The sequence below is a fragment of the Saccopteryx bilineata genome, chromosome 10 (assembly GCF_036850765.1).
Source record: "Saccopteryx bilineata isolate mSacBil1 chromosome 10, mSacBil1_pri_phased_curated, whole genome shotgun sequence".
In the NCBI taxonomy this organism is placed as follows: domain Eukaryota; kingdom Metazoa; phylum Chordata; class Mammalia; order Chiroptera; family Emballonuridae; genus Saccopteryx; species Saccopteryx bilineata.
The window spans coordinates 14,918,185-15,148,572 of NC_089499.1; the positions used below are offsets into that span (position 1 = coordinate 14,918,185).

General features: G+C 43.1%; 3 protein-coding genes across 20 annotated transcripts; 2 read left to right on the forward strand and 1 right to left on the reverse strand.

The window, feature by feature from the left end:
* The first annotated feature begins 5,331 nt into the window (after positions 1–5,331).
* Positions 5,332–115,846, forward strand: LRRFIP2 (LRR binding FLII interacting protein 2). Of its 17 annotated transcripts, none has more exons than XM_066244631.1 (29): positions 5,332–5,602; positions 26,568–26,713; positions 46,929–47,015; positions 48,156–48,206; positions 51,315–51,371; positions 51,459–51,503; positions 53,821–53,889; positions 56,215–56,256; positions 57,813–57,878; positions 59,368–59,442; positions 60,850–60,900; positions 60,981–61,025; positions 62,056–62,103; positions 62,499–62,555; positions 66,233–66,301; positions 70,043–70,132; positions 77,530–77,574; positions 80,017–80,133; positions 82,948–83,019; positions 87,125–87,295; positions 95,611–95,703; positions 97,973–98,065; positions 104,019–104,120; positions 104,395–104,527; positions 106,028–106,077; positions 110,685–110,808; positions 114,045–114,124; positions 114,704–114,808; positions 115,251–115,846. In XM_066244631.1, the coding sequence occupies exons 2-29, from the start codon at positions 26,624–26,626 to the stop codon at positions 115,359–115,361; spliced, it is 2,238 nt and encodes a 745-aa protein (XP_066100728.1). In that variant the 5' UTR covers positions 5,332–5,602; positions 26,568–26,623; the 3' UTR covers positions 115,362–115,846. The 17 variants fall into 17 exon arrangements, with proteins under 17 accessions (XP_066100728.1, XP_066100730.1, XP_066100734.1 ...); XM_066244633.1 differs by having other exon boundaries at positions 60,853–60,900; XM_066244632.1 differs by lacking the exon at positions 5,332–5,602 and adding an exon at positions 23,265–23,285.
* Positions 115,847–118,187: 2,341 nt separating this feature from the next.
* Positions 118,188–155,734, reverse strand: MLH1 (mutL homolog 1). 2 transcript variants are annotated; one of them, XM_066244629.1, is made up of 19 exons: positions 155,521–155,734; positions 153,413–153,503; positions 150,692–150,790; positions 148,208–148,281; positions 145,964–146,036; positions 144,831–144,922; positions 143,407–143,449; positions 143,183–143,271; positions 141,076–141,188; positions 138,449–138,542; positions 137,442–137,595; positions 133,752–134,119; positions 131,010–131,158; positions 125,261–125,369; positions 123,424–123,487; positions 120,710–120,874; positions 120,170–120,262; positions 119,773–119,886; positions 118,188–118,507 (listed from the first exon to the last, which is right to left on the reverse strand). In XM_066244629.1, exons 1-19 carry the CDS (start codon positions 155,601–155,603, stop codon positions 118,340–118,342), a joined length of 2,235 nt encoding a protein of 744 aa, XP_066100726.1. In that variant the 5' UTR covers positions 155,604–155,734; the 3' UTR covers positions 118,188–118,339. The 2 variants fall into 2 exon arrangements, with proteins under 2 accessions (XP_066100726.1, XP_066100725.1); XM_066244628.1 differs by lacking the exon at positions 155,521–155,734 and adding an exon at positions 155,323–155,514.
* A 9-nt stretch (positions 155,735–155,743) lies between these two features.
* On the forward strand, positions 155,744–159,109 carry EPM2AIP1 (EPM2A interacting protein 1). Its single transcript, XM_066244649.1, has one exon. The coding sequence runs from the start codon at positions 155,893–155,895 to the stop codon at positions 157,717–157,719; it is 1,827 nt and encodes a 608-aa protein (XP_066100746.1). The 5' UTR covers positions 155,744–155,892; the 3' UTR covers positions 157,720–159,109.
* Positions 159,110–230,388: the final 71,279 nt, after the last annotated feature.

Genomic DNA, 230,388 nt, shown 5'->3' on the forward strand with positions numbered 1-230,388 from the left:
CTCTCTCCATTCCTGTCTGTCTGTCCCTATCTATCCCTCTCTGTGTGTTAAAAAAAGAAGAAGAAAAAAAAGACATGTATGAGGACACTTTTTGAGGGAGGATGGAACTTACAAAAGGACTATCCTCCCTAAAAGAGGGCGATTGGTCACCTTAGTCTCTGAACTCTGCTGGTTCCATGAGGTTTTTACATTCATTCTTCCTTGCTCTTTCCCTACTTCTACATTGAGTTTATTCTGAGGCAGTTTTAAATCTTGGCCCAAAGCACCTCTTGCTAGAAGTCATTTCTGACACCCAGATTGGGTTGAGTTCCACTTCAATGCTCTTGTGTACCACATACCTACCCTTAGTAATATTGATTAGGATTCTAAAGTTATTTGGTGATAATTTGTCTCTGTTACCACACAGTAAGGTTTATGAGAAGGAAACATAGCTTTTTAAAGATTTTTTACTTCCCACTAGATCCCTAGCATCTAGGAAGTGTCTGGCACATAGTAAGAACTTAACACTCATTTTAAAAACAGATCTTGTTGTATCCCTGTGTTGTGTCTAATGGGATGCCTGGTACACAGCAGGTAAGTCTGCTAAATGAGCCATAAAATGAAGAATGTTTGATTACTCATTTATAATGATCATATAACACCAAAGAGCTATCACTTGATTATCTGTGATTGGGCATTCATACATAGTTAATGCCTACACGAAATGCCAAATTCTCCCCTCTCGTTAACCCTTCTTCACCACTAAGATGGAAGAAAGTAAGTTTAACAGCTTTGCTTTGAATACTGTCTGGTGGAGTAAATGGTGAGCTGCTCTGGATAGGAGAGGCCATGGAGAGCCAGAATTAGCCAAAATTAAGATCTGGCTTCTGAATCAACAGACTATGACGCTCTCATTTGGCTGGTTAGATGTTTAGAAGCTATTTTTTCCCCCAGTCATGAGTGGCTCTGCATTGTTTTCCCTTTTACTTTAACAGCAATCTCTTTGACAACATTTCACTTGTCAGAGGCTGTATAAAACACACATATACACAGGTGCTCCAGATTTATAGATTTATCAGGGCAGGATGACACAGAGCAGTATAAGCAAAAATATGTATATAAAAGAGCAGAAATCTTCCAAATGAAATTTAAATGTCTTGACCCACATAATTTTTTAGTGAACTTGTAATTCCAGATGAGCACCATGGCAAGCTGAGTGACTTTGTCATGGGCTATTTTGGGAAGGGAGTTAAGCCAATTCAAACAAGACAGAAATGAATTGTGACAAAGTGGTAATTTTTTTCATATAATGAAACAAAAATAAATTAAAAATCTAAAGAAGATAGCCAGATGTCAATTTCCTGGTTGTAAAAATGTACTACTATAGCTACACAGGAGGCTACCCATGGGGGGAACTTGATGAAGGGTCCTCTACGATTTTCGCAACTTCTTGTGAGTCTATAGTTATTTCCAACTCAAAAGTAAAGGAAAAAAGAAGACAGCAAGAAAAAGTAGTACATCTAGATAAAAAAGATTTTTAGAAATATTTGTTATATTTAAAACAAATATGCACAGGTTTCCAAATATGCTAGGTTTCCAAGATCTATAAGGGGTTAACCGAAATTTACAAAATGCATCCAACACACACAAACACACAATACACACACTTTACAAATACAAATACTAGGCTTTGAGAAGTGGCAATTTTTTTTTTTAGATTTTATTTATTCACTTTTAGAGTGAGAGGAGGGAGAGAAAGACAGAGAGAGACAAGGGATGGGAGGAGCAGGAAGCATCAACTCCCATATGGGCCTTGATCAGGCAAGCCCCGGGTTTTGAACCAGCAACCTCAGCATTTCAGACTGATGCCCCATCCACTGCACCACGAAGGGTAAGGCAAAGAAAAGTGGCAATTTTTAATGTGTGAACTAATAGTGTTTTTCAGAAATGTGTATAGACTGAGACATAATTTTATGTTTGCAAAAGACAACTCAATTTTGTGAAAATCATAAAAATGAGTGTTTGCTCTTGAGAAGGGAAAATTTTTGTGTCCTGATGTCATCAAAGAAAAATGTGAGGGATCTGATACGAAAGGAACAAAAATGTACAAATCCTACTACCTCATTCCTCAAAACTGTATAAACACAAGGTTTCCTTCATCTATCAGTTTTTCCTCAAAACAGCCAGCCCGCACAGACCTGGGGGCACTCACATGTCAGAATATCCCATCAAGATATGGGAACAGGCCCTGGCCGGTTGGCTCAGCGGTAGAGCATCGGCCCTGCGTGTGGAAGTCCTGGGTTCGATTCCCAACCAGGGCACACAGGAGAAGTGCCCATCTGCTTCTCCACCCTTCCCCCTCTCCTTCCTCTCTGTCTCTCTCTTCCCCTCCTGCAGCCAAGGCTCCACTGGAGCAAAGTTGGCCTGAGCGCTGAGGATGGCTCCATGGCCTACAACTCAGGTGCTAGAATGGCTCCGGCCAAAGCAGAGCAACGCCCCCTGGTGGGCATCCCGGGTGGATCCCAGTCTGCGTATGCAGGAGTCTGACTGCTCCCCACTTCTAACTTTGGAAAAATACAAAAAAAAAAAAAAAAAGAAAAAAAGAAAAAAAAAAAAAAAATATGGGAATGTGCTCTGGCACATTGGTTGGAGCGCCCGGTTGGTTACAGTGTCATCTCCAAGCGCAGAGGTTGCCAGTTAATTCCCCAGTCAGGGCACATATAGGAACAGATTGATGTTGCTGTCTCTCTCTTTCACTCCCTTCCTGTCTCTCTAAAGAAAAAAAAATCAGTAAATTAAGAAAACAGAAAGATATGGGAACACATATTTTTGACAGCAAGATCACTAAATTTGCAGGCAAAGACTGCTTGTGAAATAATAGTGATGCATTTAGTCAGAACACCCTTGCAATGACAAAATGTTAGCATCCTACTTTATAACATTTCTGGGAGCGTTCAAAAGACACATGACAGTAAGAATTTTTAAAACAAGTGGAGTAGTTCTTTTGTTTGTTTTGGTTTGGTTTTTTGAGAGAGAGGAGAGAGAAGCATCAACTGGTTTCACTTAATTGTGCACCCATTGATTGCTTTTCCTACGTGCCTGAACAGGAAAACCAGAGACCTCCGGGTCAAGCTGGTGATTGAACCAGCAACCTCGGAGCTCCGAGACGATGCTCTATCTCCTGCACCCCTGGCCAGGGCACAAGTGGAGAGTTTTATGGTGCCAAATAGATGGCAAGCATCCTATACAGGGAGAAGTAAAACACAGAGAAGTTCCAAAATTGCCTCATTTACACTCTACATAAAAGTATATTTTCATAATAAAAGTCTAAAAGCAACATAGAAATCTGCTGGTTGCACACTTGACTTACATTGCCCTCTTAAATAAGTATTAAAGTCCAGCAACATGGTGCGAAGGGAATTAGGGCCAGAAAGACCTGAGTGCAAATTTTAGCTCTTCCAAATACTGGTTTTGTTACCTTAGTCAAGTCACAATTGCTCTGAATCAATGTCTTTGTTACTAAAATGGGTACAGTAATCCTCATATCTGAAGGTTGGTCCTAGTACTGAAAGGGATAATATATTTAAGTGCTAATGATAGGCAAATCACAGGTACTCAACACGGGCAAGCTCCCTCCCAGTTTTCCCAGAAGACACAATAAAATATATACATATATTTTTAATACTTCTGTTTGTTTGGTCTGAGCCAAAACAAGTAAAGAGTAAAATAAAAAGAGCAAGATAATCTCATTCAAATATTATCCAAACAATCTTTCCACTAATTATGCAGTTATATAAACTAATATTTAATAACCATCATTGAGTTTATTGGTATTATTCAGGTAATAATGCAACAGGTACTCCTGGAAGTTGGCCTTTTGTCTTTAACTGATTTAACAAAATATGTCACTAATCTTTTATTCAGATCATAAAACAGTATGCTCTTTTGGGAAGATTAAGCTCCTCTTGATCCCAGGTGAAAGGCATTTTACTCATGGGTCTGAGAAAAATAATATGGTGACATGGAAAGAAACAGTGAGAGGTTAAAGAAATTGTCTTTCAAGGCTGGTGGTATGATGCAGTGAGGCATCTGTTGACGTCTCACTAGAGAGCAAAGTTCCTTAATTCATGCCTTGAACCTCCCCTATTAATGCCGTAGCCCTGCCCCCATGAACTCTAAAAGGGCCAGCAAGCCTCCTGAAATTGCAGAAGCACAGACACTGCCCTTAGAAGGCTTAGAGACAGGTTCTTAACACGGAATCTGTGGGCTCGTCCAGAGGGTAAGTTGTGTCTAAGCGTGTTTCGTGCCTTTTTCTCAGGAGGCTGTTCAAGGTCACTTCCCTGGTCTTTTCTAGCCACCCTACCCTGCCAGAGAATAGAATCTCTCACATCACTGTTGTGTATTTCCCGCAGAGTTTATGCAATCTGTAATTACCTTGTTTGCTTGCTTAAATCCTCTACTACACAAGGAACAGGATCCTGGTCTTTCTCCAGTGCATTGAACCGAGAGCCACTTCTGGAATGAATGACAGGTCTGTGTCTATTAGGTATGTAATGGACTCTATATCCACCCCCCAATCTACGCTCCGCCCGTAGCATTTTTCCCGGGTAGTAATTTTTTTTTTTTACTTATTTACTTTTTTAGATTTTATTTATTCATTTTTATTAGAGAGAGAGGGGAGAGAGAGAGAGAGGGAGAGATAGAGAGAGAGAACAGGGGGAGGAGCAGGAAGCATCAACTCCCATATGTGCCTTGACCAGGCAAGCCCAGGGTTTTGAACCGGCGACCTCAGCATTCCAGGTCGACGCTTTATCCACTGCGCCACCACAGGTCAGGCCCGGGTAATAATTTTTAAAATCACTCGTTTTCATTTGGAAAATAAGGCTTTTAGCGCTTCAACCACACCCACTCACCCTCGTTTCCTAGTCGGAAGTGCCACCCCGGCCCACTTACCCAAGCCCACTAGGCCAGGGCAGGTGCAGCCTTGAACAGGCACACGTACCACCTCGCTTTCCCAGCCCTGGGCCTGGGGGCATAGGGGCTGGTCGGGCACCACGGCCCCGGAGGAGCCAGCCACCTCTAGGCCGCCCGAGCCTGCACCCCACCGGCGGTCGCTCCCCGCCACCCTCCCTCCCGCGCGGCCCCGGCAGCTCGCCGTGGCGGTGCAAGGTGGCAGGAGCATCGTCCCCTCCGTGGCGCGCAGCTCGCCCCGCGAGAGTCGGGTCCACACACTCCGCCCGACGGGGATCAAGCCCGTCCCGCAGCGCGCGCCGCCGCGGCCACAACTACTTCCGGGTGAGCGGGTCGCCGACCCTGTGGCCCCGCCCCTCTCGCCTCCTCCGCCCGCCGCTCGGGCTGCGGCTCCTCCCGGGGGCCGGTTCCCGCTGTCTGAGCCGCAGCGTCGAGGGGGACACCGGCGTGACTGGCAGACCGGCCGCCGGCGCCTGGAGCTGCTGCCGCGTCCAGCCCGGCCCGCTCGGCCGGGGACCTGGGACCGAGTTCGCCCTCCGCGCCCCCCTCTCTCTCTGCTCCCCGCTCTTCGCCCCAGCCGGCTCCCGGCGGGGGAGCCGCGCTCCGGCCCTTCCCGGGCGGCGCCGCAGCCGCATCCCGCGCCCAGAGCCAGGTGAGGGCTGCTCTTCCCGCCGCCGGGGGCCCAGCAGGGACAGGGGCCCCTTCCCGGCCTCTGCAGCCCGGGGTCCGCGCCGCCGCTGACCCCTGCTGGGGGCTGGGCTGGCCTGGAGCCGGCCGCGTCCCCCGCGGGCTCCGGGGTGGCGGTCGCCGCAGCCTGCCGAGTCCCCCGCGTCACGCCTGATTTCTAACGCGCACCGCGGTCCGCGCGGGGGAAGGTGTTACTCCCATTGTAGGAGAAATCACACTGGGCTGCTGTCCCTCTGCCGCGGTGCTCGTGCGCCTGCTCCTCCTCCCCAGGCGCGGGACTCCCGGTTCTGTCCCCAGGCAGCCACCCCACGGAAAGGTGTCAGGCCGGTGGAGGGCGTAGCTTTTTTTATGGCCCCCCCTTCCTCCTTGACCCGAACTGCTGCGCGGGTAAAACAGGCGCTGGCTAGGAGTGTCAGGCATGGTGCTTGACTAATAAGGGGTGCTGTTCACACCCAGATTGTTAAGTTACACGGTCCAGTCAGGCCTGCTTCTCTTGCCTGTGAATATTCAGTAGGAAGCAGGGGGACCCAAACCCACCACTCTTTCTTTCTTACGGGGGATGGGGGGTGGGAGTTCAGGTGGTTGCTCTACTTGTTTCACCGTGGGAGAAACATGTATCAGGCTGCTGAGATGTGGCGAGGGAAATATTTTATCCTAAACTTGAACCAATGTGTAACTCATTTTCTTTGAGTTTCCATTTTATGACGCAGCATTTCTGCCATAAACAGAAAAAAACAACTGTAGAGTAGATTGATTGACTAAAAGATATATGTGAGGATAACGGAGTGGCCATTATTATTTATTATTATTATTATTATCATCATCATCTCAATAGGAGGAGAATGTAGACAGTAACAGCATCAGAAATGTAGAGCGGGGGATGGTTTGCTGTGTTCTTAATGTTTAAAATAACATTTTTTCAAGATAACATTTTATTTTGGGGATAAATCTGGTTTTGGAGAATGCAGAGTGTTGCAGATAAGAGTTAGTTGGCAGGGACTTGAGTTTTGCTGTGGTTTGAAAGTCTTGGAGAATTAACCCTGTTTTAGCAACATCATGTTCTGTTTAACAGATAGAGAGATGATGACCTAGTATTGTACTGATGTAGAATAAGAATTTTGGAAAGTGTGATTCATTTAGGAAGTTAAGTCACTACTTGGTGAATCATTGATACAGATCTTAAAATTGGAGTAGAGGAAAACTAGAAGTTTGTTACTGCCTGTTTTATTAGATACTTTCACTCATTTTATAGAAGTTATTACACTTTGTTCATTTTGTTGCTGGTATTAACTGTCATGCAGTATGGTAAGGAAATAAAAATGGAACTTTTGCAGAATGTTAGGGTGTAGAATTGTTTTTTAGTTCCCAAGTGGATTGTTTTGATTTTTGCCCATATTTTGCCCGATGTGAGGAGATCAATGAAAAACTCTGGAAAATAAACATTAGTAAAAAGGACAGCTACTATCCTTAAGGTAGGGAAAAGTTCACTGGAAGAATCTGCAGTATACAAAGTAATCTTGTGAGTGAAAGGTCTTACCCATTTTGCAAATCCTTAAAAATGTGGAATGCGACTATGTATGCCGAGTTCTTGTTTAAGTTCTGTTAAAGAAGAGAGTGTGTACTGAAGTTCTGATTTAGTATTGGAATGAATTCATTTTCAACTAGAAATAACTTTTATACTGAAGTGTAACTTGATCATTTTGGTTTATAAAATGTTGTTAAGCAAAATAACTTTGAATCGCAGTGTTCTTGATACTCTTAGCCTGTTTTCTTTTTCTTCTTTCTGAAATTCAGCTTATTTTACCTTGATTTTTATTTACAAAGACTTGAGTTATCAGTGATAAAGTAATGGTAAGTTTACCCGGTTGGTCTTGCTTACCAAATTCCCTTAATTCTTTGACAAAATTTTGGCATCTTGTTTCCTAGGTTATCGATTGTTATATTCAGTGTTCTCTAATGCTGCTTTTGATTTTTGTCCAGCCAGTAGTGACATAAGAGTTTCAGTTCCCTGTGAACAGAGATTTTCTTTCGGAAAATCCCTTGTGGAAACCACCACCACCACCGTCACTGAGTCTTGACCGAGTTACATGCAAGAGAAGCCTTCTTAGGTCAGGGTTGAGGCATCTCAAAAAAAAAAAGAAAGTGATAGGGAGAATAGAGTTGACAAAGTAGAGTCTTTCTCTTTCAAAAACAAAAATGAAAACAGATCTTTACTAGAAATGAGAGGGAGGAGCAGTTTGTTGCAGAGCTCTTTGTGAATTGTTTACCCTGCTCTTAGGAACAGAATCGATGATGGAGAGAAAAAGTCTCCCTGTCTTGTGCCGGTAATGTTGAGGGTCACGTAAGAGGAGATGAATTTTCTGTTCTCACCTAAGATCATTGCACCCACAAAATAGAGGTCCTTTTGTAGCCTTTTCCTTTGTGTTAGTTGCTTTTTTGGAGAATCTGAATGGAGAGATGGTCTTTTAACCAGGAAAACATACTACCACGTCCGGTTTGCAAATAACGGGTAGACTTTATGACCATCATTCAGGACTCTTAAACTTAAGAAGAAAGAACGGAAGCAAATTTAGCCTGTGAGTTTCCTACATTTCCCCCTTTAAGATAATAGATGGGACACCTGTGGAAATGATTTATTTTTGTGTACTGCCCATTGCACATTGAAAAGTTTCTGGCCTACAATAAATTGGGCCAGACTTAAAAGGAATCATACAATGGGCTAAAAACTGGCTTTATCATATGTTATACTTTTTCCTTTGTTCTGTTATTTCTTTATTTTTGTGGAGGGACAAAGAGAATTGTCTTTCTTGAAGAAACAGATTTGTTGAGTATGTATGCTTTTGTTTTGGTCTAGCGGTATAGGGACAGCAGCAGATAAGAGTAGAAATGGTTAAGAAGAGGCAAGAAACGGCATATATGGAAGGAGAATGCTCACTTCATGGGTTTAGTAGATTTTTTGCAGAATTTCTTTAATTGATAATATATTTATAAAGAAAATATTACATGGTAAAAAGGAAGTCTCCTTTCTACAACAAACTTCTGGCCTTTTCTCACTCCCCAAGCCCCTAATCCAAGCAATCACTGTTAATGGTTTCCTGTGTTTCCTTCTCTAAATTTTATTTTTTTCCCTTTTATCGAATTTATTGGGTGACACTGGTTAACAAAATTATACAGTTTTCAGATGCACACTTCTAGAACACATCATTTGTACACTGTATTGTCAAGTCTCCATCCTATCCAAATTTTCTGTTACATTTGTAGACACATATATATATATATTTAAGAAAAATGTCCTACAGCTTTCATTCTTACCCTTGATATGTCTTAGAGATCATTCTATATTAGCACATATGTCCATCTGATTTAGTTACTTACTTTTTTATTGATTTTATTGGGCTGACATTGGCTAATAAGATTATATAGGTGTCGGGTGTACAATTCCACCTGTATATTGTATTGTGTGTTTACCACCCCAAACACATGTCGTTCCATCACCATTTATCTGCCTTATATATACTCTCTTCTAACTCCTCCATCCCCCCTTTCCTGTCTGATTTTTCAAAAAGACTGGATATCCTGCCTCATTTTCATGAACGATGATTTGTTTCCCATAATTTATTTTACCATTCCCTATTACTAAGTATTTTAGGTTGTTTTTAGTTTTCTACAAATGTTCCTATAATGAATAACTCACATATGTAAGTCCTTGCACACTAATCCATAAGTATATATAATATATTGAATCACTGTGTGACTGCAAGATTGGGATTTATGTTGTGAAATCTAAAATTTTATTTCTATCCTATATTGAGCTTTATTTAAAAGTAGAAGTTAAGTTTTTCTTTCTTTTTTATTTCCATTGATTTTTTGAGAGGAGAGAGAGAAGGAGAGAAGCGAAACTTCAACTCATTGTTCCACTTGGCTGTCCACCCATTGATCCCTCCTCATGTACACCCTGACCAGGGCTCAAGCTGGTGTCCTTGGGATTGAGCCTGTGACCTCAGGATTGGCGGGCGACCTTGACGCTCCGGGACAACGCTCTATACACTGCGCCCCTGGCCAGGGCTTAACTTTTTTCTTAACCTTCTGGAAAGAAAAAGGAGCTTGCATTCTTCTTTTTTAAAATTTACATTGATTTGAGAGAATTTGAGAGAGAGAAAGAGAGATAGGCAGGGGGGGAGAGATATAGAGAGAACAGCTCATTTTACTTAGTTGTGTACTCATTGATGTTTCTCTAACGTCCCTGGACCGGGGTGGAACCTGAGATCTCTGCCTGGTACGGGTCCATGCTTTATCCACTGGGCCACCAGGCAAGGGCCGACTACTTGTGTTCTTTATCCTCCTCTCCATTTAAAATAAATACTGCAACTGCGTTTTATAAGGCAATTTAAAGCATTTTAGAGTGACAAGTGGTTAATTTTTATTGTCCTGGTATGGGTAAAAATATTGTAGCTTAATGACCTGCTGTAATAGACAAATCACTTCATTTATATTTGGTAATAGTGAAATGAATACCTTTTGTAGGAGGTTGGTTGTTTTAGGACCTTATGACCAATATAAATTAAAAGCATTGTATATAGTTTAACTTCTTGCCCTGCTGAAGTTTGCTACTATATTACTAAAGTCATGAGGGAAATAAATAACCCATTTCTCTTTTTCCTTTATCTTTCTCATGCTAGTCTATTCATAATAAAAATAAAGCTCTGTGCAATTTGAGACCCAAAAATCCTTTTGCAAACCACAGTGCTATTGATGGGTTAATTTCCCAAGGCAGGAGGTAGATACAGATTTAGTCTTTATTCTGCAGAGTGTTGTGAGCAAAAGACAGGTTTGAAATTTTTTATTTCTGTGAAATATTGCTCACTCATGACCAGGAGGAGGTTCAGGAATCTTTGCCCTTTTAACATGAGAGAAACTAGAGGAAAAAGAGAATGCTAAGGGAGCAACGTGTTGTGATGAAGTTGGAACTTGTGAGTGGCAGTTTCCCTGGCTGGTGCCCAGGGTCTATTTTGAGGCCTGTCAAGCTTGCCTGACAGAACCTACCACATAACTGTAATCTGTCCTGGCCCTGCTGCAAGTCAGGAAGGCCTGTGGTTGAGGAGAAGTGGCAGCCGCAGAGGAGGGGCCTGCAAAGGACATTTGCCTTCCGAAGATTAAGGTGGCATTTTGGGGTGAAGATATGCTTAGCATGCACATCCTAGGACCCAGTTTTCTGTCTTCCTGTTGAAAGCAAAGAGCATGATTATGGAAAACAAGTGAGGAAAGTATTTTAGAAAAATGTGCACAAGCAGGAGCACAGGGTTAAACCGGTATTGATATTATGTTCTGGTCCTGAGGGTGTTTGCAAAGAATCAGTCACATTACTATTACTGACATATGCCCCTGGTCGAAATAGTCTAATTCAGAGACCTTCCCACTTGTCATTGGGATCAAAAGGACTCTGAGAATGATGTGCTGTTTGCAGGATTATTTTGAGGTTATGCAGAGAAATTAGCTTCTTTCCAAATTCTCATTCTCTTTTTCCCATGGAACTGTTACAGTATCATGTACAGTAGTTATCTCTTGAAACTTTTGGTTATTACCAGATGCTGTCTGCCAGTAGGGCTTTCTGTACTGTTTGCTTTCTTATAAAAAACCTGGTGTTTTCTGTACTTAGTGAATGAAGGTCATGAGTGTAAAGTTCTTTAACTGATCTCACTTCTTAGACCAGAAAGCTGTAAAAGAGCTTAGTGCTCCACCCTTTGGATCAAGGTTCATGTCACCATATTTAACAGTAGCCTGGATTGAAGTCAAGGTTGTTTGAAGAATTTGACAGATAGACTTAATTTACAGATGCAAAGCCTGCATCCTTTCTTTTGCTTTAGGTTAGGTTGTGACTCCAGGAAATTGAGTTTTTCCCTTGTCCTTAGAACTTCGGATTTTTAGCATTTGATGATGATGGTGATGATGATGATGGTGATGATGATGATGGTGGTGGTGGTGGTGGTGGTGATGATGTAGTTGTACTTAGTGTTCAGTGTGAGGAGAAAAAAATAAACTCGATTTTTTTCCCTCTCCTGTTACCTGGTTTATTCCTGATATCTCCCTACCCCATTTCAGCCTTTCACACTCACCCACCTCCAAAAAAAGCAGAAAGAACAACAACAACAAAAAACTGAGGTTAGAACAGAGCAGAGGTGAGAGAGGAAACGAGGTTGGGAAGGGAGAGCTTGGAGTACAGGGCATGTGGGGTGTTTTTATTTTCTTGGAAGTGGGATACTAAAACCTTTTTTTTTTTTTTTTTTTAAGATTTTATTTATTTCAGAGAAGAGAGAGAGAGAGAGAAAGAGAGAAAGAGAGAAAGAGAGAAGGGGGGAGGAGCAGGAAGCATCAGCTCTCATATGTGTCTTGACCGGGCAAGCCCAGGGTTTCGAACCAGTGACCTCAGCGTTCCAGGTTGATGCTCTATCCACTGCGCCACCACAGGTCAGGCTATTAAAACCTTTTTTAAAGAATCATTATTCATCTTTTTCCATTTTTTTCACGTTGAGCCCTGTATATCAGTTTTCCTTTGTTATGAACACCAAAATTTTAACTAGGTTTGATATAACATATCTCTACTGCTTTAGGAAACAAATTTAATTTTTATTTCTGATCACTTTGTTATTCTTTAAATGTCCCTCCACCTTTCCTAAGTAGAAATATTTTAACACCTAGGAGCAATCTTTTGACTTTTTTCTAAGTTAAAGAGAGCACAGTATACTGTGTGCAGAGGATTAGGATGTTTAAATATTTATTTATTTTTGTTAAATGATTTAAATCATTTATAACAAACAGTACAGTTAATAAGTATACATGTTGTTGCTATATTTAAAAACATATATATTTAGTAAGTGATCCAAGGATTAGAAGATGAAAGAAAGAAAAAAAATCAGTTTTAGAGACGTTTCTTCCCCGTCATGGCTGTTACTATATTTAAGTGGACAGTCAAGGAAATGAGATGGTCGCTGTCTCCTGTTTTACCAAGCTCACCCTTTGCTACCCATCCAAAGTTGTTTTTTCTTAATTGCTTTCAGAGAGAGGATGGGGAGAGAGGGAGACAGAAACCTCAATCTGGTCCTGAATGTGTCCTGACCGAGGGTCGAACTGGGCACCTCTGCATATCAGGACGATGCTCCAATCACCGAGCTATCCAGCCAGCGCGCCCCATCCAGAGTTTTTTTTTTAAATTGTGATAAAATAAACATGCCAGAATTTACCCTTAAACCATCTTAAGTGTAAAATTTAGTGGTGTTAGGTACATTCACACTGTTGTGCAACCATTACCACCGTCTGTCTTGAGAACCTTTTTCATCTTACAAACGGAAACTCTTTACCTATTAAACAATGACTCCTCATTCCCCACAGCCCTTGGTAACCACTATTTTGCTTTCTGTCTCTATGAATCTGACTACTCTAGGTACCTTATATAAATGGAATCACATAATATTTTTCTTTTTGTATCTGGCTTATTTCGTACAGCACGTCCTCAAGGTTCATCCATGTTAAAGCATATGTGAGAATTTCACTCCCTTTAAAAGGCTGAATTGCCTGACCAGGCGGTGGCGCAGTGGATAGAGCATTGGACTGGGATGCAGAGGACCCAGGTTTGAGACCCTGAGGTCACCAGCTTGAGCACGGGCTCATCTGGTTTGAGCAAAAGCTCACCAGCTTGAACCCAAGGTCTCTGGCTCGGGCAAGGGGTTACTCGGTCTGCTGAAGGCCTGTGGTCAAGGCACATATGAGAAAGCAATCAATGAACAACTAAAGGTGTCGCAAGAAAAACTGATGATTGATGCTTCTCATCTCTCCGTTCCTGTGTCTGTCCCTGTCTGTCCCTCTCTCTGACTCTCTCTCTCTCTCTCTCTGTAAAAAAAAAAAAAAAGAAAAGAAAAGATCCTAAAGGCTGAATTAATATTCCATTGTATGTATATACCACATTTTGTTTATTTCATAGGTGTTGACGAACACTTAATTTGCTTTCACCCTTTGGTTACTGTGAATAATGTTGCTAGGAGCACAAGTGTATAAAAGTCTAACTAAGTTCCTGCTTTCATTTCATTTCATTTTATTTCATTTCATTTTATTTTGGTGTCTACTCATAAGTGGAATTGTTGAATTATATAGCAATTCTGTGTTTAGTTTTTTGAGGAATTGCTGTAGCATTTTCCATAGAGCTGTACCACTTTACTGTCTTACCAGCAGTGTACAAGGATTCCAGTTTCTCTTTGTCTTTAACACACTTGTTATTCTCTCCCTCTTTAATCAGCATGAGGCAGTCTCTCCTTGTGGCTTTGGTTTTTCTTTTTGATTTTATTTATTCATTTTAGAGAGGAGAGACAGAGAAGGAGGGGGGGAACAGGATGCATCAACTCCCATATGTGCCTTGACCCAGGCAAGCCTGGGGTTTCAAACCTGCAACCTCATCATTCCAGGTCCACACTTTATCCACTGAGCCACCACACATCAGGCCTTCATGGTGGCATTGATGTGCATTTCCCTGATGATTAGTGATGTTGAGCATCTTTTCATATACTTATTTGCAATTTGTATATCTTCTTTGGAGAAATAGCTATTCAAGTCCTTTGTGCATCTTTGAAATTTTTTGTTGTTGTTATTGTTGAGTTGTAGGGGTTCTCTGTACATTCTGGATATCAATCCCTTATCAGTTTTAGGACTTGCAAATATCTTCTCCCATTTTGTGGCTTGCATTTTTACTGTTGATAGTGTCTTACGCACACATTTAAAAATATAAATATTTTTTTATCAAGTGAGAGGCAAGGAGGCAGGCACAAATGTTTTTAATGTTGATGAAATTCAACTTAGCTACCTTTTCTTTTGTTGCCTGTGCTTTGGAGTCATAGCCAAGAAATCATCACCAAATCCAGTATTATAAAGCTTTTCATGTGTTTTTTCCCTAAGAGTTTTATAGTTTTAGCTTACATTTATTGATTCATTATGACTTACTTTTTGTATATGTTATAAGGTAAGGGTCTAGCTTTATTTTGCATGTGGATATCCAGTTTCTCCTGCACCGTTATTAAAAAGACTGGCCATTCCCCATTGACTGGTCTTGACACTTTTTAAAAAAAATTTTTTTATTTTATATATATATTTTATTTTTTTTGTGGCAGGGAGAGTCAGAGAGAGAGAGACAGATAGGGACAGACAGACAGGAAGGGAGAGAGATGAGAAACATCAATTCTTCGTTGCAGTTCCTTAGTTGTTCATTGATTGCTTTCTCATATGTGCCTTGACTGGGGGGCTACGGCAGACCAAGTGACCCCTTGCTCAAGCCAGTGACCTTGGGCTCTAGCTGTTGAGCCTTGCTCAAACCAGATGAGCCCACGCTCAAGCTGGCGACCTCAGGGTCTCGAACCTGGGTCCTCCACATCCCAGTCTGACGCTCTATCCACTGCACCACCGCCTGGTCAGGCAGATCTTGACACTATTGTTGAAAATCATTTGACCGTACATGCCAGGGTTTGTTTCTGGGCTCTCTATTATGTTCTTTATGTCTTTGTGCCAGATATATACTGTTTTGCTTACTGTTGTTTTCTAGTAAGTGTTGAAATTAGGAAGTGTAATACTTCCAATTTTATTTTTTTTTCAAGATTGTCTATTTGGGGTCCCTTGTGATTTCTCATGAATTTTAATTTAATTTAATTTTTTTATTCAATGAGAGGGGGAAGGCAGAGACAGACTCCTGCATGTGCCCTGACCAGGATCCACCTGGCAAGCTCACTAGGGAGCGATGCTCTACCCAGCTGGGGCTTTGCTCTGTTGCTCAGCAACTGAGCTCTTCTTAGCACCTGAGATGAAGGCCATGGAGCCATCCTCAGCACCCAAGACCAACTCACTCCAATCGAGCCATGGCTGCAGGAGGGGAAGAGAGAGAGAGAGAGAGAGAGAGAGAAGCAAGAGGGGGAGGGGTGGAGAAACAGATGGATGCTTCTCCTTTGTGCTTTGACTGGGAATCGAACCTGGGACATCCACACACTGGGCTGATGCTGTACCACTGAGCCAACCAGCCAGGGCTGAATCTTAATTTTAGGATGGTTTTTCTATTTTTGCAAAAAATGTCATTAGGATATGATAGAGATTACATTGAATCTATAGATTTCTTTGGGTGGTATTGCCATTTTAACAATATTAAGTCTTGTAATCCATGAACACAGGGTGGCTTCATTTGCTTATGTTTTCTTTAGGTTCTTTCAGCTGTGTTTTGTAGTTTTCAGTGTACAGGTCTTTTACCTCCTTGGCTAAGTTTGTTCCTATTTTTTTCTTTTTGATGCGATTGTACATATATGGAATTGTTTTAATTTTCTTTTTGGATTATTCAGTGTTAGTGTATAGAAATGCATCTGATTTTTTTTTGAAACTGATTTCGTATCCTTACAACTTTTCTAAATTCATTCATCGAAAGTTTTTAAAAGTTGTTATATTTGTTTTTTATGTTGTATAAAAAATATATAAGTTTAGCAGCTTAAGACAGCACACATTTATCACCCTTGGGTTTCTTTGGGGCAGGAGTCTGAGCATGACTGAGTTGGGTCCTCTGTACAGAGTCTCATGAGGCTGCAGTTAAGGTCTGAATTCTCCTTTGGAGATATGACTGATACAAATCTGCTTCCATGCTCACTTAGGTTTTTAGTGGAATTAATTTCTTTGCGGTTTTAGGACTCTTCACGCTTGTAAGGCTGCTTTCAGCTCTTACAGGCAACCTGAAGTTCCTAGCCCCATGGTGTTTCCCCATATGACCACTTCATCAAGTCATCAGGAGAATCTAGAGCAAGTGTGCTGGCTAGCTGTCTTATGTAATGTGGCATAATCATGGGAATGACATCTCATAACCTTTATCACGTTCTATTGGTTAGAAGCGGTTCACAAGTCCGGCCCACATTCTTGGGCAGGTGTTTACACAAAGGTGTGAACAGCAGGAGGAGGAATAATAGGGGGGAGGCACCTTAGAGTCTGTCATAACTGGTTACAAGATAGTAAATATTTTACAAACCCATTTTTGTTTAAAAATATACATACAATTAAAAGTATCTCCAGATGGTGGAATGCTGGGGATTTTAATTGTTATATTGTATTTCTTTTTTATTTTCTTTCACTTCCCCTCCCTGCAGCTTTCTGGTTTTACAATTTAATCACTTGTTGGTATTTTTATTATAATGAAGTAAATATTGTGTAATGCTCAGCCAGATAGTGTATCCTTTTTTTTTTTAATTTTAGTGAGAGGAGAGGAGAGGAGCTAGAGAAACAACAGATTCCCACATGCTCTCCAACTGGGATCCACCTTGTAAGCCCACTGGGGGCGATGCTCTGCCCATCTGGGGCTGTTGCTCTGTTGCACTGGAGTCATTTTTTAGCACCTCAGGTGGAGGCCATGGAGCCGTCCTCAGCACCCAATGCACACTCCCTCGAGCCAATTGAGCCATGGCTGTGGGAGGAGAAGAGAGAGAGAGAGAGAGAAGGGGGAGAGGTGGAGAAGCAGATGGTCGCTTCTCCTGTCTGCCCTGACCAGGAATCGAACCCAGGACATCCACATGCCAGGTGAACACTATCACTGAGTCAACTGGCCAGGGCCAAAATATAGCTTTATTTATTTTTTATTTATTCATTTTAGAGAAAGGAGAGAGAGAGAGAAGGGGAGAAGAAGCAGGAAGCATCAACTCCCATATGTGCCTTGACCAGGCAAACCCAGGGTTTCAAACTGGTGACCTCAGTGTTCCAGGTCGACACTTTATCTGCTGTGCCACCATAGGTCAGGCGGTAGTGTATCCTTGATTGTTTAATTTTCAGTTTTTCAGAGAGTAAACAGATTTTTTTTTTGTTTTTTGCTTAGTTTTGTAGTTACCATATTTTCCCCAAGTGCTCCAACAGATTTTTCAAGTGTCTATTCTACCTAATTTATTTTGAGAAAAATAATTGGTTTGTGAAATATAGAGAAATATAAAACAAAATGTAATTTTTGGAAAAATAATAAAATGAGTATCTGTGGTCTCACTACTTGGGTCAAGAAATTGAACATTAGCCCTGGACGGATAGCTCAGTTGGTTAGAGCATTGTTCCAAAGCACAGAGGTTGCCGGTTTGATCCCCGATCAGGGCACATACAGGAACAGATTGATGTTCCTGTCTCTCTCCCTTTCTCTCTCTCTAAAATCAATAAAATAAACATTAAATTGAACACTACATACATTTATCCTAGAGGTTCCCTGTATGTATTTTTTATTGGTATCCGTACCCTTCCAGGTAATGACAATCCTGTTTTACATGTTAATCACTCTTGGGACACACCTGGCCCCTACCCTTGCAATCCATTCCACTTTCCTTATCTGTATTTCTAACTTATTTGTGGCTTAATTATGAGAAACAGAAAATGGCTCTACCACCTTTTTGTGTCTTTCAGTGAGGATAGCTAATGTACTTTAACAAACAAACCCCAGCTTGCAGTGGTTTAACACAAAATCCACCACTCACACCTCTGTCTTCTGTGAGTTGGAAATAGTGGCAGAGGAGTAGTTTGTTCTACAGAGTCATCCAGGGACTCAGGCCCCTTTCTTGCAGTAACCTGGCTGTCTCTTGGGACCTCAGAGACTTTCACTGAGTTCTTTGCATTTCGCTGGCAGACTTAAGGGCAAAAAGAAGGGAATGTGGTAGACTGAGTGAGGAAAGTTTGGTGGGCCAAGCCTGGACACGGCATATATCCCTTTTGCCCACATTCCGTTGGCCAGAACTCAGTCTGGCTGTACGTCATGGCAGTGAAGTCTGTGAAACATATCATAGCCGTGGGCAAAGAAGGGAAATGGCTTGGTGAACAATAAGCCAATCTCTGTTGCAGTATGTATCCTTAAGCAGTATATTCTTAGGTTTTCAGAAACCGAATTGCAACTTTAAATCGAGCTATGAAAGGAAAGGTCCACATTGACACTATTAAATGCAGGTTCCCAGGAGAAGATAAGCTGAACAGAATCTTCCATGAGCCCTTTCTGGTAAGTCATTGGGCAAGTATGATAGTCCTGGGAAACCATAAGACTCACCGCAATCAGGGCATCTGGCGGAGCTGATCTTTACATGGCACTAAATATCTCAAAGTATGGTTGAGGGAGTACGTTGCTCTATATACAGGGTAGGGCAAAACTAGGTTTATAGTTGTTTATATGGAAAATAATACATTACTTAATAAACAATAATACAGGAATAAACTTTGTTTCACGTACTCACAACTGTAAACCTACTTTGTGTTTTCGCTTCTAAGCCCATCATGCTCTAGCTCTCAGGAATAGGTAAAAGCAAAATACTTTTGTGGTGTGAAATAAATCCTCAGCCAGTGTAGGCACCAGGGGGAGGGGACAGCAGAAACTTCATTAACATGGGGTTAAGACAAGTTAAATTCATGTAAAAATCTGGGCAAGGTTCACCTCAGGGGTTTGGCCCTGGCCAGTTGCTCAGTGGGTAGAGCGTTGGCGTGGTGTATGGACGTCCTGGCTTCCATCCTCGATCAGGGTACACAGGAGAAGCGATCATCTGCTTCTCTTCCTCTCCTGCAGCCAGTGGCTCTGTTGGTCTGAACGTAGGCCCCAGGCACTGAGGATAGCTCGGCTGATTCGAGGATCGGCCCCAGATGGCTTTGTGGGGTGGGTCCTGGTTGGGGTGAATGCAGGAGTCTATCTCACTATCTTTCCTCCTCTCATTTAAAAAAAAAGGAAAGGATAAAAGAAGTTTTGCTCTGGCCAGTTAGCTCATTCGGGTAAGAGCATCATCCTGAGAAGACAAGGTTGAGGGTTTGATTTCCTGGTCAGGACACATACAGGAGCAGCCCACTGTTTATTTCTCTCCCTGCCTGTTTCAAAAAGAAATAAAATAAAAAGTCTCGAAGGCTGTGGAGGTTTTGGTGATGACATCCTCCATTATCTTTGGCATCACTCTGCTTAAATCTGTACCTCCCTGGGCGCGCGTGCGCTCTCTCTCTCTCTCTTTCTCTCTCTCTCATCCTGCTGGGGATCAATCCCCTGTGCCTCTCTTATGCTGAGTTTCCTTTCTCTTGATTTTTATTTAATGGAGTATATTTTATAGTAGCTGATTGACAAAGGATGAATTTTTGAGACCATGCATGTCTGAAAATGTTTTTAATTATCAAGTATGAGAATAGAATGGTTTGACTGGCATGGGCTATTTATAGGTTGTCTATAATTTAACTTCACAAATTTGAAGGAATCACTTTATTGTCTTCTTGTTTCAGAATTACTTTTGGAAATATGAATCCATTCTGTTGTTAAAATCCTTGATACCTGACCTGATTTTCCCATCCTTTGAAGCTTGTAAAATTATTCTTGTTCGCACTGTTTGAAATGTACTATGATAATTCACTATGAAATACCTTGGTGTGGACTCAGGACTAGTGTTGAGCATTCTGTGGGCCCTTTGAATCTAGCAACTCATGTCCTTCTAGGAAGTTGTTTTATTATTAACGGTATCTTCTCTCTGTTTCTGTGTGTATGTGTTTATTGGGTGGGGGGGTGGCATGGGATGGTGGAATGAGCAGACACGGGAATGGGGAGGGTCAGTTTCTCTTTATTTTTATAAAAAGGAGCCACCAAATGTCGGTATTAGGACTTTTGTAAGCAGAAGTAAATGCAAGTGTCTGAACTGGAGTGGTACCTGGATTAGCCACTCTCCCAGCTGTGCTGTTAGTCCTGCTCTCTGCAGTTATTCCCCAGGAACACTGTACTGATAGTGTGTTATGTCTTGTTGACTTCTTCCTCTGATGGGTCTGCCTGGTATCTTGCCTACCATTCAGGACATTTCTTTGCCCTTTCTAAGATAGGTTTCAGCTACACAAAGCTGACCGACAAACATGGCTCAAAACAGGGAAAATGTTGTCATCTTCCTTTCTCATATACAAGTATCTCCTACCACTATTACTTTTTCCCAGTGAGTGAATTAGATGGGGGGAAGTAATCATAAAGGTCTTCAGGGAAACCTGAACATTTTCAAAGACTTGTGATCAGATAATAAAAACTTGTAGACTTGAAAATTGATGTTTTTTCAGGACTTTGAGGACATTAGTGGTTGCTTCTTTGTTCTAATTTGACCTGTTGATTCCAGTCAGATTTTTAATTAAAAAAAAAATTTTTTTTTTAATTTATTTTTTACAGAAACAGAGTGAGTCAGAGAGAGGGATAGACAGGGACAGACAGACAGGAACGGAGAGAGATGAGAAGCATCAATCATTAGTTTTTCATTGCGCGTTGCAACACCTTAGTTGTTCATTGATTGCTTTCTCATATGTGCCTTGACCGCGGGCCTTCAGCAGACCGAGTAGCCCTTTGCTGGAACCAGCGACCTTGGGTTCAAGCTGGTGGGCTTTTCCTCAAACCAGATGAGCCCGCGCTCAAGCTGGTGACCTCGGGGTCTCGAACCTGGGTCCTCCGCATCCCAGTCTGACGCTCTATCCACTGCGCCACCACCTGGTCAGGCCAGATTTTTAATTTTAAAGGTTAATTCAGTGGTGCTCATTGTATTTAAAATTAGCAATGTGTTTTTCATTTACTTAGAATTTATTATGTCTCCAAAAGTGATAGTAAATCTGGTAGAAAATTATGATTTAAAAACCAGAGATGACGAACATAAATTTTTATAGTCCTTGTTTATTGAAAACCATGAAACATTATGGAACGAAATTAAGAAAATATTTGTTTATTGCAGTTTGCAGTTCCTGTGCCTCTTGTTCTCTCAGTCGTCTACTCTTCTCAACTAGTCATTTTCCCCCCAACACTTTATTATAGAAAATTTCAAATATACAGAAAAGTTGAAAGAGTTCTACTTTTAACATACAGGTAGCTATTTGGATTCTACTATTAATGTTTTATTATACTTTATCATCTATCTATCCCCTATATCCATCCCTCTATTCGTTATTTCATTTTCTTGGATGAATTTTAAAATAAGCAGAAGATATAAGTACGTGTCAACCCTAAATATTTCAGTATGTGCATCGTTGACTAGAGTTCAATATTTATTTAGAGGTCTTTTTCTTTTGAAGTAAAAATTACATAGAAAGGTATGAGTAGATCTTAAGTGTACCAAGTAATGACTTCTATCTTTTGTTTCCTTCTAAGTGTTCTATTTTTTTTTTAATTGTTCAGTGAGAGGAGTGGAGGCAGAGACAGACTCCTGCATGCGCCTGAACCAGGATCCACCTGGCAAGCATAGAGCCATCCTCAGTGCCTGGGTACAGGCACAACTCGCTCTAATCAAACTATGGCTGTAGGAGGAGAAGAGGTGGGGGAAGAGAGAAGCAAGAGGAGGACGGGTGGAGAAGCAGATGGGTGCTTCTCCTGTGTGCCCTGACTGGGAATTGAACCCTGGACATCCACACACCAGGCCAGTGCTCTACCACTGAGCCAATCAGCCAGGGCCATTCTAAGTGGTCTAATAAGGCGACTAACACCCATTATAAGGCTACACTCCTAAACTTGTGTATTCATTTAGATTTTCAAAAAGAGACTTGGAATTCCATAAAGTACCATAAAAAACTTTTATTTTATTATGTAAATGTGCTGGAAAGTATAGTGATTAATCTATAGCCATGATGGTGAACCTTTTTATAAAAACCGCCCACTTTTGCAGTGCTGGTCAGCCTGGTCCCTCCCTCCCACTAGTGGGCGTTCCAGCTTTCAGGATGGGCCAATTGCTGCGCTGTTTGGTTGCTCTGCTACCACCCACCAAGCTGGAACGCCCACTAGTGGGCGGGAGGGACCAGGTTGACCAGCACTGCAAAAGTGGGCGGTTTTTATAAAGAGGTTCGCCATCACAGTACTACAGGCATTTTTATTTTTTCCAGATTGTTCCATGCTTCAGCAAAACTTCTTAGCATGGCTAATGCTATATAATGCATGCTAGAGAAAATAACTTGAGGATATTTTTGGTTAGTTAAAAGTATGAAATTGTAAAGAAAGGCAAGGATTGCCCTTTTATCAACTTCATAAGCTAAATATGTAAAAGAGATAGTTAATTCAAGACACTTAAAACATTTATGGAGTACTTTATAAGTTTGTTAAGGGATTGTGTTTATCTTAACTCCTTTAAGCCTCACATTAACCGTGTTAAATAGTTGGACCCTTGTTTCCACTCCACAGATGAAGAAACCAAGGCAGTAGAAAGGGCAGTAGGAAGGGCAGACTTGTGCACTCAGGTCCTCTCACTTGAAATCTTGTTCAATGGGGAACAGTTGCAGTCACACTAAGTCTTTAGTTCAGGTGCCATTCCAGATACTGTGAAATGCTGATGACTAACTAGCAAGTGTTTTATTGTGCAGACCAGTGTTATCTGTAATGACAGCTCTGATAGAAAGACTTATCATGACAATGTTTTGAGTTCTCTGTGATGAAATATTTAGATATAAGGGAACTGCAGCAATCAGTACCAGACAGAACTGTGTGCTGTATTTAGAATGTGACATACTCACATAACATACACATTCTGTTCTCACAAAAGGGAGCAATCTCATGATTAAAGTATCACTTAATGTGGCAGAATGCCTGTTTTTCAGAAATGTGTCACATGAGGAGCTCATTGGGGAAGAGAAAGCCTTATTGATGTATCTGTTTATTTTGGAAGGTTTGTATTCCACGACATTTTGAAGGTATTTCTCTCTTTCGCTTCGATAGACCAGTACTTAATGACAAAACCATCTGGAGAGAATCAGCTTGACGTTATCTAGGTAAAGGGCCTATAAAACTCAGGCCGTTTTGTTATTGTTGCTGTAAGGCTTAGGTCTTGGTTTGGTCAGTAGCACAAAGGGAGAGCTGAGGACCGTTCCGTGGCCCCTGAGGACCGTTCCGTGGCCCCTGAGGAAGAGTGTGCGAGGAAACCTGCTCAGGACAGAAACTCACCGCAATCCTTTGAGGATCAGAAGCTGGATATAATCCATTTGAGTCTGCGTCCTTATTTTTGTTAGTTTGTTGAAAAGCTGTTTTCCATGAACTATGCCAGAAATCTTATTTCTTTTGTTTTCCCCGTCACTGGTATAGAGTGTTCTGGAGTCCTTAGAAGATAGATTGCATAGGAGCTGAAAACCTTGAAGGATATTGGCCTTCAGAGTACAAATAATACAGTTCTCTCAAAAGCACTATATTGTTTTTTGAAATAGGTAATGGTTGGTCTGCCTGTAGTGCAGTTGAAAGAGGTGACAGGACTTGACTAATCAGTTACGTAAGAAGGACAAGGAAGACAGACAGGAAGTTGGTTCTATTTCCTGTTTATCCTATGCCTCTGTCCCTTTTTTTGTCATCTTACTCCTGGGACTGGTTAGCCTGAAGCTTGTGGAAACAGTTTTGTTTTGAGGCATTTTTAAGAAAAGGTAGTTGTTCATGTAAATCTGTGTGCTAGGTATATCCTGGCAGGTCTAAGAGAGTGTTAGGAGAGAAAGAAACAAAATACATTCTGGGAAAAGAGAAAGAAATATATTCAAAATAGTACCAGCAGCAGTGGCTCCAGATAGTGTGTCTCAGCTGTTTAGTATATTGTGCCTAATTTGGGTGTGATCCACTTTGAGGCCAGTTGATTCTTTGAGCCTTGGATATGATTTTATTTTTTTAAATGTGTATATTGTTCCCCAGTGCTATTAAAATTTTAGCGAATCAAGAAGAAAAAAATGCATCCATAATCATAAACTCCTAATGATACTACTGTTGGGTATATTTCAAGCCAAATCTTTTCTTTTTCTTCTGTAATCATTTTTGTGTCTAGAATTAGAAAATGCCTATGTTTTTGTCTCTAGTTTCTGTGAAATGTCTTTCAATGTGTCCTCGGAAAGCTGGCTGAAGGACAATTATTGGCTGACACCACAGTATGTTAGCTAAATTGTCACTGTAGTCTTAAAAGGAACTTTGTATTGCATGCTGCTTTTTTCTCAATAGGTAATTAATGTTTGTACTCTGTTACTATTAAGTAAATGATGAATAGTCTTCAAAATTGTGCTAAAGATGAAGGAGACTAATGAGAAAATTCCTCTGTGATTTTTTGGAAGTTGTCCTGATTTGTAGCTTATATTTATCAGCTGCTGCTTTTAGACATTCGTTTTTGTCTGTTTCCATTTCAGTGAGTCCTCTTCTTACTTATATCCAGATATATACATATTTCTTTTTAGCAAGAGAGACAGACAGGGAGAGATGAGAAGCATTAATTCTTTGTTGCGGCACCTTAGTTGTACATTGATTGTTTTTTCATTTGTGCTTTGACTGGGAGGCTCCAGCTGAGCCATAGATCCCTTGCTCAAGCCAGTGACCTTGGGCTCAAGCCAGCGACCTTAGCTTCAAGCCAGTGAACTTGGGCTTCAAGCCAGCAACCATAGGGTCATGTCTATGATCTCATGCTCAAGCCGGTAGGTGACTCTGCGCTCAAGCCGACAACCTCAGGGTTTTGAACCTGAGTCCTCCACATCCCAAGCCAATTCTGTATCCACTACGCCACCACCCAGTCAGGCCAGATATATTTTCTTAGGTAGAGTAATGAACTATCAGTCTTCATTCTGATTGACAAACAACAAACTAGCTCTATGGGAAATAAGTGGTGCCAGATAAAATGAGAATGGCTGGAATTTTCATTGAAGAAAACTTTTTCGGAAGAGTGGATTGACTGATGGAGTGGTTGTTTTATTTTGCCTGTCTCAAACAAATTCCCATACATTTAAGTCACTTATAGTTGTAATATAGTTTATTCTGTCAGGGCATACTTACTTGAGAATTCCTTTGTAACTCACAGTATAATAAAGTTTCGCCAGTTTATTTTGTTAAAATTAGGGGAAAAAATTAAGTCATTGGGTATTTAGCTAACTGAGCTGGTACTTCTCAGGAATGTATATAGGAGAGAGGGAAGTCATGTAAATTGGGGTATGTTCTCTGATGAGATACTTTACTTTCAAATATGTATCAGGTGTTAGAAAGAAAGGTTAACTGGTCTTCATCATCCTTGTTATTCAATCCTGGAGGATTAATTTTTCTTCTCTCTTGTAAAAATAGGCCTGTAATACTTATAACAGTAGTGAATCCATCATACAGACATTTATTTTTTCTTTCCAGCATCAAAAAGCCTGTTTATTTTTAATTTAGAAAATTAAATTTAATGAGGTAGCACTGATCATAAGAATACATAGTTTCAGGTAAACATTTCTCTAGCATTGGCCCTGTTGACTGCATTGTGTGCCCATCAGAGTCAGCATTTCCATCACCGTGTATTTGTCTCTCTTTGCTCCCCTCCCCTTATCCCCCGTAGATATATTCTCATCATTGGCCCATGTCAGTTTTATGTCACTCCCCATGTGTGACGAATATGTGGCAGTAACAGGCCTTCAGATATTTGTTGCATGGATACTGTTGGTTATTGTTAATTGCAGTATAATATACAGGTACCTTCATTTGCTTTTATGTGGTAATGGTTTGATTGAATTTTTTTCTTAAAAAACTAAGTTACCTTTGTAACTTTAGGGCACTATATGAAAATTTTTTGAGTGTGTTCTCTCAAAGCTTTAGGCTGAATGACTTTAGAAAAAATTTTTTTTTCTCGCTCTGGAATGGTAAGAGATTTTAGACATAGCTGTAGTAATGTTAAACAAATAAAATCACTGTTGACTGCAGTTTTCTGAGGCTAATATTATAACATTCTCATAGGTTGCCCTGTGTAGTATGATGAAAAGGGTTGGGAGATCCAGTAATTAGTACAAATTTAAATATTCTAAAAATTATTGGAATAATTTAATAGTGAGATAAAGTATTTAATGATTAATTATAATATATAAATACATAAATATAATTTCTCTTTGTTAAAAGTGTATGAATAAGTGAGCATTCAAGCTACACAAAGAGAAACTTCCTCAATTTATTCTGTTTCTGTTTATTTCAGGGCTGAAAACAGACTGAAATCATTTTTCAGAGTTAAAAGACGATCAAGAAGACAAGATGGGGACTCCTGGTTCTGGAAGAAAAAGAACACCTGTGAAAGACCGATTTTCTGCAGAAGATGAAGCTTTGAGTAACATTGCCAGAGAGGTGTGTGTGGAAAAAGCCCTCTCAACACTGACATGCACAGATGAGACTGTTGTAAAAATACGGGGTGAGAGAGATGGACATTCATTCACTGAGCTAGTGTCAGAATGTTTATTATAAATAATATGTTGTATTTGGCCTCTAAAATACTGTATTAGAATAAAATATAGTTGCCATCTCTTGGATATCTATTCAACTCATTTAAAATTAATTTTTTATTTTATTTTTGTGGATTATTTTGAGTTTCCAGGTACTTGTCCTAATGTATTAAAATTTATAATTAATCTTTAGCATTGAAACTTAAAGTAATTAGAATCTGAAGATAGGATAACTATATTAAAGATGCTCATTGGGCTATATACAGTTAATATATTCCAGGAGGTACTGTGTAAATGTTGACAGAAACAATCCTTATTTGGAATCTACTCAGATTCAGTGTCTTAGCTGTTTTTTTAAATATTGCAATGGAATTTTTATGTTTAACTTTTAGCTAGTAACAGAGCTTCTGAAGCATTTTTGTTTTGGTTTGTTGACAACTAAGAAAAAGAAAGAAAAAGAAAAAGGGTGTCACCTACTGAATCACTGGCAACATTTCCTGTTGCATATTGAAAACTTAAGATCGGCTCCTCGCAATGATTTCTTAGGCGCCAACTTTGTTTCAGACTCTCTAGCTGCCAATCTTGCCATAAACTAATCTGGTGCAAGAATTGCTTAGAGTACTGTATTATTAAATTATATTTTTTTGAAGAGAATTATTCCCTCATCACTTCCTCTTTGTTATTCTTAGTAAATAGCTTATTTAAGACTACTGCTGTTTCCTTTTGACAATGTTGTACAGTCATTTTTGGCCTAATGCATTGGTACGTTTTTCCTCTTGTAAGTTACTCAGTTAGCTTTTGAATTAGAAGTCAAGTTCTGTAAGGATATTTGAAGCAAAGAAAAGTAATCTAAAAACTGATGACAAAATTTATAGTACCTTAACAAAATTTAAAAAATTGGTGAGGTGTTTTAGATGAAAAGATAAGGATATTTAAAAATGAAATAAAATAGCTATTACTTTATAACAACATTAACTATTTGGATGACTGAGGTATTTTGGAGGCCACATAGGTTTAGTTGAAAATTGAAACTACTCACCCTGACCAGATAGCTCAGTTGGTTAGAGCATTTTCTGGAAGATCAGAGGTTACTGGTTCGATTCCCAGTTAGGGCACATACAGGAACAGACTGATGTCACTGTCCTCTCTCTCTCTTTTCCCCTACCTCTTTCTCTAAAATAAACATAAAAAAAGAAAAGTAAAAAAGAAACTACTCAAAGTGTTTACTTCCAAAATCGGAGGGCTGTGCCCAGATTTCTGTAAGGAGAGAGAATACCAGCATCCTCGAGGCCCTTTTTCATACCGTTGTTAAGTATTTGAACTCTTTTTAGGGTATGATGCTTCATTTACAAAATTGGATAGCATTCTAACATCTAACATTTGAGTACTTACTATGTGACAAACATTATTCTAAGTATTTAAAATGCATTAATAAATTTATTCCTTACAAAATTCTGAGATTGATTTATTATCATCTTCATTTTATAAATGAAGAAACCATTGCACAGAAAAGTTAAGTAGCTTCCCTAAAGGTCACACAGCTAGGCTTATAGCAGAGCTTAGATTCAAACAAATGAACTCTTGCTCCAAAGTCTGAGCATTTAGCCACTGGCTCTACTATACTGTTTGCGAATCTTCTCCAACCCCTTCATTGATACCATATTTCCCCATGTATAAGATACTTCATGTATAAGATGCACCTTACTTTTGGGGCCTGAAATTTGAAAAAAAATGTATTACATAAAGTTATTGAACTCAAGTTTTATGCATAAAATTCATACAATTCATCCACGCAAAAAAGCGGAAAATGCAAGTAAAAAAATTAACAATCACTGTATAAGACACACCCAGTATTTTAACCCCAAATTTTTCAAAAAAGAGTGCATCCTATATATGGGGAAATACGGTAGCCTGTTTTTCTATAACTTTTCTTGATTTTTGAAAGCACTTTCACATCTTGGTTTTCACAATAAACTTATCAGGTAGGTAGGATAGGTATTATTATTAGCCTTATTTCCAGATGAGGAAATAGGTGAAGCTGAGAGATAAATGTCAAAAAGATTTGTTTCCATATCTTGGCTGTTGTAAATAATGCTACAGTGAACATGGGGATGAATGTATCTTTTCGAGTTAGTGTTTTCATTTTCATCAGATAAATACCTGGAAATGGAGTTGCTGAACATATGGGAGTTCTATTTTTAATTTTTTGATGAACCTGTATATCATTTTCTGTACTGGCTGCAACAATTTTTATTTCCACCAGTTGTTCACAATACTTCTCTTTTTTCCAGTCCTTGCCAACACGTGTTATTTCTTGTCCTTTTGATCATAGCCCTTCTAAAGGATATGAGGTGACACCTCATTATGGTTTTGATTTGCATTTTCCTGATGATTAGTGAAGCTGAACAGCATCTCATTAAACTGTTGACCATAAGTATGTCTTTGGAAAAATGTCCATTGAGGTCTTCTAATTTTTAAAAAAAATTATTGGTTGATTGATTATGGAACAAGAGGAAGGTGGAAGGAGAGAGAAAGAGGGAAAAATCAAAACACTGATTTGTTGTTCCACTTATTTTTGCATTCATTGGTTGATTCTTATATGTGCCCTGCCTAGGGATTGAACGTTCAACCTTGGTTTATCGGGATGATGCTCTAACCCAGTGGTCCTCAACCTTTTTTGGGCCACGGACCAGTTTAATGTCAGAAAATATTTTCACGGACCGGCCTTTAGGGTGGGATGGATAAATGTATCACGTGACCGAGACAAGCATCAAGAGTGAGTCTTAGACAGATATAACAGAGGGAATCTGGTTATTTTTTAAAAATAAAACATCGTTCAGACTTAAAAATAAATACAACAGAAATAATGTAAGTTATTTATTCTTTCTCTGCGGACTGGTACCGGTCCACGGCCTGGGGGTCGGGGACCACTGCTCTAACCAGCTGTGCTCTCCGGCCACAGTAAGGCATTTCCATTTTTAATTTTTCGAGGAACCTCCATGTTATCTTCCACAGGGGCTGCACCAATTTGCATTCATCCTCACCAGCACTGTTGTTTGTTGATTTATTGATGATAGATATTCTGACAGATACGAAGTGATATCTCATTTGGCTGTAATTTGCATATCTCTGATGATTAGTGACATAGAGGGTCTTTCCATATATCTGTTGGCCATTTGTATGAGCTCTTTGGAGAAGTGCCTATTTAGATCCTTTGCCCTTTTTTAAATTGGATTGTTTATTTTGTTTTGGTGTTGAGTTGTGTGAGATCTTTATAAATTTTGGAAATTAACCCTTGATCAGATACATCATTGATGAATATGTTCTCCCATTCAGTGGGTTGTCTTTTTATTTTGTTGATAATTTCCTTTGCTGTGCAAAAGCTTTTTAGTTTGAGGTAGTTCCATTTGTTAACTTTTTCTTTTGTTTCCTTTGCCTGGGAAAACACATCAGAAAAAAATTACTAAGAGAAATGTCCAAGATTTTACTGCCTATGTTTTCTTCTAAGATTTTTATGGTACTGAGTCTTACATTTAAGACTTGACTCCATTTTGAGTTTTTTTAATGTGATGTAAGAAGGTGATCTAGTTTTATTTTTTTGCATGTATCTGTCCAGTTTTCCCAACACTATTTATTGAGTAGACTTTTCCCCATTGTATGTTCTTGCCTCCTTTGTCGAATATTAATTGACCATATTTACATGGGTTTGTTTCTGGGTTCTCTATTCTTTTCCATTGATCTATATCTATATATTTGTTTTTAGGCCAGTACTGTGGTGTTTTGAGAACTATGGCCTTGTAGTATAGTTTGATATCAAGTATCGTGATTCCTCCAACTTCATTCTTTTTCAAGATTGTTGTAGCTATTCGGGGTCTTTTGTGGTTCCATGTACATTTTTGGAATATTTGGTCTAGTTCTGTGAAATACACCATTGGTATTTTGATAGGAATTGCATTGAATCTATAATTTGCTTTGAGTAGTATGAGAGATTGTATGTTTCTAGGAATTTATCCCTTTTAGTTTTTCATAATATTTTCTTATAATCCTTTGTATTTCTGTAGTGTCAGTTATTTTTCCTCTTTCATTTCTGGTTTTATTCATTTGGGTCCTCTGTTTTTCTTTGATGAGTCTGGTTAAAAGGACATCAATCTCGTATAATCTTTTTAGGAATCAGCGCTTTCATTGGTCTTGTTTTTTAAAGACATGAGCCAGGGCTATGCTGCTGTCAGCTCACTGGAAAGTCAGGGGAAAGGGGGTCTTGGAGACAGGTTTAGAAGGTTAGCCCATGATTAGCTGCTGTTGCCCATTGCTTTCTTGTTTACAAGTCTTGTGGGGAATCTTAGAGTTTAGCTGAAAGATAACTCACTTGAAAAGGAGATTTGAGTGGGCATGCCCTGAAGAGGGCGTACCTTTGTATTTTAGTTTATGTATTGATTTCAGAGAAAGAGAGGAAGGCAAGGAGAGAAAGAGAGAGAGAGGGAGAGAGAGAGCACATTGATTTGTTGTTCCACTTATTTTTGCATTCATTGGTTGCTTCTTGTGTGTGCTGGACCAGGACTGAACCCACAACTTTGGTGTATTCAGTTGCTGCTCTAAGCAGCTGAGTTATCTGGCCGGGCATATATATATATCTTTATTATTTCCTTCCCTCTACTCACTTTGGGCTTTGTGTGTTGTTCCTTTTCTAGTTCCTTTAGGTATAAGATTAGATTGTTTATTTGAGATTTTTCTTGTTTCTTGTGATAGGCCTGTAATGCTATGAATTTACCTCTTAGGACTGCTTTCTTTCTTTTTTTTTAAAAATTATTTTTATTTATTTATTCATTTTAGAGGAGAGAGAGAGAGACAGACAGACAGACAGAAGGGGGGGAGGAGCAGGAAGCATCAACTCCCATATGTGCCTTGACCAGGCAAGCCCAGGGTTTTGAACCGGCGACCTCAGCATTTCCAGGTCAATGCTTTATCCACTGCGCCAACACAGGTCAGGCTTTAGGACTGCTTTCACTGTGTCGCATGGATTTTGGGTTGCTATGCTCCCATTTTCATTTGTTTCAGGATAGCTCTTGATTTCCTTGATCTCATTGATAACTTATTCATTGTTTAATATGTTATTTAGCCTCCATGTGTTTGTATGTTTTGCAGTTTCTTTCTTGTGATTGGTTTCTAGTTTCATACTATTGTGGTCAGAGTAGATCCTTGATATGATTTCAATTGTCCTAATATATGGAGACTTATTTTGTGTCCTCTAACATGTGGCGTACCCTAGAAAATGATCCATGTATGCTTGAAAAGAATGTATGTTCTGCTGCATTGGGATGAAATGCTCTGAAGATATTAATTAAATCCATCTGATCTAGTGTGCCATCTAAGGCCACTGTTTCCTTGTTAATTATTTTGTCTGGAAGATCTATCCATCATTGTCCATAGGGTGGTAAAATCTCCCAGTATGACAGTATTACTCTTAGTCTTTATGTCCATCAAGATTTGCTCCCATTTTGGGTGCATAAGTGTTTACAAGGGATATATCCTTTTGTTGCATTGATCTCTTTATCCTTATATAGTGTCATTCTTTGTCTCATACTTTGTTTTAAAATCTGTTTTGGGGCCCTGGCCGGTTGGCTCAGCGGTAGAGCGTCGGCCTGGAGTGCGGGTGACCCAGGTTCGATTCCTGGCCAGGGCACATAGGAGAAGCGCCCATTTGCTTCTCCACCTTCACCCCCTCCTTCCTCTCTGTCTCTCTCTTCCCCTCCCGCAGCCAAGGCTCCATTGGAGCGAAGATGGCCTGGGCGCTGGGGATGGCTCTTTGGCCTCTGCCCCAGGCGCTAGAGTGGCTCTGGTCGCAGCAGAGCGACACCCCGGAGGGGCAGAGCATCGCCCCCTGGTGGGCAGAGCATCGCCCCTGGTGGGTGTGCCGGGTGGATCCCGGTCGGGCACATGCGGGAGTCTGACTGTCTCCCCGTTTCCAGCTTCAGAAAAATACAAAAAAAAAAAAAAAAAAGGAAAAGAAAAAAAAAATCTGTTTTGGGCTCTAGCCAGTGGCTCAGTGGATAGAGTGTTGGCCCGGTATATGGCCGTCCAGGGTTTGATTTCCAGTCAGGGCACACAGGAGAAGTGACCATCTGCTTCTCCCTCCATCCCCCTTCTCTTACCTTTCCCCTCCTGCAGCCAGTGGCTCGACTGGTTTGAGCATGGCCCTGGGCACTGAGGATAGCTTGGTTGGTGCAAGTGCATCAGTCTCAGGCACCAAAAATAGCTCGGTATTTGAGCGTCATACCAGATGGGGTTGCTGGGTAGATCCTGGTCAGGACACATGTGGGAGTCTGCCTCACTATCTCCCCTCCTCTCACCTAAAAGAAAAAAAAGTCTGTTTTGTCTGATAATATAAGGTTTGCTATTCCAGCTTTTTTATAATTACCGTTTGTATGAAATATATTTTTTCATTCCTTTACTTTTGGTATCTGTATCTCTTTTTCTGAGGTGGTTTCTTATAGACAGCATATACAAGGTGTGGCTAAAGTGGGTTTACAGTATTAAGTATTTGAAACACAAGAGTTTATTCTTGACTTAATATTTATTAATTGTACTATTTTCCATACCTACTTTTGCTCACCCTATATATGGATCTTGTTTCTTTTTTTTTTTTTTTACAGAGCCAGAGAGAGGGATAGACAGGGACAGACAGACAGGAACAGAGAGATAAGAAGAAGCATCAATCATCAGTTTTTCGTTGCGCGTTGCGACACCTTAGTTGTTCATTGATTGCTTTCTCATATGTGCCTTGACCGTGGGCCTTCAGCAGACCGAGAGTAACCCCTTGCTTGAGCTAGAGACCTTAGGTCCAAGCTGGTGAGCTTTTTGCTCAAACCAGATGAGCCTGCACTCAAGCTGGCAACCTCGGAGTCTCGAACCTGGGTCCTTCCGCATCCCAGTCTGACGCTCTATCCACTGCGCCACCGCCTGGTCAGGCTGGATCTTGTTTCTTACCCATTCAGCTACCCTATGTCTTTTTTTAATTCTTTTTTTTTTTTTTGTATTTTTCTGAAGCTGGAAACGGGGAGAGACAGTCAGACAGACTCCCGCATGCGCCCGACCGGGATCCACCCGGCACGCCCACCAGGGGCAACGCTCTGCCCACCAGGGGGCGATGCTCTGCCCCTCCGGGGCGTCGCCCTGCCGCGACCAGAGCCACTCTAGCGCCTGGGGCCGAGGCCAAGGAGCCATCCCCAGCGCCCGGGCCATCTTTGCTCCAATGGAGCCTCGGCTGCGGGAGGGGAAGAGGGAGACAGAGAGGAAGGAGGGGTGGAGGTGGAGAAGCAAATGGGCGCTTCTCCTATGTGCCCTGGCCGGGAATCGAACCCGGGTCCCCCGCACGCCAGGCCGACGCTCTACCGCTGAGCCAACTGGCCAGGGCCTACCCTATGTCTTTTTTTTTTTTTTTTTTCTTTTTTTTTTTTTGTTTTTTGCATTTTTCTGAAGCTGGAAACAGGGAGATACAGTCAGACAGACTCCCGCATGCGCCTGACTGGGATCCACCCGGCACGCCCACCATGGGGCGATGCTCTGCCCACCAGGGGACGATGCTCTGCCCATCCTGGGCGTCGCCATGTTGCGACCAGAGCCACTCTAGCGCCTGAGGCAGAGGCCACAGAGCCATCCCCAGCGCCCGGGCCATATTTGCTCCAATGGAGCCTTGGCTGCGGGAGGGGAAGAGAGAGACAGAGAGGAAAGTGCGGCGGAGGGGTGGAGAAGCAAATGGGCGCTTCTCCTGTGTGCCCTGGCCGGGAATCGAACCCGGGTCCTCCGCACGCTAGGCCGACGCTCTACCGCTGAGCCAACCGGCCAGGGCCCCCTATGTCTTTTGATTGGAGCATTTACACCATTTACATTTAAAGTGGTTATTGATAGGTTTGTATTTATTGCTTCTTTTTTTCTTCTTCTTAAAGAGGACCCTTTAACATTTCCTATAATACTGGTTTGGTAGCAATGAACTCTTAGCTTTTTCTTGTTAGAAAGCTCTTTATTTCTCCTTCAATTTAAAAGATAGCCTTGTTGAGTAAAGTAGTATTGGTTATAGGTCCTTGCTTTTAAGCACTGAATATTTCATGCCAATCCCTTCTGGCCTGAAATGTTTTTGTTTTTTGTTTTAGATTTTATTTGTTGACTTTAGAGAGAAGAGAGAGAGAAAAAGGGGGAGGGAGGAACGAGAAGCATTAACTCATAGTAATTGCTTCTCATATATGCCTTGACTGGGCAAGCCTGGGGTTTTGAACTGGCGACCTCAGCATTCTAGGTCAATGCTTTATTGACTGTCTCCACAGGTCAGGGCTGGCCTGAAATGTTTCTGTTGAGAAATCAACTGACAGTCTTATGGGAGCTCCCTTGTAGGGTAACTAACTGCCTTTCTCTCACTGTTTTTAAGATTCACTTCTTTGTCTTTGTCTGATTCTCTGGGCTAGGGAGCCTTGCATGGGGTTGAGACCACTTGCTTCTAAAGGGGAAACCTTTGCAGCTGAGATATCACTCTGGATTTTCAGCCACAGCCCATGGGAGTGGGGCTACCCCTTTTCACATTTCTACCCTTCCTACCAGTCTTGATGTGGCTTCTTCTATAAATCATTGGTTATAAGACTTCTCTTCAACTGGTCTTCAGTTGGTTATTCAGGATGATTCTTCAGTGATTTAGTTGTAATTCTAGTTTGGCCCTGGGAGGAGGTGAGTGTAACTTCCTGCTACTCCTCTGCCATCTTGGATATCTCTTGCTTAGTTTTTGACCTGATGATCAGAGTGTCCTTCCAGCTCTAAAATTCTGTGATTTCTTTCAAGGTCCAGAATCCTGAGAAAATTCACGCTCATAATGCACAGTTCTCTTAAATCTGAAGGATCAATGACAGGTATAGAAATTGAATATCTTTTATGAAGTTGAGACTAGCAAATAGTTTTCATAGATATTTATCTTGAGCAGAATTCACATGTGAACATAATTTGGTGCTTAAACCTATTTGTAATCAGAAAGAAGAAAGGAAACTTTATGGCAGTTTAACATTTGTGGCTGCTACCCATTTGGAGTATGTAATTCAAGTGTATATCAATGGCTTTGGTGTATTACATTATTAATTTTTAAAAATTGTTAAAATAGCCTGGCCAGGTGGTAGCACAGTAGATAGAGTGTTGACCTGGGATGCTGAGGACCCAGGTGTGAAATCCCAAGGTTGCTGGCTTGAGTGCAGGCTCATTTGCTTTGAGCACAGGCTCACCAGCTTGAGCGCAGGGTCGCCAGCTTGAGCATGGGATCATAGGCATGACCTCATGGTCACTGACTTGAGTCCAGGGTCTCTGGCTTGAGCAAGGGGGTCACTGGCTCAGCTGGAGTCCCCCCATCAAGGCAGATATGAGAAACAATTGATGAATAACTTAAGTTCTGCAACTATGAGTTGATGTTTCTCATCTCTCTCCCTTCTTGTCTGTCTCTTGTCTCTTGCTAAAAAAAAAAGAAAAAAAGTTAAAATATATATAACAAAATTTGCAATTTTAAACATTTTAAGTGTACAATTTAGTGTCATTAATTATATTCACTCTGTCGTTTAACCATCACCACTATCTGTTCCTAAAATCTTTTCATCACCCCACACAGAAATTCTGTAACCATTAGGTAATAACTTCCCACTTCCCTCTCTCCCAGCCCCTGGTAACTTTTAACCTACTGTATGTCTCTTGTATTTGATGGATATTTTATGTAAGTGGAATTATATAGTATTTGTGCTTTTGAGTCTGGCTTATTTCAGCTAGTATCGTGTCTCCAAGATTTATCCACGTTCTAGCAAGTATAAGAACTTCATTTCTTTTTACCCCCTTTTATTTTTATTTGTTTAGTTAGTTAGACTTTGAGGATACACCTATTAAAGCTGGGGATGGTGAAACAAAGGCTTTGAGTAGAAGCAGCGACAGGAGACAGCCTGGGCATTGCTCTGCTTTGGCTCTACAAACGTTATGGGGAAGAAGTATATACATCTTACATCTTGTTTATCCGTTTATTTGTTAATGGGCACTTGGATAGATTTCATTGTGCTGCCTAAGGAGGTAATTGCCATTCTAGGCATCCAGTAATGAGAACCAAAAATTTGTGGATCTGGATTATGGTTTAGCCGCCTGAGAAGGAGTATACAAAGGGAAGAATTGTGTTTATGTTAAAAGATACTGTCCATTATTATTGTTTTATGGAATGCTCATTGTAATCGCTCATTAGAGCGAATGATCTTTTCATATTATTTTGCTGTTTTGTTTGAGTAATTTATTCATTTTTATTTATTTTTATTTTTATTTTTTGTATTTTTCTGAAGCTGGAAACGGGGAGAGACAATCAGACAGACTCCCGCATGCGCCCGACCGGGATCCACCCGGCACGCCCACCAGGGGTGATGCTCTGCCCACCAGGGGGCGATGCTCTGCCCCTCCGGGGCGTCGCTCTACTGCGACCAGAGCCACTCTAGCGCCTGGGGCAGAGGCCAAGGAGCCATCCCCAGTGCTTGGGCCATCTTTGCTCCAATGGAGCCTTGGCTGCGGGAGGGGAAGAGAGAGACAGAGAGGAAGGAGGGGGGGTGGAGAAGCAAATGGGCGCTTCTCCTATGTGCCCTGGCCGGGAATCGAACCCGGGTCCCCCACATGCCAGACCGACTCTCTACCGCTGAGCCAACTGGCCAGGGCCAAATTTATTCATTTTTAGGCCACGAGGAATTAAGGATAAAAAACTTGTAGCAAGGATAATAGCTTTTATAAATGCAAAAGAATGATCATATCAGTAGTAATGAAGAGCATTAATACCATCTTTCATTTGAGAATAAGAGTTTTTAAAAAAGAAGCACGAGCTTTACTGGTTGGTGATGGTGCAGTAAAGAACATTGACCTGGAACGCTGAAGTCCCAGGTTCGAAATCCTGAGATCACCTGATGGAGTGCAAACTCGTTAGCTTAGCTGGGAGTGTCAGCTTGAGTGTGGGGTCATTGACATGATCCCAGGGTTGCTGGCTTGCAGCCCATGTTTGTTGGCTCGAGCAAGGGGTCACTGGCTCAGCTGGAGCCCTATGGTCAAGGCACGTACAAGAAGCAATCAGGCCCTGGCTGGTTGGCTCAGCAGTAGAGCGTCGGCCCGGTGTGTGTAAGTCCTGGGTTTGATTCCCACCAGGGCACACAGGAGAAGTGCCCATCTGGATCCCAGTCAGGTGCATGCAGGAGTCTGTCTACCCCCCCCCCCCCCGCCCTGCTTTTCACTTTGGAAAAATACAAAAAAAATAAAAGAAGCAATCAATGAACAACTAAAGTGAAGAAACTGAGTTGATGCTTCTCACTCTCTTCTCTTTCCCTTCCTGACTCTCTTGCTCTCAAAAGTAAAAACCAAGAAACATGACTTTGGAATGTCCTTCATTCAGTAAATGTTTCTGCTCTTTGCAGAAGCTGTGTTAGGCACAGATGATATGGAATGGACAGGATTAACATGGTTATTTCCCTTATGTGTCTAAGGTTCTAGAGAAGATAACAGACACTAAACAAGTAATTAGGTAATGGACTAGTTCCTCTATTTTTAGCTCCTTCAAAATTAATCTCTATGCTCTATTCACTATACCAGCACTTGTCAGGCAGGTTATATTTAGACCTCTGTAATAAAGTGTGTATTCTTAAATTTCCTCTTTTCATTCCAAAACATATTTTGCTATCTTTTGAATAAAAGGCAGATATAGTTGTTTTACATCAGAAGAAAATGGGTTAAAATCCCTAGATTTTATCTGATATATATTGGTGTTGATACTCAGAAAAAGTTAAATATTTGGTCTTCAACTATCAAAAGCTTTAAAAAGGCGGTTAAACATAATTACAGTGTAAGAAAAATGGTATCTAAGATGTCTTACTAAAGGGATGTTGCTAGGAAATTGAGTAGTGATATTTATTTGCTAATTGGGAAACCATAGCAACGCAATAAATATTGTGTCTCTTACTTTGTCTTTCAGGTTTCTTCTGGCATGAGTGCCAGAAGAATAAACATAATGAAACAGTAAACTCTGAGTCCTAGCTACCTACCTGAGTTAGTCCTTTTCCTTGAATGGTGTACTTTCTACCGTTTTGTATTTCAGATTTCTTGAAATCAAAGCAGACTGTAGAGGTCCAGACTATACCTATCTCTATTACTCATGCCAGTTGCATGGGTTTTATATTATAGATATACATGCAGGCATGCAATTCCGGATTTGGTTCAGTTTGGTGCATTTCTGTCAAATTACAAAAAATTAATTTGCCTCTCTTTAAAAACATCATATGATCACAGTAGGGCAAAAATTTTAAAACTAGAGGTTTCCCTTTTCATAAAGGCATTTGAGTATTTTCATGTTTTATTTCTGGAAAATATTATATGCCGAAAGCAGTGAGAGAAAGGCAGTTAGTTACCCTACAAGGGAGCCCCCATAAGACGGTCAGCTGTTTTCTCAACAGAAACATTTCAGGCCAGCCTAACCTGGGTTGGCACAGTGGCTAAAGCGCTGACCTGGAATGCTGAGGTCACAAGTTCAAACCCTGAGACCTTGGGTTCCAAACAAATGTGACAAGGGTTTCATTTCTGTGGAAAATAGGGAAGCAAACCCCATTCACTGGGGCAAGATGAGGTTGCTTTTATTCACTTGGAGCTTGTTAAGAGACACACTAGACAGAAGTGTAGGCTTGAGATGTTAGATTTGAGTCATTCTCATTGGCTGATAATGGAAAATGTGGAGTCAAAGATGAGTGGAAGGGATGTGTACAGCAAAGGAGAAGATTATGTACATCTGGGGAAAAGTCATGATTAAAGATACAAGACTCAGAATGTTACAGTTTCATAGAAAAAAAAAAGAATTATGCTAAATTGAAAACCCTAAGATAATTCATCTAAAGTAAACATAATTTATCTAAGGATATGCTTTTATATTTGGGGCTTAAAGATACAAGGGTAGCAACAAGGTTAAGAATGTTAATTGGAGTCACATTCTTAGGATGGGCATTTCAGGGGCAACTGGGCAAGTTACTGGATCTTTCTGTACTCAAGGAGTTACTTTGTGGAATAGAGGAAAATAAGCACCTAGCTTTGCTGAGTCGGTGCTCAAATGATGGTAGTAATATTAGTGCGAGGTCTCATCTTCCACATTATTTTGAAAGTTTGGGTTTTGATTCTAAGATTATTCTGATATTATTTAATTTTATAAATATTAAAATCAGAGGTAAGTTTACCTCTTAGCAGAATTAGTGCAGTTTGAATTGGATTCTAATATACTGCCACAAGCTTATTATTTTCCATATGTGTTCCTTGGAGCATGATCCTTGAAGAATTACTTAGAGTTTATTTAGCAGTGTGGTCATGTAAGTCTGAGAAATGCTTTATTTTGCCCTTTTCTTGGAAATTCATGATGTATTTTACTAAAGACTGATTTTTTTAAAAAGGTGTAAGCTGGCATTTTCCAACATACTAGATCATTAGATTCCCTTTCTCCTGTTTTTATATTGAATTTTATGTATTTTACTATTAGTTTATCTTATTAGGCATTATCTATTTTTATGTACCCAGTATCTATTTAAAAATGTTTAAATTTTAAAAAAAAGTTTAAATTGAGATATAATTTACATACCATGTAATTCATTATTTTAAGGGAATTTCAGTGTTGTTTAGTATATTTACTCACCACTTTCTAATTGCAGAACATTTCATGGCAATTAGCAGTCACTCTCCGTCTTTCCCTTCCCCGGCCTCTGTATTTGCCTGTTCTGCACATTATATATAAATACAAATGGAATTAGGCAACATGTGTCCTGTGTCCACACAAAAGGACTTCTATCACTTAGCATAATGATTTTAAGATCATCCATGTTGTAGCCTCTGTCAGTATTTCTTTTTATGGCTAAATAATATTCTATTGTATGATAATACCTCATTTTGTTTATTCACAAGTTGAACATTTGGGTTGTTTCCATTATTTTAGGCAATTATGAATAATGCTGCTAATGAACATTCGTGTGCAGGATTACTTGTGGACATATATAGTCTCATTTCTCTTAGGTATATATCTAGAGGTGGATGCTGGGTATTATTGTTTATGTTTTGAGGAACTGCTAAGCTGTTTTCATCAGAGGTTGTACCATTTTACATTTCTACCAGCAATGAAGGAAGGTTCTGATTTCTCTACATCCTTGCCAACAATAGTAATTTTGCTTAAAAATTTTTTATTATAGCCATCCTAGTCAGTGGGTATGAAGTGGTATCTCACCGTGGTTTTAATTTATATTTTTCTGATGACCAGTGTTGTCGCATGTCTTTTATGTGCTTATAGGCCATTTGTGTATCTTCCTTAGAGAAATGTCTGTTCAAATCTTTGGCCCATTTTAATATAGAGTTATTTGTTTTTATTGCATCCTATCTACTTTTATTTTCTAAAATTCCGAAGAAGCATAAATATAAAACTGTGCTGTGCTGATGAAAGAAAAGTCCCTAATGCAGAAGAATCCAGACCATATTATACATACATATTCAGTTCTCATTTTTTCCTGCAAGTTCTTTCTCTGATCGTTATACAATTCCTAATGATTGATTCAGTGATAAAGTGAGCATTCTACAAATTTAGAAGGTTTATGAGTTAACATAACGTCAAGTATTTGTTCCAGGGGTGATGAAAGCCCATGATGTTTGTTTTCATTTTTTCCCCATTTGCCCCAAGTATTTAGTGAGAAACGGATTTAATTCTATCTATTCAAATATATCTTTACTTTTCTTTTTTTCTTTTTTCTTTTTCTTTTTGTATTTTTCCGAAGTTAGAAGCAGGGAGGCAGTCAGACTGCTGCATGCACCTGACTGGGATCCAGCTGGCATGCCCACCAGGGGGTGATGCTCTGCCCATCTGGGGCATTGCTCTGTTTCCACCGCAGCCATTCTAGCGCCTGAGGTGGAGGCAATGAAGCCATCCTCAGCACCCAGGCCAACTTTGCTCCAGTGGAGCCTTGGCTGCGAGAGGGGAATAGAGAGAGGAAGGCAAGGGGGAGGGGAGGAGAAGCAGATGGGCGCCTCTCCTGTGTGGCCTGACTGGGAATCAAACCCGGGACTTCCACCCACTGGGCTGGCGTTCTACCACTGAGCCAACTGGTCAGGACCTATCTTTACTTTTTTTTTTTTTTTTTTTTTTTTTTTTTTTTTTCATTTTTCTGAAGCTGGAAACAGGGAGAGACAGTCAGACAGACTCCCGCATGCGCCCGACCGGGATCCACCCGGCACGCCCACCAGGGGCGGTGCTCTGCCCCCCAGGGGGCGATGCTCTGCCCATCCTGGGCATCGCCATATTGCGACCAGAGCCACTCTAGCGCCTGAGGCAGAGGCCACAGAGCCATGCCCAGCGCCCGGGCCATCTTTGCTCCAATGGAGCCTTGGCTGCGGGAGGGGAAGAGAGAGACAGAGAGGAAAGCGCGGCGGAGGGGTGGAGAAGCAAATGGGCGCTTCTCCTATGTGCCCTGGCTGGGAATCGATCCCGGGTCCTCCGCACGCTAGGCCGACGCTCTACCGCTGAGCCAACCGGCCAGGGCCTATCTTTACTTTTTGTGTTGCCATTTTCATTGTTCTAGGAAGAGTAAATTTTTATACCTATCCAATTGGATGTTATTTCCTTTAATCTGCTTTAATGGGCCTAAATGCTTAAAAATATAATCAGAATCATTTCTAGAGACTTGGTCTTATGACCTACTTGACTTCACAGGTCACTTTTGAATCTGAATTTCCAGTTCCTGGACGTGGTAAAATATACATAACAGGATTTACCTTTTTAATTCTCTTTAAGTGTACAGTTCACTGGCATTAAATACATTTACATTGTTGTGCACCCATGAGTGTCATCTGTCTCCAGAACCTGCTCTTCTTCCTATCCTGAAACTCTGTACCTTTTTAATAACCACTCCCCATGTCCTCCTCCTCCAGTCAGTGGCAACCACTGTTCTACTTTCTATCCTGATGGTGCTTGGCTATTCTTAAGAATCTTACAGTATTTGGTCTTTTGTGTCTGGCTTATTTCACTTAATGTGTCTTTCATGTTCTTACATGTAGCATGTATCAACATTTCCTTTTTTGTGAGGCTGAATAGTATTCCGTGTGTCTACGTATCAATGTAAGACTGCCAAACCTGTAGTAACTCTTGATAAGAGTTTGAGTCTAAACTAATAACATATACTGGGGAGCAAGACTTCAAATGCTCCTCAGAGTAACAGTTTGCAGTTTTTTTATTCATTTAGAACGAAGGAGGGCATCTAAGGAAGGTTACAGGAAGAGGGGAGGAAGCAAGGCAGGGATTGGATTACAGGGTGGCTGACGAGACTGTGTGCTCTCTCGAGCATGGTCCCACCTTTGAGAGTACTCTGGCATTTTAAAGGTGTGTTCACCTAGATGGGCAAGAACAACAGACAGGGCTTGCTCTAAAACCTTTCACTGAAGAGGTTCTGGGGCTGGGGCATGACTAACCCTCATGACCTGCTCAGTAAGGAATTTCTGATTTATTCCAGCACCCCTTTTGCGTACACATATATAACTCGTTTTGTTTATCCATTCATCTGTTGATGGACATTTGGATTGTTTCTGAAACCTTTTGACTATTATGAGTAATGCTGCTTATGAAGGTTGGTATATACATATCTGTTTGAGTTTCTGCTTTCAATTGTTGGACCTATGTACCCAGTAGTGGGATTATTGGATCCAGTGGTAATCCTGTGTTTAATTTTTTAGCCAACTTTGTTTTGAATTTAGGTACATTTTTGTGGCCCTTTATTGTTACATCCCATTTATTTTATATGTGTGCAGTAAGTGTTCAATCTGTAGCAGCTCTTTCGTGTGATTATATTCTGATGGGGAAATGCTAGCGTTAACTTCTAGCATTTGGTCCTAGAATTGGTCTCTTTAAAAATGTATCAGTACCGGTTGGAAACCCTGAGCTTGCCTGGTCAAGGCACATATGGGAGTTGATGCTTCTAGCTCCTCCCCCCTTCTCTCTCTCTCTCTCTCTCTCTCTCTCTCTCTCTCCCCCCTCTCTCTCTCTCTCTGTCTCTCCTCTCTAAAATGAGTAAAAAAAAAAAAAGAAAGAAAAAAAATGTATCAGTATGAGCAGGATTACAACCCGTGAGCCACGGCAGGCACACTGGTGAGCCGCAGGAGTTTTAAAACCTGCATTACCTGACTGTTTAGTCAGGGGCACTGACCTATTTTCCTTTAGATGATCAAATTAAAAAATGATAACAGCCAGCACAACAGTAGCCGTCTGGTGTGAATGAATCAAAATCATTCCCCTTTTTTTTGTCATATAGGCAAAAAATATATATATTTTGGTGTGCTGTAGAATTTTAGTAATTAGTTTATGTATGCCATGAGATGAAAAAGTTTGGAAATTGTTGAGTTTAAGTATAGAACACGTGTTTTGTCTGGAGTAACTGTTCGCTCCTTGTTTCTCTTGCTATGAGCCCTGCCTCAGGTATCTGGTAGCAGTGTTTCCAAAGAACCAGATAGAGTAGTTTTAAATCCTGTTTATCTCTGTTAAGTTTGTTTAGTGGCCTTCTTCAAGCCCATCTCCAAGGGGAGTAACGTCTGTGTTTTGATAATGTTGTCTAAATAACAAAGGGAAGTGAAGGGTGTTTTTGTGGCTCCGAAGTTCGAAGTTCGTGTTCTTTCGTTTTCTTTCTTATACACAGGAGTTGGGCTCCTTTTCCTTTTGTTGTGGAAGAAGTTTTATTAAAGAATAGATTCCAATGAGCTATTTGGCTTAATGAGGGAGGTTTCATTTTAATATCTTGTGTAGAAGTGGCCACAAACATTAGAAGAATGAAATTGGCATTCTTGATAAATTTCTAAGGGAGGCTATAAGTACAAAGCTAATAAACATGGAAATGAGAATTTTTACACATTGCTGTGGCTTTCTTATTATTTTTTAAATTGAATTTATTGGGATGACACTACTATGGCTTTCTTAAATTAGAAAAAGAGGTTTGAAAATTTTTCCCAGGAAAATGATACTTTGTAATTTAAAAAAGTATTTGCTGTCTGCTGAAGCATAATTTAGACTTGTAGTCTTTCTCTGTAAGATACAAACTCTAGTAAGAAAGTGGTACCCACTCACCGAGGGATAAAGAAGGCAGAGCTTAGTGTTTTTAAAGAGAAGGTGGGGTATGGGTTTCTTAAGGATAGAGGCCAGCGTAAAACCGATGTGAGAAGAGTAATTGCTCTGGTCATGTCAGTCGGTGTTTTGAGCTGGAGGTTGGTAGTTTGCAGTTACTTGGTAGGGTATTTGCTACTGAAAGGCCAGTTGCGTAGATTGGGAAATTGCCAAAACTGGGTAGTTGAATAAGTATTAACTATTGAACTGTCTCCTCTTCTTAGAAGCCTGCTGTGACCTTGCCAGGCATAGCGTAATTGCTCCCTCTTGCATGCTTCCTTCCTCATAGGCATTGTGTTTCTGTCTCCCTCGATCAGATTGTGAGCTTCTTTTGGGCAGAGATGTCTTATCTTACTGTGTATTTTTGGCACGTAGCAATAATTGCTTACACACAGTGGATCCTTTTAAACCTCGAAATCACTTACTAGTCTACGACTTAGGCACAAATAGAACAAATGAGAAGAAACAACTGCTGTAGATATCAGAAGGGGAGATCAAAATCAGAGTTAGGATGTGGCCAAAAACAGAGGAAACCACTACAGGGTAGAAACCAGAGAGATGATTTTTGTTTCATGTGGTGCATCAAGCTATTTCCTTGTCTCATTTCCTTGAAACTTGGCCTGCGGCTTGAAATTCTTTTGTTTACTTAGCAGACATTGAGGCATCTGTGTTGTGGGGTGACAGAAGCTTGTAATTTCAATGTAGCATAATAAAACCGCATGTGCTGCATACAGTATTACTCTATAAAAGAGGGACTGGGGGCGATGTTCATGGAAGGTAATATTGTAGCAGAATAAGAGAGACTACCTCCTGTCGTGGAAGCAGTCTGTGAAGAGAGGCTTAATACACAGAGTCCAGCAGTGGTGGCAGATGGCAGCAGCTGGTACATGTGGAACAAGTACTAGGAAACAAGGCGGAGATCTGACTGGGAGGAACCTTATTTCTGTGCTTGCTTTTCTTCTCTCTTCCTTCTCTTTGTGCTAGTCCATGAGGTTTTTGCTTTCACCATAAGTAATGGGGAGACAGTGGAGAAGTTTACAGAGCAGAATGGCATGATCAGAAATGTGTTTTGAAAGGCATCTTGTAACCATGGAGAAGATGACTTATAGGGCAGATTCTGGGTGCAAGTAGATGGATTTAGAGACAGTTACAGTTTCCAAGCAAGAGAGGAAAAGTTCCTAATGTATGATTTCATTTAGATGAAATGTCAGAAGAGGCAAATTTGTAGAGACAGAAAGTAGATTAGTGTTGCCAGGAGCAGGAAGGAGGGGGTAATGAGGAGTGACTGCTAATGAGCACGGGGATTCTTTCTGGAGTGATGGAAATATCCTGGAGTTAGATAGTAGTGAGAGTTGTGCGCCCTCGTGAATAGGCTGAAAACCACTGAGTTGTATACTTGTAAGTGGTGAGTTTGCTGGTGTGTGAGTTATATCTCAATTTAAAGAGCGAGAGATACGAAGAGTTTCTGAAACAAGCAGAAGCAGTGGGAATAAAGAAGGCCAAGATGGGTTTGCGAGAAAAAAATCAGCAATGGAGAATTGACGATACTTGGAGATGAATATTGGCAATGCCCAGAATGAAGTCGAGGCTGGTTCTGGTGTTTCTAGTTTGTGTGCCTGAATTGATAGGGAAAGACATTCTGGGAAAAGCAAGTTTGGAGAGACATCTAATGAATTTGTGAAATGTTTTGAATGTATAATCAGGGCAGGCAGTTAAAGGTAAGGGCCCAAATTTTAGGAGAAACTCTGGGACTAGAGAAAGCAATGAGTTTATAGGAGCTGAGTGAAGGCAGTCAAACTGCTGTTACATGACATCTTGTCCACCCCCCCCACCCCACATGGAAGGTCATGTCCCGTTTGCTCCTGATGCTCCAGGCTGGGGTAGAGGCAGTAGTGATTGCTGTTTTTCCGTAAAGCTGAATCTTGATATTACTTTGCAGGCAGAGGCGCGGCTGGCAGCAAAACGGGCCGCCCGGGCAGAAGCAAGGGATATTCGCATGCGAGAACTGGAACGCCAGCAAAAAGAGGTAATCGGGAATGGGGAATAACCCTAATCTCATGCTGATCTCAGAAAACCACTACTTGGCCGGTTTCCTTCTGAAGTAAATCTGGTTCCCTTTGAAGCCCTGGGAAGAGTATAACCTGTTGTACGCATTTTAACAACCCATCCTCCATCATCAGCAACACATACAGCTCTGACTCTGACAGTGTTGTAAGTTATAGCATTATAAGTGCTTTACTTATTAGCTAAAAGTATGCTTAGAGATGACAAAGGTATTTACTATAGTTCTAGATGTCTAGAATTTTAATTAATTATTATTTCTATATACTAAATCACTGTGAAGTCATTCAGCCTTACAGCTTTTAAGCATATTTAATAATGGAAAAATTATTCATAAGAAAATGAAAAAGCAAACAAATAAACTGTAAGACTTGTCGAGCTCCAATTTTGTGTTATAACACCTTGTGCCCATATATAGAGTCAAAAACCACTAGAAAGAAGTACTTACTATCAATACTTTGCTTTGTCTATGGTGGAAGTGATTGATTTTATTTTATTCTTATGTTTTTCTGTAGTTCATAAATTTCAGTATGCTTTTGTCATGAGGAAGAAAAACAGAACCAAAATTAGAAAAAACATAGACAGATGAAGATTAGGCTGCTTAAGCATGAAACATACTCTTTTTTTACTCTTTTCTTCTTACATTGACCTAGCTCTGAAAATTGCCATAAAAAATATTTCTGATGCCGTTATTAGTACAAAGGGGACAAAATCTGCAGGATAGTATTAAACACTTTATTTTGATATTGGTGGTGGGTCTTCTGCTAATGGGTTTAAGAGAAGTATATTTTCCATATTGTTAAAGCTGAAAACCAAAAGCAAATCAGTTCATATGATCAACCAATGAACGCAGTTCTTAGCTTGAAATGAAAATGTTGTAATGCATTTTATACTCCTAAAATTATAAATTATAAGGAGATAATTATTAAATATAAGTTCTATTTATAATGAGCATTTAGCTTAGTAATTTTTTCTGTATTTTGAATGTGTAACTTACTTTGCATCAACAGTCATTGTTCTTCAGGGCAAATGTATATGATTAAGACTTTTCAGAGAATGTAGTAATTTGGAAACTCTTCAGTTTATGAAACTTTTGCATTTTTAGCATTCTCATCATTCCTTTGATCGAAAGTGGGGACAGATTCACAAGTGGCTGGTAGGCCAGGATTGCCTGTCCTGCATGTTGTGATCAGTTGCTGAAATAATGCAATCTTGAAGTAAAACATTGACTAATAGTTTGCAAAGTAGGAGTGTTTGGCATGTTTGAACCTAAAGGTCAGAGAGTCTCTCTTCTGTCTATGGTGGACCAAATGTGTACTTGTAGTTCAGCCATTTCTGTTGTAGTCTACACTACAGCCTTGCCTCTCAGGAGTACTCCTGACCAAGAAAGATTGAGTTAATGAGTATGTTTTCCTTCTGTGGGTTTGTTTTTCTCTCCTTTAAATTTGTCCCCTCTCAGTGTCTCCTCCTCTCTCCCCCTTGCCCTCTCCTCTTCCTTTTTCTCTCTCTTTTTTTTAGAAACTAAGTTAGCAGAGTCTTTACTGAGAGATGAACCAAATCATTCTTTCATCTCCTCTGAAAATTACTCTTAATTTTTTTCTAGTTCTCTCATTTCCTTTTTAAATCTTCTACCACCACCTCTGAATTTGTTAACTATAAAAGCAAATTGAGAACCAGTACATCTTAGTTGCTGTGAATCATGCCTAAATTTGAACCCTTTTTTCAGTGTTCATGAGCTCCCCAGTTATCTCCTCCTATTCCAGGGGTTCTTAACTTGGTATGTGAATAAGCTTGCTGACAGGGTATGAAGCCTTAAAATCTCACACAGAAAAATATATATATATATATATATATATATATATATATATATATATATATATATATCCCCCCGAAGTGAGAGGGAAAGCAGAGAGACAGACTCCTGCATGCGCCCGACTGGGATCCACCTGGCAAGCCCATTTGGGGGCGATGCTCTGCTCGTCTGGGGCATTGCTCCATTGTAACTGGAGCCATTCTAGCACCTGAGGTGGAGGCCACAGAGCCATCCTCAGTGCCTGGGCTAACTTTGCTCCAATGGAGCCTTGGCTACGGGAGGGGAAGAGAGAGACAGAGAGGAAGGAGAGGGGGGGAAGGGTGGAGAAGCAGATGGGTGCTTCTCCTGTGTGCTCTGGCTGGGAATTGAACCCGGGACTTCCACATGCCAGGCCAATGCTCTGCCACTGAGCCAGCCAGCCAGGGGGAGATATATATATATATATATATATATATATATATATATATATATATATATAATTTTTTTTTTTAATGTGACATTCCCATGGGTAGTTTTATCAGCAGATACACAAAGGAGTGTGTGATTCTTAATGGGTTAGAAGCACTGTCTAATTGCTGCTAAGTCAGCACACTTTCATAAGCAAATCCCTTCTGTAGCAGCATTTTAGGGCATAATAAGAATTAAAATGTTTATGACTGTAGTGACCTATAAATTTAAAACTTAGTCATACTTCACACTGTGATCTTTTAGAAAAGTGAGACAAAAGATGTTTGATTACTTTGGAGTGGAATCTGTTAAGTGTCTTCTGCATGTAACCTGATTAATATTACTAATCATGCATTAGAATGTTTTTAGTGAATAAAAGAAATCACTTTTGGCTGCAAATTTTCCATGCAAATATTAGTTTAATTTCTTCTTTCATGTATTATAGTTCTAAAATTAAATTCATTTATCTTTGTTGCATCTTTAATGGGATGTACTCTTTAGAGGTAGGTTTTTAAAAAGTGCTGTTGTGTGATAGGTGGAATGAAAAGAAAGGATAAAATGAATAAAAGAACATTTTTATTCATTTTATAATGAATCCCTGAACATTTAACCATGTCTGTCACTCTAGTACCCCATATAATACTAGGAGGGGACATGTAAAATTAACCTGCCTTTGTAGCACAAGTCTTTTTTAATCTGACCAAGTTAACTGGCCTAGAACTGGTCACCACTTAATAAACTTACCCTGCTGGGCTAACATACATGCCCCTAAAACTGTTATGGTACCAGCTGATAATCAAACAAAGGGAAGAAGTTTGCTTGGCTTCCTGCAGATTACATGTATCTATTATGTATTGGAAATGTAAATCATTGATTAATTCCTAAAGATCAGAACACCTTATTGGGGAAGGGGATATTGACTCCTTGAATTATACTGGTCCTTTTAAATAGACTTCTGAACAGATAGATCAAATGTGTCAATGCACACAGCAGACGACAAGAGTTTTTTGGAATTAGACTCAAAATCATAACCAAAATAAGGCATTCATTGTGGTGTTTTAGTTGAATTACTATTTCTTCTTTGAAATGAGTCATCAGGCATTGCTACATCCGTTTGTTCTGCCTGTATAATAATCATGCTGTATGGTCATGGGGTATTTGAGGTATTGATTTCATCGCTGTCATCAACTGTGACCCCATTTGGACCAGCTGAGTGTAGATTCTCAGTCAATGCAAATCACTTTAATATTTTGGACTTGGAAAATCTGAAAGATCAGACATTTCTTATTGTTTCAGTTGGTTAGGTTTAGGAACTAGTCATTTGATTTCACATGATTCAGGACTTAATGTTCCAGTGCTAATAGCTGAATGTGGAAAAGTTTAGAATTGCATTTAATTTAGTCAACTCTTAGGTTGTGGTCAATTTTCTTTGCAATATTTCTAAGGCATAACTCTTTTTAACTTTTCCAACTCTAAAATATTTATCCAATTCTAATAAGTTAATAGTACACAGTCAGGGGCTATTTCATTTAGGTTTTTTTTTTCCAGTTAAAGTGGTGAAGGAGAAAAATTGTTTTCAGTGAGCAGAAAATTATAACCAAACTCTTCTAAAAACAAAACACTCCTTAATACATCTGTAATAGAGCAAACATTTCTTTTTGTCTTGCATAAACTAACATTCACAATAAAAAAAGAGAAAAGTTTACTTTTAATGCTAAACTCAATTTCTGTTTAAGTATACTTTTTAATTGTTATCCTTGTGTCTGTTGTCTGTCTATCTATCTATCTATATATCTATCTATCATCTATCTATAGATTATTTTTACTTTCTTTCCAACTGAAGCATGTGGCTGCCCAAACTCAGCTTTTGAAACCGAGATGTCCATACCTGCTTGCCGTGAGGAAGATGCGCTGTGCTCCTGACTGACTGTTCTTCACTGAGTTGTTCTGATAGACAGCCCTCTGCTCAGGAATTAATTCTCCATGTACTTTCTCCTTTCCCAGGAAGATTCAGAAAGGGCCAGGTACTCCCACCGGTCCAGTCATCATCGTCCTTATCTGGTTTGTAATAACCTATAAACTGCCTCTAATACTTTTCTCGTTAATTTAATGTAGTCACTCACAAACTTGTGTTTTTATTTTTATCAGGGAGTTGAGGATGCATTGTCCATTCGAAGTCTTGGCAGTCACAGGGTTGGTATTTTCAGTTGTTTCCACAATAGCGAAGCTTGCCTCTCTGAGCTTTCTGCAGCACATTGCCTAAGCAATCTGACCGTGTTCATATGTTCCTTTGCCTTTTTTAAAAAAAAATAGAGAATATTGGCAAAGTCCGTCCTTTGGACAGTGATGCTTTCTCTCAAATTATTGCTATAAGTAAATCAATTCTAAAATCATAAATATTTTAATCTATTATAAGTATTTTACTTTTTCTTTAGAATGACCTTTGATTTTGGAAAATAATCACAAACTAAAAATATTGATTTTATAGAATAACATCTGCATGATTCTCACTTTCAGATTTTTCTACTTTCATAGTTTTAAAATTATTAAGCAAAATATATTTTGAAATTTTGATTACTAATTATAGTTTTATTATCATACATGGAAAAATTAAGCTACTGATTTGAAAATTTCCCTGCTTGTCATATTTGCAGAAATCATCATGCTTCAGCATTTTGATTAACATTTTGTAGTATGTCTCAGGTTTGTAACATGCGTTGTGGAATATCACGATAATGAGAAATGGCTTTTAAAGGCTTGCATATTGTGCCTAGACACTGATCTCTCTCTTAAAGAATTGTGCAATTTTTAAAATTTTCACATTGATAATACATACACACACACACACGTACAACCAGATGTTTCATCAGAAAAATGATCTTTCATGTTAAGTTCTGTATTTTGGTTAATTATGAAAGTTTAGATTTATAAGAATATTAATAAGCTTTTACAGAAATCTAATCAGCAGCTTCAGAATGATTTTACAGGAGAAAAACTTTAAGATAATAAGTTTTTGTCATCCTCCCTGGAGATGGATTACACACACACTCATGTATATCTGTGTATGTGTATACATATATTTAAATATTTTTAAAAGAATCATACAAAGAGGTAGTCAACAAAGGATTAGAAGGTAAATGTCTTTAGTGCTTTGAAAATAATCTCTTCTCCCCACTTTTTAAAAATGTCTGACTTTTTCTTTGCTTTCCATTATGATGTTCATAGTATGAAGTTTCACACAATTACTATTAAGCTGGGTATTGTAAATTTGTATGTAGCCTCAGGGAAACTTGATTATAGTATATAGTTTGATGCTAAAACCATCCTAATTAACAGGAGCTTTTAAAACAAATCTGCAAACAATAAATAAAATGTAAAGTAAACTAATAAGAAATTGTTTATACAGAGTGTCTATAAAGTAATGGTTGATTTTAACTTTTTAGAAATTATTTCATTAGATACATTTAAGATATATCTAGAATTCTTACAGTACTCATTATGGTAATTATGAAAATTTTGTTACTATGGGAGAAATAGTAAAGCTCCCAATATTTAAAAAAAATTAGTGCTTGAACTTAAATTTAATAAAAATTTTACACTGGAGGAGACTCTAGTACTTCACTGTGTGAAAGTATACATTCAGCCCATTTTAAATATTTAGACTTTCCTGGAAATAAGTCTGCTGGCTCATTGATAACATTGTTTAAAAGAAATATAACTGAGATGAGTTGATGCTTTTTTCTTTGAACTAGATAATATTGAGAGTTCTAAGTTTTCATCATATTATTTGCTTTTTAAATTAACTTTTCCATCTACATTAAGCTGAAAATGTAGACAATTTTTGTTCTCTGTAAAAATAAATGTGATGGTCTAAAATGCTGACCTAAATTTTATTGGATTTGCTTATAATTTGGGGGTTTTGGTAAAGTCTAACACTTTGGACCTTGTATTTGATGTGTGAACATTAGCAGGGCGTGGCTGTGAAGGAGATGTGGTTTTTTATGCTGCATTCTTAGGACTTTGATGTTTCCAGTTAACTTTCAGGTACCACCTTCTTGAAAGGTGGCCTGCCAGAAGCTGTTTGGGCTGGAAATAGTGTCAATGCTATAGAATGCTGTATAAAAATAAAAAGAGCAAAGATAGTTCAAGACCGTGAATGGTAGGTTTGGGGAGGGAGGATTAAATCAAAGCCCCGACTGTAGAATTTTAAAACCTGTTGCTTTAAAACACAGTATGCCTTTAAAAAATCCTACAATTGTGTGGTCACTGCTTTATATACTGAAATACAAGGGGACTATAAGCTAGACATCCAAAATGAGAAAATGGGGTGATCTTGAATCAGAGCAGTAAGGCTACATTGATATTTCTCATTGGTGGAGAGTTTTACTGTTGTGTCTGTTAGTTCCTGGTTATATGTCAATGGTCTCAGTATAATTTAATGAATTCTATTTTAATATGTTTGCAATTTGTGTTTTGTCATTTACTACTCCACTGTTCAATTCCATTGAAGAGCTCCTCGAAGGACATAACTGGAACACATTGGAGCAGAGCCAGCACGCCTAAAAGGAAAGACATCATGGTGTGTAGTCCAGAAAAATGGGTAGTGTAGTATTATGCATTCACTGTTGATTGTCCCGAGTCCCGGGGGCTTGAGTAGTAGATACTGTACATTCTAATAGAAATGAGCACTTACTGAACTTTGTTTCTTCAACCTGTTTGCTGTACTTTCTTTTGATTTTTTATTTTTCCAAATGAAAATCTTCAGACAAGCATCTCGCGTTAACACTTTGTGATAGATTAATAGCAGATTTGAAATGCTTTAGCTAGAGCCCTTCATATTTTTCCATTTTCCCTCCTTGTGACATTTCCCTCCTTTGTGAATTATGTTATTAAACAACATAAATATACCAACTTTCACTTTTTGGAGGGGGTTTCTTTTTTTTTTTTAACCAGTTGAACTAATAGCAATTGGAGTATCCAAGCTTTGGATTTCCCTACCAGATATATTCAGCAATCTCTTTGAACCAGCTGAACTCTTTGTTATATTTTGGAAAGGGAAAATTGAAATAGGTTAATTTCAGTTCAGCTTGTTAAATCCTGTGCCTTTTGCAAATGTCATTGGTGCTACAGAGAGAATGAGAAGAAATAAGACATGACTATTCTGCAGGATGAGGTAATTTATATGCTAGAATGTGTGGCTTGAGTAACAAATGTTTTGGTTGTGGTATTTTCTTTTTAAATAAAAAGGATATTTTGTTAACTGAGAAGTATATGAAATTTCTTTTGAGAAGGAACTTTATTTTCAGGGAAATGTTACTCATCATACAGTGACATTTAACCATTGCATACCATTTACTAAATGCACACCTTTACACAATTTAGGAAATTCTGGATAAATAAGATTTTTCACACATGTAATAGCGCTCCTTATTGCTTACCTGTTCTGTTAGCTTCAGGATAGTATAAGAAGAGCATGCAAATGCAGATATTTTGTTCTAATACATTTTGGTATTTATTGCAATATCATTTGCACTGAATATATACCAGTGGTAAATTGTATCTCTTAGCCTCATACTGTTGAAATATAGATAAATACATATATATTAATATTTTTTGTAAATGACTGTGTCGTTGGGCATGAAGGGAGGGCCTTGGTTTTGTATGACTTCTTATTGTAATGTTTTATTAAAACTAGAATTTACAATTTGGTCTACTACTTTATTTTAAACTTTTAAAAATTGCACCCTCATTTCACACTCTGATCTAGTATACACATGCAGATATGCACCTATGTGTTTGTATATTATATAAATATACAAAATATATTATTGAAATAAAAATTTCACAAAATAGTATTTATTCTTAGTGTGCACAATAAACTGCTTTCTATTTCATTTTTTAAAAAAACGAGTCGAACCCATAAATTAATTTTTGACCTACTAATTAGTTTTAGCTTTCACTTAGGAAAACGTTATTTGAGATCAGATTTTGAATATTGTTCCTTAAGTCCTAACTGGGTATTAAGAGTTGCAAAAGAAAGATCTGTTTACTGAAGTATCTGAGGAACTTATTCATTGCTTTTATTTGTTTTATACATTGCTTTTCTGGATAAAATTGCTTAAAAATATAAACTAGAATGCTTAAACTAATGGTAGGAAACCACGAATCTAAGTAGTTACTATTTAATTCAGATTCTTGCTTCTGAAATGTGGTGATACATTGTCTTATTTTCTTAAAGCCCCTACCTGAAGTATGGTTGTCTGATCTTATACATTTTATGTATTTTTCTTTGATTTATATTTAATGCCACATTGTATGTATACTGTGCGCTTACTAACTTTCTAGTTTGGTTCAGCATTTTTACTAGGGAAGGTTCTTGAGGGAAGTTTTTCAGGGATGTGTCCATGAACAGGTCCACTGGAATTCCCTTGTTTTGATGCTGCCATTGTTTTCTGTAAGCTCGATTAGTTATGGGCTCTTGCCTCATTGCCTGTCCATGCCGTAGTTTTTTGCCTTGTTCAAATGATGGGAAATGGTGGTAACAGTCACAATAATAAAAAGTTCTAATCTTTGAACTTCAGAAGGTTTAATTCCTGCATTTTAAAGCCTTCCTTAGGCCGTCTTCTGCCAAAAGTGTACTGAGATGGAATCATTTCACCATTACTGATTATTGACTGTATTTGAAAGAGAACATGCAATTTTGCATATAGTTTAGCAAGAACTTATACTAGGGGAAGAGTGGGGGAAAATATTCTTTAATTCATATTTAATAGCTTTTGTGTCTAATAATTTTGAGCTTTTAAAATAGTGCTGTGTTTTTAAAAACTTGCAAATGTTACTTTTTCCCTCTTTTTATTTCTGATTTTGGGAATACAACCACCTTTCATCTCTTTCTGACATCCAGTATGAGCCTCTCAAGGATAGATCGTCCAGACTTTCATCATTAGTATGTAGTGCATGACCTTCTGTTAAATGTAGTTTTCCTTTATAAGCACCTGATGATGCTAATCATGGATTATGACTAACTGTCACAGGCTTGTTGCCGTGTTTGAGGGAAAGCATATGACTAACAAAGCAGAAATGATTGTTTTGTAATTGTGGCATAATTAACATTTGAATAACTTTTTCTTTCAGAATTTTAGGATCAGATAAAAATGATTTCTTTCCCTCTTCAGGACTAAGATGGAAGTATTTTTTCTTAAAATGATGACCCGCCCAGCTGATGTACACTCATTGCCCTGGGACACATGTTTGTAGCAGGGTTCTGATACACATTTAACTAGGGCAGCACAGGCTTCCCGTGTTTAATGTTAGGGGTCACGAGCTAGTACATGTGAAGCTGCTGAACAGAAGACAGTAGTGACAGATGACTCCTGAAACATCAGTTGTGTCCATTCATTTTTGCTTGATTTGGTTTGTTTTTTATGGCATGATATTTTAGTCAAGGAATTTAAGCTATAACATGTTTCTCTTGAGTTAATATCATGTCAATAGATTGTCTGAGTTTCTAGACATATAGAATATCTCTTAAAAGGACCGGGGGTAATGTATAAAAGGAAATATTTATGTACTCAAAAGAAAAAAAGAGAACTGACTGTATAATTATTGGTTCAGCATCTAGCTGTGCAGGGCAGTAGGTGTGTTAGCGTGGACTGCTGTTGACAGGTAGGACACTTCTAGCTGTACTTCCTCATCTCGGGCAAGCGGTACACACCTAGATTAGGGTTCTTGTCTACCAGTTGACCTGACAGTACCATTGCTGTTCTTTATTTCTGCATACACTGTTGGCTCTGTACTCCTTGGAGAAGTTATGTGTCGAGACAGTGCTGTCTTCAAAGGACTCATGAGGTTATTGTCTAATAATGCCACTGCTACGCGGGATCACCATACCCCCTGGCTCTTTCTTCCTGAGCCGTACATGCCTTGGGACCACTCACTTGGGTTAAGAGTACTGTCTAAGGGCAGTGTAATACGTTCTTTGTTATCTCCGTCTTGTTTTTGTTGGTCCAAAGAAGGAGTCTTTTATTTTTAATTTTTAATTTCTTGTGTTGACATGATTTTAAGTGTCTCACTCAATATAACACCTTCTACCCAATGCATCGTGCCCCCTAGGCCCCATGCAAAGTCTCTTTCCACCCCCAAGGAAGGATTCTTGTCACCCGTTCCTTTATAAAGATGGATGGACTCAAGTGACGTGAGGGTTGAAGGGCATCACAGTTATCCGGCCCAGCTCTGTGTCTTAATAGTGTTGGAGCTTTTCTCAGCCAGTCACTGAGCTGTGAGGCATGGGGGGAGGAGGGGGAGACGCGTTGTGTGGAGAGGTGGTGTATCTGAGCCAGGCGATGCAGTGAATCATGTATTAACAGATGGAATTTAGAGTGCATGTAGATTACTCTGCATCTCGTGTGGACCTTTCTGTCTATAATTTTACTAAATTATTTTTCAAACTTCACTGTATGATCATTAATCTTCAGAGATTTAACTTCAAAAATTTACTTCCAGAATCATTCTTACAGTCACTCTTACGGAATGAAGAAGAGATCTTCTGGTTCTCATAAAGACCCACTGGTTAGTTCTGCTGTGTCTCCTGTCACAGTGTGTTGTGCTGCTGTAAAATTCACTGATCACTGTTAGGGACCTTAAAAACTGCAACCTGTCCTGGTGTGCTTCTAAGGCATTGTTGAAATTTGATAATACACTGAAACCTGATTTATCAGAACCTTATTTCAAAATAATTGTTTTCATTTATAAGATTTAATATCAAGTTAATATATACTAACCCCAGGGGCTAGAGTTAGGAAGGTGTCACAAGAAGTTCATTAACAATATATTTTCATTTATAGTCTGTCCTTTGGAATATACCTCAGTAATAGGTTTATTGAGATTTCTATTCTTATTTTAGAAATTAAAATTGATTTAATTTTGGTGTTATAGGCAGTACCAAACTCACAAATAGGTTTCATTCTGAACGTTTGTTGGTCAGAATTTGGGTACTTGGGGTGAATTTTCTGGTAGAAACAATAAAGCATATGATAGCAGAGTTCCCATGCCGTCTTGTAGAAAACTCATTAACTTAAAATGTGATTAAATTGCAGAACTAATAGTGCTCTCCATTCCAGCCACCTTGCTTAACAGCATTTCTGTGGGGGGAAGTGTGTCCAGAATGCCCATTTCGGGTGCTAGGAACACCTCTTTTCTGTTAGGCTGCCCCAGTGCCAGCAGAGGAAGTGGAGTTCCCAGTTCCCTGCTCTGACCATTGCTGGGGCACAGAGAGGGCCAGGAGACCGTGGCTGGCAGGAAGGAGGGAGCAGAGAATACAATGGAGAGGACTTTAGTGAGAAACCCTGGCGAGTTGAGTATTGAGAACTCTGGGGAGAGGTGACTCATGGTGCCTTCATGGGGGTGTGGTACAGAAAGGCAGGGCCAGAAGTGGTAGAGATGAGGTAGGAGTAGGGATGTCCCTGTTGTCACCCGTGGAGAAGGAGTCTTTTGGTCAGGGGTTGCCTAAATTTCCCTAATGTTGGGTAAAAAGATGGCTGAGGAAGGTAGAGAATTTTCTTACCCTCAAGTAACCACAGTACATAAAATGAGTGTTTTGTTCAGTGTGTTGAAAGTGAACCACCATATAGATATTTCAGAGCAAACCATATTTAGTGTGCTCTCTTTATCTCTCTTTCTCTGTTAATTTAAGTTGATCAGTTTATTTTGACAAATAATAGGACCAGGATAAGTTTGAAAAAAATTACTTTAATGATATCTGTGGCATTGCCAAATGTATTTATATAAAAGTGGTAATTATTAGCTGTCCTGGAGTTTTCAAGGACATTCCTAAATATGACATGAGAATAAATCACTTATTATTTCCATTCTATTTTGCCTGACAGTTTATACTGTTGTCTTTAAAGTAAAAATTAGTAAGTACTTGGTCTGTAAACAGTTAAACCTAAAGTCATTGTTTTGGAGATGAAGAGGTTTGGCAATATCAGATTTTGCCTTTGTATATTGTTAATTAGCAACATTTAACTTAAGAAAAATGTATTTAATTTGGTTTTTGCAGAGTGGCCTCTACTTTGACCAGAGAAACTATAGCAGTCTTAGACATAGCAAGCCCAGCTCTGCCTACTACACTCGGGTTTGTCCTAAGTTTCGTTGGCTTTGTGTGTTTTATACAACTTTAACAGATTTCTGATCTCCTGTTTTGCCTTCTGACTAGTTAAAACTAATCTGTGAATGGCTATGTGTATGATACTAGTCTGCGGTAACTAAGTTCATATAGTAGGTCTGAGTGTAATTTAAACAGTGGAACTATTGAATCACCATGCTTACAAATGAGTACCACTTTCTTTCTAATGGAAAATATTTCACATATGAAAAAGTTCAAAGATTGTGTAGTAACCACTTAGTAACTGCCATTTAGATTCTACAACTAACATTTTATTCTATTTCCTATATCATAGAAATATCTGAGTATCTGTCCCTCCATCCATCTGTCCATCAGTTCGTCTTTTGGGGGATGCATTTCTGAATAAGCTGTAGGAATCAGTACACGTCATGTGGATGCCTTTTTAGTAAGAGCTTACATGTAAAAATTTACATTGTCAGTAGAATGGGAAGAATATAATTATTTGTTCAAATGTTAGTTAGAATCTTTGTTTTTCAATGTAAGGCATTGGGCACACCATACATTTAAAACACATTAAATATATGGTACACAGCACATTTAAAATAATTTAGTTGTCAAAAGTTGTACACGCAACTTACTCTTATTTTCCATGTCTGATTAGCCTTGGTAAAAAAGAACTGAAAATTTGTGTCTTCAAATGTCATCAGGAAAAGAGAACTGTAATTCCTTTTTTTGAAGTGCTGTGCCTTGCTAGTGGGTGGATTCATTGTGACAAGTACAGTTATCTAATTAAACTACGACACTTTGTCCACGGCTTGTTTTGAAATACAGGTTTTATAGATCTTTTCTAAATGCTTGGAAGAGTATTTATAAAGAGAACTCAGAGCTCATTTCTCTGGTTCCCCAATAATAAGGCTAAGGCCATTTGGGGCGTGTCATGCAGTTACAGAAAATATCACAGGAGCTGCTAGTGACTGAACGTGGCCACTGTCACTCTCTGTGCCATGGCCCTCTCTCTTCCTGAGGCTTGTCTTAGGTGGCTGTCCCATCTTCTAATGTTAATGTTCAAAGACCTGTGGGGCTTAAACAGTCATAGAAGACTATTCCCAGTGTTTATCTTTCTTATCCCTTAAAATTGACATTTAAAAAGATTTCTAACGATTAAATTTTTCTCACTTTATTCATTGAGTGCCTTAAGTCTCAGTAGTTGCTAATGAAGTATGGAGTGCTATTTCTGCTGGCATGATGTTGTGACCAATCCATTCTCTCTCCCTCTCTCTCCTTCCCTTTCTCCCATCTTCTTTCCCTCCCTTCCTCCCTCCCCTCTCCCTCCTCATCCTCCTCCTCCTCCTCCTCCTCCTCTTTCTCCTCCCGCCTCCCCTTAATTGTTTTGTTTCATTTTGTTTTTGTTTTTAGCAGTCTTCTTCCCTGTACAGTGACCCTCTGGCGACATCTAAGAGTACCAGGGTTAGTACTTTTTAAGGCGTGTGTTGCCTTCAAAGCTACCAGCCTCTGTTCTTTGGGTAAATCATGTGCTTTTTTCATAGGCCTTCCGCACGGCAGATTCTGGTCTGCTGAGGAGTACCAGCCTGGTTTGTATTTTCCTCTTCCGATGTGTATGCTCTTGGTAGGGCCTCTGTCGTGCTGCTGACTCTGGCTTGACAATTTTCCTCCAAAATAGTCAAGGACACGTGGCTTTACTGCAGTGTGCCCTGCAGAGTGTGCTGCTTTTGCTTAAAATATAAAGCTTTAGGGGAGTAAAAATAAGCATATTCTCTTCACAAAGGTAGATACTTCGGTAAGCTCTTGCTTAGAATTGGTTTCTTATAGAGAAGAGAGACTTGCATGGGTTCCACTCACGTGCCTACTTTTGTGAGATGGCTGTCCGTGCTTGGGATGCCATATTTTTCTTTGGGACAGCTGTGGTCTTGGCCACATTAATACGAAGCTCTAATAAAGCAAGCTGACCAGAACGCAGAACAATAGCTCTTTGTAATATGCGAATTATGAGTTGATTGCTTTTAAACTGTTGTTTGCAGTTGTGGCCTGTTCTAGTGGACTGGGAACCTGAGGATTTATAGCTTCATTTCATTGTGACAGCGGGCAGAGTGCTTTGTGCCTCACATACTTTTTCTGTTCTATTTCCTCTTTTGAGAGAATAAATTCATAAATGTTGGTTCTCCTAATTTTATAACATGATGATTAAAGGAAATACTCTAACCAGTGTGCTTTTTCAATGAAGTGTGAGCTTGAAGTTTTAATGAGACCGATGCAGGAAATTATGCATATAAATGAGTGTTACCACCTTCACAGTCTTCACCTTGGAAGGCTGTACACTTACACTGTTCTTAAAAACTTTTGGAACTGGGCCTGACCTTTGGTGGCGCAGTGGATAAAGCATCGACCTGGAAATGCTGAGGTCGCCGGTTTGAAACCCTGGGCTTGCCTGGTCAAGGCACATATGGGAGTTGATGCTTCCAGCTCCCCCCCCCCCTCTAAAATGAATAAAAAAAAAAAAAAAAAAAAAAAAACCTTTTGGAACTGAGTACTGTAAAGAAGTTAGGACATTTTCAAAATAACTTTGATGCTGAATACATGAATGGTATTTCCTTTGTTCTTTAGGTGTCAGTGTATGACGGTGGATTATATAATCCCTATGGTTCTCGAACTGTAAGTCTAACCAGGGGGATGTGTAGGTGGGCACAGTTTACCTACAAAGAAAAGGTCATTTAACCTGACCTGTAATTACTCTACAAGCTATGAGCCATTCAGCTAGCCGATTGTGACTCTCACAAAATCATAGCTTGAAGTATGAGGGATATGAATAGAGAGAGCTCTTGTTCATTAGTCCCTCAGAGGATGGGAGTAGTGCTTCTCAGGGCACCCTGTCCCTCCCACTGCGGGCTGGGGATCTTGAGGGTGGGAGTGAGGTGGAATTCTAGACCCGGGAATCAGTTACCTTAACCCTGGGAGCCAGGAGCTGGTTAGATCCAAGGTCACTAACACATTCCCAGCAGGACAAGGAGCTGATCATTATAAAACCTTTCTTCTTGGAAACTTTATAGCCATCTGAATACAGTTATTACTCATCAAGAACAAGTTCAGCCCGAAGCAGTCCTGTGGTGAGCTGTTTAGCCCCTTTGCATGCTTTAGAGAAGCCTTGGGTGGTTGATTAATCTGCACTCACAGTTTAGAATTGAGGATGTGGAGTGTTTCACTCTCTTGTGCATGGATTGTCGTTTTCCTTCAGTGCACAAACCCAGGTACTAATCTGTCCAAATTGGTGGTTTCTATGTTAATGCGAGTTAGCATGTAATTTCTTAAATGAGTCTGGAATCAGTGTCATTAGAATTTTAAAAAATTTGTGGTTGTCATTTGTGTGAAACTTCTTGTCCCTGCAGCGGTCATAGTGCGGTGTCTGAGTCGGCCACCCTGTGTTCTCCTTGCCCTCTGTTTGCTGCATTGAGCCATTCAGTATTTGCTCACCAGCACTTTAATCTGAGGAGTGGGAAAAGACATAGAACCAGTCAACTTTTAAATTGCACATAATTGGCAAAACTGAGATAATTCTAATCATCTAATCTTTCTGGAGTATTAAAACTATTTTTTTATTTATAAAAGTAATATTAGTTTAAGGAGAGCCCTATGTGAAAGTCCGCTTACCATTCCCCCCAATTTCCATTTCTCAAATGCAGTTTCGGAATTTGTATGTCCTTTCAGACATTTCATGCACATGAGTGTCCTATATTTGAATGGTATGTATATGGACTAATACATGCTACTCTTCACCTGGTTTTTTTTTGGTTTTTTTTTGTATTTTTCTGAAGTTAGAAGCAGGGAGGTGGTCAGACAGACTCCCGCATACGCCTGACTGGGATCCACCTGGCACGCCCACCAGGGGGCGATGCTCTGTTGCAACCAGAGCCATTCTAGCGCCTGAGGCAGAGGCTACAGAGCCATCCTCAGCGCCCAGGCCAACATGGCTCTAGTGGAGCCTTGGCTGCGGGAGGGGAAGAGAGAGACAGAGAGGAAGGAGAGAGGGAGGGGTGGAGAAGCAGATGGGCGCTTCTCCTGTGTGCCCTGGCCGGGAATCGAACCCAGGACTCCCGCACGCCAGGCCAACGCTCTACCACTGAGCCAACCGGCCAGGGCCTCTTCACTTGTTTTCTTCACTTAAAGTATCTTTTTGTGTTAGTACATAAAGATTTATTTCATTCTCTTTTTTTTGACATTTAAAAGGTTTTTAAAATGTAACCCACATTCCTTACTTTTCCCACTGAATACTTCTTAGATTTAGTTTTAGTTTTATGTCAGCACATTTTTTTTTTTTTTTTTTACAGAGGCAGAGATAGACAGGGACAGACAGACAGGAACGGAGAGAGATGAGAAGCATCAATCATCAGTTTCTCGTTGCACGTTGTGACTTCTTAGTTGTTCATTGATTGCTTTCTCACATGTGCCTTGACCATGGGCCTTCAGCAGACCGAGTAACCCCCTGCTGGAGCCAGTGACTTTGGGTCCAAGCTGGTGAGCTCTTTGCTCAAGCCAGATGAGCCCATGCTCAAGCTGGAGACCTCGGGGTCTGGAACCTTGGGTCCTTCCGCATCCCAGTCCGACGCTCTATCCACTGCGCCACCACCTGGTCAGGCAGCACATTCTTTTTAATGGCGATATATTACCATTAGTGCATGGATTGTACATTATAAAAATCACTTTTCTAATGATAGACATTCAGGCTGTTAGATTTTTGGTACTATACTTGTATAATGAACATTATTTTTTCCTTTTTACAATGAACTTTCTTAAACAGGTATATTTTTGTATACTTCTGTGAGTGGATCTGCACGTTAAATAGCTAATCATGAAAAGGCCCAGATAAAAGAGACACATTTAAATTATGTATACTGTCATATTTCCCACCAAAAAGACTGTACTAATTTACAATTCCAATAGCAGATTATGACTTTAGGAGCTTCCTTGTTATTCTTGACAATGTCAAAATTGGAGAAATTACTAAAGCAATTTCTTAATGGGCACCGCAGGTTACCTTGTTGAGTGGAGTAGGTGAGCTCTGTGGGTTTTCTTTTACATAAATGTTTGGGTCAGCCCTTCTGACACTTCAAGTGGCACTTCTCAAGAATTCCACTCCTATACTCGAAAAATTACTCAGGGATGATTAAGGAGATAAAAGCTTTTTCACATGAGGAGGAAGTACAATTTTAACTCGCCCATTAGCTAACAAAATTCCAGTTCTAGGGCCTGGTAACATTTTTAATGTCCCCCCAGTATGATGGCCTCTTGCAAACAAAATTATTGTAATGTGTTTTCAGTCAAGTGTAGAATCTTGTCCTTGTGCACTGGCTAGATCAGGGTTCCCCAAACTACGGCCCGCGGGCCGCATGCGGCCCCTGAGGCCATTTATTCGGCCCCCTGCTGCACTTCCGGAAGGGGCACCTCTTTCATTAGTGGTCAGTGAGAGGAGCATAGTTCCCCTTGAAATACTGGTCAGTTTGTTGATTTAAATTTACTTGTTCTTTATTTTAAATATTGTATTTGTTCCCGTTTTATTTTTTTACTTTAAAATAAGATATGTGCAGTGTGCATAGGGATTTGTTCATAGTTTTTTTTTTCCTTTCTTTTTTTTTTTTTTTTTTGTATTTTTCTGAAGCTGGAAATGGGGAGAGACAGTCAGACAGACTCCCGCATGCGCCTGACCGGGATCCACCTGGCACGCCCACCAGGGGCGTCGCTCTGCCCACCAGGGGGCGATGCTCTGCCCCTCCGGGCGTTGCTCTGCTACGACCAGAGCCACTCTAGTGCCTGGGGCAGAGGCCAAGGAGCCATCCCCAGCGCCCAGGCCATCTTTGCTCCAATGGAGCCTCACTGCGGGAGGGGAAGAGAGAGACAGAGAGGAAGGAGAGGGGGAGGGGTGGAGAAGCAGATGGGCGCTTCTCCTGTGTGCCCTGGCCGGGAATCGAACCTGGGTCCCCCGCACGCCAGGCCGACGCTTTACCGCTGAGCCAACCGGCCAGGGCCATAGTTTTTTTTTTATAGTCTGGCCCTCCAATGGTCTGAGGGACAGTGAACTGGCCCCTGTGTAAAAAGTTTGGGACCCCTGGGCTAGATGTTATTTCATTTGCAAGTTGGGTTCAAAGTTATTATCTTAGTGATACCAGAATGACTTCTTAGTGATGTCAGAATGGAGATAAACTACATACTGCAGATGAGTCTTGTACTGCTGGTGAACAGGAAGAAAACTGTAGGGTAAGGATAGAAATGTCTCCACTAGTTGGATGATAATGAATAGAGGAAAATAGGAATCATCATGTCAGTGTAATACTGGTAGGAAATTCTGTCTTGACTTACATTATTTCAGTTTAGAATATTTTTTAAATTTCTCAAACTAAAACATTAAATATATTTTTGACCCTAATTTGATCCCAGAGGGCTTAGAGGTTTAAAAAGCATGAAAGCTGGTTTTGGCTGGTTAACACATGCTCTCCCTCCATTTTCTTTAACTTAAATAGAAGATAAAGTACTATTTTATTGTTTGTACTTTTTGGAAATGTCTTTTGATTTTGAAGGATAGTTCATTCTACCTTGAAACTGCTTTCCTGTTTAATGGCGCACAAGGGGTGGTGCCAATTGTTCTGCTCACACAGAGTGTTTGCCTGCTCCCCGAACCTCCCTCCGAACCTCCCTCCGAACCTCCCTCCGAACCTCCCTCCGTGTCCTCACAGCCTCGGAGGGCCTGTAGTGAAGTCGCATGTTTTTCATTATCTGCTTTTAATGTTTATAGTTGATCAACGATGACACCGCAAGCATTGCGTCTTCTGGTGGTTCCAGTCATGGGCGAAGGGACAGTGTGGTGAGCGTGGGTTGCATGTAAACACAGACAATGAGTTTTTTGTTTTGTTTAAGTGAGAAGAGGGGAGGTAGACGGAGTCCCGCATGCTCCCCAGCCAGGATCCACCCGCAACCCCTGTCTAGGGTCAATGCTTGAATCAGCTGAGCTATCCTCAGTGCCTGGGGCTGACTCTCAAAAGAGTGAGGCCGTTGTCTGCCAGGGGGAAGAGAGAAAGAAAGGGGAAGAGAAGCAGATGGCTGCTTCTCATCTGTGCCCTGACTGGGGATCGAACCTGGGGCGTCTGCATGCTGGGCTGATGCTCTATCCACTGTGCCAGCTGACCAGGGCCACAATAAGTTTTAAGATGGCAACATTATGGGATCACATAAAATCTATGGGAAAGTGAAATTTGCATTTAACAAAATGAACAATTTCTTCAAATTTAGCTTCTGTGAATAATTTGCCTTCAAAAATGTGTTTTTGACAGTACATATTCTCTGTGGGCTATGTAAGCTTTCGTTAATAACTTGCCTCTTTGCACCTCTTGTATGTTAGTCATTGTGTATTTGAAAGATTTTCACTTTTATTCTTTGTTGCTGTTTTATGCACATTTATATGCACAAAATTTATATCACCAAAAATAAAAGTTTCTCAAGCAAAATTAATGTTTCTACATTTTGTAAAACTCAGAACTATGGAGTGTAAGCCTCTGGTTGCTTTCTGTGCTGTGTATTTAAGTATAACTGTCATTTTTACCTATTTTAAGACCTGTGAACTGTTAAGAGCTTCTGATAGCAAAATTTAAAAATTCTGGTCTTAACTTCAACTAAAGTAATAATTGTAGAGGCAACAAATAGCTATGTTAAAATATAAATTATATAATTTCAGGTTCTTTTGTTGAGGCTGGAAATTTAAAGAGCTAATGACACTTTTGTTTTATTTAAGTATTGATTTAAAAAGTACATTGGTGAAGATGATGTGTCAGCTTCGAGCTAGAAAAAAGAGCCTGATAACTCAGAGGCTATAATTCCTTTAAGAAAAATAGAAGGCCACTTAATGAGTCATGTTTTGTGAAAGATTATAACTTGAAGTTTTATGGAGAAGGGAGCACCAAGTGTTTTTGAGATTTGTTGCCAAAAACCCAGTGATTCTAATTAAAGGCAGTGTGGTCCATTAGCAAGCCAATTAACACTTGTACTCAAAGCTGAAGGAAAAAGTAAAAGCTAGGACATCTGAAAGCCCCTTAGAAAGGATGGAGTGGGAAGTCAGGGACTTTATTATTTAAAAAATACTTCTTTTTTCTGGAGAGAAAGCGGGTAGGGCAGAGACAGACAGGAAGGGAGAGAGATGGAGAAGCATCAATTCTTTGTGTGGTACCTTCCTTGTTCATTGATTGCATTTTCATGTGTGCCTTGACCGGGAGGAGGGGTACAGCACAATGAATGACCCCTTGCTCAAGCCAGCAACCTTGGGCTCAAGCCAGTGACCTTGGGCTTCAAGCCAGCGACCTTTGGGCTCATGCCAGTGACCAAGGAGTCATATTTATGATCTCATGTTCAAACTGGAACTCCGTGCTCAAGCTGGTGAACCTATGCTTTAAGCTGGTTGAGCCCGCACTCAAGCCAGTGACCAGGGGGTTTTGAACCTGGGTTCTCTGTGTCCCAGTTTGACACTCTATCCACTGCACTGTCACCTGGTCAGGTTTAATTTTTTATAATTTTTAAAATATATTAAAATTTTTTTCAGTTACAGTTGACACACACTATTTTATTAGTTTTAGGTATACAAGATAGTGATTATTAGACGATTTATATAACTTATGAAGTGATCACCCAACAGGTCTAGTACCCACCTGTTACCACATAGTTACTATATTATTAACTGTATTCCTGATGTTGTACTTCACATCTCCATGGCTATTTTTATAACTGTCAATTTGCATATTTTTTTTTCTGAAGTGAGCAGTGGGGAGGCAGAGAGACAGACTCCCACGTGCACCTGACCAGGATCTACCTGGCATGCCCACTAGGGGGTGATGCTCTGTCAATCTGGGCCGTTGCTCCATTGCAACCAGAGCCATTCTAGTGCCTGAGGCAGAGGCCATGGAGCCATCCTCAGTACCCGGGCCAACTTTACTCCAATGGACCCCTGGCTGCAGGAAGGGAAGAAAGAGGCAGAGAGAAAAAAGGGAAGGGTGAAAAAGCAGATGGGCGCTTCTCCTGTGTGCCCTGACTGGTAATCGAACCTGGGACTTCCACATGCCGGGCCGATGCTCTACCGCTGAGCCAGCCAGCCAAGGCCTATTTGCATTTCTTAATCAAAAGGAATGGACTTTAAAATAATGGTGTTTGGGCTTGAACCACTTTTACAACATATTAGTGTGTTAATGGAAATTCTTTGTTTTTACCATGGATGTTAATCTTTGTACATAGGCTTAATATATGGATGAAATGAGTTAGTATATAGGAAATAACTATAAACTATCAAAATTTTGAGGCAGTAGGTACAAGTAAAATATTAAGTACGTGTAAATATAAGTTATATTACTGATACTTTAAGTAAACACACTATTGCTTGATCATATTAGCCCTTAGCAAAACTTTGTAGTTGTAGTTGTAAGCTTTCTCTGTCTCTGTCGGCAGGCTTCTGTATCTCCTTCCTGGCAAGGAAGCGTTTCTAAGTGAGCTAATCAGGCAGAGCTGAGGTAGGGAGTAGCTGATGACTGAGGTAAAACATAGTGCTTCGTAGCTCGGCAATTGTTTATGAAGTAGCTGTAATACGCAAGGCACTGTGTTAAGTGCTAGGAATAATGTGGTAAGCCAGAGCAGATTTCTCACTTACAGAGCTTGTATCCTAGTGAAAGAAATAGAAAATAAATTAGTAGAGAAAGGAACACAAAGAAAGTAACCCCAGAATCAACAGGTAATAAGGTAGGCAACACTGAGGTGAACACATGTGCGCGCGCGCGCGTGTTTGTGTGTGTGTGTGTGTGTGTGTGTGTGTGTCCCTTTGGACAGAGTGAGCAGGGAAGGGTTCTCAGAGGGAAGTGAGCTTTGAGCAGAGATTTGAAAGGAGAGGAGCCAGCTGCTTGAAGGGCTGGGAGAAGAGCTTTCTAGGCCAGGGTCCGATCTGCGGTGGGGAGCGACTGGGTGTGTTTGGGGAACCAGAAGGAGGCCAGTGTGCTTCTTGCGCTATTTGCAGTTGCTGGTCTGGAGGACTGTGAAAAAGAGGGAACTATGGAAATTGGGTAAAAGGTGCAGTAAATACCCTCAGATAATTCTGCGTTCAGCATGTATGTGCTTAACAGTTGATAGTTAAAATGAATTATAAATTTTGCAAAATTTGGTAGGGGCTTTGGGTAGATATTACTTGAGAAACTGGTGAGGGTGGTGCGTGTCTCATGCCTGGGCGAGCTTGCGGGCCCTCAGGCCGAGGGCGGCCTCTAGGACTGCAGTTGGCCTGAATACAGGCTCATGTGAGGGAGGTGGGGTTTCACTTAGGAAGCCCTTTACATTTGTTTCTTACTGTTCTGAGTACCTTAATTTCAGTAGTTGCCTCATTTCATTTCTTTTAAAATATTTTTTATTGAATTTATTAGGGTGACACTGGTTAACATAATTGTATGTTTCAAGTTTTTCATTTTATTTCATGATACTTGATCACACCCCAAAAAAGACTTTCTCCCTCTATAGCCAATGTACTTATTCTTTTCTTCTCTCTTCTCTTAACTTCTAAAGCATCTCATTTTTTTCTGGCTGAAAGGTTTCTGCCGCCGACTATTTCAGCCGCTCCAATCGAAGGGGGAGCGTTGTCTCTGAGGCGGATGACATCAGTGTCCCAGACTTGACTGGCGTGAGTGTGCTGCATGGGGTGGCTGCTGATGGTGTCGCAGGCATGTAACTCAGGACTAATGCATTAGCTGTTTACTGCCTAGGAAATACTTACACTGCTCACAAAAATTAGGGGATATGTTATAGCTTCCTATTCATTTGGAAATATCCCCTAATTTTTGTGAGCAGTATATCTGAACACGTTAGCATGAAATACGATTATTTGTTTGTTTTGGAATGTATATATTGATATGTCCTGACTAAACAAAACACTTTTTCTGTGGAAATTTTCCCCCATAGAACCCATCAGCTGATGCAACAATTATCAGTATTTTACCAGTTTAATTATTCCTCTCGCCCTCCTTCCTCACTCCCCCAATTTACAGGGGGGTCCTCAGGGTTACGACACAGTTCCGTTCCTACAACAGTGATGTAACCCGAATTTTGGTGTAAGTCGGAACACACCCTAGCCCAGGGGTCTCAAACTCACGGCTCGCGGGCCGCATGCGGCCCGCCGAACAATTTTGTACTGATTTTTTTTTTTGTTTTCAACTGCAGTGAGAAAAGTGTTGTGTAACAGTTGCCTTTTGTAGACCTAGTGCGGCCCACTGAACGGCTGTGATCTTGCTCTGCAGCCCACATGCTGAGTTGAGTTTGAGACCCCTGCCCTAGCCTAAGTCACTTACTTATTCTAACATAGTTGTAAAATCATAATCCAGAACATAAAAATACAACTAAGCCTCAGAAAAACAAAAAGGACATAAATATAAGAGCCATGATAAGGGCCAAAAAGTTGCCAAACAAAGCAATACAAACAGAACACTTGCGCTTTGAACAGGCTAATACGGTGTGGGTAAGTGTACGGGGTGGGGAGGCCAACCCCCTCATTCACACATGCATTACTGCGTCTTCTTCCGCCTGTGCTTCCGCTGCGTGCAGCCAAACTAGTTTGCCCACATAATCCATAAGTATGATGCTAATGGCGTAAACCAAAATGCTCACATCTCTTATTTTTTTAAGTTTGTATAGTAGTGAGCGTCGTACACTCAAAACATCATATGTTGGGACTGTCATACCCTGAGGACCCTCTATATTAAAGCAAATCCCATACATCATGTCATTTCCCAATAAATAGTTCAGTATGTATTTCTATCGAACTTTTGAGAAGTTTTTGGTATACTCACTATACCATTATCTTACCTGATGAAATTGAAAAGAGTTTTTTAAAAACTAGTACTGGCCTTGGCTGGTTGGCTCGGGGGAATAGAGTGTTGGCCCAGTGTATGGATGTCCCAAGTTTGATTCCCAGTCAGGGTATACAGGAGAAGTGACCATCTACTTCACTCTCTCTCCCTCTCCCCTTTCTCTCTCTCTTCCTCTCCCATAACCAGTGGCTTGATTGATTTGAACATCAGCCCCAGACGGGTTGCCAGGTGGATCTCAGCCAGGGCGTATGCAGGAGTGTGTCTCTCCATCTCCCCTCCTCTCACTTAAAAAACAAAAAACAAAAAGTATCTAAAATCTAGCCCGTATTTAGATATTCCTGCTCAGTCTTAAATTTTTTTTTCCCCCTTTAGTTTTCATGAATCTATAAAGTTCTAACTGGACTTTGAAGGTTGAACACTGAATTCAGCATGTACTTACTTGTCACTAATTTATGGAAACTGAAAGAATCTGAATAGAGCTTAAACATTGAGATTACGGCATTGCTTTGAAGAAATGCCTACCCATCGCTTTCACATTCATCGTGGACTGAATTTAGGAAAGACTGACAAGTAGAAACCTTGTATATATATTTTTTCATCACCACTCTGAAATGCTCTTGTTTTCATTCAAAAAGTTTCAGTTTATTCTGGTTTATGCATATACATATAAACATTTTTATTTTATTTTTTTGACAGAGACAGAATCAGAGAGAGGGACAGATAGGGACAGACAGGAAAGGAGAGAGATGAGAAGCATCAGTTCTTCGTTGTGGCATCTTAGCTTGTTCATTGATTGCTTTCTCATGTGCCTTGACCAGGGGGCAGCTGCAGAGCGAGTGACCTCTTGCTCAAGCCAGCAACCTTGAGCTCAAGCCAGCGACCTTGGGCTTCAAGTCAGCGACCTTTGGGATCAGGCCAGTGACGACCATGGGGTCGTGTCTATGATCCCACGCTCAAGTCAGCAACCCTGTACTCAAGCTGGTGAGCCCCGCGCTCAAGCCGGTGACCTCGGGTTTTCAAACCTGGGTCCTCTGCATCCCAGTCTGAGACTCGATCCACTGCGCCACCGCCTAGTCAGGCTGACTTTTATACTTTTAAATAGTTATCTAAGAACCTATACGTATAATACCCTTAACTTTGCCTCTTGGAAGAGCCTGAACTATGTGCTGGTGTGTTTTTTTTCAGATCAAAAATTTTTCTCTAACATTTCCTTTAAAGATTATCCTTTATAATTCAGTTCAGTGGAAACGGCTAAAAAGTGGACTTCATGTTGGTAAACTTCCCCTCCTCCCAACATACACACCTTTTTAAAAAAGATAAGCTGGAAATCAGCAGTTTTATGTGATGTGTCCTGATAGTAAAATGCTGACCATAAGTTCTAAAATTTCAAAGGAACTTTCTGGCTTCTCCACTGTGGATCAAATATATGTGCATAACCAGCTAGTTCATAACTTCTGAGTTGGGAGGCGCTGAAAGAGGGTGCCAGGTCTTGATTTTTCAGTGTTGGTGGCCACTCTAGCCTCTTGTGTTTTCTTCCATTGTCTTCCTTTCTGTCCTATAGGTGAGGCTAGATTAAAGGAAAAGAATGTGAACGTGCTAATTCCAGTTTTACTGATTGTTAATGATTAGACCATTTCTGAATGGAACCCTTGGCCAGTTTGGCTTTAGAGATGATTAAATTAACTGTTCCCTTTTGTGGTTGGAGAAGCAGATCTTCTATTTTTGTTTTTTTCCAAACAATTTTTGAAGAGTATTATCAAGTTATTATATATAAATTAGAAGTTAGTAAGGGATTATAATTTAAGACTACATTAAACAAATGATAGTATAAATACTTTAACCTGTCAAACTAAGTAGTCATCCCGTTAAAAGAAAGTTTAAAGGTCCTCTTAATCAGAGAATAATATTTTTGAAGAAGAAACAGAGTTTCAAAAACTTAACAAGATATGTATTCTAAGAAATAGGTCTCGTGTGTGCTAATTTCAACAGATCATCAAAATTTAGATTTCAAGAGAAACAATTTATGTAATGTCAAAAGCTAAGCATTTTCAGATACCTCAGATGTAGATAGGTTATCATAAAAATATGGAAAAGATATTTAAGACTGTTTCCTAGTTGATAATTTAAAATTCTTTAAGAAAATGTTACTTTTAAATTTTAAGCATTCAGATTGGAATATAGAGTTTTCCCTCATGTACCCTTCTTTGCACATTAATACTAATATGAGATATTAAAGCTTGTTAGCTAACTTTCTATATACAACTATCAAGGAGAAAAATGCCCTTTTCTTTCTTTTTTTAATTGAGAGGTGAGGAAGCAGGGAAGCAAAGAGACAGACTACCACATGTGCCCCGACCAGGATCCGTCTGTCAAGCTCCTTACAGGTGATGCTCTGCCCATCTGAGGGTGCTGCTCCATTGTTCAGCAACTGAGCTATTTCAGCACCTGAGGCAAGGCCATGGAGCCATCCTTAGCACCTGGGGCCAACTTGTTCGAACCATTTGAGCTATGGCTACAGGAGGAGAAGAGATAGAGAGAGAGGAGGGTAGAGAAGCAGATGGTTGCATCTCCCGTGTGACCTGACCAGGAATCGAACCTTGGACTTCTACATGCTAGGCCGATGCTCTACCACTGAGCCAACCAGCCATGGCCAAAAATTCCTTTTGCTTTATAGGAAAATTACCTATTTAATTAGTTAAGAGCACCATGGCATACTATTTACTTAAAATTTTTTGAGAATAGTAGATTATAGTCAATATTAATGAATAAGTCCCAAAGTCCTTACTAGGGGAAAATAAAAGCTTTGCTTAGTTTTTTTTTTTTAATCTACCTTTTTTTTAAAACAATTTAATTATTTTTCACTTTTTCAGTTTAATTTGCTTGTTTTACAGAATTGTGACCATATAGTACATATACAGCCTTTGTTTTCTGATTTTTCACTTACTATTCTATAATCATTTTTCTTTTTCTTTTTTTTATAATTATTTATTTATTTATTTATTTTTACAGAGACAGGGAGTGAGTCAGAGAGAGGGAAAGACAGGGACAGACAGACAGGAATGGAGAGAGATGAGAAACATCAATCATTAGTTTTCCATTGCATGTTGCAACACCTTAGTTGTTCATTGATTGCTTTCTCATATGTGCCTTGACCGTGGGCCTTCAGCAAACCAAGTAACCCCTTGCTGGAGCCAGTGACCTTGGGTCCAAGCTGGTGGGCTTTTGCTCAAACCAGGTGAGCCTGCGCTCAAGCTCACGACCTCGGGGTCTCGAACCTGGGTCCTCTGCATCCCAGTCCGACGCTCTATCCACTGCGCCACCGCCTGGTCAGGCATAATCATTTTTCATTGTAGTGTGTATTCATTCTTTCCATGTTACTTATATACAGTTTTTAAAATCAGCTATAGTCACCATGGTCTTTATAGCTGAAGGTTTGTGTTCTTTTACCAACCTTTCCCTATTTTATCCCTTAATATGTTTTTTTTTTTTCATTTTTCCGAAGCTGGAAATGGGGAGGCAGACAGACTCCCGCATGCACCCGACCGGGATCCACCTGGCATGCCCACCAGGGGGCGATGTTCTGCCCCTCTGGGGCATCGCTCTGTCACAACCAGAGCCACTCCAGCGCCTGAGGCAGAGGCCACAGAGCCATCCTCAGCGCCCGGGCCATCTCTGCTCCAAAGGAGCCTCGGCTGCGGCTGCGGGAGGGGAAGAGAGAGACAGAGAGGAAGGAGAGGGGGAGGGGTGGAGAAGCAGATGGGCGCTTCTCCTGTGTGCCCTGGCCGGGAATCGAACCCGGGACTCCTGCACGCCAGGCCGCCGCTCCGCCGCTGAGCCAACCGGCCAGGGCCCTTAATATGTTAAACACAGTTAAATTTTACTCCATTTAGAAAGCCTTTTCAGCATCGTCAGACTGGGTCATCAGTGTGAACAGTAGCTTGTCATTGCAGTGTAGTGGGGTAGACCTCCTGACTCTTAGAGCCCCAGGGCTTTTAGAGTGCCGGTTTCAACTAGCACTTTGTTGAAGTAGAATAGGGCATAATATAGCACAAAGGCTTAGAAGTGAGAACTGAAGAGTCTCTGGCCAAGTCACTGCAGCCAAAATAACTGACTGCGGCACGGCTGCCCGGACGTTTTCTGCTGGCGTTTACAGTCCTGAGGTTTGGTGCACCGTCAGTGTATGTTGCCACAATTGGCATCTGTCAGAAGGCAGTGAAAGCAGTAGAATCAACATTGCGATGGATTAGTTCAGTGATGCAACCTCTGAAATGTAAGTTTATTCCAAGCTGACTATTAAAACATGAGTGTGCTTGGGGGGTCATTTTTGTTAGAGGGGTCTATGGGATAGCATTTCAATAGACCTAGAAGAATGTTTATGAATGCTATTTGTTTTTCTCCTTAATTCATTAGTAAAAGAGAATTGGAAAGTACTCTAAGGAAAATAAGGCTGTTTATTCAGCTGTAGTATTTCTTTCACTCTAAAGAATAGCCCATTAAATATTAGGCAATGTATTTTACTAGTATGGATATAATGGAAGATCATTCCTTTTTTATGGTAAATATTGCCAATAGGAAAACTACTGTAATTGCCTGATTGTTATAAAATGTTGATGTGATTTTAAAAAATCAGGATGAATTAAAAGTTTATTTTTAGAGTATGACAGCAGGAAGTAGCAAATTGTTTAAAGTCTAAGCATTTATATTATTGATATAGACTCAAAATAAAAGGTATTTACTGAGAAACTAAATGTGATAAATGTGGGTAATAAAAAAAAACAAAAACTTTCAAATATGAGGAAGTTAGAGTGAAGTGATTTGAACAGAGCCAGAAATAATGACGTTTTGTGTTTTAATAATTAACTGAGGAAGGTTTTCAAATCTCTTCTCTAGATTGCGCTGAGAGGATTGATCTAGTATTTGGGAGTCTGGGAATATTTTTATTTAGTTAAATCTCTGTGTGACACCCCCCCCTCCGCAATGGTAACTGCAAAAGTATATAGAGGTAAATAATATGAACACTGGACTAAAATTCACAAAAGTGAGATCTGGACCCAGTTCTGACGTTCAGTAGTTGTTCAACCTTCAGTAAGATCTTTCACCTCTGCTTTTTTCTTTTCCCAGCTACAATGTCAGGGTTCTGGATTAGACCGTTAAGGTACCTCACTTTTTGACACACTGTAACTCAAACAAGCTTAAGGCCTATCAGCAGAAGGTAGGATACTCAGTTATGGTGTGTGCGCTGTTAAGATAGAGGTCTGTCTATAAGTAGAGATGGGGTAACTTAATTCCTTTTTTCATTTATGCAACAAATTTTGAATCCTATATTCCAGGTGCTATTCTTATTAGGAATACAGAAAAAAAACACAGACATAGAGCTTCCATCAAAGAGAGAGATCAAACATAAATAAATTAGTAAATATCATGGATCAGGGAGCAGTAGTGCTGTGAAGAAAAATGAAGTAGTTTTTCTAGTCTTTGAAACTTGTAAGGGAAAAAGAAGATGCAGGGTGTATTTGGGACACTATTGCTAGGATTTCTCCAAGTCGGGAAATGGTTGCCCTTGGAGTGAGAACTGGAGGGCAGGCTCTGATGTGGGGGCAGAGAGGCTTGTTTCACGCACTCTTGTTGTGCAGTTTCCACTCGTGCGCATGTACGGCAAGAAAAGGAAAACCAAAAACCAAAATAAAAGGCCAACTGAATCCTAATGCTGTGGGGGAAAGTTTTCTCAATGGTCTATTTAACATTCTTTAGTCCAATCTGAACTTTGTTTGGCTAAGTGTACTACTAGTCTTATCTATGTGTCCTGTGACCTAATAATGTTTAGAGAATAAAGTGATTTGGCTTGTGGTTGTATTAGATTTTTCCTGTTGATATGTATACATTTTTTTTGTATTAACATTTACAATATTAAAATAAGTTTATGTATAGTTTTCCTTAATGTGTTCAAATTCCATGAAAAGGAAATCTTTCTAAAAGTTAATAAACTTGCTAAAGGATAAGTTGTTACTTCCTGTCTTCCTTAGGGTAAGAATTTAAGTTCTTGACATTTTGTCTTATGTATTTTGACTTTTATTTCAGTTTTAGTTTGTTTACTTTTAGGTTTCAAACATCAGTTGAACTTGGAGAACTCAAATGAGGTCACTTCTTTTTTTTCCCCTAAAAAAATCAACAGGCCTAAGCCTCTTCCCTGATTTTTATCTCTGTTCTTTTCTAGTTGGATGAAAAATCTGACAAACAGTATGCTGAAAATTACACAAGAGTAAGTATATAAAGTCCTAAGGGAATGAAGTCCTCAAGGTCATTTGAGCTTGCTTTCTACTACTGTTTCATTCTTTATTTTATTACAGTTGAACCGAGGGAGCTCCTCTTCCTCTCTCCCTCTATTTCCTGTCCTTGACCCCCAAATGCTTCTGAGCTTGAATCATGTGAAGCACTGGGAAGAGAAAAGACACTGCATTTTACTTCCCTGAGTGTCACCTCCTAAGCTTTTGGCTGCTGTTTTTATTTTCTTTTTTGTTGTTGTTGTTTTTTTACAGAGACAGAGAGTCAGAGAGAGGGATAGACAGGGACAGACAGACAGGAACGGAGAGATGAGAAGCATCAGTCATTACTTTTTCGTTGCGCATTGTGACACTTTAGTTGTTCATTGATTGCTTTCTCATATGTGCCTTGACCGTGGGCCTTCAGCAGACCGAGTAACCCCTTGCTCGAGCCAGCGACCTTGGGTCCAAGCCTGGTGAGCTTTGTTCAAACCAGATGAGCCTGCACTCAAGCTGGCAACCTCGGGGTCTCGAACCTGGGTCCTTGGCATCCCAGTCCGACACTCTATCCACTGTGCCACCGCCTGGTCAGGCTGTTTTGATTTTCATTTCTCTAGAATTTGATCCTGAGAAGAAGCCATTAAACACTGCAAATGAAGTATCTCCAGGAATGGTGGTGACAAATGCTGAAAATTTTTTCCCTTTAAGATAGATTGTTTCTTTGAAATAAAGTAACTTCTTTTCTGAGAGTTGCTTTGTGTCAAATTTGCTAACTTTCTATATTTTTTGATAGTTATTTTAGGGTAATTATTAGGATTCTTTTTATGCTGTGCCCAAGAAAGATATACCAGTTCTGTCCAGTAGAAATACAGTTCAAGCCACCAATGTAAGCCATATATGTAAGTTTAAATTTTCTGGTAGCTTCACTAAAACAAGTAAAATAAACAGGTAAAATTAGTTTAAATAATATATTTTATTTAACCCAAATGTCCAAAATATTTTTAACACAATCATATTGAGATATTTTACATTGTTTTTTTCTACAGTAAGTCTTTAAAATCTGATGTGTATTTTATTTACACTTAAAAAAATCTCAATTTGGACCAATCCCAAGTGCTCAGGAGCTACATGTGGCTAGTGGCTGCTGTCGTGAACAGCACAGATCTACACCATTCATTTATTAATCCAACAGGCATAACTTCCCATTTAAACTAATGGTGGGACAAGCTGTCTAAATCATAGTGATACATGGTATTGTTGCTGTCAACTGCAAAAAGCATCTCCAGTTTTATTTACAAAATGTTACAAAAAGGAAAGATCCTAAAGCAGCAGCTTCAGGAATTAAAGGGGAAGACTGGTAATTCCCATACCAATTGCAGTACAAAGTTCTAAAACTGTTTTAAAAGTAATCTGATGTGTTCACCCCAGTATTATTTACAGAATAGCAAAGATAAACTTAGAAAACAAACAACTCTCACACAAGCTGTTTCCTTCTTAGTTATTGTGAATTCTAGATTCCAGGGTAGTGTTTGAGTGAAGGGAGTTGTGCTGACCGTGTCTGGGCCCCTCTCTGGACACCCCGCCCCAGAGCCGACCTGAATCGAGTGAAGGGAGTTGTGCTGACCGTGTCTGGGCCCCTCTCTGGACACCCCGCCCCAGAGCCGACCTGAATCGAGGGAAGGGAGTTGTGCTGACCGTGTCTGGGCCCCTCTCTGGACACCCCGCCCCAGAGCCAACCTGAATCGAGGGAAGGGAGTTGTGCTGACCGTGTCTGGGCCCCTCTCTGGACACCCCGCCCCAGAGCCAACCTGAATCGAGGGAAGGGAGTTGTGCTGACCGTGTCTGGGCCCCTCTCTGGACACCCCGCCCCAGAGCCGACCTTAATCGAGGGAAGGGAGTTGTGCTGACCGTGTCTGGGCCCCTCCCTGGACACCCCGCCCCAGAGCCAACCTGAATCGAGGGAAGGGAGTTGTGCTGACCGTGTCTGGGCCCCTCTCTGGACACCCTGCCCCAGAGCCAACCTGGATCGAGTGAAGGGAGTTGTGCTGACAGTCTGGGCCCCTCTCTGGACACCCCGCCCCAGAGCCAACCTGAATCGAGGGAAGGGAGTTGTGCTGACCGTGTCTGGGCCCCTCTCTGGACACCCTGCCCCAGAGCCAACCTGGATCGAGTGAAGGGAGTTGTGTTGACTGTGTCTGGGCCCCTCTCTGGACACCCCGCCCCAGAGCCAACCTGAATCGAGGGAAGGGAGTTGTGCTGACACCTGGGCCCCTCTCTGGACACCCCGCCCCAGAGCCAACCTGAATCGCGTATTCGTTGCACTTGGTAACTTCTGTCCGCACTATATTAGCTCTCCTTCCCCACACTGCCCCATTTTTAGTTTCCACAGCAAACATTTTTAAAGAAACAAGACTTAGAAGTGTCATATTTCTTTTCTCTAGCCTTCATCTCGAAATTCTGCCTCAGCAACAACCCCTCTAAGTGGAAACTCATCCAGGCGAGGAAGTGGGGACACCAGCAGCTTAATAGATCCAGACACCTCATTAAGTGAATTGCGGGTAAACCGAAATTTTTGGTTTGCTTTTTAAAAATAATTTTTTGGCTTCTTTGTATTATAGTAGTATACTAGAACAATTTAACATTTAATATGACGCAGTCGAAAGGAAAGGAGTATGAGTTATTTAAAAGAAAATCAGTTCAAGAATGTGACTGTGGTCTGAGAGGAAGGAGATTGGTTAATTTTTTCTGTTCTTTTTCCTGAACTTCTGATGATACTGGAATGAGTTCTGCTAATTTACAAATGCCAAAATACTTTTTAATATATGTAAAAGTAATTCTCTCGGAAATAATTGGCCATATTTTAAATGGAAAATATGTGGATGTACAAGAAACCAGACTCTGGGAATTATTGGTCCTTTGAGCCATTATTGTATTACTTGGCTGCTGGAATACAGTTATCTTGCAGATTTTTCATGATAAGACAAGTATAATAATATTTGAGATAACAGAAATACCTGAGTAATGAAAAGTTTATTTAACTTATTGGTTGAGTCTCCATTCTTATCAGCCATTTTATTGGAAAGATGAAGACCTTCAACATGTATTTATTCGAATCTCTATTTGCGGAACCTGCTCTTTGTGAGTGGTGGAGAAGGGTCTTAATAAAAAATTCACTCGTTCAACATTTATTGAGCCTGTGACCCCAGAGATTTAGGCAGTAAACCACACTTTGGACTTGAGGTGTTCACTGTGTCATAGGGGAACATCACGTGACCCAAACCAGTGGAACCGAGTGGTGTGATACGATGGTAGCAGCAAGAGGAGGGCTGGCAAGGGAATTCAGAGGAGTGTCATCTAAATTGGACTAGAAGAAATAAAAGATTTTTCAGAGGAAAAATACTCTCAGCTAAGGAAGAGTAAAAGGAAGGAAGAATAAAAGTCGTCCAGCAAAGAAGTTGAAGGGGATGGCTGTCTCAGAGAGAGAACTTCAGAGGACAAGAAAGTGAGCCACGCAGCAAACTTGCCGGAGGTTGGGCTGAGCAGGAAGGAGCCCTGCTGAGTGACGGCGGGGAGAAGCAGGGACAGTCAGGGCATCTTGTGCGGCAGCTGAAGGGATTCAGGGTCCCCGGACAGCTCTGGGTGTGAAAGGGGAGTGATGCTGTCTGACCAGTGTTCCTAAAGAAGGACTGAGGTCTGGGAAGCTCTGGCCACGAGGAGAACAGAGCCCTGTAGTTGAACAATGAGATGAGATGAGCAAGTCACACTGATGGGAAGAAAAGTGAGAAACTCGCTGTGAAGACAATATTGGAGGATAGGAAGTTGGCTGGTTAGTAGCAAAGAGAGATAGAAGATGAAAAGATGATGAAGAGAAAAATTTTGTTTTACTCTAAAGGTGGGATTGGTTACTATTTTCCTTGGTTGGATTGAGCTAGTAGAGTGAGAATGTGCAGGTTGAGGAAGGAGAGGGTAGCAGACAGGGCAGCGTGCCTGAGGGGGTGAGAGGATGTCCAGGGCTGAGATGGATGGGGGCCTCGTCTGGGGGCCCCTCTCACTGTGCAGTGGAGGGGGGCGGGCACGGGTGGGGCAGGTTCGAGTGCAGGCAGGCTGGGAGCAGGAGTCTGACCTGTGAGCTGAGCAGCTTGTACTAGGGGCAGGGGTTAGGAGAGTGCAGAGGTTTGGAACAGGGGCAGCAGCAGTAGGGAGGACAGCTGGCCACGTCAGCACGGCCGTGGCTTTGAAGGAGTCAGTGTTGACTGAGCTCTCACTGAGTACCAGGCAGAAGTGCTGGGAGTACAGAGTGAAATCAGGTGGACTCTTGCCTTTCGTGCTGTTTTCTAGTGGGATGAAAGGCAGGCGGACAGGGCCTTCCAGCCTCAGACGGTGCTTGTGCTTACCCTGTACTTGTATTTCTTTGAGAGGATGCCTTTCTTGAAAGAAGTGAGATTGCTGTATCCTAGCACCTGACTCTTAACAGACCCCTGATAAATGTCTGTTGAATAAATCAGTGAATAAGAGACAGACCCACCACGGAGGGAGTGAAGGAAGGGGCAGAGGAAGTGCAGTGCAGGAACTGTGTGTATATCGGCCTTGGAGACGTGACCCTGACTGTAACTGCAGAATGGTGGGGAGGGCCCCGTGCGGTTATTTCCCACCTAAGTCAGACCTCCAGGATAAATCAGACCTCACGCAGCAGGTCAGGTGTGGGGGAAACAGTATTTTCCATTTAAAATGCAACCTGCTTCACTTTTCTTGAAAGGATTATGGTAACATTCGGAGCAAATGCTTTTCTCAATATTTACATGGTATTCTTAGGATAGACTCTCTCTTTTGGCATTGTGGTGAAAATATTTAACTTCCCTGCCTTTACTGTCTTCTGAATTAATTGCGATCAGTAACCAAGTTATTAAAAGAAAACTTTGTCTATATTTATTACATATTTTAAAACTTCTGCATGCCTCAGTAAAATTTGCTGCTTAAACTTGCGACCTATTTTACTAGTTCTAGGTGAAGCATTCTACTAAAAATTATTTAAATGATTTCTAAAATTTTAAAAATTGTATGTTAAAATATGTTACAACACATAGTTTTCTATATACAGCCTACCCTTATTTGCTAATGCTGTTTCAACATGGTTAATGCCAAGAAAGCGTTTAGCGCTTGAGAGACTTGACTCCAGGCCTTCAAGCCCCACTCCCACCCCATCTGTTTGCCTCTTTTAGTGGTTGGGAGCGGCAGTTAGGTTTGTGTGTTCTGATTATTTTTCCTTTCAGTCTGGAATATTCAAATGCAATTCACATTTTCATCTGAATCCTTGGAGACTTAAGATATGTTGTGGATGGTTTTATGCAATGGTTCATTCCTATGTCCTGCAGGATATCTATGACCTTAAGGACCAGATACAGGATGTAGAAGGGAGATACATGCAGGGGCTTAAAGAACTAAAGGTATCAGGGCCCATTCTGCAGCCCAAGCATGTTGTCTGTACGCAGAAGTGTTGGAAATGGTGGCTTCCACAAGTTCTATTAACCCCACTGCACATAGCTTCACTAACAAACAGTGTTTGTCTTTCAAGCATGTACTTAACCTGCAATGCATTGGAAAGGTGAACTTTCAATTTCTGCTTATGTTTAAATGTTTAATATATAGTTTTGGACTACTCAGCAGTATATATTGTACCTTATAATTTCCAAACCTTATGAACTACTTGAATGTCTCTTGTGTCTTAGCCATACAAAATTTATTTGGGCAAATACCTAAAAAGCATTCTAAGAATATATTTCTGTAGAGAATTAGACCTTAAAATTCTTGCAGACTTTAAATGAGAAAGTATTTGCCTGTTTGTCACCAAATTCAGTGAATATTAAAGGCAAGAGGAAGTATCAAAGAGCATTATTATAAGTATTCCCTCTGCAGGAAGGACCCTGAGGCATGAGGCCCGTGTTTTCTTTCTTTCTTATTTTTAACATAGAGATCCAAAAGGATTACACAGATTCAGTGCCTTAAAGAATTTGGAGGTAAATTTAAATAGGCCTTATGTTTTCCAAGCAAGGATGGCTAACAGTTTTCAATAGAAGTGTCCATATGAGGCAGACATTTTGTTTGTAAATGGCACTTGATTATCATGCTATTCCCCATGTTTTATTATGAAGTTAAAGCCTAATATGAGGGGAAACTTCTTCTCTCTGAATATATGCATGTCCCTATTTGAAATAGAAAAACGCAATGCTAAAAAAGTGTAAGCAGAACATTCAGAAAGGTGACCAGGATATGCGCAAAGGACAGAGTGGGCCTCGGGGGCATGGCTTTCGTCTGCCTCCCTGGTGGGGTTGAAGTAGCCCCGCTACCAGCCGAAGTCTTCAGCAGGCAGTGGCTGTCCATGGAGAACTCACAGTGGAGACTCATGGCCGGAAAGGGTGGGCAGTCCTGAGAGAGACTGCCTTTGAAGGGTGCCTGGAAGCTTCGTATGGCAGTTGTCGCTTGACAGCAGACGTCGGGAAAACTCATCAGCACACGGATGTGCCGCTCATTTCGTCTTACTGCTTTAATTTTCAGAATTTATCCCCCCCCCCCCCGCATTTTTACAATTTAGAGATGACTTTTGGAAATATGTTGGATCAAGGGAAGACTCCATGACATTGAATAAATATGCTCATATTAAGTTTCACATGTAATATAATGTATCAGGAAAGAAAGCAAGCGTCACAGAGGCATTTTTATTTGCTTTTTATGTCTTGTTACATATTGTGTTGCATCCACTGCTGAAACTATCTTAAATTCTGGAGTTCATGCAGTCACGCCCCATTTTATACGGATTGAGTTGTGAAGAGGACTTTGAATGCCGTTAGCCTTTAAGATGAATCAGAATCATTCTAAATTCTGCATTATATTAAGAAATTACTATATTTAAATTATATAATTGACTGAGTATATTCTTTATTTGGGTTATATTTGTTCCCAATTCTAATATAAATGTTGCCTGTTAATACAGCCCTAGTTTATGAAGCATTATTAAGTGTGTATCTCTATCTTTATTGAGATATAATTCACTCAACATAAAATTTACCCTTTTAAAGTGTATGCAATTCAGTGGTTTTAGGCATAGCCATGAGATAGTACAACCATCACCACAACCCGATTTTAGAGCATTTCTATTACCACCCCCCCAAAAAACCTCATACTAATTATCAGTCATTCCCCACTTCTCCTCTCCCACACTCAGCCCTGGATAACCACTAATTTATGTATTTTCTGTCTCTGTGGATTTGCCTTTTCTGACATTTCATATAAGTGGGTCTTACCATATTTTTTTGTGATTGACTTTTCATTTAGCATTATGTTTTCAAAATTCATTCTTATGTAACATATGATGTGTGTGTGTGTGTACTTTCTATATCTGGGTAATATTCCATTGTATGGATTTACTTCATTTTGTTTATCTGTTGTTAGTTGATAGACATTTGGGTTGTTTTCAGTATTTGGTTATTTCAAATAATACTACTATGGTTATCTGTGTATAGGTTTTTGTATATACCTGTCTTCTAATTTCTCCTGGGTAGATACCTGAGAATAGAATTTCTGGATCATAGGATAATTCTAATGTTAATATTTTGAGGAGGTACCAAACTGTTTTCCAGAGCAACTGCACGTTCTTTTTTACTTTTGTTTATTATTATTATTTTTTTTATTTATTATTTTTGCACGTGAGAGAGACAGGAAGGGAGAGAGATGAGAAGCATCAACTCATAGTTGTGGCACCTTAGTTGTTCATTGATTGCTTTCTCATATGTGCCTTGACTGGGGGGCTCCAGCTGACCCAGTGACCCCTTGCTCAAGCCAGCAACCGTGGGCTCAAGCCAGTGACCATGGGGTCACAACTATGATCCCATGCTCAAGCTAGTGACCTATCGCTTAAGCTGGTGAGCCCGCGCTCAAGCCGGCAACCTCAGGGTTTCCAACGTGGGTCCTCAGCATCCCCGGCCAATGCTCTATGCACTGTGCCACTGCCTGGTCAAACAGCTGCACATCCTTACCAGCAGTGTGTGAGGGTTCTAGTTTTTCCACATCCTCACCAATACTTACCTTGTTTTTTGTTTTTTTGTTATAGGTTATAGCCATCCCAATAGGTCTGAAGTAGTATCTCACTGTGGTTTTGATGTGCCTTTCCCTAATTATTACTGATGTTGAGCATGTTTTGATGTGCTTATTGGCCATTTGAAGAAATACCTATTCAATTTCTTGCCCATTTTTAAATTGAATTATATGTCTTTTTATTATTGAGTTGTAAGAATTCTTTATATAGTCTGGGTAAAGTCCCTTATCAGACATAGGATTTATAAATATTTTATCCCATTCTATGGTTGTCTTTTCACTTTCTTGATGGTATTGTTTGCATCAAAATGTCTTAAATTCTTATGGTCTATGTTATCTCTTGTTGACAGTGCTTTTGTTATTTTATCTGAGAAATCGTTGCCTACTCCCAAGTTCAGGAAGATTTACTGTTTATTTTCTTTGAGGAATTTTATAGTTTTAGCTCTTATGTTTAGGTCTTTCATCCATTTGGAGTTCATTTTTGTATATGATGTAAGATAGGAGTCCAGCTTCATTCTTTTACATGTGAATATTCTGTTTTTGTTTTTCCTGTACCGTTTGTTGAAAAAAACAAACTTTTTCTTCACTGAGTTGTCTTAGTACCCTTGTCAAAAATCAGTCGATTGTAAATGTAAGTGTTCTGATCTCTCCTCTGTGTAGCATTGATCTTGGTTTGTTAAACATTTACATTAGTATTTTTAAACTTTATTTCCAGCAGTGATGGCTTTTTCTATGTGAATATTTTTTCTTTTTTTGCTTTAAAAAAGCTACTAGGCAGTAGTAATCTAACCAAATTAGACATAGGTATTTAAAAACAGACTTATAAGCTATTTTAGGCAGAAAACTTGGAAGTATATAAAATTTCAGGCATTTTATGGTAGCTCTTTTATTAGTAATCATTTTTGTATTGCTTATTTTAAAATAACTAAAACTTGAATAATCACTAGAGAAAATGCCTATACATTTACATTAGCGTCGTTACGCAGTTCAGGAAAGTACTGAAAACAAACATCCAGGCAGTAGCAAAATTCCAATGAGTTTACTTGTGTAAAGTGAGGCTGTATTATTCTATTCTGTCATTGCATTTTGAATACCAAACAGCTTGTTAAAAACTTATAAGAGGAACATTTCTGGAAACATCGATGATTCTTTATTTCGTGACTCTTACAAATATGTATGTTGCCTATTCACCTTTTCATCTTTCAAAGGCTACCTTGCTGCTTGATTTTCTTTCCTTGGATAGCAGAGAGCATTTAAAGTTCTTACAATGGCATTATTGGCTTATTATCATCCTCCTGTCATATGTGCATGTTACTAAAAAAGGAATTCCCCAAACTGCTTGTATTTTGCAAATGTGCATCTTCATGTGTTTATGCTTGTACTGTCAGTTCCTGTTGTGTATCGTATATAGCCAATGAACATATTTTAACTATTGGGCTAATGACTTTGACTTTCATTTAGGAGTCTTTGTCTGAAGTGGAAGAAAAATACAAGAAAGCCATGGTTTCTAATGCACAGTTAGACAATGAGAAGAACAATTTGATCTACCAGGTAGACACCCTCAAGGATGTTATTGAAGAACAAGAGGAACAGATGGCGGAATTTTATAGAGAAAATGAAGAAAAATCAAAGGTAACGATTCAGCTTGTATTTATTTATGCCTTTCTCTTAGGTCAGAAATTTTAAACCTGCTATTTAAAAAGTGCTGAGCTTAATGGAAAAATGCACATACCTGAGAATGATGTTTCAGCCAAAACCGGTTGGTCCAAGGAAATTGACAGAATATAACAGCTCCTAAAATATGTATTTTTTAAATTTTTATTAGATTTATTTTATTAAAGAAAAGCTTAGAACCTCCTTTTATTTCTGAAAATAGAATCGAACTCAAGTTTTATCTTTATTTTCTATCTCTTAATTGGGACGACAGTTAATTATTTATTTCTTCTTGTTTTAACTGGCTGAAATTCCACAAAGCTTCAAAGACTTTCATTGTGATAGTTCATTCCTCCACCCCCCATTTTTCTAAATGATTGGAGAGAAATTTTTAATCAGTAATTTAAAACAGTGTTAGAAATGTGGGTCAGAAATCGACATATGTTTTCTTTAGAGGTCTATAAGCTATATTGTTAAAATGTGCAGATGGAAAATTAAAGCCACTGCCCAAGGTCCAGACTTGCCCTTTGATGACTGCACAAAACAAATTAGGTTCTCTTAAAAGTGTATTAAACTTGGGCCCTGGCCGGTTGGCTCAGCAGTAGAGTGTCGGCCTAGCATGCGGAGGACCCGGGTTCGATTCCCGGCCAGGGCACACAGGAGAAGCGCCCATTTGCTTCTCCACCCCTCCGCCGCGCCTTCCTCTCTGTCTCTCTCTTCCCCTCCTGCAGCCAAGGCTCCATTGGAGCAAAGATGGCCCGGGCGCTGGGGATGGCTCCTTGGCCTCTGCCCCAGGCGCTAGAGTGGCTTTGGTCGCAGCTTGGACTTTTTAAAGGTTTGATGTCAGCTCAAGCAGAGGACAAGTAGATATTACTGCCAAAAAATGAGTTGCCCCTACATTGCAAAAATAAAAACCCAGAAAACAGTTTAGGAACTGTGTGTTAGTGAATTGTTAGAAACAATCAAAATTTGAATTTATATATAACAATGGGAGGGAAACTAGTAATACAACCTCTAAGGGACCAGCATGAATATTGCAGACTCTATAGGGATTTCTTTCATTGAGGACTGAAAACGCTCATTCCAGTCAGCTTTGGTCATATTTAAAAAGTGTTAGGAAGTGTTTGCCAAGGGTTTGGAGGAAGGAAGAATGAACAGGCGGAGTGCCAAGTATTTTGGAGGTGGTTTTCCTCTTCTGTGTGATGCTGTATGGTGGATACATAGTACATTTGTGAAAACCCATAAAATGTACACCAAGAGTGAACCCTAATGTGAACCAGGGACTTTGGGTAATACTGATGTGCCAGTGTGGGCTCCTTGATTGTAACAAATGTAGCATTCTGGGATGGGATTTGGAGTGGGGAGGGCTGTTCGTGTGTTGGGCAGAGGGTATATGGGAACTCTGTGTTTTCCCTTCAACTTTGTTCTGAACCTAAAACTGCTCTAAAAAGAGAATCTATTAAAATAAGGTTAGGATGAAAAAAACTGGTTAGATAGATTTAAAATAACAAAGAGAGCTTCCGGGTATTTTCGTATTGGACCCCAGTGGCTCTCTGGAGAGGAGGAGCTTCCTTGTCGAGTCCCCTTGGTCTCATAGGCCGGTTTTGGATACTCTGAGCCATCGTACTTTAGAGTCCGTGGACACATTTTTTGCCTTTCTATGCATTTTTCATATCTATTCCTGGCCTTTGGCAGATCAGAAGAAAATCTCATGTTCAGTATTTAATGGTCAGTATTAAAATGCGGTCTTACCTTTTCATCTTATCAAATGTCCTTGAGCATTAAAAAAAAACAAAAAACCCTATGAACTATTTTTAACCAACTATTTTTTTTTCAATTATCATTTCCTAAGATATAGAAATATCTTACTACGCATAGAGTTGTGGATTAAAAAAACTTTTTTTTTAATCTGTGCTTTTCAAATTTGAAAAATCTGTAAGCTGCTTGATAGCCTGTAATACCCTTCAGGTACTGTGAGGGCAGAAGACTTTGTGATGGTGTCTCTCCCTAAAACATCTGCACCCTGAGCTCTCTTCTTCTGAACAGACAGCGCCTCAGGCAGTAGAACCGTGTTCAGAGACCTACACAGAGGTCAGGACTCTGTCTTTTCATTCAGTGGCAGATGGTGAGGGTAGAGAAGACCATTCAGTTAAAACAATAGTAATATTAATGTAATTTTTCAAAGTGTTTTTAGTGCTTCCTGCTGGGATTATAATAACTGTATCTTCAATATTGTTTCTATACCTACTTTAGGGACAGAATACCTGATTAGGACTGTCTCAAAAGCATTACTAATGACGGATTTTAAACACAGAGAAAAATAGAGGTGTATAATGAACGCCCCCTGAAACACCCCTCACCTGCCACCAGCAGCCACGGGTCCATGCCAGTGTTGCCCTGTCTACTTCCTCTGCCTCCGCTTATTATTGGAAGCCAGTCCTCAGTATCTCATATTTTCATGTGTATTTAGGTATGGCGCTATGAACAATATGCACTATCTCTTTTTAAAACAATCACAAGACAATTTCACATCTGAAAAATTAAGAATCACCCCAATAAATTCAATAAAAGGGAGAAAAAGAATAATTCCTTCATACTCTAATCATGATTTTTCTTTTTTACATGTAAAAAAAAATGTTATGTTCCCCACATTGGAATTAGTTGTCGTGCCTTTTAAGTCTCTTTTTATATTATATAGGTTTTTTGGGGTTTTTAAATCTTTTTTTCTTCCTTGTAATTTTTTAAAAATTTTTTTTATTTATTCATTTTAGAGAGCAGAGAGAGAGAGAGAGAGAGAGAGAGAGAGAGGAGAGACAGAGAGAGAGAAGGGGGGAGGAGCTGGAAGCATCAACTCCCATATGTGCCTTGACCAGGCAAGCCCAGGGTTTCGAACCGGTGACCTCAGCATTTCCAGGTCGATGCTTTATCCACTGCGCCACCACAGGTCAGGCTCTTCCTTGTAATTTATGTGTTGAAGAAACTAGATTGCCTGTCTTACCAGTGTTTGACAGTTTTAGGGATTTTGCTGTTTTATGCCATAGAGTCTAACATGTTCCTTTCACTCTGTATTTCCTTTTAATAGGTGGCTAGGTTTCGAGGCTTAATGAAATAATTGGTTTAGTATTATTGGCAAATCTACGTCATAGGTTATTTCCTTTCCTGTGCTTTATTGATTAGCATAACTCCATCTTTAAAGAGAAATTTCCCTTCATCTCTTTATCACTCAGATGATACAGTTTAGTTAGTCAAGGTGAGATAAAGACTTGATTCTTTTACTGGTGAGTTTTCAAAATAAAGAATTGCTTGTTGGTCCTGGCCAGTTGGCTGAGTGGTAGAGCATCTGCCCAGTGTGTGGATGTCCCAGGTTCAATTCCTGGTCAGGGCACACAGAAGTGACCATCTGCTTCACCACTCCTCCCCCTGCCCTTCCCCCCTCATTTTTTTCTCTCTCTCCTTCCTCCCACAGCTATGGCTCAATTAGTTTGAGTGAGTTGGCCCCAGGCTCTGAACCTCCACATCAGATGCTAAAAATAGCTTGGTTGCAGAGCAATGCCCCTAATGGGCAGAGCATCGCCTGGTAGGGGGGGCTTGCTGGGTAGATCCCAGTCAGGAGTCAGTCTCTCTGTCTCCCCTGCTCTCAATTAAAAAAAATTAATAATAATTGGTTGTTTAGTATTCTTCCATAGTCATCCTTTTTTTTTTTAAGATTATGAAGTAAAGAATTCAGACATTTGATGATTTCAATCAATTATAGATTTTATTCTTACTGATTTTCAAACTGTGTAAATTTTAACTAATGTAAAGCCCTTCAGGTTAATTCCCAAGTAATTTTGACATGAATTAATTGGTTTTGACAGCGTTTTTGCTCTCTAGCACAAGAAGGTGTTCCAGGCTCACCTGGAGTCAGCTGCTGCCCAAGGAAGCCTGCTTCTCTTTTAGTGACACAGTGTGGGTGTTAGGGGTACTCTTGCCACCATTTGTCACTGTTTATAGGCCTTTTTAGTGGCTGCATCAGTTAAACATGTATGGGGATATTTTAAAAAATAATTGAAAAACAAAAGTTTAAAGTCAAAATACTAGTTTATGTTGATAGTTCTAGTTCACATTCAGGACTCTAGGGTTTTTACTTAACCTCTTCTTTTTTATATATGTATATCTCTTTTTTCCCACACTAGCATTTTCAGTTCTCAAAGTCACTGGGGATGATAGTAATTATGTTATATTCTATTCTCATTGCTTTATCCCACAGTACCCAGAATAGCAATACCAACATCACCACCACCGAGACAATTACTTAAAATAGTTACATGTTTTTTGTCTTGTTCTGTTTGGTTGTTATTTTACTGCTAGGCTATGTATAGTGCAACCATTGTTTTTAAAAGTTACTTGAAATAGTTTCTTTCCCTGTGCTTATGCTGCTAACTGGATATATAGTTAGGTTCACTGCATTTTATTTCAATATTTAGAAATTGCTCTTTTACTTTTTATTTTTAAATCACTTTTTATTGTGGTAAAGAACATATAACAAAAGTTACCATCTGAACCATTTGTGAGTGTATAGTTCTGTAATGTTAAGTGTATTCACATTGTTATGCAACAGGTCTCCAAAACTTCCTCATCATGTAACACTAAAACTCTGTACTTACTAAAAATTTTCCATTCCCCACCTCCCTGGCAACCATCATTCTTTCTGTCTCTATGAGTTTGATTACTCTAGAGACCTCATATAAGTGAACTCATATAATATTTGTCTTTTTGTGACTGATTTGAGTAGCATAATGCCCTCAAGGTTTATTCATGTTGTAGCACGTGATGGTATTTCCTTCCTTAGTAATATTCCACTGTATGTATTTAAGTACCGCATTTTGTTTATCCATTCATATGTCAGTAGCCACTTGGGCTGCTTCCACAAGGAATTGCTTTTTAAATTTACTTTTGTTTTAAAGTTATGTAAAACATTTATATAATATCTGAAGTCAAATTAACCCCAAAAATATATTTAAAGAAGTCAGCCTTCTGTCTCTCCATTCCTGTTTCCTCCTTCCTTAAGGGAATTTTAAAGTGAACTGGTTTATTCTTCCATTTTTAAATCTAAGAAGATATATATATATCTTGCCATTCATAAAACATATGGAAATACTTTTTTGTGTTCCCCTTTCTTAGAAAACGGTAGCATACTATAAATACTGTTTTGCACCTTAATTTAATCACCACATGTGGAGATTTTCCTCATTTTTATAAATTATTGTATAGTTATTTCATTGTGAATATAATATTGATTATTCCACCAGTTCCCTATTAATGGACATTTGAGTTGTTTGCAGTGTTTTGTTCTTAAAAATAGTCCTGCAAAAATGAGGTACTGTGCAAGTTTTTTTAAAATTCTTGCCCATGTATCTATGGGACTCATCAAAGTGAATTTGCTGGGTCAAAAGGTGTGTTGAGGCCCTGGCCAGTTGGCTCAACAGTAGAGCGTCGACCTGGTGTGTGGAAGTCCTGGTTTCGATTCCCGGTCAGGGCACACAGGAAAAGTGCCCATCAGCTTCTCCACCCTTCCCCCTCTCCTTCCTCGCTGTCTCTCTCTTCTCCTCCTGCAGCCAAGCTCCACTGGAGCAAAGTTGGCCCGGTGCTGAGGATGGCTCCATGGCCTCCATCTCAGGCGCTAGAATGGCTTCGACCACAACAGAGCAATGCCCCAGATGGGCAGAGCATCGCCACCTGGTGGGCATGCTGGGTGGATCCCAGTCCGGCACATGTGGGAGTCTGTCTGTCTCCCCACTTCTAACTTTGGAAGAATACAAACAAAAAAATGTATTGATTCTGCTGAATTCTGCCTAATTCCCTTTATATTCCCACCAAAATGTATGAGTCTGTTTCCTACCCCCAAGTACTTTCCTGACTATGTTGTCAAGTTTTTGATCTCTTACTAGTGTTTTGGTGAGAAATATAATTTTAATTTATATTTATCTTAGTGTGATTATCTTTTCATGTTCAAAGCAATTTTTTTCTCCTGCAAACTCTCTACCTCTTTAGTCCATTTTTCTGTATAGTAGGTTTTTAAAAAATTTTCTTTCTAGTTTTAGAGACTCCCTCTAATAGAGAGATAGTAAATTTTTGTTTCTTATATGAGTTCTAATTTTTTATTTTTTACTTTTTATTTATTGTTTTAGTGAGAGAGAGAGTAAGGGACAGATAGGGACAGGCAGACAGGAAGGGAGAGAGATGAGAAGCATCAGTTCTTCATTGTGGCATCTTAGTTGTTCATTGATTGCTTCCTTATACAATATGTGCCTTGACTGGGGGGCTATAGCCAAGCCAGTGACCTTGGACTCCAAGCTAGCGACCTTTGGGCACAAGCCGGCGACCGTGGGGTCATATCCATGCTCCTGCGCTCAAGCCGGCCACCTCAGGGTTTCAGACGTGGGTCCTCTGCATCCCGGGCTGACTGGCGCTCTATCCATTGCACCATTCAGACGTGGGTCCTCTGCATCCCAGGCTGACTGGCGCTCTATCCATTGCACCACCAGCCGGTCAGGCTTTTTTTTTTTTGCTGCAGTTTGTCATTTGTTTTTTTTTTTTCTTTTAATTTATTGATTTTAGCCAGAGAGGAAGGGAGAGAAAGACAGGAATATCAATCTGTTCCTGTGTGTGCCCTGACTGGGGATCGAACTGGCAACCTCTGTGCTTCAGGCCGATGCTCTTACCAGTGGAGCTATCTAGCCAGGGCTGCCATTTGTCTTTTTACTTTGTTTATAGTGTCTTTTGCCATTCGAAAGTTTTTATTTTTAGTCTAGTTTGTTATCTTTTTCTTTTTCTTGCCTATAGATTTTGAATCACTTTTAGTAGTTTTACATATTCCTTGGTTATAAGAATTCACTCATCTTTTCTCTAGTAATGTAACTGCTCCCTATTTCTCTTCCTTCTTCCTTCTCTCACCTTTTCTCTTTTTCTGAACACTTTTAATTATTTGGAACTGTCCTGGGGGATGTAACAAGGATTGGTTCCAGCTTTCTTTTTCCAGATGGATAACCGGTTATCCCAAAGTCACTAATTTAAGTCTATGTTTTCTTACTGATTTAAGATGCTCTTTTTGTTTTGTTGTAGTTGAATATATTTGTCAGTTGGTTCTATGTAATATATTTAATTGGGTCTGTTTCAGACATTCTATTATGCTCTATTGTTCTGTATTTAAGAGCCATTATAACAGCATTTTCATTATGTAGGCCTTATGATATGTCTTAATACCTAATAAGGCCTGCTTTTTCAGTATGTTTCCTGCCTGTTTTTTATGTTTTATTCCAAATATACTTTATAGTCAACTTGTCTTACTCTAATGAGAAAAACACCTGGTGCTGTTATTTGGGCGTCATTAAATGTATGGATTAACTGGGGAGCGGACTTTTTTTTTTTTTTTTTTTTTTTTTTTGTATTTTTCTAAAGCTGGAAATGGGGAGAGACAGTCAGACAGACTCCCGCATGCGCCCGACCAGGATCCACCCGGCACGCCCACCAGGGGGCGATGCTCTGCCCCTCCGGGGCGTCGCTCTGCCGTGACCAGAGCCACTCTAGCGCCTGGGGCAGAGGCCAAGGAGCCATCCCCAGCGCCCGGGCCATCTTTGCTCCAATGGAGCCTTGGTTGCGGGAGGGGAAGAGAGACAGAGAGGAAGGAGGAAGGGGGTGGAGAAGCAAATGGGCACTTCTCCTTTGTGCCCTGGCTGGGAATCGAACCTGGGACTTCTGCATGCCAGGCCGACGCTCTACCACTGAGCCAACCGGCCAGGGCCCGGACTGACATTTTTATCATATTGAGTCTCTCTGAGAAAACGGAACGCCTTTCCGTTGGTTCAGTCCTACTTCTCTGTCTTCCAAGGATATTTATATAATTTTTCTTATGTAGCTAGTAGATATTCTTATAAGTTTACATGTATGTAATTTTTAAATATATTTTTGATACTGTGTTTATTATATATTCTCTCTTGATTTTGCTTATATCTATAAAGATACTGAATTCTGAATGTTAATTTTTCAACCCATTACTAAGTCATCCTATTGTTCAAAGTAATTTTGCCATTGATTAGTGTGGGTTTTCTGGATTTATAATCCTACGGGATGAAAAATTATGATTTTCTGTACCTTTCCATAGACTACGGAGTTTTTCTAACTTACTGTGCATTGGCAGTTCAGAGGTGATCGGGAGGCCATACTTAGCCCCTGTAGTGCTGTATGGTAGTTGTTTCCATTTGTTTGTGTGCTGTTACCATATCGTGTAAACCATATCGTTTGTTTAATAACAGGAGTTAGAAAGGCAGAAACATATGTGCAGTGTGCTGCAGCATAAGATGAATGAACTTAAAGAAGGCCTTCGACAAAGAGACGAGCTTATTGAGGTATGTACATGAACTGTGGGAGGACTTCATTTTGAAAAAAAATATTGAATGGGATGGAGGGTTATGTGTTGGGAGGGAAGGGAGTTAAATGCCACAAAGAATTTACTGTTTGTCTCTTCATATTTGACTATACTCTAAAATTTTACAAACATGAAGCATAAAGGCAGACACCTTGTATACAAAAAGGCAAATGCCGGCCCGTGCTGCATTCAGGCTCGTGCTGGTGGAGGGAATCTGAGAGCCGGTGTTGGCAGCCTGTGAGGGATGGGAAGCAGCGGTCCACCAAGATGGCTTCGGAAACACTTAGCATCCTTTCGTGCTGACTCCCTCACATGCCATTTCTGTTTTTCTTTAAATGTGGTTTTTCCTCTCGGGGTTGTTGTTTTTTGTAAGTATGGAGTTACATTTTTGTTGGTAAGAGATCCTGCCCACTAGCCTCGGTGTGTTTATGCAGGAGGTCTAATGGTAACCTAGTGTTGGTGCGTGCGCAGTGTCAGGACGGCATCTCTGAGTGAGCTCTAGGAGGTAGATGCCTCATTTACCGTGCTCACTGCCCACTTCCCTGTCGCTCAGACACCTCACCCCACCCACACCCCCCTCCCCTCTCTCTTTCCCTCCTCCCCCGCAGACGCACCTGCCTCACGAAATCTCTTTCCCTGGAAGTGACTGTTTTTCTATTTGTGGATTTGTGTACCTTTTCTTCATTCTTGAGAATAATCGAATTGAAACTAGGCTGCTGAAAGCAGGTAGAATTTGTGAATTCCAAATGCAGACACAAAAAGCCGTTGGAAATACCAAATTACATGTGAAGTTAGTTGTCCTAGTTTTTCCATGTATGTCTAGAGCAGGGATCTCAAACTCGCGGCCCACGGGCCGCATGGGGCCCGCCCACCAATTTTGTGCGGCCGCAGACTGGCCCACAGATTAATCCACGAAGTTTGATTAGTCTGTGGGCCGCACAAAATTGGTGGGCGGGCCACACGGCCGCGAGTTTGAGACCCCTGGTCTAGAGCGTATTATCCAAAGTCTGTTTCTAGCTGGTATTTAAAATGACTTGTGAGTTCCTCTCCTCTTCTGTCCATTGTATTTCTCCCATCCAAGTACTAACCAGGCCCCACCCTGCTTAGCTTCCGAGATCAGATGAGATCGGGCGCGTTCAGGGTGGTATGGCTGTAGACTGTCTTTTGTGTTTCTGTGTGTCAGTGTACCCCCTGCTTGTTACTCCTTTTCCTAACTAAGGTAGACTTCTCCCCTGTATTTCAAAAGAGTAACAAAACTGCTATGGGAGCCGCTTCTCAAATTAATTAGCTTAAATTAGAATTGGTTAAGTGTTCTAGTTTTTAATTTGATGATGGCATGCAAGAGGAATTGTAAAATGCATTTTATTTCTATAACTTGTCATTGTGGTTTCTTTAAAAGCCCAGGGCGCTGGGTATACAAACTCTAAAAACATTAGATATGTTTTAGGTGTTTCTTATTTTTATAATATCTTTTAGATGTTAATATCCATGTTTATATATAACTGAAAAACCTTTAGTGTGACAGAAGAATGCTTTTTGGTCTGCAGAATCACATGGTAAAGTAAGGAAGAAATGCATGAACAGGGAAAGTAGGAGATGATAATCAACCAATAATATTGATACATAGAAGAAAGCCTGTTGAACATAAGAGGGTAATTGAGCGTCACTTCATAAACAGAAGAGTTGTTTAACAATTGATAAATACCAGATTCTAGTTTTTCTAAACATTGATAATTCATGATGTTCTTTGTGTCATAGATTCTGCTAACAGAAATTCAAAATGATGAAACTGAGATGTGTCCCTCTTGTATTAGTTGTGCTTGAGAAAATAAAGTTTAAAACTACTGCTTATTCTTTGTGATAAGGATCATAAGCAAATCTGAATTTCCCTCTTTAGAAATGTTAGTTTTTTTTGTGTTTGGAAAACAGACACTTATCACAGGAAAAACACACATGTGGAGCTGTACGAACACAGAAGCCCTAGCTGGCTTGCTGCCACGTAGCTGTGGTTGGAACACTCTTCCCCAGCCCCCAGCCCCCAGCCTTACTTTTGTAGCGGAGAGCCATGTCGCCAGGACACTGGATGTCATCTTTCCTTTCAGCAAGCAACTCCTGCTTTTCCTGTTCATTATAGATGGTACCCTTTTAAGTTTCTTTATTAGCTTTATTTCTGTTCTGCTTTCCTCCTTCTCACCCCTCCCTTTTTCTTTCTGCTCTTTTATTACTTCTCTTCCCCTCTTCCTCTGCAGGAGAATCAACGCCTGCAGCAGAAAATAGACACCGTGACAAAAGAGGCGTTTGAGCTCCAGGAGACCCTTCTTTGGAAAGATAAAACCATTAGGGTATGAGGTGAAACTGGGCTTCGCTCTGAACCTCTTCGATCAGGAATAGACCAATATAGTTTCACCGAGATTCCTAAAAATCTGTGCTCTAGACTCTTCTTAAACATTTATACAATGTGAGGTCTGAATAAGCAGAGGACAGACGCTTCTGTGGGAAAACCTGATACTGTCTGTGAAAGAACTCCTCTCTCCAGCTGCCTCTGGGCTTGTAAAACCTATAAGTAGGAACTTTCTAAGGAAGTTGTTCTTTATATCCCAGGATTCTTATCCAGAAGCAACCACAGGCATTTAATTCAAGCTCTTTGGGTAACTTTATATCTTTACATTGCAAGGATTTGGATAAGAAGCAAGAGGATAGGAGTGGGGTGGGGGTGGAGGAAAGGTTATTAGCATTCCATAAATCCTTGGTGAGTAGAATAGGAAGAGATTAAAATCAGTTTAATTACGGAAGTGGATAGGAATGTCAGATTTGCCAGAGCTGCCAAATTATGATGTCATCTCTAATTATAACCTCGTAACTCCCCAGAGCAGGGCCCAGATAAGGAAAAAGTCTTCAGTGCTTTTTTGCTAAGCCCTTCAGGTAGATTCTAAGTACACAGTAGACTGAAAGAGATTCCACCCGTTCATCCCATGTGGCCTTTGACTGGCAGCCCCATCTTATGGCACGAGCTCTCTGTTCCGCATAGCTGTCAAAGGCTTTTCTTGTCGGGGAAGGGCTTATGGTGGGGGGAAGGAGAAGGAAGCCCTTGGCCTAAGGACATAGGAGATAGTTCTGTCGTGCCTGAGGTTAGGTGGGCAGGGGAGCTGGCCAAGATCCCCAAGAGCACTTGTGAGAGACCTAACCTCTGGGTCACGCCTTCCTGTTAGGGGTGGTCTAGCATCCAGTTCTTTTCACATCTCCAGGGACTCTATTCTGTCATTAACAAACACGTGGGAATCAAAATTACCTCTTAAGAGTTTGCTAGACCAAAAACTTTTAAGAAATAAAGCTGTCTTTTAGAGTTTCTGATACTTAAATACCAAATTTCTAAAATTCTACCCAAAACTAGAAGAGCCTTCTGGAGTATAGATGAACAATTCTGCTGAGTTTGAAAACTGTGATGAGGGAGGTAGAGGAGGGGGAGGGGAATGAGTGGTGAGGGAAGGAGACTTGACTTGGGGAGGTGAACACAGTGCAGTGTACAGGTGATGCAGTATAGAAGTGTACGCTTAAAACCTACGTAATTTTATTAACCAGTAATATGTATTGAATATATTCAATAAAAAGGAAAAATGTAGTTTTAAAAAAATTTAAAATTGTGAGCTACTGACTTTATGTAAATTTAAAATGAGATGTGAAAAAGGACTGGCATGAAGTAGGTAATTTGAAAGTTTAGTTAAAACCTGGGCACTGTCTAGAGTGGGTTTCTGTTAGGACCTTACATCGTTTCTTCAGTGCGTAGCTGCAGGTCCATGATTTCTATTTTGTATAATTTTCTCAGTATTTTAAACATTATTTTGGACCAGCCAAAATAAAATTTTGAACCTCTCAGTCCAATGAAATAGCTGTTCAAAATAAAACAATGTTTTTTTTTTTTTTACCAAAAAGCTCAGCTGATGGTTAAAATAAAATTATTTGACTTTTTAATTTTCTTGGTATTATTGAATGAGTAAGTAGTTATTGTAAAAAAAATATGCAAAGAGATTCTATATGTCCTTTATATAGTTTTCCCCAAATGTAACATTTTGCAAAACTATAGTACAGTATCGCAACCAGTATATTAACCTTGATATAGTCAAGATACGGAACATTTCGTCACTATTACAGGGTCTCTCTTGTTCCACTTTTACAGCCACATCTATCCCCCACTACCCTGTCCCAAGCCCTGGCCACCACTAATCTGCTCTCCATCTCTGTGATTTTGCCATGTTAAGAATGCTATAGAAATGGAATTGTACAGTATATAACCTTTCGGAATTACCTTTTTGCCCTCAGCTAATGCCCTTGAGATTCATCCAAGCTGTAGCGTGTATCAATAGTTTGTTGCCCCTTTAACATTAAAAATATTTTTTAAAAGCCGTGGTAAAGTACAAATAACATAAATTTACCATTTTTAAGTGTAGTTAGCTGGTGGTATTAAGTACATTAACATTGTTGTGCCACCATCCCCACCATCTTTCCCCAGAACTCTTCGTCTTTGTAGAACTGAAACTCTGTCCCCGTTAAAACTGCAGCTCCTCGACCCACCTCCACACTGGCCCTGGCAACTACTAGTCCGCTTTCTGTCTGTCTATAAATTTGACTCCAGGTATCTCATATAAGTGGAATCATTAGTATTTTTCTTTCCGTGACTGGCTTATTTCATTTAGCATATATCCTAAGGTTCATCCATGTTGTAGCAAGGGTCAGAATGTCTTTTTTAAGACTGAACAATATTCCACTGTGTGTATGGACCGCATTTTGTTATCCAGTCATCTGTTGATGGGCTCTTGGTTTGCTTTCACCACTTGCCAGTTTCAAATAATGCTGCTGTGGACGCGAGTTTGTAAATACCTCTTTGTGACCATTCTTTCATTCCTTTTGGGTATATGTCCATGAGTGGAATTGCTGCATAGCAATTCTATGTTTAATTTTTTGAGGAACCACCGTATTGTGTCCATAGCAGCCTTACCGTTATACATCGCCATCAGCTCTGCACAAATGTTCCAGTTTCTCTACATCCTTCCCAGCATTTTTTTTATAGTAGCCATCCTAATGTATTTAATGTGGTCCTCCCTTGATTAGTAAAGGCACATTTTCAACATGGTCAGTGACTAATGCATCACTCGTCTGAAGCTTCATTTTTAAAATTTAAGTTTAGTAACTTCATGAAGGAGCATGGCTATTATTCTTATGTTAAAGTTCCATTTTCTTTAGTTCTTCCTTCATTGATCCTAGTGCTCATGCCTTTATTCCGAAGGATGTCCCAGGCACCAGGTGGCCATGTGTAGAATAGATACATACAAAGGACTTATAAATCCATACGGCCCAGTATAAGATTCACTGCCATTCTGACTAAAGATATTTGTGCCCCAGTGCGATTATATGGAGAGTTAGCCTGTTGCCCAACATTTAGCCCGTTACACGTGTCTTTTAGTCTTCTTGACACTAGAATTTGAGGTTAGGTCAGAGGTTAAGAATTATTTAGATCACCACAAGCATGTACTTTTTACCCTAAAAAAATTTTACTGTAAGGAGCTGTTATTGAATGCAAACACAAGGGTAGTTGTTATATGGTCAGGTAATACAGATGATTTCAGATCCAGTGTGAATACATTTGGTCCAATTATAAGGTATTTCAGTCCTCTTCAAACTCTGTGGTGAAATGTGAGAACTTACAGGATGTATTTTATTTTCCCAACCATAATTATGGGAAGATACAATTACAAAGTCCAAAACTAAAGATAAAATCCACTGCTATAGGATGTGAAAGAGGAGCAAATGGCATGTTCGAGCATTTGCTAGAATTTCTAGTTTCAAATTGGTCTGTTCCTAAGAGATCTTTATATTCGATGACGGTGTTTATATAGAGCATGCTGTGATAGTGATCACTAACACAGTCACACGTGGTGATGCATGGCGTAACCAGGCATGCAGATACCAATAACCAAAATATCTAACCCAGCAGATACTATAGCGACTGTCGACAGACGGGAAAGTACTGCTTGTGCTGTGCTGTCGTAGTGTTTCGTGTGTTATTAATGTAATGGAGTGTTAATGTTGGTTTGCAGTGTTAGATATTAGAAATTCACAGGCAGACTCGAGCCATGTCATATGGTGTGAATTGTTGAAAGGAAGTCAGATAATGATGCTGCAGTTTGGGTAAGTAAGAAGGACTGCCCTGTGGGCGACCTTTCCAGCAGCATCTAGGCTGACAGGGAATGGAATGGTGGCCTTCGTGGTACTGTGATTTCGACAGACTTTACAAGAGCTTTGGGACCAAAAAGAACTGGATTCATTCTCTAGCTTTTCCACTTATTGTGACTTTGGGCAAAAAAAATATATAACTTCTCTGAGCCTCAATTTTCTAATCTGTGAAATGGGGAAAAGACAACATACACAGTATGTAAGGGAGAAATTATATATATAAATATAATACATAAAGGCTTAGTTATATTCATATATAACGGTGCCCACCATATAATCGGAGCTGCACCGGTGGTCGTTGGCCTCATCCCTTTCTTATTTCCAGTTTGGTCACAGAATAAATAGCATTATAATGGTTTTAAAACTTACCCAGCTACTCAGCAGCCAGTCACTAAGCATTTGGCCCCCTTCTAAACCCAGTAAACCAAGAGGAAAGTGACCTGTTGTCGTTTAACTTCTTGGGCTACTGGGGATGCTGGCAGAAAACAGTAAATATATGAACAAATGGGTGAAGAAAGGCCTTTTCAAATAGCCCAGCTGTCAGGTCTCTGAATAGACTGCCTAACTTGGGTATGTTTTGAAGACTGGGTTATTCGATTACATAGAGTAGGTTTGATTTGCTACTGATGACCAAAGTGTGTTCCTGCTTCTACACCACCTCCCTAGGCTCTGACAGCTGTGAGATTCAGGCAATGGCAAGGAGAATGCAAATGGAAACCCCAGCTGGCGCCTCTGGGGCCTTCCCTGTTGTCCTCTGCGCACACGCATGCGCAGCAGGCAGTGCTTTACACGGAGGACCCACTCAGGCCTGTGCCACACAGCCTGGGTGCTGCCATTGCCCTTCTGCTTTTTCAGATGAGGAGGTTGAAGTCTAGCTAGGTTAACATGTGCCAGCCTACAGAAGCCAGATTCCAAACCCATATTTGCTACCCTCCGTAGATGGCCTGTATTTATTTTGTCAGCGTGTCATTTTTGGTTTTTACATTTTGAAGGTATATCAGAAAAGCAAATTACTCTTAATTGTATTTAATTAACAAAATAGGTTCCTGAGAATCCCTTTGGAGATTAGCTATTTTTTTTTGTTTTTTGTTTTTTTTGTTTTTTTGTTTTTTTGTTTTGCATTTTTCTGAAGCTGGAAGCAGGGAGAGACAGACTCCCGCATGCGCCCGACTGGGATCCACCCAGCACGCCCACCAGGGGGGACACTCTGCCCACCAGGGAGCGATGCTCTGCCCCTCTGGGGCGTCGCTCTGCCGAGACCAGAGCCACTCTAGCGTCTGAGGCAGAGGCCACAGAGCCATCCCCAGCGCCCGGGCCATCTTTGCTCCAAAGGAGCCTCGACTGCGGGAGGGGAAGGGAGAGACAGAGAGGAAGGCACGGCGGAGGGGTGGAGAAGCAAATGGGTGCTTCTCCTGTGTGCCCTGGCCGGGAATCGAACCTGGGTCCTCCGCACACTAGGCCGACGCTCTACCGCTGAGCCAACCGGCCAGGGCGAGATTAGCTATTTTTAAGTGATATTTGAAGAATATTTTGCCACACTACTTGGAGAAAAATCACTGCAGCCTATATTTAATTAAAATACCTTGTGTATTCTGGTCATTTCTCTTCCAAAACTTTTCCAAAAAAAAAAAAAGTTAAGTATATTTTTGAATAAACTCTTTTAGTTTGAAATATGGTGGTTTTATTTGTTTGATTGATTCCCCAAATGAAAATGTACTAAGGAGATCAGTAAGGTCAACTTTATTTTAATATTACTGCTGCCTTCATTTTCCATTTCCTGTGGGTTTTTTTATTGATGGAAAAGGAAGATCTGTTTTCCTCCCTGATGTGATAAGCATGTTTTGCCGAGTGTCTGCACGATTCCCCAGCTGCTGTTCAATCTGTCTTCTGGGGCTGTCTGTCCGTATAACTTTATATTTCCTCCCGTATCTAACTGCTGGTTTCCAAGCTCCTAACGCTGCCTGTCTTTGATGCCTCTGTCTTTATTTGACTCAGGTCCTCCTCTGCTCCCTTTCACTTGCTTTTTTTCTGTGCCATTCTTCCCCTGGCTGCCCTGTCTAAAACCAGGCCCTAGAGAGACAGAAAGAATACCTTGCCTGCCTCAGGAATGAGCGCGATACGCTCCGAGAGGAGCCGGCTGCCCCGCAGGAGACGCTGAAGGCGGGAGAGGTACGTCCGCGGTCGCCTGGGGCTCCTGGCCCTCAGTGCCGTGGTCCTTCCTGTGTCCTGTCCTCTTTCCTGGCATGAGTACGAACCTCCGCGATTGTTCTTCAGTCCACGTGTGGTTGGTTGAAGTCATTTCTTCTACAGAGCTGTATTCCGTGTAACTAGCTCTAGCCAGGCGTACCTGTGGCAAACCTGTGCTCACAGAGTCGCTCGCGCCAGAGCACGCTGCTTCCGTGGGGGCCGTCTTTGTGACGGTGTGTTGTTTCCTTTCCCACAGAAACACGGCTTAGTTATAATTCCCGACGGCACTCCCAATGGTGATGTCAATCATGAGCCAGTGGTTGGAGCCATCACTGTGGTGTCTCAGGAAGCTGCTCAGGTCTTGGAGTCGGCAGGAGAAGGGCCGCTAGGTAAGGCACTGGTCATTGTGTGGACTGAATTAAGGTTACCTTATTAGACTCCAGCCTGTTCATATCCCATCCTGAAAAACAAAAACAGCCCTGGCCAGATAGCTCGGTTGGTAAAAGCATCATCTTGAAGCACAAAGTTTGCTGGTTCAATCCCCAGTCAGTGCATATACAGGAACAGATTGATGTCCCCCCCTCCTTTCGTCTCTCTAAAGTCAATAAAATAAACATTTAAAAAAATAGAAAAATAAAGACAACAAGGACAGTCTGAGCCTTATCTAGATTCTTCTCTTTTTTTGTGAGAGGAGGACAGTCAGAGAGACAGACTCCCGCATGCGCCCGACTGGGATCCACCCGGCATGCCCACCAGGGGGCGATGCTCTGCCCATCTGGGGTGTTGCTCTGTTGCAACCAGAGCCATTTTTTAGCGCCTTAGGCAGAGGCCATGGAGCCATCCTCAGCACTCAAAGCAAACTCCCTTAGCCAATCCAGCCATGACTGCAGGAGGGAAAGAGAGAGAGAGAGGAGGGGTAGAGAAACAGATGGTCACTTCTCCTGTATGCCCTGACCAGGAATCGAACCTGGGACTTCCACAAGCCAGGCTGACACTCTACCACTGAGCCAAGCGACCAGGGCCTAGATTCTTAATAGGAAGAAATGTGGGCATATTGTCTTTAGATATCCTTGGGATATGACCTTGGGAAACAAGCATTTGGGTCATTCATTGTAAGTCCTTTGGATAGAAGCACTGTGGGTATTTCCCATTGCTTTTCCAAGTAAATACAAACTTCCTGCATCCCAGGGGACCAGTGGGCTGGTAGGCGACTTTCCAAGTTTGTTTTCTTTCTTGAGCATCTGTTTATGTTCTGCTACTTATCCAGGATTCTTGCAGCTCTTTGCCACCTCATTTCTTAAGGCAGGAAACAGATGACCAAGAAGGTAGATATCAGAGGAGAGTTAATTCTAAATCAGGGCTTCTGAGCCTCTTAATGTCTAAGCCTCTTAACAGCTAAGCCTCTTAAATGTAACCCTTTGAGAATCTAGTGACACCTGTCAGGAAACCACACAGAGGCCCACCAGTTGCCTCCAGTAAATCTGTTCCCTTTGTTTCAGCCTCTCTCAGTCCCAAGCCCAACTCCTGTCTTCTGTTCTAAAGTTAGTTTCCCCTGCCTGCCCAGGGCGTGATTAAGCCTGTGGGAGCATCTTAGGCATTTGTGTTTTCTGTGTATTAGTGAGAGCCTGCAAAATTTTGAAACAAGGAAATGATATTTATACTTCAGTTTGTCTTTAAGTGGAAAATCACTGTTCTTCTGAGCAAATACTGTGTCTACTGCCCTGAATAATTAAGTACTTTTCCTTAACACCACTAAAGCCTTCATGTCTTGATAGAGCTGTGAGTTGTTTATCAGATGATATTGTTTTTTTAATTCGTATAATTATTTTTAATTGTTTATATACTGCATTATTACAAATTTGGTTTACAGCCTCTTTTATTTGTTTCAGATGTAAGGCTACGAAAACTTGCTGGAGAGAAGGAAGAGCTCTTGTCACAGGTAAAGGCTTCCTTCTGTTGGAAGACAGTGTTGATTGTGACCGACTGTATCACGTGGCAAAATGTCATTCACAAACAATGGTGCACTGGAAAAGGAGTGCTTATTTTAAATATCAGAACTCAAGATCTCAAGGATAAAAAGATAATTCACACTTTACCTCTGTTGTTTCCTGGTCTTTAAAGAAATATGTAGAGCACACAGTTTGAGGGTCGATCAGTTCTCCAAAGCTTGTTATGAAGACAGAAGAGCTCTGCCCAGCTCCTGCACCATCCCCCGGACCGTTCCTCCTCGGTGCTGTTAGCTGACCCTTTTGGTGTGGACTGTTTCATGTTTATTTGTACATAACATGCTTGTGTTGCGCCTCGATTGTTCTGTTTTGTGTGCTCTCTCGCCGTCCATCTATGGAGGGTGAGCACTTAGCTTTCTTTTGTCCCCTGTCCCCATCACACACGTATCACATCCGCCTGCGACAGGAGCGGTTCATTCCAGTCCGTTTCTGTTGTTAGGACTCGGTAAACAGCTCACAGCAGAGCCAGGGAGCATCCTAGGGCTGCCTTTCATCTCTTCCGTAACTATTTCCGCAAAGTTAATATCGTAGTTTTTCTTTTCATTTGCTTTTCTGTGTGTTTATTACTAACTTAGCTGCACACTTTCCAGCGGTAGCTTAAATCGTCTCAGTGTTTCCAGATGCATGGAGTCGTCTGTCAGTTCCATCCTTTTGATTCTTGGAGCCAGCCTTGCCTCGGCCCGGCCCGCCTTGCCCGTCCTGGACCGGAGGGCCCATTCCCTCAGCACAGAGCCCCGCCCACCCTCACCACCCTCACCGTCTTCCAGACTCCCTCTGCCTGCGGGGTGGGGCCTTCCCCTCCTGCGCTGATGCCCTCCTCCCCTTTATTCATGTTCTTCCTGAGAAAGGGGTGTGGGCTGTAAAGTCTTCTTAACTCTGGAGGCCTGAACATGTCTTCTTATACCCTCTTAGCTGATTTAACAGTTTGGGTGTAGAAGTCTCTTTTCTTCTCTTCTTTTGAAATTGCTTCATTGTCTTTTGGCTTCCAGTATGGCTGTTGAGAATTTCAAGGACATTTTGTTTTTCATCTTTTGTATGTGCCCCTTCTTCCTCTCTGGAAGTTTGTGTCATATTCTTCCTATGTTCCGAGATTTCACAGTGATGTGGTTTGGACTTTCCATGCACGGTACGAGCCTGTCAATTCTAGGAGTTCCTGTTTCAGTTCTGGGAAACTTTCCTGAATGCTTTTCTCCCTTCCCGTGTTCTGTGTTCTCTCTTCTGGAAACTCCTGCTTAGTCATTCAAACGTTGAATGAGATTTCACTATTGAACAGGCGCTATTCTAGGCACTTGGGATATTTCAGTGAACAAATGGGTTAAAAAAATTCCTGCCCCATTGGCTTTACATTGTAGTGGCAGGAGAGCAGGCAGTAAACAAGTATAATTAAGAAGTAATAAGCGCTGCGGTATGTGAGGCTGGTGTGAATGCAGCTGTGTCCGCAGCCACAGTAAGCCGCACCGTGTGCAGGAGAGTGAGGGTGGACTGGGGTTAAACTGGGGGAGGAGGTTTTTGTTTTTCCTTTATGTTGAATTTATTGGGGTGACGGTGTTTAACCAAAGTGTACAGGTATTAGAGGCACAGTTCTACAACACACCATCTGTATACTGTGTTGGGTGTTCACCACCCCCAGATCTGGGTCGGGAGGTTTGAGAGGGCCTCCAGGAAGACGTCACAGCACAGAGGAGAGAAGTGGCCGCAGTGGATTACAGGTGCCAGTGGGGTCAGAGAGAATGACCTGGAAAGTTCTGGAATAGTGGTTAGAAGATACATAGATCGGCTGTAGGGATTAGAGTTATCTAATGAAGAGACAGAGTACATGACTGTGGGAGTGAGTGGCTGAGGACAATAAGGGCCAGTGGCACGATCCTGGGAGAGGAGGTGTTCCGGAAACTGAGGTTTCAGTTGTAGGAGAAATCCTCTACTTAGGTGTATTTTGAAATTGCCAAGAATTTAGACAGGAGTAGTTCCGAGGGAGGGCAAGACAGGAGCTGAAATAGTGAAGAGAGTGGGGTGGTGGCAACGGTGCAGGGTGCTCAGTATTCCTCATTCGAGGGGATGAGACCAGGAACGGGAGTGTTAGGGAGGAGAGAGGAATAGTTCAGCTCCAGCTCGGAAAGCGAGAGGACACACCCATTCCTCTTTCAGGCTGCACAGCAAGAGGGCTGAGAAGTAAATAGTGCCTGAGAGGGCTGCGGAGAAAGAGGACCCCATCAGAGCCCTAGGGTACCGGCAGGCTTGGGGAAGAGACTGAGGATAGGGGCTTTGCTGGTGATGGAATGGAAATCCACAGGGCACAGTGGACGGGGTTCAGGCTTGGAGGAAGATGAGGAGGTGGGGACAAAGCAGGGACTGTAACCAGCCTTCTGCGGAAGAGTGCGGAGGTTTGACCCTTTAGAGATGGGGTAATGAGATTAGTCTCACTCCCTCAAGGCAGATTAAGGAGACCCTGTGTGTGTTGAAAGGGGACAGGTGTCTGGGAAGCATGGGTTTAGTCCCCATGCAGAGCTTGCCCTTTCTCCACTGAGGGAGTGTTGCCCCTGGACCCCTGCTGATGCTGTGCCCCAGGACACAGCTGGGGAGGCCACCTGGAGCTCAGCATGCAGACTCGCCCTTGGCCCTTGCTGAAGGTCGAAGAAAGCATGGGAGGCTTTGTCTTGGTCCCAGCGGTGGCTCCCCGTGTGTGTGTGGGGGTGTGTGTGTGGGGGGGACAACTTGGTCTTCTGAGTCGTGCTTGCCATGATGGGAAGAGTTGGGCGTTGGAAATGGCTGGTTTCTGAAGGACGGGACGTAGACCTCTACACGGATGCTCCAGCTTCTTGTTTCTCTCTTGTCTGTCTGTCTCTGGCTTGTTCTCTTCTGTCTGCAGTCTGTTTCCTTCCGGGTGCTTTTTCCGGTTGCTCATCGTCTTCAGTGTAGGAGCAGGGCACTAAGTGCCCAGGGCAGCCAGAGGTGTGCAGGTTGAGCAGCTGGGTGTTTCCCCGGAACCTTCAGTGTAGGGATGTCGGTCTTTTCTTTTAGGCTAGTCAGAGACTTCTCCGGATACCCTCCGGTCTTCTGCCTGGGGGCTGGCCCCATGTCAGCCTTCTGGGCCTGAGGGGACCAGCGGCACCAGAGTCCAGTATATTTCTGTTCACCTGGTCTCGTTTGCCACATGTGGGGCTCCTGTCTCCACTGAGCCTTGTTTTTTTCTTCCACCAGATTCCCTTTTGATTTTATTTTTTAGCTGCTTTATTTTGCAAAATAAAAAAACCCCAATTTATTAGGGTGTGATGGGTATAGAAGAAGCTGCACATACTTCAACTGTACAAATGTACGTATCTGCATTGTTTCCTGAAGGCTGTCTTAACAAACTAGCACAGACTGGGGCTTTAGCACAGCAGGATGTACTGTCTCAGTTGTGGAGATGAGAGGCCAAGGCTGTGTCAGCGCCGTGCTGGTTCCTCCCGAGGCCTGTGACGGCATCTGCCCCGGCTCTCTGCCCGCTGCTGGTGCTTTGCTGTCGTCCCTGGCATTCTTCAGCTGATAGATGGCACTCTCTGTGTCTTCACGTCGTCTCTCCTCTGCGCCTGTCTCTTCATCTGGAATTCTTTTGTAAGGACGCCAGTCATGTTGGATTAGGGATCCTCTCTGTTCGAGTCTGACCTCATCTCAGCTTAACTCATTGCATCTGCATTGACCCTGTTTACAAATAAGGTCACGTTCTGAGGATTTCAACATATGAGTTTTGGGGGTGGGGGGAGCAGAATTCAACTCTTAACAATACCTGTGAAATGATGCCACTGTCTACAGAGTGAAACTATTCATGACGTCCCAAAGTTTGCTCGTCCCTTTGTAAACGTTCCCTCCTGCACCCCTCTCTCCCCGTGTCCAGGCAGCTGTGGCTCTGCTTTCTGTCACAGTACCTTAGTTTGCACCTTCTGGAGTTTGATGTGCTTGGAATACGTCTCTCACACCCTTACTCTGAGATTCCGCCATGTCGTTGCATGTGTCAGTAGACCTTCCCTTGAGTTTGCTGAGGAGTGATTTCACTGTATAGAAGCCCCACAATTTGTTTATCCTTCTGTTGCTGGACATCGGATTATTTTTCATTTTGGCTATTATGAATAAGCTACTCTGAATATCTTTAATTTGGGGTAAAAATACGGATTATGTAGCCAAACTAAAAAATATATTTCTAGTTATTTTTTATATAGAAAATTTTCTAAATAAGAATATTAACCTAACTCCAAAAGAAAACCAAGCCATCTAACTACCCCTAGAATTTCCATTTTGATAAAGGTAATGAAAAGTGCTGTTCCAATATCCCACACAATAACAAACTAAAGCTAGTTTTATGGGTCGCCTGGTCCTCGAGCTCGCTCCTTTTGATACTTGTCCGTAGCTTCTAGCACCTTTGGCAATGGGTTCCCTAGTGGGACTCGCGGAAATCATTGCCGAGTGAACGGTTGTGCCGAGGATCTGCCTCCCCCGGCGGCTGGCTGCTGGCTCGGCACCTGCCTCCTTTCCCAGGAGGGACCTTGCTGAGCTTGTTTCTCCACAGGTTAGGAAACTGAAGCTGCAGCTGGAGGAGGAGCAGCAGAAATACTCCCGGGGCGACGGCACGGCGGGCGGCGACCTGGCCGGACTGCAGAACGGCTCGGACCTGCAGTTCATCGAGATGCAGAGTAGGTGCTGGGGGTGGGCGGCCCCAGTCTGCACGTGGACCATGGCCTCTAGGAGTGGGGGTGTGAGCTGGCCGCTAGTGCCTGACAGCTCACATCTGCAAGAAAAGCTGTTACAGGGATTGTTGGTCCTCTGCTGGGTCATGAGAACGGTGATGGTCAGTAACGGGGCTGGACGGAAGCTTCTGCCAGCCGGTGTACTTCCAGGCATGCTGTGGGCACTCGTCCCCTCTGGGCAGTGACTTCTAGCTTTTTGTGAAGAGTGACATCTTGACACTGGGTCTTCCATATCCATCGTCAGCTTTAAGCTTCCAGGCAGCACCCTTCCTAATTATAATTTTTTGTGTGGAATTTATTAGATGGAATTTAAAAGGCAGCCACAACATAAGTCTATTCAGTTTACCTAAATTATTTGTCTTTCTCCCTCCTCCTTTTGACCTCATATTATTTCAAAATGCCTACTGTATTCACAGTAATTCCCATAGTAGAAACAGCTCAGAAGGCATTCGTGTATAGTAAGATACTGTGTAAGTCACTGACGGGAGACTTTTATGTCTCCAATTTGAATAGTGGCATTTCTGATAACTTACATTAAAATATTGGTTATTCCATGGCCTTTTCATCTAAATATTCTGAGTTAGCTAAATATAAAAGTCTCCTTAGATTAAGGCTTATTAATGCCATTAATACCAACTTTTGAGGTTAGTATTATATCCTTTATTGTCTATCAGTTACAACCCTGGTGATGCTTACTGGTGAATATTTTGTTCTAGAAATGTCATTTTGGCATGGAGGGTGGATGAAGGGGCATGGAGGGACATGACAAGAGGTAGGCTGACTAGTTAGAAGGCTGTGATGGTGAGCTGAACCTCTACAATGCCTGTCACAGTCTGATAGGGGACTGGCCCACAGCAGCCCAGTCAGAAGGAACCATACTGAGGGACGGACACACATCTGTGCAGAGTGCTTGCGGGCGCAGGAGGCGTCAGCTGGTGTTTGTGGAAGGCAGGGAGAAGTCCCAGCTGGAGCCGGACGGGGAGGTGAGCTGAGCAGGCCCGGGGAACGCTGGGCCCGGCTGGTAGACAGAAGCAGGCCGCTCCCTTGCACCAGAAAGTCAAGAAAGGAACCCTGGTAACTCGGGTTTGGACACTGCCACGGCTGTGCAGCGAGGTGTTTTGGAATGGAATTTCAAAACAGATAAAATGGCTGAGATGAAGGACTTAGACTTTTGAAAAAGGAAGGAATGGGTGTGTAGAGTGAGAAGGAAGCAGCACATGTTGATAAATTGCTGGGGATGAAGGACTGAAAAACTAGACCCAGAAGCTTCTGTGTTAGAGCCCAGGAATAGGGATTGTTCTGACTCTCAGGACGGCTTCTGGGGAGGGGTTCATAACCTCATTTCTCTTAGGGTGACAGCAACTAGCATTTAGAACAGCCTCTTACACTGAAGATATTTAGGTAGTTGCAACCTCCGTTATGTGGAACAGCACAGAAGTTCCTGAGTTAGGTGGATTATATTTGGTTTATCTCCCATGAGCCTTATAATTTCCTACCCTATAATCACCTCAGTGATTTTGTTAAATTTGTTAAATTTTGCTTGCTAGAAAGAATTTTTTCTCTCCCATCGTTTATAAACTTATTTTAAATGATGAATTTCTTGGGTCAGATGTATCCAGTTGTCCCTCGCCATATTGTGGTTCACTTTATGCGGTCTCACTGTATCACGGATTTTTAAATTGGATATATCTAATTTTGTATTGTGGGTTTTTCACTATATTGCGGAATTTTGCGTATGTAGGTATTTTTATATATTATTTTAATGATTTTTGCAGTAAAATAAGAATTTTCTAGCTTAAAATATTGAAAAATATAAAATATAAAACATATTAAAAGAATATTAAATAGAAATAAAATATGTAAAATTACATAGGTATAAGTGTGGAAAGTGTTTAAGAGCATAGAAGGTGTTTATAAGAGTGTGGGTACAGTTTCTAAGAGTGTGGGAGGATTTATAAAGCCTTAAAATATATATAAGTAATAAAATAAATATAAGGTTGCTACTTTGTGAATTTTTGCCTATTGCGGGGGGAGGGGTTCTGAAACCTAACCCCCCCCCAGAGATGAGGGACCACTGTACCTAGCTCTATCCATACCACATTACTGCTTGTTACTGAAATACATTTATTTCATCAAATATTTATTAAGCATATACTATGTGCAAGGCACTTGGCTAGATACAGAAGTGGCTTCAAGAAGGCTAGACAGGCCCTGGCCAGTTGGCTTAGCGGTAGAGCATCGGTCCGGCATTCAGCCTGGTGTGTGGATGTCCTGGGTTTGCTTCCTGGCCAGGGAACACAGGAGAGGTGACCATCTGCTTCTCCCTTCCCCCCCTCCCCCGCAGCCATGGCTCGAATGGTTTGAGCAAAGTTGGCTCAAACCATTCGAGCCGTGGCTCAAACCGGGCACTGAGGATGGACGGCTCCATGGCCTCTGCCTCAGGTACTAAAATAGCTCAGTTGCCGAACAGTAGAGCTGTGGCCCAGCTGGGTAGAGCATCGCCCCTTACTGGGTTTGCTTAGGTAGATCCTAGTTGGAGCATATGTAGAAGTCTGTCTCTGCCTCCCCGCCTCTCATTTAATTTAAAAAAGAAAAAGGCTAGACAGGGCCCCTCTTTTTGCATACCTATATAATATTAAGAAAAGCATAAATATTGTAAAAGAATGCAAACAAAATCCAACATGGGAAGAGAAGTTAACTAAAGGGAGTCATGAAGGAGGTGATAATTGAGCATAACCTTGGAGGATGGTTAAGATTTAAATCAGAGATGGGGAGCAAGGGGCACTTGGGGGTGTGGGGGAGAAGGACTGGGAGGTGGGAAGGTGCAGGCCTAGGGTCCAGGAACACGGAGGGCCTAGTTCTGTGAGCACAGAGACTCCCTGGGCCACAGGGCTGCAGAGAGGCTGAAAGGGCTCCTTGCTCAACGCTCTACCTACACACATCATGGGTGAAGAGGGAACCTCCTTCTAACTCCTGACCCAAGGCACTGTTTGTTACAAGTGCTAGAGCTTCCTGTAGCATCCACAGTTCCCAGGGTGCTGGAGATGCTATGGTTGCCATGGTTGCTCTGGGTGCCTTTGTCTAAGCCCGCGTGGTCCTCTGCTATGCTGCGGAGGATGTCACTGCCTGGCGGGTCACACCTTCACCTCTGAGCAGTGATTCATTTTTCTCTTCTGTTCTAGGAGATGCTAATAGACAAATTAGTGAATACAAATTTAAGCTTTCAAAAGCAGAACAGGACATAACCACCATGGAGCAAAGTGTAAGTACTTATTTTAATGGTACCAAGTGATTGAAATGCTCTTAAAACACCTCCACTTCCTGCATCTAAGAGGCCAACACTGGTCTGCCTGTCCGCTCGGGTCTCTGGACGAGCTCCACCCTAAAGTGAAAAAGCCAGCAGACAACACCTGGCAGGGCACATCGCCTTCTGTTTTCTGTCACAATATAGAAGACTGGACCTATAATTCTGTCTTTTGTAGATATTTCGTGAGAATTTAGATCACAGTTTATAACAAAATGCCTTACTGTAATTTCAAAATGTCTAAAAACTTTCCATTCACCGAGTATCCTCCTACGATGTTATTTGGCACTTAAACAACATGGTCATCATAAAAGTTAACATGGGAAATTGGCCTGTAATGACTCTCCAGCTGCAATCCTTTGGGGACCTTTCTTGATTTATAAATAGCAGTTGGTTCTGAGAGGACCTATGACTCACCCTAAGGGGACCCGTCAGTGTTAGGTTACTTGGCATTTTGATGACATTGTATTTCCATCTGGGCTGCAAACACATGCTGGCTCCCAGTGCCCAGTACGGAGGCGTGTTGTCCCGTTACAGATCGGCCGGCTGGAGGGGCAGGTGCTGCGGTACCGGACCGCGGCTGAGAACGCCGAGAAGGTGGAGGACGAACTGAAGGCAGAAAAGAGGAAGCTGCAGCGAGAGGTACTTGTGGAAGGTGCTTCCTGGAAAAGTCCTGGAGAGAAAAACCCTCCAGAAGTAAACGCGCTGTCGCAGCAGGAATTGAACCCTCGGTGCAGTCTGAGGGAAACAGCAGTGGAGTCACTCCTTTGTGTTGGATTTTGACCTGCACAGTGACTGCCATTTGCTTTTATGTTTTGGTCAGTTAATGAGCGAAGAGGTAGTTTTTATTGTTGTTTGAGCTCGGGTCTGTTTCTCTGACGTCTGTAAGTCCTGTCTGCAAGTAATACTCAGCATCACAGGCGAGCAGCACGCTCAGCAGCGGCTGCCTGAGAAAAAACTAGGCTGTGGGACCCAGTGCAAGGCTGTTGAGTTAGCAGTGCGCGTTTCCCAGAAAGCTGAAACTAAAGTAGTGCTGGGTTCTGTTTCTGACGCTGTCAAGTGACTGAGTTCTTCCTGTCTCCAGTTACGAACAGCACTGGACAAGATCGAGGAGATGGAGATGACCAACAGCCACCTGGCCAAGCGGCTGGAGAAGATGAAGGCCAACAGGACAGCGCTGCTGGCCCAGCAGTAGGGGCCCCGGCCGGAGGCATGGACTTGCACCTGTTGATAAGCCCCTTTCAGTACTGTTTGAGTTTTGTCATTAATCTAGCCACCTTTGTACTTTATAATTTATGAGAGAATGAAATAGGTTTGAATCTTCATGAATGAACACATTGGATTTTGTTTGTAGTTTAATTCTAGACTAAGAACTGGTCCTTTTTTTCTTTTTAAATTACGCAATGTTAAAATCAAGTTTACTCACCATTCTCTCCAGCTGCCTCGGTGACTGGGCACCCGGAGGCGTGGCCCGGGTCCGGGAGGACAGCGGCTCTGTGAGTGCCCGCTGGGACCCTTGCTGGAGACCTCAGAAAAGACACAAGTGCCTTCTCCACAGTGCGACCCAGACGTCAGCAATCTCCAGTGCTCAGAGACATTACCCTTCGTATCGGATAGCATTTATATTTTAGTGAAGAAACAGGTTCACAGGTGGGGAATATATTTCACTAAAATTTATATGTTTGGAGGAAAAAGCCTTTCTTTTGTAAAATATTTAAATTTATATGAGAAAATGTTAGAAAAAGATACGGGGAGTGTATATAAAATGTGCTTTATTTTATTGCATGGGGCAGAGAAGTCCAAGGCCTAATCCTCTTCAAGTGTAAGAGTCGAGTCCTTAGTCTTCAATATCAATTGTGCTGTATCTTTTAAGGTATTTCATCTGCTGCTGCTTTGTGGAATGAAACCTCAGACAAGCCCAGTTTGGGGGAGGGGGGGCAGGGCAGGCAGGCGGGACATCTGCCTGAAGACTCTATTAAACACACCCTTTTGCTGACCAGAGTTGGCTACCGACACATTCACTTTGTTAGAGGAGCCTTTAAACAGATCATGGCAACCATGGCTTGTCCTGCCCCTTCTTTTCTCTCCTTCCTGAGGGAAACTCTGGAATACAGAATTTGTTTAAGAATTTTAGTTTCATCTTTAAACATACCGAGTTCAAGAGGTTTCCTATCATTGAATGTAGCCATGTTGTAGGATTTATGGTTCTCTTTTGCTGAGTCAGGGTGGTTTTATGGAAATGATTATTGTCTCTTCAGTGTGTTTACACACACACACACACACACACACACACACACACTAAATTGGGAAAAGTGTAGTAAGTCAAGGCCACATGAGAATCAAATTAGACCAGAAACTAGATAATAAAGGAAACTCAAATGTGAATATAAATTATTCTGTTGTTTAGAGTATTTAGCCCTTTGTTTTTAAAATATGGAAACCAACCTTTTGAACTAAGATGATTTCCTAGTTGGGGGGCAGTGGCATGTTCTGAAACATGTATTTATCCCAGAATCCCATAGCTGGACCCAACAGACAGTGTGGTCCGGCTCTTGCAGCCCTGGAAACCCCCTTCCTCTTCACCATGGTCCCTCCCCGGCTCAAACCCTCTCACTTCTGAGATGCCCAGATCTCCTTTTTGGAAGTTCCCAGTGTTCGAGTCTGGTCTGGTCCCTTTTGTAGCATGACAACTATGTCTGTCTGTGGTCCCAGTCTTTTCCACATGGAATGGCTCCCCTTCTTGAGACGGTAGTGTTCTGCTCTAACAGAACGTTCTTCATTGAATCATGTAATCTGGATTTTACCTCAAAAATAGGCATTCTCCCTCCCTGGGCTGACTGGACATTTCTATTAATGCAGGTTAATATTAAAGTAGCTTATTTTAATGGCACTTATAGTTTAAGTTTGTATTATTACATCATCTTTCAAACAAGAATACCTATACCCCTGGCTGGTTGGCTCAGCGGTAGAGCATTGGCCCAGCCTGTGGAAGTCCTGGGTTCAATTCCCAGGCAGGGCACACAGGAGAGGTGCCCATCTGCTTGTCCACCCCTCCCCCCCTTTTTTTCTCCCTCTCTCTCTCCCCCACTCCCACAGCCATGGCCCCATGGCCTCTGCCTCAGGTGCTAGAATGGCTCCGGTTGCAATGGAGCAACACCCTGGATGGGCAGAGCATTGCCTCCTGGTGGGCATGCCAGATGGATCCTGGTCAGGCACATGCAGGAGTCTGTCTGTCTGCCTCCCCACTTCTCACTTCAGAAAAATACAAAAAGAAAAAATACCTAGAACTTGAAATCTCTTAAGTTGGCAGTAGACATAACCACTAACAAAGTGTAGGCTACCTTAAAAATTCACACTAGTTCTTGATAAGGACTATTTTCTTCTCTCAGGTCTTTTTAAAACTAAGAATCAAATTACTCTTTGATTAAAGATACTAACAGTCTCACTCAGCTTTCTCCACGGCAATGTCATCAGAGCCACTTATATGTACATGACCTCTTTTAAAAGGCACTTGAGCCTGACCAGGAGGTGGCGCAGTGGATAGAGCATCAGACTGGGATGCAGAGGACCCAGGTTTGAAACACCAAGGTCACCAGCTTGAGCGTGGGCTCATCTGGTTTGAGCAAGGCTCACCAGCTTGAGTAAGGGGTTACTCGGTCTGCTGTGGCCCCACGGTCAAGGCACATATGAGAAAGCAATCAATGAACTAAGGTGCTGCAACTATGAGTTGATGCTTCTCATCTCTCTCCCTTCCTGTCTGTCCCTATTTGTCCCTCTGTCTCTGTCATAAAAAAAAAAAAGGCACTTGAACTAGCTTATCTATCACCTGATATTAGAAATTTACCAGAATACAGAAAGAATCAAATCTGAGCATGATCTATGAAATCTTCAAGGCCTTTTTAGAATTTTTAATCAGATGTTCAGGGGGCTTTGAAATTACATTTGGGATTCTTTAACTCTTATCAGGTATATAGCTGGTTGAAGCCAACCTAGAAAATGTAATGGAATTAAATAAGAAATGTTAGGATACATCTGACAATTTATTTACAGTCAGTCCACCATTCATACGAAGTACAACTAGCTAGAAGGCAAATACGAGTCTTCAACCTTAGGACCTACCACATCAGGAAAGAGAGGAAGAACCACACACCCAGAGTCCGTAAGTAACCGTATTTAACACCTCTCAAAGACTTTGTAGAGATCAGGCAGGTTAGCAAGCTGCAGGACAGTTCCGTCTTCTGTGAAGTGTTTAGGAGGCAGGAGGTGTGAGCGGAGGGCTTTATAGACAATGTGTTCCACAGTCCACTTCCAGGGGTTTGGAGTGGAGCCAGGCCCTTCACTCTGGAAGATATGTTAGCGATCATCAGTCTCCCGACTGCATCCTGTGCACACCGGCTTCCTGGCTGACGCGCACTGGGCCGGGAAAGCTTGGCGGCTCCTAGAAGGCTGTATGACCTCATGCGTGTGCAGCATCTAGCCAGCCGTCAGGGGCTGACACGAGATAAGGTGGGGAAAGGAGGACACCATGGCTGTCCTGAGACCCCCCCCCATCCTGGAACCGCTGTTTCCATTCAGGGAGAAGGTGTTCTTGTAGCAGGATCTAACAGTGTCTGATCCTGACTTACGATGTTTGGATAGCAACAGCAGGGAGTAAATTTCTAATTTACGGCTGCATTTGGGGGGGTCTTGATGTAGGCCCATTTTCCTGAAAGCTCCATAGGTAAGAAATGAAATAAAAATAATGAGGCTTATTTTGCTCCCTCCTTCTTCCTACATCTGGGCCTTAACTGTTTCATGTACAGAGAATGTTCTTTTCTGTCCATCCTTTCCTTGAAGGAAATTTTTCCAATCCAGTGAGAGACTCTCAGTACAGTTTGCTAAGTGTGCTACCTTACGTCCTTCCCTGGAATGAGTGTGTACCCCTATGGGCTCTGGCCGACATGACCTAGGACTCTGGGAACCTTAAGCATTCCACTGTCCCTTAGTGTCCTCCCTATGCAGTGGAGCACATCGCTTCAGCTCAGAGGGTGACTAAGTCATCACAAAGATGGGCATGGACGTCCTGTTGCCCCCCTCTGGTTCTCGGACTACTTTAACCCCGACTCCCCTGCCCGCTAACCCCTCCCAAGCACGCTTATCGAAGGGCACTGCCATCTGATTGAGAAAAGCCACAGAAAGAGGAGGAACGAGGCCCTCTCTGTGTCAGGCTGACCTTCCCTAAGAAGAGCTGGAGCTCTGACCTCAGTACAGCCGTCTTTTCCGGCAGAGCAGTGGTCAGATGTCGAGTAAGAGCTAAGAGGCGGGGAGACCGGTCCGGAGCCTGAAGACTGCTACACTGAGGGACCAGCGGGAGATGTGGACCCCTGCACGCCCGACAGCCTGACTCCACCTCCATCTCACCGTGACGGCTTCTGATTTCTCATTTGACAGGTCACTCTGGAGAAGTGAGATCACTTCCAGACCCACAGAAGGAAATAAAACTAATGTGTAAAAGCTAACCACTGTGTCCTTACATGCAGTGACATCCTAGGGATTTAGAGATGGGCAAGTCTGATCTCCTAAAGGGCCCTTCCCAGTCGTGGGTGCCACCAGCATCACCACAGTACCTGTTGGCCTGAGAGGGTTGACTCCTCGGATATATACTGCTTCCGGATGGAGTAAAACATAGCACATTCTTTGCTGAGGCTTTCAAAACATTCCTTTTCTTCGTCCCAGTTCACCTGGTCCAAAGAGAATTCAATACCTCAACAGAGGCACGTGCTCTAAACACACGTCACTGCTAAATGGAGATCATAGATGGCTTTAACTGCGACTTTTCAGGCATTAAAGCTGTAAACTGGAACGGCTGAATATTGCTGGGGGGGGCACAGGTGGGGATGAGAAGGGGGGCCATTAGTTATTTTACCCTTTTTCATCCTTATCCTTCCAAATGCAGTGGGGCCTGAGTGCCCGCCCCGCCCCCACGCGCATGCCCACATCCTCGGTCCGGGCCTGATCACTTGCCTCAGTGGCTAGTCGGAGGATGAAGATCGGCAGGCCCTCCAAGGGGGGCACGTAGTTGTCGATCAGGAGAGGTAATCCAACTAGGTTCCCTTCCTGCTCGTGGGGAGAAGGCCAGGACGGAGGGACAGGAAGAAGACTGTTACAGTGTGATTGAAACAAACTCCATTTCCCCAGAGCTTCCTCCAGGTCCTGTCCTCATGTTTGTCATTCTGGTGACCAGGTGCTTGGCTGGACTGGGCACTGGGGCGCAGGAGAGCTAATTACTTAAGAAGAGCTTTTTGTCCTGACATGTAGCAGAACCACCAAAGAATGTACCAAGAAAGCAAGCCCCAAAGGTCAAAGGGTAAGAGGAAACAGGGATAGCACGTGGCTCATTCACTGACCTGCAGGGACTGTGGGACCTGGCCCTCCACCCCGCATGAATGGATGATAAAACCGTTGTGTAACCCAGAAATGTAAGTACCAAGTCTCGTCCTGACTCTGGACCAGCCTGACTCTTACTAAAGAACATACAGAAGCGGGAAAACGGCTGGCACTCACCTCACTGATTTCCAAAGAGAAGTAGTCTGCAAGCATCTCATTCTTCTTCTTCAGAAACTCAACAATGTATTCAGCAAGTTCTTCTTTGGGCCCGTCCTCCTCCGTCCAGCCGCTCTCGGGGCTGTCTAGAGCAAGCATGGCGAGGTCAAAGAGCGGCGCTGGCTCCTAGGAAGGGGCGAGACCATGGAGGAGGGGTCAGCACATCCAGATGCAGCCCGATTCCCACAAGACCTCTAAGAAGAGCCACACACCATGGTCACAACAGAGGCGGAACTCACAGATCTAACACTCGTTCCTAAAGAAAACAACTGGGAACCCAGAGTAAGCCTCCATGCCCTCCTCCTCCTCCCTAACGGCCATTTCAACACTGATGTGACAGACAGCCTGCTGCACAGGCGGGAGGCACGGCTGGGAGGAGGCACTTTCTGTCTGTGCAGCTCCAAGGACACCGCTCAGCGCTAGGCAGGTCCTTTCTACTGCCTGCCACAGAACTGAAGCAAGGGAGAGGGTGTCTTAGTTAAACTGAACAATATTTCAGGGAAATCATCTGCTCAGGAAGAAGACTGACATCTGTTAGAAATAACATGCCTCAATTTTCTTCCATTGCTCCCTTTCCGACATTCCTGTGGTCATACATTTTCCTTTTACATGTTATAAACCCATGGTATACTGGTCTTATTCTTCTTACGTAACAACAGAGGACTTAATTTGAAAGGACCTAATAATAAATGTTTACATATTCAATTACAGAGCTTTAAAATATAAGGGATAAAACTAACAGAACTACAAAGAAATAGACAAATCCCAATTATATTTGGCAGTTTCAACATCCCTTTCTCAATAATTGACAGAACAAGTAGACAGAAAGCCAGGGTACAGAAGATTTGAGCATCACTATCAACTTTTGATAAACTTGCATTTATAGAACATTCTCAACAAGACCAAAATACAAGTTCATGTGGAACACTTACCAACACAGACTGTATTTTGGGCCATAAAACATCTCAATAAATAAAGATCTGAACAAATATCAATGAAATAATAAAAAAAAACAAAAAAATCAATGAAACAAAAAGTGAAATCAATAAAATTGACAAACCTCTAACTAGACTGATCAAGTTAAAAAGAGAAGATATAAATTAGCGATACCAGAATGAGAAAGGTTACTTCACTACAGATCCTATAGCCCTAAAAGAATAAAAAATACGAATAACTTTATCCAATAAATTAAAAAACTTAAATGGACAAGTTCCTTGAAAGAAAAAAAATACCAAGGCTCACTCAAGAAAGTTAACCCAAATACCTCTAATCTATGAATGAGACTGGATTTTTAGTTAAAAACCTATGAGGAAATCTCCAGGCCCAGATGGGTTCACTGGTGAATTCTAGCAAACATTTAAGGAGCAAACACAAACTCTTTCAGAAGACAGAAAAGGAGGGGCTACGTCCCCGCTCACTCTGAGGCCAGACCAGCCTGATATCAAAACCAGACAAGACAATATAAGAAAACCACAAACCAGGATCACTCCTGAACACAGATGGAAGAATTGCAAACAAAATTTTAACAGATCAATTCCAGTAATACATAAAAAGGAGAATACATTATGTACAAGCAGGGTCCGTCTCAGGAGTGCAAGACTAATTGTATATGAGGCTCGATCAATGTAATTCACTATATTAACTAAAAAAGAAAAATACAGTTATCTTAATAAATATAGAGAAAAGCATTTGTAAATTCCAAATCCATTCCTGAATAAAAATTCTAAGCAAACAAGGAATAGAGGGGAACGTCCTCAGTCTCATGAAGGGAATCCCTCAAAATCTTACCTATGGCTGAAAGCATAAGTAATGGGGAAAGACAATCCTTTCTCCCCAAGATCAGGAATGAGGATTTCCATTCTCACCACTTCTACTCAGCATTGTTCTAGGCAGTGTAGTCAAGCAGGAGAAAGAAGTAAAAGGCATCCATATGGGACAGGAAGAAATAAAACTTTCTATATTCATAGACACTACGATCATCTATGTAAAAAATCTGACGAATCTATAATACGTTACTATAACTAATGAGTTTAATAAGGTTTCAAGATACAAGATCACGGTACAAAAACACGTATTTCTATATATAGCAAAAAGAACTGGATTTTTTTAAAATGCCATTTATAAAAGCATCAGAAGATGTGAAATACTAAGGGATAAATTTAAGAAAAGATTTTTCTCCCCAAATTGATCTACAGATCCAACACAATACCAATAAAAATTCCAAAAGCCTCTTTTGTAGAGTACCTCACATGTAAAAAGAAGATATGAAACTACATAGATATGCAGTATAATTCTAACTCTAAAATTAGGCAATGAAAAAGTTTTGGAAGAAATGGACTAAAATTGTCAGTTGGGGTTCTGTTCAGGTCAGGGGCTTTAGTGAATGTTTCTATTTTTATCTCTTTCCAAGTTTTATTATAAGTAGATATATTAATTTCTATAATAATAAAAACATTTGTTCAAAGTGGTTACCAAATGGCTGTTCTTAGTATAAAACTGTATTATAATGAAAAATACCTCCATATGCAAATCATACAATATAGAAACTATTCTAAGCATATTTAGAAAAACCGACCACATTACAATTAAGATATTAGGGTAAAGCTCTTCTTTTCAGAAATGACCAGTTATTGAAGTTTCAGGAATGAGGAGCAGTAAAAAAAAACCCAACTTACCGATAGCCTTAGAACACCAAAATTGGCAAAATCATATATGAGTATCTGGTAGAACAGCTCTTCACTGGGAAGAAAAAGGAAGAGACATTAAGGAGAAGCTGAGTCCGTGCTTGGGAGCCACGCAGTAGGGACAGAGGGAGGACTGCGCTGGAACGTGGCCGGGACGCAGCTGGACTGCCCGCTGGGGAGCCTTCAATGGTCTGCCAGGAGTGGGGCCCCAGCGTGTGCTGTGCCGGCTGGCCTCCACACAGGTTCGGGCGCCGAGACTATCACCTGTGCTGGCCCCGCTCACCGGGCCTGTCAAAGGTTTCTGACACCCTATAGTGGAATTTGAGAAAATTTTGTTTGCTTGCCTTTTCCCCACTTAAAAGCCTACAAACTACTTTTTCCCACCATTAAAAATGATACAAATGGCCAGAAGGGCAGGGAGACCTCCTATAATCAGGGAGGACACAAGGCAGGATCGGACTACTCTGGTACGTGGCCTAGGCTGGCCACGTTCCAGGAGCTGTGAAGTATACAGTATGTCCCACTACTTACAAAATACAGAGCTGAAATGATACTTCAGAGTTCTTAAAGCAATGTGAAGCATTTATGTCTTGTTTTAGGACCTCATTCTCTCAAAGTAAACAAAGCATCTGCTATGCCAGCATTACTGCGGGAAACTGAGGCGGCCAGTGAGTCCGAGTCGGTCAGTGGAAGGAAGGACCTGAATCTGGACTCTGCGCTCTGAACCCGGCTCTGCTTCCCTTCCCACTGGGAAACCGCTCACATTTACTGACGGCTGACATTCTGGGACTGGCCTGGATTTGTATCTATGAAAGAAAAGAACCCGAACACAAGTGTGATTTGGAGCCTTGGAGATCATGCACTTAGCTTTGCTGGAGAAGAAAACAAGGGGAGTAGAACTCCCAACAGATTAACGAGAGCGAGGTCCCAGTACAAGCCCTATAAGCTTCTCGCAGCAAAGACAATGGACTGGAGCGAGCTGCACCGGGGGCTTCCCAGACCAGGAGGAATGAGTTCAAAACACCCAAGGGGGAAGTGTGTGTGCCAACAGGAAGCTTCCAGGCAGGTTTCCTGGTGAGGGAGCTCAACTCACATGTGGCAACTCCAAGCAGTGCACGGGCTGCCCACTCACAGGACCGAGCGTCACTGTGGGGTCTGAGCAGGAGGAACGGGGGAGAGTCCCACAGTGGACATGCGATGTCTAGGTGTGGAAGGTGGCAGCACCTCCCATCTGTGCTACTCATTTGAGAACATTTCATATCAGTTCTAGACTAACAGGAGCTATTCCATCAGGTCCCCTGGAAACAATCCACAGAAATGTCGCTGGCTATGCACTGAGCAGGTGGTACCACAGGGTCCCCATCTCTGTGCTCAGCAACCCCACTGGCTTGTTTGGTGGCTACGAAGCCTTCGCTTCAGTCCCAAAGCTGGAGGAAAGGGGCCGTCGGGTCTGCTTTCTCTCGCCTCCCCCATCAGAGCAGATGCTAGAATTCTCTGCCAGCACTGAGCCTTCAACGCCTGTTCACAGCAGCCAGCGTTCACAGAGCACCAAGCACCTACCAAACACGGCTTCTCATGTCACTTCTTATCCTCACAAAACCCTGCAGGTTGATCCCAGTGTACAGATGAGAAGCGGAGACAAAGCTTTGGAAGGGAACCTGTCCACGGTCACATCAACAGTAAACGGCTGAGCCCGGGTTTGAAACCACATCTGTCTGACTCCACAGCCTGGGCCTTCCCCACATGTCACGCTGCCACGCTCCCCGCCTGCGCTGCGCCCCAGGACCGTTCTAGGAGCTGCGCTCTTCGCACGTGCTCCCTGACGTACCTCAGTTTGGTGGTGCTGAGCAGGTACAACTTGGTCTGATGCTGTGCCAGGGCCCACTGAGGATTCACACAGCCCACGAAGGAGTGGTTATGCAGCATCTCCCGCAGCGCTGGGAAACAAAACAACAGGGAGGTGACGGCATCCCAGCGGGAACCCTGCACCCAGAGCACCGAGCACCCACACTACAGACAGGAGCAAAAAGGCCCGAACTGAGCCTCCTGCTGGAAATGAACACACAGGAGGAACAGAACAGAACTAACTGATCTCTCAAAATGCTACAAGGAATTGCCAGAAGAGAAGAGTCAGGAATCATCAAGGACCACAATCTAGAGCAGGAAGCCGGAGAGGTGATGAGCCCTCTGAAGCCAGTTTTATCTAGAGGAACCTTGGGAATCATGAACTTTCAGTCTTGCAGACTCAGAGGCGGTGAAGAGAGAAAAGCAGCCTAGGGAAGGTTTGAACTGGGAGCCTAACGAGAGACCACTTCTCCAACACGTGAAGCGGAGACCCCCAGGGCTGCACCCGCAGTGTGAAGGGTACGGACGTGTCCATGCTGACCCCCCTCAAAGGGCAGTGAGCAGCGCTGCCCACGGCCCCCAGCCTGGGGTTGGGAGTGAAGAAAAGACTGCATCCCTGAGACTGGAACCACAGCTGGTCCGCACAGGCCTTCGCAGCCGGGACGCACACGAAGCAGGGCGCCGGAAAGACCTTAGTGCAGACTGTAGTTGTAAGAGATTCCAGGGCTGCCTATCCCTCCAGGTCCCTGGTGGAATCAAATGCAAATTTCTCCAGAGAAATCCATCTTCAATCCAGGCTTCAAGTAATCCTCACAGATAAAGTACCAGGAATTAGCAGTCAAACATGAAGGGACAGGACGGGACGGGACAAGACGACTTCAAAGGTGGTGGCACTATTCTGTTTCTTTAAGCACGTGTTCACTTGTTTCTTCTGTAGAGCCTAATACAGTATTTTATAAATGTGCCTTTGCACTTCACACCTCTGTGTGTGAGCATGTGTGTGCGTGAGTGTATACGCACACATCTGAAATGAAAGATGTAAAACGCCCCCACCACACTGGGGAGGCGGGCGGAGGGGCTGGAGACAGGGTGAGGGTCCTGGGGGGGCAGTAAGCCTGCACCTCACGTTTCTACTCCACTGTCTCCTCAGTGTGGGCACAGCGAGTCCTAGTGTTACGTAAGTTCCGCAGCACGCCCTGCTCACCCCATAAACAGAAACTTGTTTTCTTCATTTTCAGAGTAAGTGTTCCCCTCTGTTCCCACTGGAAACTCAATGTCTCTGCAGGATGTTCTGCGTGGGTGGAAAATGATTATTTTTAAAGCTGGAGGACATCAAATAATCTTGAGTAATGAGGCACTGGAGGAAAGAGAAAGCTGTGAAACCCACTAAAAAAGGCCCGGAGATTTTCCGTACAGATTTGTCAGGGAACGCTCTGACGCAGCCACAGCTACTGAAGTGCGGCCCTGCCAGCGAGCGCAGGCGCGCAGCAGGCGGGAGGCGGCGGCTCACCAGCCCTCACCAGCCCGGGGCTGCCCCCAGCCAGGCGCTCACCAACCAGGCAGACGGGCAAGGCTCTTCCCAACTAGGTGTCACGAGGCTGCCAATCAGGACTTGAAGGATGTCCACTCCATCCTTCCCCTGAGTATCCGCAGAGCGCTAGGAGTCTGTGGGCGCGTCCTGCCATTCTGCCGGCAGGGAGACGGGACAAATCCCGTGCACAAGGCGCACACCCAAGTTCACAATGGAGGCCTTGGGCCTCGGCATGCTTTCTGAGAAACGGCAAGTAAAGCCACACCTGAGGGCAGGGCGACCAGTCCTCTAGCTTCTGGTGGCCCCTTGCAGAATGGACGCTCCACGCGCAGCTGGACTGCCTGACGGCCGCCCCTGGTGCCCACAGACGTCAGCCTGGGCTCCGGAGCGGCCTCGCTCTGCTACAGTGTCTGTGCTTCTTCATGCTGCCACCAGTTACTAGTGAACAGCCCCCGCGACACCATGGTACCTTCGAGGCGGGGGCTGTTCACTCACCTCACCTCCTGCCTCAGGGCTGGCATGGCACATTCTGTACCGAGAAGATACTTGGCAAGTGTCTGCTGAACTGATTTCATGTAACAAAGAAACTGCCATCTAGTGACAAACAATAGGAGTACGTACATTCAGACCCAGGACTGTTCACCGAAGACCAAGAAAATAAAACATTTGTGGGTAAAATGCTGAGCACATTCACATTCAAACGATAGCAAACAACTTATATGACAGTCCTTGTCCTCATTAATTTACAGATTCAAAATTATGGGACTAGCAATAGCCCCATTCCATGGAACATCTGACTGGATACAGGGCCAAAAACGAGCCTCACTTGTTGATCGAATGTGTGCCCACCAGGTATGGGCAAACCCACCAGACTCAAGAAAGTCATCTGAGTGTTCAACCTTGACCTTCTCTCAGAACAGATAGTAGGGCTTCGTCTCCCAGGCCGCCCCTCAGTCGTTTACACCCTCCCTCAGCAAATACCTAGAGACCACGTGCCAGGCACTGCAGGCACCGAGGGCGAGGCAGTGAGTTCAACAGACGATCCCTGCGCGGGCAACACACTGATGAGACACCGCACAGGTGAGTTCAACAGACGATCCCTGCGCGGGCAACACACTGATGAGACACCGCACAGGTGAGTTCAACAGGCGATCCCTGCGCGGGCAACACACTGATGAGACACCACACAGGTGAGTTCAACAGACGATCCCTGCGCGGGCAACACACTGATGAGACACCGCACAGGTGAGTTCAACAGGCGATCCCTGCGCGGGCAACACACTGATGAGACACCGCACAGGTGAGTTCAACAGACGATCCCTGCGCGGGCAACACACTGATGAGACACCGCGCAGGTGAGTTCAACAGGCGATCCCTGCGCGGGCAACACACTGATGAGACACCGCGCAGGTGAGTTCAACAGACGATCCCTGCGCGGGCAACACACCGATGAGACACCGCGCAGGTGAGTTCAACAGGCGATCCCTGCGCGGACAACACACCGATGAGACACCGCGCAGGTGAGTTCAACAGGCGATCCCTGCGCGGACAACACACCGATGAGACACCGCGCAGGTAAGTGCCACAACGATGTCCTTACTAGGAAAGTATCTCTTCTCTCCCGAGCCAGGGGCACAGTCCGTGGGGGCAGCCAGGCTGTTGGTCTAGGAAGGTGAGTGGCCTAGCTCACCAAATCCGAGCCTCGGAGACACCCCTGTGCAGCATTCAACTCAAGGACAACCAGCTTCCCCTGCTGGGGCGATGGATGGAAACCAAAACGCAGCAGACAGGACCCGGGGCAGAGGCCCCGCCCCGGGACAGAGGCCTGAAGCTTACAGAGCATGCACGTGCTGTCTGACATCACAAATGTCCAGAAGTAGCGTCACTTTACAGAGCAGGAAAATGACGCCCTAAATCGGTGAACACATTTCTCACTGGCTGTGGGGCGGTGTGGCTGCCCGGAGACTCAGCAGAGCTCTCCTGGCTCCAGAGGAAGGGCCCCTTTCCACATCATGGACAGCTACTCCCCCTGAAGATCCCACCCGGCATGTCTCGGCACGCCAGCCTCAGCCGCGGGGCGGGGACAGCCCAGGTTGCTTGTCCCCCACAGGCAGGCCATCTGCGTTTGCATCTGAGTCTCGGGCTGGCCTCCCTGTGTGCAGGCCCGGCCAGTGACAGCCCACCCTCAACCGGGCACGCACGTGGGATGTTCCCATCAACCTGTCCTCGCATCGTCCCAAAACAGAACGCCTCTCCTCTTCCTCCCTCACAGGACTACTCTAGACCTAAATGAGGGCCCACGTTTGAATAAACAATTTCAGAAAACTTAGATGCATCACCTTAGCCTCAGCAACGGACCCTGAACTGATAAAACTAGAAGCATGTTATTTTCATATTGCCCTGAAAACAGTGTGCACCTATTCATAAATGTATTAAAACCATCACTTTAATTAGCCTGCTTTGCACAGAGGACACCAACCCTTTTAAAAAAAACTCAGAAACTTCCAAATCCGAGGAAGTCTTTCCATTAAAATTGCTGTAAGGAAGACTGCTAAACAGATCAAGTGACAGCCCACCTCTCTCATACTACTGTATGTAAAATGGTTTAAAAGTTCCCGGCTGGAAAGCCAGTAACAGAAAAAGAGCAACCGGGCAGATCTCCATGGAAACAGAAAGCAGAAGCCAAGTGGCGCTACTTCCACAACTGGCAAGACCTTAGTCACAGGAAGTTTCTACCCTTCCCGACAGTGGAGACACCCTATATTTTGTGCCACATGCAGACAGAGTGCTAAGCCCAGAGTGCTAAGAAAAGAGAGCGTGAACGAGGAGAGGCCAACTGAGGCCTTGCGGAGTTCGCTCAAACCAGTGGTGACCGGGACGGGGAACGTGGAAGAGGCCCCGGAGTCAGGGCAGCTACCCCGGAAGGCTGTGGATTAGTGGGAGATGCTAAATTGCCCTGCGGCCACCGGTTTCCTTTAGAAGTGCATCTAAAAGTTAACCTAGGTTGTCATAATTTAAGACACGTGTTGAAATTTAACTATTTTTAATCAAGAAACATGCTCTAGATGGGAAACAGAAAAACCACAGCGAACTGTGGCAGAGCTGCCACCGGAGGCCTGGAGCAGGGGTGCCCACCCTGGGAGCATGGCTGTGTGACTCACCAAGTGGCCCAGGACCCTGGGAGGGACAAGTTGCTGTCATTCACCTCAATCCCTGGTTAAGCTCATCCCCGGGAAGTGACTAGCCCCCTCGTCTTTCCTAAAGTCATAAAGTTAATTTTGAAATAATGGGGACCAAAGTGGAGTTGTACACTCAGGTACTGTGGAAAGCTATTTCTGAGGTTTATAGCTTTGTCCTCAGGGTATAAAAATATCTATCGATTCCTTACTCTGTAACAAGTGTTTCACTTATATTTTATCTCTAATCAACACAATAATCTTCAAGGTCAAAGTAATCTCACTTTACAGACAAATAAAAACAGAGGCACAGAAAGGTTAAGTCATGAGTCTAAGGTCACACAGCAGCAGGAGTGCCAGGGTGTGAACTTGGCCCTCAGAGCCTGTCATTCAGCAGCAGCAGCCCCAGCCAGAGGAGAATGATGCTGCTTTAAGAAACAATCTGGCCTGACCAGGAGGTGGCACAGTGGATAGAGCGTTGAACTGGGACGCAGAGAACCCAGTTTCGAAACCTCGAGGTCGCCAGCTTGAGCACGGGCTCATCTGGTTTGAGCAAGGCTCACCAGCTTGAGCCCAAGGTTGCTGGCTTGAGCAAGGGGTTACTCGGTCTGCTGTAGCCCCCCAGTCAAGGCACATATGAGAAAGCCATCAATAAACAACTAAGGTAACGCAATGAAGAACTGATGCGTCTCATCTCTCTCCCTTCCTGTCTGTCTGTCCCTATCTGTTCCTGTCTCTGCCACAAAAAAAAAAAAAAAAAAAAAGGGGAAGAAACAATCTGAAGGTTATTTAAATGATGCTTCATTCTGACTCCTATGGCTTTAACGAGAATACCAGCGACTCGTTTTCCCTTCTCTCCAGTGGAAAACTGTCTGCGAGCCGCCGCTGGTGCGGGTCAGGAAGGAAGGGAGCTTTTGCTTGGCGCACTGCGGGGCCGGCCTAACCTGGACACGGTCTGCATTTCCCGAACTGAACGCTAGCAGTTCCGGCCCCGGAGTCCCCGACAGGCCTGGGCACTTACGTACTCTCATGTCCCCGCTCACTGATCTCTTCCCGGAGACTCAGCACGCTGGTGAGGTTGATGATCCTTCTCCGGGGGGTACAAGCTGCTGTCATTTCCTTTTGGGACTCATCTTCCACCATTTCCACGTCGGAGCCTTCTCGAGCTCTCTTTCTGCAGTGAAGAGAAGGAGCGGGCAGATGATCATTACTATTTTTTTTTAATTAGAAAAGTAAAAAATTCAGCCAAATCTGCTGCACTACATTTTGGAGAAGGAAGTAGCTCCGCTGTGCTGACCCTGCACATCTGGGGGGGGGGGGTGTCTCGCCAGCAGGCTCAGTGGGTTCCCTGCACACCTGGGGGGGGGGAGTCTCGCCAGCAGGCTCAGTGGGTTCCCTGCACATGGGGGGGGAGTCTCGCCAGCAGGCTCAGTGGGTTCCCTGCACATGGGGGGGAGTCTCGCCAGCAGGCTCAGTGGGTTCCCTGCACATGGGGGGGGAGTCTCGCCAGCAGGCTCAGTGGGTTCCCTGCACATGGAGGGGGGAGTCTTGCCAGCAGGCTCAGTGGGTTCCCTGCACATGGGGGGGAGTCTCGCCAGCAGGCTCAGTGGGTTCCCTACACATGGGGGGGGGTCTCGGCAGCAGGCTCAGTGGGTTCCCTGCACACCTGGGGGGGGGAGTCTCGCCAGCAGGCTCAGTGGGTTCCCTGCACATGGGGAGGGGAGTCTCGCCAGCAGGCTCAGTGGGTTCCCTGCACATGGGGGGGGGAGTCTCGCCAGCAGGCTCAGTGGGTTCCCTGCACATGGGGGGGGGAGTCTCGCCAGCAGGCTCAGTGGGTTCCCTGCACATGGGGGGGAGTCTCGCCAGCAGGCTCAGTGGGTTCCCTGCACACCTGGGGGGGGGGTCTCGGCAGCAGGCTCAGTGGGTTCCCTGCACACCTGGGGGGGGTCTCTCACCAGCAGGCTCAGTGGGTTCTCTGCACATCTGGGGAGGGTCTCGCCAGCAGGCTCAGTGTGTTCTCTGCACATCTGGGGGGGTCTCGCCAGCAGGCTCAGTGGGTTCTCTGCACATCTGGGGGGGGTCTCGCCAGCAGGCTCAGTGTGTTCTCTGCACATCTGGGGGGGTCTCGCCAGCAGGCTCAGTGGGTTCTCTGCACATCTGGGGGGGTCTCGCCAGCAGGCTCAGTGTGTTCTCTGCACATCTGGGGGGGTCTTGCCAGCAGGCTCAGTGGGTTCTCTGCACATCTGGGGGGGGTCTTGCCAGCAGGCTCAGTGGGTTCCCTGCCAACGCCAGGTCCCCACAGCTGGCTGCTGTGCGTAGCAGGACCCAAGTCCAGCTCAGCCCTGCAGAGCCGCAGGACCCTGCACAGGTGAGCTGACCTTCCCAAGTCTCATTGCCAGTGCCCCGCCTACCTCCAACAGACATTGTTATAACACCAACTACAAAGAGCCACGATCAAGACACACAAGGTATCCTTGCTTTCTAGCTGGGGAATCACAGTGCAACAGAAAATAGATCATTTTAAGTAGCAACAAATGCTCCGAAGATAATAATAAAGCAAGGTAACATAACAGAGAGGCGGGGAAGTGAGAGAGGACTTTAGATTAAATGGACAAAGAAGGCCTCTGGTAAGAGGCAACTTCTGAGTTGAGCTGTGAGGGACAAGAAGCCAGTCTTCCTAGGCGGAGGGAGCAGTGAGAGCATGGCGGAGGGCTGGGGGGGCGGTGGGGGTGGGATCTGTGAGCTCAGGACGGCCACAGAGCAGTGTGGCCAAAGCACCACGAAAGAGAGGGCAAGCGGTGAGCAGAGGGAGGGCAGCAGGTTCCTGTCCCAAGGGCAAAGGGGAACCGCTGCTTTTCAGCAGAGGAGGAGGACGGTCTGATTTCCGGTTTAAAAGACCTCTTAAGAGTGTGCTGTGAGGCTAAACAGCTTGTGGTAATAGTTTCCTAAGTGACAAACAGAAATGTAATGCTTCCCCAGCAGTGCTAGGAGGAGCATGGAATGCACAAATGTATGCAAAGTATCCAGCACATAGTGGATGCTCAATAAATGTCAGCTTCCTGATTGCTCTCTGGGAAGAAACCGCAGACGTCATCTCGCTAGACTGACTCAGAAGTGAGCAAACGAGTTAAATGCCTTGCCTAAGTTCCAATGGCCAGTTCGTGCTGGGGTTTGAGTGGTCAGCCACCACATGGACGGGCAGCCTTGGACAAACGCCGCTGAGCCCCGGGGCTGTAACTGCACCCAGTAACGAGGACCCACTCACACACTTAGTGGGCTGTCTTTTAAGAACCTGCAGACCGTATACTGGGAATGCTCAAGACTCACTGACAGTTATCATTCCTGTTGTTCCTGCCTCCTTCTCTACCCTGGCTCACCACTAGCTCGCATGTTTCAGGGAGTTTTGTAATTTAAATCGAGAAAAAGTATTTCTCTGAGAGGAGAGAGAACCCTCCCGATCCCTGAGGCTTCTCTCTCTAGCTCCCTCTGCTGGTCAGGCTTTGATCAAACGCCATTCCTAAAAATAAAGGGTAAATCTGATTTTCTTTCTAATGTTTTTAACTAATGCTTGGAATCATGGACATTTAAGATATTTCAAAGGTCACTATGATGGGTGACTGTCAAAACATGGTCAAAGGTAGACAGTGGACAAGGCCACAGCACTGTTCCACTGGAGGCCAAGTGTGGGTCGGCAGAGAGGAGATGCAAGTGGTCCATGAATAAAGTAGCTCAAGGTAGAGGCAGTTTTGTTAAAGAAAAGGCCATACCTGGGGTTGCCCGGGCCAGGGGGGGACCCGCTCTTCTCTGATGTTTCTGAAACATGCCCCTTTGATGCATCCCCTCCCAGGCTCTGATTCTCGGCTGCCACATCGGCAGAAGGTGGGAGTTCCAGCATTTCCTCGTCTTGCTGCTCGGCACGAGAAGGAGCTGTGCTGTCCTCTGGGACAGTGGCCTGGGGCTGACCAGCCTTGCTCACAGGCTGCAGGAAGGCGTCGAGCTTCTGTTCCCGGGAGTCTGTGCGCACCATCTGGTAGGCATAGACCTTGTCGCCACTGCTCGGAGCAGCTGAGGCGGCCGCCCCTGTGGTGGGTTTCACCGCCTCCCCAGAGGGGCCCGCCAGACCTGGAAGTAAAGTCTGTGACAGAAAAGACAGTGTGAGATTCAGAATGCGAAGGCTAGGAGTCCACGTCCCAAAACGGGCGGTACTTGAGAAAAAACTAAAACCAGGTGTGATTACCATTACGGAATTATTATAGAAGCAATCCTGACCTAAATTTGAAGTATAAAGATATACAAATATAAAACTTAAAAATTCAACAAAATCCCTCAAGTCCGTTTGAAATGGGGACATTAACATAAAGTTCTAATATTTTTAAGGTTTTTGTGGTGCTGTTAAGAAATTTCTTTTTATTGTGGCAAAATACAGACAACACAAAAGTCGGTTCTGTGGCATTCACACTGTTGTGCAACCGTCACAACCATCCATTTCCAGACATTTCTATCCTCCCTGACACTCTGCGCCCATTCTCCCCTCTCCCCAGCTCCCAGCAACCACCATTTACTGTTTACTTTTAAATATACATATTTCCCAGCTCTGTCCACTGGGAAGGCCTAAAAGCAAAGACAATCCAGTAGTAACGAGGACCCCCCCCATCCAGATTATAGTCTCTAAATACCATTCCCTAATAAAATACATCAGAGCTCCTTGGAGAAATGAACTGGAAATGTACAAAGCGAACCTATAATATCTTGTTATGCCAGAAACAAACTAGCAAAGACTAATGGAATCAGGTCAAAAGGATAAGAACACCAGCTCAAAGGGGCTTCCGTTGGTAGAATCTTGATGGAATCATTTGAGTATCAAAAAAACAAATGACCACAAGTGATTAAATTATACTGTCTTATGAACAGCTATGACACACTAAGAGAAAAAGAGGAAGACGGAGGGAGAGACAGGGACAGACAGAAAGAGAGGAAAAAGTCATAAAATGTCTTTAGAGATTGCTAGAACACCAACTCATTCCTTTACAAATTGATAATTACAGGGATAAAATTTAACATTTATCCTTACTTTCTAGTATCAGCTGTACTTCAGGATAACCAACAGTTCTAACAATTGATGGAAAGATGTCCTCTGTGGAAGAATTATAATTAACAGAAAAAAAATTATGATAGAATCAGAAAATCATAATCTTGTAATCCTAATGAAATAACTGATTCAGGTAATGGCCACCCATGAAAAGTGAAATCTTCAAGCTAAAAAGCAGTGGGGAGCTTTACAATTAAGGAATCAGTCTGTTACCTGCTGAGTTACCAAAATGACATAAGTCAGTGTGCGCCTCCTGCTGGGACGCAATGGCTTCATCTACCAAGGATTCCTGCAAAAACATTTTTAATCTGAATATAATCATGCCTCTAGATCTAATTTCCAGTTTATTAGGAAATATGGAGAATTAAAATGCCTCTCAGAATAAGACAATCCAAAGTGAGCATTACTCTACAGCAGGGGTCCCCAAACTTTTTACACAGGGACCAGTTCACTGTCCCTCAGACCGTTAGAGGGCCGCCACATACAGTGCTCCTCTCACTGACCACCAGTGAAAGAGGTGCCCCTTCCGGAAGTGCGGAGGGGGCTGGATGTGGCCCGCGGGGCCGTAGTTTGGGGACACCTGCTCTACAGGAAACCTTTAGAATGCACCAAAGGGAACAATGAAAGGTAGGGTGACTGTGTGTGTGTGTGTGTGTGTGTGTGACAGAGACAAAGAGAGGGACAGATAGGGACAGACAGACAGGAAGGGAAAGAGAAGCATCAATTCTTCTTTGAGGCACCTTAGTTGTTCATTGATTGATTTCTCATATGTGCCTTGACCAGGGGGCTACAGCAGAGCGAGTGACCCCTTGCTCAAGCCAGTGACCTTGGACTCAAGCTGGTGGGCCTTGCTCAAACCAGATGAGCCCAGGCTCAAGCTGGCGACCTTGGGGTCTCGAACCTGAGTGCTCCGCATCCCAGTCCGATGCTCTATCCACTGCACCACCGCCTAGTCAGGTGGTAGGGTGACTTTTCTAGTTTCAGAGACACTTAGAAGAGATTTAAAAGACATAACAACCAACACAATGAGTGGAACTTAACTGGATACAGATTTAAACAAAACAACTACAAAAGGATCTTTTTTGGACAATTGGGACATTTGAATATGGACCAGATATTATATTATTACTACTCATTAGTTAAAAAAAAAAAAGGGACACTGTTAAATAAGAAAAAGACTCTAACCCGTACACTAGATACTAAGTAAAAAGTAAACGCCTGGAGTAGACTTGAATGCATTCCTTTCCCCACCCGGAAGTGGAAGCAGAAGCCGGAAGTGGGAGAAAGAAAACACTATGGCAAAATGCTGATGGTTCTTAAAGCTGGGTGGTGGGTTCATGGGTATTTGTTATATTATGTATCTACTTTTGTGTGTGTTTAAACATATCCAGTAACAAAGTAAAATAAAAAGTTACAGTAGCAACTGTGCTCAAAAAACGAAAAGCCTTTCTTCAAGGACAATTAAAAGCCCTTGTTGGGCACCTATGAAACACTCACAGGTGGGTTTTAGGGAGCAGAAATGAACACAGCTACTTTGGAGCCAGGGATATGAGGGCGCTAGAACAGGCTGCAGGAGGCAGCCAATTTCCGTACCAAATGGCCTCCCTGCACACCAGGGCTTTTGCTGTACCGGCCCTGGACAGCGGAGGGCACAGCCCTGGGCAGCTGGGGAGCAGGCAGGACGTGACTCCAAGGCCCAAAAGGCAGGGAGAGAAGCAGGGACAGCTCTGAGTTTGGACCCCACCACCCACTGCAGTGCATGAGACAGAGGCAGGCCCTCTGACCCACTGCTGACCCCGGCAGGGCCAGCCCATCACTCTGCCCTATGTATGTGGGATCGCCCTGTCCTATCTCCGGAGGACAGGAACGCATGGAAAAGGTGCCCTATTCTTTTCGGACAGCTCGTTTTCCTGGGAAGTCAGGTTAAGGGCCCAGACGGAGGCAGAATGAGAAGGCAGGCCTTATGACTCCAGGCCTTATGACAATACCTTCACGGTTAGGCCCGAAGACAGAAACGTTACTAAAAGAAACTATCAAATACTTGGAGAGAAAGTCCTAAAGCAGCGGTTCTCAACCTGTGGGTCGCGACCCAGGCGGGGTCGCCTAAAGCCATTGGAAAATACATAATGCATATCAGGTATTTACATTCCGAATCATAACTGTAGCAAAATTACAGTTATGAAGTAGCCACCAAAATTATTTTTTGGTTTGGGGTCACCGCAACATGAGGAACTGTATTGCGGGGTCACGGCATTAGAAAGGTTGAGAACCACTGCCCTAAAGCAACAGGCCGAGTCTGGGCTCTCGGTCCGACGGGCACACTGGCAGGGGCAGAGGCACTGGCGGGCAGAGGGGGCCGGCTCCCCACCTGGGTGAAGTACATCCGGGAGGAGTTGGAGCCCAGGAGCTTGCCCTCGACGTGCTGCTGCACCCGCTCCAGGATGCTGTCCTCGTGCAGGAAGTGCACCTCGTGCTTCGTGGGGTGCACATTGACATCCACGTTCTGGGGGCTGATTTCTAAACTGGCAGGGAAAAAAGAGAACAGTGACCTCGGACACAGTATATACGGTGGCCAAACGACAACATGGTCAGAACTTCAGGGTCAAGTCTGAGTGACCTGGGGTCAAAAGCGGAGTCTGCCACCTAAGAGCCGTGCAGCTTTGGGGACGTTACATCATCTTCCTTTGCCTCAGCCTCCTCACTTGTAAAGTGGAGATTAAATTCATACCAAGCACTTTGCATGTAACTGGCACATTTATTACACGTCAGCTGTTATTACCATTCCAGAACTAATGGAATTTTTTATTATGTGACCTGGGGCGAGTCCATTTCTCTGGGTCGGTTTTCTCATCTGTAAACACGAACCTGTCCCCTAATTACTAACTAGCATTATATGAAGATCAAAACAGGAACATATGTGAGAAAACTTTCTATCATTAAAACATAATACAGGAGAGTCTAGAAGAAAGACTATCGATTTACTGCCTTCGCTCCATGGCCACCTTTCACTGTCTGCTCTGTGCTAATGGCACTCTGCAATGTGAACCTTTGTCAGGAACGCTCTGGAGGGACCCAGGAGGTAGAAGGGGTTTCCAGGCCAGGTTTGGGGCAACTTCTGCCTGGTTCAGGAGCAAGACATGTTATTCATCTTTTGTTTCACTAACACAGGGTCTGGCACACGGGGTTTCTCCGGGAGATTCTGCTACATGAGAGAACACGGTGCCCGTCCCCTGGGAGCAGGGACAGACATCCTTTGCTCGTGGTGCACGGGGGTCTCTCCCTCCGGGCTACCACCAGCCCGTCGCTTTCAGAGGACAGCATGACAGCATTCCCATATGCTGCGGGTCTTGGGTGAGGGGTTTGGTGTTACGTTACCTGAGGTATAGGAACGGGTGTGTGTTTTTGGGCAAATATGCTGCATACACCGTTTCAATGGCTTTTCTTAAAGAAGTTGACTCTACCAGACGATCTAAAAAATAAAATAAAAGGGGAGGAACCAGTTCGCAGCCATGCTGATGGGTGGGGTGACAGGTAAATAAATAGCCATCCCATGCCCTGAAATCACCGTGGGAAGAACGCCTCTGGAGTGACCCTCACAGCAGACTCCCAGACCAGAAGAAGCCCTTACCTGTGGCTCCGTCCCTGCACCTCACTGTGGGCTTGGGGCTCTCTCCTGTCCCCCAGGTAGCAGAAACACAACAGGGCAGTAAATTCTGCCTCCCCACTTCCCTGGCCCTCCATCAGCCCACGTGGACCACCTCTGCCCTTGCTGGGCAGTGGGCAGTGCGGCATCAGCTCTCAGACTTTCCATTCTGCAAATGCGCACCGATGACCTATCACCTGTGCCACGTGCCGGGAGCCAGCACATCGGTGAATAAGCTAATCCCAGCCCTGAGCGGTACGCACTGCTAGAGATGTGTCTGCCAGATGGTCAGATGAGGCAGCAGCTAGCTCTGCTCAGGGACTTCCAATCGTGGGGTATCCAAACTGAGTAAGGAAGGTGAGGATGAGTTTTCTGGCCGTTTCTGGCAGTAGAAATACCTGACTGTGCGTTGAAGGTAATTTAGAAAATGAGGCAGGGGCCTTGGCTGGTTGGCTCAGTGGTAGAGCTTCGGCCTGGCGTGCAGGAGTCCCGGGTTCGATTCCCTGCCAGGGCACACAGGAGAAGCGCCCATCTGCTTCTCCACCCCTCCCCTCTCCTTCCTCTCTGTCTCTCTCTTCCCCTCCTGCAGCCAGGGCTCCATTGGAGCAAAGGTGGCCCAGACGCTGGGGGTGGCTCCATAGCCTCTGCCTCAGGTGCTAGAGTGGCTCTGGTCGCAACAGAGCGATGCCCCGGATGGGCAGAGCATCGCCCCCTGGTGGGCGTGCCGGGTGGATCCCAGTCGGGCGCATCCGGGAGTCTGACTGCCTCCCCGTTTCCAGCTCCAGAAAAATACAAAAAAAAAAATTAATAAATTAAAAAAAAAAAAAAAGAAAACGAGGCAGGTTTGAAGGGGTGGAAACAATAAAAGCTGGGAGAGGTAAGTTTAAAATCAGGAAAAAATTGATTTTCAGAAAACACTGCTTTCCTTGCTCCTCAGAGGACCTGCTGATGGTCTGTTGTCCTGTGTCGGTGCAGTCAAGGCTATGTCACATCGTTTTATTTCCCATGAGGGGGGTGGCCGTGATTTTCTCAGGAGTGCTCACTACATCCACAGCCCCCTCGATAATGGCACTGTACTATCTGTGTGTCTTGACCACACAGGGCTGAGCAGGTGTGAGCACCTGGCAGAAGGACAGCCGGAGCCTTCTGCTGAGATTTCTGAACTTGAGGTCTGCAGAGGAGTGTTCTCTGTCCCTGCACCAGAGCGAGCCTGCACCGTATGAGATAACTGGCTGGCACACGGAGAGCCTGGCCCCTCTGCTACTGGGAGCTTGGTGTCAGGACCAGATTAGGTAATGCCAATGTGGAGCTTGTGTGGTAACTGCCCCGCCAGAAGCTGGATGCGACATACTCAGATGGCACTAACAGTGACCTTTGCCTGTCTGTTCTGTAGCCAACACATATGTACAAAGCGGTTCTTCTTCACGGTTGGGAAAAAACAAACAGAGAGTGTTTTCTGAGAAGCCTTGATTAAAGCAGGCTTTGTTATAGGTCAGGCTTTCATCCTTCCCAACGAAGTAGGAAGAGACCCTGCTAATGTAAGTCAGTGTAACAGAATGTGGTATAAAATACTGGCTTCCTCCTTACTGTTTCTGTATTGCTTTGAACAATTGCTGTCAAATATAGTATGTATGATCTGGGACTTTTAGAGCTGGATATCACTACCTGTGGAAGGGGGACTATCCCACTGCCAACAGCAAACAAACCGAATGAAAATTATAAAATAATTGTGACTTGCTTTGAATGATAAAGGTAAAGGATCTGTGGGATAAAAATGGTAAGAACTGACCAAAAGCAAAGACGCATCTTGTTTCAGGATGGAAAATGGAAAAATAAAAGAGGCCGTGTTTGGGATTATAAAGGTAGGAAAGGAATCCAAGAAACTCGACATTTAGTTCATTTTTCTCTCTGGCTTTTAGTGCTGTTCTTTGTATTATAAACAATTCTCATTCTGGGGCTTAGCATGGAACCCCTTTACTTCAGTAACCTTGCCCACATCCAAAGCGCCCTTCCCTGCGTCCTGCTGTGCAATTCCAGACAGTGGACCTCCATCTGGGGAGAGAACAAAGATCCGCCTAGGGCCTGCCTGGAAAGACCCCGAAGCCAGCAGGTGACAGGGGCGTGGCTCCCAGGGGCTGCCATGCCCTCTCCCGGGCTCCTCTGAGAGGCGACAGTCAGCCGCGATGAGCACATCTCAGAGGGCAGGGCAGACTTAGACCAGAAATGAATGAAAAACGCTTCCTGATCAAACCACTGGCAGCACGAGGAGTTCCTGTGTCACTGAACCTGCAGAAAGGAGCGTCCCCGTGGCCACACCCTCCCTGAAGACACAGTCCCCACCTGGTGCTCCTGCACTTACGGTTGATGAAGAGTAAGAAGATGCACTTCTTCACTGAGTAGTTGGCGTTGGATACGTAGCCTTTCATTCTGAAGGCTAGAGTTTGATCCTCACACCCAACTTCTATCAATTCTCTGGTTGGAAAAGAGAAATTTGTGAGGCTTTTGAAGATATCAGAAAATCCAGGCATTATAAAGAATCAGACTGAAAAAATCAGGGCTCCTTCCCCTAAACTAACTCTGTCAGGACTCCAGCGACTTGGTTTGCTGCGGCCCCCTGGGCCCATGTGTCAGTCTGTCTGGCCGTGCACCCATGTACCCCCCAGTCAGGGTTTCCGGCACGTTCACGATATGCCCAGCGCCGCTCTGACTGCTGGGACACAATGCCACGTCCACGCTCTGAAACCTTATTTTGCTGAAACTTTTTTTAACCTTAGTAACTACATCCCAGGGCTAAGACTCCCAAAAAGCTCATCTCTGCCGACTCCCTTAACCACACTGCACTGCACCACTACCCCACGGTGGGGCTCCCACGTGGTGTCCCCGAGCGTGTTTTAGGGGAGGGGAGGTTAGTAGGTGGAAAGAAGTCCTCACACAAGCCACACTCATTTCTGCCTGGGCCCTCCCTGAGTGCTGGTCCCTCTGCCTGGAAAGCTCCTCCTGTCAGCTGGTTCACCCCTCCCCACCCCTCACATCTCAGGGAGGACCCCTCAAAGAGCTTCCTGTCACCCTCCCCGCCCCCGGCGGTTCTCCACTGTGCCCTGTTCTCCTTGCGGCATCATGCACATCACTAAATGAATGGCATAATTATTTTTGCGTCTTTGCAACCAGAATGTGAGTCCTCTGGGAGCAAGGGCCATGGCTGCGTCATCCCCTCCTACGGAACCCTGCACATAGCCCAGCGCCCACAGAGAGCCAGCTCCCGCGAGGCACCGGCTGCACGCAGTGGGATTCTCGTGCGGTAGCAGGACGCGTCTCTGTGCACAGGGCCCAGCCGGCAGGGTCTCCCACGCACAAGGAACCGGCAAACCCTTTCTTCCCAAAACGTCTCGAGAGCCTGGTGTTCTGGAAACACGCTTTGGGAACTCTGTGGGAGTTCTAATCTCTGCCAGTCCCTAGGAATTTAGTAACAACTAATTCTGAGTCTTAAAATTTGGTTAAGAAGCTCTTAAAAGCTTCACTAGAAAGTAAACACTTTCAATTAAAAGTACACTAGAGCCCTCTCTTAGCTCCGGGAGCACAATTTCAAAACAATTAATTCATTAATACTTAATTAGTAAGAAAAAGGTAACTGAAAGCAAATCGACTGTTCCCTCGTTAGAAACTTGGTTTTGCTCAAAGAATGAATAACTTGTCCTTCAAAGGAGAAAACTGGGTTCTGTGCCTACTGCTGCTGTTTTTAAGATTTGGAGGGGAAAAAAAGATGATTTGAAAGAGTGAAGTCGGGCCGTCTCGCTGGTCCGTGTATCCCGAGCGCCTGAGGCACACCTGGCAGACACAGAGGGACGTATTTCCCGTTCTGTTTGTAACACAGGCACTCTGCGCTTTGTGAGTCCTGAGGATTTTAGCTGGGAATGCGTGACAGACATGCTGTTTTGGGTGGTGGTGGACATGGTGGCAGAGGAATCTGCAATGTGAGCAATTGTTGCTCTTAGGCTTTGAAGATTTGGTGACACTCACAAGTCTGCTTGCCACCAGGGACGGAAGTCTTTAAGGACAGGAAATATTGTACCTATCTTTACATCCTTGACTTCTGGCATGAAGCTTGGAATATAGGAAAAAATGAATAAATGTTGAATGATAATAAATGAAATCCTTAAGTTGATGATAATGGAAATACAAGGAGAAAGGGGAGCACTGGCAGAGATTAGAACTCCCACTGCTACAATAGAAATACTTGGAAGAAGAGACCTAGAAAGACACACTGATTTACACAGCCCAACTAAGACAGAACACGCACCCAAGGAGTGTTAGTTACGTGAAATAATGACTCTGATATTAACAAGTCTGAAGCAGGGAAACTAGCCTGCATATCTGATTAAAGCAAACTCTTAAGGAAGATGCTATCTTATCCAAAATAATGTGATGCAAGGCCGAGGATATTTTAAAAATGTAAGTTCCCGACATACCGGCTAACAGCACTTCCAAAGATGGAGCGAATATTGTCCACAGTCGTGGCGTTGGGCAGTGTTCTAATGTCCGCAACTGTCTCTCCTTGCTGATAAACAGAAATACGAGTGACTGTTCACAGCAGTGACAGAACAGCACGACCTCTTCTCCACCGGCAAGCTACAAAAAATCCTTTTTTTCTTTTATAATACATAACCACCCACCCCGTGAAGCAAGAACTTACTTTTTTAACTGAGAAACTAATGCCTGAATTGTGTATCGAATACCTGCCGAAGAGAAAAACGAAACAGTGAGCAGAGTGGCCAAACGCACCGTGTGCGTCAGAGCCCCCTTTCAGGTAATGAACTCGTGGGGTGAAGTGATGTAAACAAAGCTAGATACAAACAAAAACATCTCCACGGACCCCATTTTACCCACAGGACAGTAAGCCGGCAGGGACTTCATAGAGCTATCAATGCTAACTGTGGCTGACTCCTACAAAACACAGGTGCCACGCTGCATTCGAGGCTGCTGACCAGACTCAAGGACCTCTCAGTACAATTTCCTCCTCGCCTAGTTTTACTTTCACAAACTTGAAGGGTCTGGGTTGCCCCAAGGACATCGTGAGAATTAAGCTTTCACAACCCCCGCACCCCGATTCTCGCCTGGAACCCTCCATACACCTGCTTCACACCCGCCTCTGCCCCAGGACCTCCCAGCGTCCCCTGGCGGGCCATTCCTGACCACGCTGCCCCCAGGGACCCCAAGAACTGAAGGGCTGTGTCTAGCGAAATGCGCTAACTCAGGAACAATCAATCACTCCCTCTCCCACACCTAGGACCCCACAGCCCACTACAGCTCCTTTCCTTCCAGGACATGATTAGTATTCTGACACTGATTTATACAATTCCAGGGGAAAGCGAAGAAACTTGATGTCTAATCTGTTCCACTTTATTAGGGGCAAATGTTTTACGCAGTTTTGATTTTTTAGAAATGCTGCACAATGGTTGACATGTCTGTCAGAATTCAAGGACACGCAGGCGGAGAGCCCATGCTGGAGTCACGGTGCCAGCAGGTGACGTCTATCACGAAGTCATCCCCCTGCCCTGAGTCCCTTCCCCTTCTTCTGTGACCAGCCCCAGTCTTCCTTCGGGAAACCACCTCTTCCCCATTCCGCCGGATACAGCCTTAGTCAGCCTGCCAAGCGGGGTCTTCTACCCACAAATACGGGCACACGATGGGCGGGGGACCCACGCCATGCCAGTCAGATGCATTCTCCTGAGAAAGCGGCTTCTGAGCAGAGTCAAGGACAGAAAGAACTGGAACAGGTCACTGTTACATCGCTGAGCCGCCCTGGTTCTCGTCCTCCCACGGAACAGCTGTCCATACTTCTTGCCCCTCGGTGAGTCACTCCTAGCCTTCCAATAAATTTATTCTGGGCTCCAGTTAGCTACAGTCCATTGGTTTTGCTTGTCACCAAAGAACCTGACTGATACAGACCCTAGTGCTCTCTCCTGGGACAAGAGAGAAAAGCCGGACTAGAGACTAAACCTCGACCAGAAGCATTCTGCCTCGTGTCCCAGCGTGGCGACCGTTCTCAGTTCCCAAGCCTGGAACCCACTCCTCTGGCGAGAGCGCTCACAGGCCCACCCACATTCGGAACTGTACCTGCCAACAACTTCCAAAATTTTCCCATACTCTTCACTGGGATTTTTAAAAGCTTTCCTCCTTGTGGGGATGTTGTAGAAAAGGTCCTCCACCTGAACGGAAGATTGAGGTTTTTTTGTAAATTCACAGATATGGAAATAAAGACCCAAGCAGTCCACCTAACACTGGTCTTCAGTCGGAGAATCTCACTTTATTTATGGACAGCGCTAACTGGGGGAGGGGCGGAGATAGGGCACCCTTAACAAAGGACACAGCGCTAACTGGGGGAGGGGCAGAGATAGGGTACCCTTAACAAAGGACGTTAGGGGTATTTTTCCTGCTTCCCACATCCGTTCACTGATTTCCGAGGGACTGCGGCTCGCTCTACATCTGGCTCTGGGACTATGGCGGCAAATTAAGCACAGTCCTGCCCAGAGTGACACAGGAGTTAGTGGGGCAAACATAAATTTACAGACAAGTATGATATCACGTGGAACTCAAACATTTTCAGACTAAGAACAATTACGAAATTTCTGAGATCACCGGGGTTCCTGGACATCACACTGTGGTCACCTGGATCTCTCTTAACACAAACCTGGGAGCACACCCTCACCTCTGCCCGCCCACCTCGGCAAGCCCGGGGTTATCTGCAGGGGGGCGTGCTCCAGCTGGGCTGGCGGTGGAGGGGTGGGATGCACACAGTGGATGCTTAAGGGGGACACAGAATGGACAGAGACCAAATCTGGCCCCACAGAAATGAGGTGGCGTAATGGCCTCTCTCCTAATACACTCAAATACTCAAACACCCTCTGAGTGGGCAGGCCTTCTCTATTCCACTCGACAGCTGAGAAAAGCGAGGTGAAGGGACATTAAATGACGTGACTCTGGACACAGAACCACTGGAGTGGCTAGGCTGGGACTCTCACTTCTCGTAACTTCTGGAGCCAAGATTAAGGTTCTTTCAGGGATGGATAGGCTGCTAAGCCACAAAAATCAATAACCATTTCCCTTGGGTAGAGAGTGGTATCTTGGGGTTTCTATTAATTGACAGAAAGTCATTTTACTATTCCTTTTGAAAGTTCAGAGACAATTCTAGTTCGATACTTACACAAAGCTCTTTCTCAACAATGAGCCCCGCCACGTCCCGTCCTTACCGTGATCTGGGTGCCCTGGTTGCCGGCACACGGCTTCGGGGGTGCTTTCAGCTTTCCATCCGAGTAACTTGCTCTAATCGGAAAGCAGGAAAGATCAGATATCCAACAGAAACCGAATACTTACCCGAAGGATAAACAAGAAAATTACACCAATGACACATTAAAATACAGCCATGTTATTATATATTGTCTTAATTACCCTTTTCCTCTTTATTTTTCCTTTACTTCTGTAAATGTTTCAATAACTATAACTATATATATATATATATCCCTGTTTTTCTAGCAAATATTTCCTTTTATTTCTTGAGTTTTGAGCTACAAAGAAGTTTTGCCAGTGCCTAAGATGACAGTAAAACCTTTTCAATAATTCTGTACTCATTTATTGAGGGGCTACTGTGTAGCAGGCCTGCAGAGACCCCAGGAAAAAGAAAGGCCTTAGAAAGCTCTGGATCTAGTGAGGACACAGACTTTTACCAGAAGTACAGAAAAATGGGCCAAGTGAGCGAGAGAAGGAAACATTCAGCCTGGGGGGGGGGGGGCAGGAGGAAGTGTCACAGAAGAGGGGACAATCCCTCTGGGCTCCAGGGAGGAGGAGTGTCGGGGGGGAGGGCAGGGAGCCCACCCGGGAAGAGAGGCACGTGAACAGCAGGACAGAGGAGGGGACAATCCCTCTGGGCTCCAGGGAGGAGGAGTGTCGGGGGGGAGGGCAGGGAGCCCACCCGGGAAGAGAGGCGCGTGAACAGCAGCACAGAGCCGTTAGGAAACCCGGCAGCTGGGGGTGTGGGGGAGGGGCTGTGAGGGGGACCCAGGGCACATGGCGAGGGCGCTAACTGCCATGACAACTCTGGGTTTCTTCTGGCCTTGGAAGGGGAGCCACAGAGCACACGAGTGGGCACGAGACATGATCTCAGAGGTGAAGACACGAAGTTGTCTTCCGGGCTATTTAGGAGGACATGAACTCACAACGTCTCCCCATTTTGTGAGGCCCTCTAATCACATCAGCCCCCCAGATCCTAGGGTGGCAACAATCCGCATGGAGTCAAACTCCTCCAGCATCAGTGCTGGATACTCTGAAACGCTCCACCTTCCACTGCTCTACACATCCGTCTGTTCAAGAGGCTGAGAGCCTGACCTGTGGTGGCACAGTGGATAAAGCATCGACCTGGAAATGCTGAGATCGCCAGTTCAAAACCCTGGGCTTGCCTGGTCAAGGCACATATGGGAGTTGATGCTTCCGGCTCCTCCCCCTTCTCTCTCTCTGTCTCTCTCTCCTCTGTCTCCCTCTGTTTCTCCTCTCTAATAATGAATAAATAAATAAATTAATTAATTAAAAAAAAAAAAAAAGAGGCTGAGAAACAGGCCCACGAGTGAACGAATGGCCAGTGCCTAGAAAAACAAACGTGATTCTGATTCCTTGAATGCTGTTCCTGTTCTGCGCCGAGGCCATCCGTCAGCCTCTGGTAACTGGGCCAGCACAGCACAGTCAGTGGCTGCCGTGAGAAGGTAAGCCAGCACAGGACACACGAGGTGGGGAGCTGGTGGCTATGAGCACAGTCAGTGGCTGCCGTGAGAAGGTAAGCCAGCACAGGACACACGAGGTGGGGAGCTGGTGGCTATGAGCACAGTCAGTGGCTGCCGTGAGAAGGTAAGCCAGCACAGGACACACGAGGTGGGGAGCTGGTGGCTATGAGCACAGTCAGTGGCTGCTGTGAGAAGGTAAGCCAGCACAGGACACACGAGGTGGGGAGCTGGTGGCTATGAGCACAGTCAGTGGCTGCTGTGAGAAGGTAAGCCAGCACAGGACACACATGAGGTGGGGAGCTGATGGCTATGAGCACAGTCAGTGGCTGCTGTGAGAAGGTAAGCCAGCATAGGGCACACATGGGGCGGGGGGCTGGTGGCTATGAGCCAGCTGAGGGGCTGTGAGCCTCCGCACCCCAGCCACAGCCCAGTGGTCAGCTCAATGCACCACCTGACCACTTAAGACTGTCTCTGTATTATAGACACCTTGCCAGACACTTGAAAGACGTCACATCTTTATCTTTTAAGAATCCATGAAATAACATTATTACCTAATAACTCTCCATATGGATTATCAACTAATCCAAAGGGAAGCAAGAAAATTTACCCAAGATCTCAGCCAAAAAACCCCAGTAACACTGGTGTTTAGGTAGGATTACTCTAGACGCACACTCAAGCAAATCTCTGGATGAATACATATGAATAAAAGAAGAGGGACTATACCTGTATGCGCACTTTCCATCAGCTGTTTTGGTTGTAATGGTAACGTGAGCCACGTGGCTTATGCTGGCCAAAGCCTAAGAAAGAAAAGGAAATGGAATGAAATAAAAATCCATGCTGAGCCTGACCGGGTGGTGGCACAGAGGAGAGAGCGTCGGACTGGGATGCAGAGGACCCAGGTCCGAGACCCCGAGGTCTCCAACTTGAGCGTGTGCTCATCTGGTTTGAGCAAAGCTCACCAGCTTGGACCCAAGGTCGCTGGCTTGGCCTGCTATAGCCCCACGGTCAAGGCACATATGAGAAGGCAATCAATGAACAACTAAGGTGTCGCAACGAAAAACTAATTATTGATGCTTCTCATCTCTCCCCATTCCTGCCTGTCTGTCCCTATCTGTCCCTCTCTCTGACTCTCTGTCTCTGTAAAAAAAAAAAAAAAATCCATGCTGAGCCAACCCTGTCACATCAATACGGGAAAGGGATCTAAACTGCCTCTTCCATTCTGTATTAACAAATGGCAACAGTGAGAGCTGTGTTCACTGTGATAACATGTTTTAAAATCAAGGAGACTATCAAGTTGAATCTGTAGGATAATTACTAAAACAAGGGAAAAATATATTAAAAAATCCAAAAGGAAACACATCATCAAAGAATTACTATATTAATAGCAATTCTGTCTAGATGTAGAGTTATAGGCATGTTAAATATTCTCAATAGTTTGTCTTCCAACAACTTTAAAACTTGCCATCAGCCTCACCAGAGAGTGGCGCAGGGGACAGAGCATCGGACTGGGATGCGGAGGACCCAGGTTCGAGACCCTGAGGTTGCCAGCTTGAGTGCGGGTTCATCTGGTTTGAGCAAAGCTCACCAGCTTGGACCCAAGGTCGCTGACTTGAGCAAGGGGTTACTCGGTCTGCTGTAGCCCCACGGTCAAGGCACATATGAGAAAGCAATGAACAACTGAAGTGTCACAATGAAAAATTGATGCTTCTCATCTCTCTCCCTTCCTGTCTGTCCCTATCTATCCCTTCTCTGTCAAAACAAAAACAAAACAAAACAAAAACTTGCCATCAGATATGGATCAGAGAGTCACTCGAAATAAATAATTTTGTGTACTTTTTTACCATTAAAAATGTAAAATTTGAGACATGTGTGAGGAAGGACATTAAACAGACACAGCACCACCTGCCCCCGGGAGAGGGAGCGCCACTGGCAGACGGTCCCGCTGTTTCCGGGGCCTCTGCACAGGCACTGGAGCAAGCAGACAGCAGCACAGCTGCGAGTCCACCTCGCAGGGTGCACGTCCCCAGTCTGCCCCTTTCCAGCTGTGCGCCCCGCCCTGCGACTTAGTCTCACAGGGTCAGTTTCCTCACGTGTGAAACGGTCAAACAAAACTTGTTCTGCAGAGTTGTCGAGTGTCACGGAGTTATTACCTACGCAGTGCTGGGGCCACAGTGGCACCAGAAACCCCTCAATACACTTTCTTCCTAAACTGCAGTGAAATAGTAACCCCAAGGACACCCTACCGCTAGGCCAGGGCTCTAGGAGGGGGCGGGCTTAGAGACTGACCCAGGACGTTGCCAAGGCAGAGTGAAACGGCTTTGCTAGAGCTCAGTCTGAGGTGTAACGTCAGGGGAGCCTGAGGGTAAGCACCCTGATATTGCCCCTACCTGAAGCAAGGGGGGCCCACTAGGAGCCACGGGGTGCTTGAGGCCACCCTGGTTTGATCTGAATTACAGCGATCGGGTCTGCGCTGCTTTTTAATGTTAAAGAGTTAAATAAAAGTAATACATGCACATGATAAAAAACTGAAGAACTATAGAAAGGCCTAAAATGAAAAGTAATTCCCCTCCCCCAGTTTCATTCTCATTCCCCTCAAATGTCTATTTCATAACAGCCTCTCCAGTAAGTACCCCAGCGCCTCCAGGGAGGACACACAGCCCTGCCCACACGTGTACTGAGACCAAGGGATGTCCATGTCCTCTGTCCCCAGAACTGTGAGATAACAAATCTGTGTTGTTTTAAGCCACTAAGCCTGTGGTCATTTTCATCAGTAACAATGAGCACTTTGTAATACAAAGTGTCTAAAAAGTATACATACTTTTACTCACCAAGGTTATTTCTATAGGTTCTCGGATCATGCAGTTTCCCAGCCTCAGTATCGTTTAGCATGCTCCCTTGCCCCCTATATTTTCTGTACATTGGTACTTAGATTTAACTACTGATCAGGGTCCCATCTGATTTCTGGACAAGAAACCTTTGTAGGAGTTGTTGCATTCTTCCACCAAGAGACATATTATGTCAGTTTTGGCAACCTGAATTTGTTTACTTAGATTTATATTTATTTAACAAGTAAGAATGTTAAAAGTTAAATGAAATAGATGCACATGATAAAACTGTATCTTACTCATCTGTTGAGAGGCATGCTAACAAACGGCAGAAATGTCATCACAGAGGATATGTCACACATTTATGTGGCCCGTGGCTTACCTCACCCCGAAAGCCATAGGTAGAAATACTAGCTAAATCCTCGAAGGACTCCAGCTTACTTGTAGTGAACCTCTCACACACAATATCCAGATCTTCCTTCTAAAAGATACCAAAAAAGAAGAAAATAATTGTTACTCATTTTAAAAAATATATTTTTGAATCTCTCTTTTCTTGAATGTGTCCCAGAAGAAGTTCCCCTTAGGAGAAGCGTCTGTAAATTAGCAGGAACTTCCTCACGTGGCATCCAGAAGGCCACACTGACCGGGCTCCTCCTTCTCACGGTCTCACCCGCCCTGACAGCGGAGGAACCCGGGGCCACACCTGGACCTCTTCTCTACCTACACACACTCTCGCGATACCTCATCCAGTCTCATGGACTGTATAAGAATTACTAGGCCCTGGCCAGTTGGCTCGGTGGTAGAGCGTCGGCCTGACGTGCAGAAGTCCCAGGTTCGATTCCCGGCCAGGGCACACAGGAGAGGCGCCCATCTGCTTCTCCACCCCTCCCCCTCTCCTTCCTCTCTGTCTCTCTCTTCCCCTCCCGCAGCCAAGGCTGCATTGGAGCAAAGATGGCCCGGGAGCTGGGGATGGCTCCTTGGCCCCTGCCCCAGGCGCTAGAGTGGCTCTGGTCGCAGCAGAGCAACACCCCGGAGGGGCAGAGCATCGCCCCCTGGTGGGCAGAGTGTCGCCCCCTGGTGGGCGTGCCGGGTGGATCCCGGTTGGGCGCATGCGGGAGTCTGTTTCTCCCTGTTTCTAGCTTCAGAAAAATACAAAAAAAAAAAAAAAAAAAGAATTACTAGAGAACTTTTTTAGTAAAAATCTAGAAACATTTTATAGACGCATTTAATTGTAGTAAAATACACAAAATAAAATTTCCCATGGTAACTATTTCTGAGTGTACGATGCTGTGGCCATCATCAGCATCCGTGGTCCCAAACTGAAACTGTACCCAATGAACAAACTCATCATCCCTCTGCCAGGCCCCTCGTAACCAACCATCGTTCTGCCTTCCGTCTCTATGAATTGAACTACTTCAGGAACCTCACAATGAGGAATCATACAATGTTTGTCCTTTCGTGCCTGGCTTATTTCACAGGGTGTAATGTCTTCAAGATTCATTATTGTGGTAGCACCTGTCAAAATTTCATTCCTTTTTAAGGCTGAATAATATTTCACCATATGTATAAATGACATCTTGTTAATTTATTTATTTGTTGATACTTGGGTTGCTTCCACCTTTTGGCCACTGTAAATATGTTGCTGTAAGCGTGGGTGTACAAATCTCAATTCTTAGAGTATATACCCAGAAGTGGAACTGCTGGAGTATGGGGTAATTGTTTAATTTTTCAAGGAATCATTATACCATTTTCCACAGTGGCTGCACTATTTACATCCCCACTGACAATGCACAGGGTTCCAATTTCTCTACATCCTTGCCAATATTTTCTTTCTCTTCTCTCCCTTTTTTTATTTTGCTATCCTAGCGCATGTCAAGTAGTGTGTCACTGTAGTTTTACTTGTATTTCACAAATTAGTGATGCCGAGCATGTTTTCATGTGAGTCTCATGCCTTTTAATACCATCAAAATGCAATATACCAAATTTTTATCTCTAGCTCAAACTTCTACCCACACTCCAGACTCACACACATAACAACTAAAAGCCATCTTAAGTTTATCATGCTCCTAAGAGAACCTGTGATCTTCCCCCAAACCTACTTCCTCCATAGTCTTTCCCATCAGTGAATGGCAACTTGTTACCATTTGCACAGGCAAAAACCTTGAAGTCATTCTGGACTCCTCTTTCTCTCACACCCTACATCAACAAATTCTGAGAGCTCTTCTGCGTAATCAACCCAGACTTGCACTGCTTCTTATGGTTCTTCTGAGACTAAACTGGTCCAAGGCACCCTAACCCGTCCTCCAGACTGCGACAAAAGCATTCTCACTGCTTCTGTCCTATCCCCCTAGTCTACTTTCCACACTGTAGACAAAGGATTCTTATAAGACTCATTAAACCAAACCTGGCCAATTGGCTCAAGGGATACAGCATTGGCCTGACGTGTGGACATCCAGGGTTTGATCCCTGGTCAGGGTACACGTGAAAAGTTCCCCTCCCTCCCCTTTCTCTCTCTCTTTGCCTTGATTTGAGGGCTGAGGATGGCTTGGTAGGGAGTTGCCAGGTGGATCCTGGTCAGGCAGGGGTACGTGTGGGAGTCTATCTCTTCTCACTTCAAACAAACAAACAAACTCACTAAACCATGTTACCTCTTTGCTCAACACCCTCGACTAGCACCCCACCTTATTCAGAGTAAAAGCCAAACATTTCCCAGTGGCCCACAAGGTCCGACATGATCAGTCTGCTTATCTTTCAGATCTTATCTCCTGTTCTAGACACACAGGCCTCCCTACTGATCCCTCCATGTCAGCTGTGCTTCCATTTCATGGTTTTTGCATGTACTGTTCTCTATGCCCAAAACTCATCCTTTAAGTGGCTTCATGACTCACCCCTTACCTCCTTAGGCCCCTGCACCGTGCCCAGTGTAGAACAGAAACTCAATAAACACTTACTGTCGGTGCTGAATTTTTCAGTCAGACAATCCCTGAGTTTCTAGAACACACACAAGCCCCAAGTTTCCAGAACAGGGAACCGCTTGGCCCGCCGCGTGCTGCAGATGTATCACAGGTGCTCACAGACCCTGCTCCTCGCAGGGCTTGCTTACCCGGATCCCGGTGCCGTTGTCTTGGATCTGAATCAGCTTCAGGCCTCCCTCTTTTACAACCACTTGAATACTTGTGGATTTTGCATCTAAGCTGGCAAATTAAACAGAAGAAACATACAGGTCTGTAACTACCCCAGTGCACAAATTTTAATATGAGCCAAAGATAAACAAATTCCAGATAAGATAGTCTGTAATATTTTTCCTTTGTTTTATAGGCTCTGTGACTACATTGATACCAGTTTGGAGAAAGGGAAGAGAGGGTCATAAGTGGCCAACCATCATTCCCAACAGGATATTCACCACCATTTCTGTTCCTCTAAGAAATAAAATAAAAAACGTAGGTCCTTTTAGCATGCCTTTTTCTTAACCTCTTCTCTACTAATTCTACCATCTGTCACTTGAACTTTATTCAGCCTCAGGTTCCCAAATGACGCTAATAAAATGTCATTAAAAATTCTAAATGTTTTTCTCTACTCATACCTTAAGAAAATATATTTATGTTACGGGAAAGAAAAGATGGCAATGCAGAAAGTTCTTTAAGAAGCTATTATCTTTTGTATTTTCAAAGAGAAGTCTACGAGCACAGAGTACCTGCTAGAGAAAACGAACTCCAGCTGCTGCTATATGGGAAAGAGAAGTTATGGACTCCTCACACAGAAAACTCTTTATTCAGAAATAGGACAGTACGTTACTTAAATATTAAAGACCTTTCTCAGGAGCCCCTGAGTTGAAGCTGTTTAGCCATCTTGGCTTACATATTAAAAAGAACATAACTGAATCCATACAAAGTCTCTGCTTAGAGCTCATTATAAGCCACTAAACTAGTATGTTTAGTTTTGTCGTATGGGATCCTGGCACAGTTCAATAATACCCAGTGTTCTTTCAGTTAATTCTAACTGTAGAAACAAAAGCCAGCCTTCACAAACTATGTAATTCAAGTCAAAATAAGAAACTGTTCCTAGGTCCCTGTTCCTTCTGTCCTCTACCTGCTAATCCTCTGTCTTCTCCTTTGTAGTCCTTTCCAATCCTCTTATTCTCACTGGTTTGTGTTTTCACAATAAATCCCTTTACAAACGTACCATTCCTCCCTGGGGCATTTTCTTTTCTTCCTTTAAAGTATGGGTTTTAGCAACATCAATTGACTTTAACACAAAGGAACTTATCTAATGTTTCGGTACATTATGAGCATGTGTTCTTTGAGGTGTACAGTTTACACCCATCTTTCTTTCCACGTTTTTAACCTCTTCCCTCATATTGTTTGACATTTCCAAACTCCAGAATCCACGGAACACCTCATTAAACCAGGTGTCCGACACGCCCCCCTCCATAAAGTAAAGGGCCGGATAGCATTAAGTGGGGTCACTAAATTAATTTTCAAAAATCACAAATTAAACCCAGTGCAAGTCCATCGGTCTGTCCTAACATCTTAATTAACTTAGAACAAAACTCTAAAAGAATTGTAAACTTGAGTGTGCATGTTTTGGAATAAGCAGGTAAATTGGAATAAGCAGGCAACTAATACAATGCAAGATGAAGAGATCCCCCCCCCACCACCACCGAAAATGTTTATTTTTAAATAACCTTATTTACCTTAATATTAATGTTTTATTAGATTGATATTAAATACTTTATTTAAAATTATTATAAAATGTGAGCTTTCTGCATATATAACAAAAAATATTTTCTTTAGGTAATGGCAGCATTAAAACAATACTGCGTGGCTTTCTACTTGCTGCCCCCAAACAGCCCAAAAAAGTCTCGCGACAGCGCGGGGGGGAAGCGAGAAGGAAGGACCCCCAAGGCCCCACGCAATGGGGCATGCGCAGTGAGGCGTGTCTGCGCCATTCGGGTGTGCTGCCCGTTAGTTAAGTCGTGGCTTCTAAGGAAGCCCGGCTCGACTCCCTCCGTACCAGTTCTCAATCATCTCCTTGATGGCGTTAGCCGGCCGCTGGATAACTTCCCCTGCGGCGATGCGGTTCACCACTGTCTCGTCCAACCGCCGAATAACGCCCGCTACAAGCGACATTTTGGCGCCAGAGGAGCCCAGATCACTTGGAGATGCTCGGCGGACGCGCCGGCAGCCAATCACCAGAGCGCTTCGTGCTTACATCATTCCCTTCGCTCGGTTTACGCCGTCCAGCCCCCTACCCTTTCCAGCGAAGCACCGCTTCCGAGCCAGGGGGCTATTCATTGGGCAGCTTGAATGCCAGTCAAGTTTTTTAGGCCCGTGGGTCTCTGGGTGTCTTCGTCCCTCCCGAAAGCCACTTAAATCCGCTAGCTAGAAGGGTTTGCGCCTGCGCGGTAGAAATCACTGCCCGCTATTCCGGCCAATAGAAACGAGGTGCCCTAGCGGGAGGTTGGTGTCGCGCAGCTCGGGTGATCTGGCGCAGAGCGTAGGTGGTGTTTGGCGCTTGCTCCTGCTCCGCCCCTCTTCTTGCAGTCGCCGGGAGATCTGCCCAGCTCTTGTGCTTTCCAGTATAATGTGGATGACACCTAAGAGAAGCAAAATGGAAGTCGAGGAGACTCGGGGATTCCGGCCCGAGTGGACCCAGCGTTATTTGGTGGTGGAGCCTACGGAAGGCGAAGGGGCCCAGTGTCTGATCTGTGCCCACCTCATCGCATCCACCTACGAACGGGACGTCAGGCGCCACTACGAGGCCGAGCACAGGTACTACCAGCGGTATGTGGAGGAGGGCGAGCGCGCGGCCCTGGTGGAGCAGCTGCGGCAGGGCGAGGTGCCCGAGATGGTCCCGCTCACCCCCGAGGAGAGAGCTGCTCGTGCAGGCCTCGGGATCGCCCGCCTCTTGGCCTTGAACGGTCGCGGCTGGGGTGAGGGGGACTATGTCCACCAGTGCCTGGAAGTGATGCTGAGAGATGTGCTACCGGATCACGTAGACGTTTTGGGTGGCATTGATTTAACTCCAGAGATCACTCGGCAGAGGGTCCTGAACATTAACGAGAATCTACGCAGTCAGCTTTTTAACCGAGCCAAGGACTTTAAAGCCTATTCCCTCGCTTTGGACGACCAGGCTTTTGTGGCCTATGAGAACTACCTCCTGGTCTTTGTCCGCGGCGTGGACCAGGACCTGGAGGTGCAAGAAGAGCTCTTGACCATAATTAATCTGACTCATCACTTCAGTGTTGGTGCTCTCATGGCGGCAATCCTTGAGGCCCTGCAGACAGCAGGGCTCAGCTTGCAGCGAATGGTGGGACTGACCACGACCCACACGCTGAGGATGATTGGTGAGAACTCAGGACTGGTGTCCTACATGAGAGAAAAGGCCGTAAGCCCCAACTGTTGGAACGTCATTCATTATTCGGGATTCCTTCACTTGGAGCTGTTGAGCTCCTACGATGTCGATGTGAATCAGGTCATAAACACCGTGTCTGAATGGATCCTTTTGATTAAGACAAGAGGCATTAGGAGACCCGAATTTCAAGCTTTACTAACCGCATCTGAATCAGAGCACGGCGAAAGGGTAAATGGACGGTGTCTCAATAATTGGCTTAGAAGAGGGAAAACTTTGAAAGCAATATTTTTGTTAAGGAAAGAGATAGAAACATTCCTGGTTTCAGTAGGGGCAACAACAGTCCACTTCACAGACCAACAGTGGCTTTGTGACTTTGGCTTCTTGGTGGATATTATGAACCACCTTCGAGAACTCAGCGAACTGTTGCGGTTCAATAGAGTCTTCGCTGCCACTGCCTTCGACCATATTTGTACCTTTGAAGCCAAGCTGAGTTTGCTTCACAGACATATTGAGGAAAAAAACCTAACACACTTTGCTGCCTTGAGAGAAGTTGTTGATGAGCTTAAACAGCATATTAAAGAAGAAGAAAATATATTTGATCCTGATCGGTATAAAGTGGTGCTCTGTCGCCTCCAAAAAGATTTTGATAGACATTTCAAGGACCTCAAGTTCATTAAAAAGGACTTAGAACTGTTTGCAAATCCATTTAACTTTAAGCCGGAGTACGCACCAATTTCAGTAAGGGTGGAGCTAACAAAACTTCAGGCAACTACTGACCTTTGGGAAGAGTACAGAAACAAAGACTTGGGGCAGTTCTATGCTGGACTGTCTGCTGAATCTTACCCGATTATCAAAGGGGTTGCATGTAAGGTGGCATCCCTGTTTGATAGTAGCGAAATCTGCGAAAAGGCTTTTTCATATTTGGTTCGGAACCAACACACTTTGAGCCAGCCATTGACAGATGAGCATCTCCACGCCCTGTTTAGGATCGCCACAACTGCCATTGAGCCGCATTGGGATGCTCTCGTGAGAGCAAGAAATGGACCTAATGCATAAGCCTTTTGTAGTACAACATTGAAACACTCGCCAAGAATCCAGTTCTAAAAGTAAACATTTGAGTTTTCAAATTTACTGATTTGCCTTGTGAGAAGGCACCAAGTTTATTCACTCAGATTGATCACAATTCAGATTCTTCTGACAGGTGTCTTTTTTTTTTTTTTCCATCTCAAGAGGCAGCATCAGACTGGAAACGTGCAAACGCGTCTTTTAAAACTTAATGACAAGATCATTGTCTTTTTTGATTTTATGATATAATTGTTTTTTTAAGAAGTGTAGTGCTGATCATGGGAGTTGAATTAGAAGTCTGTTTTTAAGGTGTTCTGAGGAAATTTTAGCTCGTATTTTAATGATATGTTAAAATTCTGATGCAGATAGTCTGAAATAATCAACTTCTTATATTCTGTTTGAGCCAATTTGCAGAAACTCACATAGGTTTAGAAGTTTCTGAAAAGGAAGAACATGTTCACTGGAGGTACTTTGTCTATCAAAACGTTTGAAACTTTTTTTAAACAGTTGTGATTCTGAGGTCAGTACTGACAGATCACCTCCCTCTCACCTCCTTATCTGCCCAGTGATAATGATATTACTAATAGAGAAAATAAGTAGAATTTTAGGAGCAAGAATTATTTTTAAGTGGCTGATTAGAAGGCTTCCTGCAATATGGCGATCAGACAAACCAATTATTGGAGGTTTCCCCTGAATTTTTCACAATTAGGTGCTGTTCTACCAGGTTGCCTATTAAAGGACTATGGTAAGTATAGAGTCTTAATGATTGCCTATTAGTAATACTTTTTTCTGTCGTAGACAAATGTTTGGCCGTGTCAAAAAGGATGAGGCAAAAAGATTTCTACACTCCAGGATCAGGAGGTGTGAGATACATTAGCTTATTTGTCCTATCTGCATGGGTGTTACTGCTTTATAAAGAAATCCTGCTTAAAGGAAACTTTATTTTATAGTGATATAGTATCAGATTTTGTTAGCTGCTGGAAATGGATTTATTAGAGAATTCGAAACTGCCTTCCACATTCTGTGTTTAAGACAGTGTACAAGTAGAAATACTTAAGAAGCAGCTTTATTCAGATTGAGCAATTTCTTATTTCTAGTGAGCTATCTGCTTTGTGCTAAAACAACTTTTAAACTTATGTTATCCAAGAAAAGCAAACCTTACAGTAAAGCCAAATATGTAAAATGACTTAAAAACAGGACCTAGTTTATAGATTGACTCACAGTACAGTTTGAAAACGTGTGCACAAGTCCTGTCTTAACTATTGTAACATACTATTCTATGGTCATTAGTCCAGCAAATTTAAGGAACCAGGATACAACCAAGAATTAAGAAGGAATTGATACCGGAGCAACCAGAATAGTGCCATAAGAACCCAGGGCCCTAGCCCTGGCTGGTTGGCTCAGCGGTAGAGCGTCGGCCTAGCGTGCGGAGGACCCGGGTTCGATTCCCGGCCAGGGCACATAGGAGAAGCGCCCATTTGCTTCTCCACCACTCCGCCGCGCCTTCCTCTCTGTCTCTCTCTTCCCCTCCCGCAGCTAAGGCTCCATTGGAGCAAAGATGGCCCGGGCGCTGGGGATGGCTCTGTGGCCTCTGCCCCAGGCGCTAGAGTGGCTCTGGTCGCAACATGGCGACACCCAGGAGGGTCGCAACATGGCGACGCCCAGGATGGGCAGAGTATCGCCCCCTGGTGGGCAGAGCGTCGCCCCCTGGTGGGCGTGCCGGGTGGATCCCGGTCAGGCGCATGCGGGAGTCTGTCTGACTGTCTCTCCCTGTTTCCAGCTTCAGAAAAATGCAAAAAAAAAAAAAAAGAACCCAGGGCCCTAAATGTGTCGGTGGTTCTCAACCAGAGGCAGTAAAGCCTTGTTCCAGAGGTAGTTGGGACGTACAGAGGACTTCTTTGGTTGTTACTCTTATGGGGTGTTCTGGCACTTACATGCATAGGGATAATCTAGCACACTGAAGAATCATTCCTCTCCAAGTGCCAGTAGACCCCCCCCCCCAGAATAGATTATTTTATTTTGGGGGACAGGAAAAATTACTGGTAGAAGCCAAATTAGGCCAGTTGGGCAAACTGACACACTTGATGGAGAGATTAACTCCAACATGCTGCGTTTGGTTGGTAAAGTGCACGAAAAGGCTTTAATATGTTCTGGTAGCTCACAAATTGCATTAATAAACCAGTAATCGATGTTGCACCAGATTAAAGGAGGGCTGTATTCTGTTAAATACATTTCATTGAGGTCAGAAAAACAATTGTTCTAACAAGATACTTATCAAGAATGGTTAAGCTGAGTGTTTGGTTAATAGGGAGTAGGCTTAAATTTTTGGAAAAAAACACAGTGACAATCCAACCAAACAAAAAGTGTCTACCAGTAATTTCCCAGTCGTTTGGAGAGTTCTTTTTCATGGCAAGTGCTGTATTGAAGGACTGACTGATCGGAGGACCCGAAAGCTTCAGCTTTCTAACCCTGGTTCCTTAAAAATATTGACGTCTGGTACATTTTGTGAAGTTCTAGTCTCTATTTTGCTTACAGTAATAACAGTTTGTATCATATAGTCATTGAGTGGGTGGGGAGTGGAGATAAAGCCAAGGATTTTAAATTGGCTGCGAATAATAGAGAATTTGCTATCAACTAGTCTTGTTTGTAAAAGAAAATGTGTATTTTACTGTTTTCTGTATTAAGTAATTCTGTAACAGCATGCCAGTCTTTTTTTTAAATATTTTTTTATAAAGTAGTTGTTACTGGTCCTCTTGTATCAGTGGATATTGTTAAAATAAGTACTATTTTCTACAAAAGAAACTTATATCCCTGTATTTCCCATTCCTACTAGTTTTCTTAGAAGATGTGTCTGTATTCCGTTCTCCCACATTGCTATCAAACTGCTCTGCCACGCTCCCAGAGTCCCTGTGAATAGTCTTACCCTCTGACACCGCCGGCCACTGTCCTTGAACCAGAGGTTTACTTTGGCTTCAGGGCGATGCCGTCTCCAGGTAGGCTTGCTCAGTGTTCTTTGCAGGTACCTCGCTCCCTTGAATCTCTGTGTTGGGATAGTTAAGTTCTGTTTCGGCTTATTCGACATCATCTCCTCAGCTGATCTCATCTCCCTTCACGGCTTCAGTCACCGCCTTTCTGCACGTGACTCCCAAGTATGTATCTCCTTTCTAGACCTTTCCTAATTCACATACCTGATTGCTAACTGGAGTCCATTCTGTGTCTCATAGGCACCGCAGCAGGTCATTGGCCTGGCCCCTACACATGCGTCTCTCATTGTTCCTTCTCAGTAAAAAACACGCCCACTACCAGCCACTCAGTTGCCTTGCCTAAGCCGAAACCTGAGTTAGCCATGACCTTTCCCTCTTTGTACACCATACCATTCACAAAAACCTTTCTGTCAAGTCCACTGTCTTAAGTGTTTCTTAATTCTCCGGGGCTACCATGCTCATTCATGCTGTCAACCTACCTAAATGACAGCAACGGCCTCCTCACTGGTCTCCCTTTCTCTGGTTTGGATCCCTTTCCACACTGCAGCCAATTGGCATATCCGGTCACACCACTCCACTGCTTCCACCATCGCTCTTAGGATAAGACATAGTTTCCATCCATCTCTCGGCCCTCACTTTATATCCCCTGCTCTGGGAAGCCCTCGCTGATGTCCGCTAGACTAAGTCCCCCTAGTACGCACCCCCTAAATACCCTGTTTATTTATCCAACCATACACTACACACATTATTGTTACTTGTTATTAATCACTGCTAGACTGTAAGCTTTATAAGGGCAGGGACCTTATGCCTTGCTCACTGTTATATTTCTAGTGCTTAGCCCAATGCCTGGCGTTTCAATAAATGTTTGGATGAATAAATGTTTGTGTAGTCTTTTACAATCTCTGAAGCCCTTTCACAGTCTCATTTAACCTTCACAGTGGTCCTGACTTAGACTGCTCACTGGGTAATTATCTACGTATTACAAACTCAGGAATGAAACGAAGTTCTTTGTGACTAGGAATCTGATTGTATTCCTAGAATGCAGTTCAGTGCTTGGCATGTCGCTCCAGGACATATTTATCGTGAGAATGTTGTTGGGGAAACAAACTTAGTTGCAGTTTGCCCTGGTAAATGTAAGTAAGAAAGCCAGGGTTCAAACGCAGCTCTCCTCATGTAAGTCCACTATGTAATATTAAGTCATTACCTCTTTAGCATAGTGCCGGAGTCCAGCTCCAGCTGGTCCAGGGGTCTCCAAAGGAATGGACGGCGTCGGCGAGAAATGAGTGAGAGAGCCAACCTCTTCAGTTCATCTGCCAGGCATCTCTGCCAATTGCTAGTATAGCTTTATTTTTATACACTAATATAATCACATGGTATGCAGAATACATTGATTAATAGTTATTTTTGCTTTAATATGGATAAATACTCCAGGAAGAGGTTAGTACATTTCTTTAAGCTATAAATCAGGTGGTTAGCCATTCTAAGTACGGTTACACAATTCTTTGAGCAGCAGTAACAATATTGGCATCAGCTTCACACAGGCTTCTAACAGGTCAGTATTGATTAATAACTCCGCTTTACCTAATGGTCCATTGTCTAGTAAAATCATGTTTGTCTACTATTTGCATCTACTAGTTCTAACTTTATTTTTCTCAGAGCGTTCCACTACCTGAAGGTCAGGTATGTAAGAGGAACGGAAAGTTTTTCTATTCTTCTATAGTATGAAAAGGCTAAGGGGGTTAAGCAATCTATTAAGTAAGGGCTGAAAGGTGCTTTTGTGTTTAGCCTTTGTTTCCCACCTATTCATAAGGCACAATCTATTTTTTCATAATATGATTTTTAGGAGGGAGTTTTCCTACAGACCTACCCCTTTCGAGGGATATCAGCCAGCCTCTTATGTCTGTGGGCTTAGGCAAGGGGGTAATAATCTTTAGCAGGGGTTTCTTCAGGGAACTCCTGAGGGGAACAGCTTTGACAGTGGGAAGTACAAGTACCTTGATAATTGCCTCTAGCTCTTGTTTTGGGAGTTGCTGGTAAATTCTCTTAAAAGGAACACAGGGGGGCTCGAGTAGTCAAGGAGATAACCCTGTGGTTCCTTTTGGAGTAATTCTGGGAGACATATTCACAGACTAGTTGAACTCGGTCTCGAGTAGCCTGGGAAAGTACAGTATTGTTGGAATCATACCGTTGACCCGTCCCAATAGTGAATGCGCATAACCCTAATAAGGAAGAATTGTCAAAGGAAATGCCCAGATACAACCCAAAAAACATGCTGTGCAAATGCTTCTTTCCTGCTGCGACTGTCAGACAGCAAGGTTGGATAGGCTCCTGATATCTCTCCCTTTTTTATTAATTAAACGCTGCTTTCGAACTTCCAAAGAAATTGCCCTGATTCTGTTGCTTACCAATCTGAAGAAGACTGGGAAAAGAAAGAGACCAAGTAATATGACTCCAACAACTATACAAATATTAATAATCAGCGTGAAGAAGTTATGTCCCCCAACATAGGACTGGAGAGTCTCCAGAAATCTGGAGGCAACTTCTGAGGTGGGGAGCAGGGTACGGGAGTGACCCAGTTCCTGAATTTGTTGGTGAAGAGTTCTGAGGTCCAGGCTGAGATCACTATTATTCCATATACCCGTAAGATGATTCTGAATATTAGTCCAAGCTATAACAGATTGATTATATTCAAGGGGAGTGACACATATCCACTTAAATTCTGCATGACATCGTAAAGTCATTCTAACCTTTAGAGCTAAGATCTCATTTCCCATATGAATAAAGGCTTCTTCCAGGGCATTTACTTTAGCTTCTAATTTCTTGTCTATGCTTTCCTGAGCGGCTAATGCAAGAGAAACATTCCTAGATAATTGATCTACGTGATTAGCGGTATGTACAGTTTGAACTAAAGAAGTCGTGGAGGCTGCAACGGCGCCTATGATACCAATAAGTGCAGTTATTCCTAAAATTAATTCAGCTATAAATCTTTTATGACGACTTAAGGTCAAGGAATTTGATACTTCGTTTAGAGCTTGCAATCCAGGATTATCATACCAGGGTTCAGAAAGTTGCACAGGGACCATAAGATAAGGAGGCTGCTGAACAATCATAACTACCTCTGCATGAGTTGTAGGGGAAAGGCAATTAGTCAGAACGCAAGAGCGACAGGAAACAGTAAAAATACCTTTACTCTGAGAAACTAAAAGTTTCCCTATACCCGTCTTGACCAAAAGTACATATGGTGCCTGTACACAAGCCTGGATAGGATACATTTGGCTTTTACTAGGGTGTGGTCGCATAAGCAACAGGGGCTGCGTGGCTGCAACTATTCGCCATAAATCAGACTGTACATGAGATTTAGTATGTAAATTATATGTTAAAATTTCTGGAACCCATCCAAAGGACTGCCATCTATTTACTCGCTGAGGACGAGGAACATAAACATCAGACCAATTGTAAGTTAAACGTGAACTCCTAATCGTTTCACGATAATCCATGGAAGGATGAGAAATTGACCAGTCTCGGACGGTAAATGGAGTAGAGTCAACACTATACTCAACAAAACTGGCGTAAGAACAGTCTTGCCAGCGGGGAAACCCACTTTGGGGGTCTACCATGAACCAATAAGGTTCAGCGCGTTCATTCTTTTGTGGAATATTTCTGCAAGGTGCTAGAACGGGAGGAGGGCTTCCCTGATTATATTTCTGAGGATCTGGACCGCCAGGAGACAGTAATGTCAAAGACCAAAGATGTCGCGAGGTTGGCCCATCCCTGGGGGAGTCAGTCAAGAAAGTTTTCCGGGTGGTCTGTAGACAGCCTGGAGGAGGGATAATAGGGTAGATAGCAAAGCATATAGGGACATTATCAGTTTTTCCAGAAAATGAAAAATTAAAATTAGTTTTATGCATAATAAAGGAACTAGAGCTCCCACCCATTAGTGGGGTGTTATTAACAAAAACGGGAATATCAGGACTCTCCCATGTAGTTAATTGGACAACTGGAGGATTGGGCATATAAGCCCAATGAGAACGCTCGAAAGCGGAAATACATGATACCTGACAGGCGAGAATAGCCAACATAGCAACAGACATGGTTGAAGGGGCGGTGCCGCTCCCTGCACGTGGACACGTTTCTCAGCTTCCTCAGTCAGCGCCTTCAGTTGTCCCCAGGTTGGTGGGTCGATTGTTCTGGAGGAGTGGGCAAGAGGACGTCGCCGGTTCTGCCGTTGCTCTTGCAGTCAGAGCGCTCAATGGACGTATTAGTGGATCCACGAGGTGCAGACTGGTCGGTGCGGTGTCCGAGACTGGGGAGGTGTCAGCGGGGGCTCCTTTGTTGGCTGGTACGGAGGAGGTGGTGGGTAAGGAGCAGGAGGTTTCCACGTTGGCCGTGCTAGTGGATCTGGGATCCAAAGGGGAGAGTCAGCATTATGTGGAGAAACATAGGCATAGCCTCGCCCCAGGTTAGTACTACATCGGGTCCTTTCCACTGTCCAGTCAAGAGATCCTAACATTTGACTAGTGGCTTTGGATTATTGCAATCTGGGCTCCACTGTCTGCTCATGGTAGTATTTCCCTTTGCGTCAGTATTGAAACATTGAGTAGGAACAAGGCACGCTGGAACATCTGCTGTGGAGAACTAGACTTCAGTTCTCCTTCCTGTAACTTTTGAATTTGGGTGTTTAATGTTTGCTGTGATTTCTCAACTATACCCTGAGGCCAAGGATTATCTGGGATTCCTGTAACATGAGATATATTAAAGGTATTGCACAGTTTTTTCTTTGTTTGTTTGGTTTTATTTTGTTGTTGTTTTTTTACAGAGACAGAGAGTCAGAAAGAGGGATAGATAGGGACAGACAGGAACGAAGAGAGATGAGAAGCATCAATCATCAGTTTTTCGATGCGACACCTTAATTTCTCATTGATTGCTTTCTCATATGTGCCGTGAGCGCGGGCCTTCAGCAGACCGAGTAACCCCTTGCTCAAGCCAATGACCTTAGGTCCAAGTGGTGAGCTTTACTCAAACAAGATGTACCCACGTTCAAGCTGGTCTCGAACCTGGGTCCTCCGCATCCCAGTCCAATGCTCTATCCATTGCGCCACCGCCTGGTCAGGCTGCACATTTATTTCAATGTTGCAGAGGTGTAAGGTGCAGCGTTGTCTGTTTTTAATGCTTTTGGTATCCCTAGATAAGAAAAACTCTAAAATAAGTGCTGGGCTACGTCCTTAAAGGCCTCTCCGGTACGTGCAGAAGCAACAATAACATGCAAAAAGGTATCAACAGAGACATGAACGTAACAAACGTTGCCAAAAAAAGGAATATGAGTAACGTCCATCTGCAATAGGTCACTGGGTCTAAATCCTCGGGTTAACTCCAGTAGCAGGACTAGGAACAGGAACAGGACAATGGCCACATTACGCACAATAGCTCGAGCAGCTTCTCGAGGTATTCCAAATTGAAGCCTCAGTGCAGTAGCGTTAGGTGATGCGAACCATGAGAGAGTTTAGCTTCTTCAAGTGCTGTAACAACAGCTTCTCGAGTAAGCAAGTCAGCTTGTCTATTACCTTCGTGTAAGGGTCCTGGGATAGCAGCATGAGGTGGGATATATCCAACAGAGAATGGCAGCTGTCTGGCCTGAATCTGTGTTTGCAGCTGAGGTAAAAGTGAGAAAATGGTGGTTTTGGTACATGGCAAGGAGGCGGTCTCAATCTGAGGAAATAACCCTACAATGTACAGTGAGTCAGTGTACAAATGAAAAGGAACCTGCAGTAATCTAGTACAGGCAAAAATAACCGCAGCAAGTTCTGGTTTTGGGGCTGATTTTTCCTCTGTCTGATTTATAAAGGATTCTTGATTGATGATGGTTACTGCTATGCCATTAGAAGACCCGTCCGTAAACACCAGTGCTACAGGTGGTGAAGGAGCGAGCGCTAATGCCCGAGACGGGAAAATAACAGGATGTTTGTTAAGAAAATGGAGTAAACGGTTAGCAAGAAGATGAAATGTTACTTGTCCTGTGTACTTTCCTAAAGTGATTTGCTAGTTCTCATATGATTGCATAAGGTTGCTTAGCTGTTCTTTGTTAAAAGAAATAATGATTTCAAACATCTCTGTTCCAAATAGCTCCCAACTTCTTTCTATGTCTGCCCTTAATGAGGGATGCTACGAGGGCTGGGTAGGAGACAACAATCCTTCTATTAGTTACAGGTAAATGAATCCATTCAAGGGGACCTTCTTGCCACAAACAGCCTGTAGGGGTGTGGGCTGTAGCTAGAATTATGAATGCCCAAGGTCGTGAATAATCTAGGTGTTGCAAACTCTGCTTATTTATGGCCTCCTCTATTTTTGTTCTGGCCTCTATTTTTGTTTCGCTTTTGGAACGATCCTGGAGGAGCTAGGATCTGAATTTCTTCTCAAAATATCAAAGAGAGGTTTGAGTTCTACAGTAGGAAGTGTCAGATAAGGCCGAATCCAATTTATATCCACTAATAATTTCTGAAAATCATTGAGCATAACCAGGTGATCTTTTCTCAGCTGTAATGGTTGGTGAGTGACTATTTCAGTGTGCAAGATTCTGCCAATATAGCAAAAGGGAGGTTGCATCTGGATTTTTTCTGGGGCTACCTTAAGGCCAAATTTTTCTAGGGAGTCAACAGTCTCTATTAATACTGTCTGTGGCCTGACAAGGCGGTGGCGCAGTGGATAGAGCGTCGGACACATCTGGTTTGAGCAAAGCTCACCAGCGTGGACCCAAGGTCGCTGGCTCCAGCAAGGGGTTACTCAGTGTGCTGAAGGCCCGCGGTCAAGGCACATATGAGAAAGCAATCAATGAACAACTAGGAAGTCGCAAACCGCAACGAAAAACTAATGATTGATGCTTCTCATCTCTCTCCATTCCTGTCCGTCTGTCCCTGTCTATCTCTGCCTCTGTAAAAAAAAAAAAAAAAAAAAAAAAAAAAAAAAAAAAATACTGTCTGTAAATGGCTCCGATCTGGGTGAGCTTAACAATATATGATCCATATAATGGATTAAATAGAGGTTGGAAAATTTTTGCCATATTGGTTCTAAAGCCTGATTAACAAACTTCTGACAAAGTGGGGGACTATTCTTCATAACCTGGGGTAAAACTTTCCATTGAAATCTTTGATGGAGCCGTTTAAAATTCTCTGAGGGAAGACTAAAGGCAAAATGCTGACAGTCATCAGGATGGAGAGGAATAGTAAAAAAACAATCCAGTAAATCAATAACAATAATATTGTTGCTTTAGGGGACAGCAACAGGAGACAGGAGTCCAGGCTGTAGCGATCCCATATCTTCCATTGTGGCACTGATAGCGCTAAGATCTTGCAAATGCCTCCAATTCTCTAAGTTTTTCTTAATGACAAAGATAGGTGTATTCCATGGGCTGTTTGAGGGCTCTATCTATATGTCCTCTGCTAATTGCTGTTCAATGAGCTGCTTTGCTGCTGCTATTTTTTCAGAGGTTAGGGGCCACTGCTCAACCCAAGCAGGATTTGGAGATTTCCATCTTCAAATGGGATCAGCAGCTAAAGGTGCAATGACCCCTTCTATAAACCCTGATTCTGATATTCTAGGCCCTTTCTAAACTGATTTGGTTTGGGCTTACTGGACACAGCAAACCTTGACTCTGTTTTCCTAATCCTTTAGTGGGATCAAAATTCATTTGTGGCCCTGGCCGGTTGGCTCAGTGGTAGAGCGTCGGCCTGGCGTGCGGGGGACCCGGGTTCGATTCCCGGCCAGGGCACATAGGAGAAGTGCCCATTTGCTTCTCCACCACCCCCCCTCCTTCCTCTCTGTCTCTCTCTTCCCCTCCCACAGCCGAGGCTCCATTGGAGCAAAGATGGCCCGGGCACTGGGGATGGCTCCTTGGCCTCTGCCCCAGGCGCTAGAGTGGCCCTGGTCGCGGCAGAGCGACGCCCAGGAGGGGCAGAGCATCGCCCCCTGGTGGGTAGAGCTTCGCCCCTGGTGGGCGTGCCAGGTGGATCCCGGTCGGGCGCATGCGGGAGTCTGTCTGACTGTCTCTCCCCGTTTCCAGCTTCAGAAAAATACAAAAAAAAAAAAATTTATTTGTAACACTTGGGCTGTAATTTTATTATTAGGACTGTAAAGTAAAACTCCCATTTGTGCCCATCTATCTCTTCCCCACAGGTAAAGGGAATGGATGGAATAACACAGAGGCAAAGGGTTCCGGAGCTGCCCTCTTGATCAGTGCAAGTAAGAATTTGAGAACTTTTTGCAACATTAGGAGCACGCCCAAGTCCCACAAGGCACTGGGCGCTGTCTGAGACGGCCATCCTGAGGGCCAATCCTTTCCTGCAATGCAGGAGACATCAGCCCCTGTGTCCAGTAGCCCTTCAGCCCCTGTGTCCAGTAGCCCTTCTATAGCTCCTCCCTGATCCTGGACACCTTAGTGGGTCATTTGGCTTCAATCTCTTGCACCCAAAAGGCTAAGTCACTAGAGCCAAGCCCTCCTTTACCTCGGGGCTCTGATGTGGCACTACATCCTATAGAATAAAGGGGTCATAGGAGCAGTTGAGCTAGTCTCTGATTCTGATGAATTTGCACTGTCTTTGTAGGTGGGGATATTAACACTTGAATTTCTCCTTCATAATCTGATTCGATCACTCCTGAAACTACTACGGTTCCCTGTAAAGAGATGGAACTTCTGCCGAACACTAACCCACTACATTTTCTGGGAGAGGGCCTTTTACCCCCGTAGGAACAGCTGTCCCTGGAGAATCAGGAGTTAATATTGTTGTGAGGGTGTGACCCTGCACTGCCTTGGGTGGCTCTGAGGAGGTCTGTGACTGGATGAAGTTTATGAATAGACTGAGGGTTGCCCCAATCATTGTGGGGGCCTGGGGCTGGCCCCCCATTCCCGTTTCCCTGATTTCGTACCTGCTGTGGAGATTGCTTTTTTTATTAGGGCCAAGAAGTTGGCCATTCTTATGATATCTAGATGGCACTCCTTTGCCTATGAAAGCCTTTTTGACACCGAGGACAGGGTGTCCTTGGAGGCGTAGTATTATTTTGCATGTTTGGAGGAACGATAGTATTATTCCCTACCTGTCCAGTCTTTGACGGGCACTGCCTGCTAAAATGTGCCGTTTGGCCACAGGTACAGCAATTTTGATTGCTAGGTCCTTTGCTCTCATTAGTATTCTTTTGTCCTATATTTTTTACAAACTACAGATATATTTCCCCTTTTAGAGCGGCAGCGATAGCCATTCCCTGTATTAAAGCAGAATTAACATCTGCACATTGTTTAATAAAATGACATATAGAGCCCGTTTTCCAAATGGGCCGTAACAGTGCTTGGCAGGTTGAGTTGGCGTTTTCAAAGGCTAATTATTTAACCAAGAGATCTGCAGCCTCCAAGTATTAATAACTCACTGCTCTGACTGTATGAGGCGAGAGGCAAAGTCCTCATGTCTCATCCATTCTCTGTCTAACCTCAGCTAGGGCAGTCGCTTTCCCTGCTGTGACGGGCAGTGCTTTCCAGGTTGTTATTCACACTGTTGGTGACCTGAGTCAATGCTTCCCTTTCCATATGCATTTGATCCTGAGCAGTGACATAATCCCCTTCTCCTAAAAACATGGTCAAGGGTGATCGATTCCTTGGTCTCCCTGTTTTTATTAATAGCAACTTGTCTTTTTGCTCAATCATCATATTCTGCCTTCCATAGGAGATCATTGCCTCCTGGAGGCTTGCTTTTGCCTCCTGTGCCCAATCATACGGAGTCATCGGCTTTCCTGCTAAGGCTTCTAGTAATGTTAAGGTATAAGGAGTAAGAGGTCCATAATCATTACATGCAGTCCTAATTTCCTTAAATTTTGTATGGCAAAGGCTCCCAAGTAGGCAACTCATGCTCTCCATCATATGCTACCAGAAAGCATAATGCTAAATCTGTATCTCTGTCCTTTTCTGCTTCCTTGATTGCCTTCTGCAGTCAGGTCATACTTGATAAAGTCTTAGGAAGTGGGGGCTTATTATAAGGCCCAATTTTAGGATATTTAGAGTTGCTGCTATATTGTACACCCATTGGCTTTTGTGGGCTATAGGAGTCCTCAATTTTGACAGGGAAGGACCAAGGATCATTACTCTGATGGTAAGTTGCAGCAGCTTCTTCTAAATCCTCCTTCTCCTCAGGGGAAAATTTATCATCATCATTACTTCTTGAATCTTTTACGGCCACTCTGTAAAATGTAGCCTTCGAATTGGCAGGGGGTAATAATGGTGTATTCTCCTGAGGAGGGGCAGAGGGTTGCAAATTTTTACTAACCTTAACACATTCATGTTGAGGATCTAATGCATTTCTAATAAGATTCCATAAAGAAAATAAATCAACTGGAACCTTCTCTGGCCCATGCATGGTATAGTAAGTCTTAAGCTGTTCTCCAACCTTTGTCCAGGTGTCCAGATTTACTGTCCCTCCTTGGGGAACAAGGACAACATTCCTGTACAAAATGTAATAACCTTGCAATCTGACGAGGTGTCACCTTTACACCTTTCTTGTTCAGCATATGCTGAATTATTTCAATATTGAGTCTTCTTTCTTTAGACCCAGTGAGGCCCATGACTTCTCAAATACTTAAGTTCTGACCTACCCACCTACTCTTACCCTGTCTTCCTTCACAGGGGGGTCTGCAGCACCCTATGGTGGGGTCCTAGCCATCCTGAAATCAAGGGAGCTTACCTAAAGGTCCCTGTTTGGGCACCACCTGCCAGAGTCCAGCTGCAGCTGGTTCATGGGTCCCCAAAGGAATGGACAGTGTCGGCGAGAGATGAGTGAGAGAGCCAAACTCTTGAGTTCATCTGCCAGGCATCTCTGCCAATTGCTAGTATAGCTTTATTTTTATACACTAATATAATCACATGTTGTGCAGAATACATTGATTAATAGTTATTTTTGCTATAATATGGGTAAATATTCCAGGAAGAGTTTAGTACATTTCTTTAAGTTATAAATCAGGTGGTTAGTCATTCTAAGTATGGTTACACAATAACTTGAGCAGCAACAACAATATTGGCATCAGCCTTAAGCAGGCTTCTAAAAGGTCACTATTGATCAATAACTCTGCTTTACTTAACGGTCTATTGTCTAGTAAAATCATGTTTGTCTACTGTTTTCATGTACTAGTTAAGTTCTAACTTTATTTTTCTCAGAGCGTTCCACTACCTGAAGGTAGTTATATAAGAAGAATGGAAAGTTTTTCTATTCTTCTATATTATGAAAAGGCTAGGGGCATTAAGCAATTGATTAAGTAAAGGCTGAAAGGTGCTTTTGTGTTTAGCCTTTGTTTCCCACCTATTCATAAGGCACAATCTATTTTTTCATAATATGATTTTTAGGAGGGAATTTTCCTACAGACCTAGCCCTTTTCCGTTGATATCAGCCAGCCTCCTGTGTCTATGGGGTTATGTTTTTTAGCTGGGGTTTCTTCAGAGAACTCCTGAAGGGAAAAGCTTTGACAGTGGGAAGTTCAAGTGCCTTGATAATTGCCTCTAGCTCTTGTTTTTGGAGTTGCTGGTAAATATCCTTAAAAGGAACACAGGGGGCTTAAGTGGTCAAGGAGATATTCGTGTGGTTCCTTTTGGAGTAATTCTAGAGAGACACAGTCACAGACTGCTTGACCTCAGGGTCTCGAGTAGCCTGGGAAAGTACAGTATTGTTGGAATAATACCGTTGACTCATCCCAATAGTGAATGCGCATAACCCTAATAAGAAAGATTGTCAAAGGAAATGCCCAGATATGACCCAAAAAACATATGCTGTGCAAATGCTTCCTTCCTGTTGCGTCTGTGTCAGACAGCAAGGTTGGATTGTCTCCTGACATCACACCCTTTTTTATTAATTAAACGCTGCTTTTGAACCTCCAAGGAGATTGCCCTGATTCTGTTGCTTACCAATCTGAAGAAGACTGGGAAAAGAAAGAGACCAAGTAATATGACTCCAACAGCTATACAAGTATTAATAACCAGCGTGAAGAAGCTATGTCCCCCAACATAAGACTGGAGAGTCTCCAGAAATCTGGAGGCAACTTCTGAGGTGGGGAGCAGGGTACGGGAGTGACCCAGTTCCTGAATTTGTTGGTGAAGAGTTCTGAGGTCCAGGCTGAGATCACTATTATTCCATATACCCATAAGATGATTCTGAATATTAGTCCAAGCTATAACAGATTGATTATATTCAAGGGGGGTGACACATATCCACTTAAATTCTGCATGACATCGTAAAGTCATTCTAACCTTTAGAGCTAAGATCTCATTTCCCATATGAATAAAGGCTTCTTCCAGGGCATTTACTTTAGCTTCTAATTTCTTGTCTATGCTTTCCTGAGCGGCTAATGCAAGAGAAACATTCCTAGATAATTGATCTACGTGATTAGCAGTATGTACAGTTTGAACTAAAGCAGTAGTGGAGGCTGCAACGGCGCCTATGATACCAATAAGTGCAGTTATACCTAAAATTAATTCAGCTATAAATCTTTTATGACGAATTAAAGTCAAGGAATTTGATACTTCGTTTAGAGCTTGCAATCCAGGATTATCATACCAGGGTTCAGAAAGTTGCACAGGGACCATAAGATAAGGAGGCTGCTGAACAATCATAACTACCTCTGCATGTGTTGTAGGGGAAAGGCAATTAGTCAGAACGCAAGAGCGACAGGAAACAGTAAAGATACCTTTACTCTGAGAAACTAAAAGTTTCCCTATACCCGTCTTGACCAAAAGTACATATGGTGCCTGTACACAAGCCTGGATAGTATATATGTCGCGTTTACTAGGGTGTGGTCGCATAAGCAACAGGGGCTGCGTGGCTGCAACTAATCGCCATAAGTCAGACTGTACATGAGATTTAGTATGTAAATTATATGTTAAAATTTCAGGAACCCATCCATTGGACTGCCATCTGTTTACTTGTTGAGAAGGAGGAATATAAATATCAGAGTCCTTGAAAATTAAAGGTAAACTCCTAATAATTTCATGATAATCCATGGGATAAGGAATTGACCAATCTTGGACAGTAAATGTAGTAGAGTAAACAGTATACTCAATAAAAGTGGGATAAGCACACTCTTGCCAGGGCGGAAACCCACTTTGGGGGTCTATCATAAACCAATGATGTTTGGCGGGGTCTCTACTTTGTGGAGTATTTTTGCAAGGTGTTAGAACCGAAGGAGGACTTGTCTTATTATATTTCCGAGGATCTGGTCCACCAGGAGACAGTAATGTCAAAGACCAAAGATGTTGCATAACTGGATTATCCCAGGGCAAGTCAGTCAAGAAAGTTTTCCAGGTGGTCTGTAGACAGCCTGGAGGAGGATTAGTAGGGGAGATAGCAAAGCATATAGGGACGTTATCAGTTTTTCCAGAAAATGAAAAATTAAAATTAGTTTTATGCATAATAAAGGAACTAGAGCTCCCACCCATTAGTGGGGTGTTATTAACAAAAACGGGAATATCAGGACTCTCCCATGTAGTTAATTGGACAACTGGAGGATTGGGCATATAAGCCCAATGAGAACGCTCGAAAGCGGAAATACATGATACCTGACAGGCGAGAATAGCCAACATAGCAACAGACATGGTTGAAGGGGCGGTGCCACTCCCTGCACGTGGACACGTTTCTCAGCTTCCTCAGTCAGCGCCTTCAGTTGTCCCCAGGTTGGTGGGTCGATTGTTCTGGAGGAGTGGGCAAGAGGACGTCGCCGGTTCTGCCGTTGCTCTTGCAGTCAGAGCGCTCAATGGACGTATTAGTGGATCCACGAGGTGCGGACTGGTCGGTGCGGTGTCCGAGACTGGGGAGGTGTCAGCGGGGGCTCCTTTGTTGGCTGGTACGGAGGAGGTGGTGGGTAAGGAGCAGGAGGTTTCCACGTTGGCCGTGCTAGTGGATCTGGGATCCAAAGGGGAGAGTCAGCATTATGTGGAGAAACACAGGCATAGCCTCGCCCCAGGTTAGTACTACATCGGGTCCTTTCCACTGTCCAGTCAAGAGACTCTTCCATTTGACTAGTGGGTTTGGATTATTGCAATCTGGGCTCCACTGTCTGCTCATGGTAGTATTTCCCTTTGCGTCAGTATTGAAACTTTGAGTAGGAACAAGGCACGCTGGAACATCTGATGTGGAGAACTAGACTTCAATTCTTCTTCCTGTAACTTTTGAATTTGGGTGTTTAATGTTTGGTGTGCTCTCTCAGCTATACCCTGAGGCCGAGGATTATATGGGATTCCTGTAACATGAAATATACTAAAAGTATTGCATTGTTTTTTAAATGAGGCAGAAGTGTTAGCTGGAGCCTTGACTGTTTTTAATACTTTTGGTATCCCTAGATATGAGAAACTCTGAAATAAGTGCTGGGCTACATCCTTAAAGGCTTCTCCCTTGTACGTGCAGAAGCAATAATAACATGCAAAAAGGTAGCAACCCAGACATGCATGTAACAAACGTTGCCAAAAGAAGGAATATGATTAACATGCATCTGCCATTGGTCACCAGGTCTAAATCCTCGGGTTAACTCCAGTAGCAGGACTAGGAACATGAACAGGACAATGGCCACATTACGCACAATAGCTCGAGCAGCTTCTCGAGGTATTCCAAATTGAAGCCTCAGTGCAGTAGCGTTAGGTGATGTGAACCATGAGAGAGTTTAGCTTCTTCAAGTGCTGTAACAACAGCTTCTCGAGTAAGCAAGTCAGCTTGTCTATTACCTTCGTGTAAGGGTCCTGGAATAGCAGCATGAGGTGGGATATATCCAACAGAGAATGGCAGCTGTCTGGCCTGAATCTGTGTTTGCAGCTGAGGTAAAAGTGAGAAAATGGTGGTTTTGGTACATGGCAAGGAGGCGGTCTCAATCTGAGGAAATAACCCTACAATGTACAGTGAGTCAGTGTACAAATGAAAAGGAACCTGCTATAATCTATAATAGTACAGGCAAAAATAACCGCAGCAAGTTCTGTTTTTTGGGCTGATTTTTCCTCTGTCTGATTTATAAAGGATTCTTGATTGATGATGGTTACTGCTATGCCATTAGAAGACCCGTCCGTAAACACCAGTGCTACAGGTGGTGAAGGAGCGAGCGCTAATGCCCGAGATGGGAAAATAACAGGATGTTTGTTAAGAGAGAGTAAAGGGTTAGCAGGAAGATGCAATGTTACTTGTCCTGTGTACTTTCCAAAAGAGACTTGCCAGTCCTTATATGATTGCATTAGGAAGGTTGCTTAGCTGTTCTTTGTTATAAGGAATAATGATTTCAAACATCTCTGTTCCAAATAGCTCCCTACTTCCATGTCTGCCCTTAATGAGGGATGCTACGAGGGCTGGGTAGGAGGCAACAATCCTTCTATTAGTCATAGGTAAATGAATCCATTCAAGGGGGTCTTCTTGCCACAAACAGCCTGTAGGAGTGTGGGCTGTAGCTAGAATTATGAATGCCCAAGGTCGTGAATAATCTAGGCGTTATTTATGGCCTCCTCTATTTTTGTTATGGCCTGTTTGGCTTCCGGAGTTTCAAAGAGAGGTTTGAGTTCTACAGTGGGAAGTTTCAGATAAGGCTGAATCCAATTTATATCCACTAATAATTTCTGAAAATCATTGAGCGTAACCAGGTGGTCTTTTCTCAGCTGTAATGGTTGGTGAGTGACTATTTCAGTGTACAAGATTCTGCCCAAATAGGAAAAGGGAGGTTCTGTCTGAATTTTTTTCTAGGACTACTTTAAGGCCAAATTTTTCTAGGGTGTCAACAGTCTCCATTAATACTGTCTGTAAATGGCTCCGATCTGGGTGAGCTAACAAATATATGATCCATATAATGGATTAAATAGAGGTTGGAAAATTTTTGCCATATTGGTTCTAAAGCCTGATTAACAAACTTCTGACAAAGTGGGGGACTATTCTTCATAACCTGGGGTAAAATTTTCCATTGAAATCTTTGATGGAGCCGTTTAAAATTCTCTGAGGAAAGACTAAAGGCAAAATGCTGACAGTCATCAGGATGGAGAGGAATAGTAAAAACAATCCTGTAAATCAATAACAATAATATTGTTGCTTTAGGGGACAGCAACAGGAGACAGGAGTCCAGGCTGTAGGGATCCCATATCTTCCATTATGGCACTGATAGCTCTAAGATCTTGCAAATGCCTGCATTTCCCTGATTTTTTCTTAATGACAAAGATAGGTTTATGCCATGAGCTGTTTGAGGGCTCTATCTATATGTCCTTCTGCTAATAGCTGTTCAATGAGATGTTTTGCTGCTTCTGTTTCTTCAGAGGTTAGGGGCCACTGCTCAACCCAAACAGGATTTGGAGATTTCCATGTTATGGAATCAGCAGCTAAAGGTGCTATGACCCCTTCTATAAACCCTGACTCTGATATTCTAGGCCCTTTCTAAATTGATTTGGTTTGGGCTTACTGGACACAGCATACCTTGACTCTGTTTTCCTAGTTCTTTAGTGGGTTCAAAATTCATTTGTGCCTGACCAGGCTGTGGTGCAGTGGATAGAGCGTCGGACTGGGATGCGGAGGACCCAGGTTCGAGATGCCGAGGTTGCCAGCTTGAGTGTGGGTTTATCTGGTTTGAGCAAGGCTCACCAGCTTGGACACGAGGTCGCTGGCTCGAGCAAGGGGTTACTTGGTCTGCTGAAGGCCCGCGTCCAAGGCACATATGATAAAGCAATAAATAAACAACTGAGGTGTCGCAACGAAAAACTAATGATTGATGCTTCTCATCTCTCTTCATTATTGTCTGTCTGTCCCTATCTGTCCTTCTCTCTGACAAAAAGAATTCATTTGTAAAATTTGGGCTGTAATTTTATTATTAGGACTGTAAAGTAAAACTCCCATTTGTGCCCATCTATCTCTTCCCCGTAGGGTAAAGGGAATGGATGGAATAACACAGGGGCAAAGGGTTCCGGAGCTGCCCTCTTGATCAGTGCAAGTAAGATTTAGAGAACATTTTGCAACATTAGGAGCACGCCCAAGTCCCACAAGGCAGTGGGCGCTGTCTGAGAAGGCCACCCTGAGGGCCCATCCTTTCCTGCAATGCAGGAGACTCAGCCCCTGTGTCCAGTAGCCCTTCTGTAGCTCCTCCCTGAACCTGGACACCTTAGTGGGTCGTTTGGCTTCAATTCTTGCACCCAAAAGGCTAAGTCACTAGAGCCAAGCCCTCCTTTACCTCGGGGCTCTGATGTGGCACTACGTCCTATAGTATAAAGGGGTCATAGGAGCAGTTGAGCTAGTCTCTGATTCTGATGAATTTGCACTGTCTTTGTAGGTGGGGATATTAACACTTGAATTTCTCCTTCATAATCTGATTCGATCACTCCTGGAACTACCGTGATTCCCCATAAAGAGATGGAACTTCTGCCGAACATTAACCCATTGCATTTTCTGGGAGAGGGCCTTTTACCCCCGTAGGAACAGCTGTCCCTGGAGAATCAGGAGTTAATATTGTTGTGAAGGTGGGACAATGGTCCAATTCTGCACTGCCTGGGGTGGCTCTGAGGAGGTCTGTGACTGGATGAAGTTTATGAATAGACTGAGGGTTGCCCTAATCATTGTGGGGGCCTGGGGCTGGCCCCCCTTCCCGTTTCCCTGATTTCGTACCTGCTGTGGAGATTGCTTTTGAATATTAGGGCCAAGAAGTTGGCCATTCTTATGATATCTAGATGGCACTCCTTTGCCTATGAAAGCCTTTTTGACACCGAGGACAGGGTGTCCTTGGAGGCGTAGTATTATTTTGCATGTTTGGAGGAACGATAGTATTATTCCCTACCTGTCCAGTCTTTGATGGGCACTGCCTGCTAAAATGTGCTGTTTGGCCACAGGTACAGCAATTTTGATTGCTAGGACCTTTGCTCTCATTAGTATTCTTTTGTCATATATATATATATATATATATATATATATATATATATATATATATATATATGGGGGGTTTTTTGTTTTATTTTTGGGTTTTTTTTTTTGTATTTTTCTGAAGTTGGAAATGGGGAGGCAGTCAGACAGACTCCCGCATGCGCTCGACCGGGATCCACCCGGCATGCCCACCAGGGGGTGATGCTCGCCCATCTGGGGCGTTGCTCTGTTGCAACCAGAGCAATTCTAGCGCCTGAGGCAGAGGCCATAGAGTCATCCTCAGCGCCTGGGTCAACTTTTGCTCTAATGGAGTTTTGGCTGCGGGAGGGGAAGAGAGAGACAAAGAGGAAGGAGAGGGAGAGGGGTGGAGAAGCAGATGGGTGCTTCTCCTGTGTGCCCTGGCCGGGAATCAAACCCAGGACTCCTGCATGCCAGGCTGATGCTCTACCACTGTGCCAACCAGCCAGGGCCCTTGTCCTATATTTTTACAAACTGCAGATATCTTTCCCCTTTAAGAGCGGCCACGATAGCCATTCCCTGCATTAAAGGAGGATTAACGTCTGCACATTGTTTAATAAAATCACTTATAGTGCCAGTTTTCCAAATGGGCTGTAACGAGTTGGTGTTTTCAAAGGCTAATTTTTTAACCAAGAGATCTGCAGCCTCCAATTATTAATAACTCGCCGCACTGACTGTATGAGGCGAGAGGCAAAGTCCTCATGTCTCATCCATTCTCTGTCTAACCTCAGCTAGGGCAGTCGCTTTCCCTGCTGTGACGGGCAGTGCTTTCCAGGTGTTAATCGCACAGTTTGTGACCTGAGTCAATGCTTCCCTTTCCATATGCATTTGATCCTGCGCAGTGACATAATCCCCTTCTCCTAAAAACATGCTCAAGGGTGATCAATTCCTTGATCTTCCTGTTTTTATTAATAGCAGCTTGTCTTTTGCTCAATCATCATATTCTGCCTTCCATAGGAGATCATTGCCTCCTGGAGGCTTGCTTTTGCCTCCTGTGCCCAATCATAAGGAGTCATCGGCTTTCCTGCTAAGGCTTCTAGTAATGTTAAGGTGTAAGGAGCAAGAGGCCCATAATCATTACATGGAATCTTAAGTTCCTTAAGTATTTTATATGGCAAAGGCTCCCAAGTAGGCAACTCATGCTCTCCATCATATGCTACCAGAAAGCATAATGCTAAATCTGTATCTCTGTCCTTTTCTGCTTCCCTGATTGCCTTCTGCAGTCAGGTCATACTTGATAAAGTCTTAGGAAGTGGGGGCTTATTATAAGGCCCAATTTTGGAATGCTGAGAGTTGCTGCTATATTGTACACCCGTTGGCTTTTGTGGGCTATAGGAGTCCTCAAATTTGACAGGGAAGGACCAAGGATCATTATCCCAATGGTAAGTTGCAGCAGCTTCTTCTAAATCCTCCTCCTCAGGGAACAATTTATCATCATCATTATTTCTTGAATCTTTTACGGCCACTCTATAAAATATAACCTTAGAATTGGTAAGGGGTAATAATGGTGTATCCTCCTGAGGAGGGGCAGAGGGTTGCAAATTTTTACTAATCTTAACACATTCATGTTGACGATCTAATATATTTCTAATAGGATTCCATAAAGAAAATGAATCAACTGGAACCTCCTCTGGCCCATGCATGGTATAGTAAGTCTTAAGCTGTTCTCCAACCTTTGTCCAGGTGTCCAGATTTACTGTCCCCTCCTCGGGGAACCAAGGACAACATTCCTGTACGAAATGTAAAAACCTCACAATCTGATGAGGTGTCACCTTTACACTTTTCTTGTTCAGTATATGCTGAATTATTTCAATATTGAGTCTTCTTTCTTTAGACTCAGTAAGGCCCATGACTTCTCAAATACTTAAGTTCTGACCTACCCACCTACTCTTACCCTGTCTTCCTTCACAGGGGGGTCTGCAGCATCCTATGGTGGGTCCTAGCTTTCCTGAAATCAAGGGAGTTTACCTAAAGGTCCTTGTTTGGGCACCACCTGCCAGAGTCCAGCTCCAGCTGGTCCAGGGGTCCCCAAAGGAATGGACGGTGTCAGCAAGAGATGAGTGAGAGAGCCAACCTCTTCAGTTCATCTGCCAGCCATCTTTGCCAATTACTAGTATATGTTTATTTTTATTTACTAAGTTATAATACATGTTATGCAGAATACATTGATTAATAGTTATTTTTGCTTTAATATGGATAAATATTTCAGGAAAAGGTTAGTACATTTCTTTAAGCTATATATCAGGTGGTAAGCCATTTAAGTACAGTTACACAATAATTTGAGCAGCAACAACAGTATTGGCATCAGCCTTACGTAGTCTTCTAAAAGGTCAGTATTGATTAATAACTCTGCTTTACCTAATGGTCTGTTGTCTAGTAAAATCATGTTTGTCTACTGTTTTCATCTACTAGTAAAGTTCTAACTTTATTTTTCTCAGAGTGTTTCGCTGCCTGAAGGTCAGGTATGTAAGAGGAACAGAAAGTTTTTCTATTCTTCTATAGTATGAAAAGGGTAGGGGGGTTAAGCAATCGATTAGTAAAGGTTGAAAGGTGCTTTTGTGTTTAGCTTTTGTTTCCCACCTATTCATAAGTCACAATCTATTTTTTCATATTACGATTTTTAAGAGGGAGTTTTCCTACAGACCTACCCCTTTCGAGGGATATCAGCCAGCCTCCTATGTCTGTGGGCTTAGGCAAGGGGGTAATAATCTTTAGCCGGGGTTTCTTCAGGGAACTCCTGAGGGGAACAGCTTTGACAGTGGGAAGTACAGTTGCCTTGTACTTGCCTCTAGCTCTTGTTTTGGGAGTTGCTTGTAAATTTTCTTATAAGGAATGCAGGGGGCTCAAGTAGACAAGGAGGTCTTTGTGTGGTTACTTTTGGAGTAATTCTGGAGAGACATAGTTACTGACTGGTTAACCTCAGGGTCCCAAGTAGCCTGGGAAAGTACAGTATTTTGGAATCATACCATGGACCTGTCCCAATAGTGAATGTGCATAACCCTAATAAGGAAGAATTGTTAAAAGAAATGCCCAGATACAACCCAATATCATATGCTGTGCAAATGCTTCTTTCCTGCTGCGACTGTCAGACAGCAAGTTTGGATCAGCTTCCGGCAGTATGGAAGTCTTAATTTTTTTTCTTTTAAAATTTCTAAAGGTGGACTTCTGAAGGAACCTGGATGAAAAACACTGGGCAGCTACTTACTGGACTAAAACAACACTTAAGTAATTAGAAAGTTCTTACCTGACCAGGTGGTGGTGCAGTGGACAGAGCGTCAGACTGGGATGCAGAGGACCCAGGTTTGAATCCCCAAGGTTGCTGGCTTGAGTGTAGGCTCGTCCGGCTTGAGCGAGGCTCACCAGCTTGAGTGCAGGGTCACTAGCTTGAGTGTGCTATCATCACATGACCCCATGATTACTGGCTTGAGCCCAGTGGTCACTGGCTTGAAGCCAAAGGTTACTGGCTTGAGTCCAAAGTCTCTAGCTTGAGCCCAAGCTTGCTGGCTTAAAGCCCAAGGTTGCTGACTTGAGCCCAAGGTTGCTGGCTTGAGCCCAAAGGTCACTGGCTTGAAGCCAAAAGTCGCTGGCTTGAGCCCAAGGTTGCTGGCTTGAAGCCCAAGGTCGTTGACTAGAGCCCAAGGTTGCTGGCTTGAGCAAGGAAGGGGACACTTGGTTAGCTGTAACCCCCGGTCAAGGCACGTATGAGAGAGCAATCAATGAACAACAAAGTTGCCACAATGAAGAATTGACTCTTCTCATTTCTCTCCCTCTCTCCGTTCCTGTCTGTCCCTATCTGTCCCTCTCTCTGTCTCTCTTACTAAAGAAAAAAAAAAGTAATTAGAAAGTTTCATTCAGTCTCAGAAAAGGATAATGCTGGTTAAGAGTTAATACCCATTTTCCTTTTGTAAGCATCAACCCTAGGAGAAAACGCTGTGCTGTTTACCTGCTATTATTCTTTACAGATAATTGCTGGCTCTTCTGGGACTTAGAAGTAAGTAAATTTAACAAACTATTAGAGGAATAACTCAGTCTGCCCTCCTGTTCTCTAAATATTTCATTCCTTTGCTTTCCTACCTGCGGACTGCCCTTATTACTTCCCCAATGAAAAGGACTCAAAGTGACATCTAGTCAACACATACTTCTTAGATTTGCTGCATTTAGTTTGTTGTTTGCAAGCCTTTCTGGACTTAATTTCCAGGTAACTGGGACATTCAGACTTCATGGCAGAGCCATACTCTTATTAGTCTCTTTCCTTCAGCCATTTGGTCCAATTTAAGTGACTAGTGTTACACTTTTAGTTGGATTTTCTTTTTTAATTTTTTTTTAAGGAGGAGAGAGAGAAAGAGGGGAGGAGCAGTAAGCATCAACTCGCATATGTGCCTTGACCAGGCAAGTCCAGGGTTTTGAACCGGCAACCTCCATGTTCCAGGTTGATGCTTTATCCACTGCACCACCACAGGTCAAGCACTTCTACTTGGATTTTAATCCATTTAAGCCGGAGGTTGAAATTTTTGAAATTCAGTTCTTCAAAAATTTTCTGAAAATTCACATCACTTTTTGACAAGCTCCCCGCACACCTGTCTGCAGCAGTGAGTAACTCGGGGTACCACGTGATAACATGCACCCTCAGGAGGCAGACACACGTGAAAAGTCAGACCTTGGCTATGACCTTGAGCAGTGGGACGTAAACAACTCCCACGTCACTAATGTCCCAATAACAGGACATGAGGCACGAACAGGAGGCGCGGGAACTCAGAGACCTTAACAACAGGTATGCGTCATCCAGTGACTTCACCCTTGCTGCAGCACTGGGCTTTAATCAACCTTTGGATTAAAGTTTTATCTTTTGTATATTTATTTATTTATTTTATTTTTTTACTAATTTCTTGATGTTGGATAGAGACAGAAACCCCCATCTGTTCCTGTGTGTGCCCTGACCAGGGATCAAACCTGCAGCCTTGTGTATGGGGATAATACTCTAACCATCCGAGCCATCTGGCCAGGGCTGTATCTTTTTTATTGTCATCTTTTGTAATTGAGAAGTGGCCTCTCCCTGGCTGGGTAGCTCAGTTGGTTGTGAGTGTCCCAATATGGCAAGGTTTGGTGGGTGTCTCTCCATTTATTTTATTTATGGACTTGTTATATTTTAATAAAAACTTATGTATAGACTTTTCTAGTTTTAATCATTTCGATCAGTTTGCAGTCGTGTTCTTTTTGACACTCACGTTGCCTCATCCTTGGTCAGTGGGAGCACCTTTGAGTGGGCACCCTGTGTTTTTTCCTGTGATCCCTGAGTCTTTGATAGCTTCCATGCATTCCTGCATAAGATCCCAGCTCCTGGCCTGACCTGTGGTGGCACAGTGGGATAAAGCGTCGACTTGGAACATTGAGGTCGCCGGTTCGAAACCTTGGGCTTGCCTGGTCAAGGCACATATGGGAGTTGATGCTTCATGCTCCTCCCCCTTCTCTCTCTCTCTGTCTCTCTCTCTCACTCCTCTCTCTCACAAAAAAAAAAAAAAAAAATTTTATTTATTTATTTTTTTAATAAATTTTTATTAATGTTAATGGGATGACATTAATAATTCAGGGTACATATATTCAAAGAAAACATGTCTAGGTTATCTTGTCATTAAATTATGTTGCATACCCCTTGCCCAGAGTCAGATTGTCCTCCGTCACCCTCTATCTAGTTTTCTCTGTGCCCCTCCCCCTCCCCCTAAATCTCTCCCTCCCTCCCTCCTGTGTCCTCCCTCCCCCCCCACCCTTGGTAACCACCACACTCTTGTCCATGTCTCTTAGTCTCGTTTTTATGTTCCACCAATGTATGGAATCATGTAGTTCTTGTTTTTTTCTGATTTACTTATTTCACTCCATATAATGTTATCAACATCCCACCATTTTGCTATAAATGATCTAATGTCATCATTTCTTATGGCTGAGTAGTATTCCATAGTGTATATGTGCCACATCTTCTTTATCCAATCTTCTATTGAAGGGCTTTTTGGTTGTTTCCATGTCTTGGCCACTGTGAACAGTGCTGCTATGAACATGGGGCTACATGTGTCTTTACGTATCAATGAGTCTGAGGTTTTGGGGTATATACCCAGTAGAGGGATTGCTGGGTCATAAGGTAGTTCTATTTGCAGTTTTTTGAGGAACCACCATACTTTCCTCCATAGTGGTTGTACTACTTTACATTCCCACCAACAGTGTATGAGGGTTCCTTTTTCTCCACAGCCTCTCCAACATTTGTTATTACCCGTCTTGTTGATAATAGCTAATCTAACAGGGGTGAGGTGGTATCTCATTGTAGTTTTGATTTGTATTTCTCTAATAACTAATGAAGCTGAGCATCTTTTCATATATCTGTTGGCCACTTGTATTTCTTCCTGGGAGAAGTGTCTGTTCATGTCCTCTTCCCATTTTTTTATTGGATTGTTTGTTTGTTTGTTGTTGAGTTTTATGAGTTCTTTGTAAATTTTGGATATTAGGCCCTTATCTGAGCTGTCGTTTGAAAATATCAGTTCCCATTTAGTTGGCTGTCTGTTTATTTTGATATCAGTTTCTCTTGCTGAGCAAAAACTTTTTATTCTGATGTAGTCCCATTCATTTATCTTTGCCTTCACTTCTCTTGCCATTGGAGTCAAGTTCATAAAATGTTCTTTAAAACCCAGATCCATGAGTTTAGTACCTATGTCTTCTTCTATGTACTTTATTGTTTCAGATCTTATATTTAGGTCTTTGATCCATTTTGAATTAATTTTAGTACACGGGGACAGGCTGTAGTCGAGTTTCATTCTTTTGCATGTGGCTTTCCAGTTTTCCCAACACCATTTGTTGAAGAGGCTTTCTTTTCTCCATTGTGTGTTGTTGGCCCCTTTATCAAAGATTATTTGACCATATATATGTGGTTTTATTTCTGGGCTTTCTATTCTGTTCCATTGGTCTGAGTGTCTATTTTTCTGCCAATACCATGCAGTTTTGATTATTGTGGCCCTATAATATAGTTTAAAGTCAGGTATTGTAATGCCCCCAGCTTCATTCTTTTTCCTTAGGATTGCTTTAGCTATTCGGGGTTTTTTATAGTTCCATATAAATCTTATGATTTTTTGTTCCATTTCTTTAAAAAATGTCATAGGAATTTTGATGGGAATTGCATTAAATTTATATATTACTTTGGGTAATATGGCCATTTTAATTATATTTATTCTTCCTATCCAAAAACAAGGAATATTTTTCCATCTCATTGTGTCTTTTTCCATTTCTCTTAGCAATGCCTTGTAGTTTTCTTTATATAGGTCCTTTACATTCTTTGTTATGTTTATTCCTAGGTATTTTATTTTTTTTGTTGCAATCGTGAAGGGGATTATTTTTTTTAGTTCATTTTCTAATATTTCATTGTTGGCATATAGAAAGGCTATGGACTTTTGTATGTTAATTTTGTATCCTGCGACCTTACTGTATTGGTTTATTGTTTCTAATAATCTTTTTGTGGAGTCCTTTGGGTTTTCGATGTATAGGATCATATCATCAGCAAAAAGTGATACCTTTACTTCTTCTTTTCCGATATGGATGCCTTTTATTTCTTTGTCTTGTCTGATTGCTCTGGCCAGGACTTCTAGCACCACGTTGAATAAGAGTGGAGAGAGTGGACACCCCTGTCGTGTTCCTGATTTAAGGTGGAAAGTCCTCAGTTTTACGCCATTTAGTATGATGTTGGCTGATGGTTTATCATATATGGCCTTTATTATGTTGAGATATTTTCCTTCTATACCCATTTTGTTGAGAGTCTTAAACATAAAATTGTGTTGTATTTTATCGAAAGCCTTTTCTGCATCTATTGATAAGATCATGTGGTTTTTGTTCTTTGTTTTGTTGATATGGTGTATTACGTTAACTGTTTTACGTATGTTGAACCATCCTTGGTCAGTGGGAGCACCTTTGAGTGGGCACCCTGTGTTTTTTCCTGTGATCCCTGAGTCTTTGATAGCTTCCATGCATTCCTGCATAAGATCCCAGCTCCTGGCCTGACCTGTGGTGGCACAGTGGGATAAAGCGTCGACTTGGAACATTGAGGTCGCCGGTTCGAAACCTTGGGCTTGCCTGGTCAAGGCACATATGGGAGTTGATGCTTCATGCTCCTCCCCCTTCTCTCTCTCTCTGTCTCTCTCTCTCACTCCTCTCTCTCACAAAAAATAAATAAATAAAATATTAAAAAAAAAAAAAAAAAGATCCCAGCTTTTTCCTCTCCCATACCTGATCAGGAGCCCCCGCTCCTGGAAACAGAGAATGGGAGGGAAAGACCACTATTCGGACGTTGATATCGCTGTTGTTCATGGTCTGTCACTGTGTGTAGGCCTTTCCGGTGCACAGAGCTAACGAACATACGCCGTTGACAGTTGTTTGTGTGGAAGACAATACAAGAATAAACAACTGTAAACCTACGTTTGCCCCAGCCTGTATTCTTGATGATTAAAAAAGTAAGGCTATACTAATATTTCTATATCAAATTTAATATTGCAGTTTTTTTACTTCCTTGACTTTCTACTGTTACTTCTTTTATACTGATCATATTTGTTTCTAAAATGTTAACAATTTAATTTGCTTTTATCCTATAGTATACATAAAACACTTTAACAGTATTTTAAATAGTTTAGTAATATTGCTAATGGTTGGATTACCAAATGAAGTTGAGATTTCTGGACAGTTCTCATTGTCTTGACAATATATTCCACTAAGAAGGTACACTTAAAATACTGTTCTCCAAAGTCCATTGAAATCACTTTCTTTGTGTGTATGGTTATGCCAACAATTTGATAGTGATCTCGTTTTATTTCAATTGGGGACAAGTTTTAGATTGCTTTTTCATTTTTTTTATTTAATGTTTTTTAGATATATATGTATAAAGAATTACTTCTTCTGAAGATAAAATTGTTTGATGTCCCATTTCCATCCTTTCCCTTGTTATGCAAGGTGCAGGACGGTCTGAAATTAACCCTGGGTTCTGACTATGGATTATCTAGAAAATGAACTAGCTATGTTGTCATCCTTTTCATTAACGTGATGATAGCACCTATGGAGCATTAAGGCCAACTGCAAAACTAGAGGGGATACCATCCAACACAAGATTCCCTTCACTTCTAATACAAATGCAAGATCAGGGCGGCTCCCAGAACCAGCCTCAGGTTCAGTAATACATGAGAAGAACTCATAGAACTCACTGAAAGCTGTTGGACTCATGACTACGGTTTATTACGAGGAAAGGATACATATTAAAATCAGTCAAGGAAAGAAGCATACGGGACAGAGTCCAGGGAAGCACCAGACAAGGAGCTTCTGTTGTCCTCTCCCCATGGGAAAAGGATGCATTACTTTGCTGTCATTGATCTGTGACCGTAGGCACAGAGTATGGTCACCCAGGGAAGCCTAAGTGTCCAGAGCTCCACTGGGGCTCAATTACCTAAGCATGATTGATTGATTATCTGTGTGGCTGATCTCACTTTTTTAGTTTTCAGGTAGTCCAGGTGTGACTCAAAGCCCCCAACCTAAATCACATTGTTGATGTTCCGGGTGTAGGTCAGCCCCCTTTCTAAATCACGGTGTTAGACAACTAAGTGTGACCAAAAGTCCCCAGGTAAACAAAGACACTCCTATTAGGCATGGCATTCCCAGGGTTTAGAAATCACCTCCCAGAAGCTGAGGGCAAAAGCCAGACCATTTTTTGGGTAAGGTTACATTTTTTTTTTTTTTTTTTTTACAAACTGAAGTATAACGTACATAGGTTAAATTCTTTACTACCCAGTCCTTCAGCTCAATTTCTTATATCAGTAGCTTCCCTCCTACAGGAAAGATTTGTGGAATCCCACAGGCTTCAAGGTTCCTCGGTACAGGATAACTGGCTTTCCAAGACAACTGTGACTAACTGGAACCGCGGTCCCAGACTGCCTGGCATCAGACAGCCTGTCGACTCCCCTGCTGTTTAGATCCGTTCATCGCTTGTCCTGTAAGAAAGGAGGCCGCAGTGAGGGGAGTTCCTCCAGTGGATTTGATCAGGCGCCATGTCCAGCAGATGCCCCGGCCCTGGCAGACCTGTCCGTGGGGTGATGGAGAGACTGGTCGATGTGTGCCACTCTGTTCTGCTAACTCTGTTCTTGTGAGTTTTCCCCAGTAAAGCTAATTCTTGATCCATACTCTGTGAGAGTATAGACTTTATTTTAACCCCTTGTACAAAAATAAAAAATAAAAAATAAAAAATGGCAACCACAAAGGGACCTGACACATAAAATAGCATTATATGAGCTCTCTTTGGTACTCCGTTAAACAAACAATACAAACAAACAACGTATCCTGGTGATTGCTCCAAACTGATACAAAGAGAACTTCCTCATTGTTTTTTAATGCTGTATAGTATTTTTTTGTGTGTGAAAGTACTTAGTTTATTCAACTAGTCCTATAGATTGTTTCCAGTCTTTTATTTTTACAAATAGTGCACTCTTATATTACTTTATGCACGGGTCATTGCAGAGTTTTCCTGGTGAAACTTTGAGATAGATTGCTGGAAGTGCAACTCCTAGGTTAAGGCGTCAATGCATTCGTCATTTTTCTAGATATTGCTGATTTTTTCCCCTGCGGTTGTTCTGTTTTGCTATCTCACCAGCAAAATATGTATCTGTTTCGCCACAGCCTTAACAAAAACAAAAGTTGCAAAACTTTTGGATATACGCCAGTCTAATGGTTGAGAAATGGTATTTCAGTGTAGCTTTGTATTTCTTTTATTATAAATGAGATTGAACATTTTTTACGTTTAGGGCTTATGTACATAGGTTTTCTGTGAATGGTGTGCTCAATTCTTTTGCCCATTTTTCTTTTTCTTTTTTTTTTAAAGAATTTATTGATTTTATGGAGAGAGGAGAGAGAGGTTGGGGAGCAAGAAGTAATCAGCTCATAGTTGCTTCACTTCAGTTGTTTGATTGCTTGTTTGTGTGCCTTGGCTGGGTAAGCTCAGGATTTCGAACTGGCTTTTGCCCATTTTTTTATTGGACTATTGGCCTTTTTAATTAAAAAAATTTTTTTTTATTAAGTGAGAGGCGGGTGCCTGACTGGGCGGTGGCGCAGTGGATAGAGTGTTGAACTGGGATGCGAAGGACCCAGGTTCGAGACCCTGAGCTTGCCAGCTTGTGCGCGGGCTCATCTGGTATGAGCAAGGCTCACCAGCTTGGACCCAAGGTCGCTGGCTCGAGCAAGGTGTCACCCAGTCTGCTGTAGCCCCCCAGGACAAGGCACATATGAGAAAGCAATCAACGAACAACTAAGGTGACACAACGAAGAACTGATGCTTCTCACCTCTCTCCCTTCCTGTCTGTCCCTCTCTGACTCTCTCTGTTTCTGTCACAAATATATATATAGAAAAGTGAGAGGTGAGGAGGCAGAGGCAGACTTCTGCATGCATGTGCCCCACCCAGCAAGCCCCCTACCAAGTGATGCTCTGCTTCTCAGCAGCTCGGCAACTGAGCTCCATTGCTCCATTGCTCGGCAACTGAGCTATTCTAGCGCCTGAGGCCATGGAATCATCCTCAGCACCAGGGACTGACTTTGTTTGACTCATTTGAGCAATCACTGTAGAAAGGGGAGAGAGAGAGATGGAGAGAAGAGTAGGGTGAAGAAGCAGATGGTTACTTCTGTGTGCCCTGACTGGGAATAGAACCTGAGACTTATACACACTAGGCCAAGGCTCTACCACTTAGCAAATTGTCCAGGGCCAGCCTTTAAAATTTTTAATAACTCTTTATGTATTAGGGATATTAGTTCTTTGTCTATGGTATAAGTTATAAATATTTAAATATTTACCCAGTGTGTCATTTTTTTCTGCCTTTTTTTTTTTTAACAGAGAGAGAGAGTCAGAGAGAGGGATAGATAGGGACAGACAGACAGGAACAGAGAGAGATGAGAAGCATCAATCATTAGTTTTTTGTTGCGACACCTTAGTTGTTCATTGATTGCTTTCTCATATGTGCCTTGACCGTGGGCCTTCAGCAGACCGAGTAACCCCTTGCTCGAGCCAGCGATCTTGGGTCCAAGCTGGTGAGCTTTTTTTTTTTGCTCAAGCCAGATGAGCCTGTGCTCAAGTTGGCAACCTCGGGGTCTCGAACCTGGATCCTTCCACATCCTAGTCCGATGCTCTATCCACTGCGCCACCACCTGGTCAGGCTTTTTTCTGCTTTTATAATGTGCTTTTTTCCCATGAGAAAATTGATTTTTTTTACACACCCCTAGCTAGATTAAGAAAAAAAAGAGGATTCAAATAACTCTATCAGGGGCCTTTATGATTGGGGTAGAAAAGTATTGCTTCCGGAGTGTAAGAGGAGGTACAGTGGTATTTTGAGATATGAGCAGACCAACATACGATTTTTTTTAAGATAGGATCTGTGACTCGGTCCATATTTTTGTTCGAAATCCGAGCGAAATTCCGAGATACGAGTCATGATTCAGGAAGCTGCCACTAGTTGGCACATTGGCGCACGGGTCCAGTATCAGCAGCACAACACCAGCATCTTGTTCTTTCTCACGTGTTACCCGCAGAATCAAGTCAAATCTCATGTGCTGTACTCATTCTTGCATCATTTTTTTGCATTTTTTACTAACTTTTTTTGTGTGCTATCATGGGGACAAAGAAAGTGAGTGTAAAGGACAGTGGTGAAAAAAAGAGAATGATGTCGATAGAAGTAAAGCAAGAAATAATAGAAAAACATGAGCGTGGTGTACGAGTGATTGAACTGGCAAGGCTATACGACCGCAATACATCTACAATTTGTACCATCCTTAAACTAAAGGATGCCATCAAAAGCACAAATTCAGCGAAAGGAACTACAATTCTGTCCCAATTAAGGACAAATATCCCTGAAGAAATGGAGAAGCTTCTGCTGGTGTGGGTGAGAGAAAGAGCTGGCAGGAGATACAGTGATGGAGACTGTGATATGCGAAAAGGCACGTGTTATTTACGGCGAGTTGAAGAAGAAAGAACCATCAACCTCAAAAGAGGCATCAGAAGATACGTTTAAGGCAAGTCACGGCTGGTTTGAAAATTTCAAGAAGAGATCTGGCATCCACTCGGTGGTGAGGCATGGTGAAGCTGTGAGTGCTGACGTTAAGGCAGCTGAGGAGTACATCACATGTTTTGCTGCGCTTATCGCAAAGGAAGGCTACATCCCCCAACAAGTGTTCAACTATGATGAAACAGGATTGTTTTGGAAAAAAATGACCCGGAGGACTTTCATCACCACAGAGGAGAAGAAGCTGCCAGGCCATAAACCCATGGAGGACCGTCTGACCCTTGCATTGTGTGCAAATGCTAGCAGTGACTGTAAAGTAAAGCCACTGCTAGTGTATCATTCTGAAAATTCTCGAGCCTTTAAGACTCACAAGATTCTTAAAGAAAAACTGAAGGTTATGTGGTGCGCCAATGCTAGGGCATGGGTTACACAGCAGTTTTTTATTGAATGGGTAAATCTTGTCTTTGGTCCTACAATGAAGAAATATCTTCAAGAAAATAAACTCCCAGTGAAAGCATTACTAATCCTTGATAACGCTCCAGCCCACCCACCTGGTCTTGAAGATGACATTCTCGATGAGTTCAAATTTGTGAAAGTCCTCTACCTCCCACCCAACACAACTTCAATCTTGCAAACTATGGATCAGCAGGTCATTTCCAACTTTAAAAAGCTTTATACAAAGTACTTGTTCCACCACTGCTTTGAGGTGACTGAGAATACAAATCTAACCCTTCGAGAGTTTTGGAAAGATGACTACAACATCGTGATATGTTTACGCATTACTGACTTGGCATGACAAGAGGTTACAAGAAGAACCTTGAACTCGGCATGGAAAAAGTTATGGCCTGATGTTGTTGCAGACAGGGACTTCGAAGGATTCGAACCAAAGACCGAGAACGAGGTAGAACCATTGGAGGAGATTGTGTCCCTCGGAAAGTCGATGGGTCTGGAGGTAGACGAGGGTGACATAAACGAGCTCGTCAAGAAACATGAGGAGGAACTCTCAACTGAGGAGTTGAAGGAGCTACAGGTGATGTAACATACAGAGCTTCTGCAAGAGATTAGTAGTGAGCAGGAGGTAGAGTCGGAGGAAGTGATTTCTACAAGTGAAATTAGAGACATGCTGGCAATGTGGGAGAAGCTCTCAAGTTTCATTGAAAAGAAACATCCAGAAAAAGTTTCAACTGGTTGTGCTTCAGCACTTTTGAATGACACTTGTTTGTCACATTTCTGTAACATTTTAAAAGGCAGGCAAAAACAAACCTCTTTGGATTGATTTTTATTCAAAAGTCCTGCAAGTGAAAGTGCCGAAAGTGCAGCCAAAAAGGCAAAAACAGGTGATGATTAAATGAAAAATATGTAATGTTAAGTTTAGGTTAAGTTTAAAGTTAAGAAAATGCATTTTTTTACAATTAAGTTTTTGTGGTTTCATTTTAAGTAAAGAAAGTGCAGTTTTGGTTTTGTTTAAAGTAAAGAAAATGCAGTTTTAGTTTACATTCAGTGTTAAGAAAGTGCAGTTTTAATTTACATGTCTACGGTGCCTGCATCCCTTCCTCCCTCCCTCCTCCTCCGCCGTTCACCTCCGTTACCTGCACTCATCTGTCTGCAAGGTAAGAATACAGTACTAAAGAACACTTTTTTCTTTTATTTCACATATTTTGTTATGCATTGGTAAAGTATACATGTGTGTTTCTTAATTAAAAACATGTCTTTTTTCCTAATTTAGGATGGTTTGGGGATGTTTCACAGGGCTGGAACGAATTAAATCTATTTTAAATGGGAGAAATTTGTTTGATATACGAATTGACTGACTTACGAGCTCAGTTACGGAACTAATTAAACTCGTATCTCAAGGTATCACTGTAGTTCAGAGTATAAACTCTGGATTAGCTGGTTTGCATATGAAAGGCTCCAAGGGCGTAGGAACTATGCAGCTGTGTCTAGGAATTAGCCAGCCCTGGGTGGGGCAGTCTCTCCAGGATCGGAAGATTTCACATGGCAAAGCATCAAGAATACAGAAAACAAGAAAATATGCTAATAAAAGGAGTACATGGCCTCCTCATTCCCTATTTTCCTGGCAGGGAAAAGGTAAGTACCAGCTAAGGGGTATCGATTTAAGATATCAGTTTGAAGACTCACTTCAGGAGTTCCCATTCAAAGGGACACAGGCTCTTTTATTTGAGCATGGGCTTGTCAATCAAGGGCAAACCAGTGGCTTGGTGAAGAATTCAGTTCTGGCTTTTGAGCTTGGCTTGCATTTCTCAAGTATTCAGTAACTAGGAAAGCCCAGTGGCCCATTAATATCGCCAGATTACGTTCTACCTACCAGCATCTGGTTCAGACTCCCTCTGGTGGATTACATGAGTCACCAAGACAAGTCAAAGCCTCAGGCTCCTCCTATGAAAGCAAAAGTATTTGTTAGCTGGAATATGAAGGGTACGGTTGGGAGGATAAATGATGGTGTGGGTTCCTTTCTGGCCCATTGATTGTGGCCTTTCTCTGCTGCTCCTTTACCAAGTACGCTTGACTGTTATCCTATGTCTCAAACATAGACAGGAAGACAGAACAGCAGTGGCCCACCCTTAGTTGGTAGTTCCAAATAGCTCTTTGTTCGCCCCTGCTCTCATAGCCATATAGAAGTATCTTCTTCTCTCCCTGCTATCAAATGTCAATAATTTTTAAAACCTGAGGGCGTACACATGGAGACGTCTGTTGTCTTTTGTATATCATAAAAATGAATCAAGTCAAGTTTATACTCACTAGGATGGCTACTTAAAAAACAAAATAAAAACAGAATAAGTGTTGGCAAGGATGTGGCAATATTAGAACCCTTGTACATTTTTGTTGGGAAAGTAAAATGGTGCAGTCACTATAGAAAACAGTATGGAAGTTCCTCAAAAACTTAAAGGATAGAATTATATGATCCAGCATTTCTACTTCTGGGTATATATCCCAAAGAAGTAAAAGAAAAGCAGGGAGGAAGGGGGGACGGATTCAATTCAAAGAAGTATTTTTACATTCAAGTTCATAGCAGCATTATTCACAACAGGCAAAAGATAGAAGCAGTGGATGAGTGGATGAAACAAGATGTGGTCTATCTGTACCTACAGTGGAATTTTACCCAGCTTTAAAAAGGAAGAACATTCTGACATGAGCCATCATGAATGAACCTTGAGGACATTATGCTAAGTGAAATGAACCAGTCACAAAAAGACGAATACTGTTTGATTAGACTAGAGTGTCAGAGTCATAGAAAGTAGAAATGTTGTTGCCGGAGTCTGGGGTTGTTTTTTAATGCGTACAGTTTCAGTTTTGCAACATGAAAAGGGTTCTAAAAATGGCTGGGGGCGATGACTGCACAGCAGTGTGAGTGTATTTAATGCCACCAAACTGTAGCTTAAAAATGGTTAAGATGGTAAATCTTATGGTGTATGTATTGTAGCACAATTTTTAAAGAGAATCAAGTTTACCCTATCTAGTTAAATATAAGTCTATCCCCGTGACTCAGCAATTTCACTCCTAGGTATTTATTTATTCAAGAGATATGAAGGGCTGGCTGGGTGGCTCGGTTAGAACATCATCCTGGTGTGCCAAAGTTGGGGGTCCATTCCCGGTCAGGGCTCCAAACAGAGAGAGAGAGAGAGAGAGAGAGAGAGGGAGAGAGATTAAACACATGACAGAAAGCTTTATTCTTAAAGAATGTTCCTATCAGCTTTATTCATAATAACTAAAAACCTGGCAACAAATCAAATGTCCATCAACAGGAAGTGGAGAAACAAAATATGTTCTAGCGCCCTGGCTGGTGGCACACTGGATAGAGCGCCACCTCGGAGCACCACGTTTGCTGGCTTGAGCCTGGGGGCTTGAGCCCCACTGGAACCCGAGCTCCAGTCAATGGCACAGCTAAGTGGAACGAATTGATGCCTTTCTCTCTCTCTCTCTCTCTCTCTCTCTCTCTCTCTCTCTCCCCCTCCCCCTCTCTCTCTTCCTACCCCCAAATTAGTTAAAAAGGAAAGAATGTGTTCTGGTCATACAGTGGAATACTAATCTGGAACAAACTATTGATATATGATAAATGTCAAAAACATCCCGAGCAAAAAGAACCAGATGCAAAAGGGAACAAACATACTGTTTGTTTATGTGGAAGTCAAGAACAGAAGAGCCCAAACGATGGTGATGCTATGGTGGTAGAAGTCAGAAATCAGAAAATCAGAGTAGTGGTTGTTTGGGGATGGGGAGGGCAAGGAGATAGGGGTAGTGTGTGTGTGTGTGTGTGTGTGTGTGTGTGTGTGTGTGTTAGGTGTTGTGTGTGTGTGTGTTATTGACTATAAAGGTCCGAGAAGGAACTTTCTGGTTTGATGGAAGAAGCATTACTGGTGAAGCGATGAAACCTCGGTTCTTGTCTTGCTTGAGAGAAAGAATTCAATCGAGACAAGGTTTATATAGCAAGCAAAGGAAGCAAAGGTTTATTGGCCGTGCAGAAATACAGCCAGGAAAGCCTGAGTGGGCAACTCACTCGTGAGAATGAGTGCCCCGATTAGTTATAGAATTTATGTATTTATGGGCTTTTCTTCCTGGACTTTCCCATTGTTTGTTTTTTCCTGTCTAGCTTCTTTCCATTTATCTGTCTTCATTATATTGCTATGTGGCTGATACCATATCAGGGAACTGGAGACCATAAGTCTGGGTGTGGTGAGGTTGATCTTGCATACTTGGAATGCATGGGGGCAATTCATCTTCCCCTTCTTTGCCTGTCCCAGCTCACGTCTAACTAGCTACCCAACCTAACAGAAGTATCCTGTACTTGACTGTGCTGTGGGCTCTTTAGGTGTATAGATTTGTCAAAACTCATAAAATTAGATACTATCTGTGTATCAATATCTGTTATTTGTATTTCAACATAGTTTTTTTTTATTAGTATCTTTTTAACGTCCTCTTGCCTGACCTGTGGTGGCACAGTGGATAAAGCAGCAACCTGAACGCTGAGGTTGCCGGTTTGAACCCCCAGCTTGCCTGGTCAAGGCACATACGAGAAGCAACTACTACGAGTTGATGTTTTCTGCTCCTTAAAAGCTCAAAAAAAAAAAACCCACACAAAAAAAGTCTTCTTTCTGCGCCCCCTTCTCCCTCTGGGGTCAATGAAGCAACTATGGAAAAAGTCATGTGGTTTTTAAGCTATTCTCTGTGCTTTGATGTATATCATTTTTTAAAAAAATGCTGCTGATTTCTCACGAACAGGTTTGCTTGTAACAAAACAAGGGCAGCAGGTCATGCTGACTGACCAGTGTCACAGGCAACAAAGGGACATTAGAGACAGCTGGTGTGAGCTTCCTAAAGCTCGACAGCATCACCCCAGGATGAGAGATAGTTCAGGAAGGTGGCACCTCTCAAGAGAAAGGCTGCGTGGTGAACAGCAGGCCTCAGCATTATCTTTGGTATCAGTGAAAGGCTGGTTTCCCTGGCAACAGGGGCCTACTTAATGAACGGTGCTAGGCAGCCAGCATGAACGTGGCCATAGCAAGTACACACAGAAAAAGAATGCTGCCTCACCAAATACTCCCCTTTAGTCTGCATATTCAGATCTGTTGATGGTGGATAGAAAAATCAGGAAATGCCAAAAGACACAATAAAAAGCTTTGATGCCCTCACCCCTGTCCTCCCTCATTGCTCTGCCCTAGAGATAACCACTTGGAACCTTCTCTTATATTAGGTCTTCTGGTTTTACCGTATTTCCTCATGCATAAAATGCACCTTGTTAGGAAAACCTGGGGTCTAAAAACCGGGTGCACCTTATAGTGGTTTTAGATCTTTCACTTGCATTTCCCGCTTTTTCGTGTGGATGAGGAGTTGTGTGAATTTTACGATGAATAAAAGTTGAGTGCAATAACTTTTTTTTTGTGTGTGGCAGATACAGGGAGAGTCAGAGAGAGGGACAGATAGGGACAGGCAGACAGGAAGAGGAGAGATGAGAAACATCAATTCTTTGTTGTGGTTCCTTAGTTGTTCATTGATTGATTTCTCATATGTGTCTTGACGGGGGGGGGGGGGGGCTACAGCAGAGCAAGTGACCCCTTGCTCGAGCCAGCGACCTTGGGTCCAAGCTGGTGAGCCTTGCTCAAACCCGATGAGCCTGCGCTCAAGCTGGTGACCTCAGGGTCTTGAACCTGGGTTCTCCTCATCCCAGTCCGACGCTCTATTCACTGCGCCACCGCCAGGTCAGGCATCAATAACTTTATGTAATACATTTTTTTTTTTCAAATTTCAGGCCCCCAAATTAAGGTGTGCCTTATACATGAGAGTGTCTTATGTGTGGGGAAATACGGTATATATCCCTGTATATCACTCACTCAATTTATCAACTCTAAACATTGTCTCTCTATGGCCTGCTATGGTAAATAAGAACTTAGCTTATTTATTTTCACCCCATTTCTCCTTCCGTTCTTGCTTCACTGTTGCATAGTTGTGTTGGCTTATGGTCTGTTGGTTAGTTTTGCAAATTTAGATTCTATTCTTAAACTATCTGTTTCCCCTGCCCCTGCCCTAGCCTCTGTCCCTCCTTCCACTTCTACCTTTAGCTCCTCCAACCATCCAGTGTGAGGTTAGGGTTAGGGGACTCTGCTTTTATATTTATACATTGTCAAGGTTTTAAAAAAATGTGTAACATTCTGTTTGGAAACCATTACTATCCCCCCACATTTGGTTTCTAAGTTGAGGCTAGATGTCTAAAAGTAGTAAATAATTGTGACAAATTATTACATTTTCTCATGTACTTATAATGTCACAGCCCTGGACTCCTCAAAGGACAATGTTCCTAGCAAGTCATCAAATTGATTCTCTTTTCTTAAAGTACCATAGTTGCTGAAATACATACCATATTTTGGTTTACTTCAAATTTGGATCCTAATTTTCCTGTCTTCCTGGAATTTTTTGTTGTCCTCTGCCCACGATAGTGGAAAAAGTAAGAGCATTTATCGTCATGGTAGTGAGAGTTTCTTTCTTCTATTCTAAAGTAGCTCAGGGTCTATTCTAGAATTCTTTAGGATATCTTTCTGGAGTCCATTGACATCCTGTTTTAATATAGACAGATTTCTTTTAAAACCTGCTGCAAGCTATTATCTTAGGAATTCTTTTCATTAGATTAGCCAGGTTAGTTCTATTATTTGTTTTCTACACGCTCATCACACTTGATTTCCTGGCTAACATCTTCTGTTATCTCCTTCAGAAAGGGTAAATAGTAGGTAAACTCTCTGAATCTTTATCGGTGTAAACATGGCTTTACGCTGTCCTCAATCTTGATAGCTAGCTTGGCTAGGTATAGATTTCTAGGTTCAAAATTGTTTTCCAGCCCTGGCTGGTTGGCTTAGTGGTAGAGCGTCGGCCTGGCGTGCAGGAGTCCCGGGTTCGATTCCCGGCCAGGGCACACAGGAGAAGCGCCCATCTGCTTCTCCACCCCTCCCCCTCTCCTTCCTCTCTGTCTCTTTCTTCCCCTCCCGCAGCCAAGGCTCCATTGGAGCAAAGATGGCCCAGGCGCTGATGGCTCTATGGCCTCTGCCTCAGGTGCTAGAATGGCTCTGGTTGCAACAGAGCAACGCCCCAGAGGGGCAGAGCATCGCCCCCTGGTGGGCATGCCGGGTGGATCCCAGTCGGGCGCATGCGGGAGTCTGTCTGACTGCCACCCCATTTCCAACTTCAGAAAAATACAAAAAAAAAAAATTGTTTTCCCACCCAACTTTGAAGGTGTGCTCCACAAATTCAATGTTTTTTTTAAATGGTGACACACTATGCATACAGAAAGGTGCATAAACACAAATGTGTCTCTTAATCAATAGTTATACATATCCATATAACCAACACCCAGGCCATAAAATAAATTTTATCAAAATCCTAGAAGTCGACACCTCCACGTTTCACTACCCCTGCCCCCTGGCAAGGCTCGTATGCTCCTTTCCATTCACAATGCTGCCTTCCCTCTTAGAGGTATCCACAGTTCTGACTTTTATGAAAATAACTCTCTTGCTTTTAAACAAATATCACATAAGTATATATCCCTAAGCACATGGTCTAGTTTTGCTTATTTTTGAGCTTCACATAAATAGAATGATACAGTGTATTATTTTATGTCTGACTTCAGTTGCTCGACATATTTTGAAATTCATCCATGTTGTTGCAATTAGCTGTAGTTCATTCATTTTCGTTGCTGCGTAGTATTCCACCGCATGCATCTAATGCAATGTAGTCATCCCTTCTACTATTGATGGTTATTTAAGTTATTTCCAGCTTGGGGTCATTGTGAATGATTCTGCTATAAATATCCTGAAGCATGTCTTCTGGTGCTGATGGGTAGGAGAATTTTGGACCACTTATTCTACCAGTTACTGTATTGTTAAAAATCTCCCACCAGCATTGTGCATTTCTCTTTGTGGGACTGACAGCTTTTCCTTTACACATACGGAGGCAGTCATTTGGAACACACACAATTAGATTGTTCATTCTTCCTAATTAATCTTTTTGTCAGAGTGAAGTAGCCCTCTCTTATGCTTTTTTTTAAACCTAAATTCTGTTTGTGTTATATTAATAGAGCTAAACCACGTCCTTTCACTTTTTTAAACTATGGTAAAATATACATAATATAAAATTTTTTCATTTTAGCCATTTTGAAATGTACAGTCCAGTGGCATAAAATGCATTCACAATCCTCACACTCTCACTTCAGAGCTTTTTCATCATTCCAAACAGTCTACACCCATTAGGCAAATGCTCCTGCCGCTTTCCCCTTAGCTGTTAGGAACCACTGTCCTGCTCTCTGCTCTTATGAATTAAAGTATTCTAGGTAACTGACATAAGTGGCACCATACAGTATTTGTCTGTGTACGGCTTATTTAACTTGTTTTTGGAGCTTTAAACAAACATGCTATAAGATATCGTCTTCATATAAATACACTAAAGACATGGAAACAAAAGCACTTGTAGTGTGTAAGGCCCTGTTTGGGAAGCAAAGCATTTATAGACTAGTTAGAAGGAAAACAGGAGATAAGGGGATAAGCAGGGAGGGGGGCTGTTGGTTGTGAAACGAATGGCCTGTGGTCTTCCTTTTGCTTGACCTCAGATGATGTAAATAGAAATCTGTGAATGATATTCAAATGTCCATAGGTTGAATGGATGGATAATCGTGCTGGCTTTGTTGAGGAGAATTTCCTCTTGGAGGTGAAAATCTGAGCCTGCCGCCTCGTGGTGTAACTTCACACTCCAGCCTTAAGGTGGCGCCATACCGAAATGAAAGCAGCAGCCGCTGCCTCCAGGACCGAGGCTGGGGGGAAAGAACCAGCAAGATAAATAACATCGCGGCAGGAAACAGAACCTTCCCAAGTGCGGTGCTGGGCAAGGTGGCTGCGTGCAGGGTGCCAGGGCCCTTCCTGATTCTTCTCCTCCCCCCTCTCCCCACGGTTCCCCTTTCCCATTCTCCACTACCATCGCTCACGTGAATTTGTCGTCTCGCGCCCCCCCCTCCTGCCTCCCCATCAGAGCCCACCCGAGGCTCTCGGTCCTCTCAGGCCTTAGTTTCATTTCTGGATTGTTGTTCTTTTGCTCCTCCCCCTCCCCCAGGAGCATCAGTTTCCCAGTCCGAATGTGAATTCCTGATGAACGCGTGACTTCGCCCCACTCCTAATCTTTTATGAACATTACCAGGCAACTTACTGTCAAGAGTACCGATTTGGAACCAAACCCAGTAGCTCTGCAACATTGGTCTCATTACAGATACATATTGTTGATTCATTCATTCCCCGAGCATAGTGCCATCTAAGCGCCAGGGAGCTGGAAACACGGAATGAACAAGATGAAATGCTCGCTATCTAGTGGTAGATGACAGTAAGCAGTTCTAAAACGACGTGTGGCCCAGACATGAAGAAGGGGCGGAAAGCAGGAAGTGGGGGAAAGGGGGAAGCCCCGGGGCTGGGCGGATAGATGGGTCAGTCAGTCCGGACTTCCAGAAGATGATGACAGAGATGAGTCATACAGGGACTTTCAGTGTTTACCAGATAGAAGAGGGTGGAAAGGGGGCATCGGGCTGCAAAATTAACACGTGAAAAAAACGTCATTAGGATTTCCTCAAACTGTGTGGAGTTCCGTGAGTTCAGGGTGACCTACATGTGGGGTACCTTACCTCCCAGCTTGTCAGCCGAGTCGGGTACAGTGTTTGGTTTTATTAGAGGCAATAAACCTGGCTGACCTATCTGGCCTGTCTGTGGCTGGCTATCATGTGGTATGCACTGTATTAAAAATTTGAATTAGCTAAGTAGGAATTTCGCAGAATAAAATCCAGATTTCTGGTTTCTATCAAAAAAAAAAAAAATCCAAAGAGTTTTGACTTCACGTCTACCTTCCCTGTGGCAACAATTAACTGGAGCCACTTCAGAAGGAGCCTGGAGCCTGGAGCCTGGCCCATGGTGGTGCAGGAGATAAGGCATCGACCTGGAATGCTGAGGTGGCCTGTTCAAGACCCGGGGCTTGCCTGGACAAGGCACATCCAAGAAGCAACTGCAAGTTGGTGCTTCCTGCTCCTCCCTCCCCCCTGCCTTTCTCTCTCAATAAATAAAATCTTTAAAAAAAAACGGAGCCTGGATGTCTCAGTTTGCTGCAAACCTCACCTCTCTCTGGTACTTATACTCTGCCAGATCCCCTCAGGGTGATACTTGCCTGGTCCCTGTAGGCAGTTGAATTTGTGATCTCTGCTTTGACAACTCACCCAGCTACAGGTGTGGGCTAGGATTCTTAAGAAGCCTGGTGAAGATCCCCTTCCTGGGGGCAGGGAGGAAGAACAGGGAGTGGGAGCAGGAGATGACCCAGCTGCTGAGACTGGTTGTGTACAGGGTCACTCAGAGGTCCCAGCCTCTGCAGAGAGATGGCTCAGAGCAAAGGAGGAGAAATAAGGCAGCACTCCTTTGGCCGGAACCTACAGAAGTACAAAGAGAGTGATGAATGAAGATTCCCAGGACCGTCTCTTGGACATTAATCCTGGTCTGTGAGGGTGAGATAGGTCCACCCCCGACCACGGTGGGGGGCAGGGCAATAGTACAAATGGAGATCCACAGCCCACAGCCTGCTATCTCTCTCCTCCTAGTTCCATGTCTGTCCTACAGCATGAGACGCACATCTGTGTGTGGACACCACAGCCCACAAGTTAAGTTCTGTCACAGCTCCCCATGCTCCTGGGAACAGTGGCCCCTTGGCTACCCCTTGGCCTAGAGGTGATCACACCAGAAGCCTGGTTCACTTTCAGGAAGACAGACTCAAGAACCAGACCCTGAAAGCAGGCTCAGAGCCAGTGGGACAGGGACTTATGGCCCCAGTCATGGACTAGAAGGAAGGTGTGGGCCAGTGGACTCCTCAGACCCTAGGGAGGGGCGTGGGCAGAGGACAGCCAGGGTCCTGGAGTCTTCTAAAGCTCACAGCCAGGGCCGAAGTGTTAAGAACAGAGATGCACTTGGGTGACCTTAGGTCAGGGGTCTCAAACTCACGGCCCGCAGACTAATCCACAAAGTTCAAAATATTTTGGATAAAATTAAGTAAGCCTAGGGGCCTACTTGTATTTTTCATTTCTCTAGCATCCTAGCTAGATATTAGCTTAGTTAACAGCAGTTGTGATGTGAACTACAGTTTCTGGTCGTTTTGTGACACTGAAAAGTGTTGCGTAACAGTTGCCTTTTGTAGACCTAGTGCGGCCCGCCTAACGGGCTGTGATCTTGCTCTGCGGCCCACATGCTGAGTTGAGTTTGAGACCCCTGCCTTAGGTCATGAAGTCTATATTTTTTTTGCTAGGCCTGCTGTAACAAAGTACGTACCACAAACTGAGTGGCTCAAAACAACAGAAACATCTTCTTTCATAGTTCCAAAGGCTAGCTGTCCAAAAAAAAAATCAACGTGTCAGCAGGGTTGGTTACTTCTGAGGGCTCTGAGGGACAGAATCTCTCCCATGTCTCTTTCCTAGCTTCTGGTGACAGCTGGTGAACCTTGACATTCCTTGACTTGAAACCCATCATTCTAATCACTGCCTGCATCTTCACATGAGGTGGCGTTCTCTCTGTGTATGGCCAGTAGTCATGGCCACCATCACGGCCACCATCACAGCCGCCTGGCCCATGCAGGTTCACATTTGATTCGGACAAACGGTAATGAAACAACAGAGCCAAGAATTGATGGGCCATTAGCTTTAATCCTAGCTTGCACCCAGCGGGCAAGAAATACACACAGTGGAAAAACACTTCCCTTTCCATTCAGAGCTTCCAAAACCTCTAACTTATCCGAATTTCCTAGAATCAAAGTTTCTGCCTCACCAGCCTTATTCACCTCTGTTCTCCATCTCCTTCTCTCTGCACAAACTGCACAAACTGGCTTTTCCTTCAGCACTCGGCCATCTTGGCTGCTTCTCTTCTCCTCCACGTGATCTTTCTCTGCTCTCCTCTCCAATGCTAATCTCAGGAATCAAGAGAGTGATTCTGTCCCCATTTTATAGTGTAGAAATCAAAATCTTTAATCCAATATACAAACAAGGAAGTCTCTGATACAAAGTCACTTATCTGAGGCACGATGGGATTCCTCAGAAGAGTGCACCACCCCACATCATGCAATCAGTCAAGGATGTGGGGAAAAGCTTAGTTTTGAAAAGATCTTAGTATTAAAAGGGGCAGGAAAGGCTTAGTCTTAAAACTAAGCCTTAGGCTATAACGATCCTGCCTGCTTACAGCCTGTCTCCCACACCCAATGCAAACTATAAGCATGCAAACATATATATCATATTTACAAATTTATTTGACCAACACTCTGTGTCTTGGTGTCGTCACAGCCATCTTATAAGGACAGCAGTTACATTAAATTAGGCACCTATAGCCTGACCAGGTGGTGGCAGAGTGGATAGAGCGTTGGACTGGGATGCAGAGGGACCCAGGTTCAAGACCCCAAGATCTCCAGCTTGAGCACGAGCTCATCTGGTTTGAGCAAAAACTCACCAGCTTGGATCCAAGGTTGTTGGCTCAAGCAAGGGGTTACTCAGTCTGCTGAAGGCCCACGGTCAAGGCACATATGAGAAAGCAATCAATGAACAACTAAGGTGTCTCAATGCGCAACGAAAAACTAATGATTGATGCTTCTCATCTTTCCGTTCCTGTCCGTCCCTGTCTATCCCTTTCTCTGACTCTCTCCCTCTGTAAAAAAATAAAAATAAATAAATTAGGCACCCACCCCACTCCAGTATGACCTCACCTCGAACAATTACACCTGCAACAACCCTATTCCCAAATAACGGCACATTCTTAGGTACAAAGGATGGGAACATCAACATATTTTTCATGGGGGAGGGGGACACAATTAGCCCACAACAGTGTCTATCATGAAGTCACAGGCAGTGATGAGAGAGACAAGACTCGCTGGTTTACAGAAATCATCTTTCAGCAGAGCCTCCTGCAGTTGGGGGGAAAGGTGGATGTTTCCTCAAGAGAGCGTGGTTCTCTTAAACTCTTGCTGACAAGCATTGACTGACTCTCTAATACCATGGTGGCCCTGTCTCTCTGCATCTGTTTCCATCCGTCCTGCTGCTTTACCGACTAACTGCCTTCACCCTGTGTATCTCTGTCCCTACCTGGTGCCTTTGGCTGACTCTGGCCCCAATGGCCTGGATGGCTGCTCTCTCTCCATATTTTTTTCATATCTTGCTTCTACTACCAGTTACCCTGACTCTCCACTTAACCTCCAGTTGAGATTGCTGAGAAGTGGTATGGTCCGGAAAATGGCTATAGTCCCTGTTGGAACAGCCTTCTCATCGGTTTGCCTTAGTGGAAACTGGTCAGCTTTCCTCGGCTGCCCTTGGGGTAAGTGCCTGTCCACCCTGGTCCCAGTAGCTGTGCGCAGGGTTGGGGTCTTCTGGCATAAACCATGGCCAGTTAATGAGGAAGAAGCAGCCCCCATGGTTTATTAACAAGTTGCTAAGGGCAGGACAAGTGCCCACACCTTCTTCCAAGGCCAGGTTTCCCAGCCTTGGCACTGCTGACATTTGGGGCTGGGTAATTCTTTGCCATGGGGGACTGGCCTGTGTATTGTAGGATGTTTAGCAGCGTTCTGGCCTCTACCTAGTAGATGCCAATAACACCGCCTCCCCTCTCCCATTGAGTTATGGTAATCCTAATGTCTTCAGACACTGCCGAATGTCTCCTGCGGGAAAATCACCCCGGATTGAGAACCACTGTTCTAAGAGGCGCTAGGATTAGCCATTCCAGGTGGGGATAGTCAGTCGTCAGGAGCATGAATATAAAGGCTACTGATTATAGTTCATTTGTCTCTGTCAGGGCTGCCTCAGAGGCTGAGAGGGGCAGGTCCTGATGTGGGGAGGGGGTTGGATGGGGCTCTGGTGGATTCAGATGTGAACAGCTGTGCTCCAGGTGAAGAAACCAAGAGAGTATCGTGTGAGTGTTTTTTGTAGCTTCATGAATTTGAATGAGCGTGTTCATCGGTTTACTCTCTGGTGTATACATGTCTGAGAACGCATAATTCTTGGTGTGGGTGTAGGTACTCTGTGTAAGGGTGTACATAGCTGTATGTCTCAAGTTTGGACTGTACATAGTCCATACTGCCCCTTCTCTTATGTTACCAGGCTAGGTCAGCATCATGCAACATAATTAGTAGCCTCAGAGTTCTCCACGGGGTAAGAACCAGCTCTACTGAAGTGGAAATGAAAAACAGAATTTGTGGCTCAGTGGTAGAACATCGGCCTGGTGTGCAGAAGTCCCAGATTCGATTCCCGGCCAGGGCACATAGGAGAAGCGCCCATCTGCTTCTCTACCCCTCCCCCTCTCCTTCCTCTCTGTCTCTCTCTTCCCCTCCCGCAGCCAAGGCTCCATTGGAGCAAAGATGGCCCAGGAGCTGGGGATGGCTCCTTGGCCTCTGCCCCAGGCGCTAGAGTGGCTCTGGTCGCAGCAGAGCGACGCCCCGGAGGGCAGAGCATCGCCCCTGGTGGGCGTGCCGGGTGGATCCCGGTCAGGCGCATGCGGGAGTCTGTCTGTCGCTCCCCATTTCCAGCTTCAGAAAAATAGAAAAAAAAAGAAAAAAAAAAGAAAAACAGAATTTGACTCTGGCCGGTTGGCTCAGCGGTAGAGCGTCGGCCTGGCGTGCAGGGGACCCGGGTTCGATTCCCAGCCAGGGCACATAGGAGAAGCGCCCATTTGCTTCTCCACCCCCCCCTTCCACTCTGTCTCTCTCTTCCCCTCCCGCAGCCAAGGCTCCATTGGAGCAAAGATGGCGCTGGCGCTGGGGATGGCTCCTTGGCCTCTGCCCCAGGCGCTACAGTGGCTCTGGTTGTGGCAGCGGCAGAGCGACACCCCGGAGGGGCAGAGCATCGCCCCCGGTGGGCAAAGCGTCGCCCCTGGTGGGCGTGCCGGGTGAATCCCGGTTGGGCGCATGCGGGAGTCTGTCTGACTGTCTCTCTCCGTTTCCAGCTTCAGAAAAATACAAAAAAAGAAAAACAGAATTTGCTTCAGAGTGGTTTTTCCTATTCTATAGATCTGTCTGCCTCTAAGCATGCGAAACGTGTAATGAAAGAATAATTTCCACAATGATATCATTCTTGAGCACCTAAACCCAGGCTGGACCGAGCTCAGGGTCCAAAATAACAGCCAAACCCATTCTGAGCTCATCAGTGTTTTCTAGTCTCAGCCTTTTGACCAACTGGTTGTATAACAAACAGCTTAACCTTTCATTTGTTTAATTTCCTTTTCTGTAAAATGCGGATCATTAATAATCTTCTTAGAGGACTCTTTTGACAAAAGCTTACATTGTTATAAGGACTTAAAAATTTATTATATAAATCTTGAATGGAAATAAATTGTGCTTCCCCCTGTACTTGTCATTATGTAAGCTTTTCACTTTAAAAAAATCATCCAATGTTTATTTATGCTTCTCATCATCTGTCTAAATGTTTTTCTTTCCTACACTGCTCACAAAAATTAGGGGATCGGGGAACATGCAGATACTCCAGTACTTTCAGCCTTTTGTATAGCGCTTTTCACCAATGAAATCAAAGTTGGTTTTGCATCTCATTTGCATAACCAAACAACTTTCTTTGACTTGTCGTTTGCTTTTCTGATGTTCCTGTTTAATAAAAAAAAATCAAATGCTTCTTTTTTTATCGCTTCATATTCATTTTGAAATATCCCCTAATTTTTGTGAGCAGTACATTTGGGTACATAGGGGTGCGGCTGTATCTTCGCTTGGTGTAGAGGCCATGATGGCCACTATTGACTCATTAGTTGTTTGTTTTCATTGATGTTTCTGACAGTGATGATTCTGGCCGGCCTAAGTCCCCAAGACCATCTGTCAACCTTCAGTTATTCAAGGTCATTGAAATGAGTTCTTGGACGATTTCAAGGGAGAAGAGGCTGTCATTCTTTCAACCAACCAACCAACCACATGTGAGAGAGCAGAAAGAGATGTTAAGACAAGGCTCTGGTCCTTAAAACATTATAGGAAGGGACAAGCCAAGGACAAGGGACTCTTGGAGGAGAGAGACCTGAGGACACTTGCCAGGTGATTTTCCTGCTCTTTCAAGTTAATATTCTTTTCCCCCCTCCATCTTTATTGGGGTACAATTGATAGATAGAACTGTATATATTTAAAGTGCACAACATGATGATTTAATACATGTATACTTTCTGAAATAATGACCACAATTTACACATCTATCACCTTACAGAGTTCCTTTTCTGTGTGTGTGGTAAGAATGTTTAAGATCTATTCTCTTAGCAAATTTAAGTATTATTAATGATAGCCCTCATGCTGTACATTATATCTCCAGAAGTTATTCATCTTATGACAGAGGGTTTTTTACTCTTTGACCAACACCTCCCCATCTCCCCCAGCCCCTGGTAAACAGTATTCTACTCTCTGTTGCTATGAGTTTGGCTTTTTCTTCTTCTTTTTGGTTCCACATATAAGTGAGATCATTTAGTATTTATATTTTTCTGTATGGCTTATTTCACTTAGCTTATGTCCTCTAGGTCCATTCATTTTTTTGCAAATGCCTGAGTAATGTTTCATTATATATCTCTATATCTATCTATCTATCTATCTATCTATCTATCTATCTATCATCTATCAATCATATTTTCTTTATCCATTCATTGGGCAGTGGACACTTAGGCTGTTTCCCTAGTTCCTATCTTGGTTATTGTGAACAATGCTGCAATGAATGTGCAAGTACAGATATCTCTTTGAGATGCTGATTTTGTCTCCTTTGGATATATTCTCAGAAGTGGGATTGCTGCATCATATAGTTCTATTTTTAAGTTTTTGAGGAACCTCAATATTATTTCCATTGGAACTGTACAAGTTTATATCCACCGACAGGGTACAGGGGTCCCCTTTTCTCCATATGCTTGCCAATACTTTTTTTATCTCTTGTCTTTCTGATGATAGCTATTCTAACAGGGGAGGGATGATATCTTGTACTTTTGATCTCCATTTCCTGACGATTAGTGATATTGAGCAACTTTTCATGTACCTGTTCACCATTCATATGATTTCTTTGGAAAAATGTCTATTCAGGTTCTTTGCCCATTTTTTAAATCATGTTCTCTGTTTTTCACTATTGAACTGCTTACATTCTATTTCGTCTCATGAGTATAGTTACTCCCGCTCTCTTTTGGTTTCCATTTGTAATGGAATATCCTTTTCCATCCCTTCTCTGTGAGTCTCTGTGTGTTCTTAAAGGTGAAGTAATCTCACATAGGCAGCGTATTGTTGGGTTTTGCTTTTTAATCCATTCAACCACCCTGTGTCTTTTGACTTGAGAATTTAAACCATATAGATTTAAAATAATTATCGATAGGTAAGGATTTGCTAATGCCATCTTATTCAGTGTTTGCTGGATGCTTTGTAGTTCTTTTCTTCCTCTTTTGCTGTCTTCCTTTGATAACTGATGATTTTCTATAGTGGTATGTTTTTTTGTTTTTTTTTTTTACATTTTTATTTATTCATTTTTTTTTCTATATATAAATAAATAAATTTTTTTTAATGGGGTGACATCAATAAATCAGGGTACATACATTCAAAGAAAACATTTCCAGGTTATCTTGTCATTTAGTTATGTTGCATACCCATCACCCAAAGAGAGATCGTCCTCTGCCACCCTCCATCCAGTTCTCTCTGTACCCCTCCCCCTCCCCTCCCCCTCTCCCTCCTTCCCTCTCCCCACCCCCCTTAGCCACCACACTCCTGTTCATGCCTCTCAGTCTCGCTTTTATGTCCCACTAATGTATGGAATCCTGCAGTTCCTGTTTTTTTCTGATTCGCTTATTTCACTCTGCACAATGCTACCAAGACTCCACCATTCCGCTATAAGTGATCCAATGTCACCATTTCTCCTAGCTGAATAATATACCATGGTGTATATGTGCCCCGTCTTCTTCATCTAGTCCTCTATTTTTTTTACAGTGATTAAAAGCCTTTAAGCAAACTCTTGGCCAATACAGCAAGAATCCATAAATGAGTAGTGTCCTTAACATGTTCCCCAAGTCCAAGTTGGCCCCCTCACCATGCCAAATCCCTGAAAAATGCAACCCAACCACAGTTCAGTCTGTTAGGAGCTGTCACAGGGAGCAGGAGTCCAGGAAAGTTCCCCACAGGAAAAGTCCGTATGGCACTGGAATTGTTGTCACCATTCTATACTTTGCAGCTCATGTCCAAGTCCCAATGACCGCTGCTTCTAGCTGGTAATGATTCAGGTAGACTGGAAAAAGCCATTTGCAGCATGCGTGGATATGGAGCTTCTGTTCTCCTCTGCCTGGAGAGTTGAGACCAGGTTGCTTTTCCCTGGAGCTCTGTGACTGTGGCCTGGTAAAGAGAACCTTGGGATACACTAAGCTGGGTGGCAAAGGTAAATTCATAATACAAGTTGGCAAAAGGAGGAAAGAGAGCTCTAAATTAAGAGTAGGTCCCAGCCTGAAATATGAGTGGGGCATTGAGGTAGGAGGAATAAAGGAATCACTATATATTAAGCAAAGCAGCAGAAAATAGGACTATCAACACCCACAACAGAGATCTTTGAGGGAAGAATAAAGAACCTGACTATTCAGGCAAAACATAGTTAAGTGGCCCTTGTGCAAATGAGATCAGTTTACCTGCTTCTTGGAAGAAATACCCTAGGCTCGTCCACAGTGTCGTAGATGGGGTCGACGGCCCTGGGCACCTTCAGCCTTCAGTGGCAAACCCCAGCATTCTGGGCAAGGTTAGGTCATAGGTGGCTGGAGCAGGCCTGGAAGAGACTGAACCCTCCCTTAGAGGAGCGAAGGGGAAGCCCACCTTCCAGTGTCCCTGTTTCCTCACAGCAGAGGTGTGTAAGCCTGGCAGGCTTTAGCTCAATGACCTTCCTTTCCATTATTGAAGCAGGACCCAGATGGCATCCTATGAGACCCCTTTGGGGTGCTGGAGCCTTTAAGGGTGTATCCTAAAAGCTGGTAGTTCCCCCTGATCTCTATTGGGCTTTTTCTGCCTCTAGGTATCTTAAAAGCCATTCTCAGAAGATCTCGCTGAGGGGTTTGAGGATCCCCATCCGCCTATATAAATCTTTTCCATATATCTGGAGCTATTTGGAAAAAAGACAGAACAGTGTTATTAGCTAGATCTAAAAAGAAGGTAGATTTGGTGTCTCCTGTTCATCAGCTTTCAAAAGAAATGTAAATTTTTTTTTTTTTTTAAGTTAAAAGCATGATATGGTAGACCCGTCGGAGTCATTGGCCTGGTGTGCAGGATTCCTGGGTTCGATTCCCGGCCAGAGCACACAGGAGAAGCGCCCATCTACCTCTCCACCCCTCCCCCTCTCCTCCCTCCTGGTCCCTCTCCTCCCGCCCACAGCCAAGGCTCCACCGGAGCAAATCCACCCTGGGCACTAAGGATGGCCCCATGGCCTCCGCCCCAGTTGCTAGAATGACTCCGGTTGTAACAGAGCAACATCCCAGATGGGCAGAGCATTCCCCCCCGGTAGGCATGCCAGGTGGATCCCAGTCAGGCGCATGCAGGAGTCTGTCTGCTTGCCTCCCCATCCCCATCCTCAGAAATATACAAAAAATAAATAAATAAAAGAAAAAATACAAAAAAAAAATACAAAAAAAAAAGGGGGGGCATTCCCTTGTGCTAAAGCACCAGGGAGCATGGAGTGAGCTTGAGTATGTCCTATGAAACATGGAGCTCTATGTTTACATATAAGACTTTGAAGAAGGAGGAACTGCTGAAATAGTTTGTCAGCATTTGTCCCTAAGACAGCAGTCTTTATAGTGGGAACACCATATGTAAATATTTGCTGTCTGTCTATAGATTAAGGGGGGAATATGGCCAATGCTGAAAAGCCATGATCTTTGTGCCCCTCCCCTCCCCCAACCCCCTCCCTCTCCTCCCCCCACCCTGTAACCCCAACACTGTTGTTCATGTCTCTGAGTCTCATCTTTATGTCCCACCTATGTGTGGAAACATATAGTTCTTAGTTTTTTCTGATTTACTTCTTTCACTCAGTATAATGTTATCAAGGCCCATCCATGTTGTTGTAAAAGATCCTATGTCATCATTTCTTATGGCTGAGTAGTATTCCATAGTATATATGTACCAAAGCTTTTTAATCCACTCATCCTCTGATGGACACTTGGGCTGTTTCCAAATCTTTGCTATTGTGAAATAAACATGGGGGTGCATTTCTTCTTTTCAAACAGTGCTATGGTGTTCTTGGGGTATATTCCTAACAGTGGTATAGCTGGGTCAAAAGGCAGTTCGATTTTTAATTTCTTGAGGTATCTCCATACTGTTTTCCACAGTGGCTGCATCAGTCTGCATTCCCACCAGCAGTGCAGGAGGGTTCCCTTTTCTCCACATCCTCGCCAGCACTTATTCTGTGTTGTTTTATTGATAAGCGCCATTCTGACTGGTGTGAGGTGATATCTCATTGTGGTTTTAATTTGCATTTCTCTAATCATTAATGATGTTGAACATTTTTTCATATGCCTATTGGCCATCTGTGTGTCCTCTTTGGAGAAATGTCTATTCATTTCTTTTGCCCATTTTTGGATTGGATTGTTTTTCTTCCTGGTATTAAGTTTTACAAGTTCTTTATAAATTTTGGTTATTAACCCCTTATCAGACGCTATGTCAAATATATTCTCCTTATTCATTTTTTTAGAGAGAAGAGACACAGAGAGAGAAAGAGACAGAGAGGAAAGAGATAGAAAGAACAGAGGGAGGAGCAGGAAGCATCAACTCTCATATGTGCCTTGACCAGGCAAGCCTGGGGTTTCGAACTGGCAACCTCAGTGTTCCAGGTTGATGCTTTTACCCACTGCGCCACCACAGGTCAGGCCATAGTGGTATGTTTTGATTCCCTTCTCTTTATCTTTTGTGTATTTACTATAGGTTTTTGCTGTGGTTACCATGGGCTTACACAAAACATTTTTTTTTTAGTGAAAGAGAAAGAGCAAGAGACAGACAGACAGGAAGGTAGAGAGTTGAGAAGCATCAATTCTTCGTTGCGGCACCTTAGTTGTTCATTGATTGCTTTCTCATATGTGCCTTGACCCCAGGGGCTCCAGCAGACTGAGTGACCCCTTTCTCAAGCCAGTGACCTTGGACTCAAGCCAGCGACCTTAGGCTTCAAGCCAGTGTTCAAGCCAGTGACCATGGGGTCATGTCTATGATCCTACGTTCAAGCCAGCCACCCCGTGCCCAAGCCAGATGAGCCCGCACTCAAGCCAGCGACCTTGTGTTTCTAGCCTGGGTCCTCTGCATCCCAGGCCAATGCGCTATCCACTGTGCCACTGCCTAACAAGTCAAAACATCTTATAGTTTAAAAATCTACTTTAAACTGATAACAACTGGGGTTACATACAAAAGCTTTACGCTTTTACTCCCCCCTCACTTTATGTTCTTCATGTCACAATTTACAGTTTTATATTATGTATCTATTATTATAGCTATAGTTATTTGAATACTTTTGTTCTTTAACCTCTATACTAGAATTAAGTGATTAACACACCACCATATTAAAGTATTCTAAATTTTATTATATATTTACATTTTTGTTTTTGTATTTTCATGTTACTAATTTGCATCTTTTCATTGATGCTTTTTTTTTTTTTTTTGTATTTTTCTGAGGTTGGAAACGGGGAGGCAGTCAGACAGACTCCCGCATGCGCCCAACTGGGATCCACCCACATGCCCACCAGGGGGTGATGCTCTGCCCATCTGGGGCGTTGCTTTGTTGCAACCAGAGCCATTCTAGCGCCTGAGGCAGAGGCCACAGAGCCATCCTCAGCGCCCGGGCCAACTTTGCTCCAATGGAGCCTTGGCTGCGGGAGGGGAAGAGAGAGACAGAGAGGAAGGAGAGGGGGAGGGGTGAAAAAGCAGATGGGCGCTTCTCCTGTGTGCCCTGGCCAGGAATCGAACCTGGGACTCCCGCACGCCAAGCCGATGCTCTACCACTGAGCCAACTGGCCAGGACCTTGATGTTTTTTTTTTTTTTAGAAACCTACATATTCTGGATTAGGGTTTTATTTTTATTTTTTATTATTTTTTTGGGGGGGGTTATTTTTATTTATTTTTTTGCCTTCATAATCTTTATCAAATTTATTGGAGTGACCTTGGTTAATAAAATGATACAGGTTTCAGGTGCACAATTCTACAACACACTATCTGTATATTGATTGCATTGTGTGTTGATCACCCCAAGTCAAGTCTCCCTCCATCACCATTTTCAGCTTAATGCCTTTTGGCATTTCTTTTTTTTTTTTTTATTCGATTTTAGAAGCTGGAAACAGGGAGAGACAGTCAGACAGACTCTTGCATGCGCCCGACCGGATCCACCCGGCACGCCCACCAGGGGCGACGCTCTGCCCACCAGGGGCGACGCTCTGCCCACCAGGGGGCGATGCTCTGCCCATCCTGGGCGTCGCCATGTTGCGACCAGAGCCACTGTGGCGCCTGAGGCAGAGGCCACGGAGCCATGCCCAGCGCCCGGGTCATCTTTGCTCCAATGGAGCCTTGGCTGCGGGAGGGGAAGAGAGAGACAGAGAGGAAAGCGCGGCGGAGGGGTGGAGAAGCAAATGGGCGCTTCTCCTGTGTGCCCTGGCCAGGAATCGAACCCGGGTCCTCCGCACGCTAGGCCGGGCATTTCTTGTAAGGCAGACTTAATGGTGATGAACATCCTCAGCTTTTGTTTGTCTAGGAAACTATCTCTCCTTGGTTGCTGAATAATAGCTTTTCAGAGCCCTGGCTGGTTGGCTCAATGGTAGAGCATCGACTTGGTGTGATGTCCTGGGTTCAATTCTTGGTCAGAGCACAGAGGAGAAGTGATCATCTGCTTCTCCACCCCTCCTTCTCTTTCTCTCCCTTCCCCTCCTGAAGCCATGGCTTGATTGTTTTGACCGTATTGGCCCAGGCACTGAGGATGGCTCTGTGGAGCTTCCACCTCAGGCGCTAAAAATAGCTTGGTTGCAAGCATGGCCCCAGATGGGCAGAGCACTGGGGTTTCTGGGGAGACCCCAGTTGGGGTGCATAGGGAATCTATCTCCCTGCCTCTTACTTGGAAAAAAAGAAAAAAGAACAGCTTTTCAGGTAAAGTAGTTTTGGTTAGCAGTTTATTTTCTTTTGGTGCTTTGAATATATTATCTCACTCTCTCCTGGCCTACAAGGTTTCTGCCAAGAAATCTGTGATAGCCTTATGATGGTTCCTTTGTATGTGAGGATTTTTTTTCTTGCTGCTTGGTTTATTTCTTCTCTTATTTCCCTTGCCTGAGGAGCTACATCAGAAAAAAACATTAGTACCAGAAATGTCAAAGTTTTACTGCCTCCGTTTTCTTTTAGGATTTTTATGGTTTTAAGACTAACATTTAAGTCGTTAATCCATTTTGAGTTTATTCTTGTGTGTGATGTAAAAAAGTGGTCTAGTTTCATTTTTTGGCATATATCTGTCCAATATTCCCCAACACCATTTATTAAATAGACTATTTTTGCTTATTGTATGTTTTTGCCTCCTTTGTCAAATAATGATTGACTATAAAGGCATGGTTTATTACTGGGCTCTTTATTCTGTTCCATTGATCTATGTTTGTTTTTGTGCAAGCATCATGCTATTTTGATTACTATGGCCTTATAGTTTAGTTTGATATCAGGTAACATGATTCCTCCAACTTTGTTCTTCTTTCTCAAGATTGCTGTTGCTATTCAGGGTCTTTTATGATTCCATATAAATTTTTGTAATATTTGTTCTAGTTCTGTGAAATACACCATTAGTATCTTGATAGGAATTACATTTAATCCATAGATTGCTTTGGGTAGTATGCAAACTTTTTTTTTTTAATTCAGTTAGAGGAGGAGAGGCAGAGAGACAGACTCCTGCATGCTGCCCTACTGGGATCCACCCGGCAAGCCCACTAGGGGGTGATGCTCTGCCCATCTGGGGTGTTGCTCCATTGCTCAGCAACTGAGCTCTTTTTAGTGCCTGAGGCGGAGACCATGGAGCCATCCTCAATGCCCAGAGCCAACGCATTCCAATCAAGCCATGGTTGCAGAAGGGGAAAAGAGAGAGAGAGAGAGAGAGAGAGAGAGAGAGAGAGAGAGAGAGAAAGAGAGACAAGAAGGGGAGGAGTGGAGAAGCAGATGGTCATTTTTCCTGTGTGCCCTGACCAGGAATTGAACCCTGGGCATCCACATGTGGGTCAATTCTCTACCACTGAACCAGCCAGCCAGGGCCTGGACATTTTAATGATGTTAATCCTTCCTACCTATGAACATGCTATGTGCTTCCACTTATTTATATCTTCTTCAATTTCTTTCTTCAGTGTCTAATAATTTTATGAGTACAGGTCTTTTACATCCTTGGTTAAATTTATTCCTAGGTATTTTATTCTCTTTTGAAGCAATTTTGAAGGAGATTGTTTTCTTAGTTTTACTTTTTGATAGTTCATTATTGGTGTACAAAAATGCTACCGATTTTGGATATTTATTTTGCATCCTGCTACTTTACCAAATTTATTTATTAGTTCTAGTAGTGTGTGTGTATGTGTAATCTTTAGGGTTCTCTACATACAGTATTATGTCATTTGCAAATAATGACAGTTTTACTTTTTCTTTTACAATTTGGATGCCCATATTCTGGTTTCTCTTCAGATCATATAAATCTTTTGGCTTTTACAATCTGTATGCCTTTTATTTCTTCTTCTTGTGTGATGGCTAGACTTCTGGTACTATGTTGAATAAAAGTGGTAAAAGTAGACATCCTTGTCTTGTTCCTAATCTTAGGGAAAACACTTGTAGTTTTTGCCCATTGAGTATGATGTTGGCTGTGGGTTTGTCATATATGGTCTCTATTACAGTGAGGTATATTTCCTCTATTGACACTTTGTTGAGAGTTTTGTTCTGTAGACATGTGGTCTATTCTAGAAAATATTCCATGTGCCCTTGAAAAGAATGTTTATTCTGTTGCTTTGGGATGAAATGCTCTGAAGATATCCATTAAATGCAGCTGGTCTAGTGTGTCATTAAAGCCACTGTTTCCTTATTGATTTTCTGTCTGGAAGATCTATCCATTGATGTCAATGGTGTGTTAAAATCCCCTACTCTGCCTGTATTACTACAAGCCTTTCCCTTTTTGTCCATCAAGAAGATCTGCTTCACATATTTAGTTGCTTCTATGTTGGGTGCATAAATGTTTACAAGGGTTATAGCTTCTTGTTAAATTGCTCCCTTTATCATCATATAGTGTCCTTCTTTGTTTCTTACTATAGCCTTTGTTTTAACATTTATTTTTTTTCTTTACAGGGACAGAGAGAAAGTCAGAGAGAGGGATAGACAGGGACAGACAGACAGGAACAGAGAGAGATGAGAAGCATCAATCATCAGTTTTTCGTTGCAACACCTTAGTTGTTCATTGATTGCTTTTTCATATGTGCCTTGACCATGGGCTTTCAGCAGACTGAGTAACCCCTTGCTCAAGCCAGTGACCTTGAGTCCAAGCTGGTGAGCTTTGCTCAAACCAGATGAGCCCGTGCTCAAGCTGGCAACCTCGGGGTCCCGAACCTGGGTCCTTCCGCATCCCAGTCCGACGCTCTATCCACTGCGCCACCGCCTGGTCAGGCTTAACATCTATTTTTTCAGATATAAATATTGCTACCCCAGCTTTATTTTTACCCCCATTTGCATGCAATATCCTTTTTCATCTTTTTACTTATAGTTTGAGTGTATCTTTTGTTTTGAGGTGAGTCTCATGTAGACAGCATATATATGGGTCTTGTTTTTTTATCCATTCAGCTACCCCATGTTTTTTTATTGGAATATTTAAGCCATTTACATTTAAAGTGATTATTGATAGGTGTGTATTTATTGCCGTTTTATTCTTTTAACTATGTTTCTCTATTCCTTCCTCTTTTCCTTTGTCTCCTTCTCCTTCTTCAATAAGTCCCTTTAATATTTTTTGTAATACTGGTTTGGTGGTAACAAACCCCTTTAACTTTTTCTTGTCTAGGAAGCTCTTTATTTCTCCTTCAGTTTTCAATAATAGCCTTGCTGGGTAAAGTAGTCTTGGTTGAGGTCCTTGCTTTTTATCACTTTGAATATTTCATGCCAATCTCATCTGGCCTAAAATGTTTCTGTTGAGAAATCCACTGACAGTCTTATGGGAGCTCCCTTGTAGGTAAACTAACTTTCTTTTTCTTGTGGCTTTTAAGATTCTATTGTATCTTTAACCTTTGGTATTTTAATTATGAGGTGTCTTGGGGCGGGCCACTTTGGGTCCATCTTGTTTTTTGGGAATCTCTGTGCTTCCTGGACTTGTGTATCTTTTTCCTTTACCAGGTTAAAGAATTTTCTGACCATTAGTTCTTCAACTAGGTTTTTCATTCCTTGCTCTCTCTATCCTCCTGGTACTCCTATGATGCAGATGCTGTTATGCTTTATTTTGTCCTTAAGGGCCCTTAAACCAGGGTCCCCAAACTTTTTACACAGGGGGCCAGTTCACTGTCCCTCAGACCGTTGGAGGGCCCAACTATAAAAAAACTATGAACAAATCCTTATGCACACTGCACATATCTTATTTTAAAGTAAAAAAATAAAACAGGAACAAATACAATATTTAAAATAAAGAACAAGTAAATTTAAATCAACAAACTGACCAGTATTTCAATGGGAACTATGCTCCTCTCACTGACCACCAATGAAAGAGGTGCCCCTTCCAGAAGTGCGGCGGGGGTTGGATAAATGGCCTCAGGGGGCCGCATGTGGCCTGCGGGCCATAGTTTGGGGACCCCTGCCTTAAACTATCCTCATTCTTTCTAATTGTTTTTTATTTTTGCTGCTCTGATTGGGTATTTTTTTCTACTTTGTCTTCCAAATCGCTGATTCAATCCTCTGTTTTATCCAACCTACTGTTTATTCCTTCCAGTGTATTCTTTTCTCTTCTTTTTCCTTTTTCTTTTTTAGCAAGAGCCTTGATTGCTATTGGCCTGTTTGTGCCTGGGATCGACCCTCAGGTTGGCTGATTATGAGACTCAACCCTGATCACAGTATGGAAGCTACTGTGTGGGTGTTGACCACATGAAGTGGAATTCACCTCAGCAGGGTTTGCTACCTGTGAAGATCTCCCTACGGATATGGTGCTTGGGAAGCTTATTGGGTCCTGTTCTGATGTTGTCTGAAGCTGGCCACTGGGTGCGTTGGTTCCGGGGCTTCTTGGGAGGGGCTCTGGTGCAGGCCAATGTAAGATGCTGCCTATGGATGGCCCTCAGCAACCTGCTTAGAGCTACAAGCAATCCACAGTTTGTGGCTATCTTTGCTGGGCCTGAATGCGTGCAGTAAGACCAAGCTGTGCACCAGGGCCAGCTCTTTCCAGCACCAGGCCAGAGGTTAGGTCACCGAAAAGTCACAAGGCTCCCTGAGATCTGTCTCGGCCTGCCTCAGCCTTTGCCTCGGCCTGCCTCTGCTTTTGCTTCCTGGCTGCCTGATAAGCTCAGTGACTTTAAAGAGCCTCTGGGTGTACTTTTCAGCAGGGCATAATCTCTACTGGGTGTGGCAAGGGGGAGTCCAGAGGGTAGGGTTATTGCTTTCCCCCAGGCTGATGCCACACAGAGGGGCGTGCTCCACCCAAGAAACAGGGCATCTTCAGTATGGGAGAATGACTCAGCCCAGGGACCCTGGCTTCTGTCTCTTCAGCTGTTTTTCCAGAGCCACATACCCCAGTCTCTCCTCAAGTAATTCTAGTTTGCTCCACCCTCTTTCCACTGGAGCATATGGTGAGTGGCTGCAAATGATATTTTGTGCAATGGCCCATCCTAAGGGGCCATTGTTTCTTTTTAAAGATTTTATTTACTCATTATAGAGAGGAGAGAGAGAGAGAGAGAGAGAAGGGGGGAGGAGCCGAAAGCATCAATTCCCATATGTGCCTTGACCAGGCAAGCCCAGGGTTTTGAACTGGCAACCCCAGCATTTCCAGGTTGACACTTTATCCACTGTGCCACCACAGGTCAGGCGGGGGCCATTGTTTCTAATAGACTCCGGTCTCTCCTTGATGGACAGAAACCTCACTGCTTTTCACAACCAGATGTTATGTGGGCACCTCTTCCCAGCTTTGGTGCTCTGGGCTGGGGAGCCTGGCTTGGGGTTTAGACCCCATGCTTCTCACGGGGAACTCTCTGCAGCTGAGATATCCCTCTGGAACCTTGCTGTTGTCCATGGGTGTTGCAGCCAGCCCATTTTGCATCTCTGCCATTCCTAGTAGTCTGGATGTGGCTTCTGTCAATTGTTGGATATAAGACTTCTCTTCAGCTAGTCTTCAACTGGTTATTCAGGATGATTAATGTATAATTTAACTGTAATTCCAGTTTTGTCCTGGGAAGAGGTGAGTGTAGCTTCCACCCACTCTTCCACCACCTTGGATCTCCTTAAGATTAATATGCTTTAAATCCATGTTCAACCTGTCCACAGAGGACAGATTAAACAGTGTCATGGCAAAGACAAAGGAGGAAGACCTTCTGCAAGGTCAGCCTCCGCTCTGTGGTCCAGAGAATTTTACCTCTGACCTGACCCTTCACGAGCTCTGCTCAGGACAAACAGAGCTCTACACAAACAGGATCCAACCTCTTGGAAAGCAGCTGAGTGGCCATCAGTTGTTAGTGAACTTATCCTTTGAGGTGCCCTCTACCTTTCCTTCCCAACCCCCCAAACCAAATGGTGCTTTCAAATACTATTTATTATATATAAAACCCTCTCCAGAGTTTGGGTAGGTATAACCTTCTCCATCTTGTAAGCTTTCCAGTAATGTTTTGGGGGCTCCTTAGAGGTGAATAACATGAGCAGTTGCCCAGATGAATTACCCTTTGATCTGATCTGCAATCTAAGTTCATAAGGGAAGAATACATTAGTGTCACAGAGCAAAAGCATAGCTGAATGGCCCTGGCTGGCTAGCTCAGCGGTACAGCATTGGCCTGGTGTGTGAAAGTCCCGGGTTCAATGCCCAGCTAGGGCACACAGAAGAAGCGCCCATCTGCTTCTCCACCCTTCCCCCTCTCCTCTCTCTTCTCCATCCTTCCCCCTCTCCTCTCTCTCTCTCTCTCTCTCTCTCTCTCTCTTTCTTCCCCTCCCACAGCCAAGGCTGCATTGGAGCAGAGTTGGCCTGGGTGCTGAGGATGGCTCCATGACCTCTGCCTTAGGTGCTAGAATGGCTCTGGTTGCAACGGAGCAACACCCCAGATGGGCAGAGCATCACCCCCTGGTGGGCATGCCAGGTGGATCCCAGTAGGGTGCATGAAGGAATCTACCTTTCTACCTCCCTGCTTCTCACTTCAGAAAAATACAAAAAAAAAAAAAAAAAAAGGCATAGTTGGGTGTAAAGCCAGTTGCCGCAGCCACCACCATAGCCGCCTGACCCATGCAGGTTCTCATTTGATTCAGACAGATGGTAATGAAACAATGGAGCCAAGAACTGGTGGGCCATTAGCTTTAATCCTAGCTTGCACCCGTCAGGCAAGAAATATATATGGTGGGAAAACACTTCCCTTTCCATTCAGGGCTCCCAAAGCCACTGACTTATCTGATTTCCTGTAATCAAAGGTTTCTAACCTCACCAGCCTTATTCACCTCTGTTCCCCATCTGCTTCTCTCTGCACAGATTGCACAAACTGGCTTCTCCTTCAGCACTCAGCCATCTTGGCTGCTTCTCCTCTCCTCCACATGGCCTTTCTCTGCTCTCCTCTCTAATGCTAATCTCAGGAACCGAGAGAGAGCAAGCTCCTGGTTTGCCCCATTTTATAGTGTAGAAATCAAAACCTTTAATCCAATATACAAACAAGGAAGTCTCTGATATAAAGTCACTTATCCGAGGCATAATGGGATTCCTCATAAGAGTGCACCACCCTACATCATGTAATAGTCAAGGGTGTGGGGAAAAGCTTAGTCTTAAAACTAAACCTTAGGCTATAATGACCATGCCTGCTTATAGCCTGTCCCCCACACCCAATGCAAACTATAAGTGAGCAAACATATATGTCATATTTACAAACTTATTTGACCAACATTCCACCCCTTTTGCTTGCTTCATAATCTAAAGCACAGGTATTCCTGCACAAGGAAATTAGCCATATTACACAAATTACAACAACATGACAAATCATACAATTTCAACAATTACAAAGGTACATTTCACCAGTCTCTGAGCACTTTGCCAAATGCACAAAATGTCCTCAGCCTTCTTTCTAGCCATGGGAAAACTTCCCAGGGCAGGGGAAGGGCCTCCAGCTAAGCCACCCTGAACCCCCATCAGGGTATTTCACATTGTCCAAAATCCATAAGTCCATCCAACAAAGGAGCCAGTGCCCACTCCAGTCCTAGTCCAGGAATCAGTCCACGCACATGGGGCCTCAGCCACCCCCCTCATCCCTGCCGTCCTGGCAGGTCTTACACTGTCCCAAAGAGGGGCATATGGCAATGGAAGTCAGCATTTCCATCTCTGCTCTAGAGAGCATGATGACATCCACCTCTATGTCCCAAAAATCACAGACCTACTGGGGGCATAGTAGGTACTCCTTGCTGCTGGGCTCTCATTTTCTGGAGACTGCAGATTGCAACTCCAGCCCGATTCTCCTCCTCCTCCAAAGAGGAACTGAAAGCACCAGCTCCCATTGCCGGGCTCGAGCCCCAGGCTGCCGCCGCCTTCTGCTCCGCAGACCTTGCAACCTCAGCCCCAGCCTTAGCCCTGCCCTCCCGCCGCTGCTGGCTCTCCACAACATCCAGGGCAAGCTGCAACTCATGAACCTGTGATTCCTTCTCCAGCGGCTGCTCCATTTCCAGGCGAATCTCGCAAACCTGGTCGGCCTCCTCTTCCAGCACTTCCTCCAGCTCCAGGGCCAGCATCTCTTTCTCCCACGTTTGCTCCAGCTTCTTCCACTGCTCAGTTTGCAGGTCCCCGGCAGCCTCTTCCGCAGAGCTCTTGCTTTCCTCACGCATGGCTGTAAAAGTCAGCCAGCCTACAGCCCCCAAAAGGACAGACATGGGGAACCATAACAGCAGCCAGTCCTCGACTCCACCGCTCAAAGGTGGTGGTGGCTCCATATTGATCTGTATCGAATTTTGCCACAGACTACGCCAAATGTAAAGCCAGTTGCCGTGGCCACCACCACAGCTGCCTGACCTGTGCAGGTTAGCTTTTGATTCAGACAGACGGTAATGAAACAACGGAGCCAAAAACTGGTGGGCCATTAGCTTTAATCCTAGCTTGCACCTGGTGGGCAAGAAGTGCACACAGTGGGAAAACACTTCCCTTTCAATTTAGGATTCCTAAAGCCAGACTTATCTGAGTTTCCTAGAATAAAAGGTTTCTAACCTCACCAGTCTTATTTACCTCTGTTCCTCATCTCCTTCTCTCTGCACAAACTGCACAAACTGGCTTCTCCTTCAGCACTCCACCATCTTGGCTGCTTCTCCTCTCCTCCACGTGGCCTTTCTCTGCTCTCCTTTCTAATGCTTATCTCAGGAACCAAGAGAGAGCAAGCTCCCCATCTGCCCCATTTTATAGTGTAGAAATCAAAACCTTTCATCCAATATAGAAACAAGGAAGTCTCTGATATAAGGTCACTTATCTGAGGCATAATGGGATTCCTCATGAGAGTGCACCACCCCACATCATGCAACAGTCAAGGGTATGGGGAAAAGCTTAGTTTTGAAAAGATCTTAGTATTAAAGGGGCCTGTTGGGCAGATAAAATATATTATGCTCACTTTGTTAAGGATGGCACTGCCCACATGGAAGCCGTCACCCAGGTGATATTAATGTGTGTTGGGGGTGGGCTGTGGGCAGGCAGGATCCTTGTAGCCTGGGGCTTTGTTTTAGGACTAAGCCTTTCCCACCCTTTTTGATGTGGGGTGGTGCAATCTCATCATATCTCTGATAAGTGACTTTGTATTAGAGACTTCCTTATTTTGTATATTGGATTAAAGATTTTGATTTCTACACTATAAAATGGGGACAGAACGGGAGCGTGCTCTATTGGTTCCTGAAATTAATATTAGAGGAGAGAGCAGAGAAGAGAGCAGAGAAAGGCCACGTGGAGGAGGCCAGGAGAAGCAGCCAAGATGGCGAGTATTGAGTGAGAAGCCAGTTTGTGCAGAGTTTGTGCAGGGAGAAGGAAGGAGATGGGGAACAGAGGTGAATTAGTCTGGTGAGCTAGAAACCTTTGATTCTAGGAAACTCGGATAAGTCAGTAGCTTTGTGAGCACTGAATGTGAGTGGGTTTTGGAGCCCAGTGTGTATTTTTACTTGCCCGCCAGGTGCAAGCTAGGATTAAAGATGATGGCCCACCAGTTTTTGGCTCCATTGTTTCTTTACCGACTGTCTGAATCCAATGCGAACCTGCATGGGCCAGGCTGCTGTGACGGCGGCCGCGGCTACTGGCTTTACAGGGCCAGAAAGGCTTAGTCTTAAAACTAAGCTTTAGGCTATAATGACTTTGCCGGCTTACAACCTGTCTCCCACACCCAATACAAACTATAAGCGAGTAAATATATATATCATATTTACAAACTTATTCGACCCACAGTTTCCTAACTGAAATCCCACTAAAACTACAGTAAAGGGATTTTTTAAAGGCACCTAGAGAAGAAGAACAGGAGAAAATATAACAGCAACAAAAAGCTTGGATACTGCAAAGCTGTTAGAGGCATGGGAAATGACTTAGCAGACATAAGAGAAATGACGGTAAGTGGGCTGAGGGGAAGGCTAAGGGCCAGCTGATTTTGCACATCAGTCACCAAAAGTCTCATGAATGATTGGCACCATATTTCTGGAAGTAGGGGTAAGGAAAGGGCCTAAAAATAAGGAAATTTGGTTTAAAAATCTATTTAAGAAGTAAAGGATCCCTAGATTCCATCCCAAGTGTAGTTACTCATTGCCCCTTTCTGGAAAAAAGGGTTTTGTTCCATGGTAAAAAGGTAGCTCTTAGGACTAGGCGACAGCAGGCAGAGTTGAGGATAAAGGTACCATATTACAAGATGTCAACATGTATATACAGGTTGCTCAGGCCCATAACTTCCTTGTGTTCCCTGGGTGCCTCTAATGCAGGCTATAAGACCTTCACCCTTCAGAAAGGAGATTGCTTAACCTGACCTACCCAGAGAGAAGATCCAGATAACCTGATATCAGAGGTTCCTCTCCCTACTGGCTCACTGACCTCTTGCAAGCTAATATTCTCACTCACACGTTCTGAATTTCTAATTAGTTTTTAATCCATCTCTCTCTCCCTCTCTCTCTCTCTCTCTTTCAACAATTCTGCATGGAAAAAATTCCAACCTCACAAAAGTAGAGACACTAGTATCACAAATCTCCATAAGACATTACCCAGCTTCAACAATGATCAATATTTTACTAATCTTCTTTTATCTACATCTGCACTTTTAAAATTTGTTTTGCTTGAATATTTTAAAGCAAATACCAGATACCATATCACTTCACTGATCAAAAAAAACAAGATTGCTACACAGTGTGTACCTCTAACAGAAAAATACTTCTGAAAAGACATCACTCTAATACCACTATTATACCTCCCCAAATGAACAATTTCCTTATATCATTATAATACCCAGTCTGTGTTTTAAAGATGGTTTGTTAGAATCAGTACTCAAACAAGGTTAACACTGCATTTGGTTGACGTGCCCCCTAAATCTCTTATACTCTATTATAGTCACCTGTTGGGCAGATAAAATATATTATGCTCACTTTGTTAAAGATGGCACTGCCCACGTGGAGGCCATTGCCCAGGTGATATTAATGTGTGTTGGGTGTGGGCTGTGGGCAGGCAGAATCCTTGTAGCCTGGGGCTTGGTTTTGGGATTAAGCCTTTCTCACCCTTTTTGATGTGGGGTGGTACAATCCCATCATGTCTCTGATAAGTGACTTTGTATTAGAGACTTCCCTATTTTGTATATTGGATTAAAGGTTTTGATTTCTACACTATAAAATGGGGACAGAACGGGAGCTCGCTCTTAGTTCCTGAGATTAGCATTAGAGAGGAGAGCAGAGAGCAGAGAAAGAACCACGTGGAATAGGCCAGGAGAAGCAGCCAAGATGGCGGAGTGTTGAGTGAGAAGTCAGTTTGTGCAGAGTTTGTGCAGGGAGAAGGAAGGAGATGGGGAACAGAGGTGAATAAGTCTGGTGAGCTAGAAACCTTTGATTCTAGGAAACTCGGATAAGTCAGTAGCTTTGTGAGCACTGAATGTGAGTGGGTTTTGGAGCCCAGTGTGTGTTTTTACTTGCCCGCCGGGTGCAAGCTAGGATTAAAGATAATGGCCCATCAGTTTTTGGCTCTGTTGTTTCTTTACTGACGACTGTCCAAATCCAATGCAAACCTGCATGGGCCAGGCTGCTGTGATGGTAGCCCTGGCTCCTGGCTTTACATCACCCCTTCTTTATGCTATCTACATTTTTCATTGCCATTTTTGTTGTTGTTGTTGTTTAAAAGATCAAGTCATTTGCCTTGTAGAAATTTCATATTATGGATTTGTTTGATTATACGCAGTGTCCTTTTAAGATGTAGTATTTCTCTATCCTCTGTGCATCTTCTGAATTGATATAGTTCTAGATCAGAGACTCTTACCCTTTATGGGTCATGGACCCACTTTGACAGTCTGATAGAGCCCTTCACAGAGTATTTTTAAATGTACAAAATAAAATGCACAGAATCACAAAAGAAAACTATTTACTTTGTTCCTCCTTATGAGTAATCATTTGCCTTAAGTTTTTGGTTTTCTGTTGGTCAAATAAGTTTTTAAATATGATATATACGTTTGCTCGCTTATAGTTTGTATTGGGTGTAGGGGGATAGGCTGTAAGCAGGCAGGATTCTTATAGCCTAAGGCTTAATTTTAGGACTAAGCCTTTCCCACCCTTTTTGATGCAGGGTGGTGCACTCTCATGAGGAATCCCATAATGCCTCAGATAAGTGACTTTGTATTAGAGACTTCCCTATTTTGTATATTGGATTAAAGGTTTTGATTTCTACACTATAAAATGGGGGCAGACCAGGAGCTTCCTCTCTTTCTGTTCCTGAGAATAGCATTAGAGGAGAGAGCAGAGAGGAGAGCAGAAAGAAGCCACGTGGAGGAGGCCAGGAGAAGCAGCCAAGATGGTGGAGTGCTGAAAGAGAAGTCAGTTAATGCAGAGTTTGTGTAGAGAGAAGGAGATGGGGAACAAAGGAGAATGAGGCTAGTGAGCTAGAAACCTTTGATTCTAGGAAACTCGGATAAGTCAGTAGCTTTTTTTTTTTTTTTAAGATTTTATTTATTGATTTTACAGAGAGAAGGGGGAGAGTGAAAAGTATCACTCATAGTTGCTCCACTTTAGTTGTTCATTGATTGCTTATTGTATGTGCCTTGACTGGGCAAGCCCAGGGTTTCAAACCTGTGACATCAGTGTTTCAGGTTAACGCTTTAGCCACGGCACCACCACAGGCCAGGCAAGTCAGTAGTTTTGTGAGCGCTGAATGTGAGTGGGTTTTGGAGCCCAGTGTGTGTTTTTACTCACCCACCAGGTGCAAGCTAGGATTAAAGATGATGTCCCATCAGCTTTTGGCTCCATTGTTTCATTACCATCTGTTCAAATCTAATGCGAACCTGCATAGGCCAGGAGGCTGTGATGGTGACTGTGTATACTAGCTTTACGTTTTCCTTCCATGGTTTCTTGTTTTTCAGAAAATATAAGGAAAATGCATAAAAAATATTCACCTTTCCTTCTTAGTCTAAAGGTAGCGTACAATAAACACTATTCTCACCTAGCTTTTTCCCACTTAACAATATCTCCTGGGCTCAGCCTCATAATGTTATATAGAAATCCTCCTTGTTTCTTAGTACCGTTGCATAGTAACCATGAAAAAGAGAATAAGATGCTTGCCTGACCAGGTGGTGGTGCAGTGGAGAGAGCGTTGGACTGGGATGCCAAGGACCCAGGTTTGAGACCCCAAGGTCGCCAGCTTGAGTGCAGGCTCATTTGGTTTGAGCAAAAGCTCACTGCTTGGACCCAAGGTTGCTGGCTTGAGCAAGGGGTTACTCAGTCTGCTAAAGGCCCCTGGTCAAGGCACATATGAGAAAGCAATCAATGAACAACTAAGGTGTCACAATGCGCAACGAAAAACTAATGATTGATGCTTCTCATCTCTCTGTTCCTGTCTGTCCCTATCTATCCCTGTCTCTTACTCTCTCTCTGTCTCTGTAAAAAAAAAAAAAAAGAAAAAGATGCTTCAACAAAGGAATGCTTTCAGAATAAGAAAGAGTAGTTGGAAAAATCAAAGGATGATATCAAAAATAAAAAACTCTTTAAGAAGAACTAGAAGATAAAGTTGAAGAAATCTCCATTTTAGGAGAGATGTGATTTGAAATCAGGACTAAATCACAGGGACTATATCACAGGGCCCAATTCTGGAAGTTCAGGATTTCCAAAAAATAAAATAGGAAAAATGGAGGAGAAGAAATAACCAACAGAAAATTTCAAGATCATTTCCCAGAACTAAAGAGCTTGAGTTTTAAGATTGAAAGAACCCATCCAATGCACAGTGGAATGGATGAATGGGCCCACATCAAAGCACATCATTGTGTAATTTTTAAATATTTGGGATGAAAAAGAAGATGTTTCAGGCTTCTAGGGAAAAAAAAAACAGTAGAGAAGTCACATAAAGTGGATAGTTGGATGATTTTAGAATTCTCAATCAATAGCAGTACAGGAAACTAGTGGTCACTGGAGGAATAGCTTCAAAATCCTGAAGAAAAATTATTTCCAACCTAGAATTTTATACCCAGCTAAACTATATCGAGGGTGCTGGTTTTCAGACCAGCAAAACCTACAAAATCTTTTATTTGATGATGCATAAAACCAGAAAAAACTCACCCTGGATAATAAGAAGTAGCAGTGTTATTTCAAGACAGGAACCATCAAATTATCAGCTAACAGAGAGAAAAGTTGCCTCTGGGGACAAAGTCAGATGAAAAGGGCAACTGCTCCTCTAACTGTAAGAATATATAATTTTAATAAAAATATCAGAAAGCAAAGAGACAGTTTTAAAAAAAAGAAAGACTTGACTGTTTTGAGTTAATGTGACTGCTTGAAGGACTATGATGAAAGATACAGAGAAAGAGGTGTAACAAAAATATTCTGAGATGCTTATGTAAGAACCTGGCTAGGCCTTCTGGAAGCAGACTCCTTGCAGTTGGACAAAAAGAAGAGACAGAATAGAAGAGATAGCATAGGCCTTTCCTAAATACAGAACTGGAAGATGTGGGGGGGAAAAACCATTGGCGAAAGGATATGTAAAGTCTCCTAAAAGTGCAGTGATTAATGATGTCTGGGGAATAGCAAGTAACTCCAACTATTTGAAGATCAGGAGTGTTTTCCCAATTTTGCTTCGTGTTATAATCACCTAGGGAGCTTTTTAAAATCCCTATGTTACACCCCATGTTCATGTCATACCTCATACCAATGAAAGCAGACTATCTGGGAATAGAAAGATATCAGTAATTCCAAAAGACCTTCAGGCGATACCCATATGCACTGGAATAGTGTTTGTGTGAGGAGCCTGAGACTTGAAGGGAGGGCAAAATTGTCACGAGTTTCAAATGCCCAGCTATCTAATCTGGTCTCTGGGAGGCAATGCGATGCCACTGAAGGCTTTTGAGCTGGAAGTGATGAGCAGCAATATTGGGGGAACATTAGCACAGAAGAAGGGGGAGAAGCTGAGACTCCAGAAGCGAGAAGACTACTGGCTAGATCCAGAGGCTATTTCTTCACTCAGAGTAAACAGTGCAGAGTAGTAAGCAGGTTGCGTGTATTGTGTTTCCTGTCCTCAAATCCTCTAGCTTCCCTGGAAACGGTACTTTCTCTCTCTCTAATGCTCTGTGGTGCCCTCCCCGGGGTCTCAGGGGGCCTGGCACAGTGGCACCTCAGAAAGAAACGAGAACCACCAGGAGTTAGTGCAGATAACAGCCCCAAGAGAGGGTGACTACGTGACTACTTGTTCTTAGATTGGGCTAAATCCTGGTAAGTGGGAAAGCAATCCCAGAGAAACCGAGTAGGGGTGGTGGGTGAGAGGCCGTGCTTCTTGCGGCTCCGAATTAACAAAATGGCAGCCTGAGGGTGTCCTAACCTTCTACCAACTCAGATTGACCTTCCAGGCTGTTCTTTGCTGCTTCCTGC

Excerpts from the sequence above, each read along its gene's own strand:
- LRRFIP2 (XM_066244631.1), top strand. The coding sequence starts at position 26,624 with ATGGGGACTCCTGGTTCTGGAAGAAAAAGAACACCTGTGAAAGACCGA. Across the intron at positions 53,890-56,214 it reads CTAAAAGGAAAGACATCATG|TATGAGCCTCTCAAGGATAG; the intron begins GTGTGTAGTCCA and ends TCTGACATCCAG. Across the intron at positions 66,302-70,042 it reads ATGGGCGAAGGGACAGTGTG|GTTTCTGCCGCCGACTATTT; the intron begins GTGAGCGTGGGT and ends TCTGGCTGAAAG.
- MLH1 (XM_066244628.1), bottom strand. The coding sequence starts at position 155,438 with ATGTCGCTTGTAGCGGGCGTTATTCGGCGGTTGGACGAGACAGTGGTG. Across the intron at positions 150,791-153,412 it reads ACAACGGCACCGGGATCCGG|AAGGAAGATCTGGATATTGT; the intron begins GTAAGCAAGCCC and ends GGTATCTTTTAG. Across the intron at positions 143,272-143,406 it reads TTAGTTTCTCAGTTAAAAAA|CAAGGAGAGACAGTTGCGGA; the intron begins GTAAGTTCTTGC and ends TCTGTTTATCAG.
- EPM2AIP1 (XM_066244649.1), top strand. The coding sequence starts at position 155,893 with ATGTGGATGACACCTAAGAGAAGCAAAATGGAAGTCGAGGAGACTCGG.